The 216,460-nt window shown below is 34.6% G+C and overlaps 1 protein-coding gene across 2 annotated transcripts; it reads right to left on the bottom strand.

Annotated features, from left to right (window-relative positions):
• Nucleotides 1–82,246: 82,246 nt before the first annotated feature.
• On the bottom strand, nt 82,247–203,414 carry LOC123564001 (receptor-type guanylate cyclase Gyc76C-like). 2 transcript variants are annotated; one of them, XM_045357242.2, is made up of 22 exons: nt 202,715–203,414; nt 149,285–149,467; nt 139,017–139,137; nt 131,674–131,820; nt 123,742–123,926; nt 114,881–115,016; nt 112,611–112,765; nt 110,675–110,780; nt 108,805–108,883; nt 108,279–108,396; nt 107,194–107,247; nt 101,732–101,905; nt 98,562–98,738; nt 96,241–96,406; nt 92,388–92,537; nt 91,854–92,034; nt 90,437–90,577; nt 87,775–87,898; nt 86,831–86,969; nt 85,961–86,164; nt 85,614–85,705; nt 82,247–85,129 (listed from the first exon to the last, which is right to left on the bottom strand). In XM_045357242.2, the coding sequence occupies exons 1-22, from the start codon at nt 203,090–203,092 to the stop codon at nt 84,734–84,736; spliced, it is 3,606 nt and encodes a 1,201-aa protein (XP_045213177.2). In that variant the 5' UTR covers nt 203,093–203,414; the 3' UTR covers nt 82,247–84,733. The 2 variants fall into 2 exon arrangements, with proteins under 2 accessions (XP_045213177.2, XP_045213178.2); XM_045357243.2 differs by lacking the exon at nt 107,194–107,247.
• Nucleotides 203,415–216,460: the final 13,046 nt, after the last annotated feature.

Here is a 216,460-nt window from a genome sequence, read left to right on the forward strand (position 1 = left end):
TCACGGTTGATTGATTTTTAAATATTTGTCACGTGAAGATCTTCAAGTGTAATTCTGGTATGAAGAACCAATTCAAATTTGAAAAATTATTATTCTATTTCAAAATATACCAGTTATACATCTGGATAGTTTCTTTTGCTGGTCAGTATATATAAACAATCAACATTAATTGTTTCTCATGATTTTAAACATACAGAATATCCAAGAGAGGCAAATTATTACTTACAAACAATAAGATGTTATGATCAGGTTTATTAGATCAAAACTATTGCATGATCGTATTGTGAAATGTGCTATTGTTGCAGCATTAAAACAGAATGACATCATTGAAAAACTGCAATTATAAGTTATATGTCGATGCTTAAATGTAGATTAAGGCCGTCATATCAAAATGGTATTGTCACAAGAAAATGCTGAAGCAAACAAAGTCAAATTATTCAAATATTATCATACGACGCCATATCATATCGTATCATTTATATAATTATTCAAAATAAATTACATGTATTCGCGTTCCGCAGTTACGGATCAGTCATATTCTTCACCAGGCGTCTGTCAATTATATTAAGATGGACTGATTCATAATTTGCGACATTGATATACCGAGACAAATAATATTTGTATGGCATTACACCCACACACAGTCCCTTCTCCTAATTGAAGAAATATCGGAGCTACATGACAGTGCTATATATGTCATATCTCGTTAAGAGAAGATTTACTGGCGTTTTATCCCACTGTTAGCGTTGTAAATGGTACATGATATATAAATTCAATAATGATGAACATTTTGCTTAGAAATCTAAAAGTTCATGGCTGCTCAGAGTATTTTATTCAAGTATAACAACACATATAAAACGTGTTTGACACTCTCAATATTTGAATAATTCCCATGTTATAATTTACAAGAAAGTCGGATAAACATGTCTAGAAACGCAACGTTTTTCCCTCGCTTTTTCAAACTTTCTTTGTGCATGTGTATTTGAATTTTGTGTAATAATATGGTAAAATCGTGTAGAAACCTAACCATCATCCAAAACCAAAACCAAACTAAAAATCAAGTACGTGCATTTTCTTGTCAATTACCAGGTTTCAAAAATATTGACTGTAGACCAAGTGTTGCGTTTCTAAATGTACTCAGTATATTTCATTGCCCGTTTAATCTTTGAAGTGCGTACATGTAAATCTTCGATCGATTTCAAAAATTCAAAATTTGAGACCAGATTAATAATGCCAGTGAAAAAGATAAATGTAATACGAAGTATTGTACATAACCTGGAATTTTAAGTTACTTCAAATCACGTTAGTCAACATTTTCAGTAAGTATCTCTAAATTTCGAGTAAATAAATAAAAAACTGGCTGTAATGCTCTGTCGCAATGATGTGTTACTGACAAGTGAAGAGGAATATGTTCTTACATTAGTTACGTTGCTTATTCTGTTAATTTAAATGTTTTATCCTGCTTTCATGCGCTAAGTGAAAACACAACTAAATGTTATATCACTTATGGTCACTGCCTTGAGCACAAGTCAATGATGGTATGCATAATACATCGGGAACAGTGACAGTTTCAAGCAAAATGGGAGTTGGAATGGCTGTGTAAACTTAAATTATTTAAACATGTATTGTGTAATCGAGTTCTTCCTGCCATTGAAATATTTTAAGGACGGAAAATAAAAAAGATTTTCACTGCAGATCCCCGAGCAAACTTTGCGTTTAGAGTATCTTATAATCGCTTGAAAATTAAAACAAGAGGGCCATGATGGCCCTATATCGCTCGCCTGAGCTTAGTTGCTTGCTTGAGCAGTTGAAAAATTCTACTAAATATATATACAGGCATGTACTGTGTATGTTCATTGGGTTGGGCGTGTGTGTGTTGCGGGGCGGGGGGGGGGGATAAAACATGAGGGGAATGATGTGATCTGACAATATCAAACATGAAGATTGTTTAAAGTTCTACTACATAAATAAGGAGGTAAGGGACCACACCTCCTAGTGGCAATGTTTTTTGGATGAAACAGAATAAAAAAAATCATTTATTTTATCAGTAGGACATGAATATAAGAAGCGACAGACTCGCCCGCACTCTGAAAGGCATGTTGTTTTAACTATGAAGAGAAGTGACTTAAATTTAAACCATATATCAGTAATAATGGCTTGTCGCTATAAATAACAAATGCTGATTGAATGGGATAAGGCCGTGACTTTTATTATCATAATATCATTACAGAAAATTTATGAAATCATGGCATATTGTATGAGATAGAAGTATCATGAAATGAAGCATGAAATGATTTCTAGCCAAAATGCATAGAAACAAAATTGTTGGAGCTCTACATATGACAAACATACGTGTACTAGAGAATGCAAGGAGAATGCATTGTGGTAGGCTAGCTACCGAAAATCCAAGGCTAGATGCTCAACGAATTCTCAACATAATGATAATGTTTTCAAAGGAAACAAAAATATAAATCCAATGCAAGTGCAAGAGAATACATTATTATACCACTGAAATTGTGTCTGCAAAATTAACATTTGTATTTGATGCATTAATACATTTTTTATATCTCTCATTGTATTATTTATATAACGGACTCGGTTGCTAGGTTTGGATCGGGCAACTTGTGCCACGCAATGATTAACCATCCAATCAAATGACTGCACTATCCTGCACACTCAACAAAAGAAACAGGGGGTTCATGTCTGTTTTAACAGACTCAGGTGTTAGAGGTTTGTAGCAAAGTGATCCACAAATATTTTAATAATTATATATAGCATATGTACTGACCTACAAGTACAAAGCATTTTTATCAACTTTCGATGGATCACTGATCAGTTGGCAGAAGAGTTATTAACCCTGCTCTAGATAAGTTACAGCCACTTCGAGGAACACTGTTGAACGGCCGACCATTTAGGTCAGATGCTCAACGAATTCTCAACATAATGATGATGGTTTTATCTCTGATTGCCTAAAGTATGCTAATGATTACGTATACAGTATGCCATACCGAAATGAACAAAGTGTGTTGACGGCCACCAAATATTTTATGAAATAAAATGTGCCCATAAAATGGTACATTGAATATCATATATAGTTATGTAATAGCCACATGCAAACATTCATTTCTTTAATAATATCAGATTTTTTCCGGCTTATGTACTTTCAAAGATGACCATATAATCTATATTCAGCTGTATGTGACCATTATTTCACTTGATTTTACCTAATCAACCGAAAGCAAACGCTTCCAACACTATGCAGCAGTTGCATATTCCTTAATAATTTCGTTGGATCTGATCCGAGATTGATCAGGCTGTAATCTTGATAAGTCAAGTATGTAATTAAGTATATTTGAATAGATCAACTCGTAGTTTTGCTTACCCTTCTAGCAAAGCTTCCCCTTGTTTTCGCCATACTAAGGTGAAACAGCTCTACCGAGGTCATGCCACTCCCTGTGTATTATTAGATTTGACATTGTTTCTCATGCCATCCGCCAATTGGTTCGACAGTGCTGTCATGCCACCCTGCTATTCCTAGTGTACTGTTTGAATCGACAACGCATATGACAAGAGGATGTAGAAGCTGCATACACAAGCATCTAAATGAAAGTAAATCAAATATCAAATTTATTTATTTATTTTGTTGGGTTTAACGTCGCGCAATCACATATCTAAAGAACAGAAATACTATACAGTTATTAGTTATTGATGAATGATTTCGTTATTACGATAAAGTCACAAAGCGCACAGCCCTAGGTTTGGCACTGTGGACGAAAATTATTAACTAGATGGCGGCAGTAACATATTATGCTGATACAATACTCAAGAATCAATGTTACTGCAATTCCTGCGCGACTAAGGCATTGACAGTATAATACGGAATTATTTTCCTACGTAATACATGCGTGCACAGGAAGCATCTAGCACAGAAAACACAGCCAGAGTCGCAATTCGAAAGCAAAGTTTGTATGACATATGCCGTTCAATTCGATTCGATCAATTTCGCCTCCGTAGAAAAATCCGAGTTTACAAAAGCCACAACAAAACAGTTTAATAACAAGAATTTGTAACAGAGTTACCAACGTCCCCCGCCTAAGGACATTTTTCACAAAACATACTGCATGTCAATACAGCATCTTGGCATGAACAAAAAATAACAAGAGTGCCAGAATGTCACAATGTCACAATATACACCTGTCATGTAGATGTTACAATAAAACATATTCTGTATAAATTTGGTAGACAGTAAGCCAAAACAATGACATATCCAATTCTAACAACCAGGTTCAAAAGTTTCAAGAATAAGCTATTTATAGTAGCAACAAAGAGAAGTAAGTTTTGTTTTTCTAAGACCACAAAAATGCCCTTACCAGGAAGAGATACCTTAAAATACACCTAAAATTTAAAAGTAACATCTATGTTGTACCACAGAAAAGTGGTTTTGATTTTTCCCTTCGGTCGACTATAAAAAAAGTTACAATATAAGTTATTTATAATCACAACAAAGGGAAGTTAATCTTGAAAAAAGGTTCAAAAAAAAAGTCCACACAATAATCCTTACCAGGCAGTGATAGGTCAAAATACACCTACAAACTGGATGTAACATGCATGTTGTACTACAGAAAAGTGGTCTCGATTTTTCTCTACGGCCAGTAATAAAAAGTTACAATATAAGCTATTTATAGTAACAAAAAAGGAAAGTAATACTAAATTAGGGACCTGGTTCTTACGCATGACACTCCGTCTCATGATGGTGAACAATTGTGCCAAGTTACATCAAAATCCCTCCATGCTTGAAGAGGAAATGCTCCGGAAAAAGTCATTCTTGTATCTGACCTTTGACCTCTAAGTGTGACTATGACCTTAGAGCTAGGGTCTGGATCTTCCGCTTGACATGTCGTCTCATTATGGTGAACATTTATGCCAAGTTATTTCAAAATCCGTTCAAGGATGGCAGAGTTATGGACCGGACACGAAACAGACCCTGTTAACCTTTGACATCTGTGACATTGACCTTGGAGGTAGGGATCTAAGTCTTGCGCATAACACGTCGTCTCATTATGGTGAACATTTATGCCAAGTTATTTCAAAATCCCTTCATGGATGGCAGAGTTATGGACCGGACACGAAGTGTGACGGACGGAAGGAAGTACGGATGGACGGAAGGACGCAGCCCATTTCTATACCCCCCTTTTTTCTTTGAAAAGGCGGGGGACAACAAGCGTTAACATAGATATTACGGAGATATTACGGAGATAAACCAATGTATAGTCTATATCATCTATGGTAGAACAAAACAGGACGACTTTAATGGACCAAAACAACGTTTAAATTTTACCTGTCCGCTTTTACAACAACCACAGCAAAATAGTTTTGATAACAAGCGTTAACATTAATAGTTTGGTCACAAAGACAACGGTTTAATAACATTTAGCTCTTACCTGACTGCTAACCTGCAGGTATTGCTACCAACTAACTTATTCTAACTACTTTACCCAATACCGGTGTAACGAAGTATATCGACCCCCATAGAATAATGACCCCCGGTCATTATTCTATAGAAAAAGTGACCCCCCGGTCATAGTATTATGACCTCCAGATCATAGTACTATGACTCCCCCACGTGAAGTAAACTGAACCTCACGAAGAATATTGACTCCCATAAAAAAACGACCCCCGGTCATTTGGTCAAATTTAGTGATAACTCATGTATCTAAAGCCTAATTGCTGCATTTTATGCCCCCACTCGGGGGAGGGGGGCATATAGATTTGCCCTTGTCCGTCCGTCCGTTTGACTATTAGCCCCAGATACCATCACTTGACACAGAAATCAGAGCATTCCGCAACGGGAAAAGGGATTCTATTTCTAGACGCTGTATCTTGGTGTATACATTTTTTTCAGGAAAATAACAATTCACAATACGTTCACGAACACACCAGTGTCAATAATCCCTGCAAACTTCGGTATGAAGTAATTCTTCAGAAGAAAACTGCACAAGAAACTGCTAGCACAGAACTTAGTATTAATAGAAGTTGCAATACTTAGCAGTGGCAGTAAAGTACGGTAGCGGCAACAATAGAAAGTAGTAGTAGTAGTAGTAGTAGTAGCAGTGGCAGTGGCAGTGGCAGTGGCAGCAGCAGCAGCAGCAGCGGAGGAATAAGTGACAGCAACAACAGCAGCAGGAGAAGAAGAGGTAGATGTACAAGACGTATTAGTGGAAGCAGGTATAGTAGTATCAGTAGTAGCAGTTGTAGTAGTAGAAGTAGTAGTAGTAGTAGTAGTAGTAGAAGAAGAAGTACATGTAGTAATAGCAATAGAAGTAGCGGCACCAGTAGTAGTAGTACAATCAAAATTTTAGCTATTGGCAATGGAGGGTTTTAGAGTTGTAGATCTAGTAAAATTGTCCGTTAGGTTTGGTGGGGATCACTTTTTAATAGATATTATCGTCGAAAGTCTTTTTAGGAGCCGGTGTTTTACACGGAAAGAGTAACTTTTTTAAATAGAATAATGTCCAAGAATCGATATTGTATGAGAGTTCGAATGTAGTAATTTCGGCAGTGAGTATTTTACATGGAAGGAGTCACTTTTTCTATAGAATAATAACCGGGGGCGTTATTCTATGAGATTCGAAGGGAGTCATCTTTAGGGAGTCAGTATTTTACTTGGAGGGGGCAGTTTTTCTATAGAATAATGACCGGTTTTCAAAGGGAGTCAGTTTTTTTATAAGGGGAGTCAATATTTTACAGGAAAGGAGTCACATTTTCTATAGAATAATGACCGGGGGGTCGTTATTCTATAGGGGTCGAAATACTTCGTTACACCGGCATAAATTTCTTTTGTCCACATGTGTGTTTTCTTTTCCCATGGCTCCGATACCTGCTTAAAAATAAAACAAAAGTGTGACACAATCTTATACTTAATGCATTAATTTAAAGCATTTCCCGTTTCGAAAGGTCTACATAGTATTGTTGTAAGTATCACCGAATGTACAGTAAAATGCATAGTCTAATCATCACCATCATAACCACCACCACCATCATCATCATCATCACCATATTTTGCTTTTGCGTATACAAGTATCACCATTATCATCATGAGGATACCATCAAAATGATGAAATAGAACAATAAGTAAATAACAACAATATTATATATCTTAAGTAACAACGTCAGTAATAAAAATGATAATCATTGTGATCATCATCAAAATCGTTCATTCTAACATCATCATATGAATTGTCTTGAACACTAGTCGTCATTATCAACATCGTCCTTTTCTGTACATAAATCTACTAAATCCGTTCTAGTACACTTTTTATTATCACCATCGGCAACGACAGCAACAAGACCATAATAGAATCAACTGATAGTAGCAACAACCATAGAAAGGTTCGATCATCCATGATCTAAAATAATCTATCGAATTTTTAATCATTTTTTAATTTTTGCATTTTATTTGTAATAGAGTGTATATTTAAGTCAGTAGTGAAACAAATAAAATATTCTTGATAATGCTGTTATAAAATGTGCACGCACTGAGACCTTCGGTCCTCAAATGTTCAAAGACATGTTCTTTCTTCACTTAGGGTAGTCGTACAGGTTTGACTGTATAATCAGTGTGAAAATTTGTGTTTTCATCCTAAACAGCCTAAATTATTAGAATTTTGCGACGTGTCTAGGACATTTCAAATGTAAAAGTGTCCGCCAATAGCCAAAACACAATGTCTCAACAAAATGGTAACAAACAAAGAATGATGATTGTTGCTACTTTTCGACAGAAACGGGTGTTTCCCTTGAATATAACCCAGTTTTCTTTATATCATAAATAACTAATGATTGTTCGACATAAATAGCGCATGAACTAGTATTTGATATTATTCATGAGCTTCAGCGAACAGTAATTATAATTATATAATTTAATGAAATACGTAATAAACTAAAAAGTTTGTTAAAAAAAAACTTATCTGCAGTTTGGTTGCATCCTCTTTGTGGCAACATTACTGGAAAACGCTAGCTCTTCAAACATGTGATGAACATAATTTTTGTGCACTAAGTGTCGACTTGCCTGCTTAGTTATTTGTCAAGGAATGAACCGGTTTGAAATATAAAATGACCAAAATTGACCACACCCGAGAACTGCTCGTTTGTGAAATTGATTAATCAAGGCACGTTATATTATATGAACTGGGTTGAAATAACAGAAGCAGAAATTATAGTTCTCGCGTGCCTACTGACAAATAACATAAATTTATTTCTCAAGAAAACATAGATTCCTTCGTGTAACATTTTTTTTTAATTGGACATGCTGTTTCTGACAAGAATATTTTAAAAGTTTCGAATACATATATAATAGGAAAAAATGGCCACACCTCCTAGTGGCCATGTTTTTTGACGAATCAAAATAATTTAAAAAAATCTAGGCTGAGGGTCACACCAGGACCATTAATCTGAAATTATTTTCAAATCGGGCCAGCAGTTTCATACAAAAAGTTTTTTTTAAAACATTCCATCATATACATACAGGGGAAAGTGACCACTCCCTCTGGAGGCCATGTTTTTGACGAATCAAAATAATTTGAACATTCTTGGTAGAGGGTAACACAAGGTCCATGAATGTGAAAGTATTTCAAAATCGGGCCAGCAGTTTCATACAAGAAGATTTTTAAAGTTTCCACCATATACATTTAGGGGAAAGTGACCACGCCCTCTGGAGGCCATGTTTTTGACGAATCAAAATAATTTGAACATTCTTGGTAGAGGGTAACACAAGGACCATTTGTGTGAAAGTATTTCAAAATCGGGCCAGCAGTCGGAGACCTTGAAAGGTGCGCAGTTATAAACAATGACTGGATGAATAGAAACAAACTGAAAATGAACACTTCCAAAACTGAATTTATTATGTTTGGTAGCATACCTCAATTTAACAAATGTTTTACAAATTCCATTAACATTGCTGGTGATGATGTCAAACGTCAAAGCACAATTAGCTATCTCTTGACGAAACCTTGCACTTTGAATATGTAATCGCAAATGTCGTACAGCCATGTTGAATTACCTACGAATTAAGAACATCCGAAAATACCTAATGCTGCGTTTACACTTAGCCACGATGTCCACGATTTGAGAGAAGCGTGGTGAGCGCGGGGGTTCGTGGGATCGAATCGTGGTGACCTTGAGGGGACTTGGTGGAATCGTGATGATCGTAAGGATCGTGACAAAATTTTTGACAGTCAAAAATTTTGCCACGATTATCCCTATTTATCTTGAATCTTGAGAGAGCGTGATAAAACGTGGAAATCGTTGTAGAGCGTAATGCAGCTTAACAGACCTTAACGTAGCGCATCAGACCTTGATACGCCATCGTATGGGCATCTGGGTGGACTTGGAAACACGATTCTAAGTTCCACTAGATCTGGAGGTATTCTTACATAGTTGAAGTTGGAGCCAACATCTTTGCCTGAGTTCTGTGTTGAAAAGTTGAGAGTATTGTCTCAGTTGGTGCCTTCGGTTTCCACTTAACTATGGTCTCACCCAGCAGGTCTTAGGCCTTCTATTTCTTCTTCTCCTTCCTCTCTCTTCTATCCTGCCTTGTTCCGTTCCTTGTTGCTGCTGCCGACGAGTAACTATTACAGGCATACACGAAAATTGCAAATTCAGCATCTTGCTCAGCTCTTTGATGCATATCTCGTTCCTCTTTGGAATCTCTGAAGAGAATGTGAACATGATCCATGCCTCCTATTTATACTCCAGTCGTGCTCAAAACGTGTCAGTCTTGGTCAAATAGTGACCATAAATCGTAGGAGAGCTTAACAAAACTTGATAACGTGAGGGATCTAAACAGAACGTGACAAAACGTGATAGCATATCGTGGTAATCGTAAGAGAACTTGAGAGAACGTGATGAAATCGTGGCAGATCTCGATCAGAATCGTGTTGGTTTCGTAATAAAACGCTGCAGGTAGTAACAAAACGTACTGAGAGCGTAAGAAAGCGCAGGAAAGCGTAGAAATAAAAAAAATCGTGCAATAAATCGTGGAGCTCCGAGCTTTTCTTTAAATCGTGGACATCGTGAACATTATGGCTAAGTGTAAACGCAGCATTACAAAATCAGCCACTGAAATTTTAGTTTTGCCTCTAGTTATTTCACATCTGGTTTATTGCAATGTCATACTATATGGTGTAGCTAACTGTGAGGTGCGTAAGATGCAACGTATTCAAAACATTTGGGCAAAACTTGTCCTTAACAGGAGGAAATTTGACAGTTCTAAACAAGCATCGTACCACATACATTGGTTGTCAGTGAAAGCAAGAATTGAGTTCAAGATACTTTCTTTCATGTTTAGCTCTCACACTGGCAGAGCACCCCTGTACTTAACAGATATTCCTAGTAGACAAGGTTTGAGATCGTCTGAAAATTCTGAATGTCGTTATGTTGTTCCATACAACAAGTGCAAAACATTCAATGATAGAAGTTTCTGTACTATTGGTCCAAAACTTGAATGAACTGCCGTTAGAAGTAAGCAAAAGTAAATCACTTGACACATTCAAAAAAATCTTAAGACACTGTATTTCAGAGATTTCGTGGCATTGTTTTAAATTTTTGATAACAGTTTATCATGCGAAAACAGTAGGTGATAGTTCTTAAATTTTGTAAATGGTTTTTCATTTCAACATTTATATCCTTAAGGTTTGTTTAATAAACGCACTTGTTGGTAAGGTTTTATGGATAGGGTAGTGTGTAGTATTTCTTTCTTAAATAGTAAATGATGGCACCATTAACCGGGTGGTTTGAACCTCTATATGCAGCTCGTCTGGGCGTACCAGTTGCTTTACGCACTGGTATTGGTAATGGGGGTAAAATGACCCCAGAGGGAGTGGGGGGAGGGGGGTGGGTGCGGTCATGACTGTTAATTACAATAAGGCTGTTATTATTATTATTGTCATTGTTAATATTGTTATAATAACTATTTTTATTATTATTATTATTATTATTATTATTATTATGTACAACGCCATCGAATATATCATTGTTTTAAAATGGGCGTTTAATCAAATTATTCAGTTTCAGTTTCAGTTTTTCAGTTTCATACAAGAAGATTTTTTAAAATTTCCATTATATACATGTAGATAAAAGAGATATAATGAAAAAAAATGTTTGGTCCTAGTGGGGCTTGTACCTTCACCCTCAGAGCCTGAAAAATTAGTTGAATACCCTTCAAAAAAGGAGGTACACTATAACGGGTCCGTCAATTTTCCTAGCCATCGTATTAGGCTGATCACCACTAAATCCGACTTTTCTTTATTCTATATAAAATCCATTTACTTTAAAAACGGCTTTTCAGCATTTTCTAGCATATCATATTTTCATAGACTTATATTCCCATAAAGAACAATATCGCTACTTTAGAAAAACAAAAAGAAAAGCGGGTGTTAACTTTTATAGAAGAAAATTACAGTTCGTTGAAAACAACCCGCTGAATTTACTCCTTTCCGCTCCTTTCAATTTCTATTTTCAAAACATTAGATTCTTACGCCGCCATTTTTACATAGCATGCGATAGGAACATGCCGATTTCGATAGAATGCTAAGCGATACATGCTGAAATGCGTTGGAGTAAAATAAAACACGATGCTACTGACAAAGGGCGCGAGGAAAGGGAGAAAGATTAGCACAGTTATATATGGACAACTTGTGACCTGCGTAGTCTTACATTTGATTTGGTAGTGATCTGCCTATTAGGGAAGGAAGAGGACTAGAGCATAATCAGTAACAGTCCGGCTCGAAGTGGGTTTCGAGTTCAAAATTTTCCTCATACCGACAAGAAAATCGCCCCAGCAGTACTTCAATGCTTTGATCTTGAAGATACATTAAAACTCTGACAGACATTAAAACGATTTTCATTTTATATCCCTTTTTTCAAGTAATGGATTTTTCTTCAGGCATCTATTTTTAGATTTCCTAAGATTATTTAGGTTTTTCTATGTTCTATTTTAAGCTATTTGCGACTCATGATGGAAGCCATACCACACGTACGTTTCTCTATGTATATGTATATAATATTTATAGGAATTTATTCCTTTATTCCTTTGGCATTGAATTCATTGTAATTTACAAGAACAAAATGCAAGTCTTTTCAACCTGATTAATGTTCATACATGATTTGGGCGACTGCATATAGAAGTGTGGATGTTGTTGTTTTTTTGTTACCTTTATATGTTATCTGATATTATGTCCCTCAGTTTTTTTGGGTTTTTTTTGTTGTTTTTTTTTCAAAAATTAAAATATCGTTATATTATTGTTTCTTTATAAACCTGTATTAACGTTGACTGTCAAATTATGCGAAATCGTTACCAAAAGTTCAAGAGTAAAGCCGATAGTTTATTCATAAAGTTTTAATTTGGCAACGTAGGGTATTTTTCACATTCTTTACGTCTTCTTCCTTTTTAGTTGCTCCATTTCTTGTAATTGTTCTTTATAATACCTCAATTTTGTTTGCAATGTTCATAACCAGAAGAAAGTCTTGCATTGCTCTTGTTTGTACCCCTTAAAACTTACACATGGTAAGCATTTTTACTGTCTCCTAAACAGGGTATATTGATATCAGATTTTACTTATTTATATGCAAACCCATACTATACTTAAGTCAATGAATCAACTTGGCTTTTTAGTGTTAGTTTGAAAACATGGAAGGGCTAATGATAAGGTTACAAACGTAGCATAAACCGGTTTGAAATAACCTGTGACGTGTTTGCAACTGACATTTACAAGACGATGTCCGACTGTGTTCCTATCATTGTTCATTTTGCCCTCGTTTGCCTCTCATTTTTACTTCGTTTATATTTTCAAGATAAGTTTATGTGTACAAATCAAGTCTTACACTGTTACACTGTTACGGTGCTGCGATTTGATTGAATTGTGTTCTCGGAACCTGACTCTTTTTTTGTTAGAAATTAATCTTCAGTCTTTCAGATTCCCATGTGAGAATTGTGTGCCGTTTTTCTCACTAAATATGTTATCCCCATTGGAGCAAACACAATGTATTTTTCACCATCTATAGTCTGTAATATCCTTACACTACCTTCTCAAGTTAATCAAGATGTTTCATCACAACAGTTCCCTATGACCACCTTACTTGATATGGAAAACCATAATATCTAAGATTTTTCAGACATCTTTCTCGCACAGTTTTCATCCAGTGTTTTGTGGTAGCCAGCCTTTCTGTACTTTCAGTACTTTGATTTTGTTATGTCGCAATCCACATTTTCCTAATTTATCCGTACATCTGTACATAGAACTAGAATGTGTCTGTAGGACACAGGGTGTGCCCCCACTGGTACATTTGTCACAAATAAGCGGAAATATTTCAAATGTTTGCAGTTTTAATGGGGTATAGCTTAAACAAACATTTTATGAAAAGGATTAATTATTCTAGGCCATACACTTTTTGAGCTATGAGCATCACAAACAAAAAAATCCACTATTTTGGCTATTTCAAGGGCTGTAACTCTGTAATAAGCGCTAAGATTCTCAAGAAGGATGTCATGTGTGCAAGGTAACATTATGATAAAGACTCTAGCAAGGTTTCATGAATTTACATCAAATACTTTTTTCAGCTAGGCACATAATTAGGTGGAAATGTGCATTGTTTTTACTATTTCAGGGGCCATAACTTTAAAAATAGGGAAACGAGCCAGCCAAAAAAATGAAGGTGTGTAAGTTTATATCGTGATAAAGCCTCATGCATGTTTTCATCCATTTATATCATATACTTTTTGAACTAGGTGCATCGCAAGGTGGAAATGTGCATTATTGACTATTTCAGGGGCCATAACTCTGAAAATAAGGGGCGGAGGCAGACAAAAAAAATAGGAGGTGTGCAAGTTCATATCATGATAAAGACTCATGCAAGGTTTAATCAATTTATATATGATGCTTTTTGAGTTAGGCGCGCCACAAGGTGAAATGTGCATTTTTGACTATTTCAGGGGGGATAACTCTGGGGGGGGGGGGGGTGGGGTTGGCAGACCCAGTTGAAAAATAGGAGGTGCGCAAGTTCTGATTAAGACTCATGCAAGGTTTCATGAATTTACATCAAACATATTTTGAGCAAGGCGTGTCACAAGGTGAAAATGTGCATTTTTGACTATTTCAGGGGCCATAACTCTGGAAATAAGGGGCGGAGCCAGACGAAAAATAGGAGGTGCGCAAGTTCATATCATGATAAAGACTCATGCAAGGTTTCATCAATTTATGTCAGATACTTTTTGAGCTAGGCGCGTCACGAACTTCGGACGGACGCACAGACGCACGGACGGACGCACGGACAAGACCAAATCTATAAATCTATATGCCCCTACCATTCACGGGGATGGGGGGGGGGGGCACAAAAAACTAAACTAATGCTCACACGTTCCTGAATGTTCATGTAAACGCCTGCAAATAATATTTTTGTTGTCAGTATTGAGAGGAATGTTTAGCAGTAACCGTAAGACTTATCTACCGTTATGTTCAGATTTAACAAATTTTATCCAATAGCTTAAAATTTCCGTCAAAAACCTTGGCGATATCCGTATTTAAAAAAAAAGCAAACAAGTTATTCCTTTCAAAATATAAACGTTTAATAGCACCGTACATTTAACAGACTGCAGTCATCTTCAGTGTCTGAAACAGTTGCTCACATTTGTTCAGACTGCCTATTTGAAAAGAAAAAAGAAAATCTGCAAATAAGGTGTCCCAACATGCACTTACATGAACCTTAGTTTTATCGCAATGTTTTTTTTTTCAGTTTATACATTCGGATGAAATACTGAGACATAAGTGAAACTAGAAATATCTTTAAAAAAGATGGTCGGCGTGATGTAACTGAAGCACAAGTTATAGGCCTATATGGGCAGAAACCTGTATTTTAAATCTTTTGGCAATGTTGAAAGGGGCCTCTGTGAAGTTTTGTATACATGAGGACAGTAGTTCTGAAGAAGGCTGTGTTTAGAAATTGTGGAGGGACACACGACGGGCACCAAACAATCACAAAAGCTCACTTTGAGCCTTTGGTGCTTAAAAGATGGTAACAGTAAGCAAACAATATTGAAATACGTTCTATACTTTATTTCTGGAATTGTTGGAAGCAACATGAACCCATACCCTACCTCAGTTATTATCAAATTTGTCTATCATTCAGAATATGTACTGTACTGTTTTCACCGGAAAAATTAATTTAAAATTTAGAGTCTAAAATTTAACAGTATCGGACATGTTGTTGCAGGTTAGTAATGAGTTGCACTGGTTAAAAATTGTTGCTGTAATGCAGGGTAAGGGTTAATGACTGTATAAAACAAATAACCTTTTTGTAAAAACAAAACTTCAGGAAAAGAAATAAATTAACAAGAAAACTTAACAAAACAGAAATATGTCCGGATGAGCAGATGTTTATTTGGTTACGCACACCTGTTCAAGTGGTACGCATACTACCCGATGGTGCTATACTTACAGAAGTTATAGATGACGAACGCGTTGTCATTTCACTCAGTGTCACACACGACTCAGAGTGAAGCATTTTCAGCCTTTCCTCCAATCAGCGCCACTCTTACAAAATCTCTCATTATGGCTGAAAATACCGAGAATACCTTACCAAGCAATCCGATTGGTACATTATTCAGGCGGCATAAGGTCATACGAGGTCATAAAATCGTGCTTAATACGGCACGCCGAAAAATATTTAAGTTAATAAATTCAAAGTGAATGATATCAAAATATATTTTACAGTACTCCAATAGGGATTACTTTAAATTTATTTTCTCTTAGGGTGCCTCAGGCACTGTCATCCATTGCGTTAATATAGTAGTTTCAGGTGCATAAATAAAATTCATATTGAAACCTTTTAGCTTCCGCCTCGCTATGCGCCGTGTATTAACCAGTTAAATGAAACGAAACTAATATCATTTAGTATGGTTTGGACTTACCAGTAGCTGTATCCGATAATATATATAGTGAAAACGTCTGTTCCATAAGTACGGAATCCTGTTTATGCCATGTGAAATGTCGTCCGTCGCCCCTCAAAAGCGACGCACGACAGTAGTATAGTAATTGTTTGTTTTAGGCCAATCTGACCCCCCTGACCCCTTGACCCTATTCTATAAGTGGATTTTAATCTTACCCTAAACTTAAAATACTAACTTGGTACCCTTAATACCCTGTGTAGGAAGTGATTATTGTTCATGTTAATTTTATCAGTTTTTGTTGAAACAACTGATTGAGAATTACGCTGTAATCCATTTGCACTTAATGACCTTAGTATAGAACGTTTCGCAGACGACATATGTGTCAGTTTTTGTTGAAACAGTTTATTGAGAATTACGCTGTAATTCATGAAGGAATGTTAAAACCATTAAACGTATAGATTATAGCTTTGTAATTTGGTGACACACGGTGTGTTTACAATCAATATTATAAGTTAAACAGATGATTTATTGCATTCCTTTTAAGATAAACATATATCGAGGAGTTGTTTATACAACATATTTGATCTTATTTTCAATTAGTAAGTATATTATCAGGGTACACATAGTAATTAAAACTTTAATTAAACTTTTAATTAAGCTTTTAATTAACCCTTTAATCCAAAAGTCTGCTTCTACCAGAGGATATAGGTTCATCCGATATGTAGAATCTAATGTAACTACCTATCAAAAGCATAAATGTTAATTCTGTAGATGCTGAATCGTCATACGGGTGAATATCAAACATTGTTCCTTGTTTTAGATAAATTTTAATTTTTTTCTTATACATAGATATTAACTTATCAGTGTCAAAGTCCTCAGCTGCCTCAGCTGTTATATTTACATTATCAAATATATCAAATAAAACATCATCCTGAGGCCTATCATTCCGCCACCTAAATATAAAATGTGATATTGGGCTTTTAGTCGGTTTATACGGTTCACTTAAAGAGCTCACACCCTTTAATAAAATTTTAATATCTATTATATAAGTTCCGGTTTTTCTGACTATAAACACACCACTCAAAAGCATATCTAGTACATCTATTTTATATTCTTGGTTTGTGTTTATAAAATCTTCATAATCTACGAAAATTCCAGGTCTTATTTCAAATATATTTAAATAGTTCAGATCGGCCATATTTTTATATGTTGAATGTATCCAAGCACCACGACGGTCAAAATACTTTTTCATTTGTATGTAATCAAAAGGATGATTATAATAGTATTCAAAGAGAAACACTTCATGTCTCACTTCCTCTACCCTTTTTTCTATTTTCCTGTCTTTCTTTTTAAGTTTAAGAATTATTTCAGCTAAATCATCAAGTCGTTTTGTTGTAGCAACTTCAGAAGCAGATAGATTGTCAACAGTATTCTTTGTTCTAGCTAATTGTGTTTCTTGTTTTAAAGAAAACATTTTTTACTTTTGTAATTTCTTGGGTATTTAGTGGTAATTTCTTCGACATTAGCGGTTATTGCTTTAGTATTAGCAGTAATTACTTGGGTATTAGCAGTGATTGATTCTCCTTGTTTATCTGATATTTTAACTACAGAGTCCAAATCATTTATTATTTTTTTAATTTGATCATTAACATCTTTTTGTAATAAACCTTTAAGTTTACTTAACTCTTCGTACTTTATATTGTGATGTGCATCAACATTATTAATCATGTTTACAAGTTGTTTTCTCAAATTTTCTAGCTGATTATTAATTATGTTAATTGCTTCAGTATTAGCAGTAATTAACTCTCCTTGTTTAACTGATTTTTCAACTACAAAGTCCAGTTCATTTTTATGTTCTTCAACTTTATCATTAAATTCATTAATATCTTCTTGTAATTTTTTTGTAATATTACTTAATTCTGCATATTTTAAATTGTGACGGTTGTCAACAATACTAATCCAATTTCGAATTTGTTTTTTAAAGTCATCTATTTTAGAATTAATTTCTTTTTTAAGGTTATTTAATGCTGTATCATGGTCATCACCTCTTTGTGAAGCTGCCTTTTCCAGTTCAGATTTATATTCTGCAAATTTATTTGAAAATGTATCGAGTAAATCTTGATTCCCTTTTGTCATTTCAGTATTTAGTTTATTTATTTCTGTTCTGATTTCTAACTGATACATATTTTGTAACTTTTTCTCAGCTTCAATAATCTTGTCTTTTAGTTCTTCATGTTTAATCATACTATCTTTTAATTCTTGAATTTGGGTGAATAAAATGTTTAAATTAACTCGAAATACTTCTTTTATGTTGTCATCTGTCAAATCAGATTTCTCTTCAAGTTCTTTAATAGAATCAACCATAGCTTTCATTTCTTCTTCAATTTTACCTTGTAATTGATTAATTAATAATGAATTCTTTTTAAAATCTTTTGTTAATTCTTCAATATTCTTTACTTCTACTTCTAGTGTTTGTTTTATAGATTTGATATCTTCAAGATTATAGTCATCTATTACACTTTGAACTTTTTTAACATAAATCGTCTTGAAACTGCATCGTTGGGTTTATCTGGATTTCCTAGGTTGATTATTTCATTACCTCCCATATCTAATGCTCTGTTCATTGTGTTATCAAGTTCCTTATTTCTGTGAAGATACGATTCCGTTTCCTTTTTTAAGCTTTTTGAATTGTTTTTTAGTAGCATAATCACTTAAATCAATATCAAATTTAACTTTACTTATACTGTCAGGTTCCATTATTTGTTTTACATCATTAAAAACTCCCATTATATAATTATTATATATTACCAGTAAAGTTTTTTTTAAAAAACTTCCTTGGTTGTCAATATATAAGAAATCATGTTTTTGATTTGTTACATTAGCAAAAGTATCACGATCTATATTTTGTTCATTACAAATCCTATTATTTTCCATTTTATCTGGATATTTAAATAAAATATAATGTGAACAGTTAATTCGAATATCTTTTGGTGTTTTATAGTAAGACTGACTTAAATAAATAACACAACAGTTTTTGTGACGTCCTTGAATAAAGTATTTTGTTATTTCATTTTGAACTTTTTTATCTTCACATACAAAATCATCAAATATTACTACTTTTTGTTTTTCTGATTCAAGATTTTCACAAGGTTCAATTTGGTTGGGATCAGCTGAATATTCAAGAATTTCATTTGGATCTACTTTAATTTTTTTTGCAATTTGGTTTAAATTGTTAATTAAATCCTGATATTTAGATTGTTCTAAGTTTTTAGCATACAAGTATAATTTATCATAATATATAAGAGGTTTTCGAAGTATATGCATTAATGTATTTGTTTTTCCAGATCCAGAAGATCCACATATTAACATTCTAAAACATGAATCTGGCATAAAAGGATAAAATGTTTAAAGTTATTGGATTTTATCTTTTTTGTATCATAATTTGGAATTTCCATTTATATAATATTACATTATTTTACATTATTTTACAATATCTTACATTATCTTACATTATTTTACATTATTTTACATTATTTTACATTATCTTACATTATTATATAAATGCAATCAAAACTAAATGAAATGATAATAAGAAAAAAATTAGTCGGGCAAAAGATGAGAGATCTTAGAGAAGAAATAATGAGAGAAAAAATAAGAAAAGCTACAAATCGGGATATGTATACTGAAATTTATAAGCCAATTACTGAAAAAATAGAAAGTCAAAAAGAACAATTATCAAGTCAGTTAAAAGCATTACCTGGAATAAAACAACAATTAGCGTTACTAGGTGATGAAATGAAAGACATACAAACATACCAGGGTGTACCACAACTATTCCAAGAACCGTCAATTACATGGTCTCCTGAAGATGTGGCGAGGGAATATAAAAAATACAGGGAAATAAACAAAGAACCTACTGAAAAAGAAATTAAAAAAGTACTGAAAGATTATGAAAGAGAACAAGCTTTAAAACCGACTCCTTATACATCAATAGATTGGGGAGATGAATCTGTTGGACGGGTTTCTCAAGATGAACTTAAAAGATTAGAAGATTATGGAAGAGAAAAGATGGGAATAACTGAAACAACTGATGATACAACTAAAGATACAATTGAAGAATCAGAAGAATTTGAGGCAAATTTAGATGTAAATATTGATAAAGATATAATATCAGAATATGGATTACCCACATTATCAGAGTTAGCAATAAGCAAAGATAAAGACGGCTGGATAAAAACAAGAAAAGAGGTTACCAAGAAATTAAAGGGCTTTACTTATGATATAAATAAATATAGTAAAGAAGAACCAGATGAAAAAATTGAATTTACAAATGCAGAACCTATGACTGCAGGTGATTATGTTTCGGAGTTAAAATTATACAGAGAAAATCTTAAAAGATATGGTGAACGCTTATCAAAAATGATTAATGACTCAGAGGTATTTGGAAAGGGAATAAGATATCATAACCCATATAAAGTTTCACCAAATGGGCATTATGGTAATTTAATTATTAACTTAAATAAACTTTATGGTCAAAACAAATTAATTGCTAAGGATAGAATAACTGGAAAGGAAGTAATTAACACTAAAGTAGATGATGATTTAATTGATTTGATTAATAAAAGATATAACAATAATAAAAAACATTCAAATCATTCAATAAAAATATTCAAAGAATTAACAGAAAAGTCAGGATTACCTATCAATAAAAGATCTATGAAATTTAAAAAAGTAATTAGGGGACAAGGTTATGACGTTTCTCCATGTAATCCAAAAGAATTGGTTAATGACTTAGAGTTAATTTGTGGTTCAATTAATGCTGGAAATAATAATGAAGAACTAAAAAATGAAGGTATTAGAATAATTGATGAACTATTAAAAATGAATTCTCTTTTACCAGAACAACATGAAATGTTATATAAAAATTATTTTTCTTGAACTTAAACTTTAATTAAAGTTTTTAATTATATATAAATGGAACAAAAAATAGTATTAAGTTCTGAAACAGTTAAAGATGATAAAAATAAACCGAGTGATTTTACAATCAGATTTAGCCGTTCTTTAATTTTAAATAAAAATAAAACTTATGTTGTTGGTTTGGATAGTATTAACACTATGACCTACTCTTGGCATAATATTAGTGATGAATATGACAATAAAGAATTCGTTATCATAATGGTAAGGATTGGAAAGATATTATATTTACAAATGGTTCTTACAGTTACACAGATATTATAATTATATTAGGGAAACATTAATAAGTAATGATGATTATGAATTTGATAAATCAGAAATTGCTCCAATAAGTTTGGAATTTGATTTAAGTAGTTTTAAGATTTTGATTTCAATTACAGATAATTTTAAGTTGGATTTGGAAATATCAAATTTTCATACATTGCTTGGATTTGAGAAAAAAAAATTAGACAAAACTGAATGGGGAACTAAAACACCAAATATAACTAACTCTGTGGATACAATTTACATTCATTGTGATCTTATTGATAATTCACTTGTTGATGGTAATTTCAGTGATATTATCTATGCTTTAAGTACTGCAGATTTAACAAGAGCTTATCCATTTACAAAAGAACCACAAAGAGTTGGATATTCTGAAATTAATAAATATATTATAAATTCAATTAGAATATATATTACAGATGTATTTGGTAGAATAATTAATTTTAATGAGGTTGAAACAAGTTTTACACTAATTTTAAAAGAAATTTAATTAAATTTTAGTTTTATATAATGTACAAAAAAGTTTATGACAAAAATAAAGGAATATGTATTTATGTTGATGCTCACACGGGAAAAGAAATCATACATGGTACAGGTATCTTTGACACTTTAACGAAATTGCTTTCAAGTTCAGCCGCATCTTCAATTAGCACAGCTGGAAAAAAAGCTTTGGAAACAGCAGGAAAAGCAGCACTTGAAAGTGGAACAAAAAAGGTTGGCACAGAAGTTGGAAATTTAGCTGCAGCTAAAATTGTTGAAAAACTTAAAAAGAAACCTGCTCCAGCAGTTGGTAATTTAATTGCCAAGGAATTACAAGAAAAGAATAATAGTAAAAATAGTAAGGAGGAGGAGGATATTCATATGAGAATAAATAGAATATTGTCAGGATCTGGGACTTTAGCTCGTGCTGGAACTTCAGCTCAACAAAAACGTATTAACAGATTAATTTATAAAAAAATAAAATAAAAACTAAAATAAAAACTAGAATAAAAAATAAAATAATATATAATATATACATGTTTAGAACAAAAGAATATTGCGAAAGATATGAATTAACTCCTATTCAATTAGATACAGCATTAATATCTGTCCTGGGAAATAATGTTAAACAACAAAAAAACGGATATCACTTTACAATTAATGATAGAAGTTCATATTTTGATTGGTTTAATGGTTATTTTGAAGTAAGTTTTAAAGTAAATAAACTTGCTAATGGTGCTGAGTATGATGGAGCTCAAATTGCTCTAATTAATAATGCAGCTTCATTAATTGATCAGTTAGTGGTTAAACAAAATGGAAAAATTGTTTATGATTGTAATAATTTATACAAAGTAATAAATGTAAAGAGTTTGGTTGAACTATCTGAAGATTATGTAAAATCAACTGGAACAAATGAATTTATCTATTTAGATACTACTGATACTGCTGCTGCTGATAATAATTCGGGTTTTGCTATTAGAAAGGATTTAATCAAGAAAAATAATGAGGTAAATGCTAAAATTCCATTAAATAATTATTCATTTTTTCAGGGTTTAGAAACTAATATTATACCTCCAAGTCAAATTCAAATAACACTGCAGCTGACAGATGATGATGAATTAATTTTTAGAGCTAATGCTGCTGATCCAGGTAGAGTAATTGTAACAAAATTAATTCTATGGGTTCCACGTTTGGTTTTTAATGAATTTGGACTTAATCTAATTTCTGAAAGATTTACAAAAGCAAGATGGTCATACCTTAGGGAAATGATGACGCAATCAACTGATACACAACAGATTAATACAACTTTTAGAATAACGGCTGGTGTAACAAAACCACAACATGTATTTGTTTATTTACAACGACCTGATAAAAGTAATAATCAAGAAATGAATCCACATTTATTAGATACATTTAAAGTTAATGCAGCAGATGATGATTATAATTGTATTTTGAGTTCTTGTCGTCTCGAAGTTGGTAATGGTGTTTTTTATCCAGAAACAGAATATACAAGTATATCAAGAATATATGATGATGTAATTAATTATTATTATAAACAAAATAATAAGACTACTGGAAGTCTGCTAAATAGATCACACTTTAATAGTTTGTATGGATTTGTTCATTTTAACTTGGAATATAAAAAGGAAGTAACTACAGAAGATCCTAAGCAGATTACATTAACAATTAAGTTAACTGCACTTCCCGCTGCAAAATATCGTATTTACGCAATTGTATTATATGAGGAAACAGTTGAAATAAATACTATTGGAAATGAACTTGTTATTGTTTAAATAAAATAAATTTTAAATATATAATGTCATCAAATTATATTGAATATAAAATTAACCTTACAGATGGACAAAAGAAAAATTTAGCCCGAGCCTACAACAACAAAATTCCACATACTTTTAGATTAAAACATGAACAATTACGTGGAAACTTCCCTTTACTTTTAACAAAAACACAAATTAATCAAATTAAAAAAGCTGTTGCAAATAAGAAGGGATTAGAAATTACAATTTCAAAGAAACAAATGTCCAGTCAAGGTCAAAATGGTGGATTTTTAGGAGCTTTGGCTGGTTTGTTAGGAAAAACAATTCTTCCAATGGCAGCAAAAATAGCTCCAAAAATATTAGCCCCTCTAGGCATTGGTGCTTTGTCTGGGTTAGCCAGTACTGGTGTTAGTAAAATACTTGGAAATGGTATGATTTCAGTAGCTAATGATAAGAGAAATTATGATATCACCATATCTTACACCTAATCAAAGAAAGCAATTAGTAGGATCTGGAGTGATTAAATTAACACAAAAACAAAAACAAGACGGTGGGTTTTTAGGTATGTTGGCTGCTAGTCTAGGAATACCTTTGATTACATCTTTGTTAAGTGGGAAAGGATTACAGATTGATTCACAACGAAGACCTTACAGACGAATTCCTATAGTAAAAAAAAATAAAATTTATAAACAAACCAATATCTAACTTTGAAATTGAACAATGGGTAAAACAATTAAAAATTAAAAACTTTAGGGGTGTATTTAGTAGAAATAATTTATTAAAATTAAAAGAAAAGGACGAGTGTGGAATTATAAATTTGGATGACTCTATTGGTCCTGGAACACATTGGGTTTGTTACTTAAATAACATGTATTTCGATCCATTTGGACTTCCTCCACCAAAAGAAGTAATTAAGTATATACCAAATGTAAAATACAACAATGTTCAATATCAAGACAAAACAAGTATGCTTTGTGGATATTATTGTTTATTTTTCATTAAAATGTTACAAGATAAAATACCATTGTATGATTTATTGTATAAAATACTAAAAATTAATAATCAAAGAGTAAATGAACAAACTATTATAAATTATTTTAATAAAAAAGGACATTTATTTAACTGGAATAATTAATATAATGGGAATATTCAATAATATAAATGAAAAAGTAAATAAAATAGAAAGGCAATTAATAAGAAAACCTCCATTGTTTTTAACAAGTTATACCCAAGATACCGATGGTGGATTATTTCAATGGAAAACTGTAAATGCTAGTCCTGGTTTAGTTCAAAAAGGTAATAATGTAACAATTAATTTTAATTGCATTTTAATTATTCTTGTTGATGCAATTAAATTAGATAAAGGAGAAGCTAAATTACAACTAAAAAATAAAGAAAATGTAATTCTTCAAAGTTATAATGTAAAAAATAATAGAAAAAATGAATCTATTTCTATTAATTATGCAAATGAATTTAAAATAAATGATGTTATTTATATTAATTCTTTAAACGTTATGAATATTCAGTTAACAATTTATGGTTCTATAATTTAAGAGTAAGCTAATGTATCAATACCATTATCAAGAATATATCTTTTATCATCATAACATGATAAAGATGTTTTATTTATAACATAACTGGAAAGATTGTGTTTATCAGAACGAATAACTTTAAAGGTGTGATTACTTTGGGTTGAATTAAACAAAGTATCTTTGTAATTTTTATGAACTATTGTTTTCTTAACAACAAGTTTTTTAATTCCTTTACATTTTTTAACATTAACTTCGTTTTCTAATAAATATGAATACATTTTACTTCTTAATCCAACAAATTCAACAATGGGAATGCCGGCAGCTTCATCTTTAAATTTTCCAATTACTTTTTTATTATTATCGAAATAAAATTTTGAGTTGTTATCGTAATCACTATTATCAAATAAATCTTTGTCCTTATAAAAGTCTTTATATGCATCTTTGGTTTTTATTTCATAACATAATGAATCAGTGTCAGTAAACAATAATTTACAATTACCCTCGTACTTTTCCTTAATATAATTATAATGAAAATCATACATTAAATATTTTGATAAATCTAGAATGCACATTCCAACATAACAAGGTCTGTTTAATAACAAACTTTCTTTTATTCTATGAATACCAAAAAGGTTAGAGTTAAACATCGTTGAACTAACAAATGAAGGTTTGGCTATGTATTTTAATAAAATATTTTCATCATGAGTTAATTTAATATTAACCCTTTTGCGTAAATTCTCCATCGTCTTACCGAATACAGAATTGTTCATTAACTTAAAAAAGTCTTTTTCAAATGAATTTTTTGCTTTAGATCTTTTTTGAGTATTAAAATCAATATACTTTTTTAACCAAGGACTTTCATCAAAAGTTAATATTTTATGTATTTTTGTTACTTTTAACCCTAATTGTGTATATAGTTCAAGATTTTTATAATGAACTACATAATTTTGTTTTTTCATTAAAGTTGGAACCAACTTCTTTACATTACTTTTTCCTATTTCAAATTCTGTTTTAATATTTTTACTATAATCAGAAAGCCATTGATCTGGTATTTTAATTTTTTCAGGAGCTAAAGGATAATCGTTGTGGGTTTTATGTAATTCTTTTGGATATTCAAGATCACATTCAACTATAAAGTTAGTTTTACCTTTTGCAATTAATTTCTTAAATTGTTTTTCGGATATAAATTTAAAGTTTCCAGAGGGTAAGGTGACACATAGCCCAACCGTAAGGTTATTGGCGTCGAGGTACATAATGTATTTGCTTTCTTCTTTTGAATTATAATCTTTCATATATTTATTGTTTGCTTTACTGTATCTGTTTGAAATATAACTTATTCCTCCTCTCAGTCCCTTTTCAATAAAAAGATACATATCAATATCAGTTATTAAATCTAACTTAATTCCAGTCATTTTTAACATTGCATCCCAAGCTAACCCAGGACTACTAAAATAATGACAAGGATCTAATTTGTAGTACTCTAAACATAATTTTCTAAAATTTTCAAATACATCAGCTAAAAGTAATACATCAGTTTTTAAATATAGATCATGATATTCTCCCATTGTTTTAATTTTGAATTTTTTCCAGATATTTTTAGCATGTTCATATTCGTTGTCAGAAATATTAGTTTCATTTAAAATTGAATAAAACTCTTCTTTAGAAGGTAATTCTGTTTCTTTGAATTTTTTAAATGAATCCATGTAATCATATGGATAAACACCTTTTGTCTTTAATAAATTAATGTTTTCACAATCAAATTCTTGAGATAAGTATTTAAATTCTGGAATATTTTTTACTAGGTTATCCAATGATTGAGACATAAATTGAAATGAATCAATAAAGACCAAGTCAGAAATCATAAATGCCATATATCTTTCCATATTGTTAGGAATAACATTAATTTCTTTTTTAAATTTTCCTATTTGTTGCATAATAAAATGACCGTCATAACCTCTTAAATTATGAAAAATAACAGGAATTTTGTGCGTTAGTTTAAAATTAATATTACATTCTGAGTGAGCACTTCCTCTGAATTTTCCTGTTATATGACAATGGTCACGGACAGGATTTTCATTTTCCTTATATTCTTTTTCACAAATATGACAAAACTTTTGTTTTTTAAATTCGGTTGAATCATTTTTAGACATTCTTAGTTCTTTGTTGAAATGTTCTTTAAATATTTCTTTACAATATTCATTTTCCTCAAGCATTTTTTCAATAAACTTATAAACTGCATTAGGGCCTCTATAAATCTGGGTTGGTTTAGTATATTTATCGTCATAACAACAAACAACTTTATAGCCGTAACCACAATCTATATGATTTGATATGGTTCAGTAAATGAAGTTTCAGTTGATGGTAAAGCAGTTAAAATTTTTTTAGTTATTGATTCAAAATCAGCATAAATTACAAAAGGTACTGCTAAACCTTTATGATAATTTTAAATTGGACTTTACTTCCCTTTTGGCATTTTTACACCTTGGTACCATTAATAGCTAAACAATTTGGAATATGTTCCATTTAATATTCTTTCTTGAGTAAAGTGTTGCAGACAAGATCTACAAAAAGTTTCTTGTTTGTTTTTTTTGTTTTGTTATTCATTAATCTTTTAAGTCTTTTATCCAAACTAATGTTGGACTACGTTCTTGAGGGCTTACAGTCACATCGTTAATTTTATCATTTATTTTATCATTATTTTATCATTAGTAATTAGCAACAGTCACAGTGTTCTTCGTATTGATATTTTGATATGTACAATGGATAAATACTATTTTCTTTCATATCCAAATATATTAAATGATTTTTCATTTAAAACTTCTATTTTAGGTTTTGTTTTAATGTAACAGGAAATTTAATTCCAGTATAATCAAGATCGTTTATATGTTTTTTATAATTTGAAACTCTTTCAGAATGTTTTGTTACAGGAAATTGAAGCTAAATGACACCATCTAAACATTCGTTATCATCATTCTTTATATTTATTAATCCTTTCATTGGATGTTGTAATTTTTCTTTGGTAATTCAAATAACTTGAAGCAGCCAGTGGACTATACTTATATCTATTTATATAATGAGCATCAACTGAATCTATTCTCCAGCACTTCCTTCTGAAATCCAATTACCAATTCTATTTATTATTTCATCAAAAGCTTGATGAAAAGTTTTTTTTATTTCGTTTGTGTTAATAATTTCTAAAGCCTTTGATTGAAAATAAGCTGATTTTATATATTGTATCAGTTTTATCCATTTTTGCAAAAGTTATTTTTAAAACAACATTTATTTTTATACCTTTTAAAGTTTTAGTTCAGATTTAAGTATTTCATAAGAGCGTTTATATTTTAAATATAATTGATTCTTTGGATCTTGTTTTAATGTAATTTTAATTTAAAATTTCTTATAATATTGTTTGTAGATCTCTCGATTTCCATCTTTTATTATATTTAGAAAAAAAATCTTCAAGCAAAAAATGATTAAAAAATAATTAAAAAAATAATTAAAAAAATAATAAAATAAATAAAGTTTTAAATTATCTTTAAGAAGAAATAAAATATTTAAATTATATTTTTTTTTCCATTAACTTTGATATTCCACATTTTACTGGGTTTGTCCCTTCACAACACATTTTTATAACCCAGCATTAAATACCAAATTCTTTAGATGCTTTGTAAGTGCTTCTAATATTTTTTCTTCAATTAGTATCACAGTCGGTTACAATAACTTTTTTAGGATTGTTTCGATAATTATTTGGTCTGGGACAATCAATAATCTTTCATCATTTTCTTCTTCATTTAAATAGACAACCACAGTTCCATTCAAAAAAATTTTTTTTTTTAAAAAGATAAGGATCTATAACATTTTGTAATTTATCAATAACGTGATTTTTATATTCATCGCTAACTATTTGATCAAGTTTTGATTTAATAACATTTTCTTTTTTAAAAGAACTTTTTTATATGAATTTTTGTCTGGTTTTCATTATTTCTCCAAAGTGCTAGATAATTTGGCATAATCATTCTATCTACCTTTCTATTAACCATCTATATATAATATACTTATAAAAAAAATCTTTAAAAACGCACCTAATGAAATTTATTGATTTGAGAAATTTGTTTATATTATCTATATCTTTGAATAAGATTTTTAAAGTCTTTTTTTTCAAAATTGTTATCAACTGTTAAAATTTTAATACCTTCTTGAAACATTCTGTTTAACCATTCTTCGTGTAATTTGTGTAGTTTTTCTAAATAATCTAAACCAACTTTTTTTCTTCCGTTCTGTTTCTTTTTTGAAGTCTTTAAAACATATTTCTGGGTCGGTTTTTAACATAAACAAATCCATCAATTGATTTTTTCCATATGGTTTTATAATATGATCAGTTAATAAAAGTTTGTATACTCCCCACTCGGGGTCATTTATAACACCATGCCCGTGATGTTTTTTTGGGTAAAAACTTACTGTTAGTTAATAACAACTTTTCAAGGACAGAAACACCATCAAACTTTTTTAGCAGAAGATAACATTTTTATATGACTGTTTAAAGTTGTTAGCTGAAAGGAAAATAAATATTTGGAAGGTTTTTGAGCAGCAATTTCCCAAAAAGGTTATATAAATTATAACTTGCAAAGCTGGAACCTTGGGTTTGCACGCGGATCCATAACATTTTGCCATTCGTGAATTGGTTCGGATTATATTAAAATTAGGATTAATTCTTTAATAATATCTAAAAACGTACTTTTTCCTGATGCAATATTACCTTCAACTGATATAATTTTTCTCATATATATAAAATACTTATAGAAAAAATCTTTAATTAAAGTTAATACAGCTCTTCTTCTTTTTACTTTTATATCCATTAAGTTTAAATTCCTTCAGGGTGCATTTAAAGAGGTGTTTGAATAATTTTTTTCTTTCTGCATTTTTTAATATATTGTAAAAATACCCTGAATAACTTTATTTGGATCTTCTTTATTTACTTTTCCGGGATCATTAGGGTCATGAACAGCTAAAGCTGCAATCCGTGCTTTTGTTATAATTGTTTTATTTTGTGATGATGTGTTTTTAAAATAAATTTCTTGTCGTCAAGTTTTAGTCTGTTAGAAAAATAGGGTAATTACTGTTGGACAGCACCAGCAACTGCTACAAATATAGGAATAGCTGGAAAGTACAATGCAGCTGAAAAAACCAAAGACCCCTGCTGTAATATATAATCCGGTACTTACTCTCCCAAAAAATTTTATAATTTTTTCTGTAAGCAGCAGCTAGTTTAGTTAAAGTGAATAATTAATTGATCTTTTGTTTCTATTCCATTATTATTAAAATTAGATTTTTATTGCTCATTTATATAATTAAACTTTTTATTTCTAAATAAATTTGTTCAAGACGCAAATGGTACCCAACTTTAAATTTTTCATTTATAACCTTTCCATTTTACTAAGCTTGTTTTTTCTATAGTCTCGTCTAAAAAATTTTTCTATTCTAAAAATTTCTTGTGTATAGGTAAAAGTTCTTGTTCATAAAAAGAACCTTGAATTTTTTTCATTTAAATTCTTAATAGTGTATGTTCTGGGGTTTGTATTATTAATTTATAAATTATAAATATTTCCCCTGTCCAGTTTGGTGTATATCCTTTTTCAAAATGTCTTTTAAGTTTGCTTAAGCGAACTCGATCACCAATTTAAATTTTGCTTGCCTTTGGTATTTTAAATTCACCATATAAATTTTAAAATAAACAGTACCTTTATTTAAGTTTTTACTAGCTTCGGGTTTGGTGTCATTTTTATACTAGAATGTTTTGTTTTGTTATATTTTATCAACCATATCCTGCAAATTATCTAAATAAGTATAAGTATTATTTGCTGTAAAAATTTCCACATTATTCTTTTTAACTTCTATTAAATCTTTCTATATAACAGCCTTTCCTTCATTAAATGTATGATACATATTAATCTTATTTTTATTTAAAAAAAATTCAAACTTTTTATTTAAAATTCTTTTCCTTCATCTACCCATAAAACTTACTTGTAAATCGTCCTTCTAAAATTTTTTTTCAAATGCTTCAGTAACAGATTCTCCAGTTTTATTTTTTAAGGAATTTAAACCCCAAACAATTTACTAAATATATCAATAACGGTTAACAAATACTTTTACTCCTTATTATTTTTTTGAAAAAGTGCATGTCAACTAAATCAGCTGACCAAGTATCATCAGTATCATTAACAATCACTCTTTGTTTCCTAAATTTTCTTTTAATTGGTTTGTGTAAAATTTTTCTGCTAATTCATCGCTCCAGCGGTTTGCTTGGTGCAGTGATTCCGAGGGTGTACTCTACCCCCTTTTCCCGTTTTTTGATTTTTGTCCAACCCCAAATTGTATTTCGTTTGATAGCTGGTTTTACAACTAAATGTTTTGCAATCTTTTCTCCAAATGTTTTTGATTTAGTTTTTTATTAAATTGGAAAGCATTTGCTTATCACATGTACCCTTTTTTACATCCGTCAAGCAAAAATCATGGTCCATACATACTGCATCCAGTTCGTTTTACAGGAGGTCCATTACTAAAGGATTTCCAGGCCCACAATAATTATATCCCGGAAGTGGTTAAACCTTTCTTAGGTAATAAAGGTAACATTGCTTTGTGAATATCTAAATTACCCCCTGTACTTTTAACAAACTTTGATTCATCTTTCCACAAGATGAACAGGTAGCTTTTATCATTTTTCTCCCATTTTTTTTTTATAACATTTAAAGGGGGTTTATATATCAGTAAATCTTCTTTCTTTTCAAACAAAAATATTTTATTTTGTAAACTCATCTTATATTATATATGTTTAAAACTTTTTAGTCTGTTTAAAACCCATAGGTTTTAAATTGTCCGACATTGGATTTTTTAGATAGGGGTAAGGGGTCAGTCTGGACAAAGACTAAATCTTTTTTTGGTTAAACCAAAGGTTTTCATTCGGTTTAACTAAAGATTTAAAAGATTTTCAGGGTATCAAGGGTACCAAGTTAGTATTTTAAGTTTAGGGTAAGATTAAAGTCCACTTATAGAATAGGGTCAAGGGGTCAGGGGGGTCAGATTGGCCTAAAACAAACAATTACTATACTACTCACGACATTATGATACGACATCCCGACAATGCGATACGATGTGCAACAATGCGATACAACAAACGAAAATGCAATAAGACGCGCGACAATGCGATATGACATTCGTCAAAATGTTGAGATGTCGCTTCGCAATGTCGTGCGTCAAGTTGGCAATTTTGGCACGATATGTCGCGATGTCACGTCACATTGTCGTCTGTCATATCGCGTTGTTGTCGCACGTTGTATCGCATTGTCTCGATGTCATATCGCATTGTCGCGCGTTGTGTCTGCATTTTAACGACTCATGACGTGCGACAATGCGATACGACGCGTGACAATGCGATATGACGCGCGAGAATGCGATACGCAAACGCATTCTCAAACGACATTGTTGCGATGTCGTGTCGCATTGTCGTGTGTCGCCTATGCGCCAATAGCATGACACGCGATATTGCAATACGACACACGACCATGCGATATGACATCGCCACAATGCAATACGACGTGCAACAATGCGACACGACAAACAACATTCTCAAACGACATTGTCCCGATATACTTTTCAAACCGTTTTCAGCCAATCAGAGAAACAGTAGAATACAGTCATGTAATAACTGTTATTAAATGCGGTAAAGTAAATAACACCGAATTAATTTATGAATATTTTACGTCAGTTGTTTATGGTACTTCTTTATTGGTTGTGTCATAAAAACAGTGTTTTAAGTAAGATATAAGCCTCAAACGATCCAATATGTAAAATACTGGACGGTCCTCAGCGCTGACGCATTTCGGACAGTCCAGTATTTTACATACTGAATCGTTTTAGGCTTATATCCTATACGGAGTGTGTCCATAATCAGGGGCACACAGACATTTGTGTATTGGCGGAGTTGCAATATCATTGTAAAATAAATGTTCAGCTTTTAATATTTCAGTTTGGTTCACGCCATGGCCGAGTCATACCAAAGACGTGAAAAATGGTTATAGCTCTAGCAGCATCCTTGCCTGTCGCTCAGCATTAAGAGGATAGTTTTAGAACTGGTCTGCCTGGTTTCTATGGCGTACCATTTGAGTCAAAAGTAAATACATAAAACAAGGAGTACAGGTACAATTTTATACGTGCAGGTATATTTCTATACCTACAGGTACTAAATATGCCTGCATGTATAAATTTGAAATGTACGTGCAGGTATAAAAGTGAACGTGCAAGTATAAACTTGTACCTGCACGTACAATTTTATAACTGCACGTACAATTTTATAACTGCACGTACAATTTTATACCTGCAAGTACAACTTTATACTAAAATACGTGCAGGTATAAAATTATACCCGCACCTACAATTTTATACCTACACTTACAAAAATATTTATACCTGCAGGTATAAATTATACCTCCTTCTGATTTGTACCTGTAGGTATAAAAGTGTATCTGCAGGTACAAAAATATACCTGCATGTACACTTTTATACCTGCAGGTACATTTCTGATTTGTACCTGCAGGTATAAAAGTGAACCTGCAGGTATAATTTACACCTGCAGGTACAATTTTATACCTGCAGGTACAATTTTGTTTTACACTTACAGGTATATTTTTGTACCTGCAGGTATTCAATTATACGTGCAGGTATAGTTTTACAACTTCTCGGTGTATCTCTTTACTTTTAACCCAAATGGTACGCCGTAGGTATCAGTATAATGTGAGGTATCATGTCACGTGTACACGGAATGACATTCCAGTGAGGCAGATTTTTGGTTTAAGGTATTAGATCACTAATAGAGAACCTCCTTTCTGAAGAGTAATCAATTCCTACCATAAACCTACTTTTAATGCAATACTTAGGGGGACGTAGGTTCAAGCCCTACTGGGACAAAACATTTTTTTCCCTATTTTCCTTTTTTTCTAGTAAGTTTTTACTTCTTTCAAGACTTATTATTGATTTCTTGTACAAAAATGGAAAAAGATTAATCTTATAAGCGATTTCTTGGTGTTCAGAGTGAGTTTACTACTTAAAACAGAAGGGGTAGAGTTACACATCCTTAAAAATATTGAGTTACACGCGGTGAAAGTTCTCTATTTTGCTTTCACTCTTAGATTATATATTGTGGAAGAAATTTAGGTAGGTTTTACGTCTGCCCTAAGGTTATTTTTAAATGGAGTAAGCAAAATTCTAAAACAGAAACACAGCATTCGACCTTATTTTTTCAATGTTGAAGTATGAATTCTGTCTCATTAAATTCGTTTACTTGAGGCACCATAGAAAAAATGATACTGACATTTTTATTTTTGTGTTTTATAATTGTTTACCAATAGTTTGATGTTTCTTTTATTAAAATTAATGGTAAAATGAGTTCTCTGCAAACGTTTTGGATAGTGGCTATCATTTTGAAATTTGTCTCTACTTGAGCTTGAGGAGATACCATAAGTTATACAAAATTTATAAAAAACGGCACGGTAAAAGTTGTTTAAAAATTGCAAAATAGTGCATAACACGGCTACCTTTCAGAATATACCAGGCAAAGGCCATTTTGTAAATATTACTATTAGTGATCTAATACCTTAAGTAAACATCTTCGTTTATATAACTGAATTCTTTCTGAAAAAGACGCTAACCCGAGCACACACACACGTACGTACGTAGAGAGAGAGAGAGAGAGAGAGAGAGAGTGTGTGTGGGGGGGGGGATGGGGGAGGGGGAGAGAGAGAGAGAGAGCATCCTTGAACTTTCATTCTATAAACGAAAACATGCACCAATACGGCAATAATTTCAGAACAGTACTATAACTTTTTATTTTTACAGACGATTTCTCCAAAAAGCATGCCTGTTTCGATTATGTAGTGAGCTGTTAATATCAGCTCAGAAAATTATTGATAAAGTTTCAATGTCTTAAGATGACAGAATGTTGAATATATAGGTTTTGTAAAATAGTAAATTATGCTCAGGTGGTATTGTAAATGCCAGCTGTGTTATAATATTATATATGATGTTCTATTTTTCATTAATTCACTTTCACTTGTCTATGAGAGTAAACGAAACTGTAAAGAAAAACCTTTCAACTCCTTCAATTTCTTCGTTAAGTGATGTACTCAATCAGCTGAAGCGAATTTGTAACTGTCTCTTTAATTCCGTATTTAATGACTTTTCAGAGGAAACTATTTCCATATAAAAGCACACAAATCAGACATAATTAACAGAAAATAACATAAATTGCTCGCTGAAACTATGAAGTGTTAATTTAAATTGGACATATTTCATCAGATTGGAACATGACTTGTATTTTTATTAAAGCTAATGAAAACCAAGATACCAGATGAATAGATTTGAATATCAATGCGGATTCCCTTAGAAACTGACTTAAACACAGTTATCGTAAGGTTTTCAGGTTAAAAAGTACAAAATAGGTAGGTATCAGTCAAATTCAAAATATAGGTTAATGCATGATTTTGGTAAATTAAAATATAAATGGCATGGGGAAACGAAGAGAAAATACTGCAAATTTAAGCATGAACATCACTAACTATTAAATCCTCGGATGATTGAAGTCTAGATATTCCATGAAAAGAAGTTTTCAGGAACGAACGACGTACACGTTCAATAATATTGGCAATAATATTGAGTCGATGATATTAAAAATCTTTCATTTTGCCACAAACTGTGCAATGATTTTACCAAATATTCTTATTCAATTACGTTTTGACCGCCATTATGCAAGAATAAACCCTGTTTTGGTACTAAGCGTAATTTTAGCGTTGGATAAACGCAATGAAAGCATCTTCCTGATTGTCGTCAATATTGTGCGCAAGTCTTCAATATTGCCTATTCATTTTCAATATAATTGACAATATCTTATATTGACAATATTATTAAACTTGTTTCGGCCGATTTTGGGAAATATCACTTAACTCTATTTTACTATCATTAAAGCGGCCCATACACTGATTATCAATAGTATTGTAGTGTTGTTTTGGTACTTGTCAAACACATGTCATATAAAATGAAGTAATTGCATGTACTAACAAAAAAAAGTTAACTAGGGTACCTGTGACCTTGACCTTAGGTCTGAGTTTCACATGCAACAAATAATTTTTAGGGTGACTAATTGTGCAAAGTTACTTGTATATCCATCCATGAAAAGAAAAATAACGCCACTGACCTGACCAAGTAAAAAATGTCTTATTATCTTTGACTTCTAAATGTGATCTTGACTTTTGAAACAGGGGTCTGAGTCTTATTGGGAACATTTGTGCCAAATGGTTATAAAATCCCTTGATGAGTGATAGATTTAAAGAGCGGAGATGAAGCTGGTGCTCTAAACCTGTGTCCTCCAAGTATGGCCTTGAACTTGGAGCTAGGAGATTCTGGTTCTTGCCCATGACACGTCGCCTCATTTTGGAAACATTTGTGCCATGTCATTCCAAAATCCTTTGATGGATGGCAGTATACAGGAAAAAAATGGTTATGTATCGGACATGAAAGGGACCATGTTGACCTTTGACCTTTAAGTGTGATCTTGAACTTGGAGCTAGGTGTCTGCGTCTTAGGCATGACACGTCGTCTCATTATGGGGAACATTTGTGCCAAGTTATTTAAAAAAAAACTTCATGGATGGCAGAGTTATTTACCGGACACGAAGCGCGACGGACGGGCGGACGGAGCCCTTTTCTATGTCCCCCATTTTTTTCTTTGAAAAAGGCGGGGGTCGTGGGGGACAATAAGAATTTAGGTAAAATGACTGTGCAGTTTGTGGCAAAATGAAAGATTTTCAATATTATTGACTCAATATCATAGCCAACATTACTGACCGTGTATGGGCCGGTTACTATGTTATGTGGTTCCGAAAACATTTAAGGATAAAATCATAATTTTAAAGTCGAAGAGCAGAAAGTGAAACGGCACGTCACAACAAACGCGCTCATGAAATAGTCGGAGAATAACCTATGTCATTCCGTCTTTTGAGCAAATACAGAAATGTCTAAACACAATGGAACTGTATGACATGATAACAAGGCTTATATGATCACCGTGAAATGGCTTCTCATTTGAAGCAATGAAATTGTAACATACATATTATACAGAACTACAGTGCAAAGATTTTCAATATTATATATACATGTCTCTCTACCTACCCGTCTGTCTGCTTTCTTTCTACCTACCTACCTACCTACTCATCTATCACCCTACCTGGCTGCCCGTCTCCCTTCCTACCTGCATACCTGTCTACCTACCTTCCTACCTACCTACTTACCTACCTATACCTACCTGTCTTCCAACATGCCTGTCCACCTGTCAACCTGCCGTCCTACCTACCTACCTGTCTTTCAACCTGCCTGTCCACCTGCCTACCTACCTACCTTCCTGCCTGTGCACCTGCCAACCTACCTATCTACCTACCCGTCTGTCCACCTGCCAACCTACCTACCTACCTACCTACCTATCTTCCAACCTGCCTGTCCACCTGCCTTCCTACCAACCTGCCTGTCCATATGCCAACCTACTTACCTACCAACCTGCCTGTCCACCTGCCAACCTACCTACCTACCTACCTACCTACCTGTCTGTCAAAAATGCAGACTACAGGCAAAGGGTTATCTTCTTACTGCATCGTATTATTTGACAATAGTTGATTACACAAAAAAATTCTAAAAACTGCTTTATATCTAAATTACACCCAGAATAATGTTTCCAACGTCTCTAAAAGTAAAAACCAGTGTTCAAATGATAACAGCAATACCGTATTTGATGGCCGAAATGTAAACTGTTCATACAATGACAATATTACTGTATTAAATAAATCTTTTTATTATATGACTATATAAAGTCTGTTAAAGTTAAGGCTTATAGTTCACAAGTTAATACCTTTTGTATTGTATGCTGCCGGACTACTTCTATCTAATATGTATTGCCTGACACAGTTCTAGATATTGAACACAAAACTAAACTCAGTTTACTCTACACTCAGTTCCATTAAAACATTGTTTAAATATTAAAGATTTCGTTTGATAACAAAAAGGTGGAGGTATGTAATAATAGGGTTGTTAGATGTTGAGGATATTCTGTGAGACTTAGTGTAAGATATAATCCGAGATATAACAGTAGCTAGATCTGGACTTTTGTATTCGGCTCTCGTGGAATTTGTCATACCAGATGACACTCCGTGTTTCGCGCCTCGTGTGATCTGTCCTGAAAAAAATCCGCTAGAGCCGAGTACTGCATCCTAGTTCAAGCTTCTGTTATATCTCGGACTATATCCATACATGTAAGTCTCACAGAATATCCTCAACAATACTACATTTCATACCTATAACCCAGAATACAAAGACATTAACGCCATTTCGGTTATGACCGAATGAATGATTGTGTGATCAGTGGCATGATTGCGGCTGTGACCTTTTTGAAAAACATGTTGGCATAAAAATCACACAATTAATCTATGTGTGTCAATTGACATGCAGAGGGCTAACCCATTGTTACGGCCAAAAGCAATGTAATGTTAACATTTCTCCCTTTTATATGTTGTAATGCGGATCAATACACGTTTTTGGGCATTTTGTAAAGCAATATACGTGTATCTAAAAGAATTACGTTGAAAATACTTTTTCTTAATTCAAAATGAAATCTTCAAAACAGAAAATATGAATCTATTCTCTGCATTGACGGCGAAGTTCACACAGAAGTGCGTCTGTTTGGTGTTTACGTGAATGCCCGGTTTGTAGTGGTTAGAAAACGAAATGTTTCTTATGTTTGATCAGACCACGTATAAAACGTTATGTATCAACCCAGCTGAAACTAGTTTTGTCATGCAGAATTGTCGATATTATCACAATTTTTCTACAAATTGACAGAATTGAGCAAAGTAATGAATAGAGTTGAATAAGTTTGGTACAGGCTTACATGTAAAAGCTGTCTAGTGATATCAGAACTGGGCCAAGCTGTTGTAACACAGTAGTTAAATCAAAAAGATAGTCAAATGTTTTATAAATGTTTCAAATCTTATGACTTTTCTGCATCAGCCAATCTATCTGGATGAATGATTACTTTAAAAAATAGTAAATTACATTTTATAGTTAAAAATAACTATAAGCATCTAAAATTGTACATATGTATCTGACGCCTGAAACACTCAGAAAAATCAAAATAAAATATCTGTGAAGTACCTGGTGAAGTTTATTCCACACTTATTTCTAAAGAATATGAAAGAAGAAACAAATGGACTAAATCTAGTTTGTACACATATAAATATTACAGAAAATCTATGTTTATTTGATTTAACTTTAATCACAGTCAAGCTAAAATGAGTATAAGATCGGAAACGTGAGAAAGATAATTATCTTTTTATATTTATAAATTGACAATAAATGCTATGCTGCGTTGGAAAGTCTTGATGTTAGGTACATGTACATAAGCCATTTTGAGTTACTTTTATATACTAAGGCAACGAAACACATGAAGCATGACTAATCATAATTTAACATATAGATCTACAGTAAATAACGTCAAAAGTCAAATTATTGATGAAGTTCATCATTTGTATAATACATTATGCTATGAATATTCTACAGCAGTTGCTTGTTACAAATATGTCTACTTCAGCGGAAAGCCTGTGAATAACAAGTAGAATGTTATGTAAACGTATAAATCATTGTTTAAGTAAGTGCGTCTAGAAAAGCATTACACTCTCATTGAAGATTCTTTCCACGAAATCAATTGTACCTTTTTCACATCAAAAACATTAAAATCGTGTTTTTGTACGTAGAGAAAGAAAGCATTAGTAATTCAGCAAAAAGACATCCGTTTCCTTAGAAATACTAGGGATAATTACTACACTTAATCTTGGTGACGCAAACTCTTTTATATGAAGGAAGCGCTGTTATTCTGTAAATTATCCTATCAAATACCGACAGCTGTCGTCCTAGTTGCTTAACACTTTTCACCATCATTTCCAACCGCTGTTATTTTGTATTGAAATGGATGAGTCGATATTCAGGAATAAGACTGAAAACTGGCATGAGACAATTAGTTTAATTCACTCATCAGACTTAATATAAAACAACGTCAACTTTCTGTAAAGATCAAACAGTTAAGAATATGAGAGACAGTAGATAAGAAGAAATAATGATTTTACTCTTTCCTTTCAGAACTATTACATGTTTGTGGATTTTTGCTTATATGGGATAATCCCCTGTCGGTTGGTAAAAACTTTGCATATATTTTCAGGCAACGGTTGGTTCGCAAATAAGGAAACTAGCTGTGTGCTAGATATGTGTAATTACTGTAAAAATTAAAATACTTTTGATTAATCAGTATATTCAGATGTTCTACCAAGTCCATTGTGATTTTAAATCACTCGATTAAGAATCGCTGCGCCCACGTTTAGAATTTAGATATGTTGATATTTCAGAAATAGAATACCCAGAAATGAAAGATACTGTCAGTGCTGTCACTCTGTAGACTTGGAAGATGAATTTCACTTTATTATCATATGCCCGTGCTGTACAGAATTACGCAAAAATAATATGCTAGTATGCATAAATTCTTAGATTTGATTCAATCAGAAAATAAGATGGTACTTTATAGATTAGCATTATACTGTAAAAATGCAATGTTTAAGAGAAGCACTATTCTGAATACTATTACAAATTAGTTGTATACTGTTCATCCTAAGTTGTTTTTAAATTACTGACATATAACTTGTCGTGAAATATATAAACTAGTCATTGATTATGTGATTTTTTTTTTGTATTTATAAATGGTGTACTTTGTATTCGTACAAGTCACAATTAACTATATGTTCTATTTTGTTCATAATGTACAAAACATTTTAAAGAATCAGTCTTTAATCAAATTCTATATTCCGAATGATAACTGGCCGACAGTTTTTCCCGGGTTAACGCACAACAGAATTATGCATGACATTTCACCTCTTTTGGCATTCGCGATACAGGAGAAATCACTGAAAGTATGCAATAGATGTATCAAGCTTAAGGTACGTAAAGCAAAATATATCGATATGACTTAAAACGATGGAAAAGCCATTATTTTCATACCTGAAGTCTTTAACTAAAAGGCATTTCGAAAAGAATATAACAGCTAAGAGATTTTTAGTTCAAAATAATGCAAGACCGGTGCAGTTTTGTCTTTTTCAGATCCATCATGTAAAGTGTCATAAAGCTGAAACAAAGATTTATTAAGAACCGGTATTAGGGCATCTTTTATAGTATGTAAGATAGACTTTACGAAACGTAAAGAAATGATACATATGCGCGTCTCTGAGAATGTATAGGTGACAGACTTTATAAGTATCCGAGAATGTATAGAAAACATATATACTTTACGTGTCTCCGAGATAGAAGACAATTTTTATGAATCTACAGATGTTTTTTGTTTTTCTTGGGTTTAACGTCGCTCCGGCACAGTCAAGGCTCTACAAAGGCCACAAATGTGATTTGGTTCCAAGGGCAGCTGACCGCCGTTGGGGTCTGTGAGGCGAAGCCCCGCTAGAAGCCAAAGACACCCTTACATTGAAAATTTAATGTTTTTTTTTTTCAACACAAAATAGATATGGTTTTGAATCGTCTACCTCCATATTAATTTTTGTGATGTTTATTCATGCGTTATGAAAAACAAATTGCACCTGTGAATATAAAAACTGCATTATACGGTATGAAACGGTATAAAACACCCTGTAAATGACGCCAGACACGTTTGATTCAATGATTTTCTACGAAAAAAGTTTCATTGCTTCATTTCTTAAAATGCGTGTGACTTGGAATAGTAGGCGTGTGAGTGTGATATAGGGCCAACATGCGTGTGCCTTGACAGGTATGCACAGTTATAGGTCATAAGGTGACTTTTCAGCTGATGGTGGAGGAAAAACCCAGGTGACCCGCCGTGCCTTATTTCAGACCTTATACGTCACCAAGAATGTATAGAAGACAGACCTTATACGTCTCCGAGAGTGTATAGAAGACAGACCTTATACGACTCCGAGAGTGTATAGAAGACAGACCTTATACGTCTCCGAGAATGTATAGAAGACAGACCTTATACGTCTCCGAGATTGTATAGAAGACAGACCTTATACGTCTCCGAGAGTGTATAGAAGACAGACCTTATACGTCTCCGAGAGTGTACAGAAGACAGACCTTATACGTCTCCGAGAGTGTATAGAAGACAGACCTTATACGTCTCCGAGAATGTATAGAAGACAGACCTTATAGGTATAGCGACTTTTCCGAGAATGGTAGAAGAAGACAGACCTTATACGTCTCCGAGAATGTATAGAAGACAGACCTTATACGTCCCGAGAATGTATAGAAGACAGACCTTATACGACTCCGAGAGTGTATAGAAGACAGACCTTATACGTCTCCGAGAATGTATAGAAGACAGATGCTTGTCTCCGAGAGTGTATAGAAGACAGACCTTATACGTCTCCGAGAATGTATAGAAGACAGACCTTATACGTCTCCGAGAATGTATAGAAGACAGACATTATATGACTCCGAGAATGTATAGAAGACAGACCTTATACGTCTCCGAGAATGTATAGAAGACAGACCTTATACGTCTCCGAGAGTGTATAGAAGACAGACCTTATACGTCTCCGAGAATGTATAGAAGACAGACCTTATACGACTCCGAGAGTGTATAGAAGACAGACCTTATATGACTCCGAGAATGTATAGAAGACAGACCTTATACGTCTCCGAGAATGTATAGAAGACAGACCTTATACGTCTCCGAGAGTGTATAGAAGACAGACCTTATACGTCTCCGAGAGTGTATAGAAGACAGACCTTATACGTCTCCGAGAGTGTATAGAAGACAGACCTTATACGTCTCCGAGAATGTATAGAAAGACGATCTTATACGTCTCCGAGAGTGTATAGAAGACAGACCTTATACGTCTCCAAGAATGTATAGAAGACAGACCTTATAGGTCTCCGAGAGTGTATAGAAGACAGACCTTATACGTCTCCGAGAATGTATAGAAGACAGATGCTTGTCTCCGAGAGTGTATAGAAGACAGACCTTATACGTCTTCAAGAATGTACAGAAGACAGACCTTTTACGTCTCCGAGAGTGTATAGAAGACAGACCTTATACGTCTCCGAGAGTGTATAGAAGACAGACCTTATACGTCTCCGAGAGTGTATAGAAGACAGACCTTATACGTCTCCGAGAATGTATAAAAGACAGACCTTATACGACTCCGAGAATGTATAGAAGACAAGACCTTATACGTCTCAGAATGTATAGAAGACAGACCTTATACGTCTCCGAGAATGTATAGAAGACAGACCCTTATACGACTCCGAGAATGTATAGAAGACAGACCTTATACGTCTCCGAGAATGTATAGAAGACAGACCTTATACGACTCCGAGAGTGTATAGAAGACAGACCTTATACGTCTCCGATAATGTATAGAAGACAGACCTTATACGTCTCCGAGAGTGTATAGAAGACAGACCTTATACGTCTCCAAGAATGTATAGAAGACAGACCTATACGTCTCCGAAGTGTATAGAAGACAGACCTTATACGTCTCCGAGATGTATAGAAGACAGACCTTATACGTCTCCAAGAATGTAAGAAGACAGACCTTATAGTCTCCGAGAATGTATAGAAGACAGACCTTATACGACTCCGAGATGTATAGAAGACAGACCTTATACGTCTCCGAGAGTGTATAGAAGACAGACCTTATACGTCTCCGAGAATGTAAGAAGACAGACCTTATACGTCTCCGAGAGTGTATAGAAGACAGACCTTATACGTCTCCGAGAATGTATAGAAGACAGACCTTATACGTCCGAGATGTATAGAAGACAGACCTTATACGTCTCCGAGATGTATAGAAGACAACCTTATACGTCTCCGAGAGTGTATAGAAGACAGACCTTATACGTCTCCGAGAGTGTATAGAAGACTGACCTCATACGTCTCCGAGAGTGTATAGAAGACAGACCTTATACGTCTCCGAGAATGTATAGAAGACAGACCTTATAACTCCGAGAGTTATAGAAGACAGACCTTATACGCTCCGAGATGTATAGAAGACAGACTTATACGTCTCCGAGAGTGTATAGAAGACAGACCTTATACGACTCGAGAGTGTATAAAGACAGACCTTATACGACTCCGAGAGTGTATAGAAGACAGACCTTATACGTCTCCGAGAGTGTATAGAAGACAGACCTTATACGTCTCCGAGAGTGTATAGAAGACAGACCTTATACGACTCCGAGAATGTATAGAAGACAGACCTTATACGTCTCCGAGAGTGTATAGAAGACAGACCTTATACGTCTCCGAGAATGTATAGAAGACAGACCTTATACGTCTCCGAGAGTGTATAGAAGACAGACCTTATACGACTCCGAGAGTGTATAGAAGACAGACCTTATACGTCTCCGAGAATGTATAGAAGACAGACCTTATACGTCCTCGAGAATGTATAGAAGACAGACCTTATACGTCTCCGAGAGTGTATAGAAGACAGACCTTATACGTCTCCGGGAGTGTATAGAAGACAGACCTTATACGTCTCCGAGAGTGTATAGAAGACAGACCTTATACGATTCCGAGAGTGTATAGAAGACAGACCTTATACGACTCCGAGAGTGTATAGAAGACAGACTTATACGCTCCGAGATGTATAGAAGACAGACCTTATCGTTCTCCAGAATGTATAGAAGACAGACCTTATACGACTCCGAGAGTGTATAGATGACAGACCTATACGACTCCGAATGTATAGAAGACAGACCTTATACGTCTCCGAGAATGTATAGAAGACAGAGGCGTGTCTCCGAGAATGTATAGAAGACAGACCTTATGCGTCTCCGAGAATGTATAGAATACAGAATTTCGTAGTGTATAGAAGACAGACCTTATACGTCTCCGAGAATGTATAGAAGACAGAGCTGTCTCCGAGAATGTATAGAGACAGACTTATACGATCCGATAGTATAAAGACAGACTTTACGTCTCCGAGATGTATAGAAGACAGACGTTACACCGAGAATGTATAGAAGACAGACCTTATACTCACAAGAATGTATAGAATACAGAGCTATTTCCGAGAATGTATAGAAGACAGACCTTATCGTCTCCGAGAATGTATAGAAGACAGAGGCGTGTCTCCGAGAATGTATAGAAGACAGGCCTTATGCGTCTCCGAGAATGTATAGAAGGCAGAGGCGTGTCTCCGAGAATGTATAGAAGACAGACCTTCAACGTCTACGAGAATGTATAGAATACAGAGGCGTGTTTCCGAGGATGTATAGAGGACAGACCTTTTACATCTCCGAAAATGTATAGAAGACAGACCTTATACGTCTCCGAGAATGTATAGAAGACAGAGGCGTGTCTCCGAGAATGTATAGAAGACAGACCTTCAACGTCTACGAGAATGTATAGAATACAGAGGCGTATTTCCGAGGATGTATAGAAGACAGACCTTATGCGTCTCCGAGAATGTATAGAAGGCAGAGGCGTGTCTCCGAGAATGTATAGAAGACAGACCTTCAACGTCTACGAGAATGTATAGAATACAGAGGCGTGTTTCAGAGGATGTATAGAACACACACCTTATACGACTCCGAGAATATATAGCCTTCGAGAATGTATATGAAATATAATTTACGCGATTAGAGAATGTAAAGAAGGCAGACTATACGCGTCTGGGAGAATGTATCCTCTACAAAAATTCAGATGGAATTCGCACGGTAAAGGCACGTCAGCAATTGCAATATTCCGGGTGAAACTGACAAGGACAAGGAATTTCTTTTCAGTTTGTCTTTTCCGTGCGGACTTTCCTTATTTTTTAGCTGCGTTAGTCGATACTTATTCTCTGAATGTTTACATTTTATGTAATTCTCGTTTTAATGTCATTTGATCATCTACCAGAATTGAATCAGTATAATCATATAATTTACTTATTCAGGACGTAGTATTTAGTAGTAACGTACTTTAGAAACATTTGTAGTAAAATGTCTTCTATTCATGTCTTCATCAATTTAATTAAGATTGCCAGTTTTTGGAGGTTACATATTGTACAAATCTGAAATTTCGTATTAACCTGTCCAGCATTTTCATCACATAAAAGTGTGATAAGACATTGTAGAATTTAACTGGAACAGTTAAAGAGATCTAAAATAATGTACACTAACTCCGTATATGACTTTCAGAATTAATCGTTATTCAATATTCAACTGCGCATGACTAAAATATAACCAAATATAAAATTGTCTTGCTTTTTACATGAACAATTTGAAGTGACATTAATTCACAATTATTTAAAAAGGTTGTCTTAAAATACGGATAACTAGGATCGAAGTCTATCATTCCCACAAAGTATGGTAGAAGGTAAGACAAAATAAGATGCATTTAGGGTGCGTGGTGCGTGCGTGCGTGCGTGCGTGCGTGCGTGCGTGGATTAACGTCTGCAGAAGCCCGGGGGATTTTTTATTACTATTCGAAACATTCAAGATATTTGAATATCCATAACGGGGGCGCACAAGTCAACAAACTGTACCAGAATCATGTATTCACATAAAAGCATACCGATTGATACTTCCCAAAATCGTTGATATGACTTGAAAAACTCAAACTATCACACAAGTTACGTGCAATTCAATACTTTCTCGGTTATCGAAGAACTTTTTCCTAACGCCAAATTTGAAAGAGAATGAACATGGGATTTAAGCAATGTCTGTATGCTGAATCTATATGTGCATTTTACAACATCATTTTCGAACTCTTCTGCTATTAACATTAAAAAGCAACAACGCATTATCACCAGTATATAATGGTAGGCTTTATGTACAATTAACTTACTTCGAAAGACATTTATCATTAGCACCAGCAAATAAGGAAAAGATATTTTGATTGTTTGTTATGGTTCTGCAATTAACTTACATTAATAGGCAAAGTGTTAGCCCGGGTAATAAGGACAGGCTTATTTTCTGATTGTTTTGTTATTGTTTAATTCACACTGACACAATAAAAGGTCATATGTAGTTTGTTTTGAGTTAACGCCGTTTTTATTACTGTTTAAAATTGATCATATTGAGCTCTGTTTAGTGTTTTACACGGTGCCCATAAAGTGACATGTTACGCACTTTTTTACCACTTAGGTAATGTGAGACTTTTTTTATTTCGTTTAAAACGAAATGATTTCGTTTAAACGAAATAACTTTAACGAAATAACTATTTCGTTTAAACGAAATCATTTCATTTAAACGAAATCATTTCGTTTAAACGAATTAGTTATTTCGTTTAAACGAAATAAAAAAGGTTTAGTCTACAGAATCGGCACTTCCATCTTATATACATGAAAAGGTTTAGTCTACAGAAGCGGCACTCCCGTCTGATATACATGAAAAGGTTAAGTCTACAGAAGCGGCACTCCCGTCTGATATACATGAAAAGGTTTAGTCTACAGAATCGGCCCTCCCGTCTGATATACATGAAAAGGTTTAGTCTACAGAAGCGGCACTCCCGTCTGATATACATGAAAAGGTTTAGTCTACAGAATCGGCACTCCCGTCTGATATACATGAAAAGGTTTAGTCTACAGAATCGGCCCTCCCGTCTGATATACATGAAAAGGTTTAGTCTACAGAATCGGCCCTCCCGTCTGATATACATGAAAAGGTTTAGTCTACAGAATCGGCCCTCCCGTCTGATATACATGAAAAGGTTTAGTCTACAGAATCGGCACTCCCGTCTGATATACATGAAAAGGTTAAGTCTACAGAAGCGGCACTCCCGTCTGATATACATGAAAAGGTTTAGTCTACAGAATCGACCCTCCCGTCTGATATACATGAAAAGGTTTAGTCTACAGAATCGGCACTCCCGTCTAATATATATGAAAAGGTTTAGTCTACAGAATCGGCCCTCTCGTCTGATATACAATAAAAGGTTTAGTCTACAGAATCGGCCCTCCCGTCTGATATACATGAAAAGGTTTAGTCTACAGAATCGGCCCTCCCGTCTGATATACATGAAAAGATTTTGTCTACAGAATCGGCCCTCCCGTCTGATATACATGAAAAGATTTTGTCTACAGAATCGGCCCTCCCGTCTTATATACATGAAAAGGTTTAGTCTACAGAATCGGCCCTCCTGTCTGATATACATGAAAAGGTTTAGTGTACAGAATCGGCCCCCGTCTGATAAGATTTAGTCTACAGAATCGGCACTCCCGTCTGATATACATGAAAAGATTTAGTCTACAGAATCGGCACTCCCGTCTGATATACATGAAAAGGTTTAGTCTACAGAATCGGCACTCCCGTCTGATATACATGCAAAGGTTTTGTCTACAGAATCAGCCCTCCCGTCTGATATACATGAAAAGGTTTAGTCTACAGAATCGGCCCTCCCGTCTTATATACATGAAAAGGTTAAGTCTACAGAAGCGGCACTCCCGTCTGATATACATGAAAAGGTTTAGTCTACAGAATCGGCACTCCCGTCTGATATACATGAAAAGGTTTTGTCTACAGAATCGGCCCTCCCGTCTGATATACATGAAAAGGTTAAGTCTACAGAAGCGGCCCTCCCGTCTGATATACATGAAAAGGTTTAGTCTACAGAAGCGGCACTCCCGTCTGATATACATGAAAAGGTTAAGTCTACAGAAGCGGCCCTCCCGTCTGATATACATGAAAAGGTTTAGTCTACAGAAGCGGCGGCACTCCCGTCTGATATACATGCAAAGGTTTTGTCTACAGAATCGGCCCTCCCGTCTGATATACATGAAAAGGTTTAGTCTACAGAATCGGCCCTCCCGTCTGATATACATGAAAAGGTTAAGTCTACAGAATCGGCACTCCCGTCTGATATACATGAAAAGGTTTAGTCTACAGAAGCGGCACTCTCGTCTGATATACATGAAAAGGTTTAGTCTACAGAAGCGGCACTCCCGTCTGATATACATGCAAAGGTTTTGTCTTCAGAATCGGCCCTCCCGTCTGATATACATGAAAAGGTTTAGTCTACAGAATCGGCCCTCCCGTCTGATATACATGAAAAGGTTTAGTCTACAGAAGCGGCACTCCCGTCTGATATACATGAAAAGGTTTAGTCTACAGAATCGGCCCTCCCGTCTGATATACATGAAAAGGTTTAGTCTACAGAATCCGCACTTCCATCTTATATACGTGAAAAGGTTTAGTCTACAGAAGCGGCACTCCCGTCTGATATACAAAAGGTTTAGTCTACAGAAGCGGCACTCCCGTCTGATATACATGAAAAGGTTAAGTGTAAATGCCACAGTTGCCTATTTGTACATAATTTTTTCTACGGACAGAATGTCTTTAAACTTTGTATACTGACTGCAAATGAAGTCTGAAACAGAAATAAAAATTAAAATGCAGAGTTCTCTAGCCTTGATTTTGAATTATCTGCCCTTGAAAATTGGATTTTTAGTATTTTCTAATTTTCAAGGGCAGATAATTCAAGATCAAGTCTGGGTACCTATGATACATATTTCCGTTTTAAACTTGATTCTCGGTCAGTACACAAAGATTAAAGAAATTCTGCCCGTAGGAAAGTTTTGCCCTATGTACATATATAGGCAATTGTGGCATTTAGCTTTAAGTCTGCAGAATCTGCACTCCCGTCTGATATATATATAAAGAGTTTAGTCTACATAATCGGCACTTCCATCTGATATAATGAAAAGGTTTAGTCTACAGAATCGGCACTCCCGTCTGATATACATGAAAAGGTTTAGTCTACAGAATCGGCACTCCCGTCTGATATACATGAAAAGGTTTTGTCTACAGAATCGGCCCTCCCGTCTGATATACATGAAAAGATTTTGTCTACAGAATCGGCCCTCCCGTCTGATATACATGAAAAGGTTTAGTCTACAGAGTCGGCCCTCCCGTCTGATATACATGAAAAGATTTAGTCTACAGAATCGGCCCTCCCGTCTGATATACATGAAAATGTTTAGTCTACAGAATCGGCACCCCCGTCTGATATACATGAAAACCGCTTCCGTCTGATATATATGAAAAGATTTAGTCTACAGAATCGGCACTCCCGTCTGATATACAGACAAATTAAGGGTTAGTCTTTGTCATTGCATCGTGTTAATGAAGAACAGGTTGATTATATGATGTTTGAACGAAAACAGCAATAAACCCCCAAACAAAATATCCAGGCAAATATATTAAGCCTATTTTATCATAAAAAGTCATAAATAAACGTTGAAAGTGTTGTAAAGTCGACTTAAATCATCTAAATCAGTTTTCCGCTTGCAGTTCATGCTTACATGTACATTCTGACATTCCCTATAATAATACACACGACATTCGTGACTGTAGTTAGTTGCTTGAAGGGAAAAGGCCTATTAAGTGCATATCTAATTGGAAACCCCATATGAATACCAAGTAGAATATTATGTAAATGTTTAAAGCTTTGTTTCAGCTAAATCAGCGCGTCTGGAAAATGATTACATTCTCATTGAAGATTCTATCCACGAGAACAATTGTACACTTTTTACATCAGACACATTAGAATTGTGCTTTTGTTAGAGAGAAAGCAAACCATTTGCAATTTAGGAAGAGGACATCCGTTTCCAAAGAAATATTAGGGGTAATTGCTACATTTAATCTTGCTGACGCAGAATCTTTTATATGAAGGAAGCGCTGTTAGTCTGCAAATTTTCGTATCAAACAGATGTCGTCCACTTAACGCTTTCATCATCATGTTCAACCGTTGTTATTTTTCTATACAAATTATAGAATGAGACTGAAAACTGGCGTGAAACAATTAGTTTCATTCAATAATTGGGCTTAAACTAAATAAATAATTCAGTAGTGATGCAACAAACAGTGAAATGGCGGCCTCCATAGTTAGCCATTTTCTTAAATTTCAAACTGCCATACCGGTATGTCTTTTTCAGCAGTGGTTCTTTCAGAACCATCATGTAATATCATAATATGGTTAGAGAGGAAAATAATCCAGAAGTTAAGGGTAAATGGGACAGTTGCCTATATGTATCTAGGGCAAAAAAGTTTACTACGGGCAGAATTTCTTTAAACTTTGTGTACTGACTGAGAATCAAGTTTACAACTGAAATATGCATCAAAAATCATAGGTACCCAGGCTTGATCTTGAATTATCTGCCCTTGAAAGTAGATTTTTTTCAGTATTTTCCGACTTTCAAAGGCGTATAATTCATGATCAAGCCTGGGTATGGGAGCTTCATGTGCTTGATAACGGCTGTTTACTTAAAATAACTGTGAAATATCGATTCAACCCTTTGCCTTACATTTTGAGACAAAAATGTCAAACACCACCAAAACATAGAAAGGAAGGGTTCACATGAAAATTGAACAGCATATAAAACATTTATATTACTCTACAAAGTAACTGTCAATTTACTGATATATACATTGATTTCCAGAAAAGGACTGCATAAAGGAGCCATGCTTTCTGACAATTCAACGACTTTAAAAACTCATTATTTTCAAAGAACTGTTACACGTCTTTGTTTTGATGCATTGGCAAAAATGTCCCAGTGCTGAAATTTCACATAACTAGGCGAAACATAGTTTTCAGCAATTGGTTATTTTTTATTTCTTTACAAATGGTCTTCTTTTTTGAAGGGGGCAACGTTTTGAGAATATTTTAAGTATCCATCGTACAGGACAGTACAGGAGAACATGTTATGGTCAAATAGTTTGTTGATATAGATGTTGTTCGTTTATCAATTTCCTATATCCTAATCTAGTTACTCTTGACCACGTTATCCATCTCTCACACACAGTGACTATATTTAAAAGCTATAATAAATGTGAAAAAACTAGAAATCAGAGTTTATATAATTATAGATAAAAAAAGGGTTTCTTGATGGGTATCTCCAAAAAGATATTTTCTGAATTTTGTCGTTTCTATGGTACTCTGTAGTTCTGTTGTGACGTTAAGAACAATTTTTCGTTCGGTTAAGAATGTCAAGGGAGTCAAAATAGTCTTCAAGACAGTAACCGTCCAGACAGGCCTGTTGTTGCAGTAACAAAGAAAAACATTGCCGCCGTAAGTGGGGTATGGTAGAAGAAGATGGTCGATATACTATATCCCAATAAAAGCTCACTTTACCGGAATTTCAGAAGGGAACGTCTATCATATAATGACTGAGCTGACCGTTTGATATTAGAGACGGTTTGTGCAAGATGGCTCTCCCATTTGTTGCCACTAGAACAAAAGTTCAAGCGTGTAGACTTCGCCGAAAAAGCTGCTGAAAAATATAAAAATTGTAAGCCCAAGAAAATTTCAGAGTTGCTATATGGAGATGAAACTGTGGTTTATTATTTTGAGCCCCAGCGATGCATAAATAACAATCAATGGCTGAGTAAAATTCAGGCATGACCGGTCATGGAAAAAAGGACAAAAAGTGCCAAGAAACTTTTTTATGCAATTTTCTTCAATTCAAGTGGCCCCGTTGTACATATACCATGCAAAGAGAGTAAACCATCACAAGTGTGATCCACAAAAAAAGTACTTAAAGGTTACAAAATATATAAAAATAAACGCCGAGGTAAAGGTTTGAAAGACATACAGCTGATGCATGACAATGCGTCAAACGGTGTAGTCCTTCTTAGAACGAAAAAGATTATTCAGATTGAGCACCCGCCTTATTTTCCTGACTTCAGTCACTCTGACACTTTTTACTATTTCCTTTACTAAAGAAAATGTTCACAAGTAAACGCTATGCCACTATGAAGGCCATTGCAATATTTCAGTGTCTGGACAGTACATCGAGGGGACACTACTTTTCAGCATTTAGGTTATGGCTAGCAATACTCCAGAAGTGCGTTTCTGTGCAGGGTACTTTGATTGGATGACAATTGTCTTGATCTGATTGATAATTTAGGCATACGAAGACAAATGACAGAATTTATTGAATTACCCAAGTACGATACCTAAAATATTCTCAAAAAGTTGCCCACAAAAAAAGAAGACCATTTGTAAGGAAATAAAAATAATCAATTGCTGAAAAACAATAGACATAACAGGAAAACAATAGACATAACATACTTAATAACAGATATAAAATGGGGAAAAACCCAGATATATACAAAACATTGGATAAAATATACTAAACAAAAGACATAACATACAAAACATTAGACATAACAAACAAAATTATAGACATAAAATATAAAATAACGGACATAACATAGGCAAATCGTTCAAAACAATCGGCAAAATAAAACAAAGCAATGGACGTATCATACAAAACGGTACGAACAAAAACTGGACATTTTAGAGACACATTGCTGCTGCAAGTACGTATCTACGACAAATCAATAATATAATAATCTCAGTCATTAAGCAACAATATCCCAGTCGCAACTGCATTATTCTCAAATGTACACGGGAGTTGTTAATTATATTTTACAAGACAGTCTACTTGATCAAACAATGTCTTGATGGATACAGTGATTCTTATAAGTGATGTGATGGTAGAACCTAATGTAAACAGCAGACGGACTAGTTATGCTAAGTAATAGAGAGATAGCGACATGAAGCACACGTGCACGCAAACGAGTAGTAAACACTTACCAGCGTCTGCTAATTTCTGTCCGATAATCTTTACATTATCACATAACTTTTACAAGTACAATTTTGATGCAGAGCATCAAGTCGCCGGAGAACTGAATTTATTGTGCATAACACGGAGTGCATCACGAGTTACTTGTGCTGCGACTGTTATAATTTTTTTTATGCTAGTTTGACGATGAAAGGCTGAAAAACGTCGCATCCTTCATGAAAGTTACCCAAAACCTTTTACCATCTTGATCATTTTTCTTTGTTTACGAAACCCACCAGCATCCTCACGGATAAGAACGGAAATAAACGGAAATCTACGACGGCATTTATATCAATAAAAACAAAAGATTTCTTGTAACCGAAATATTTCGACAATGAAAGGCCCATTGTTTGACAATAAAGCCTGTAGTGGGAAATTTTCTACCGAAATCTTCTGGCATACATGACAATGTTACATACCTACAAGGCCACCAATCAATTTCATCTAATTGAAAATACATAAAGTTTAACCATGAATTAACAATGCTTGAAACTCTTGTTTTGCTCAAATTAATTAGTAGGCCTAATTCAATTTCGTGGTCATCTTTCTTCTGACACAATTTCATTAAAGTTACAAAAATATGATCACATGACTTCTTATTAAGGTGGTCATCAACTGCAATCAATTGCAGGTCCTGACCATGTATAAAGCTACAGTCACACATACGGATATGGCCGTGCGTTGAAGTACGGTGCGGATGGGATTGGTCTTTGTTAGTGTGTGTGTGTGTGTGTGTGTGGTGGGGGGGGGGGCGGACACGGATAAGTACGGAGCAATACGTCTTTGTACGAGAAAAATAGTGAGAAGCGAGGAACAAAAAGATACAGGACGGGAATAAGCACGAATAGGTACGGCGTACTACGTTGAACTATGTTTTACTGCGCCTGGCATCTTGCCCAGCGCGTGGACGGGTCTGCGGTGAACTACGTTGAACAACACTTAAGTACGGGCAGCCTCGGATAACTGCGTTCAGCTACGGATCAATACGCATGACTACGTTTGCATTAAGGTTTAGTAATGGGTCGGTTAGTTCCATATAAATAGCCACGTGTAGCCAGCGTTTTCATTACGATTATCTTTGACATCATGTCAAACTACTGCAAGGTACGTTTCAGTACGGATAACTACGCTTAGTACGTTTAACTACGGATGAATAAGTTTCAACCAAGCTAGATTAAAGTCACGCTCAAATGGCTACGGATCGCTTAAACTTTTGTGCATGTTCAAAAGTTGGAGAAACTTGCAAGTTTGGGATAAGTCTTGAATACGTTTTGACCAAGTGTTGGTACGGATTGATACGGATTACTACTTTGAGGTACGGCTCAGGTACGGATTGATACGGATTACTACGATTCTATCCGTGGCTAGACATAGCTATCCGCGCCGTATGTGTGACTGGGGTATAAAACATCATAAAGTGCCCGTAATTGACAAAACCAGTGTAATATTTCATAGCAGTTTTTATCAAATTATGCTATAATGCAATGAATTCAGAAAATGTTTACCTACTTTTTCACTTGTGTAGTCTTCATGAGCAAACAACATCATTAGTGGAGCAGGATATCGCATAAATACTTCAGTTGATGATACAAGCATCAAATTTACAGGACAGTAACTACCTGGCATGCGCTTTAATATAAGATCAAGGGCCACTTGAAATAATGTCGTTTTCAAGATGGCCGCCGCGAAAACAAAATGGCCGCCATTTTGTATTTACTTTTCAGTACTTTATTTGAGGCAAGCGTGTAATACATTAAAACGATAGCATTTTTATGCCCCCAGCATCTACGGATGCCGGAGACATATAGTGATTGTCCTGTCCGTCCGTCCGTTCGTACGTCCGTCCCTTCGTCCACACGAGGTTAACCACATGGGACCGTTTCGTCTTGCATCAATACCCTTACTTAAAGGATTTGATACTAATACAGATGTAACCTGTGACCATTATTCATCTTCAGACATCACCTGACCTCAGTTTGACCTTGACCTCATTTTGGACTTAGTTTGTTTTATATGGGTCATCTCTTGGTTAACCAAATGGGACCGTTTCGTCTAGCATCAATACCCCTTACAAGAATGAATTGATACAAATACAGATGTAAACTGTGGCCATTCCTCATCTTCAAACATCACCTGACCTCAGTTTGACCTTGACCTCGTTTTGGACTTAGGTACAAAGTCTACCGATAAGGATGCCACTGGGGGGCATCAAGCGTTTATTGAACGCAGCTCCTTGGTTTTGTTTATACACTTTCGTTTCAGTTTAGAACAGAATATCAATCTGAAGTATTCATACTCTTTAAATTTGTAATCAATTTTGTAAGGCTTAGACATCTCAACACTTAAGTTTTTATAACTTGCAGTTTTGTTTTTGAACAATAGTAAAATCTGGAGTACACCAACCAATATAAGTTTTATATACATTACACTCAGATAACATTCAATGCAATAAATTAACATCGTTAGAAAATGCGTCTTATAAACCATGAGGGGATAAAGAAATAGGACAACGTGAGCACTTGCACTGTCAAGAGCAACATTTTCTTATAAGGCAAACCTTAAGAAACTATTTCTGTTGATTTACTATACCCATGAAATTACACACAATGGATATCGTGTTCTAGCCGAAACAAATAAATATGCATATACTGCATTTAGTCATTTTCTGAACAGTTGCAACATCAAATTGCTGTCCATAGCAGACCTAAGTGGTGGCACTTGCAATATCCAGTACAGGAAGTCCTTTTGCAGTCACACCTTTGAAGGACCTGGAAGCATTCAGATTTAACCGACAATTCCATCCGATAAGGGATCCACATATTGTTCTGCTTCAGCCATCCCCAGTTTGACGGAGGCGGCAGTTCCTCCATGGTAACAGCTGCTTTACCTCAGACATGGCCTGCCTGAAAAATTGCTCGCTTGATGAATTGTTTCAGACCACCTTTTGTTGGTGGAATTCCATTATACGCTCTTTGTTTCCGGGTAAACAAATCAAGTCAAGGTTCATCCATCTTGCATGTCGTGCTTGATCGAGCATACAGCATAACTATTTTGTTTCTAATGTATCCATTTCCTACTCAGTTATTATGTATTTGGCAGCACTGAGACTATGAAATGCTTTGAACTAAAGCTGTTTCACAAACATTCCATTCCTGCCATGCAGATTTCTTGCCCTTGTCGACAAATGCAGAAACAGTTTCTCAACGGGTAAAAGCAAGAAACAATGGCAATGCCTCTGAGTGAGGACCAGGTAAGCAAGCCACAAAATATCAGTACACTGCCATAGCAAGAACTAACTAATAATTGTTATTGTTCGGTTTTCTGTCAATGAGGCATGCTTTGCATGAACAAATATACGATTATCGGCTTCTTCGTGATTACATGGAGCAAGCGCATTTCTGTTTATATATAAATTGCATACAATATCGGCAGCTTTTGTTGTTATGATCATTTATTGGTTTGCACCCTTATCATTATACCCCGAGATATCTAGGGGCTATTCTGGATTCCAGTCCGTCCGTCTGTATACGGAATTTGTCTGCGTTATTTCTCAGCAATTATTTACCAGTTTTCAATCAAACCTTGTAATTATTATCAGTACAAAGCCAAGTTGCGCATGTTGATCTTTCATTTAGTTATGGCCCTTTATTTTTCTTTCTTTATATGTATATGGAAAACTTTTGTCCGCGCTATTTCTCAGTCATCATATGCGAGACTTTTATCAAACCTTGCAGTTATTATTCGTACCAAGTCAAGTTGTACATGTGCAAAGCATGTTCCATTTGAGTTATTTTTCACATAGTTATAGCCCTTTATTATTTTTTCTATATATGTATATGGAAAAAATGTCCGCGCTACTTATCAGTCATTGTATGCCAGACTTTTATCACACCTTGTTATTACTATTATCATTGGTACCAAGTGTAGTTATGCATGTGCAAAACACGTTCCATTAGAATGAGTTTTGACTAAGTTGTTGCCCTTTATTTGTTTCAAATACGAACAGAGTTACATTGGATTTTTAACATACTTTATTTGTTAAGTATAACTAGTTGATGACCCTTGGTGATATAATAAAATAAAAAAAGTGGAAACCCACAGGTCTCCAAACCCGACATAAACGAAAATGTTGCAGGCTTGATTTGATTTGTGGTTGTGGAGCCTTCATATCACAGAAAATGCCAAAAGACAAGATTAAAAAAGCAGATTACATGGTCCCTTGTCCATGACCTTGACCTAGTGAATTAATTTCTTCTTTTTTTAAGATATTGCCATAAAATTCGAACCACTTGTACAGTTTTAAACAAACATTTCAAAACTGATTTTCAGTAACCTTTATCTTGACCTACTTTCTTCTTTTTAAGGTACAGCAGTGAAGTATGGGGATCTTATACAGTTTTGCACACCATTTTTGTGCGTCTTTGTACATTTTCTCCCTGTACAATATACAAAGCAATGTATCATATTTTCAATGACCCTGTTCCTCTGACAATAAGCTGGTATCTGGGGGTTTTCATCACCATTAGTGATACGTCTTGTTTTATCCGCACGAAAACTCAATAGTTTAGTTTTATTTTCAACGCATCTAAGAAAGCTATTCCATAGTTTAGGAGGTCTTCTATTAAACTCTTTTCAACATTATCAAGAGTTTGAAATAGAATATAAACAAAAGCACAGACACTTAAACACTCTTACAATGACATATTCAAATTTGGTATCTGTAAATACAAAGTATGTACTATTTTAATTTGAAGGCCAAGGAATTATCATTTTTTGCTGTATGGGATACGACTTGTTTTTTTTTTTGTTACATATACGTATTGAAGTTGTCACTGGACCCTATGCTGAGTAACATGACATTATGAACTATATCAGTGTGCCCTTGTAGTGTTTGTAGTTCATTCTATAGAATCATTACACATGTCATTTAATTAAAGATTTTGTTTCAGCTGATTAGCAATGGTTCAGTATTGTCATGATTTTGATACTGTTTCTCAGTGAAACAAAGCAAGAAATGAAGGGTAGAACAAAGAACAGATTGAAAAGAAGAGACGTCCATATAAACCATATTAGCTTATTTCAGGCCAGTGTCATAATAATATGCTTTCAGGTTTATCTGGGACCAGGATCTAATCAATAGTCGATGGTTATAGCACTGAAAGTAGAAGAATCATACTTGGCCGTGATAAGAACGTTATCTAAAAGTCTGGCGGTCATTTTAAAGATGGCGACCTTCTTAAATGGGTCTATATTTGGAAAAGGCAACATTAAAAATAAAACTTTATGTTTATGGGAACAAACTGATAGAAAAACATGTTACAGCTCAACAAATATGATATTTTAGAAACTTACAGATCCTGATTATATGAAAACTGCCTCAATTCTGGCAGCCATTTTGAAATTTGGAGGCCATCTTGAAAATGGATGATTTTTAGATGGCCCTCGATCATTTTTGAATCTGGGCCATATGATGAACATTTAGTGTAAATTTCATACTTGTATCATCAAGTGAAGTATTTCCTTAGATTTTCACACTAAGCTGCTCCACTACATGTTTTGATGGATCCCATAATCTGCTACGGAATCCTGTTCGTGTCACTTTAATTCTCGCCTCACCAACACGCGAAAATAGTCATCTTGTCCAAAAACATATATACATGCAAGATTTAACAATCTTTGCGAGGTTTCTGAGTCGATAATTATCGTCTTAATTTTCGCATGTCTTTCTTAATTCTCAAACCGGGAACTTGAAATTCCGCTTAAATAATGACAGTCCCTGCCCCTTTTAACGATGTAACAGAATTTTTTATCCACGGTGTTATATTAAAAAATAACACCTAACACCGTGCGACAATGCGGCAATTATATGAATACGAGGGTCATTTTTAAAATAATGACAATTGTGCTGGATTATGGTACACAGTGTACATACTTCAATTCAAAGTATCCGCCATTGACTTCCATGACTTCCGCAGTCGAGAAATCCAAGAGGTGAATACTGCAGAGTAGTCTCCCCTTGGTATGGTCTCAAGTAACTGAAAAATACCACATCCAAGTGCTTTATTCGATAACTATTTGCAACCAGCCAGCATCTTTTTTAACCTTGGAAAGAGGAAAAAGTCTTAATGACTTAGATCTAGTGAATAAGCGGGATGATTGATTTGTACCACTTTTTCATCTCTCTGAAACTTTTGAACGATGACACTTTTGTGAGCCGCAGCGTTGTCAAGGATCAACTGGAGACCACAAAGACTACTCCGTAGACGCACATTTTGTATTTTCGTTTAACAGCTTTCAGTACTTTGTCTCTATATCACTTGCCTGTGACTGACCTTTCTGACGGTGTAGAAATTTGAACAACAATACCCATTGAGCTAAGGATGGAATAAAAATGCTTTTTGACACTTCTAATTCTTTTTGCAATTACTGGTCTACGGTCACCTTTTCGCAGCCAACACGACGCTGCGGCTCATAAAAGTATATTCAAGTCTCATCTCCTGTTAGGAGCAGTGACATTTTGCGATCATCTAAATTTGAGAACATGTTCAGCGTTTCTTTGGCACATTTGACCCTACTGACCTTTGGTCCGCGGTTAAAATGTGAGGCACACATCAGGCACAAACCTTTCTTAAACACAAGTACTTGGTGAGATCCCAGGAGTTCTCTGCTGAACCGGGCCTGCCAGGACGAGCCCTGTCATTAAAGACTGCCTGTCCATTCTAAAATTTACATGCCGATCTGTAAACAGTTTTTCTCTGATACTGCAAACTTCCCGTATGAAGTATGCAAAGCACTGAGTATCTGTGTTGCAGTTTTATCTACAGAACAACGTACTTAAATGAACGCTGCAATTTCAGAGCTACATGTTTTTTGCTTAGTGTATCTGACTACACCTGATCACTAGCACCAGACCAGAAAGAAAACAAAACATGGTCATGAACTGAAGAATGTACTTACCCATTTCAATTGCGCATTTTCACATAAAACGCACAGTTCGGTAAATGGGTATTATTATATATGCATACTGAACCAATAGTATTTCACCTTCCATCATTCCGCATATTTTTTGCTTTTGTCAACTTCCCTAATGAACTTCCTATCTAGACGACGCAGCCGTGTGCTCATGTAATGCCTCGTTCACAAAACCGTACGGGTTTTAAAAAATCGTACGAGTCCACCAATTTTAGAATCCTTACGGTCTCTGTACAATCGTAGCGTCTGGTCACAGTACTTACGGGCCCCGCACGATCTTTAGAGGATACATTTATAGGATATCCGTACGGACATCGCAGACAAGTCATGCGGAGCTCGCAAGGAGCCCGGCCGTACCTCGTACGGTGCTCGTGGCGTACAGCGCTCGCATGGTACTCGTACAGTGTACCCGTACTCAAAGCTAGAATCATACTGTCCCAGATAGGCCTGCGGATGAGTTCCGGATAACACCCGTAACACTTCCGTAGAACTCCTTACTCATTCGTAAGTCATCCGGTGTATCCGTTCAGAAATCGGGGGCATCTGGGGGCGAGAGTGCGAAGTTTTGAACATGCTCAAAATTTTGCCACGGATAATATATTGTAAGTAATCCGTAATAAATCCGTAACAGTTCTGAAAAGACCGTAACAGTCCGGAAGACGATCACTGTGGTAAAATTACGAGCTATTACGGGTTTAATCCGGTTCTAATAAGATTAATTAAGCTTCTGTTACGATTGCAATAGAGATTTTTAACGTAACAAATTCCCAAAACCCTTTTTTTTCTTACTCATCCGGAGCAATCCTGGGATGGAAATCCGGAACTCACTCGCAAGCCCATCCTGGGCAGTGTGATTCTAGCTTAAAATATATTCCTGTTTTTATGTTACCTTGAATCACCAAGGAAGTCGTACCAGCCCCTACGGCGATCGTAACGCCCTGCGGGCCCCATGCGGACATAGCACGTTCTCCACACGGTGTACTTAATATCGTACGGATATCGTATGTTGACCGTGCGAGTCCCCTGCGATAGCCGTGCGAGCATCGGCAATTCTCGCAGTTTTCCAAATCCGCCCGGACATCGTGCGATGCCCGTACGAGCTCTTCCGGGGCACGTGCGGTTCCCGTACGGGGCTTTTGCAAGCACCTGTCGCCTTCGACAATTTTTACGAGCTCCTAGAGAACTCGGGATTTGACTGAGTTTCCGTCCTCTACGAGTTCAAAGAGTCTGTACAATGCTCGTACGAGTCAACGATGTCCGTACGGAGGCCGTACGAGTTTACCAAAATTCAACTGAAAACCTACTCGTACGGAGCTCGCAGCTTTTTGTGACCGGGGTATTAGGCGAAATGTAAACAAACAAAACCGTAGAATATTCACAGTTATACGAGAAAACTTGAAATAATGAATGAAAGTCACCTTAGAAATGATTTTTGAGTTATAAATCACACAGTAGTACAAATTTGTATTATCTAATTCACTATTACTTTGTAAGATTTGTGAACAATGTAGAATCTTCGCATAAAATATTATCAACACTAAGTGTTCTGCCGTATACTTTGCTCTGCAATTTTGTGGCCTTTGTTTTTAGCTCACCTGAACACGAAATGCTCATGGTGAGCTATTGTGATCACGCTGTATTCATCGTCCGTCGTGCGTGCGTGCGTCCGTCGTCAACAATTTCAACATCTCTTCCAAAATCATTGAATGGATTTGGGTGAAACTTGGCCTGGATGTTTCTGGTGCAGTCTTCAACCAAGCTTGTACATAAGTGGCGCGAGAGCTAAAAATAGGCAAACGACATATCCTAAACCGCTGGTCTGATTTTCAAATTATTTCAAACAAATGGTCCTTATGCAACCTTGTTCCAAGATTGTTAAAGATTTTCCGATTCTTAAAAACATGGCCTCCGGCGTGGTCACTATATGTATATAGTGGACACTTTTTAAATCTTCTTGAAACTGCTGGCCCGATTTTTAAAATAATTTCACACAAATGGTCCTTGTGTGACCCTCTACCAAATTTTCCAATTCGTCAAAAAACAACATGGCCGCCAGTGGGTGTGATCAATTTTCCCTATACAATGTATGTGAATAGAATCTTCTTGTATGAGACTGCTTGCCCTTTACGTTCGAAAATCAGCTGAATGGGTATTTTCACAATTGAATTCGTCTCAGAATGGCGAGTGCGTATTGAGAGAGCTTCGAAGCTGGCATATCTGTAAAGTTTCAGTTACAAACAATTTGATTACACAGTTCAATGATTAAAAAATGAAATGATGCTAGACTCATAACAAAAACTAGTGTTAAATCTGGACAATTTAGTTTTACAATGACGTATATAATCAAAGTAAATTCGATTTTATTACCTTTTTGTTAGGAATCGATCTATCTTATGTAAGCTTTGCAGTTGATATAATTTCAAGATTCCTACAATTTTCTTTTCTAAAACACATCAGTAGAAAAGAAATTGATTAACTAGATGCATTGTCTAGACTAAGATAAGGCATTTATTTGTGAAAGACAATTCAGCAAAATCAGTAGTGGAGCAGCTTAGTGTGAAAATCTAAGGAAATACTTCACTTGATGATACAAGTATGAAATTTACACTAAATGTTCATCATATGGCCCAGATTCAAAAATGATCGAGGGCCATCTAAAAATCATCCATTTTCAAGATGGCCTCCAAATTTCAAAATGGCTGCCAGAATTGAGGCAGTTTTCATATAATCAGGATCTGTAAGTTTCTAAAATATCATATTTGTTGAGCTGTAACATGTTTTTCTATCAGTTTGTTCCCATAAACATAAAGTTTTATTTTTAATGTTGCCTTTTCCAAATATAGACCCATTTAAGAAGGTCGCCATCTTTAAAATGACCGCCAGACTTTTAGATAACGTTCTTATCACGGCCAAGTATGATTCTTCTACTTTCAGTGCTATAACCATCGACTATTGATTAGATCCTGGTCCCAGATAAACCTGAAAGCATATTATTATGACACTGGCCTGAAATAAGCTAATATGGTTTATATGGACGTCTCTTCTTTTCAATCTGTTCTTTGTTCTACCCTTCATTTCTTGCTTTGTTTCACTGAGAAACAGTATCAAAATCATGACAATACTGAACCATTGCTAATCAGCTGAAACAAAATCTTTAATTAAATGACATGTGTAATGATTCTATAGAATGAACTACAAACACTACAAGGGCACACTGATATAGTTCATAATGTCATGTTACTCAGCATAGGGTCCAGTGACAACTTCAATACGTATATGTAACAAAAAAAAAAACAGTCGTATCCCATACAGCAAAAAATGATAATTCCTTGGCCTTCAAATTAAAATAGTACATACTTTGTATTTACAGATACCAAATTTGAATATGTCATTGTAAGAGTGTTTAAGTGTCTGTGCTTTTGTTTATATTCTATTTCAAACTCTTGATAATGTTGAAAAGAGTTTAATAGAAGACCTCCTAAACTATGGAATAGCTTTCTTAGATGCGTTGAAAATAAAACTAAACTATTGAGTTTTCGTGCGGATAAAACAAGACGTATCACTAATGGTGATGAAAACCCCAGATACCAGCTTATTGTCAGAGGAACAGGGTCATTGAAAATATGATACATTGCTTTGTATATTGTACAGGGAGAAATGTACAAAGACGCACAAAAATGGTGTGCAAAACTGTATAAGATCCCCATACTTCACTGCTGTACCTTAAAAAGAAGAAAGTAGGTCAAGATAAAGGTTACTGAAAATCAGTTTTGAAATGTTTGTTTAAAACTGTACAAGTGGTTCGAATTTTATGGCAATATCTTAAAAAAAGAAAATTAATTCACTAGGTCAAGGTCATGGACAAGGGACCATGTAATCTGCTTTTTTAATCTTGTCTTTTGGCATTTTCTGTGATATGAAGGCTCCACAACCACAAATCAAATCAAGCCTGCAACATTTTCGTTTATGTCGGGTTTGGAGACCTGTGGGTTTCCACTTTTTTTATTTTATTATATCACCAAGGGTCATCAACTAGTTATACTTAACAAATAAAGTATGTTAAAAATCCAATGTAACTCTGTTCGTATTTGAAACAAATAAAGGGCAACAACTTAGTCAAAACTCATTCTAATGGAACGTGTTTTGCACATGCATAACTACACTTGGTACCAATGATAATAGTAATAACAAGGTGTGATAAAAGTCTGGCATACAATGACTGATAAGTAGCGCGGACATTTTTTCCATATACATATATAGAAAAAATAATAAAGGGCTATAACTATGTGAAAAATAACTCAAATGGAACATGCTTTGCACATGTACAACTTGACTTGGTACGAATAATAACTGCAAGGTTTGATAAAAGTCTCGCATATGATGACTGAGAAATAGCGCGGACAAAAGTTTTCCATATACATAAAGAAAGAAAAATAAAGGGCCATAACTAAATGAAAGATCAACATGCGCAACTTGGCTTTGTACTGATAATAATTACAAGGTTTGATTGAAAACTGGTAAATAATTGCTGAGAAATAACGCAGACAAATTCCGTATACAGACGGACGGACTGGAATCCAGAATAGCCCCTAGATATCTCGGGGTATAATGATAAGGGTGCAAACCAATAAATGATCATAACAACAAAAGCTGCCGATATTGTATGCAATTTATATATAAACAGAAATGCGCTTGCTCCATGTAATCACGAAGAAGCCGATAATCGTATATTTGTTCATGCAAAGCATGCCTCATTGACAGAAAACCGAACAATAACAATTATTAGTTAGTTCTTGCTATGGCAGTGTACTGATATTTTGTGGCTTGCTTACCTGGTCCTCACTCAGAGGCATTGCCATTGTTTCTTGCTTTTACCCGTTGAGAAACTGTTTCTGCATTTTTTCGACAAGGGCAAGAATCTGCATGGCAGGAATGGAATGTTTGTGAAACAGCTTTAGTTCAAGCATTTCATAGTCTCAGTGCTGCCAAATACATAATAACTGAGTAGGAAATGGATACATTAGAACAAAATAGTTATGCTGTATGCTCGATCAAGCACGACATGCAAGATGGATGAACCTTGACTTGATTTGTTTACCCGGAAACAAAGAGCGTATAATGGAATTCCACCACAAAAGGTGGTCTGAAACAATTCATCAAGCGAGCAATTTTTTCAGGCAGGCCATGTCTGAGGTAAAGCAGCTGTTACCATGGAGGAACTGCCGCCTCCGTCAAACTGGGGATGGCTGAAGCAGAACAATATGTGGATCCCTTATCGGATGGAATTGTCGGTTAAATCTGAATGCTTCCAGGTCCTTCAAAGGTGTGACTGCAAAAGGACTTCCTGTACTGGATATTGCAAGTGCCACCACTTAGGTCTGCTATGGACAGCAATTTGATGTTGCAACTGTTCAGAAAATGACTAAATGCAGTATATGCATATTTATTTGTTTCGGCTAGAACACGATATCCATTGTGTGTAATTTCATGGGTATAGTAAATCAACAGAAATAGTTTCTTAAGGTTTGCCTTATAAGAAAATGTTGCTCTTGACAGTGCAAGTGCTCACGTTGTCCTATTTCTTTATCCCCTCATGGTTTATAAGACGCATTTTCTAACGATGTTAATTTATTGCATTGAATGTTATCTGAGTGTAATGTATATAAAACTTATATTGGTTGGTGTACTCCAGATTTTACTATTGTTCAAAAACAAAACTGCAAGTTATAAAAACTTAAGTGTTGAGATGTCTAAGCCTTACAAATTGATTACAAATTTAAAGAGTATGAATACTTCAGATTGATATTCTGTTCTAAACTGAAACGAAAGTGTATAAACAAAACCAAGGAGCTGCGTTCAATAAACGCTTGATGCCCCCCAGTGGCATCCTTATCGGTAGACTTTGTACCTAAGTCCAAAACGAGGTCAAGGTCAAACTGAGGTCAGGTGATGTTTGAAGATGAGGAATGGCCACAGTTTACATCTGTATTTGTATCAATTCATTCTTGTAAGGGGTATTGATGCTAGACGAAACGGTCCCATTTGGTTAACCAAGAGATGACCCATATAAAACAAACTAAGTCCAAAATGAGGTCAAGGTCAAACTGAGGTCAGGTGATGTCTGAAGATGAATAATGGTCACAGGTTACATCTGTATTAGTATCAAATCCTTTAAGTAAGGGTATTGATGCAAGACGAAACGGTCCCATGTGGTTAACCTCGTGTGGACGAAGGGACGGACGTACGAACGGACGGACGGACAGGACAATCACTATATGTCTCCGGCATCCGTAGATGCTGGGGGCATAAAAATGCTATCGTTTTAATGTATTACACGCTTGCCTCAAATAAAGTACTGAAAAGTAAATACAAAATGGCGGCCATTTTGTTTTCGCGGCGGCCATCTTGAAAACGACATTATTTCAAGTGGCCCTTGATCTTATATTAAAGCGCATGCCAGGTAGTTACTGTCCTGTAAATTTGATGCTTGTATCATCAACTGAAGTATTTATGCGATATCCTGCTCCACTACAGGAAGAAAATGACAAATCGATTAATTGTTATTTTAGGAAGACATGGGACATAAACTGATATAACACTCTGTTAGCTGAATACCTCAGTTTTACACCAGAGTTCATTCTTCATGCTAAAGACAATGTTTAAACTGAAATAATTTACGTAATTGGAAAGGTGAAGCCAAAGGCGTAGTAGATAACTGTTTTACTATTTAGTTATCTGGAGAAATTATACATACATTCAAATGTGTTCCAAATAAATAGTGTACTTCAAGATCCATTGGGTTACCATTCAAACAAATAGCCGAAAATCATCTTTAATTTTCAAACAAAATAATTCAGAGACTGAAATGATATTTATTGCTACTGAAAATATCAGGTATGGTATGATTGTAGGAAAGAAAAAAACGCATTCATTACAAATATGATTATATATAAAACGCTATCAAATCTCTCGACATTTTTATGTTTTCCAATGATAACCAAGGGCTCAGAAAGGTAGAGAAAGCTTAGGCCGATATAAAAATGTGTATTCATGGTGATCACACCAAAAAGATAAGTGGAAACCCACAAGTAGTCCAACACGACAAAAAATGAAATTGTTGCAAGCTCGGTTTTATTGAACTTCTCCATAGACGTTAGTGGAATTACATGCTGCCGTCTACGCCCTCCATAACGGGCTGTGCAGATATCATCATAATCACATGTTACAAGTACAAAATACAATTTAGAGTCATCCGCAGACGTGTTCATATGGAGTTCTCCTTGGAAGCTTCAATGATACAATGGAGTGTTTGTATGGTACTCATGTAAAATAATGGGACAAGTTTGCCCTGTCCATGGGGGTCACTTGTTTTACATCGACTTAAAAATGGAAACATTTAAGAATTGAATGTTATTTTTGTCTTCTAGCGACTCTTAGATGATTTGCAAAAAGTCCAAATGTGGTTTATACCGGTACAAACGCAGAAAAAACATATATATTACAGTAGATTGCTACAAAAATAAGTCGAATGGTTTCCATGAGTACCAGAAAATCAAGATATTTATCAGGATATCTTCTAAACATCTAAATGGAACAGCCAAAAAGCCCCTACCACGTTCAATTGTTATTCGCCTTCCAATAAAAAAACTGTTCCTGGTTTTATTTAAAGTATTGTTAAATCCAGTGAAAGTCATATAGTTTTGATCGTTATCGTCAGAAAAATAGTTTTAACTATACCTTACTGTTCTTTTTGAAATTTTTGAAAGAATATTTCTAAAAACGCCATTTTGTTCATTTTTTTTTTTGGAAATGACATCATTACGAGCACAATCGGAAAGGGCGATCCTTGATATCTTTTATACGAAAATATTTTTTTTCTTTCCACAAGAATTATATAGTCAATGTTAATAATTAATAATATACTTGTCTAAAACCTCAATGCTCTAAACTTACGTATAATGCATTAAGCATTGTCTGTCACCAAGTCTGTTTAGTCAAAACTGACCAGTCTTGGAGTTCATTTGTTTTATATCGACTTCGAAAATCTTCTTGTCTTGTCTTGGTCTGTAGCACTGTGTAGTAGTTCATTATCAATTGTGTTCAAATCATGCCCCTGGGGTCAACATTTGCCCCGTCCTGAGATTCACTTGTGTCACATAGACATATAGATTAGAAAAAAGCCATTTCTAAAACGGTAATGGTCTGAGTTTAGATATTTGACGTGTAGCTTTGAGTAGTGGTCCTTTACCAAGTTGTTCAAATCATGTCTCTGGAGTAAGAATTGCTCCCGCCCTGGGGTTCAATTTGTTTATATACATGTAACCAACTTCAAAAGTCTTATTGTCTAAAATCATAAAGCCCTGTGCTTAGATATTTTAGCATGAAGTCCTCTATCAAGTTTGTTCAGATCACGTCCCTAGTGTTTATACCGGCCCAGTCCTGGTATTCGATACGAGAAACAAAAATGAAAATATTGTCCAAAACCCCCAAGGCCCTAGGATGTAGCATCATGTAGTGGTCCTCTACACATTTTATTCAAATTGTGCCTCTGTGGTCTAAAAGGTCACTTGTTTATACGTGAATTTTTAAAAAATCTTCTTGTCTAACACCTGAAGGCCTAGAGCTTAGATATATGGTATGTAACGTCGTGTAGTGGTCCTCTACTAAATCATACCTCTTGGGTTAAAACTGGCTACATCCGGGGATCACTTTTTTATTTAAGAACAAAATATCTTCTCGCCTTAAGATGCAAGAAATTTGGCTAGTAGCATTGCGTAGTGATCCCTCTGACAAGTTTGTTGAAATCATGTCCCTGTGGTCGAAATTGGCACAGTCATGGGGTTCACTTGTTTTACATAGACTTTGAGTAGGAGAAACTTTAAAACTTTCTTGTCTAAGCCCGCGATGCCCCAACCTTAGATATTCTGCATGTAGGTGTACCAAGTTTGTTCATTAATCTGGGAACAGAATTGGCCCCGACTCACTTGTTTTCACATCGACTATTATAAGAAAAACTTTAATAGTGCTGCTAATATGGTCATATTTGCATACTGGTACAAAATTCGTAAAATAATGAACTTTCATCGTTTATATATCTTATGTTAAAACTAACCACTGAATATAACCTTGAATTCGTAAATTTATGAACAGCTAGTCAGCGGCCCGTTTTTTTTTCTCCACATAACTGAAACTGAAAGATCTGTGAAGTACATAATACTGGCATACCATGAAGCATTTACACAAAAAAGAAACAAATTTGATATTTGGGTTTATATATTGCAATAGCTGGTTCTCAGTTTTCCAATGCAATTGAATTGGCTAATTATTTAGAAATTAACTTTTTCTGCCATTAAATTCAGTTAAATCTCGTTTTGTTTCGCCTCTTCCGATTTGCAAACGGTTTTATTTAGTTTAAATCTGTTGGTCTTAATGTATTGGATTTTGGTAGGTTTATTTTTGTAATGCCAGTTTTAATCTAGTAAGATTGGTTTTCTTTGGTTAGATCACGCTTCTAAAAAGGACTGTTTACACAATATAGGAAGAGTGAGGTAGTCCAAAATGTAGTTCCATGCTGTTGATGAAATTAGCATTATGAGGCATATAAGGATGCGGCAGTTTTAACTTCGGCTTAGTTTGCTTGCTTATTGTATTGAGAAAAGATCTAGACCACTCTCGTTTAGAATTTGCAGGTTTTAATTCTATTCATTGAGAAAATGTCTACATACACGTAATTGCTAAAACATTCAAAGGGTGTTGTTTTTCAGAAAACGGATAAATTTCTTATATTTAAATAACATCTCAATATTTTTTATTCTTCGTGAGAAGACATAATATACTAATTGGCTTTATATGATTTTCATATCACCGAAATGCTCTAAAGTACTGAAAAATGAGGTATACGGATTTAATTGTTTATATGATAAAAAGAATGAAAAGAATTAGTATAATGAAATCTAAATAAAGAAATATTTTCGTTCAAATTACATTCTGTATTTATAGTCCACTGAAATCATAATGAAAATGGAGAGGATTTTCAAAAACATACTGGACGTTTTCAGTTACTTTAAACCTTCGTATTATAATTGTTCAAAATTGTTCAGAAGTCGCGATGTCTTTATCAGAAAATAAAAAAGTCAAGTCGACAGACTGTAAAACATAACTATAAACAAGCCATCGACGAAGGATTCGAAAGTCGCAAAGATGAAATTTCTTTCGGCACTGGTTCTCAGCTTGCTAAAGCAATCACAATTCAATTATTATTGCTCGCACAGAAAGCAAGGTAAAAACTACTTCAATGGAATTCGATGTCTTTGGTCTTTTTCGTTGAAAATCCTTTCGTAATGCCGCCCCATCGGGACGGGCCGGAATTGTGTCAGATGAGCGATATAAGGCTGTCAGGACCCTATTGTTGAAGTTAGGAGTTATTTTGTGGCTCATTTAACGAAGTAAAGATATGTATGTGCTTACATAGTTGTTGATTTGTTCATCAAAAATTTTGTGTTTGATTAATAGGAAAAAAATGTACTCTCCAATCTACATTCAAGTAACATTGAATATAAAACTTGTTTAGTATACAAAAAGATCTAAATAAATAACGGGAAGTAAATAAGTAAATCTCAGATCATAACAATGTCTCCGTGTAACTTTTGCCATCTTCACAATAAATAGTGTTCATTCTCAGTGCCCACATCTTCTTCTATCGAGAATTTTCAACAATTCTCTCCCTTAATTATTGACTGTGTTAAAGCAATACCTTTCAAATTGGATTGTCTCCCTTACATTAGCTAATGTCGTGTCATTCATGACCCAAGTCAATAATCGTAATATTTTGCTTTGGGCAGTACACGGAAATTAAGCTCGCATATTACTCCCTATAGTGCGTTTTATTCGACCTGGCGGGGCAGAGTTAATCTCTGACTTATGCAAATAATGGTAATCTCAAAAAACGAGCAAAATAGGTAGAGCAATATAATTGTTTAATTCCGTAATCTTCGGTAACCAACGACTAAAATTCAACGCTACATTGGTTACATGTACTACATACCCTGCACAATAATGTAGTGGACCGTCGCGAAACCACGCCCCGCCAGGTCAAATAAAATGCACTATAAAGAAAGCAACAAAACATGTTGCCAGTTTTTTGTATAAATCATGTTGTTTTATAGATTGATATAGAAATATTTTTCATGTAAAGATATAAAACATGTCTGTAAAAAAACATTATGTTAGCTTATGATATTGCGAAATTCGGTAAACACTGAAATCCGAGAATTATTTTATAAACGAACTTTCCCACAAAAACATGTATAATAATTTTCCTCGAGAAAAACGAGACTTGTGTGAAAATGAATGTATTCCCATTTTGTTTGAACGTCCTTGTCCATATAACAGTACTTTTGTTTAGCTTTACATGCCCAGAAGTTTGCTCTTTAAAATATGATAAAATAAAGTTATAAACAAAGCAATACTGTATTTGACAGGCAAACGTAATCGTCAGCATACAACACTTGCGTTATAATTTCTTGTTCCTTTTAAACTGTGAATTTCACGCCCCTAGGCGGGATAAAATGATGTTTGTTGTGTTTAATTTATTGTACGTCTTAGTCCTTCCCCATCATTTAACTTGAAAGTATCATGTAGAGCCCACATTCCTGATTATACATTTATCAGAATAATTGTCTTAACATCTGAGCTAAGTATGAAACTCAGTCATTTCGGATGAACAATTACGTATAAGTCTGAATTTAAGCTCAATACGTTTCATTCCATATACCGAAACTTAGAGGTCAATTTCGCATATTGGTCATGATCAGTCAATAATTAGGTCACTAAATACAATAATAAAAATCCTGCTCACACTACAAAGGCAACGTTTTTTCTCCAACGTTCATGAAACACCATCAGAATGTCTGTTTGCCTATGGTCTACAACAAAGACACAAGTATCGTTAAATCATCTCCTGTTCTATCAGTACTACATACACTGCTTTATTTACCGCGGAGTTTCCTCTTGCTGCATCTTGCAGCAACTTTCGTACTTGTATGTGTTATGTTATTAAAAGTTAAGTGACTAAGTTGAAAGAGACTGATTCAGAATAGTGTTGCCTGACTAATCAAACGGAAGGTTGCATCTAAATTCAATTTCGCCCATTGGGCCGGAATTCTGAGACTCTTTCCAAGCTTTTGATGGAGAGGGGAGATGCAGGCAATGTAAAAGGCAAGACTCGGGAACATTAAAGTACAATTGACCTTCAACGATTCATAAAAATTTGTGTTTGCAATATACTTAATCCAACATAGTTGTTAATAAATGTGAACCAAATTTCGAACTTAAACTGTATTCATTAGTTTCCTGTAGAATACACTGAACATATTTTAGATGCTCTAGTTAACAGTCGCAAAATGTTGTAAGATAAAATCCGTTTAGCAGATCATTGGAATAAAGTTTTTTTTACACTACTAAAATATAGTTTTACAATGACAATTTCGACAACGGTCTGTTGGCTTCCTCAGATGTATCGTACTACGTCGATCGGCTATCTTCGGCCTTGTCCGTCAGTGTCCGGTTTCGTGAAAACGACGAACAAAAGGTCGTAGCCGTGGGACAGCCTGTACCCACTCTCCGAATCTGAATCGCCTCCTTGACTTGTCTGCTCCGCTGATCTGCTTCCTTATCCATTATGGTTGCCCCTTTCCAATCTGTTATATAATTGTCTTGCACTGAGTGGTATGTTATTGCGCTTTTATTAAATTCACTCTGTGATGATTTTCTTTCTGCGCGTGTATAGTTACTTTTTTCCCGTGCTTTTGTGTCTTTTATATGCTCACAGATTCTAGTACCAAATTTTCGCCCTGTCTCACCAATATATACTTTTTCACATTGTTTGCAAGGAACCTGATATACAACTTCACATTTATTCTCCAATTTAATTTTGTCTTTGGTATGGCTTCATAGCAGTGGTTACGTTGTGTTTTCTGAACACGCGATCTACACTTTAAGACACCCCCTGTATGTATGGTATTACCACTAATCCTTTTGTCCTTTCTGAGTTGCCCGTTTTCTTCACTTTGCTCCCATTTGTCTCTTTCTTCTTTACCTGATCTTTGACTTTTTCAATAGTACATTTCAGATATCCACATTTCTGGAGAGCTTGCCTTACATGGTTCTCTTCTTTGACTATGTCCTCTTCCTCTGTCACAAGCGAGTAACACCTGTCCAGAAGAGTCCTTACTACACCTACAAAGGATGGTAGGACCTAAAGTCAAGATACTGGTCTGTGTGCGTGCTCTTCAGATAGACTAGTAATTTCACACTACCGTCCACTTTTCTAACTATGAGAGTGTCCCAGAATGAGATGGATCTGTCCTTCTCTTCTTCATGAGTAAATTTTATACTGTCTGTTTCGTCAATTTGATTTAGATGTGATGTTAGGTTGTCAACTTGTCCCACCTTGATCTTCTCCAGAAAATCGTCTACATATCTCTTCCAGAGTGTAGGCCTACAATTTAGAGGCGAGGACGCGATGGCTTTTTGTGCTAAAATCTCCATATAGAGATTTGCAACTATGGGGGACACTAGGCTGCCCATGACCGTGCCAAACTTCTGACGGGAATAGTATCTCTAAACATAAAATATGTCATAGTGAGAATAAACTCACAGAGTTTCATCATGTCTTCTACTTCCAAGTCGGTACGTTTTCTCAGTGTCTTATCATTTCTCAAACGGTCGGCTATCACTGAAATAGCTTTATCTATTGGAGTGTTAGTGAAAAGCGAGACAACGGCGTGCTTGCAAAGCTTTCATCATTCTCCACCATTACTGTTGATAACGTGTCCGTCAGATGTTTCGAGTTCTTCACTTGATGTTCAGTGAGACCTACAAGAGGGCCTAGTTTGTCCGCCAGTGTTCGAGACGTATTGTAGCTGATGGATCCAGTGTAGTCAACAATAGGACATAACGGATTGCCTGGTTTGTGAATTTTAGGTGTTTTACGGTAAAAATATATTTTAGTAGTGTAAAAAGAACTTTATTCCAATGGATTACACCTACTAAATGAACAGCTTCAAGGGCATTTAGCAGATCATTCTTTAAAGGCTCACTGACCCAAGGACGACGATTGGCATAGTAAGCGCCTGTATCTTCTAAAAAACAGATTCAAGTGAAACTATCGCTTGACCTACATCGGGCAATGTCTTTGCGGAAAAAACGACGTGATTGATCTTAATTTAGTATTTTGTTTTTTTCCATAATTTTAGTTGTGCGTAATATGATATTTTTTAGAAAATCAGAACGTTACCAATGGTCTGACGCAGGTGAAAATTTATTTTTTTAAAGTGATTTGTTCCTGAATTAAGTCTTGAGTAAATCTGTTCTTAGTTTTTCCCATATGAAATGACGAAACATTATCACCTCTACATTTCACGCATCGTGACATTCTAGGACTCTGACGAAGCCAAATGAGTCTCTGTAACAAAAATCCATCCGATCATACAGAATTTAACTTGGTTATAGACAGACAGCTAACTGTGCATTATCAAAGGCTTGATCACTGCATTGTATTGTATTGTATTGTATTGTATTGTATTGTATTGTATTGTATTGTATTGTATTGTATTGCACTGCACTGCACTGCACTGCACTGCACTGCACTGCTTTGCTTTGCTTTGCTTTGCTTTGCATTGCATTGTACATGGTCTATGGCGTGCATTTGTATTTAAGCTTATTTTATTGATCAGAATGCAACTTTGAAGAACCTTCATTTTACAAAAAAAAACCAAGAGGACCATGATGGCCCTCTATCACTCACCTGAGTTTAGTTACTTGCTTGAACAGTTAAATGTTTCAACTAAATAAATACAGGCAGGTAATATGTATATGTTTGTTTTTTTTTGTTTTTTTTTGGGGGGGGGGGGGTTGGGGGGGAGCAGGTGTTGAGTTGGAGAATGTGATATGACAATATTAAACATGAAGATTTTTAAAGTTTCCACTACATAAATAAGGAGAAAGTAACTCACCCCCCCGAACTAAGATCGAAGGTATAACACGAAAATAACATGCGCTAACGCTATTCTAGCATAAAACGCGAAAAAAAAAAACGAAAAAAATGAATACATTATCCCTCAACGTCATTAAATTTCTATGAAATGCGCGGGAATATCCGAGTTGTTTTTTCAGGTTGACGTCATTTCCATTTGAATTATCCGTTTTTGGGCCGTAATACGTTTACATTCTGCCACGGAACACGCATATATAAAAAGGTGTTAAAACAGCACGTGAGCGCTAGAATCTCTCTGTTAACGCACGTTTTCTCTCCTGTTAAAACACCCCCAAAAAGTGACAAGAACAGCAGTTTTATGCTAGAATGTAGGGATAACGCATGTTTTTTCGTGTTATAACATCTGCAGTACCAACGATTCCCGAGGGATTCTGGGGATGTTATAACACGAAAAGAACATGCGCTAACGCTATTCTAGCATAAAATGCGTAAAAACCAGGTAAATGAATATATTGTCCCTCAACGTCATTAAATTTCCATGAAATGCGCGGTAAAGTCTACGTTGTTTTTTTCCCGTTGACGTGATTTCCTTTTGTATTATCCGTTTTGGGGCCGTAGTACGTTCACGCTTTGCCACGGAACGCGCATATATAAAAAGGTGTTATAACAGCACGTGAGCGCGAGAATCTCTCTGTTAACACACGTTTTCTCTCCTGTTAAAACACCCCCGAAAAGTGACAATAACAGCAGGTTTATGCTAGAATAACCGTTCTTATCTTTGTTTATATATTTATATACTAAGTCTTTAATTACCAAATAATATCATTTATTAAAATCATACAATATACAAGTTTGAATTTTATGTATTGTAAAAAGGTTCGTGATAAATGTTTGCTAAAGTAAGTCTTAAAAATTGCGACTTTTGAGACCTGTAGATAGAATACGCAATGTTTCGTTCACTGAAAACTATTGGGTCCATTCTTTACCAAACAAAAAATGTTACACTATAGTAATATCTATTTATCTTTTAATACAGAATAAATGCGTTACATAATCATAACATCTAACTTAACATTAAAAAGCAGAGATTATGCGGATAGCAGTAAATATGAGCACATCTAGATGTGCAAGATAAGCTATACATCATTCAGAACATTGACTTTAAAAAAGATGAAGATGTTATATTTCAGGTTTCAGGTTTTTGCACTGAAAAACATTTCTGAATAGTTCATTGTTTGTTTTGATTGACTTAGCGCAGCAAACAAGTTTTTTCAGTGTTATCTAGAACAATAGTTACATGAAGATTTCTTGTATCAGACATGGTAGCTATCTTGAAGTAGTAAAACAAGTGAAGGATAAAAGGTGCCGAAGCAACAGATCAACTGCAAATATTGGGAATATATACATAAAGATACAAACCTGAGATAAACATAGGAATGTTATTGACAAAAAAGTTTCGCTATTCAAAATCAAATATGGTTATCAGCAGAGCATATCTGAGGCAAAAGTAATGTCATTGAATATACTGAATCTCGTTTTCTCAACATTGATACAGAATGGATGTTGAGCAAACCATTGTTTCGTATAATTGCGGACATGTATGGTATTCTAGACGTAGATTTATTGCTTCACGTTTAAATAATCAAGTGAAATTAGTTTATTCATGGAGACCAGACCCGAGTGCATGTGCAAAGCTGGAAAGGAAAGCTTAATTATTTATTTCCTTCTTTCAGCTTGAAAGGTATGGCCTTACAGAAAATAGAGCAAGACCAAGCGGAAGCAATAGCGTTAGCTCCAGCGTAGCCAACTCAGTTTGGTTCCCAAAACTGTTGTCAATGACAATAGATTGTCCACATCTGTTACCAGTAACCAGATACCTTCTGACTATTCAAGGGAAAACATCAGTTCATCCACTTCTAAAGAAACTGCACTTAACAATTTTCAGAATATCAGAGAAACACTTCAGTGTAACGGACTATCAGATGATGTTGTCAACATCATTTTGCAGTCATGGAAAAATAGCACAACAATGCAATACGGGAGTAATTACAAAAAATGGATGTGTTATTGCATATAAATCATTTGATCCCTTTTCACCAAATATAAATAATATTTTGGAATTTCTAGCATCAATATACAACAAAGGACTGGGTTATAGTTATATTAACACATCTAGATCAGCCTTAAGTTTTTTCTTTGGTACATGTGAACTTGAAGAATCAGTGGGCAAGCATTATTTGATTAAAATAGGGGAGTATTTTTATTAAGACCTGGCACTCCGCAGATATAATGTTACTTGGGATGTAAATAACGTGTTGTTGTATATAGAACAAATACAATAAGATAGTGACTTGAATCAATTAACCATAAAAACTGTAATGCTGTTATGTCTTCGTTCTGGACAAAGTATACAATCTATTCATTTAATTGATCTTAGAAATATAGAATTTATTGGTGAGAACTTAGTTAAAATTAGGTTTGGAGATTTATTCAAACATTCAAGGCCTGGTAAGTATTTAGATGAGCTGGTTTTCAAACAACATCCAAACAAATCTGTGTGCGTAGTTATGGCTTTGAAATGTTATTTACAAAGAACAGAATTTTTGCGGAAAAATGAAAACTGTCTGTTTATTAGTTTTTACAAACCTTTGAAACAAAGCTACCAAAGACACAATATCTAGATGGATTAAGGGTATAATGCAGGAAGCAGGCATTGATATATCAATTTTTAAACCTCATAGCATTCGCTCTGCTTCAGTTGCTCAGGCTAGTAAATACAGGCTTCCTCTACAAACAACTGGTTAGAGTAGAGAATCCAATTTCCGGAAGTTTTATGATAAGCCAATTACCAATGACACTCATTTGCTGAGGTCATTTTACATAAGCACAGCATTTAGTAATTGCAAAGTTACAGATATCTGAAGTAAATATAATTGGATTACCGGTATCTTCTTGACATGTTTATGTAGGGATAGTTTGTGAATGATTTGTTTACTTTTATATTTACTGTATGCATGAAAATAAATATAGTGATCGGAGATCAGTTGACTGACGTATTCAATGATGTATCGTTAATGTAGCACTTGTTGTAGCTAGATGAGCTCTAAAGCCTCAAATGGCACTGATCAGTAGCATATGTGCACTGAACTGGAATTGTAAAATTAAACGGAAGTATTCAATTCCACGAAATCATAATATGCTACTGAGGGTGTCCGACCCATCCCTCCATTGCATATAGCAATATGAAACTTACATCCAGCTACAAGCGTTGAAATCTGATTGGATATTGCCTTGAGTTATCTCAAGTGACACCCTTTTAAAAGGACATGCGTTAAATCCTATGAAATAAACGAGTTTTATAAGTCCATCCATAGGAAGGAACTGAGGATAAATCTACAAAAACATTGTTGCCTTAAAATGACGTCATCAACGTCATGACGTTACTTGTCAGTTACCACGCAAAATTAATAGCTTTTATCTTGAAAGTACGCAATTCCTTAGAATTGTTTTTATTTGAACTATTTTTAACCAGCCATTATTTGCCAAAATATTTTTATGAGTCTTTCGCTCTGAATATTGATCAATATTTAGCGGCTTTCATGTAGTTATATTGAAATGTTATGAGGATTGTAAGAAAATGGATGATGGTAACTATGTTATTGCTGGGTGAAAGGTTACTTATTATGGCCATTTCCAAATAAAAATTTGGATGTTTGATTTGTAATTCCTTTTTTGCCGTTTCCATTGATACTTTGGTACTATATATACTAAAACTATGCTCTAAAATTGTTCATATTGCAGTAGAAAATAGTAATTTCTTGAATTAAATTAGTGTTATCATGGAAACGAATTCCGTAAACAATATATCTAAATGTAAAATTCAAAGGCGTAGACACTGGTCTGTTTAATGAACACAGCTTCAGCTTTTTATCTGTATTTCGACATTAGCCAAGAAAATAATTACAAACACAATGATTTTTCCATACAAATGTCAGATCAGCTATAGTTCTGCTGTAAGTATTTTAAGCTTTGACAGGGGGGTTCCCAGTAAGGTGTCTGCGCAAAATGTGTTTTTATTTTATTTATATTTTGTGGCAATATACCTTCATGTATTAAGTTTCATTAACAAGTGTTACTGTTACCAGTTTTGACTTACTTTTATAGATATTCATATTAAAGTGGGTGGGGTAATTTGACATGTAACCAGCCAGGAACACAATTTCCGTATTTTTTTTTCTTTAAATGGTTCAAACTTTCTACCTGAAACCTTCATTATAAAATAACTATGCAATGGACATTCACACAACATGTTGCATTTTAAATTGTCTTGAATACTTTTTCGTCACAGACTGTGGCCTGATCAAATTTACTTATTTTCTCTAGTTGAGATATTCAAGTGTTATTTACAGCAGATATTGTAAACTAAATAATATTAAAATGACAGCATATCAGTACACTCTGATTAATATTGGAAGAGTGGTACCCTCTCAAACTGTGAAAAGTCGGTGGGGTAAATAAACATTCGAAGCAACACTATTACAAAAATAAAAATTGTGCAGTTATTAAGAAATGGCCTCAAATTATCTACTACTATCTTACTTCATTTTATGTTACTGTTTTGTGTGTTTGCATTTCAAAACGCCAGAATGGAATGCTATGCGATACCTATACGTGCGCGCTCTATTTATTATCATGTTTGGTTGTTGTTTTTTTCTCACTGTCACGTGATCTTTGCAAGGTGCTCGCTGAACGGAATTCCGGTATTTTTTAAGAACCGGGAAACACTTATCAGAAATAGTAGACGAATGTTTTTATTTTCAATTTATTTGAAAATCAACGATTTTCAACAGAATTCGGTAAAATATACATTTTTAGAACATCAAATAAGCGATATAAAGGTGAATATAGGAAACGTTTGATTTTTTAAAAATCTCACACCACGATGTGTGGATTAGTCGCTCTAACAGACTGGCTGGCACTGAAGCCGTTGAAAACTCAGTTATCATACATAGTTTTTTAAAAGATGAGGAAAAAGGATTGACTATGGAAACACGAGCTCCGCGACGTATACATTTTAAGCTTATTTTAGAAAGCTAGCGCGAAATTATAAACTAAGCAGATTTCTACGGATAACAGTGAAACCGAAATACATGTACACTAAAAAGTGTTAAATATCCGAAACGCTAGTAGTACTGTTTATAGATTTCAAATAATATATTGCGGACTATATTAATGACTAATTCCAAAACCACGAAATGCTGAGACAACAACAGATCTGGTGGCATTTATCTACCACACTCCTTATTTTGCTTCTTAAGTTATTTAGCTCTTGGTGTTGTTAATATATGTGGTGAAGTTCCATTAGAATAATTTATTCTTTCTATAATGTATTTTATTTATTTCAAAAAATTAAATGTTATCAATAATGATACAATGCTAAAGTAAGGCGTTCACTATATCCCCTCCTCACTCATTTATTGAAAAGTCAAACCAAGATAAACGCACACCTTTGTAGAACCATCAACGGTTCGGTCATACAGTCAACGCTATAATACCAATTCTATCAGAGATTTATATCTTGCACAATTCCCATTTGGTTATTTGAGAGATATATTGATTCTGATTCATAGACACGTAACAGGGCGGGTTTAGTGTTTAACACTTTCCCACTAACCGAAAAAAAATCAAGCGAAAATAACATGATTTACAGTAATCATTCATATTGAAATAAAACTTGGGATATGAGCTTGCATTTTCTATAAAATATTCATTTTTTTATTTTCCTTTGCGTTCTGCTAGTTTGCGCTTGAAGTGCTTCTAAGGATTCGTGTCAAACCAGTGGACAGCTGTTATCGTTTCGTTATAAGGATTCGTGTCAAGCCAGTGGACAGCTGTTACCGTTTCGTTATAAGGATTCGTGTCAAACCAGTGGACAGCTGTTACCGTTTCGTTATAAGGATTCGTGTCAAACCAGTGGACAGCTGTTACCGTTTCGTTATAAGGATTCGTGTCAAACCAGTGGACAGCTGTTACCGTTTCGTTATAAGGATTCGTGTCAAACCTGTGGACAGCTGTTACCGTTTCGTTATAAGGATTCGTGTCAAACCAGTGGACAGCTGTTACCGTTTCGTTATAAGGATTCGTGTCAAACCAGTGGACAGCTGTTATCGTTTCGTTATAAGGATTCGTGTCAAGCCAGTGGCAGCTGTTACCGTTTCGTTATAAGGATTCGTGTCAAACCAGTGGCAGCTGTTACGTTTCGTTATAAGGATTCGTGTCAAACCAGTGGACAGCTGTTACCGTTTCGTTTAAGGATTCGTGTCAACCTGTGGACAGCTGTTACCGTTTCGTTATAAGGATTCGTGTCAAACCTGTGGACAGCTGTTACCGTTTCGTTATAAGGATCCATGTCAAACCAATGGACAGCTGTTACTGTTCCGTTATAAGGATTCATTATATAAATGGATTGCTATTCGACGTCCGTTTCGTTCGTATAAGGGCAATTCGTGTCTAATAAAGTGAAAATCACGAGAATCAACTTTATATTATAAGTATTTCAATTCAAACCACAGGGACATTTACATGAAATATTCTCTAACGTTAGAAGTGAACACATTTTATAGAAATTAAATATCTCTGAAGATTTTAGATTACATTATTTTTCAGCTTTCGTTACTTTGCATGTATGTACATTTATTTAGTCGCTTGCTGTGTGTTCTAATTGGTTGATTGTACAACAGAACGTATTTACACTTGAAAACAACAATATGACTTAATGAAGTACTTTTTGTTGTAGCTCCGTGTCGTATATAAAAGGTATTATTATAAATATTTTTGTATACTATAAGATAAAAGTGCACTAAATACTGCCATTTACAAATAAATATGGCTATTGAATGAAAATATAGAGCGACGTGATTTGTGTAAATTCAATTCAATTCAATTCAATTCAATTTTCAATTCAATTCAATTTATTACTCTCATTTCATGATACACATGATAATATGAGGCAAAATATAATATTGACATATAATATCAGTGAGGCTAAATATTATACATTTAACATGGTTATACAAAGGGAGATGTTCCTTTCAACAGAATATATATAACCAAAAACATTTCATTTGTAGTAATGACAATACTGCCCGACAAAAAGTATACATATATCACCACTAGCATAAATCACTGTATTCAAAACATCACTCAAATATTTTAATAATTTCCTTAAGGATGTACAAGCGTTTTTTTTTTCAGGATATCCGCCATTTTGAAAAATGTTTCTTCGAATATTGCTTTCTAACAAAAGTTTTGCAAAAAATTAACGTTAAATAATTAAAATATGGCTAATAATGTACCATTTAACAAAACAGATTCTACTTTTTGCGAAAAAAATTTTTTCACCCGTATTTTTGGCTGGCATTTGCCTAAATTTGACGTAAGATTTAAGATGGGGTAGGGGTAGGTAATTTCAAATATCTATGAAATAGATCAAGTTTGGTTTTGATATTTTTCTGACTGATACATATAACAATAAGCTATAACTGAAATAAAACTCTTCAAGATAGCACTTTATTTTATCTAGAAAATATAGATTAAAGCAAAAAGAACAAAAATATCAAAATTCACCAGTTTTTAACAGTTTTTTCTTAATAAATCTCTTAGATGCACGGTAACCCCAACATTTTTCCTGTCCGTTTTGAAGCATTTTTGTATGTCATTAAAGCTACAAAATATTTTGAAAATCTTACCGTCAGAATTTTTTTGCATATCTAAAAACATTTTATTCCATTGAAAATAAAGTGGGTGGGGTAATTATGTCAACATGTAAAAATGAAAGAGATTTGTTCGTGACATTTATGCTTATATAATACTGATATCACCTTGTATTCATATTAACCTGTAAGACATGAAATCCCTTTAACATTAAATGGGATATTATATGTTTTATAACATACCACCATTTTTACAGTTTTACAAAATTTCAGAAATGCTCAAACACTGGGAGAAGAAAATGCCCTATAAAAATAAAACGAGTTCGGTGACCTGTGTTTTTTCTTCTCTTGTTTGTCTTAGAAACTAATGTTCTTCAAGCTCACAGAGCATGAAAAAATTCTGACCGTTAGAAAAAATTCGCTCCTACATCCTTAATAAACATACATAGCTTTCTATATTCAACATGATTGTGTAAATTGGTTGTCATTAATTTTTCAAATGATATGACATTAGGGTTCCTTATGTATTGTGGTTTAATAAATTTTTTTCTTGCAATATTTAATGCTGAACATTCTAAGAGATAATGAAACTCATCGTTAATATTTTGATTACATAATGTACATTTCCTTAATTCTAAAGGGATTCTATTCCAACAACCGGTTTCTATAGGCAGTCTGTGATTTCTCGTTCTGAATTTAACAATATACTTAAGATATTTTGTTTGTGTACTGATCAGATAGTCTTCAAAACCAAATTTTGTTTTAAATATCCTATAATTTTTACAACTACTTGAATTTTCAATATTTGAATACCATTCATTTAGAAATAAATCACGTAATTTTTGCTTTATAGTCATATAAAGCCATTTACCATTTGGGAATGTTTGTGTTTCCCATACATTTATCATTCCACTGCTTATCAATATATCTTTAACATTTCTAATCCATAAATAATGTCTTATGTTATTTACATTTGTTTCTTGGAAATGATTTAAAAGTATGGCATACATATCCCCTGTTAATTTACTTTCATTTGAGCTAACAAGTTTTGACCAGAATGATACAATCCTCGATTTGATGTCAATTGATATTGGTGTAACACCTGTTTCACCGTAAACAATATTATTTGCCGTACAATTTTTCACATTCAAAATATACTTTAAAAATTTCAACTGTACCCTTTCAATTACATCTATGTTTCCATATCCCCATACCTCACAACCATAGAAAAGTATAGGTTTTACAGTTTTTGAAAACAGTTCAATCTGCATGTAAAGTATTGTTATATATTTTGATATGGTTCATTGTTTTGTAAGTAATGTTTTGTCTACATTTCAGAAACAAGCCTATGTTTCACAGAATGGGACAAAACATTGAAAATTTATGTCACGTGACTAAGAAGGGGTTTCATTTCCACACGTGTTTCTATATCTCCGTTTCTCTGTCTGCTCGAATCACTTTTATGTCTTCCGTTACATAAGATGTCACTTTCATGTAAGCTAGAAACAGTTTCCTCTATATTCGGATCATTTATCATCCCTGTAGTATCACTATGCTCTTCTGTCCCGCTGTGATTCCAGGACGATTCGCGGACAGAATCATAAGCATTATTTGTTTCACCATCAAGTGATGTTCGGAAAGTGATTGTTTCATCAATATCACTATCACCAGCAGTAGGTACTGCAAAACCTTGAGATGCTGACACGGATTCTAACCGTTTCAAACGTTTTTGTTTGTTCTCACTGATCAGCCAGTATGTAAGGATTTCACCTTTACCCTGTAATGTAGATATTTAATTAAACATTTTGTGTAAATATGTTGAGTCAAACTGGTTGATCAAATCTACTTTAATGAAAGACATTTTCATTTCAAAGAAGTGACTTAACACGCACCAATAAAATGAACAATATCTGATTATTTTGTGTAAAGCAGCAAAACATTTACTCATAACTGATAAATAAGAACTAAACATGATACAGGAATTATAAAATTCTTAGAAAACTGGCTAGCATTAATTATATAGGGAAGCAGTATAACAAGTGTTCACTCATATTTGAATGGACACAATACACTGTTACATTTGACTACTGTTTCAAGTGATAAATCGTGACGTATACTTATTCTAAATGTCATTACAAAACATAATATCACAAGTACAATATTTTATTTACATTATATATTATGGTTACATATAATAATTCCAAGATCAGACAAACGATGACGTTTTTAATTAAATGCAATAAATTTAAATGTTCATATACCTTCATTGACACTAGACCTCTTTCCTTAAGAATGTAACCGCCTAATTGGTCCAGTAACGTCTTACATTGTGGGGAACAATGGATTTTCAACGCTGAAAAATTCGGGAAAAGAAATTACTTTTATTTCTTATTATACTAATCCTTATTTGGTTTTAAAAAGCCTTTAACGATTATGTATATATGAATGAAGTGTATATATATATTTATTTTGTTCGAATATTTTTCCCACTCTATTGCTAAGAAATCGAATTTTCACGTTCGCTTAGAATGTGCTATGCAGTATAACCGATTTGATAGTTAATCTATACAGGTTTATACAGGCTTATGCAGGGATGACTTCTACTTACCAATTCCATTGCTCTCCATTCTGCTCGTCGTATTTACAGTATCCCCAAACAGACAATATCTAGGCATTTTCAGGCCAACAACACCAGCCACTACTGGCCCAGAGTGAATACCAATACGTAGCTTTAATGTTTCATCAGGACGATTGCGTATTTTAAACTGCTTAATTGCCTTTAGTAAGTGAAGTGACATTGATGCAATCTCACCTGTTAGATATAAAACAATTATGGAATTAACGCTTTAGAGTAAATTTTATTTGCAAAAAGACAGATCTTATTCTAAACTATTGTTTACAGATAAGTGGAAATCTGCATTGAATTGAATTACTTTATATAACTTTATACTATTGCTGTAAGCTACGATTTGTTTATCAGTGCATGACTTATTTGTAATATACGTAGAAGCTGCACATTAATCTATCAATTTGTCTTGACACTTCTTAAAACTGTGGTATTATCTTTATAACACTCACAAATATTTTCTTGATTTAGCATAGAGGTCCCCTGAGAAAATTTTAACTTTCTGAATCTTCCCTAACATGGAGAAAACATCATATGCATTCTACTCTGTGGTAATAATTGGAATTATTTATTTAGTAAATTGATACAACTATGAAAACAATCAGGAAGACAGTTAAATGCTGCAGGGTCGATGTCTTTGGTAACGTTGATTTAATGGAAATGAAAACATAGTAAACTATATAATATAAGCACAGATTCCAAGAGACGAAACTACAATTTGATTAAACTGGTAGAAAACAGCATTTAAATTTAAATGTTCTTCTTCATTGTCATTTTGACCCATCATAAAAGCAATGTGTTTGTGAAACAAGACTGGAGCTATATTCATTGTTAACGTAATGGTTTGTTTACCAGCATGAAGAAGTCCGTTACGTTTTGGCAAGCCGGAGCAAACCATGTAAGCGTCACCAATCGTTTCTACTTTATAGACGTCGTAATGCTCGATGATAGAGTCAAACAGGGTGTATAGATCATTGAGCAGATTCACAACCTGTAAGAAAATATACCTATATCTCCTCCTGGTAAACTGGTTCTATTTAAACGATCAAATTCTAGGGAGTTTTGTGAAGTAAAGATGCATTCACAATACTGACTAGCTACATAACAAGTTGATGCTTTATACAGCGAAGCAATGTAATGATGTAATGGTTCTGAGTGGGTAATTCCAGAAATCGCGCGTCAATCAAGTTAGACTTCAACTATTCCACAATTAAGGCACTTAACTGATGATGCTATTCAGTATCTTATATATTAAGCTTAATTTCATGATAATATGTTCTAATGTGTTTTACATACATTCATACAGACAGACAAACACAACCACTCAATGGCTAGAAATTAATCATCTACCAGTGCATCTTACCAGTAGGAAAGAGCGAGAGACAGGGCTCCTAGGAGAGAGAGAGAGAGAACACGGCTTATCTAATGCGAGTAAACAGCCTTGTTCTTTCACCGATACATGCGACTGAGTTTTCCCCGAAACAAAAAAAAAAACAATAATTTCCATTTAACTGGGTGGGAGCATCTCTGGTATTTCCCAGTGTTTTGACCAAGACTTGAACCCCGAACTTCTTGACTTACATGCGTGTTACCACTAGACAACAGGACTACCAAAACCCTGATATTCACGAAAGTTTGTCATTTCAACGCTTGCTTATCATTATATATATTAGATTGCTGTCGACATATACATCCGTTTTTGATCTGCAATGTGTAATTAAAAAGTAAAATCTATATCAAGTAATTATTACAAGGTCTGCAATATGGCTTTGCGATGTGCAATACGCAACCTTTACCTGCAATGGTGAGCTGTCTGCACACATGGCCGTGAAGCCGCATATGTCAGAGAAATATATTGTTACACTGTCAAACGATTCTGCCTCTACAACTTTTCCTCGTTTTAACTGCTCGGTCACTGCCCTGGAAATAATTAGGTGATTTGTAAATTAGTTATACTAACCATATATGCTAAATATTGGAATTCTGTATAAATATTGAATGGAATTACTTAAACCTCTACATATCGGCTCTCGCTGACAAAAATCTGTATTGAAGAGGCACAGTTCTGAATTTTACTTTTAAGTCTTAATTAGAATGTGTGCAGACAATTATCGTATTATGACTTCAGTGGAATTTTTCATTCATTCGCAAACTTGCTTAACGAAAGTATTCCTATTGTGCCGGCTTCCCTTACAGTCAAATCACGTGTTTCCGAGTACGGTTTGCTAACTATATATTACTATAAATGATATAACTTGCTAGTTATTTTGAGCAATGCAATACGAAACTACGAAAACTCGAGAAAATACATGTTTTTACAGCACTAAAAGTGTTATTATTTTTCCTTTCATATTTATCATTCAAACAGATATTGATATTTTCAACTTTTTTTTAAAGATTATACTGTTAGCATACGTAATTTAACAATACAACACTCAATATATGTGATGGCTAGTCTGTAAAAATATCTTACATAACACATTTTAATATATACTTTCTAATGAACTACTGAGAAATATTGATAAAATATAATTTATATTTTCATTGTATTTATGTTTCACTGCAGTGAAATATATTTTTCTATATTTTAACTGCAATAAACATATTTTCTATATTTTCACTGGTTTTCCGGAACTATTTAGTATTCATTCATTTGAAGTGAAAACAAGTGTTCAAAGTTTCAAAGCCACATGTCAAATAGTTTTGACAAAACGCGGACTTGTACGAAAACTGAACCAATTTCAAAGTCCAAAAGGGCCACAATTCAGCAAAAACTAGTTGACAGAGTTATGCACTCTCGCCTACAGGTAAGACATCATGATGATAAACAAGAGTTCAAAGAGTCAAATAGTTTTGACAAAACGCGGACTTGTACGAAAACTGAACCAATTTCAAAGTCCAACAAGAGCACCGCAATGCGCAGCAATATACGCCCGAAGGTATGACCTTTGACCCATAAGTGTAACCTTGACCTTGTAGCTAGCCATCCAGAACATGCGCTCTGCATTTGTCCATAGTGGTGAACATTTGTGCCAAGTCTTTTTACCATCCTTCAAGCAGTTCAAGAGTTACAGAGCGGACACGAAACACACTCACATCAAAGGTAAGAACTTCCAAAATAAATTCTAAATCCGCAGAAAAAAATCTAAATCCGAAAAAACATCCTTACCAGGTACAGATATGTCAAAATACACTTAACAATTGGAGGTACCATCCATGTTGTACCACAGAAAAGTGGTCTCGGTTTTTCCCAACGGCCAATAACAAAACATTTACAAAATAAGCTATTTAAACATAAAAAGGAAGTAATTAAAAACAATTATTGTAAGTGAACAAAAAGGGATCTGCCAAATAAAAACAAGAGCATCGCAATGCAGAGCAATATACACACAAAACAAGGGATCTGCCAAATAAAAACAAGAGCATCGCAATGCAGAGCAATATACACACAAAACAAAGTCATATGACCTTTGACCCCTAAGTGTTACCCTGACCTTGAAGCGAGCCATCCAGAACATGCGCTTTGCACATCGTCTTGATATGGTGAACATTTGTGTCAAGTTTCTTTGAAATCCTTCAAGAGGATCAAGAGTTACAGAGCGGACACGAAACACACTCCTATGACATTTGACCCCTAAATGTGACCTCGACCTTGAAGCGAGCCATCCAGAACATGCGCTCTGCAAGTCGTCCCGTTGTGGTGAACATTTGTGTCAAGTTTCTTTGAAATCCTTCAAGGGGTTCAAGAGTTACAAAGCGGACACAAAATTGCTAAGGGACGGACAAACGGACGGACACCGGGGGTATAACATAATACGTCCCTTCGGGCGTATAAAAATGAAGATTAGTGAAACAAACTATTTCAAGTCAAAATATATACTTTGTACAATGATCTAACCGGTGTACGCAACTCGTACAACTACACTCCTCATATTTAATATCTTCGCGGCTGATGTAAAGGTAACGTTTTTCGTTTACTTCGAAAATAAGACAAAATTTCATGTATTGTTGTTGTTGTTGTTGTCGCTCGTTCTTAATGTAAACAAACGACGTTTTCAATCATTTGTGTATATAATAAACAAAAATTCAAGTTTTTTTTTCTCATAAATATTTTTTTCATCTCGTGGTTTGAAAAAAAACAAGTCACTCGTGGCTACGCCACTTGTGAAATATTTTATTTTCATACCATTCAATGAAAATAAAAACCATATTCATCATCATTGAAATTCATGCAAAAATATTTAATATCATCTACATATGCAAAAACACTTTTAAGATATTTCGGAAATAAAAGTGAAATGTCCTTGGTAACCAACAAATGATATGCATATTATTCCTCGCAAGTAATTCTGAAACTACAATAGAAGTTTTATCTTTATTCGTTAAAATTTGGTATTCTAACAGAATCAAAATATTATAATTGAGTTTATCAGGATTTAGGTTTTAGTAGAAACTAACTTTGGTAACATTTGAAGTAATATATCTTCTGTTTTCTTCTTCTCTTCCCTGAGTTGATCTGTCCTCTCCTCCACCAAGGCTTCCAGATTGCTCGCGTACTTTTCCATCATAGATATCATGTTATCCATAATATTTGGTTTCCTGTATTTACAAAGTATATATGCTTATTACAACACATATTTGTACTTTTTACTGCTACTCGACTAAATAGGATAAATAAGAGAAAAGGTAGGACACAAAAATGTGTTAAATGCTGTTGTAAACTTTTCCAATAGAATACATTATGATAAATCTACAATACTGATCCTTCAACTGGATATTTCTACATAGGATAAGTGACCGAACCAACTGCGTTCCTGTAAATGTGAGATCATAGATAAAATTTAATAATAAAACAGATGAACTTACTATTACTATCTTATTGCTTTAACGTGTTGCGCATTAGAAGACACGAGTTTAAGCAATCCGTACAATAATCCGTAGCTAATATGTCTGATAGAAAGCTGTTCTAAGTGAAACAGCTTCTTATCTAGCATAAACTGATACGTGTTTGAAACAGTTTTAATAAACAATAGAAGTATTATCATGTGCAAAATATTCTGATAAGAAAGTAATTGATATTAGAAAGTGTTATTATTCGAAATATACTTAACAAGAGACATTAAGGGTCAAGATAAAAACTGTTCTGAACACAACAAATGGAATATATCGTTTTTATTTCATTTTCAAAGATCAAAGTTAACTTCTTGGCATATAGAAAAATACATTATCAAGAAATATTTATTTGTAATTCGATAATGACACTATAAGGCTAATGAACAGTATGATGGATTTTCTCGCTGTTTTATAGGTGGTCCTTGAGTATACTTGATTTTGAAAACACTAGAGAAGATAATGTCCTTATCTTATGATAGACTCCATTCACTCTTTTAAAGAGGATAAATGTTTTTATCTATATTACAAAAATAACAAATTCTTTATCTTTAAATATGAAAAAAAGGCAAATTACATTTTAAAGGTTCTAACCGACAGAGAAAATATAGAAATTCTATTTTATCACATTTAAATGTACCACTATCAAACTGTCACATGAAATAATAAAATTGAGTTATCATAACATCTGCTTGATTTGGTAAGCCCTATTTGGCTGGAGTTGATTTTGCCAACCAGATCTAGACCACAACTGTGATCTGTGCTTGTAAAACCCGTGATAGGTATGTCATAAAATCGTTCTGTCACTGGCATGAAACGGAAGTAGATTTCTGACTAGTGCAAAACGGTTGTTTCTCTCTCTCTCTCTCTCTCTCTCTCTCTCTCTCAATTCGTATTTATTTATGAAATGCATCCCGTGTTTCTTTTTTGAAATATTGATATATAAAATGTTTTACTCAAATCGTAAAAATGTGTGTTATCTTACATTCCTTTCTGCATAGGCTTCAACCTATTTCTGATCATTTTGAAATCCGGCCTTCGTGATGGCTCTTCGTCCCAACACTCTCTGATCACGTCTGTTGCTATTTTTGGCGTCGTATCTAGTGCCCCGAGATGTGGACGGTACGGAGTGTAATTTTGAAATCCTGTTACTCGTGTGATGATTTCTGTTTCAAAATGAAGTAGGGAAAGTACAATACCTTAATTTGAATAAGTTTATGTAATGAAACTTATAGACTTTATGTTCATATTTTTTATTCTAGGAAAAGTATTGGGAATTCTTTTTCTATATACACATGTATTTTGTGTTGCGTGCCTTCATAAATTCCAGTTTAACTATATTTGAGTAGTAACGTTTTCTTCCGTTCCTAACTTGTGCAAAATAACTTGTTATACCGCAATACTGTTAGCTGTTTTGACTTACTAACGCTCAAGGATAATATAATTGCTGCAAGTCAAAATTGCTATGGAACCGGCATAAATAGTGTTAACCTATGTATAAATCATATAATGAAATCACCTTTGGGAGAAAGTTCTGTATCTCCGTATGGTCCTTTCCTTCCATAGATTTCATATAATATTATTGCAAACGAGTAAACATCTCCCTCTAACGTGCCTCGTCTTGGGGCATTATTTACCCGTAACAATTCAGGAGCCTTCCAAAGAAGATCTGTAATAACATGTATACTGCCCTTAGTTATATTAGTTACATGCATCCGTCATTCACGTTTGTTCTTTGATACATAGTATACATTTATTGAATGGCTCTGACCGAGTTCAAATAGTTTTCACTACTGATCGACAAGCCATTCAACAAATAATTTATTACTTGACATCAGAAGTTAATTTTAACAGTTTTATTTTATTGTTTTACATATTAGCCCCAGTAAACATAAAAAAAGCAAGTCATATACCTTAAACTGTGGACCACCTACTTATATATGGAACCATGAAATGATAAATATATCTTTGCTTTTTCACCTTTAAAACCACTATATGGTAACTACAACGGTAGCCATGTTTGGATATGTCCAATATGGCCACTCAAAGCAGAAAACAATGGAACATCATATTAAAGTTTTGAAGATATTCCATGCCTCTTTTTAAAATTCTGTTACTAAACACTATTCACCCTGGCAATGAGCCACACTGGCATTGAGATTTGAATGGTGTTTGACTTAAATATGTCTTCTAAAATAATAGAAAATGCCCAATTTCGTATCAGGTGTTCTAAAATTTCGTATTTATTGTTAGTAAAATCAATCTATTTTGACTTAATGGATGTGGATAAACTGTGATATGTACAAAACACCTAAATATTCAAAAGGACACAAAACGTTGAGAGTAGTAGAAACACGAATGTAACGGTTTGGATAACAAATGCTCATCGGCTGGGATAACTTTGTCTGTTTGGAAGTTTGCGGTTTGGAGTTACCTTTCTAACGGCTAATTTGTTTTTCTTACTCCTATTCATAGTTTGCATTGTGACCATAATCGGTAAGTGAGTGGTGCATTTTCAAACATATCCTCCGATAAAAGAAGCATCGCCATTACATTCTTATGAATGTGCATGCTTTTAAAATGGAAATATAATTATACTTTCAAAGAAATACTCATTTGTTGATCAATATGAATTGTTTAGTTTACCTAATATGTATTTACTCAAACCGATGTTACTACTGCCAGTCTGAAAGACAGTCTTTTCAAGATAGTTTGAAATGGATACAAGATGACAGTAAAAGTGTGTTAATTGAAAACTTGTTGGTGCAAATGTTCTGCGAGGCCAAATTTAGTTTTATGCACATTGACGCACACCACACAAGTAATAATTGTAAAAGAAACATCCCAGTTGAATGGTATCTGTAAAAGGGATAGCTTTAGGTCTGGCAGAAATACGTGGAGCGATAGGTTGAATATTTAGTGGTTGCTTTACAAGGCAAGTTTACCTTATCACCTTTTTATATGTACTATAAGTCTCGTACTCCGTTGTGGTGGTTTTGCTAATGCGAAGCCTAACTGCTTATTTGTTTATACGTTAAGGTTTATCTATGCGTTTTTGTGTGTACATTTCTATGCATAGGCTGTTGTAAGATTTTTAGTGTGAAGAGACTACGTTTTTAGAACGTGGTTTGTCCTATTAGACATTCCCTTTATATATTTCATTTCTCAAGCGTGGCACTGTAATTTTCCCATCTGAAACACAAGTGCGAGAAGATTAACCAGGAAAGGCAATTGTAACACACCATTCATCATAAACTGAAATTCAAATGCATCAGTCTAGAATCTTACCGCATGGCAAAGGGTGCAAGAATACATAATGTCAATTATGCATGGTGGCTAGTGTACCTCATTAAAACATTTGCCGTTTCCCGATCCTACATTTCAAAAGAAGGTAGGCAGAATTTTCTTAGAAAATTAATTATGCACTTGCTTGTTTAATTATATACTGATTACTGGAGTTCCTTGTCACTAAAAAAAGCTCAAGGAATTAATGAGCGACATAAACAATATTGCTTAGACTTATATTGAAGCCACTGAAATGTTCCCTCTTACTAGCTAAATGAAATACCAACTAAACCAAGAACCGTTAGTCACAAAAGGAGCATAACTTTAAAAAAGCAAAGTAGAATCATGAAACTTATGCATAGCATGTCACAGTAAACAAGTGATGAAAGTTGTGAAGTTTCATTTCATTTTTAAAGTTGTTCAGTGAAACAAACAAACATACGTATATCCATACAAAAGCTTAATTTATAAAGTTGAAGAGACGGCATAATTTCATGACAAAGCCAAAGTCAGAGTTATAAAGCCTGTTCATTGTATGTAAGAACAGTAAAGAGGTGTGTAAAGTTTTAATTCATTCTAACTAGAGGTTACTGAAATACCTGTGTACATAAAAATTGCTACAAAAATGCCAAATCGAAAAATGGGCATAACTTTGTGAGAAAGAAAACTAGAGTTACATGCCAGAGCATTACAGTGGACAGGTGTGTTTCGTTTTAATACAATATATTATCAAATCGGGACGCTAAAGCCGACGAACAGATGTATGCAATAACACTGCGTATTCTTCAAATTCCTTTTGGAATTGCGAAAAACTAATTTGTTTTCAAATCGGTTGTGGAGACTGCAAAAAACATGTTTATAAGGGCCTAGTTTCTATTCTTTTACTGATCGCTGTCGCTAAAACGTAACTGACAAATATGGTAGACTAATATAACTTTAAACGAATTTGTTTTAGATCAAATCATCCTAGAGACGGAAGACTTGCTTGTGATAGAACCATTGATTTCGAAAATGAATGACTTGGTTAGGCACTCAAACGTACTTACAGCCCATGTTTTCAAAGTCGTTTTGACCTATGTATCACGATACATAATGCTCCATTTTATAAATGTTCGCGGAAACAAATCTTTAATTATACGTAACACATTCTCAAGCATCGGTATCATAAATAATTTGTTACAATGTTAATTCGTGAATCATTTATACGCAGTTTTTTTCTTTTAACTAAGATATTTAGTTTTATAACCTTCAGTTTGCTTCTTTTTCTAGGTGTTATTCTCTGCGATACATAAACGTTTTGGATCGATTCACCTTAAAATCCAAGTCACTATATTTCATCCATATACAATGCCACTCTGATATCCCAGAAATAGGTGAAGGAGATAACTATAGCTGTATCTGGTTTTATCAACCTTGATGCCGATCGTGTGAATTTAGATACATTCCAAACCGTTACATATGCTAAATCCAAACCGTTAACTGTTATTTACTTACCGTTACTTACTTGATACATGTGGTTGACTTAAGATTGTATTTTGTCGCAAAAATACATACTAAATTTTCGGTCGAGCGACCAATGGCTACATATGCAAAAATGCTTCTTTGTTCTACTTAACAATTTTTACTGATGATACAATTGCAAAACGTTTGAAAAAAATTATAAGTTGCGTTTTTGCTTCTTGATTGCTATAATTTGCACGTTTTTATAACTTAATGATTTAAACTGAAATGCTTTGAAATGGTCATTTTATAACCCATAAGTTGGAGCTTAGAAGGATAAGACAAAACGGTATAAATCTTTATGTAAAAAGATCGTGTTAAATAGAAATCAGAAAAACTCACACGATGTTTCCGTTAGGGAGAGGCCATATTGGACAGATCCAAACACACAGCTACCGGTGTAGTTACCATACAGTGAAAACTGTAAGGATGTGATATAATACGTCACATAGACTTTACTTTATTAATTGCGAACATGTTCACCAGTAGTTGATCAGTAATACTGAGCGAGAGATGTTCCTAAACTGTCATAATTTTGTCATGACACTCTGTCTTCTATATCTAGTAAACTCACATAACACTCTTACTTCTATATCTAGCAAAGTCCCCCTCATCTTCGTCCTCTTCACCCTCTGTAAACTCGTGCAGACCGAAATCTGTTATTTTTAACACCCATCGATTGTCCACCAGGCAATTAGAGGATTTCAGTTTACCATGGGATTTTATTTCACTGTCATGTAAGTATATCATACCCTGCAATTTTTCAAATGTAGTGTTGTAGCTAATATATAGATCGTTCTGTTTCACAATAATACATTTGGCAATAACTCATACATTAGGGAACTAAATTTATGCACGTTATCTATAAAAAGACGAAAATAAAAATCTTATAAAATATACATTTTAGCATTTTAATGCTTGAATAAGCATGTTTGTCACTTTCTAAACGTAACATGCGATATTTGCTAGTTACCAGGACAATAAAAATAGAAAGAACATTACACTAAGAGAACAATGGACAATTAAAACATCAAACTGGAACTTACTATGTAACGGTATATGAAGTTCTGAAGGGTATATCAGATCATCATTTTTGTGCTGTATTTATTGATGAACCTTTATTCAGGTCAATTTCTGCCATTTTTATTAAACAAACTGCACAAAAGTCAGAAAAGGGGCGAAATTTTGTAACAATGCAATATCGAGTAACGAAACCTGTACAATGCGTGTCAGCTCATCAAAGTGGACAACTGTGTGAAGTTTCAATCCATTCCCATTAGAGGGTACTAAGATTCCAGCTTACATATAAAACCTTTACCAAAAACTGCTAGGTCGAAAAAGGGGTTATTTTGCAACTGCAAAATAGTGTTATGGAACCTGTGCACTGCATGTCAGATCACAGTGAACAAGTGTGTCGTGTTAGGTGTATCGATTGTGTATTTTTTCCCATTATTAGCTACTTACATATAGAAACTTGACGAAAAACTGCTAAGTTGAAAAACGGGCATGATTTTGTAATAAGCAAAACAGAGTTATGGAACTTGTGCAATGAAAGTCAATTCAACACAGTTAATAAGTATATGAAGTTCCAATCCCTTTCAAAAGGTAGTAACAGCTTACATGCAAAACAATTAACCAAATCGTGACGCAGACGCCGAATCTGACCCGAACGAATGGGCGAGTCCAATAGCTTTACCTATTCTTCGGATAGTCGACCTAAAAACTTACTAAATGTACATTTTGAAATTTAGCATACATTTAAATCAACATATTACTAATAACATATCAAAATTTCAAAAATATCAAATCATGCAATAAATATTTTGAATACATATAGCAGTTACGCTTTTAGAAAACGGGTGAATACTATTTGAAAGAATACAGAAATGTAGATTTTGATTTTTATTACTAGTAAATGTGGTTAAATACCATGAAAATATCAGATGATCATCGATAGTGTACGACAATGACATAATATTTTTTTTCGTTGTTGTATTCCTTATATCACTAGTTTGAAAATTTTCGACATTGTAGAGTAATTTTGTGAAAGGTGTTGAAGTCATCAGTAAACTTATAAGATGTTGATTTGTCAAAATTTTATAAACAACATATTGTTCTAAGAATTAGCTAAATTTTAAAAATGTACTTTCAGTAATTTTAAGATATCATTACAAAATAACAATAGGCGGATTAGATTCTTTGTCCAGTATATTTGGCAAAATAATGTTAGTTTCTTTTTTATATCTGAAAGGTCTCTGATGGGTCATGCTCTTGTGTGTTTTCTATGTTATCTGAAGAGACTCTGATCTTGCGTGTTTTCTATATATCCCAAGGGCATGCTCTTGTGTGTTTTCTATATCATCTGAAGGGTCTCTGATCTTGCGTGTTTTCTATGTATCTAGTGCGTGTTTCTATATATCTAGAGCGTCTCAGATCTCTTGAATTAGCTTAAAATGCCATTATAGAGATATACCTTTGTAAGTATCAATGGACTTCATTATTCGATATTTTTACTCCAAAAGCTTTCTGTTAATATCGCATTGGAAAAATTGTATAATGTATTATCATTGAACAAATTTATGCAGATGTTTTCTTTTTGATAATGGATGCATTTTCTATGCAGATGCATATGCAAGAAAATATTTTGAATATTTTTATGTAACGTAGCTTTAGTTCTAATAAAAATACTGTAATATAATCCTGCTCTCGACATAGATTATTATGAAAAAAATTCATATAAAGATAAGTATATCATAGAACCGTATCAAAGTTAAGTAGATAAATAATTGAACTCTTGACTTATCGCTAAATTACTAATGATATCTGAAGCTTTTATATTCTCTAAAGAAACTCTAAGTATTCAAGTACTGTGTGCTCCAATAAGTTGAAGCAGTAAACTAGTTCTCACCCTAATAATATCGAAGACTAGAGATGCTCTAAACATGTCATCTAGTTGTATGTCATCGTTTTCAAGCAGATCTTGCAGACTTCCTTTTGAACAATATGCCGTTACGATCAAGACATTTGGAGCATCAAGGCACGCGCCAATAAAGGGATTTAGGTTGTCATGCCGTAAGTCACGAATCTAAATGAAATAAAACATGTTTAATTAGTAAGATGGTGCTTTGTTTTTGTTGTCGTCCCCCCCCCCCCCCCCAGAAAATACTGAATTAAATATGAAACAAGGGGAACGGTGGTCTAGTGGATAAGGTGTCTGCCGCTCAATCCAGGGGTCGTGGGTTCGAGCCCCACTGTGGTCCATGACTTCTATTATGACACCAGTACTGGTTTTTCCAGGAAGCGGACTCTAGAGTGGTTCCAATAAGCTTGAAGCTTTCATCACAATCGTACTAAAACAAATTAATCCCGAATTTTCTATTAGGGCTTGTCCAAATTAACCAGAGGTATGATTATCTCATAGTGGTTGTATAGACTTTTCCGTGGAAACGGATAACTATAGCACAGCTTATTTGCATGTTACGTTTTACACATACTTCACACCCAGTGTTTGATAAGCTGCTGTATGCATAAAACGAACTTGTCCGCGGAAATCTCACCCCGTTATCCGATAAAGCTCAGTCATTTTATACAGATTGTTCGCGAATCCACGAGCAACTTCCGTGACAAACACTCTGTAACGAATTGAAATATACGACTTTCTTTCTATTTATAATTTCCAGGGAAGTTGTAATTCGATTATCTGAAGGCTGAAAATGCGACGTTATTTCATGATCATAAAATTACTGTGGAAGTATTGAAGATATTGCCAGATATGCCGATGGGGCGTTAGACGTTCAATAAGTAATTTAAAGTGCACATTTAAATAAAAAGCGAGAGGTAAATGTTTTCAGTGTGTGAATTTTAAAGATGAGAAATAACAGTTAATAAACATTTTTGACATTTTCCACTTTTCGTATTTCTATTAAAGTTTTATTTCAGGTACAATACATATAGTTAGATCCTGATTAGAAATCACTGTATTATTGTTTATATATTTAATTTTACATTTCCATTTGACAAACATCAGGAAATTTCAATAATCAGACTCAAAAGGCAAGATTTAAAACTTCGTTAATCATTTCTAATCATGCTATCTTGGTTGCGCAACAAAGACTGCCAAAGAGAGGTAATAATGATTTTACAAACTTGCATTTCTAATGAATTTCAGCTAATGGGAAATAACAATTATTAATATTTTCATGTCATTCGCTTCGCTGAAAATGTTAATCAAATTTATACTTACGTATCTTGGTTGGCAACCAAGATACGAATATCAAATTTTAAAAATACCGTCAGTGGAAATCTAGCATGTACTAAGCACTCACTGAACATAAATGTAAACGCTCAGATGTTAAAGTTTTCAACAAATAAATTACTTTGCCAACCACTGATTTACCACCATAAATCATCATTTACTGACAAAACAAGAATTTGTAACAGAATTACCAACGTCCCCCGCCTAGGTACATTTTTCACATAACATATTGCATGCAATACGCCCATCACAGTAAAATTCTTTATACTAGCACCTGTATTTGCATATGATATATTTTTTGGCCAATTATAAAAAAAAGTTATCATATAAGTTATTTATAGTAACAACAAAGGGAAGTTAATCTTAAAATAATAATAATTCTATATAATATAAATCCACACAAAACTCCTTACCAGGTAGAGATAGGTCAAAATACACCTACAGATTGGATGTAAATTGCTTGTTGTACCACAGAAAAGTGATCTCGATTTTTCTCTACGGCCAGAATTAAAAAAAAGTTACAATATAAGTTATTAATAGTTACAACAAAGGGAAGTATTTCTGATAACAAGGGTGCCTCATGGTGATGAATATTTGTGCAAAGCTACATCAAATCCCTCCATGCATGAAGAAGAAATACTCCGGACAGTCATTCTTGAATTTGACCTTTGACCTCTAAGTGTGACCTTGACCTTAGAGCTAGGGACCTGGTTCTTGCGCATGACAAATTAACTCATTATTAGGGAACATTTGTGCCAAGTAATTTTTTAAAATCATTTGATGAATGGCAGAGTTATGGACCGGAAATGAATTATACCCTGTTAACCTTTGACCTCTAAGTGAGACCTTGACCTTGAAGCGGTCTGACACATTGTCTTTTTATGGGGAATATTTATGCCAAGTTATTTCAAAATCCCTTCATGGACGCAACCTATTTCTATATCACCCCTTTTTTCTTCGAAAAAGGCGGGGGACAAAAAGCACTTTATTGCAATAGCAACCCGGTAACAGTCCGATGTAAAACAGAAAAACAATTGAATTTTGATATCGTATATGCTTTAATACGGGTTTAAATACTTTGATATTTAAATATACATAGGAAGGCATGCCCCTTAATCGTCCTGAAATTTTGCCAAAAATTGTTCTGAATATACAATTATTAGGAAAATGTTTTCTTCAAGGCAAAATAAATTCTCATGCATTTGAAATGTTCACATAGAAACATACCACATGCTGGGTACATTTCAGATTTACTGACCCAATCCGGCTATTACAAGAACAATATGGGAAGGTAGAAATACTGTATTTAATGCTTCGAAAAGTTTTATGTTGAGTTTTCAATGAAGCTTTATATATGTGTGTACTAAGAATGCTAATGTAAGTTCTTTTACACCTGTTCGCCACAACATCCGGCGTTCCTTCTATGTCAAACATGTCTGAAATTACCATAGACCCTGTCAATGTATTCATATATATTGTTTTTCAACTACATCTTTGTTTTCGCGACTATGCTGTAACAGCGATACGCCTGGGTCCGAGCAAAACGTAAACTGGCTGGGCATTTGTACGATGCACCGGTCAAGCATACCTGCACTTTAGTCGATTTTTTTACGTCAGAAATGTTGAAAAAATGACAAAAGCATAGGATATGATAGGTTCTGCATTTGTGAAAGGTCATCTTACAAATATCTGACATCTCCCGGATATTCCGCCGTTTTCCTTGTTATAAATATATTAAACTTAAAAACAGGAAAATGCATCAGTTCTTTCTTCAGACGAATATGTTTGCGTACATATTAAAAGTTTTACTGACATAATCTTACCACTTTGAGCTCTTTTTTTACGCTTCTCGTTAATTCTACATTCTTCTTTCTGATTTTTCTCACAGCGACAACCATACCCTTGTACGTAGCTACACATGTAAACAGCTGCCTAAAGTCAAATTCCCCTTGTGATGCCAATGACATCTGACTGTTCACTCTCACAACGGCAGTTCGCTAGAAAAAATCCGTAATTACAATAACTATTTGAATACAAGATAAAAAATAAAACATAAACAAAAGTCGTCTTAAGTTTTTAAGACACTTTTTGTTCTCTTGAGAAAAAAAAACAAGAGGGTAATAGTGGTCTTAAGTTGCTCACCTAATTAGGTTGAATATATGTATCACACACTGTATCATGAATGGTAAAAAATGTAAGATAAGATAAAAATTGTTTATCATAGTGACACGTGCATTCATATTAAATAACAACAATAAATCAATACAAAAAAGCATCCGACTCAATAGGCCTTTAACAATTAATGAAGTAAAGAACGGACTTTAATAAAATAGATATAAATAGATATGTCAGGCATGCAAAATATGTTTAATAAAAGGCAAATTAGTAAGTGTGACCATAGTAAGAACAGTAATACAATAACCTATTACAGTTTCTGGTCTATCAAATGCATAGGATAGAACAGGGTAAAAAAGAAATGTCTTTCATTGTGAACTGACAAAATTAATGAGTATGATTATTCTTAAATGCATCACAGAATGTAAGTGTGGGTCAAACCCCACCTAAACGACCCGGAGAATATCTGTGATATATCTCACAGAAAGAATACTATATTTGTATATAATCAAAACAGCATAGGAGACATTAACCTGACAATAAGCCTTATATGACATATACAGTTACAATTACTCTGATTGGAATCACTGTACAATTGTGCATTATATATGACTAACAGTTGTTACTGATCCAGTCTCGACATTTCAGTAATCTTAGCATGAAGATCATTACTATTGTACGTTTAAGCAAGACAAAAAAAAGGATTCTTCTACTGTCTTATTAAAAGATAAAAGGTAAGGGTAGATTTCCTGGAAGAACAGTACACCCCAAATACAGCCATAAAGCCATGCATCGCAAAGTAGGCCCGCAACAAAATGAAACTGCAACGGGAAAAGGTTGCTTCAAAAACCTAACAAGTACATTTTAATTATAGGCAAAATACCAGAAAGCTGGTAAGGGGTAAAAACACAACACAGTGGGGCACCTCCTAGGGACGTTTTGGCGGCCAAAAATATGGTGGGCATGATAACTCACTCATAGTAAAAAAAGTAGCAGAAAGAGGGGGGAGCAAATGCAAGGGGGCGAAATTGCAAGGGGATGGGGTGGGCGATGGGGGTAGGGGAGAGGAAAGAAACGCCAACAACAAACAAGACAACATACGCCACACAAAATACAAGAAACACAAAAACAAGTTGAAAAAGGGGCACCGCCTTGGAACGGTCAGTAACCTATACAAAGGAAACTGGGGTTTTAAACACGTTTAGGGCATGCCAGCTTCGCACTTTCAACAAGTTAGACAAGACAGTGTATATAAAATAACTACCCGCTGAGAAAGGCTTTAACATTAGTGACAAATACCAGATCATATAAAGTAAAACATATAAGTAGGGTCAATCTAAGGTATAAATACACCAATGTACTTAACAACTTGTCTTCTGTCAGAGCTTTTAAGGGTAGACTTAGCAAGCTGCAAGACAAAATTCCACTCCCTCCATCCGTTTTATGTAGGATTTAGAAGAAAAGCCTCACGGATCGGAGTCGTACACGGTATTTGTCATCGCACTATCAAACAGGAAAGCGTAGCGACTAAGTGTAAAGGGGTCAATCACCACTGCACTTAATGATTTTCACATTTTATCCTCTGTTAATAAACTTTTTTTACACATTTTACAAATATTTGATTAAAATAAGCATTATAAACAACATCCCCATGGTATGCGGGTGTGTAAGACGAAGTTTTAGAAGTGTTTTAAGGTTGTTTTATATTTCTTTAAAAGTTCGGACGATCTGCAGTAAATTTAGTGAAAGCCTTCCACAGTTTATGATATAAGACCTCGAGATCATCATTTCTGGTTAAATGTCACATAATAAAGGAAGTTTATTTTAACCAACAAGATCAATACGACAGAGAAACAAGTACGCACAAAACCATCATAAGTCAATTATAACAGTGGAAGTCAAGTTAATATGTACACATTTTATACAGACAAATAAGAAATGAAAGCGTTTGTATGAATAGCCATTGAGATTATAAAGTGCATAATTGGATGCGACATTTAAAGAATCGCAAGAAATACCACCAACTGATATACAATATGTTGCCTTGAATAACTAGGAATTATACATAATGCTTCGCCTATATAAGTGTAAGCCTTAACAATATATTCTGCTGTTTTTCTAGGATAATTACATAGAACGAATCTGATTTTATTTTCAGTTGCTAAGCGCATATAGTCAGCATTTCGAAAATATCCCCGAAGACGTTTGACCGAATTACATTATATAATTCGCACTCAAGCATAAAGTGTGTCTCATCTTCCACTAAATTTAAAGAACAATCTAAAAAGTCTTGTATTAACTGGTTCACCTATATATCTGCCAGTCTCTACTCTTAGCGGTAAAATATCGCACCTAAATTGACATAAGTAACGATCGTTCGTATGTTATTCAGTGTCAAATAATATTCACAATGATGTCTGTTTTGAAAATGTCCTTAATTTAGATACATTTTGAATATCATCAGGCCACTTTCTAGCATAATATTCTCTTATCAACATATTAGTGTTTGACAGATTTTTAACTGTTCTAGTATAAAAATGATTGGTGAGACCAATATTCTCAAGTATTTGCATATCACTCGGCCAGTTGTTTCGGCATAAATTGTAATCAAATTTCAAAATGCTCTTAGTCAGTCTGTAGCGCTAGTTTCGGAGTAAAGAGATGGACTCCCATAAAGCATTTTAGCGCCCGATTTTGCACAATATCAATTGATTTAAAATACTTTGAACTTTGCACCCTCGTGAAATTATTTCGGACGACGTATAACCGCCCGAGTGTATAAATAGTGATAAAGCACTGTTTTGCTATAAATTACTTCGACTCTAATATGTTCTTTATTGTAAAATTTATGTCAAATATGATGGAACTGTTTTTCGCGCAAGCATGGCGCCAATAGTAGGTCTTTGTTTATACACGCCAGGGCGGAAATGGTAATACGCCTTGCGGCAGAATTCAGTTCGGGCGAAAATTATTGCGAATTATTCAGCAAAGCGAATAACTAACTCAATATGTTTGTAAATTAATCAACACATTTGTGCAATGTGACACTTCGTTTAAAACATGTTATTAAGTAAAATATTTCATGCAATTTGAAAGGGCTATTTCTTGATGCGTACATGGCGCTATATATCACGTTGACTTGACGTCAACATAATATCGTGTGATGATTAAAGCATTGTTAGTCATATTTGAATTCATGTTACCACATCTTGGACCTTATCACACATCTTCAACATGTAAAGAAACTATAATTAAATATTAATAGGATTTTAGCTATGAAATGTAAGCTTTACAAAGATTGTATAAATTCATTGTGATAAGTATAAAAATATTTACATATTATCCAGTATTGAAATTTACAACATTTATGCCAGACAAAGACCTACTTTTGAATATTATATACAGTATGTCGTTGTAGACTCTAGTAAATTATTTTAAACTAGTTAATTCTTAAATTTTGGGATATGTTAGGTGAATAAGCTTTTTGCAATAAATCCATATCTATAAAACTGGGTGAACCGCATCTGTATCATATTAAGTAAATGAAACAATAAAATGTGTTGAGAAACTATAAAATGTGTTCTGCTTTTTAAAGATACAATATTTAAACTGAAGGGCAATATATATATAGGAATTAAAGCAATGAATAGGCAGTATACCTTACAACTAGCAATTGGATATATCAGTGAGAGAGACGAAAATGTCAGAGCATGCACAATAAGAAACACAAAATTGCTTAACTATGTTCTGTTCAAGCATGAGCAGATTTGTTTGTTATTGAAATGAGAAACAGAATGTAGATAGGCATCTAATACATCTGTACAGCAATCTAAGGCAGTATGTAATGGAACTGCAGATCCTAATACATCTGTACAGCAATCTAAGGCAGTATGTAATTGAACTGCTGATCCTAATACATCTGTACAGCAATCTAAGGCAGTATGTAATTGAACTGCTGATCCTAATACATCTGTACAGCAATCTAAGGCAATAAGTTACTGAACTGCTGATCTCACTATGCTTCTATACCGCCACATAATATGATGTACGTGCATGCATATTGTTATTTCAATTCTAAGAAGAGGCACTTCAATGTTATGGCTTACAACTATACCAGAATGCAAATTACAAGTGTACCTAAATGTAACATCATAGCTTTTATTAAAGGCACATCCGTAAGTTTCAATTCCGTATCTTTTAACGGCTAGCAGTAGCTTGCAATGTATTTGAAAGACTGAGTCAGTTGTTAAACAAATCAAAAGCGGCTGATAGAAACCCCCGAGTAAAAGGATTTATACACATTGTGTATAATGTTCTATTCAAATCATAGAGCATAACCACTAGATAAAATCTACGAAAAGACATAGACATAGACATTCTGTGTAACCCTGAGACTTAGGTGATATTTCCTTTTTTTGTTGACTCAGTAAAAACTACAGAACTATATTCTAAAATTGATATAATCTATTGCAGTGACTGTGTCAACAGATAGAAAAATACTCCATTTGGCTAGACGTTGTTTGGCACAAATATATACGGATGGAAAATTCCTGAATACTTTCAATAATATTTTTACAAATAATGCAGATAAGCATCGAAAGGTGAGGTGATTTTTATCTCGTTAGAAATTTCTTGTTTTCAGTTAGTTACAAACGGACACAAAAGGAGAGAAAAATATGTATACATTGTATATCATAACTTTCTATATTTAAATGATCTGATTTATTTGCTATCAAAACGTGATGCCTTTATATGATCATACATTTCAATATAAAAATTTGTTCAGATATTGCACTGCTACTCAACACAACAAAATGAACACACATTCTTTCTACATTTATTGTATTCATGTATGGAAAATGTTATTTTTTCAAGTGGGTTGTCTCCTTTGAATGTTGTCATCTCTTTTTACTGCAACTTATTATTTATATTGTTGAAATCTAACACTTACATGTAGTTTTAGTATTCAGGAGAAAACCTGTCTATTAGAAAGAAACTACCAGATGTGCCTTTAAGATACTTTTTTTTATTACACTGGCGGACAAAGTGGTTTGGAAGTAGATGTACTTAAAAAAGACGTTAACTGTCTGTACATTTAAGTTGCCAGACACTGAACACCTCGAGAGTTATATTAGTGTAAACCCCTTAAAACCAAAGCAAAGAATTATACCTGACAGTTTGCAAGCTGGAACATTCTACTGTTAACGCGAACTACGGTGTTTCTCTATTTCGTATGAAAATATAAAGAGGATGTTTGTTTGTTTCGATAAATCACAAATTATTGATAATAATATCCGCTGGTGACTCAAGCGTGTGTGAAAACACAACTACATGGTGTTTATAAGAGCATAACTCGCCAAAACAATGAATAATATCAGTTTGATTAACATAGGGAACACTAATATGAAGTCATTCCACGCGTCCATATACTTCAAACGTAAATGAAAAAGTTCACCTCTGTGTTTAAGTGTGCAAAACCTTGATACGAGTCTTAAATATTTTGAAATCCAAAATATTTCGTTAAATAAAGCCATTTTAGTACAATAGGTCTAGTGTTGATATTGCAATCTAGTTTTCATGAAACGGAAATAAGCTAAATTGAACTTAATTGCGAGCGTATTATGAACATGCCACTGCAATTAACCCTGAAAATATCAAAACTTCACACACGCAATTGTTGTCCAGGACATGCAACTAAACAATTATTTAACTTTTACTTAATAAAACTTTGGAACCGAATTGAGTAAGCATTTCATGGAACACATACACGCAAAACTACAGGACAGTGTTACACGCGCATCCTTAATAGCTTCCGTTTGAACTGTATTGACTTGAGGTATGATAAATGGCTTTTACACTCTCAAGTAATTCTCCGGCAGAGTTGAACTGAAATCTTCAAACTTGTGAAGCGACATATGATTATGTTATTCGATCTGAGTAATATTTATCAAGAAAAGTATTCTATCGCAATTTAAAGATATTGAATGTTAATACACTGAAACTATACAATGACATTTTGGTACGCGTCATATGGCCGATGATATTAGAATCGTTGTTTTTTTTTGTGTGGTAGTGATACAGTACAAATACTGCTGAAATAGATATGCGTTCACAGCGTCATAAACACTGTAAAACGCAATGGTGTTTGTTTTAAGGTCACAGTAACTATAATAATGGTAAAAGTGAGCAAATCAAGACATTTATAATCAATCACACTTTAAATATCTGAATATATTCAAGGTTCTTCAAACTTACTCTTCCTTTCGTCCCACATTTTGACGACATGGTTCCAACAAAATGATCTTTGAAGTCGATATCTTTATAGTCTATTTTCCATAATAAACTCGCTAAGTCGTTCTCATATTTCCAGTTTCTGTAAAAAGAGAATCAATTAAATACTTGAATGACAATTTAATACAATGTGTGTTCCCCGTCATTATCTGGAAATCTGATTATGTTTATTGTACGATTATTCAAAACATTGCGGCTCTTTAGTGAGAACAGTGTTTTTCTAAATGGTAAATTGCTGCTTGTATCAAAACAATTATAGCTATCAACTATAATAGTATGGCTGAAATAAAGGCGGCGGCAAACTGAACAAGCGAACAATTTATCTCAGTTGGATACAAATATGAGAATATTCATGAAAATTCTGCATAGTGTGGATAAAATTATTCGTGTCCGAAGCTAGTAAAGTTACAGAAAACAAGTATGTTGCAGATAAAAGTGGTAGCTGAAAACGGTACAAAGTTGAAGAGTTGAAGACATTAAGTGTTCTTACCTGTATACAAGGAAACCAATTATTAATACAATTAAAGCAAGTCCACCTGCTACTCCAGACAGGATTTCCTTCGTGTACGCTTATGAAAATAGAAAGATTTGTTACATATATAAACACATTCCTGTTTATGTAAAACTAAGTTCTTGTCAATGCATTTGTTTGCAAAAAAATAAGCACTCCAGAAAAATAAAGCAAACATAAAACATAAATATGTTAGTTGTAACATTAAAGAAGTATTGATGTGCTTTCAAAATTCTGTATTGTAAAACGTAGGTTCCTTTTTACAACTTTCATGCTGGTAATGGTTAAAAACATTAACATTCCACCTACTCAATTTTACTATTATATCATTTGCCATTGAAAATAATCCTACACTGATTCTGAATTAGAGCTGTATACAAATCTATTGCAAAAGCATAATGTGATATGCAAGATAGTTGCTACATTATTCATAGAATAAAATCATTGAAAATTTTTCAATTATTAGTGATATATTGATGCTCAGACAAAACATAATCAAACTGAGTCTTCAAGTATTTTGTTTGGTTGCGATCACAAATCCAAAGGATCTTCATGTAGATTTTGTTAAGTATTACAAAACAGTTTATCTTGTTTTTCTCAATTACAGATCAAGTCATACACTTGACCAGGCGCCTGTCAATTATGTTAAGACTAAATCAGAAGATGGAATGGTTAAAGATAATTTGCGACACTGATATATCGAGACAAATTACATTTGTATGGTATTACAGCACCAAGCTGTCCTTTTCCTAATTTAATAAATACCTTAGCTACATGGCAATTTTATGGATGTCATAACTCGAGATGAATTAAGAACATGAAGATTTGTGGCATTTGTTCACATTATTAGCTTTGTAAAAATGATGTAAAATATGTCTGTATATATTTCTAACTTTATTTGCGAAAAAAATGATTAAATTTTGAAAAACTCTTTTTCAGATGCTTCATTTAATTCAGTCATGTCCATCTCATTTTAGTCAAGAAAGGTAGCATTTATATATAAAGTACTAATGCACCGTCACTCCTGGATTTGATTTGGATTTCCAACATTTTAAAAAGAATGAACATCAAGGGAGAGATTGTTCATACGCTCTGACATCTGTCACAAAAAGCATATACAAGTGGCGTAGTCCTACAAAAAAACTGTTCAAATTGGCAACCAAAGTTTCAAAAAGAACTTCCCATTGTAGCTGAGACTCATTTTCTTGACAGTAATGATAACACTGTTGTGTCAAAACGTCATGGCTATGTAATGCTATTTTTTTTAGATTTAAGGATGTTTTAACTGTATTTCACATTCAAAAAGCTCTTAAAAGTTTTCATAGATATCTAAGCATGAATTACAGTCATCATAAACGGTTTTTCTTTAGTTTTGTCCAGATTACAGTCTTGAATGGTACGTAAATCACACAATAGTCGTAAAATACGTGATTAAGAGCTCTTTGTACATGATAAGCGTATTAACCCTTATCATGCTGGACATGACTGATTCTGCTTTTGCGACCAGTGTAGATCATGATCAGCCTGTACATCCGTGCAGTCTGATCAAGATCTGCACTGTTCGCCATTCAGTCAGTATCTTTTTTGTAAGCACCCCTTTTAACAGTTAATGATACTGTCCAAATTGAAAGATGGACAAGTTCATTATAGAAATTTAGCAGGGTAAGGGTTATTGACTTGTTAATAGAATGTTCGACTATATTTCAAAACGCATTAGAAAATTAAGTACAAACGTTAAAAAGAAAATATTTCTAAATCTACAAGTTTTACTTCCAAGTTAGAAATAGGTTATCACAATGTTGGTAAATGATTAAAATAAACGGTAGGAAAAGAAAGGAAAAATACCCACTTGTAGGGGGGATACACTTCTGTCCTCTAAACCCGCATGGCGGTTCATCAACAGGCGGCGTTCCCTCAGGCCAGTCTATGTGACCATTTTCGTAGTAATGGAATGTCTGTCATGAACCAGATAATGATAAAGATATCATAGAATTAATACACGAACCGGTTAGGCTCACTATGCATGTATATTAAAACGTGATGTCTGAAAAATACTTTTTCTGCCGCTCTGAAAGACTCAAGAGAACAACAGTTGTTTTTGGGGAGCAATGACCTCTACCTTCTCTTACACTATAATGTATGATTTATAAAAGGTAAGGGAGCAAGTGTGACTCTTGTCGCCCCATGATATGTAAACAAATACCCAGAATATTTAACTGCACCTTTACTGTAATGAGTAAATGTGTGTCAAAGTGAATTCAACAGCATTTTGTTACCTTATTTGTTTTATTGATCTACTGTATACAAGAACATGAGCATATCCACAGTAAAACGATAAATGGACAAAGTGATTCCTAGATAGCCACCCTAACAAAGTTTGGTGACGGTATAATAAAAACAAAGACATTTAGAACTGTCTAAACTCAGTAAAATTAGATACCATATTTTTTTCATTTCTGGCATTTATTGTGGCTGGAAATGTAACTTAACGTAACATTTCGGGTATATTTTCATAGTTATACATCAGGATAGGTATTCATTGCATTAGAGGTAACTGATATGTTATATCTGGGCAATTGTTTGGTATGTTTTATAGCCTATATCTTATTCAACGAAAAGGGAAAAAATCCTATTGACGTTTGACCTCAAAGTGTGACCTTGATCTTTGGGAAAGTGGCCTGGGTGTTGTATAAGAGAATCTGTCTTGTTCTGGGAAACATTTGTGCAAAAAAATATTAAAAACCTTTGAGAGAAGGCAGAGTTATGACTGCGCAGGGGAAAAAAAACTATTGAAATTTGACCTCCAAGTGTGACCTTGATCTTTGAGCTAGAGATCTTGGTGTTACGCATCGTCTCATTATGAGTAACGTTTGTGTCAAGTAATGAAGTAATGTTAAAATCATTTGATGGTTGACAAAGTTGACAGGAAAAAACTATTGAAGTTTGACCTCTGAGTGGGATCTTAACCCTTTGACTAGGGGTCTGATTGTTGCGCATTACATGCCATCACTTTACGGGATACATTAGTGCCATGTAATATTAGAATCTCTTCAAGGATGGCAGAGTTATGGACCGGACAGAAACAAACACTTCTGACGTATGACCTCTAAATAGACCGTAACATTTGAGCTAGGATGCGCATGGCACGTCATCTAATTATGGGATATATCTGTGCCAAGCGATACTGAAATCGATTCAACAATGATAAGAGTTATGCATCGGACAGTAAAAACACGCTATTTCATTTGACATCTGAGTGTGACCTAGACCTTTTGGCTAGGGGTCTTGGTGTTATGCATGATAGGTCATCTCCTTATGGGTTATATTTGCGCCGAGTAATATTAAAGGCCTTGATGGATGACAAAGCTACAGTCAGGACACGAATCTACGACGAACGGACGTACGGACGGAAAGACGCTGCAATTACTATATGCCGCCCCAAGGGGTGGGGGCATAAAAAGAAAGTTGGCTGGATGACAGTGACTGAAAACTGATTGCGTTCGTTTGATTTCTAGATAAATATCATGTCGAAAACAATGATTTGCATTAGCCTGATTAGGGAAGTTGTCTTAGTCTATACCTTAATTTAATTTGAAATTAAGTTTTATAACTGTATACCAAGGTGATTTAATACTCTTACTCTTATAACCATCAATATTAAATCACAACATGCTAGGGAGTGCTGGGATTTTAATTACATATGTAACGCATTTTAGATAAAGCATATATTTCCAGATTTACATATAAAAATTTCCAGAAAGAAAATTATTTCAAGCTGTGCATACCGGTAAGAGTGCTAGGTTCTGATTGAGCCGGAACACCCCAACAGGATACATGCCATACTGATCTGAATCGTCCTCCAGCAGATCACGTGCTATAAGTGAGTAGTTACCTTCTGAATCTCCAAGCTCATTAATACGCACGATGTAACCCATTGCGCCTGTAACACCATATTAGGCTATAAATTTACACAATATTTAAGTTTCGAGAATATTTTGACTGAATGTGACTGGAACGTTTGTGAACGTGGACAAATATACATATATACAAACTTTGATAAAGTTTATGTAACAAACCACTTGAATATATCAAAAATAATATCTGTTTCAAAATCCTGCACTTGTACATACATTACACATTATTCACTTAGATTAAGACGAACGAGTCTGTTATAGCTCCATGGAAATATTGATCTTTTATCAAGAATGAATCACAAATTGTCTCCTTGACATATTAAGAATTAATACATCATACATTCTAGATAAAATGCAAACCTAAATCAGTTTAATAAATAAAAACGAGAACAACGGTATTACAGTGAACCAATTGATGTCATAATTATGAAGAAAAAAAGAAAGTATTTGGTCTGAAATACAAAATGTATTTATTAACAGAATACGTACACATTAATCTTTTCTTACATATACACAACTGAACATGTCATAGTTTAGGCCGGGGCTGACACTGGAGCAGTAAACAATAAACTAAACTTTCAGTATTGGGTCATCTTAGTTTATAGCATGCATTTCTTTCAATTCCATCTACTGTATTTACACAACTTATTGTACAGCTTAAATGCAGGCTGAAGAAGTATTTATTTTATAACTGATGTCTATGTACATATATACAAACACGTACATTACAAGTTTTGTATCTAATGATTTGAAATTTTTTACAAGATTTCACAGAAAGTTCATTTCAGTTCATTTTATTTTAGTTTATTTTCGAGCATAAATACGGTGTAAAATGGTTGTTAGACGTTAACATGTTTACATGTGATGAGGATTCAAATATATCAGGAAATTATTTTTGATGATTAGAAACGGTTCGTCGTAGTGCAGTGATGCGACCCGATTATCCCGTAAAATCGCCCAGAGGACAGCCCTACCGATCGCTTACCCTGGGGACCTCGCTCGACGGAATAACAATATTTTGTTTGACTTGGATTTGAACGTGTGGTTTCAGCAAAAAGGGTAGGTCATTTTGTTTTACAGCTGAAACACGACCGACAGAAAGTAATGGTTGGATGTGTCTATGTAGAAAGGTGTATTTAGTCTGGCTAAGAGGGAGAAATAGGTCGGTCAAAAAGTTTGATATAAAGACAATTTTAAATGTGTACAAGTAAATAGGAATAGGCTTGTGTTTTTATTTTTTTCTATTAGAAAGGGCTGTCTATTTTTGCTTGTTGTGACGTGTTTGAGTATTACACGGTTTAACATTCGGCCACAGAGAGTATATGTATATGGTTATGGTTGTGATACGTCATTCCTGTCCAGACTGTTTCTTGACTGTTGACTGAAAATCAAAACGAATACATCCAGAAAGACTGGCATGACGGCTTATCACTACCTTCCAACTGCTGTACTGATCCGATCGTATCGTAATGGTGGGGCGAATTCCGTATAAACACTTCGTGTTGAGAATATAGGGTGAAGCCATGTTTCGGAAAAACCAAAATATGAATATTAATATGCATGATTGCAATACCATTTTTCAAGAGGCCACATTTTAAGAATGACGAACTGGCGGAATAAAGGAGTCTGGATCATAAGGTACAGGAACTGAATGTGTGTCGCCCTATGAAAGTCTGAAGTCTGACTTTTGTTGTAAGAACAATTGTAACCGCAAAAGTTTGATCTATATATAATCAGGTTTACAGTGAAATTCTTCACGTTACGTTTCATAATCATTTTTACGTACCATTAACCGGCTAGCATGACGTCTGGGCATTGTGTCAGTGCATATCGAGGTCATATTGTAAGTGTAAGTAACATGTTTCTTGTTTACACAACATCAGATATAGTGCGCCCAAACTCGGTTGTCAAGACGTGGAAACACGTACAGGAATCACTACGCAGGATGTACAACAAATTAATAAATAAAATGGAAAAGTGAGATAAAAGTCATTAATACTAAGCGGGTAGTGGGAATATGTTGAAGTTGTGGATACCTGTTAAAAAGCAACGATATTACTTATGTATGAAAATAGTCTCCATTTGTATGTGGTATAAGCTGTTAGCTTTTGATATCGATATTAAAAAATAATGTCACTTACTTTTGTACGTCTGATGTTTGATTTTATTGATGACAGTCGTCCCATTTCTAAAATCTTGTCCGTTATCAATACATTCTTGTACGGCTTTGGCATACAGCCAAATAGCGTCATATAGATACGAGGCTTCTGGTCTTATCTGCAACAACACAAATATAGAAAACACCAACAATTACATATAGACATTTAATATTTTAAATATTCTTCAAAACTGCATGTCTCATCTTTGAATATATAGTATTTGGTGTAATAATGACTTGAGTAAATAAACAAAAACGTTAAAATTCCATGAAAACCAAGTTTTCAAACTTTTCATCACACAATTATGCTCCGTTGAAAGAAGATAATGTTCTATTATCCACAGCTGACTGCAATCAATCATGCTATTCAGATGTACATATACAAAAAGCATAGATGTTTCACTGCCATTCACCATTTTTAACTCAAGAAATTAGTTACGGACAGTGTTTTCTATTTCTAGCAATGGTGACCTCGACACTAGTTACTCCGTTAGCATTCGCAAATTCTCGATGCAAGCTACCTACACACAAAGTTTCATTGCAATCGGTTGATTCTCACTCAAGTTACTGAGTGGAAACTGTTTTTCTACTTAAGTTACAGCGACCTTGGCCTATGGAAAGCAAATGACTCTTGTTGAATACAAAAAAAAAGAATGGAAGAAATGTAAGACCCGAACCAGGATTTGAACTGCAACCCGTCCTTTCAACATTACGAACTGTCTAATAGACCAACACTTAAAAGTGTACAATTTAATTAAGTCTTTTCATTCCTATCTATAGTTATTATGCAGAAAGTTGTAAAACACCATATGGTTAAACACAGATAAAAATATTTTTGTGACCTTAATATGACCCTGTGGCATCAAAATGACTCTTTTTCATTACAAAATAAGTTAGGCCTGGACCAGGATTTGAACAGCAACCTAGCTGTTCAACATAACAAAATGTACATTAGACAAACGCTTTCTTCCAGTTTTCCAAACATGCAGATAAATTAAGTTAACTCATTTCTAACAAATGTTATTGAGCGGAAACCATTTTTCTATTTTTAGTAAGAGTGACATTGATCTTAACTCGGGTTATTTCTATAAACTTTCCCAATCTTTGCCTTTGATGAAAGCTATCTACACAGCAAAATTGCTGACAATATTTGTACCCAAATCAAAGAACGGAAACTATTTTTCTTTTTAGTAATAGTGACCCCAAATTAAATCTAAAGCCAGTTCTTCATATAAGCTCGCTATACACAGTGTCTGTTGACATTACTAGTAAGTCAATCCTAACTGTAGTTATATATCGGAAACCATCTTTGATGATCAGTGACAAACAAATTCTATTTTCTGTAACTGTGCATGGACCATGACTCTGTGGCATTTAAATGACTCTCTATACAAAAACAGATCAGTACCTGACCGGGACTTGAACCGCGACTCATTTTTTCAATACTACAAAATGTACAATAGACCAAGGCTCTAGACCAGGGAGGAATTTCCTAAGTGTACAGATTATTAAGTTATGCTGAACTTGAACCTGACCTTAGTGGCCCCATATAAAATCTCAACCACCTTTTTTTCTATACGCTACCTACAGGTCATGCTCAATTCAGTTCTCCAATGCAAAGAAGTTATTGAGCTAAAACCTTTTTTCGTTTTAGAAACTGTGGCCTTGACTTTAATCCTAATGACCTCATATGCAATTCCAAACTCCATTTCTGTGCAAGCTACCTATACACAAAGGTTCGTTGCAATCAATCACTCCTAACTCAAGTTATCTAGCAAAAAAACCTGGAAGATTCTGTTAATATAGCTGTAACATGAATTCAAGACTGTAGCAATAACATGATTCAGGTAAATATGTTTTGCTTTAGAAACAAAAGCTCTGAAACTTGTAAATATTCAGGAAAAGAAAATTTGGAAGGAAAACACATTACACACCCGAACTGCAATTAACATAGGCACTGGTTTAATATTTATGTTTATATTTGAAAAGTGCAAAATGATACGAAATTGGTCACTTCTACATTGATTAACAAACACTATTGTCAAAAATATCTTTCAGTCGTTGTTTATTTGAAGATATACAGATACCTTAGGCTACCATCAAGCTGAGAACAACTTTTATTATATGTTTTAAAAATAACCTAAATTTCATTGGCCGAAACCGCTCATCATCTTTCAAAATATATTTCATGTTTAATGGTTAGTGGGTTTTCCCCATTAAACATAATTTTCTAAAACTAGAATGTTCTTGAACTGACATGTAGCTCTAGTTATAATATGAACAGTAGGAAAAAATCTGCTACAGTGTTACTCCAGCCAATGATAACTGGCCAAAATGCTCAGGTTACAATCAACTACAGTATATTTCAGCGATAAGAAACTGTATACACAATGATTCAAGGAATTTTAAGTGTCTTCATTTAAAGTTTAATAAGTTTTCACACTGTTATTATTAATTTCAAACATTAAATATGTTGCAACAAATATTTGTTTCTTCATTCATAAACCTGAACCCATATAATAAAACAGTTATTGACTCTTGAGCCATTGGATATGATGTGATATTCAACGGAAAATGGCAATATTGATCTCTTCCAGTGGTACAATACATAATACTTGTTACCGATATTAATTTCTTTGCAATAAGGAACAATTTAATAATGGCATGAGAGTCACCTAAGAATAGGAAATAAAGGAAGAAGAATGATTTTGCATATCCAAATTAACATATTCCGGATTCTGTAACATTTTGCGGCAGCGCTTCAGAGTACATTTAAATCTTTGTTAACATAACGGGTCAATATCACCGAGACTGCAACTATAACTTTTGTAATGATCAAAGGCAAATACTACTTCAATTATAAATGTTTTATATCAAATATGCTTTTGCCGTTAAAATTATTATCACCAATTTTGTTTTATCAGTTTAGAGATTTAAGACCTTTTCAAGGTACGTAGTCAGTTGTAACTACCACATTAAATAATACATCACACAATGTGAATGGTATTCTTGATATGGACAATCTTTTTTTTTTCTCCGATTGTCGATACTATTCATCACCGGGAGCTCAAATTCACTTACAACTTACGTACGGTATTTAATTGTCGATAGTTCAGTATTGATTTCGACATTTTTAAAATAGTAATCAAAATATTTTATATGGCAGAGTTTTTAACAAATGGGGATAACAATCAACTTCGTTTGTTTCTGGGCTATGTCTATTTTGCTATTATATTTTGATAAACGAGGTTATGACCAGGTTATGACCAAGATGACTTGAGACAAACGGCATGTTAAGCCCTTTCACAGTTGAACGCTGTGCCTTCCACTTCTTACTGTGTTTGACGGTAGTGAGCTGTACGATAGGTAATTTTAAACGTTCACTTTGTTTGAGCTCATCCTCTTTCGTTTTCCTTGCTGTCTGTTTAATTTACATTTACTTTGCACTCTAAGTATAGCTACGCTTATCAGAGATTCGATTTTGCACATTTTTAGTAAACCAGAAACATAATATGATTGAAGGTTATGTCAAACAGAAATAAGAACCGACCGTTTATAAACCGTCATACTTCATTTCGTTTTTGTGGTCAGCGAAGCGTGACCACAGATTTACCAGGTCAAAATTCTTATCCGAAACCGAAGAACAAGTAGTTCCACGTCCTCCATAAATTTTACGTAATTCAAGTGTGTTTAACTTTCAAAAAGCTTCTGAGATTCAACTTTATCAAAAAATGCACTGCTTAAGTACACATTTTTCGTAATCTATATTTTATAACAAAAAAAAACGCGTATGAAAATGAGCATGCTTGCTTTGATCACATGACCAAAACAATTCTTCATCACGTGACCAAAATAAACTATAAATAACCTACAAAAATTCTATAATCGATATTAAAACCAAGTTGCGTCTTTTGTAAACGTTTTAAATTAAAACACAGTTCCTGCTAGAAAAGTTAATCGAAATTTTATTATTATAACAACACCAAAGAGCTTGTTTTGGCCACGTGATCATAAAACATCTAACTAGCACGGCGTTCGTTCTGTTTTCGGATAAAATTGCACCCGTGTATCCGTTGAACTTTGTAGCATAGAAATGGGTTTATGGAAAGATATATTGCATGAAATCAACAGAAGAGGTGTTATCCTATTTATTTTTCATAGAGAAAGATACGATCCTTTCATAATATTTACGTAAATAATTTTTATTTGCACGACTTAGGAAAATAATTGCAGTCGTAACGGAGGGGCGAAAATTTCGTACCTGTTTCCCGAATATACGAACGTATTGAATGCACTTCAATTTAATTTAATATTACATTCCAGCTGCTGTTTGTGATTGTCATATCATTAAAGGGTATACTTAATTCGAAAGAAACATTATATTTAACAAATTCGCCTTTTAATCGCCGGTAGATTTGCGGTGTTTTCGTCCCCAAATATTCACGTTCTGGCGTACGATTTCTTCTCGGATAATTATACAATAGCGGGATTCGGAAGACAGCAATGAAATCATTAGAGATCATTCAAACTAAGTTAGAAAAATGTCAGTTTTTAATATTTGAATTTGAACAATAATATTCGTAAAAAGATCCTTTGGAAGCATAGAATGCAGCCAAGAAGAATAATAGCAGACTCGGTTTGATTCAGTCTGTTCATGAGAGGTAATGAAATGTGCCACCTAGCGCCGGCCGAAGCAGAACTCTATTACACATATGTTGAATGGACTCCATGATCCTAAAGGACCAGAAATTTAACAACACTAAAACATGCATATTGTCATGATTATGCGGCATATTATATTAATCTACAGCTGAAAAATGACTGAATGCAACCCGAAGATCATGATGAGTGCTGGTTGTTTTAAAATTGAATGAAACATTTAATTTTATTGTAAATATTCTTTTGTGGTTGCTTTTAGTTTAAGAACTATTCTGAAGTGTCTTTTATCTATGTAATTTATGTATAATATATTCATAGCCTGCTATTACCAAGATGAGATCTCATTTGAAAAAAAAATAAATAAAGAAAATACCTGTCAATGTCACAGGAGCCTGAACATGGAACCCCGTTTCTGATCAATAACTTGAGGACCACTTGACCCAAAATGTCGAAACTTCATATGATGATTGGACATGTTGAGTAGATGACCCCTATTGATTTTTGAATCACTTGATCAAAAGTTAAGGTCACAGGAACCAGAACTTTGAAAACAGTTTCCGACCGATAACTTAGAATCATTTGACCCAGAACCTTTAATAGCGATGATAGGAATTACAAAGTCGATGACCCTAAATGTTCTGTGGTCACTTGACTTAAGGGAAAGGTCACAGAGGCATGAAGATGGAAAAACTCTTTCTGGATCATGCAATAACTTGAGAATCACTTGACCAAGAATATTGAAACTTCATAGGATGATTGGACATGCAGAGTAGATGACCCCTGTTGATTTTGGACTCACTTGATCAAAGATCAAGGTCACAGGGGCCTGAACATGGAACACGGTTCACTTGAGAACCATTTGACCCAGAATTTTGTAACTTCATAGTGTGATTGGACATGCCAAGTAGATGATCTCTATTGCAGCCAAACTTTAGCGTCTCTTAGTCTTTCGCTCTTATCCTCTATTGACTTCTTGCCTATTACGACTATGCACTGGGGGACTAGGGAGACACGGGCATCTTCTAATTTGAAATTTAATTACCCTCACTCGAAGGAGGATGGGTATATAGTAAATATTACTGTTTGATGATGGATGTTGGTCAGTCTGTAGACAAATCAGTTTCCGGATGATAACTGGAGAACCCTTGGGCCTAGGATAATGAGATTGGGAGATTTGTCATGACCAGCAATTGACCCCTATTGGTTTTGAGTTCATTAGGTCAAATGTCAATATCATAATGACAATAGAACATTTTTGCCAGAAAACTAGATTATACTTTTGTCTAAGATCACATTTGATACGGATAAGAAAGGTTGAAAATGCTTATTAATCAAAAGTAGTTTAACTAGAATCACCAAACTTAAGCTAACTGTTCATGCCCATTACCAGAAGCTGTCAACCGCTGCCCACATCAGTCCTCTCAGTCTTTCTATTTAAAGTAACAAAAGCTTGTTTACTGTCAAGTTCATTCATGCACAACAACTTCCATTGTTTTGATAAAAATGCTCTTAATACTTAAGTGAAACTGGACAAAAATAGTTATATAATTTAACTTTACCCGATGCAAAAGTGCATAAATATAAATAAATCATATATTTCAGGAAAAGCCAAAAATAATGCATCGTTATTTATATACAGCTATCGAACCTTCCTTTCTATCAAAATTATCGCAAGATATATGCGATATGATAACAAAACCCTAAGACAACTGTATTCACAATTTTATGACATTATCCGTGATCGGATACATCATTTTTCTGAAAACCTTTATCTAACTTAATCAGAAGGGAGGTAATTGGTTTATGGAAATACAACAATTCTATACAGTGCATATTTTGCCGCATAGTCCTTGACTGATTGTAAGAGATATTTGAAATTGCAATTTCATATATTTCAAAACGACTTTCAAATTCATTTATATATATTAACCTCAAAGTCTTCATGAGCATGACTCAAGTACCTATCTATCAACAGTAAAATAAGTCTATCACATGTAAATATTTGAACGAATACCCATTAAATGCTTTAAACATTCTTCTAGCTTCTAGCATCTTAGGACTAACTAGCAGAATATCCTTAAACACATTTTTGACTTTTTGAAAACTGATATCTGATGTCTTATCAAGCAGTCTTTGGGACAGCGGAACTTTTATCGAACAATTAAGTTTAGCTGCAGTCTCTTTTTAACAGAAATAACTGGCTATGAAGCTTATTTCTTGCTATATTTTACGTAGAATTTAGTTACAGATGTATATCTAACGGCCTCCGAGGCCGCGTTGTCAAGGCCCTTAGCATCACCTGCCCTTCAGCTCTTTGAGTTATTAATTGATAAAATTCTTGGCAGTTTACGTGTTTGCGGTGATTGCATAAAACTAACCAATTTGCATATATTTGTTCATAGAATTAGTTTTCAAACCATAAATATAAATCATAAAGTCACGCAAGACAAAAGCAACCATTATTGTGCATGTATTTTGCGAAATATCCTTGGTAGTCCAATGCAGTTTACCAGAGATAAATGAAGTCTTTGGTTGCGACTTTACTTTTTGACTTTTATGAACTGCTTTCAACGTTTTCGATATACTTTTTATAAAATGCGATATTCTTATCAACACTATCATTTGTATAAAGACCTGGGTGTCATGTATCAACTAGCAAGTACTATACCTATAAATCCGATAGTAACGTTATGACGTTGTGCGTATTTTTCCGCGATAATGATTATGTCATTACACGTGATACCATTGAAAAAAACACGTATGAAAAGAAATCTATATATTTTGCATACAATCTGTCTTTAAATCATTAACACAAGATTTACACTGTAAGATAACATAAGAAAGTACAGACAGAAAGAGAATGTGTGTAGTTTTGTTAGGTTGTTTTTTATTTATACCAGGGTGAGATCTCGATGGATTTAAATAAGAACAGGTCAATAAGTTCTGTGAAAAACTATTAAACTTTTAAAAATGTATTACTTTTATGTTTTTGCGCGCTTTATTTAAAACAGACGGAAGTGAACTTGATAGTAAACATGCTTTTGTTGACTATAAATAGAAAAGCATTAAAACAAAAAACTTAAATGCACTTACCTCCAGAGTTTGGCTAAAAATGTTTTTGTTTTGTATTGTTCTTTAAAATTGAATTTTTGTCATATTATGTCATTATGTCATGAGGTTTTTGTTTCTAAACTACCTTAAAAATGCTAAATCAAGAAAAAAACATGGCCGGGTCGGGAAGCGAACCCGGGCCGCCGCGGAAACATAACTTTTCCTGCGTTCTTGACCGATACACCACTGGGGAATATGTACTTTACGGTTGTTAAATATAAAGCTTTATTATTAAGGCAGTTTACGCTCATGGTTTATCCCTACTCAAAGTGCAAAATCGAATGACACATAAGCGTAGCTAAAAGTCTCAAAGGATTTTTTTTTCTTTACAATTTTATCTGCCTTTTTTGAATTTCATGGACTATTACAAAAGATTTACTTCTGAATATTTTTATTTAGCTGTCCTTTAATTTTAACTTTGCTGCGGAATAGACGTTGATTTTACCACGACCTATCGCTATTTATTATTTTGTACTAACTAAAATATCGCTATCTAATTTGAATTATGATCTACATACGTGCCGTTTATAACATTGATTCCAGCTTTGTTTCATATCCAAAACAAAGAAATTACCTTTTACATACAAACTATTCACAAAATATCCTTTCTCTAATATTTCTTACAATAATCTGACTTTCAGAAGCTCTACATACCCTAATTGTTTTTTTTACCAGCTTATTAGAAAGTTATTAAACGGCGATTAGATTTTATACGTTGCTGAAAATGTCCAAATTCCCTTTAAAAATTTAAATGTCCAAATCATAACGTCATAAAACAGTTTGCCTTGGCTTCATGGTTGACTGATTTGAGTGTTCCATATCCAGAAATTATCACCTGGTATTGTTTTTTTAAGAAATATATAATTTTATGCCTCTACTAGAGTTTGCATTATTTGACCATACTTTAGGTTACAACTAGAACTATTGGATCATGCAATAAAGTTTACTGAAGCATGCGGAGTCATTACTACAGAGTTAAAAATTCAAACTTTAAAATATAATAAAATTTAAATAATGTAACATAAAACACAGTTACAAGAATGTAAACACTCCGTGTACTATGCTTATACTCACTATTTTTAGTCCTTCAATATCTATAAAAGGGTTTTCAAAGTTAAATGGTGGCGCTTCAAGATGTTTATTTACAAGTCTTGTAAACTCATCGTAGCCCGGGTATACAGGCGGAGAATGTGCCACGCCTATAAAATACTTGAATGCTTCTTGAATGTCAGTCGTCACGTTTTTTTCTGTGAAAATTCCTGAAAAGGAATATCAAATAAAGTTTTAAACATACCACTTTTAACATTTTATCTGATTTGCTATTCTTTGCCATACTGTATTCTAAGCTACTTTTATTTCTTCAAAAATATGTTTCCATTCTATTCAATCAATACCGTGGCAACTATGTGGTAAAACAACTTATATTGTTGTCACTTAGATAATATAAACCTTGCAAAGATAAATCACTATCAAATTGTAAAGGTAACTATTCAAATTATAAGAACAACAAGAGGGCCATGATGGCCCTATATCGCTCACCTGTTATTATTGCACTTGAGGACAAGAAGGTCCTCAGAAAAAATATCTAAGTCCAAAGGACAGGAACAACAAAGGGAAGAAATTTAACCAAAAAGAAAAAGAAATTCTTACAAGGTACAGATATGTCAAAAAACACCTAAAAATTGGAGGTACAATCCATGTTGTACCACAGAAAAGTGGTCTCGCTTTTTTCCCTACGGCCAATAATAAAAAAGTTACTAAAAATAAGCTATTTATAGTAAAGTAAAAGCGAAGTAATTAAAAAAAAAATTATTGCAAGTGAACAAAAGAAGGATCTGCCAAATAAATCTGTTGACATAATTGAAATTTCAGATCAGTATCTTCATTAGTTACGGAGATATACCCATTTTAATTTGAAATAAAGGGTGGTAATTTGACATAAAATCAATCCATAGTTATCTACCCTGATTGGCTCAGTCCAACTAATGACAATAATGAAATTTCAAATAAGTCCTATAAGTACTTACTGATATAAATCCATTTTGATTACAATAAGGAGAGGTAATCAGATATAAAATAACTCTGGAACCTACGATTGGATCTGATTTGTCATGGAATCCAAGATTTATTGCTGTTGAAGATATTTTGGAAGTTTGTATTAAATAAAACCAAAAATGAAGTATCTATATGGCTGCAAAAGCCAAAATAGCCAATTTTGGACCTTTAAGGGGCCATAACTCTGGAACCCATGACGGAATCTGGCCAGTTGAAGAAAGGAACCAAGATCTAGTGGTAATACAAGTTGTGTGCAAGTTTGGTTAAAATCAAATCATAAATGAAGCTGCTATTGTGCAGACAATGTCAAAATAGCTAATTTTGGGCCTTTCAGGGGCCATAACTCTGGAACCCATTAAGAGATCTGGCCGGTTTAAAAAAGGAACCGAGATCTTATGGTGACACAAGTTTTGTGCAAGTTTGATTAAATTCAAATCATAAATGAAGCTGCCATTGTGCAGACAAGGTCAAAATAGCTAATTCTGGCCCTTTCAGGGGCCATAACTCTGGAACCCATTATGGAATTTCGCCAGTTCAAGAAAGGAAACAAGATCTTATGGTGATACAAGTTGTGTGTCAGTTTGGTAAAAATCAAGTTATAAATAAAGCTGCTATTGTGCAGACAAGGTCAAAATTGCTAATTTTGGCCCTTTCAGGGCCGTAACTCTGGAACCCATAATGGGATCTGGCCAGTTCAAGAAAGGATCCGAGATCTTATGGTGATACAAGTTGTGTGCAAGTTTGGTTAAAATAAAATCATAAATGAAACCACTATCGTGCAGACAAGAAATTGTTGACGCACGGACGGATGGACGGACTGACGACGGACGACGGACGAAGGGTGATCACAAAAGCTCACCTTGTCACTATGTGACAGGTGAGCTAAAAAACATCATGATATTTATCATCAAAAGAAATATACCTTTTCAAGATGACCGTGATTATTATAGAATGACAGTGAATTTCATTTTCTATTCTTTAAATGATTTCTTTAATGTCCATAAAAATCCATAATTATGACATATTTAACCTAGTAGTCCAATTACTAATTTAAACATCATTGGTTCTTGAAGTACATTAAAAAAAATGTCTGCTGACCGCTTTAAGATAATAGTTTCCATTGGAGGAATTTTTAATAAAAATGTAGATCAATTATTAGATAAATACGAATTTGGCCTATCACTTAATGACCCATGGTCTGACATTAAGTCTTCCAATAAAATTCGATGCTTGAAAGCATAATGCTAAAGTGGCAAAAGGCGAAAATAAACAATGAAATGTAATATGTTGATATTTTCTTCTCTGAAGCAATGAAAAAATAGAACCTATCATTGGTTACTAAATCATTGAGATGAAACAATAAGTATTTCCAATAAAATCATTTACCATATTAGGGAGAATAGCGTATATAAATATAGAGGTAATCATTGTGATGTTTATCAATAAAACCAAAGTATCAAGTTTTCATTAAACAATTACATAATTGTCATCATTCATATGGTATTGTTTAGTTTTTTTCTCTAAAATTATATTAACTGGGTGTAGGCAGTGTATCATCTTAAAACTAAAGAAATATATTCCCGTACAGGTTTGCAACTAAGTCTGTTGTAAGTTAGTTTTTAAAATATTCACTGAGATCGCTGATTTAAAGTGTAAAGTCTTAAAACTGGTTGCACCTTAACCACTCGGCCCCGGAGGCCCCGGAATATACCTTAGTACATGTATATTCTAACAATATGCGAAAGTTCACTAAATAGAGATGCAGTTGTGTTGCTTAACAATATATGCAGGCTCTCTTCATAGTAATACTGTAAGCTTCGGCCATTGAAAACTGCAATCACTCTGTTACATTTCAAAGGTCCATAACTCATAAACTGGGCATTGTTCATTCATTTCTAATGACGTTTGCACATTAATTCTATAATGATTTTGGTCAAATCCCTCGAAAACTGTGGAAGGAGGAGGCTTATATTTGCATTGCACAACATACATTCAGGAAAATTTAAAAGAACGTAACTCTTACACAAGACAAGGTATTTTCATGTCCTGACGTGCCCAAGTTCACTTCATAATGATACTGCAAGTCCCCGTGTCTGCTATACATATTGCCTGGTTGCATTCTATGTTTCCATAGATTCTATTACAATATACAGCATTCTATAAAATTTCAAACGGCCATATTTTATAAAACTGGGCATAGTACATTCATGGCGATACATTTTTATACGTTTTGGCCAAACCCTTTTAAAACTGTAGAAAGATTTTTCGATGGACAGACGAAAGGAGTGACAAGTCGGCTACTAAATGTGTTCCTAACAAAATATTTCGTGGAACGTAAAATGAGAAATACGACATTATGGCAGAAATTAGCATAATTGTTACGGGATAAAGACGATAAAACTAAAGCTGCGCACTAAAAGAAGATAAGGAGGCATGGCGAGTTTTGCTGCACGTTAGTTAATTAAGCAGAACTACGAATATTCTTGTTGAAATAACAGAAATTGATTTTGTTGCCACTTCGCACTGGCACTTATTCATTCATTTAAAAGAATGCCTGTCTGCGACCTTAACTATGAAAGTATGATGACTGGTCCTTAGGTAGACATATAGATTTCATGGACACTTTTAGCAGTAATAAGAAATGTTAATACTCTCACAATTTTAGATGTAGCAAAAAACATGACCTACATATTTCTCCATATTGACTTATACATTAAATCAAACAATCTAACCAACTAAAAGTACTTGCGTATTTGTAAACTTGCAAGTCACCTTTAAACCAGGATTCATGAATATTTGTATTTTAAAAGTGATCTCTAGATCCATCTTTTATGAAGCAGACAGACAGACAGACAGACAGATGAAGAAAATGTCAGAAAAATGGACAAAATACCTAGAGGATATTACACGAGTGTCTTTTTATACTGAATTTATTAAACTCGTTGAATAAAATAATAAAATCTGAGGCTATACCGAGCATTTAATCAATTTTATTCAACGAGTTTAATAAATTTAATGTGGAAAGATACAGATGTAATATTCTTTTTGTCACATGTAGCTTTTTCTGTTGAAACATCTTTTTTTTTTCTTTCTTTACCTATTATAGACCAAATAAATTCGACCAACGTCTTCAATAAATAAACAACGTCAACGTCAAAGCTTTATTACACTAATGTATTATCAAATTTATGTAATAGCTTTATTACACTCCTACGACGTCAAACATGTGATAAAGTAGTGTACGTATCATTTATATTTCCTGACATGGTTTCATGAAAAAAAAAACAGTTACTGTCATAAACGTCAGGATAACCAAGCAGAATCATTTTGCTGCATTCAATTATTTTTATGACATTAATAAGACATATCTATTAGAGTAAAAGTTAAGATACTAACAAGTGCTTTTTGGTGTATGTAGGATGTGTACACGCCAATATGAGAAATACATATATCTGGTAAAGCGGTATTTTTATCTGTACACTTTAGTTTAGGTAGGGCTTCAAAATTATAGTTAGACAAACATTTAGAAATACATATATCTAGTAAAGCGGTTAGACAAACATTGAGAAATACATATATCTTGGTAAAGTGGTATTTTACAGCTTATACACTTGTGTTAAATCAAGGGTTCAAAATCCTAGGTAAACATTACGAAAGACATATATCTTGGTAAAGTGGTATTTTACAGCTATACACATGTGTTAAATCAAGGGTTCAAAATCACAGGTAAACATTAAGAAAGACATATATTTGGTAAAGTGGTATTTTACAGCTATACAATTGTATTAAATCAAGGGTTCAAAATCCTAAGTAAACATTATTAAATACATATATATGGTAAAGTGGTATCTTAAGCTACTGTAAAAGCAGATTTTTTTTTCGCGTGTGTTTAATTTTCGCTATATTTGCGGGGCCCTACATCTCACGAAAATTAATCTTCGCGTAAATATTTACCAATAGTATAAATCAAATTAAAGCCTGATATCATTTTAACAATTTCGCGAATATTAAACCCCACCAACATAAGCAAAATTACAAATTCGCGGAATTTTGACCCAGAAAAAATATGTGCTTTTACAGTATACACTTGTGCTTAATCAAGGGTTCAAAATCACAGGTAAACATTAAGAAATACATATATCTGGTAAAATGTTTTTTTACATCTATACACTTGTGTTTAAGCAAGGGTTCAAAATCATAGGAACTAGTTAAACATTAAGAAATGCATATATCTGGTAACGTTGTATTTTACAGTTATACTCTTGTGTTAAATCAAGGCTTTAAGATAATAGTTAGACAAACATTGAAAAATACATATATCTGGTAAAGCGGCATTTTTCGGCTATACACTTGACAAAAATTGAGAAATACATATAAATGTATCTGGTAAAGTGGTATTTTTAGATATACACTTGCGTTTAGGTAGGGCTTCAAAATCATAGTTAGACAAAATTGAGAAATACTATAATGTATCTGGTTAAGTGGTATTTTTAGAATATACTTGCGTTTAGGTAGGGCTTCAAAATCATGACAAAAATTGAGAAATACATATAAATGTATCTGGTAAAGTGGTATTTTTAGATATACACTTGCGTTTAGGTAGGGCTTCAAAATCATAGTTAGACAAAAATTGAGAAATACATATAAATGTATCTGGTTAAGTGGTATTTTTAGAGATACACTTGCGTTTAGGTAGGGCTTCAAAATCATAGTTAGACGAAAACTGAGAAATACATATAAATGTATCTGGTAAAGTGGTATTTTTAGATATACACTTGCGTTTAGGTAGGGCTTCAAAATCATAGTTAGACGAAAATTGAGAAATACATATAAATGTATCTGGTTAAGTGGTATTTTTAGATATACCCTTGCGTTTAGGTAGGGCTTCAAAATCATAGTTAGACGAAAACTGAGAAATACACATATCTGATAAAGTAATATTGCAAAGCTATACACTTGTGTTTAGAAGGGGATGGAAGTATACATATATATGGCAAAGCGGCATTTTAAAGCTCTACACGTGCGATTTTGTTGGGATTGAAGTATACATATATATGGCAAAGCGGCATTTTAAAGCTGTACACGTGCGTTTAGGTGAGGATTGAAGTATTCATATATATGGCAAAGCGGCATTTTAAAGTTGTACACGTGCGTTAATGTGGTGGTTGAAGTATACATATATATGGCAAATCGGCATTTTACTGCTATCCAACAAAATACTCTTTAACCTTTTCCTTTATTGGAAACATAAGTTTTGCTTCATGCATCAATTTGACAATTATTCCAGGATTAAACTTTAGTTTACATAATACAGACGATTTTCTGCTTAAGAAAGAATTCCCTATCAACCAGTGAGCTGGTGCTTAGAACGACAAAGATTAAAACATATATCAGTTAGGAGTTAATGTATAATATTAAGTAGCTCAAAATATTCATAAAGTTTCCATGTTGTTAGATGACAGAATATTGAATATATATGTTTTGCAATTATGCTCAGGTAACATTGTAAATGCTAGCTACAAATATGATATATATTTTTCATTAATTAACGTTCACTTACATTCTTAGCTGAGAATAAACGAAAATGTAATGAAAAACCTTTCAGGTCCTTTCATTTCTTTATTAAGTGATGAACTCAGTCGGCTGAAGCAAATTTGAAATGTCTCTTTAACTCTGAATGCTATGGCTTTCCAGAGGAAGTATTTCAATAAAAAACACACAAATTAGATATTATTGCCGAAAAACGTAAAATGTTCGCAGAGATTGTGAAGTGTTAATGAAGAAATGATTTTTTCCGGTGTTCATGCGAAATGAACGACAGAATAGGATAGGCAAATCCATGAATCGCAGCGGTTCATGTTTGATTTGTCGATCCGACATCTTATCTCGAGCGCAATATCGGTTTTCTAATCAGGATTTGCAGGTAAGCGCACAGTGCAATATCGGTTTTCTAATCAAAATTTACAGGTAAGTTCACAGTGCAATACCGGTTTTCTAATTAAGATTTGCAGGTAAGTGCACAGTGCAATATCGGTTTTCTAATCAAAATTTTCAGGTAAGTTCACAGTGCAATATCGACTTTCTAATCAAGATTTGCAGGTAAGTGCACATTGTGATATCGGTTTTCCTGACTGATTTTTCATAAAGGACAAAAACCTAGACATTCAGTAAAATATTTAAATTAAATTAAGTCTTATAATACGTTATATGTAATGATTATATACATAGGGGCATGTGCAGAGTTGCATATTTCATAACCTTAGGTTAACCGACTGCGTCAAAAACGGCTATCGCTTTGCTTGTTTGCGTTGTATGCTCAATAGTGCTTACAACGGAGCTGTCTGCCCTGTAGATATGTCAAGACAACAAGGTGTATGTAATTAATTGGGAAATGTTTATATCCTTGTGCATTTATTGGGCCGATATCAGCCTGCCGTGGAAACTTCAGGTTTACACGGTCACTAGATGTTTATCCTGTCAATACAATTTATGGACTACTTTTTCAGGTACTTGTACAATAGACATTGTAAGCTTGGTCAACAGTTCAAAGGATGCAGCGGTTGTTCAAGTATTTTATCATTTTATGACAGCAATTGCGGTGAATCGAGCAATAGAATATTAGGAAAGCCTTACTGGATATGTTTTCTCCGACTTGGATAAACTTCATTCTCGCATATCAGAGATCTACCATGGTTCCCAAGTTCGTCTCGGGATTTTTACGAATCTCTGATGGATGATAATGGTTAACTTCTACTTGCCAGATACACTTACGTTCAAAAAGTTTAACCTGGTATTCTTTATAATTTTTCATCAAAAGTGATCAATTTGTACTGTAAATACATATCCAAACATACAATTCAAACATGTAAATATTTTGTTTAAAAATGAATTTGTTCTGTAAATATGTATTCATACATGTACACAAACGATTTTGACATAAAAGTTTCTTACCTTTGAAATATTTTTGTGCATCTTTTGGGTCATATTGTCCTACATCAACTCCAACCACGAAGTATTCCCCTGTGTCGAGTAGGCCTCTGTCGTTCAAGTGGTCTAATAGACCAACAAACTCGTAACTTTGTCCCAGAATTACGTAAACTGGAGACAAAACAGTAAAACAGAAATGAAAGCATTAAGTCACTAATCTGATCTTTAAGACAAAGAACCCATCAAGAGAGAAGTGTATGTCCACATGAACAAAATGAGAACGATTACACAAAATGTTTCTAATTAAGTTGGTGAACATCTACCAAGCGGTACGTGAGTAAAAATCGTTACACTTCTAGGGTTCCCTAAGTTTAGTCAACCGGAAACATCTGAACAAACTTGAGAAAGTCTATCGAAGGGTGGTTTTGACCAAGTTTTGTGAAGATCCATCGAGCGATCCTTCATTTTTTTTTCTTTTCCCTAAGTGAAGAGGATTGTGTAGAGACAGGATGCTACAGGCAATGTTTGGTGTAATAAGATTAGCATCTTTATCAGTGAAATTTAGATGTAAATGAGTACAAATAATTTGATTCTGTAATTTAGAAATCAAACACATTCGTGGTCTAAAATATGTAGCAACGTCATTTTGCTAGCGTGATAGACAGAAGCGTTTAGTTCTACTTTATTGCTTACACAAAGTATATCAACCTTAATAACAGTTTCATGTAATGTACGTTTTTTTATCAGTTTCAAAAACTTGTGAAATTTTGACGTACTGCTTGAGGCTGATGCAGGCTAATTTAAAATACCTAAAGTCAACCCGGTAGATGTAAACTTACTGACATACTGGTATACTGAAATATACATGCAATATTTGAAGACACAGACCGTACGCTTCTGCTGAAAATGATGGAACCTTTATTATTCAATTAATCTTTAAAAAATCGGAAAGAATTACAGTTTAAGACAAAAACAAATGCTAATACTAGTAAATAAAGAAGCACAGCTGGTGATGTTCTCAACTTTGTTGTAATATTTAACGAAAATATTGCGGATATTGAACAGAAATAATGTAAATATATTTTCACTTAATTTTTGTTACTATATGTAGAAACATTATATCTACGGGTAAATGACAAATATTGGAATCGCTGTGTAAACAACAGACAATATCCAGTTACGCATATATATTTAACTCTGTATTTTATAAATATCTATCATGTCTCTATACTCTCTCAAGCTATATAGAATTATTTTTGAAATACAATAGTTTATCTTTTTTATTATTATACCGCAACGACATATCCTCCGCTGTTCTTATTTTATATTGTACTTATATACATAAATAATACAATGTCTGAACAAGATAATTGTACTTATTTAACCAATAAATCATATATCTACGACAACCAAAATATATGTGTTGTAGACATAAGTCATATCTAGGATAAAAAATGGACAGCCTGGAAGAAGTAACGAGAAATGTATACATAATAAAGATAAGTATGCCCAAGGATTTTGGCAAGAAAGTGATTTCAAGAAGTACTAGGACCAGGATATTGGCCAAAGTAAATGTCAGACGTATTTCTGAGATTCAACATAACCGATATGGCGAATTTTGGGTAATACAACAATCAACTTCAGTATATCTTAGTCAACAAACAGGGGCAAAGATAAATAATTAAACGTTCGGTGGCGTCAGTCTGTCTAAGAATCTAATCATTAACATGATCAGGTCGTAGAAAAACTGTTCAAAAACTGATTTATTGTACAGTAGGTATCAAAAACAAAATACAAAATAATTGCTGATCAAAGACGATTTAAACACTGAAGTCAAGATAATTTTAAAGCTTTCTAGCATTCTACCTCAGCAATTAAAATAAGGTTATGGACTTCTTTGTCAATGAGTTGAATTTGTCAAGTCTCCAAAGTGCAATCACATACGGTACATATCGCGGTAGAAGAATATGTTCAACCATGCACAATTTGGTGATTTATTATGGAATGGCTAAAAACATAATTCTGAAAATATATTTCTATTGCTTTTTACATAATTACTTTCGTATAACCACATCTGTGACTGAATACATATACTTTGTAGATGATGTTCAGCTGATTTATATTCGTACTCGTATATCCAAAAATAGAATAATCTAGGATTTAACTCCGTATTTCAAAACAAAACTGGGCAAGACTAAATCCCGTATTCAATCAAAGCCTTGAAATGTCTGATGGTTGCGGGTTTTTGGTAGATTTATTTCTGTTTAAATGCCAGTCTATGAATATACATGAATGAGAAACAAATACAAATTTAATGTGCCTCATATCTAAGATTAACTCTGCCTGAACCAGCTTGTGATGTAACCATGGGCTGGAATACCTTATCATTGATAGCTCTTATATAATCTAAATGGTCAGTGTGAGGGGATACAGGTTGAATAAGAACTGCTTGTTCATTGATAATTCATCCGCATTGTTCATGAATGGGACTATTTTGTGCTGCACATGAAAATCCTTTGGATGTGATTCGGAATCAAATAAAGATGCTATGATTGTCAGAAATACACTTTAACTTTGGTAGCGGGATAAACCCGCAACCAAAAACAGAAACCAGCTAGGATCTAACCCGTATTCCAATCAAAGCAGCTAGAATTTAACACCGCATTCCATACATAATCAGCCGGGATTTAACCCTGTATTACAAGCAAAACCAGCTAGGATTTAACCACGTATTCAAAACATAATCAGCTAGGATTTAACCCCGCATTCCAAACATGATCAGCTAAGAATTAACCCTGTATTACAAACAAAACTAGGTAGTATTTAATACCTCATTCAAAACATAATCAGCCGGGCTTTAACCCGTATTCAAAAACAAAACCAAGTAGGATTTAACAACACCGCTTCCAAACATAATCAGCTAGGATTTAACCCCACATTCCAAACATAATCAGCTAGGATTTAACCCTGCATTACAAACAAAACCAGGTAGTATTTAACACCTAATTCCTAACATAATCAGCTAGGTTTTAACCCCGTTTTCAAAACATAACCAGCTAGGATTCAACACCGCATTCCAAACATATGAGCCGTGCCATGGGAAAACCAACATAGTGGGTATGCGACCAGCATGGATCCAGACCAGCCTGCGCATCCGCGCAGTCTGGTCAGGATCCATGCTGTTCGCTAATAGTTTCTCCAATTCCAATAGGCTTTAAAAGCGAACAGCATGGAGCCTGACCAGACTGCGCGGATGCGCAGGCTGGTCTGGATCCATGCTGGTCGCATACCCACTATGTTGGTTTTCTCATGGCACGGCTCATATTCAGCTAGACTTTAACCCCACATTCCAAACATAGTCAGCTAGGATTTAACCCCGTATTCAAAACATAATCAGCTAGGCTTCAACCCCACATTCCAAACATAATCAGCTAGGATTTAACCCCGTATTCAAAACATAACCAGGTAGGATTCAACACCGCATTCCAAACATAATCAGCTAGGATTTAATCCGTATTCCAAAACAAAACCAGCTAGGATTTAACCCTGTATTACAAACAAAACAAACTAGGATGTAAGCCCGTATTCCAAACTAAACCAGCTAGAATTTAACCCAATATTCTAAACAAAACAAGCTAGGATTTAACCCAGTATTCCAAACGAAACCAGCTAGGGTGTAACCCCGTATTCCAAACAAAACCAGCAAGAATTTAACCAGTATTCCAAATAGAACATACTAGGATTTAACCTCGTATATCTTAAAACAAAATCAGCTAAGATTTAACTCTTTATTCCAAGCATAAGAAACTATAAGAAACCCTGTATTCCGATCAAAACAAGTTAGGATTAAACTCTAAACAAGCCAGGATTTAACCATGTATTCCAAAGCAAATCCAGCTAGCATATAACCTAGTATTCCAAACAAAATAAACAAGGATTTAATACAGTACTCCAAAACAAACTTGGATATAACCTTGTTTTCCAAAACCAAATAGGATTTAACCCCATGTGTCAAACAAAACGAACATGTCGATTCATCTCCGTATTCAAATCAAAACTAGCTATCCAATATTTCAAACAATAGGGCCATGATGACCCTATATCGCTCACCTGAGTTTAATTGCTTGCTTGAACAGTTAAAAATAAAAGAGGCCAAGCTAAACCATTTGGACAAACTTGATAAAGATCTATGCCAGGATGCTACTGACCAAGTTTGGTGTAGTTCTAACCAGATTATTCGAGATAAGTATTGAAATCTGTATGAAAAAGTATACATGTGGCTCAATTTGCTAAAGCTTCAAAACAAAAAACTAGGTGAGTAGGTAAAGAGTTTTCAAGAGATAACTACTGAAATCTTTATGAAAAATTCTACAGGTGGTCCAAATCTCTTTGCTGTAGCTTCAAAAACAAGGAAGTAGGTCAGCGTTAAGAATATTAAAGATGAATATTTAAATATGTATTAAAAGTTAATCATATGGTCCAAATGTTTTTGCTGTACCTTCAAAAACAGGAAAGTAGGTCAGCAGGTCTAGATTAAGACTATTCAAGATGAGTATTGAAATACAGTCGACATTGTATTAAGAGACCACCCAAGGGACTGCTAAGAAGTGGTCTTTAATGGAATGGTATCTCTTAATGAATTTCATGCAGATGAAAAAAAAGGTATTTTAACTGATTAACGTACTGTATCATTATGAACATTCAGTATGGTTTAAAAATCTGTTTTACAAATCGTGAACACTTTTCCAGTACACATACGTGAAAATTGATGTCTAGATTGTTTGTCAGTTCGGCTGATAAGAGGTTAATTGCATTCAGTCGCGTGCAAAACGTACTCTGCTATTACACAGATGAAAAATGCCCTGATGAATTTTGGTATCCGGTCGCTTTAATAATGATACTTTTGTGCGAATATTTTACTGCGGTGACTACATTAAATGTGATCGCTATGTTTAATAAAGAAGTCGTTTAATGGAATGAATTTATGTACTGAATAAACGTTCGTAGGATTTTGACGCGTCGTTTTATACAAAAATCGCTTTAATAGAGTGTGGTCGCAAGTACGAGTGAAATCAAAAAATTACAATGTGGTTCCAATTCTATGTTGTAACTCAAAAAAAGAAAGTAGGTCAGGGTCTGTCACGATTAGACATTTCAAGGTGAGTAATTGAAATCTGTATCAAACATTATTCGCGGTCCAATTTTCATGCAGTAACTTCAAAAACAAAAAAGTAGGTCAATAAATCACGATTAAAACTATTCATGACGGGTATTGCAATCTGTATCAAAATTTATACACACGTGGTCCAAATTTCTATGCTGCACCTTCAAAAACAAGAAAGTAGGTCAGTAGGTCATAATTAAGACTATTCAAAATGAGAATTGAAATCTGTATCAAGCATTACACTTGTGGTCCAAATTAATTTACCATTCCTTGAAAAACAAAGAAGTCTAGCTGTGTCAAACAGGGTACCACCCGGGGGTGGCCTATATTGATCCTAGGGTCATGATTTGAAAAATCTTGGTAGAGAACCAGTAGAGCATTCCGCATATACAATATCTAAGCTCTGGGACTTACGGTTTCAGAAAAGATATTTTAAAGGGTTTTCCATATATAAGCAAATGGTAAAACTGTTGACACCGGGGCGCAGTCAATTTTGACCCAATTGTCATATTTTCAACAAACTTGATAGTTGACCACTAGACAATACTAAACACCAAATATCTTAGGTTCCTGCCTTATGGTTCGTGACATGAAGTTTTTCCTATATAAGTCAATGTAAAAAAGGGGATACCAGGGCGTGGTATTTTTGTCCCCATGGTCATGATTTGAATAATCTTGGTAGAGAGCCACTAGAGCATGCCACATACTTAATTATCTAAGCTCTGGGTCTTATAGTCTTAAGGCAAGACTTTTTAAAAAATCTTTTCCCTATCCAAGTCTGTTTAAACCAAGTGCACCCTCCCCATTTTTTACCCCAGGGAAATACTTTGAACAGCTAGGGTTAAAACCTGCTATACGATGCTACATACCAAATATCAAAGCCCTAAGCCAAGTGGTTTTGTTCCAGAAGATTTTCAAAGTTTTCCCTATAGAAGTCTATATAAACCATGTGACCCCCAGTGCGTATATTGGACCCAAGGGGTGGATACTTTGAACACTTGGTAAATGACTACCATACAATATAATCTGTAAAAAATCCTTTGGAAGTAAGGTGTAACCAAGAAGAATAATAGCAAACTTTTGACTATCTTCTGAAGGTTATGAAATTCAACACTCTACGCCCTAGCACGGCATTTTGGAACTGTATCACACATATTTGAATGGACTCCATATCAAGGACCAGAAACAACAACACTGACATGAACTGTCATGGTAAGACTACATACGATGCTAATAACAAATATCCAAGCCCTAGTCGTTGTTTGTACAAGAAGAGAAATTTTCAAAGTTTCCCTGTATAAGTCTATATAAACCATGTGACCTCCAGTGCGACGCTACATTTGACCGTAGGAAATAATTTGAATAATCTTGGTAGAGGACCACTACATGATGCAAAATACCAGATATCAAAGGCCTAGGCCCTGTTGTTTTGGACAAGAAAATTTTCAAATTCTTTCTGTATATAAGTCTATATAAACCATGTGATCCCCAGACCGGGGCCATATTTAACCCTAGTGACATAAGTTGAATAATCTTGGTAGAAGCCCACTAGATGATGTTACATACCAAATATCAAAGCCGTAAGCCCTGTGGTTTTGGACAAGAAGATTTTCAAAGCTTTTTTCCCTATATAAGTCTATGTAAACCATGTGACCCCCAGGCCGGGGCCATATTTGATCCTTGGGAGGCTAATTTTGCACAATCTTGATAAAGAATTATAATGAGACATATAAGAATTAAAACCTTAGCCGTGTGTGAACAAGAAATTCAAGTTTCCCATGTAAGCTATAAACCATGTGACCCCCAGGGCGAACAAAACAAATTGGGATTTATTCTTGCATCCAAACACAAAATCAGTTGGATTAAACTCCGCATTTCAAATAAAGCCAGCTAGGATTTAACCACGTATTCAAAACAGACCCAAAAAGGATTTAACCCAGTATTCCAAACAAAACCAGCTAGGATTTAACCCTGTATTACAAACAAAACCAGCTTAGATTTAACCCCGCATTCCAAACATAATCGGCTAGGATTTACCCCTTATTCTAAACAAAACTAGCTAGGATTTAATCCGTATTCTAACAAAAAAACATGTGGAGCCTGTCAATTAAATATTGGGTGTCTGTTCACAAATAAAATTAGTTTTGCTGTTTAATCATGACATGCTTATTGAAAAAAGAAATATTTCTGTTAAAATACTTACTTCTTGTATCAACAAATGTTTCTTGAATTATTTTGATGAATGGGTTCACGGTATGTCTGTGGAAATAAGGTCCCTTGTAAACTTTCCGGAATGTCACTTCTATATCATAGATCTGCATTAGCTGAAATTTGTTAAGAACACAATTTCATCATAAAACCGTGAAAAATAAATCTGTTTTATTTTCTCTATCATAACTGGTGTAAATTGCAGAAGTGTCTAGGATCTGTAATTATAGCAGATATCCTGTACGACATTTTACAGCTGTAAAGACCTGTATTCTTGTTCAAAATTACAGTCATGAATATATCAAATTTACACCTGTAGATTTTATATAACAATATTGATTGTACAGCTGTTTATTTCAATCTATAGCTCTAAACGATTGTAAAACAGTTCGAATTATGCAACTGAGATATAGCTGTAAGAAAACTAGCAGCTGTAAAAATGAAAACGTTACAGCTGTAAATATGTCTAAAAGTTACATCTGTAGAAATGTTACAGGTGCTGAAAATGATGGTATTATTTTAAGAAAGCATTGGTACAAAAACTTTTTAGGATGCATTGTTTTTCTTTAGAAAGGATAGCAATTATTACAAAAATGGCAAAATAAATGATCTAGTAAGTAAAGAACAATATGAAATATGTATAGCAATTGTAAAAAAAGAGTAGGATACAAATTAGAAACTATGCATCAGATCTTGTTTATAACACATTCTTTGTCATGAAAACATATGACAATTTTGTTATTATTTCTTATAAACTTATCCGCTTTAGATATAGGGTAAATGGTTAATGTATGTACTTCTATATATTATTTTGCAACATATTATGTCATCAAACATTTCTACCTACTCCATAACGGTTAAAATACAAGCATTTTAGAAGATGTGGTGTCTCTGTGAATTTCAGTTATATCCCTCCAAAATGCATTAAAGATGACTGACAATACTCATGTTACCCTCCTGTAAATTTTGAGACATAACCATTTAACAGCTGTAACTTTCAACTTTTCATTACAGCTGTGTTTTTTAGACTTGCATGCTTTACACCTGCAAACTTCAACTGTACTCTGGTCATTTTCCACTTACATGTCTTTTACAACTGTAATTTCAAAATACAGATCTTTTACAGACGTTTTACAGCTGTAAGAAAAGTCGTAATTTCGTACAGAATGATAACAAAACTTAGGATTGTAATTACAGCAGAGATACATGTAAGCAGAATGTGTTTTTATAAAAGAGATAATAACAAGGTCCAGGGTGTAAAATTATAGAAGAGATGATAGAAAGACCAAGGATGTGTAATTACAGCAGAGATCATAGCAAGACCTAGGATGTGTAATTACAGCAGAGATCATAGCAAGACCTAGGATGTGTAATTACAGCAGAGATCATAGCAAGACCTAGGATGTGTAATTACAGCAGAGATCATAGCAAGACCTAGGATGTGTAAATCACAGGTGATAGTAAGGCCAAGGATGTGTAGGGAGTTTAATTAGAGCAGAAATGATTACAATACTATGGTGTGTAAATAAAGCAGCGATGGTAGCAAGACATAGGGTGTGTAATTATTGCAGAGATGATAAAAAGACCTAGAATGTGTAATAACAGCAAAGATGATAGCAAAACTAAGGAGGTTGTATTTCCACTACCGTCAATGAACAGGCTCAATCAACCTTATCCTGCAATCTTTTCGTTTATATCATGTTGGGCGACCTGTGTTTTTTCCACTTTTCTTATTTTAATCATAGCAGAGAGGACAGCAAGACGTTGAGTGTGTGATTATAGCAGGGATCATAAGAAGACCCAGGATTATAACAGGGATAAAAGCAAGACCTAGGGAGTGTAATTATAACAGCCATGATAGCAAGACCTAGGGTATGTAATTATAGCAGAGATAATAGCAATACCAAGTTTGTGTAACTGTAGCAGAGATGATAGCAATACTTAAGATTTGTTATTAAAGCGGAGACCTAGGGTGAGACGATAGCAGAACCTACGTAGTGTAATTATAACAGAGTTGATAGCCTAGGCTAGGATGTGTTATTATAGTCCAGGGTGTGTAGTTACAGCAGGGACGACAGCACCTATCGAGTGTAATCATAGCAGGGATGATAGCAAGACTTACGGGGGTGCACTTAAAGCAGAGATGATAAAAAGACTAGATTGCGAAATAACAGCATAAATGACATTAAGATTTAGGATATATAATTATAGAAGAGATAATAACAACAATATGGTGTGTAATTATAGGCAGAGATGATAGCAGGACCCAGGGTGCTTTATGTGGAAGACTATAAGAAAGAGCAACTCCTAGGTTGAGTAATGATATCAGAGATGAAAGCAAGAACTTGGCGTGTAGTTATAGAAGAGATGATAGCAATAACTAGGGTGTGTAATTGTAGAGGAGATGATAGCAAGACCTATAGGGTGTGTTATTATAGAAGAGATGATAAATATTATCAAGACCCAGGGTGTGTAATTATAGAAGAGATTATAGCAAGATCTGGGGTGTGTAATTATAGAAGAGATGATAGCAATACCTAGAATGTTTAATTATAGAATAGATGATAACAAGACATTGGGTATGTAATTATAGTATGTGTAATTATAAAACAGATGATAGCAAGACATAGGATGTGTAATTATAGCAGAGATAACAAGAGCTCGTAGAACACGAAATTCCCCCCTTGATGCATTCAGTAACTGCACAAGGAACAGAAATTATTTGGTCACTGTGCACTGGACATTTATGGGTCATTTACCAGTCATAAGTAACCGATCTCAGACCAAAGCATTCTCTAGCTATTCTCTAGCTATTTGGCGAAAAAGTTCTACTGTTCTGAATCAAAGTGACCCTGACATTGGACCTACCGACCTCAAAATCAATAGAGGTTATCTGCTGGTCATGAACAACCTCTCTATAAAGTTTCATGATCCTAGGCGCAGACGTTCTCAAGTTATCGCCCGGAAACGGTTTAACTGTTACAGATCACTGTGACCTTGACTTCTGACATACTGATCCCAAAATCAATAATAGGGATCATCTGCAGGTTATGATCAACCTCCCTATTAAGTTCCGTGATCCTAGGCCCAAGCGTTCTCAAGTTATCGTCCGGAAACGGTTTAACTGTTCCGGGTCACTGTGACTTTGATCTACTGACCCCAAAATCAATAGGGTCCATTTGCTGGTCATGGCCAACCTCCTATCAACTTTCATGATCCTATGCCAAAGGGTTTATTAGTTATCATCCGGAAACGGTTTAAGTGTTCAAGGTCAACGTGACATTTGACCTACTGATCTCAGAATCAATAGGTGTCATCTGCTGGTCATGACCAACGTCCATATCAACTTTCATGATCCTAGACACAAGCGTTCTTGAGTTATCATCTGGAAAAGGGGTAACTGTTCGAGGTCACTGTGTCCTTGACCTCTGACCTACTGACCTCAAAATCAAAAGGGGTCATTTGCTGGTCATTTGCTGGTCATGATCAACCTCCCTATCAACTTTTATGGGTTATCATCCGTAAACGTTTAAACTGTTCCAGGTCACTGTGACCTTGACCTTTGACCTACTGACCTCAAAATCAGTAGGGATCATCTAGTCATAACTAACCTCCCTGTCAACTTTTATGATCCTAGGCCAAGCGTTCTTGAGTTATCGTCCGGAAACAGATTGACATACCGACCGACCGACCGACCAACATGAAGATGAAGATGCAAAACAATATACCCCTCCTTCTTCGAAAGGGAGCATAATAACAAGACCTAGAATGTGTAATTATAGAAGAGGTGATAGAAAACCGAAAGTTTGTAATTAAACTAGAGATGATAGCAAAACCTAGGGCGTGTAATTATAGCAGAGTAAATAGCAAGGCTTAGGATGTGTTATTATAGCAGAGATGAAAGTAAGATGACGTAGGGGGAGTAATTATAGCAGAGATGATAGCAAGACCAAGAGTGTCATAATACCAGAGATAACAGCAAAACCGAGGGTTCGCAATTATAGCAGAGATGATAGCAAAACCAAGGATGTGTAAATATAGCACGATTGATAGCAAGACCGATGATGTGTTATTATATCAGAGATGATAGCAAGACGTAGGGAGATTAATTACAGCAGAGATGATCACAATACTAAGGTGTGTAAATAAAACAGCGATGATACAATACATAGGGTGCGTTATTATTGCAAAGATGATAAGAAGACCTAGAATGTGTAATTACAGCAGAGATGATAGCAAAACTAAGAACGTTTAATCATAGCAGATTTGATAGCAAAACTAAGGAGGTTTAATCAAAGCAGAGATGATAGCAAGACGTAGGGTGTGTGATTATAGCAGGGATAATAAGAGACCTATGATTTGTAATAATAGTAGAGATGATAGGAAGATCTAGGATGTGTAATAATAGTAGAGATACAGTACAACCTCTCCAGAGCGACCCTCTTTTAAGCAAAAACCTCTCTATAACAGCATCATCAAAATTTCCCTAAGCCAAAATATACTATCAAATTTACCTCTCCAGAACAACAACCTCTACATAACAGTCAATATTTGTATCTCCCAAAGGGTGTTGCTCTACAGAGGTTGCATTGTAATAGGAAAACCTAGGATGTGTAATTATAGTAGAGATGAAAGCAAGACCTAGGGTGTGTAATTATAGCCGCCATGAAAACAAAACCTAGGATGTCTAATTATAATAGAGATGATAGTAAGACCAAGTTTGTGTAATTGTAGCAGAGATGATAGCAAGCATAGATGATTGAGAGATCGGTGATGTGTAATAATCGCAGCGTTGATGGCCTGAGCTAGGATATGTAATTATAGCAGAGAATGTAATTATAGCAGAAATGATAGCAAGACTAGAGTTTGAAATAATAGCAAAATAAAGAGTAACACCTATGTTGTGTAATTATAACAGGGATGATAACAAGACCTATTGTGTGTAATTACAGCAGGGATGATAGCAAAACTAAAAGAAGTGTAATTATAGCAGAGTTAAAAGCAAGATGTAGGGTGTGTAATTATAACAAAATATGACAATAGGACGATGGTGTGTAATTATAACATGGTTGACAGCAAGACTGCGGTGTGTAATAATAGCAGTATTGACAGCAATATCTATGATATGTTATTAACGCAGTAAATGATAGCAAGACCTTAAATGTTGAATTATAGCAGTAATGATAACAAGACATAGGGCATGTAATAACAGCACATATGATAGCATGACCTAGGGTATGTACTTATAGCAGAAATGATGATAAGACTACATGTATGGTGTGTAGTTATAACAGAGTTGACAACAGGACCTAGGGTGTGTAACCATAGCAGAGCTGATAATAAGACCTAGGTTGTGTAATTTTTGCAGCGAGACAATGGTCTGTTATTAGAGCAAAGGTGACTGCAAGATCTAGGATATATATTAATATAGCAGAAATGATAATAAGGCCTAGGATGTGTAATTACAGCAGGTATCGATCAGGGATCTGTAATTATAGTAGTAGTGATGACAACACTATTGGGTGTAATTATAGCAGAGATGATAGCAAGATGTAGGATATGTAATTATAGCAGTGAAGATGATAAGACTATATGCATCCTGTGTAATTATAGCAGAGTTGACAGCAAGTCCTTGAGTGTGTAGCTATAGCATAGCTGATAACAAGACCTATGGTGTGTAGTTTTATCAGAGCTGACAGCAAGATGTAGGATATGCAATAATAGCAGTAATGATAACAAGACCTAGGATGTGTAATTATAGCAGAGATGATAGCGATAGCAAGACCTGGGGTGTGTAATTATAGCAGAGATGATAAGACTATTTTGTGTAATTACAGTAGAGTTGACAGCAAGCGTGTAATTATAGCAGAGGTGACAATAAGATCTTGGATGTGTAATCACAGATGTAATATTAGCAAGAGCAGGGTGCGTAATTATGGTAGCGAAGATAAGATAGTAAGACATATGGAGTGTAAAAATGGCAGAGATTATAGCAAGATATAGGGAGTGTAATATGATAACGAGGCAGTTTCAGGCAAAAATGAAAACAATACATGCAGTGGCCAAGGACAACCAAGAATGTTTACATACACAATGCCATGGTACGAGGGACATAGACTTCCGCTGTGAAAAGACATCTGCTGTGCACAGTGTCATATCAAATATATAATGTTATTCGCAGTATTTGTGTAGTTTAATCATATATTTTAAACATCTCCGCTGATAAAAAAAAATCACTTAGACTTTTCAGAATTAGCGTGGCTAAGCATAGGCGGCACAGTAGCATTCAAACAAAAAATTTGATGATTTGAATTCGTCTGCAAGCGTTCTCATTGGTCAACCAGTTGGTTGAAATAATTAGACTTCAAGGTGACGTGCAACGAAAGTACACCATTCGGACTTTAGAGGCCATGGAAAATATGTCTAAAGTAAGTGTGTGTATTTTTGTTTAAAGTGCACGTTATGTCTTCCCCACAACACCGCCTGGAAAATTGGGCACTTATAATGTTAGAGATTTTGGCAGCCACATACAGAAATGTATGTATTAATGTAGCAGACGCCATAGCGATGTTCGGTTACCAGTGCCAAAGTCTTAAAATGGTAAAAGCGATTTTTAAGAATCGCTAACAGACGGCAAAGGCCGAGGTAGAAATCGGTAAATCTACATTTACGTCGATCCGTGACGCCTTGACAGACTCATAATGGTACGTTTTTTCTTCCCTTAAATGTGATACTGTTTTCAGCACTCTAAAAGAACAACTGATTATGACTTATGTAAAGAAATTTACAAATATTTATTTTCAATATCAGTTCGTTTCAAATTAATAAAATTCAATAACATCGTAAAAATATGATAAGTAATAGTCAGAAGCACTAGTATTTACATAACCCTATTTCCGGTGACGAATTGAGGTAGAAATTTCTCTAAAACACTTCCAGTGAATATGAGTAATGTTACAAGTGAACCTGTTAGAAATCGTGATGTAAGGACCGTCTCTAAATTCATATACTTCTGGCGAAATGAAGTCTTCTAAGTAGAAAACGAAATTTATTTTTCTAAATCGAGCGAGCTGCTTTGGTTGCAAACGTTTGTTGATTTGTACACGAATGCCGGTTGGCGGCAATGCTTTATATCACACAGACGTGGAAAGTCTTCATTTTATCTAGGGCTACAATCAATGGAAAGTGTTTTTTTTTTTCATATATAAAATTGAAAACTGACATAATGTACCAAATAAAAAGCCAGATTAGAAATGGTTGTGGCTATAAGTATTGCTTATGTGTGATCAGACTATAGACAAAACCTTATGTATCCTTCGGGCTGAAACGAGTATTTGTCATGCTAGACATCACTTAGTATTATTATATCCATAAATGTTTTATTACAATTTTCTACATCTTGACAATAACACGGTGGGGGATCACAGATTGCAACGGCGCAACAAGTCTTGTAACTTTTTCACCTCTGCTAAAGATAAAGAGCAGCGTACCCGACAAAGAGTATACATTTTTGTGGTAGTGTTCAATGTTGAAGAGGAAAAGACAATCAAATAGCCGATATTTCTAAAATACAAAAGTGGCAAAGAACAGTCAGCGGATAGATGTGCTCATTCTTTACCTGTCAAATTCGAAGAAGCAACACGAACCTTGTTCTGTACGCTACTTAATATTTGTATAACACCCTACGGCTCAAAACAATATGTTCAAACTGACATTATTAAATAAAGTAAATAAACAAATGTTGAAATCCAAAACAAAATAACTCTTTGCAGATTGAAAAAATATAGGTACTGTACTATTTAGCAAAAACTTATCACTTTTTTACTGTTCAGATCAAATTTTAAAACGATTTTCTTGGCTTAAATAGTGCATGCTAATTTATACTGTGGATGTTCTCCATCAAAATCGTGAGTGTGGATGTTCTCAATTTAGTAATGTTTCTGTTTTTAATGAAATATCGTCGTACATCCTTAAAGTGGAATATACAACATTCTGCAACATTTCTAATCAGAAAGAAATAGATGAAACATTAACACTGACGGAAAAGTATGAAAATTGGACTACAAACAAAGTTATAATTATTTGAATACCTTAAACGGCAGCTATTTTGAGCACAGTGACATCATCATTTTTTCCTTATATGGGCATTACCATGTATGGTAAATCGTGAAAAACAACTAAGAGAATCATATTTTGCGGGCGATAATATAATATGAACTTAAGTGCGTGTGTAAAATTGCATACCTTAAATTTAAGCTCCATGTTTAATTGTATTTTACATATTTCTGGTATTCATTTTTGGTAATAAATAAGGAAAGAACAATGGCGTCACTGTGTCCAGAATGGCTGCCGTTTCATTAAATTGATAACATTTAAATTGCCATATCTCTTATGTTATTAGTCCAATTTTCACAAATTTTTCAAATGTTGAATATTCCCTTTAAACACCAAAACAGAACAATTGTTGAGCATTATGCTAGTCACTTATGTTAATTTAGCATCAAATCTGTCTTCGTTTCACACAAACAACTGCCAAAACTCACTTTCTTAGACATAGGCAAAAGTATAGTGCTGCTCATGCCCTTTTCTGTTCGCGTGTTCAGGAAAAAAACTATACGCACAATTTGGAACACTACCGGTAAATAGTATACTCCTAGAGGGTACGGTGCCCTTTATCACTAGCCGAAAGCTGTAGTAATAACAAAGTTACAACACCTTTCTTACCTGAAGCGGTGTTAATGTTTGTGTGACAACTCAGCTGCGCTGTTTTGTGTGTGTTTTTTGTGACGTTGCAGTATGCGTTTTCTCACCGCGATTAATGTATAGTATCATGCAAAATTTCAAATATTGCACATATGCGCATATTTTTGTGTACGTTAAAATGCTATTTTTGATGAAATGTGGAAAAAAAATCTATTTATGAAATGGTTTACAGTAAATTGTTTCGCAGTCGGAAAACTTTGAAACAATGATAATTGTGAGGCTGGGTACGCGCCATAAACCGATTCAAGATCCCTATGTTTTTCTTCATTTTTTTGGCCACGGACTGTTCCAAGGCGATGCCAAACTGTTCTCTTCTATTTGGTTGTTTGTCTGTAAAATTTATGTTCATGTTAACCATGTACACATCCTTATAAACAATGCCATTGATTACGTTCAGTTGAAACTCTTTTCCCAATGGATGTTATATTCATGTTTTTATGGTGAGTCTATATGGTTACATGTACATATTTTTCTCAGAAATCGTAATCACTGTTAGACCAAATGACAGACCAATAATAAACAGTAACACGTTCAATGAAACCTTACTTTTTTGTATAACTTAGTTACTCTCAATACTTAGATTTGTTTGATAAATATTGCAAACAATTTATAAGTAAAAGATGTAAGCGTTGTCATCTGCTTGCCGAAACACTAAACGCCGACCTTCATCAGCCAATGCAATAAACATGTTTGGATGAAAACTACCTGACGGAACTACATCAAAATTTGGTTTTGAGGGATAAAACATAACAAAATTAGGACTGCAGCCAGTCTATATACGTACAGTCAGCTGCCGGAGAAGAATACGTTTGATCTACATTGCAAAGCAGCGTAAACAAACTGTGTCATAAACATCTAAAAGGAGCTTGGTAGTCCAGTGACGAAGTTGCGGCAGCTGACCACAGGGTCTGTTGGAGCCCCAATGGGCTCACGACCACACCTGCTGCAGCTGACAACAGGTCTGCTGGATTCCCATGGGCTCACAACCACACTTGCAGCAGCTGACCACAGGGTCTGGACACCAAAGGGTCACAAGCACACCTGCAGAATCTTACCACGGGGTCTGTTGGGAGCCCTATAGGATCAAGACCACACCTGCGGAAGCTGACCACAGGGTATGTTGGAACCCCCTGGACTCACGACAACACCTGCGGCAACTGACCACGGGGTCTGTCCGAACAGACACAAGTAATTGTTTTTTTCTTCAAAGAAGCGGACCAGGGAACAATTGAAATAAACTTCAATGTTCATCACCTATCGAGCTAAAATTAATGAATATGAACACAACTAAACTTTTTATTTACTTTCTACAAAGAAAAGTGTTTGCAATACTGTAGCTTGCTTTTAAGATTGTCAATTTTGTAGTGTGACAAAAAGTGATGTATATATGTCATTATGAATTTACAACATTTTCTATAATGCACTTGGCATCTGAATACACGATTCTTGTTTATTGCACTATACAAATGTGTATATTTCCTTTCAAGTAATTGGACATACCTCATATATTGTGTCGGCTGTGTGCTGCAGCACTGATTCGCTTGTGTGGACAAAAGTAATCTTTTTCCATCTAAACTTCTTCAGGATTGAAACTACACTTTTCGAAATTTGTGAATCCGTTGGTTTTGTCCTAGCAAATGTTGGGTAGGACTGGCTGTTGCTAACATCAACCTCAGAGCAAAACTGGAAACAAAACAAAGGGGTAAGTTGGTAAACGAATGAATAATTCATGTACCAACACGAAAAGTGTATACAAATTCATACATAAACAGATAACATATAATAACGTCAAAACTAAGTAAATCAGAATCAATTTCTTACTTTCAGTTCATGCTTATATGAATGTTTTTCCACATAACAGACACAGTGCACCACAAATTATTACGTGATACCTAATTGGAAAAACAAATTGTCAGTTTTCGCATGAATAACAAGTAGAATATTATGTAAATGTATTAAACATTCTGTCTTTCATTTAAGCAAACGTGTCTATAAAAATCATTCTCATTGAAGATTCTATCTACAATAACAATATTGTACCTTTTTCATATCAGGCACACATTAAAATGAAAGAAAGCAAAACATTGGCAATACAGCCAGGGGACATCCGTTTCTAGAGAAATACTAGAGATACTGGGAGTAATTACTACATCTAATCTTGTTGACGCAGAATCTTTTATGTTAGTCTGTAAATTATCCTATCAAATACCAACAGCTTTCGTTTTATTCGCATCATTTGCAACTGTTGTTATTTTCTATTGAAATGTAGAAGTCAATATTCGGGAATGAGAGTAAAAACTGGCTTGAGGCAATTAGTTTAATTCACTCATCTGACTTAATATGAAATAACGCCATCTTTCTGAAGAGAAGAAAGTAAATGATCCATAAGTTAAGAATAGAAAAGACAGTTTCTAACAAGAAAGAATACTACTATCATTTGCTTTGGTTTCTTAACGTCGTCTGCAAGAAGACAATACCGATTCTTTTTAGTGGCTCAACCAGTCCTAATAGACAAACAATTTCATATTTTACGAAAAAATGTATAGTAGAAAACTTTTAATTTCCCATTTTACAAATGTTTTTAAAAAAAGGAAACAAGCTTTAAGAGACGGATTTTCCTCCGAGGTACAAATATATCCGTGTCATAATAAGAGGGTTACCAGCGTTTCACAGCTCATAGAGAAACATGTTTGCCTGTCAGAATAATTAGTGTTTGGATGTTTGATTAATGTGATGTATCTACACAGTAAGTTCTCGAATCACTTTACATGATATTATTGCTATAATTATAGTTCAACTATTATCAACAATAAGATACGGATACTTTATGGCCAATTAAGGTTATTACACTCGTAGCAACCAACCGATTGTATTTGTTGTAAAGTACTATTTCCGAATTAGGACAGTCTAGAAACGTCTCCTATATATAGCACCAATCAGAATGCACTCCTATTAATAGCATAAAATTGCTTAAGTATAGGAAGACAACCGGTAGGTTTATTCGTAACAGCGGACACAGTGATCCAGTGGTAACATATTCTAATTAAAAAACCCAGCGGTCGTAAATTCGAGCATTCGCTCCTCTAACTAAAATTGCTAGCTTTTAGATTTAAGCGTCTCGTGGATAGGTGCTTTACAACTTGCTTCTGGAATTAGAGTGCCCTCTGTTTCTTGCACTGTCATCCAAAATCTTCTAGATGAGTCCCCCAATATGGGTTACTGGTGGTAGCTATAAATAAGCTTACAAACAATCAAGGTGATTCATTCGAGATTCAGTATCATGTAACGGACGAGATAACATCGATGGAATATGAATCTACCTAATAATTAAAAAAATCGCTGGCAATTTATTGATTATTATTCTGGGGTCTTGATCTTCTATCAAAGTCGGCACTTAAGCGTTCAGATCGATTTTTTCCTACAATACAGAATTTGATTAAACTCTGATTTTTTCAAAACTTCAGAATATACTTAGAAAATTCAGCAAATAAAAATATAGGGTTGTGTGCTTGATTTTTTTGCTAGACACATTTGAAAATAAAAATGGATCTCACGCAATTTTTCATTATGGGAGTCTATGGGAAAATCATAACTTTCATAACATTTTCTCGAATAGAATTTTTTCTGCAATGTAGAATTTACTGAAACTTCTCACAGTTGTAGATAAACATATGGCATATAATGCGGTGAAATAAAGTGTATAGGTCTGTGTGCTTTTTTTTCTTAGATATTTGACCATGTTTAAAGTGAACCGCACATTTCACGCTAATTTTAAGACATTATTTTGAATTATTGGTTTTGGTATGATATTTTAACTTTAAAAGATAGTAGCGGTGTCATTGTAATAAATATATTCACAGGTTGTCATTAATTCATAAAATGATTTTCATTTCCTTACGCCGAATCCAGGCTTTATTCTACGTTTTCTGGATAAATGACGTTACGGCATCACTTTCGGTTTATCAAACGTGCATAACTACCTTAATCTCAAACAGTTTGTTGTGATCACGATCAAAGATTTTGACTGATAGATTCATCATTAAATTGAGATCGAGACATAGTATAGACCAGGCATATATGGTAGTCAAATCCTAGAGACAAATGAATACATAAGCTGCATGAGGATCGAGAAGCTTAGACATAGATACGAAATTTCAACCATTTATGTAATATGATAGACACAAACGAGGCTCAAAGTTAAGACATCTTGTTAGTTCAACGCTATAAAATAGATATATTTGATATTTATCCGGCGACAACAACTGAATTTCTGTATATCCGATTAAAACTTATCCGAATACTAGCTTCATTAGCGGTAGTCACGCTATTAGACGCCTGATTTATGAAGATACCAGATGATGCGATCATATTTGTCAGATGGTCACTAAAGGATTATTTCTGTGAAATAAATACAATATCTGACCAACGCTAATTTGGTAGGTTTTATATATTCAGCTCTGGCGGCCATATTGTTTTTGCTAATCGGAATAATTTGAGCACTCTTTGTAAAGGGTCACCCAAAAATCATTCCTGTAAAAATATTCAAGTTAAAATTGGGTGCGCAGTTTCAGACGAAAAGTATTTTAAAATTCCCACAATATTCAAAGCAAGGATAAATATCCAGCAGGACATTTAACAATTGTAGTTCAGTTGCAAGTGCATTAATTAGATCTAAACTGTCCTTGGGGAGTAATTAATCAAGCTATTTGTAAAAATGACATTATCTTTACAAGAGAGACTAATAGATTCAGTGAATTACGTTTTAATGAAATGCATAGTCAGAATCTTAATTTCTTATGTTAAATCCAGTACATCATCTGAATACAGAGAAGCTCCGCGATACCATCTATAGCCGTATGGTGGGTTCTATTTTAGTGGTTATCACAATAAAAGTATATATCAACTGAAATAGAAGTGCACATGTAATCAATGCAAAACCTTCATCCATCAACAAAGCAGTATTTAGAAAAAGATCTTGAATTTATAGGGATTAGTGCCAGTTTTTTCTCAATCATTTAAACACGATTCTAAAAAGTAGACCCCAGTCATCGGACATTCACATAAAGCAAAACAAAACAAGAAAATGTTCTGATGCACACTTTTTCTGTCTTGTAAAGATGAAAATAAGTAGCTAAAAGTAAATGCAATTTATATGTTTAGAAATACATGAAGTAGCTGTTATGGTTTTTATCGGCTATAACTGCGCACATTCGCTAGAGGGATCTTAGTGAATAGCTTTCCAAAATGTAACGTTAAAAATTATTAACAGAATCTTTAGGTTTTTCCTTGTCAAAATGTTCGTATTCTTGTTTTAATGTTTTTACAAACTAGATCAATGTCTATAAAAATCAGTAAAATTACTACATTGTCAAAATAAATGCCAATTGTTTGGTGACATAAATATCAGATATACATAGCATGTTTCAACATTATCATTATTTACAGTATTTTAGTAATATTATCACACTGTTGCTCCCAGTTCTTTAAGTTCAGTTTTAGTGAAAATGTGTTTTAGTCTATGAATGCAATAACATTGTTGACTAGAGCTAATTTTCCTATTCAGATTGCCTATCCAATTAAGGAAAAAGTGACATAGGGCTAGACTTCCGAAATTGCATAGTAACGATAGTTAAAGACCATTTCTTGATAAATGCGACTTCATTTTACAAGTTTATGAACAAAAAAGAAGACTTTGTAGACATTTATCATTCTTTTTTCTATCAAAATATGAACATAAATCATTTCTACGTTTTAAACATCTTTCCTCCCAGTGACGCAACAAAATATTTCACATGCCTTTGTAAATAATCATTATATACATATGCTGCAAAAATGGTACTTGGTCACAAGGGGGAAAATGTTTAAAATTGAAAAAAAAAAACTACGTACAGGGTGTCAGCAAATGATTTTTACATAAATATTTGCCACTTATTGCATATGTTTCCTAAACCTTCCATATCTACAGCTTTATTCATTTTTGTATATATTGCAAGCATTGAAAACACTAAACTAAATAAATAGCAGACATAGAAAGTCAAGCTAGAAAGCAGAGTGATCCTTATAAGTTTATCTTATGAATTTTTCAATCAGATCTGTTACCTCTTGACAGTCTAAGTCCGTCGATTGAGTGTAATCAGGATTGAGACAACTGCGTCTGTCGTAAGTCAAGAACCAAGCAAGTGGCTTAGACATATTACATATATATGTGTCAACGTAAACATGACAAAGAGATATAGACGAACTTCTATGGGAATAGTGCCACTTTGGTGCAAATTTTTTACCTTTTGTAGGACAAAATTGAAGTGAACCTAGAATGCATTTTAAGAACAACATTTGCTTTTATTTGATCCAGCATCCTATACTCTAACAGAACTACACCAGACACCAACTCCTTAACTGACCCAGTTGCTTCCAGAACTAACCCTGAGGCCCATAGAACTAGTACTGACTCGCACAGAACTAACACTGACACCCCAAGAATTAACATCAATTCGCTCACACGTCTGAAACTTATTTCGAAGCCAACCGAAATACTAGTAAGGATCTCAAAGAACTAACACAAACACCCAAAGAATATCTACATAAATGTTGATACTAGCTAGTGAAGGTCTGTTCCACTGATATAAAATGCTAAAAGTAAGGCACCCTTGAACCCACAGTCGAATAGGTAGTCTCCTGCACCCCTCCGCTTCAACTGAAAAAGGCCAACTACGCCAATGTATGGCCAGTTACACCACTGCCTGTATTCAATAATAATCCTCCACATAATGCCCGGTCAGTATTGTACATGTGTAAATACAGTATAGCAATAGATGTGTAGAAAACAAACAATAGGCTATGACCAATGCATCAGTTATCATGGGCAATCGGGTGGAAATAACTCAAGTACAGTTATGGGACCAAAAGTTTTGTTCCACTTTTATATTTTCCTTTTCGTTTATTTTTAAAAATGTCAATAAAACTGATAATCTGCATGGTATAAGTTTATTTATTGTGTTAAAATATTTCATAGTAGACATACCTTAAATGCCAATGCTTATTTTAACTAAAAATACACATTTTAAATTTTTCAAAAATATGACCCTTAGTTACAAACTGTTAGACTTTCAAGAAAACGAATACGAAATAAAATTATTTTTGTGACAGTTTGATGGGAATATAACTTATTTATCAGTATTTGAAGACATTATATAAAACTATCAGCTATTGAAGTCAAGAAATAGCATTGAACTTAGGGCAAAATCCCTAGCATAATGTCCGATGTCCTTTGAAACGCAATTTGCTGATTTAAAACTTATTGATATATTGATTATTTGATAGAAATTATCCATAAGTATTGACCCGGCGATGCATTTGTAATTTTTATCCTGAAAATATCTGTATATGATGGTTAGCTCTTTGCCTCCCACGCACGTTGCCGTGCATTCGAATCATAGTCAGTTAAGGTCTTTCTTTTTTTAATTCAATGTAACTTAATTTCATTGATATTGCTTTTATTCTTACATGATTCTGTAATAACATAATTCAGGTCATTATTGTAATTTTTAAAGCTTTTTAGAGTATTTACTTTATGATTTCTATTTTTTTCGTCTACTGACGCCAGTTGCTTGAATTGCCGAACGAATGTCTGTCCATTCTTTGATCTTCCTGAAAATTCTTGGAAACGCTGGTGTCATTGGATTTAAGATGTTTTTAAAAGATTTTAAGTTGACATTCCCTGCAAATGTATAGTGATATGTACTTCGATGAATGTATATTTTTAATAAATGAACAAGGAGAAATCATGACAAGTGTGGCAATTATCCCGCTTGTTAAGTAAACAGATAATTAAAAAAAACAGTATGGACAGACATAAGACTCGAAGCCAAAACACTGAGTTTGGCAGGTGAACGTTTTGTCCACATATGACAGTATCAATCTGGTATTAGTTTTTCAATAGTTATATCGCTTATTTGTTTGGACAACGAACGGAATGAAATATTCATGAGTGTTAGGTCAGTTCTTATGGTCAATAGTATTTATGGTGGCGTGGGATATTTAATATAATGACCTTACTAAATAACTTCCTAAATAATTTCCGATACACTGCAGTTTAATAAATCTGCTGAGTCCATGTGTTTTATTTTATTGATTCATTGTTTAAGATCAACTGTTTATTGTAATCCGAATGTAGCACATTTTCAGGCTTTTCCGTTTCACTAACGAACGAGATGGTATAATTAACAGCACAGAAAGGTTGAAACCAGCATTTGATGTGCAATAAACCACTCCGCTGTAATAGTTCAAGTCACTTCGATCCACGAAACAGTATAATATTCAAACCATTTGCATCCATGTTACATTATATACTAGAAATTCTGCTCTGACTAAAACCATCAAGTGTCTTGAAACACACTGTAATTTACTGTAATGATACCAATGAGTAACACAGTGTCTGTGTCATTAAAAACACAAATATTCAGACAGAGAATAACTTAGATCCATGCTTTTTTTATTCAAATTAACAGTTGGAAAGATATAAATGTTACATTACGCTAAAAATCTATAGAAAATGCTATTTTTAATGTGTGTAACAGTTTCTCTTTCGATTTTCTAAAGATATACAACATTAGAAAGCTTGCGAACTGAGCTTTTCAAAGATGTATAATTTGATTTATTTACATTTCTCATGTGCATTGAAACGATTGTTAAACCTGACCAGAAATTATGTAGAGAGATAAGCGGTCGGTATACATTGTACTCCTAAATAATCAACAAGTCAAAAGATTTCCTGCGGCCAGAAGTTATACAGACCAGAAATTGTTGACAGTAACTTATGGGTAAAATTGTTGTTTTTTTTTTTATTATACCATTACGCTTTAATGTAGGAAATATTACTCCATTCTACATGATTTACAAGAAGATCTATGAACTATGTATTTCTTAATTCTGAAAGTTATTGTTTTGAGCAAAAATAACTATATTTCCCTTTCATGTATAACATAACTTTTAGCTCAGCTGGACACATTCCTTGACTATTGAAATACTTTACTAGAGCTTTCACAGATGTGATTCATGCCTTCACCTGGACTTATTTGACAACACAGGACCATAATCCAGGAAATTGAAGAGCAATTAACACAAAAACCCTTATGCACAACATGCACAACAAGGTATCAATATTGATCATTGTTGAAAGTTTGAATAAATTATATGAAAGATGGAATGAGGAACTGAGGTCACAAACATTTCTCTATATATCATATAGAGTGCCAGCTATATTACAAAAACGGCGTTCCATACATGCGATAAGCCAATCGCATATCGGTAAAAAGTCACGTGAAATCACCGAGTCTCCATGTGATACACTACTTGTTGCATTCCAATAGGCCCAAGGAAATTCATTGATGCAAGCATCAAAGACGCCGCCAAGTGTTGTGTCTGAAGTACATTTATTGCAATATGAGAAATCACCTAATTATTAGTTTGGTTAGTCTGACTGGTTAAAAATTATCAACATTAGCACATAATACAATATATTTTATAAACTGTTAAGAGCATGAAGAATAAGCATGATAGAAAAGTATTACCATGCATTACAAATTCTCTACCTCTACATACAAAATTAAAGTAATTATTTCACCAACTAAGGTCAGCACCTATGAAAAGTTCTTATATGCAGGAGCATGTGTATGAAGTTTCACAGAAATGCAGTTTGTTGAGAAATGAGGAAATGTTGAAAGAAAATTATTTCAAAGTTGTGGTTCACAGAAACCATTATTTTTTTATTATCATATAATGTAATGAGTGTTTTCTATTCACTGATGAAGTTTCATGGACCTTAGTCAGCTACATTATAGATTTCAGAATGCAGATTATACAGTTTCCATTGCCAAAACAACCAAAAATCTTGTCCAAGAAAAGAATGATATAACATGAATAATCTCTAAATTGCTCTATTCACAAAGCAAATGTCATGAATCTTTCTTATATACTTTTGGAATATCATAGAATTCATTTTTGGGACGAACGGTAAACTTGAAGTCCTCGTTGAACCGTAAGGTTACTAGGAATATGTCAGTGTCTAGATTCAAATCTAATATCACAAGAAATTTAGCAAGTATAATAACCCACTGCCAAAGTGTAGAAAATGTTTTAATGAAAATCTTTTTTAAGTTAGACAGGAATGGACAGATACAAAAACAAACTATCTATAAAAGTAAAAAAAGGAAAAATGAAACAAGTAACAAGATATAATACAACAAGAGCAACTGACTAGTCATACAAAATTAATGAAAATATAAATTCAACAAGGAAATCTATTTGAAAGTCACTGATGCTTTGATAATTTATGGTCCCATGGCTTTTGATATTTCGATCTAACCACATTTTAAAGAAGCATTAACTTGTCACTGACAAATTCAGCCAAATGATGGTCCTTTATTGCACACCTTAGTTGACAGTGAATATCTGTAAACAATAAGTATATGACACATAAGCAAAAAAAAAAGAGTAACAGGTTAGAATCAAGATGAGTCTATAAAATATCTAGAAATATTCTGACCAGTTGTACATGTGGTCACAAAAGGGAAACTCCATGCTTCAAAGTTAAGGTAACCATAACAATTAAATAAATATACAACTGTAAAAGGAATCTGCAAAAATGTGCGCATTCTGAAATTACATCACTGTACTTATCAACAAAGAAAATAAGACAAAAGATTAAAAATAAGTTAACAGCGGCACTTCCTACGTTCATTTCAACATATATATGCTTATTGATTCCTTTATTTAATTTGTTAATACGTTGTGTTTTTTTTTTCAAGGAATTTTATGCAGGCAAAGTGTAATTTTCCGTATTTTCATTTCTCAATATTTTCTCGAAGTTTACTGAAAGGTTAATTATTGTAAAATACATGAACGCTCCCTTGTCCGCAATTCACGCGTTGCGAGGTGTTCTATTTATAGAAAATTAGATAGGTAAGTAGGTCATGCTAAGGTCAGAAATTGAAAACTTGACTTACAGAGTAACCTCCCTTATCAATAAATCGGATCAACATTTTGACGAAATTGTAAATAAAAAAATATTTTCTGCTCGACAAAAAAGGAGAGGAAAGACAGATAACATTGTTTTATATCACATAATAAGTTGCATTACATACATTTCTTATGTTTTCTTTTTGCCATTTTTTTGTTTATTCACTAATATCAATTGTGCAATACCGTGGGTCCTTTAACAAACTATTCACTGTGTTCAGTTTATCATTCCGAAACTATTAATTACCATCTTTACAGGGTCCAAAATAAAAGTGTATCCCATATACTCGACACCGCCTCCTGGCGGCGTCGAATGAGGCCGCAGGTAATAAAAGTAGTGCGGAAATAGAACGGCGTATTAATCTGCTTCAGTGAAAACTGTCATTATTAAATTCTTGCAGTCTCCAGAATACGGCCATAATAAGTTGAACCGCTTCGCGGTTTCAACCTAAAAATGGTATGCTCTTAACAGGAGCGTGTGTAGAATAATCCAACCCATCTCACTCACCATGAAATAGTGCATGTTCCGTGGATGTACATATTTATTCACTTCATTTTAAAAACCAGACTTGAAATGTCCAATGAATTTGCAAATTCAGTTTGCCTCATAATAAATTTGGAAGCAGCTAACTTGAAAGTGTTTGAATTCTCAAATCAGAATGTAGATGTATCTTATTTAGCAAAAACCAATTTCCCGCTAAAGGAATATATTCCGATAGTTTTATTCAACACTGGAGACATCAGACAAAATGGAAATGTGTGGGGAAATGAGTTGTTTTGTCAAATATACAGTCTGTTGTTGTCTGTTTATTTTTATATGATTTCTGTTTAAGGTTATGATAATGAACTGAACAATAAGACGTTTATAAATATAAATACCATAGTACATGATTCCTTGCGTATCCAGTGGGGAAGTATGTAATTATCCGGTCAGGTGTTGGGGCCTGGTCATATAGTGCCAGTCACATTTTGACGACACAAGTTTATACATAATGGCTGAAAACTTCTAAATCTATTGTCATGAACGCGATAGGAAAGACATGTCTGCATGTGAGATCTTACATATCTGCATGTAAATGAATCAGCGCTGGCGTTCGGTTTCTCATTCAACGTTGTCCCTCGGGCAGGAAAAAGCCTGTCTTACACAAGCAAACATGTAAATCTTTATAATCCAGGGAAATGTCTCCTATTTTTAAGGTGTAATATCTCCTATTTAAGAATCTGATCATTTTAATGGTTGTATTTTCAAAGTTCTCGAATGGGTTATCGTATATACACTCCTTTATTTCTCGCACCAAAGCGTGCATGTTCGCAAGGCAATATGCATGCTAGATAATCAATATATCAAGGAGCATTTGACCATATATTTTGTCCACTTGCGTTCAGTGAACTTCAGAATCGCTATAATCAGGTTATAGCATCCATGAAATATGCGTGACAAAAACTACAATTTACTCGTTAAAAACCATTTTTGACATAAAGGTTTTGTTAACTTTCAAGACTGAGAAAAGAACTTGAAGATTTTAAACCTAAATCTCATCAGAATATCTATCTGGTTTAGTTGGTTTATGACGATTTTGAAAGCTAGACGTATAAAACTGTGCAGCATATGCTCTTATATCTACCAAGTAGAGCAATTAAAAATGTAGTCACCTGTATTAAAACTAAAGAGTCACCCAAGGCCAAGCGTAGAATAGTGCTAAAACTAAACAGACTAACAAATAAAAGTATTGGGCATGATACCAAAATAGTAGTTCAGTTGTATATGACTACATAACAATCTATACGCAACATAAAATGATGTAACTTTTTTATAAAGTGAATGTAATTTATTGAGAGTCAATCGACAGAAAATTATTGCAATTAATTAATATAACCTAAGATTCTTACAGTTTTCTACTCTATAATACACCTGAGACATGCCAACAGAAAATAAATTGATTAACTAGCCGCGTTCTCTCAGACGCAGATAAGTAATCAATTTGTTAAAGACAATTCCGATAAAAGCCTTAACAAAATGATTAATTTATTATTCTGAGTAGCACAAGTTAAGGTAAATATAGGTTTTCTATAAAACTTTAAAGAAAAAGAAAAAAACAAACATTAACTGAGGAAATTTTTGCAAAGTGCAAATGCTTTAAGTAGGTATCTTCTATCGCTGCTGGTGTTTTCACTGTTATTTTACAAATAATATATAGCAGAACCATATTTTAATGTACATCAACAATGCGAAGAGGTTATACACTCGCGAAATAATTATATCGAGGCATGTTCTGATATATATATAATATTTCGATTCAAGTCAGTCTCTTATATAAACATAATGATGAATCGAAGAAGCACTTTTCCATGGCGTATCTATAGCCCCAAATATAGTAGGGCGACGTGACGTCAATGCGAACTGTGTTTTAACAGGTTAAAGTACGGGAAGTAACACACGTCCAGCGGAATAATTCAGGAGATGAATCTGATGATTCTATCTTAATAACTTAAGTGTCAAACCGTTCTGTTATATCATTTCCATTCTGAAATACAATAGATCAAATGTAGAAGTGCACTTCATGGGCGCCTGTATGGCATTAAATAATCTCGACGTGACATCAATTCTGCCTGTTTCAATGAGACTGTGCATGGTTTTTCATATTGGAATCAAATGATAAGTGCTTCATCGTCGTATTCATAATGTTCGTAGTCAATCTTCAATTATATCAAAACATAATTTTATACACTATGTACATAGCCGACCATTACCAACCAATTTCTTACGAAACTACACGAACAAAGCAATCAACAGAATTTGACAAACATATCAATGTCTTCATACAAATAAACACGCTGCTTGCAAACTTCATAAAACATTTAATATGGAATCTGCTTCAAAATATTTTACAATATAGTACAAATGCAACTTAATACTTTTCCAAACAAATGAAGGAAATAAAATATAATGAATAAAATAAAGCAATGTGATATCAGACTGATCATGACATGTAATGAAGTATCAAACACATCTCACGCACTCTGTTATACATAAAGATTGGACGGACGGACCAGAAAATATAACAATAGTACATGCAATTATTTTACGACCGTCACAGGGCACTTAAAGAGTACTGTTGTGACAGTTGATAAAAGGTCATTACTTAATAAATTTCCAAACAAATATAGGAAATAAAGTTTATAAGAAGATCCCTTGGAAGTATAGAATGCATCCAAGCAACATAATAACAGAAGAGAAGTATGAAATATGAAACACATCTGACGCTCCCTATGCCTGGCTTAAGATAACATAATTCATTTCACCAGTTTCTCATTCTTAAAAGCCTTTTAATACTTTTTTTTCAAATCAGTCATTATTCACTGTGCAATAAACCATTAATGGGCTTTCAGGTAAATTGACATTAGTTCTTTATTTCAGTTTGGGGACGAATAGCAAAATGAACCTGCTTAAGAAGCTTTTAGTTGGTTTTATTCGTAGAACTGTACATTTAAACAAAGTATAGAACTAAAATGATCGAAATTGATTAATTTTTACATTAGTAGGAATATCCGTGATTTATATTGGACGAATCTGCTATACATCAGTAATAAAATTAAAATCAGATTTATTCTTTTTTATGTTCTGGATGCAAGTATCTATGAACTTCTCATTTTAGCAATATTATGATACTGACTACATGTCATCTAAAATTTGTGGTTAATTAAAATACATTGTATTTTGATACATAAATAGATAAAACTATTCCCATCATTCTTCTTGTCTCTAGTGTGATCAGATACTAGTCCAATTGTTACTGGATTTAGTATTTCAGTTTAAGAACACGTGCATAGCCTAGTTTGTTTGGTTGAATGTTGACATTATTTCTATGCTTCCGATCAGTATGCTTACTTTACTTTTATAAATACCTATTTTTAAACTCTGTAAAATACATTTTTTTATTTAATAATATCTCTGTTGCTCAGTTATGATGTATTGCGTTGTAACATTTTATTGTAATATCTAAAAGTAAATTTGTGCGCGGGTGACCAAAGATTTCAAACGAAGCCAAACTGTCCTATCTTTACCTCATTTTCTGTGCGTTTTTGCCTTACAAGACAGTGTAAAACTGAAGTTGACTGTTGTATTCATGGTATGCTGCGTGCTTTCTTCAGGTTCAGGTAAGGAGTAGGCAAACCTTTCGACAAATATTTGGTTTGAAAATATGTTTTAAAACTTAAATTTACCTCGACTGTCTATGATGCACGGCATTAATAAAGAGTTGGATTCTGTTGTAGTCAATGTTTCGATATGGCTCATAGAAAGTTCCATTCTGATACGAGAGCAACACAATAAAGTTTCTAAATTCTGTTATGGATCATTGGTGTCCACTTTTTCGACATCGATATCGTTAAAAACTTTCGTAGTTAATTTGCAAAACTACATGATATCACTGCTGACAGTAAGTACAGAAATACCATTTAAGTGAGCAACAGAGAGAGAGAGAGACAGAGAGAGAGAGAGAGAGAGAGAGAGACTGAGAGACAAAGAAAGAGAGAGTTCTCAGCACGATATACTACAAGTAGAAATATTTGCTATCGATACGGAGGGAAAGGCAACGCTGATCTTCAATTAATTCTGTCAGCTTGGACCTCTTAAGTCATTTAAGGATGTAAACTTACTTTCGATTTCGGCCCAAGGATTGAAAACGTAATATACATACCAATATCTGATAAAAATGACAGCTGTTCTGTTTCCATAGTAACATAAAACAAAATGGTGGATAATTTCTAGATATTTATTTGAAGTGCACTTTCTTAGCTCTGTGAAATAATATCGGTTGCTTTTAACGAAAGTAATTATCATGTGTTTTGTCTTCAAATAAAGAAACATTAGAAAGTAAATTGTTTGCTGAATAAATTATTCAGCACTGGAAACACACTGAAATGGCTGCCTCCATAGAGATTTTAAAAAATTTCTATCAGTCCTAAGAAAGGCTTGAAAATGGCTTTTATATATAATGTTGTCTTTGCGCTTTAAGGTCAAATGTTTATTGTATTACTAATCAGTTAACGCTTTGTTTCTCAACTATTATAATATATTTTAAAAGACGCACGTATATATATTTATGCTTTCTTTCTTGTCATTTTAAGGCGGTAAACAACAAAGTAACAATTGGCCTACTTTTGATATAATAATTTTTCTTGTAGGATCTATTTTGCATACACTTCAGAGGTATGGGGCTTTACGAAATCTAAGGAAATTGACCGTATTTAAGAATATGTTAGATATGTACTGTTCATAAGAATATTTTACTAATTGTGATAGAATAGATTATAACCTATTTCCAGAAATGTTTAAACGTAGTGTTTTTGATAATTATATACAGTTGCGGCACGGTTCTGTTGAAAATAGTTCATTCTTAGATTTGTATAGAAATTGTAAAAAGACATAAAAAAGCGTATGTATATTATCTTGATGTAATGCCTGAAAATCATTAATTCAATGTTAGAAGAATCAGAGTATCCGCACACGCTCTTAGAATCCAAACTGGTAGAAATGGCCAAAACAGAATACCACGCAACGAAGGATACTGTATATGTTGCGGAACAATAGATATTGATGACGAATATCATTTCATTTTAATATGCCAGTGTTATTTTGATATAAGGAAGAAATGTCTTAAGAAATATTACTACAACAGACCATCAATGATGAAATTTATTGAACTGATTACTACAAATAAAAGGAACGTTTTAATCAATCTAGCTAAATATATTAAATAGGAAATACTATTATTAACGGTAATGGTTAATTGTAGCTGTGTGCCTGTAGTAGATATTTGAATGTCCAGTTATATAACAGATGTTGCTGCCCTGACAGATCTATAGTCTAGAACATTCCAGTTTGTAGACAGATAATATAAGATTCATATTTGTATATGTATTGTATTACTGTTCATACAGATATTACTCTTACTGTTTCGTCTATCATTTAAACATACATGTATACATACCTTGCATGTCTGCCATACCTATTTATATCTGCTATATTAAAGTATAGTTTATATTGTTTATAAAGTAATATGACTTACAGGCGCATTTGAATGGTTGCATTTTGTACTTACATTATATGTATAATGTAACATGAATGCACACGTCAATTTTAATAATTCATGTCTTAACTTGTCTTACATTTATAAAATCGCATGTACCATTCATCCTCAACACTATGTTAACATACGCTTTTACACGTGATAACATGTTACATTGTATATTATATACTGTACATTTGTGTGATGCTATACTATGTACAAGTCAAAATAAAACGTATGTTCTGTTCTGTCCATAAAAATGGCGAGACAATCATGAAAACGAAGAAGGAAATTAACATACTTTTTTTTCTAAAAATGCCAGTTTCTGATCTCATGTGCCTTATTTGAAGACATCTGCCACTTCTAATGATAAACAAACTGTAATACAGTACCCAGTATCACATTTATTTGCTTCAAATCCTGCTTATGGGTACATAATTGACAACAATTCATCGGGAATGGGGTCTCGCCCCGGGAATGGGGTTACTCGTATACATTATAATGTCAAATGTTTCTGTCCCGTATGTGACTGCAAAAAGAGTTTGCGCCTTCATAAGTACTTATAACTGAATTATTTCAATGGATATAATTGCCAAAATTCTTTCGAGAGGGATGGGACCATAATTTAAACACGATCGGAAATAATGAAATACCCGTAGTACCAAATGGTACAGAAATGTTTTAGTAATTATGATACAAATATAGTCACGAGGAAATCATGTATAATTACTACGCTGTAAACCGGGCTGTAATCATGCAAAATTAGGCCTATAGGACAATTAGTAGACAAACAAAAGGGCAACATTTACAATTCTGCATTAACATTTACCAAATGCCGTTGACTGTATTAACACAAATCTAATATTTCATGGTTACGGAGTGCTGCTAGTGAAGATTCTCTGCATTTCTGAACACTTTTCTGTCGGAGTATTGTTGATACAAGAAACAAGATGTCTTTCTGCTGAACTGTTTCTACTAAGGTCGCGCGTATACGTAACAGTAATAATAGTGAGAGCGCAAATCTAAGTATCGCAGGGTCGCGAGCATGACACTTTGGTAAGGCATATGGTCTCCGCTGTGATAACAGATATCGCGTCTAAAATAATTTGTCCTCCACCTCTGACTGACATGGAGAGGTTGACACTTACGGAAAACACGTTACTTCGGGTACCGAATCTCTGGTTAGGTTAACTGCCCACCTAAACATAACTAAAATACGGTTGAAAACGGCCCTAAACCAAACATCATATTACCTGCTCTTGTGTGATTTAGCCCATTCGAAGTTAAATTCCTTGAGGCATGTGCTTTTTAACCTCAATGTGTGCAACAAACTAGTGTCTGCGTTAAATACATGACATAAGGAACGTTTGTATTTCGTTGTTCCAATGGATGATCTGTATGTGTACTTTCAGCCCAGCGTTGGCCGTAAACTGCTAAGGAAACTGGCTACAAAAGAGTATTCTTGCCAAAATGAATAAATAAATAAAAAAAGAAAAGGAAAATGACACTTAAAAACTATTTGGATTGAACTATTGACTGTTTGTCTATATAATATATACGAGCAAGTCCATTTCCGGGACCAATCCCATTCCAGATTGTTGTCAATCCTTTCCCCAAAAGCAACATTTTATTCAAGTATATGTAATGTTCATAACTGTATTACATGTGTCTGATCATCAGAAGTGTCACATTTCCAGAGAACAGGCACACCAGTTAGGAAATTGGAATTTTACATGAGTCCATATTTTTTTTACTCTTCGTGCCAGAGTTTTCATGATAAGTGAGCCAAAGCAGATATTTAACATATACTAGTATGATTTTCATTCATTTTTGTGTCGAATAACATTTTGCTACTTTTTTCGGAAACACCGAAGAATGCCATTATCAACGATACAAAAACACACCTACCTCGATATTGTATATGCTGATGCGCAAACACCAGCACCGTAAGTCGCGCAACCCATTTTAAAGGCCTAGATTCACTACTATATAAGTGTCCCCCCCTCCCCCCCCCCCCCCCCCCCCCCCCCCCCCCAATCCAATATACAACTCCCATCTTATCTGCTGCTTATCAGCGATTATGTAACAGCAATTGATTAGAGGGCAATTAGCACAGCAGGGACCCCAACTAGATCATGAAGAATGTGTGCAGTGGAGTTGAAAGAAAAATAGTTTTTCTTCAGTGAATGTGGAATAATAATAATTATTATTATTATTTTGATATTATATAGATGATAATAACTATTACAGTAACTTAAATGTTATAATAATGATAATAATAAAAATAATCATGATCATAATCGTAATTATTATTATTATTTTATTATTATTATATTACATATAGGATGATAAATGATACAGCAATAATATTGAAAATAATAATGATAATAAAACACCAGTTAAGTGAAAACTTCATGAGTTCTTAGTGCTGACAAACAACATTTTTCGAATTGGAAATTGATTTTCTTGTATTCATGTAATCAACATTATTTGAATATAAGATTATTGTGTTCCATCTATACTCAATTTTCATTTTCAGTATGTTGCCAAAAGTGACTTTTTCATGCTTTACTTTGTAACTTTGAAATGCACATTCTGTTTTCAATTTTAGACAATTGTTATTTACAGTATTCTGCAGCTTTAGATGAGTGAAAGTCACAAATCACTGAAATACACAATTCTCCAGACAAAATTTGAAAAAATAACTTGCATATTTCTTTAAATAAGTTTCTCATTATTGTGGAAATAAGTTTCTGATTATTTTATCATTGTGTTTGATCAACAAATATTTTTCTTTACATGCCAAAAGAAAAAAAAACTAGAGATCTAGTATAACTTTAAAAGTTATCAATTATTCATTAAAGACACTGATTCTGGTATGCCTGGTATGTGGCCTATGGAGATCATAAGGTCTGCGTATTGGCGATAAGGGCCAATACACAAGTCAGGACCATTGGTAGCCTTGCTTCTGTTTATCATAATAAGCTACTGTATAGCTACTGTGCAGTAAATAAATTGCAGGTGATATTTCTCACCTTTATAGAAAATCAGTTCTCACCTTTATAAGGAGTTTAGAAAGCTTGATTGAATTAGGGCTAAATAAACAAAGTAATAAGATACAACAGTGTTTTATCATATTTTTAATAAAGTAAGTTTTTTAACAATTACATCTCATTATTGCTTTTTTTTATTATCAAAAATATAAAAAATGCATTCAGGCACATAGCTTTTAGAAGTAATAAATCATTGTGTATTTTGAACAATGATATATCTTTATTGCTGGATTTTATTATACATAAAAGAAAGTTAACATTATTTAGACAACACAAGAGGAATTAAGCATTTTTAATATATAACATCCTTCTGTCTATATACCTTCTTTATCTATTAAAAATGCAACTGAACGCTTCTTTAATTTCTAATAAAATCCAGCAATTATCTTTTTCTTTTTCGTTTTTATTTTGTTACTTTTGTTAAAAAGATCATAATCATTGAATAAACAAACTTGTAATTTCTCTTATTAAGTTTTGAATAATTATTTTATAGTGAGAAATGCTTTGCTATTAGGGTTATAATTTAACTGGCCAGGACATTACTCAACATGACTGAGCAATCAAAATTAGTATCTTATCAATTAAAATAATTTTGTGTACATGCTGAAAAAAGACTAAAAAAACAACAGCATTTCAATTAATAAAATGCAAAACACAGGAAATAACCAATTTACCTGTAGGCAATAAAATTTATGATTCTCTGACAATAATTAGGCTACATGTCAAGTCTACAGGGGTTTTATGGACCCTTATCAGACTGGACCAGACAGGATCTTGTATATTGGGGATTAAAAAGTCTGGTATTTGGGGGGGGGGGGGTGTCACATATATAGGAGATTTTCTTTGCCTTTAACTTAAAATAAATTACATTGTTTCCCCTTTTCACTAATTGATACACTTGTAAGGTAGACCGACTCTCCAATAAACAATGACCCTTGTTTATTGGAACCATACTGTGATGGTCATTAGCCCCCAACTGTGCTGGTGAAGACAGAAATCCTTTGGCCCACTGCCAAAATCTAGGCCTTTAAGAGTATTCCTAGAATGAATTGGACTGCGTTTTTACCACCCGTGTACTATAATCTATGTACGTACTATAACGCGCTGACTCTCCTTATTTGAAAAGCACGATGTTAGAAGTTTGCAAGGTTAGGCTACGTGTTATTTGTTTTTTCTTTCTTTTTCTGTATTTAACTATTCTAATACCTTTGCGGCATATTTGGTCGTTTCCAGTTATAAGATGGAATGAAACATTTTCTTTAATCAGCATATTAATTGCACCCTAATATAAATGGCATTCGTTTAAGAAATGATTTTTTAAGTAGCGCGATTCATGTGTAAATTTGCCGATCCTATTATGTCATTCATTTCGCATGAACATCGAAAAAAAGTTTCATTTCTTATATTTACATTATATTCCTTTCCATTTTGTAAACAAGATTATATCATAAATTTCACACATTTTGTTGCATTTAATATTAAAATCAGCGTCCCGGCCATTCTGTTTGCCAGACGGAACAACTGCGACGTCATTTAAGGAACGTTCTCCCTGACTATACGAGGACGTCGTCAAAACAGCGGCCCGTTATCTCTATGCAGCGTTGATGTAACTTTCGCGCCTTTCATTTTACTGTTCATACGAAAATTTATGAACGTCATTATTTTCAAAAAATTTGGAAAAAATATGGCAAATGTAAATATTTTCTAATACCACATGTACAACAATCGAGTATGTTAGTTTACAATAATATTTTTAACAAGAGCTGTCTCCATAGAATGACACATGCCCCCGATGGCACTTTGAATGAATATATAGTTATGGCCGATGTTAGAGTTTAGGACCTTTGACCTACGGAACTGGGTCTTGCGCGCGACACGTCGTCTTACTGTGTCACACATTCATGCGTAGATATTTTAAAATCCATGCATGAATGACAAAGATATGGACCGAACACGCCTATCAATGCACTATCATGAAAAATGACCTTTAACGTCTAAGTGTGACCTTGACTTTTGAGCTACGGACATGGGTCTTGCGCGCGACATGTCGTCTTACTGTGGTACACATTCATGCCAAGTTATTTGAAAATCCATCCATCGATGACAAAGATATGGACCGGACACGCCCATCAATGCACTATCCTTTAACGTCTAAGTGTGACCTTGACTTTTGAGCTACGGACATGGGTCTTGCGCGCGACACGTTGTCTTACTGTGGTACACATTCATGCCAAGTTATTTGAAAATCCATCCATCGATGACAAAGATATGGACCGGACACGCCCATCAATGCACTATCTTTTAACGTCTAAGTGTGACCTTGACCTTTGAGCTACGGACCTGGGTCTTGCGCGCGACACGTCGTCTTACTGTGGTACACATTCATGCCAAGTTATTTGAAAATCCATCCGTCGATGACAAAGATATGGACCGGACACGAAAATTGCGGACAGACAAACCGACAGACCGACGGACCGACAGACCGACAGACGGTTCAAAAACTATATGCCTCCCTTCGGGGGCATAAAAATGATCAAATCAAGACATGGTTGAAATTCAAAACAAGAATTTTGCCTGTAAAATAGCCCTCTACTAGAATCTACTAACCTACTGTTTGTACTAAATGGTCAGTCAATCTTTTTTAAATCACATTAAAACACACCAATACCACTGCCAACACGGTCATTTAAAATACGCAGACAAGTCTGCTTCAAGATCAAATACAAATTAATATTGCGAATAACTTTCCATACAATATCGACAACATATTCATCTGGCAAAATACTCGTGTCTAAAATTATCGTCTGTATTCTGGGCTGATAGACGTACTAGCGTTCATGCCTTCACAAAGTAACATATTACAGATATTTTCATATTTTGAATAAAGGCTAGTTATATATATCAACCTCATCAACCATAGAGTGTCTGCTACTATCATTTGTAATAACATATCATAAACACACAAACAAATCACGTTTTAAAGAAAGTTGAGAGCCATTAATATTCACATATCATCGATACTTTGAATATTCTGATGTGCAGGGTACAACTGTGTATTATTTTCCTTTGTCTCATTTCTGTTTAAAACAAAATGTTCAAAACCATTAACCGGACGCTCCGAATAAGCGTGTGTCCAAGACTATAGTGTGCAACCTAATTTTTTGACCAATCAGACCGACTACGGTTATTTTTCAAAAAATGTGGCTTCTTATTCCTGAACATCAATGTGACTGTAGCAATAATACACGCTGAAGAGCGCCGACATGACTGACTCTGCAATTCTGATTAGTCAAACGTAGATTTCACACTATGTCAGATAGAGTCCATGAAGAGAATTCTCCGAGAAAAAGAAATCTCGGTCGGTCACTCCGGTACGCTCCGTTTCCCTCCCTATCGGTTTCTTTTTCACGAATAATTCACATCATGAACTCTACCTATAACGTAAATAACACCAAGTCATGATGATCAAACACCTTTTTCATCACTGGTGAAACAAATTCATACGTTCTTCTGAGACAAGACATTGCACATTCAAAAGCGCAAATAGTAGAGGGACCTTCTCCTGTATATGTTCATGCCCTTGCTTTCCACTTGTATTTTCACCTGTATCACCTTTAGAAAGTTGGCTTAACCTCTACCTTTTCGTGACTATTCATTATTTTTGAAAAAAAATATATGAATAGATAGATCACAAAAATACATTTATGGAATGAAGCCCACTTGGTCAATACCAGATATTCAAACTATTTCCACGTAGATATATATATAACAGAGATTCGAGTGTATATTTGCAAATGTTGAACCAGTACGAATGTGTAGTACAATTCGGGCTCGTATATAAAGCAGTATCGAAACTAATCTCATTGGGTTAGTGGACTTGCTGTGGCATGTGCGTGTTCGTTTGTACTGCTAGGCGCTTTGCCGTAATTGGTCTGGTATATTGTGGTGGTGATTTAGTTCGTATTAATTAATTCTCTCTACTATATAATAATTTATAATGCGAACTTGTATCCTAGCGGATCTCACGTATGGGAAAGTCAACTGTTCTGAATATAATTATATCCCTTAACGCAAATTATCTATATATATTCAATGTATCCTCGAGATCCAGTTAACTTTCAGAGAGAGAAAATATAGCTTCTCTGGTCCCAATCAGTTATAAAGACTAAAAGGTCACTACTGATTTGTGAGACATGAAAACAGAGATTCGAGCATATATATGCAGATGTTGAACCAGTACGAATGTGTAGTACAATTCGGGCTCGTATATAAAGCAGTATCGAAACTAATCTCATTGGGTTAGTGGACTTGCTGTGGCATGTGCGTGTTCGTTTGTACTGCTAGGCGCTTTGCCGTAATTGGTCTGGTATATTGTGGTGGTGATTTAGTTCGTATTAATTAATTCTCTCTAATATATATATATATATATATATATATATATGAACGGTGCAAATATAACTCATCACCTACTAGTGCGATTACTCGTGTCTCTTGCGGGGATCTTGACAGTCGTATAATGGCGTCCTCTAAAGTGTTTTCATCTTTTTCTTTCCTAGTCTAATACACAGTTGGTATTTAAAAATTTGCCAATATAATGTGCTTATAAACCCTCAACATATATATGAAAATAAGGCATATGTTTTGTTTAATTGTAACGCTGTAAATGGCCTTAACTAGTATCAAGTATTTAGTATTTTAAACAACAGGAAGTCGTATGTGACTGTCATAGAAGGAACGGAACTAAGTTAACAGTCAGTTCTTTTAGTTTAGAAATTGTAATACAGTAGCAGTAAACTAGGTCATTAGTCATGTTCTATCTGTTAAATTTTGTCATTAATTTTTACGATCCGTCATAATTATTTTTATCATTCCATTCTTCGTATGCACGTTTTTGTTATTATATTGTGTGGACATTAACATGTATAACGTTACATTAAATTCCATAACAAAGGGTGTTGCTTGAAATCGTTTTGTTAAGCTGATTGAAGTCACGTAGGAATTCCTATTGTTTTAGTTTACTGCTGGTTTCAGGATATCAAAACTCTTTCTTAGAGCATAAGAATGGTTCTGATTGGTTAGTAAAAATGTTAAATTGAATCTATTGAACGAAGAATATGTTCTTGTCATTTTTCAAAAATTAAAACGTTAAGGTCATATCGTACGCGTATTATCGAGCTATATTTATTTCTTTAATATATTAATGATATTTAAGTGATAACAAAGTCAGGAATGAATGTGTAAGCAGATGATTCTGTATTGCAAAAAGCATGATCAATGTAATATTATCACTGATATGACCGTTAATTCACAAAATACTACATGTATGGTAAATGGGACAAAATTCAAAGTAACGAACACAGGTAATTATGACCTTCATAGAGAAATTAACCATATAAATAACGCTACAAGGAGAACCGTGGTCTAGTACCTGAGGTGTCGACTCTCAACCTGGTTGATGTCACGACCATACCACTTTGCTGGTCAACAAATGTCCTAAAGATGGCCTGATGTGGGTTGAGATGTATAAAAAAAATGATACTGCACCCATGTAAAATATTGCGGAACTAACTCTGGGTCTTCATGGTTCACATCTGTATCAGTTTTCACTTTGTGTGAAACCTGATCACTCCAGTTTGGAACCAGACACAGAGAGAGAGAGAGGGAGAGGGAGAGGGAGAGAGGGGGAGGGAGAGAGAGGGGGAGACAGCATTGTTGCTCTACTCCATCTATTATTTAATTCATTGTTAAATAATTATCTATTAGTATTCATAACATGAATTTGAATGTTGAAAAATCAGGGTTTGGTATATAAAATGCCTACAGTAGATGTTTTATCTCAAAATGCTGCATACTAAAATTACACACACATGTATCATTACACTTTTAGGCACATTTCAATATGTAAAGTTTAATGGCAGTTTAAAACATTGTGTGATAAAATTGGAACAACATTCACAGAAAGTTTCTTTACTGCGTCACAGTAATAAACAGCTAATCATTATTGATTTTTAAATGGGACTGATAGATGATTGTTTTAAAAAGAACATATAACAAATTTATTCACTTTTTTTCCCATCTCAACAGATTGATATTTAACGGGGTTTCCATTATTTGAAATTATATAATTACTGATATCAATTAATTTGTTCCGTGAGTTAGGCTTTCTTGATTAGTTCATTCCGTTATATTGTCCCATCATTTACCTGCTACTCAAACCTCATTAAAACTAAAAGCTCGGCGTTGATTTATGGAACAGTACTGCAATTGAATAATGACTGACAGTAAAATTCTGGTCGAGCTGACAAATGTCCTTCCTTTTTTCGTGTCAAACATAGGTTTAAGACGTAGCTCCGTTGCTTCGATAGAGCAGTGATAATAGGATATTTAAGCTGTCATTGTTGATTCTTTGTCAACTACAGCTAATTTTACAATTTAGCCGTAGTTTACTTTATTGAAGATCAACCAAAATAAAATATACGAAAGCAGTTTCACCAAATATTCTTAAATTTAAATATCTAAGAGAAACCAAAGCTTATTAACACATTTAAATGAAATAAATGACTTTTTCTACGTAAAGTACAGACAACGCATGCAAAAAACAGATAGACCGTATTTTCAGATTGACCCTATTTTCTTATAGCTTATCAATAATTTATAATCTATTCAATATGATATAACTTTTTTCATGACACTTTTGTTGGTAAATCAATGATAACATGTCTATCCTTAGAAGAAATTTTACAATTTATTTAAGGAAGTTCTACAATATATCTGAGACCTGTCAGCTGAGAACAAATTGATATACAAGACGCGTTCTGAGACACAAGTAAGTAATCAATTTCTTAAAGACAATTCAGATTAAATCATAAAGGAAAATATTTTGAATCGTGCTTGTTAAAACTGACGTTGGAAGTTTACGAACAGCGAAATAAGATTTAATGAAATGCTGATACTGTATAAAGTTGATACAAGAAACGTTTGCTGTTATAAACATAAACACTACATTTGGTGCATCGTACATGTGGCGAAAAGACAAAATTCACGTATAATAACGAAAACAACCTAGTGAAACCAGTTTGTATCCGTACCATATCTGTCTGCTGACATGTGTATCTGTCGAGTTTTTTCTGAGGTAGGCATAACATAAAAATCTATTTGAAGTAGGCACAACATAAAAATCGAGCTAAAGGAATATGTGAAACTGTTGAGAAATACACGGATACGTTGATATTGTTCGTTTGATGTGCTACAAACAGTTTAACAATTACGTCAGGAACTTCTATTCAAATTGTCTTCTTCTTTCAGATTTTATTATTCAGGCATTCAGGTATTTTTATTACTCGACAGATACACGTGTCAGCAGACAGATATGGTACGGATAAAAACTGTTTTCACTAGGCTGTTTTCCTCATAAAACATTATATATATAACGTATCAATAAAAATACACGTATACAGGAACCTTATCTGTATGAGACTAGACTGACATTTCCAGTGCTAGGGGTAACTCCTGATTATGCTTAAAAAGCTTTTTAGTGCAAACAGGGAAATAAATATTCTCAATATCTTAATACATATTAATAGATTCTGTCACTTTCCTACACTAGTATTGCTTTACAAAATATATGACGTCACTAATTCGTCGCCTAATAGCAGTACTCTGGTTACTGCCAAATCCGGAACGATGTTGTTTAGATATCGCCTAAAATCGCCATATATTCATCGCGCATCTAGATCATACACGTGCTGTTGACTTTTTTGAGACACAGAAGCTACTCGACCAATTTGTCTTTAGAAAAAGCCTTGTTAAATATTTACTGCCAGTCATTATTCAAAGTCCAATACTGCGCCATAAACCACAAATGAGCTTTTAGTGTGATTGAGGTTATGCTCTTAATACGATCCCATGGCACTTGATTACCAATAAGTGTCAAGACAAACCAAAGTAATGTAATGGAGAGATTGATCAAAATCAAGAAAGCTGTTAGTTGGATGAATGTCAGGGTTTATATATTTAAACTGTGTATAATGCTGGGGTGAAGGTAATCCAAATTGATCGATTGTGTGAATGATGCAGAAATTTTTAAATATATGTTCCAAAGATTTTCCTTCCGGTTGCTAGGAAAGATTGCTCTATGAATGATTTTGATAAGCAATCTTTCACGTTTTAACTTGTATTCTTTCTTCCATAACATCCTTGCCATGCACACATGGAAACTGATAGACTTGGCTTTAAAAGCCATTGCTTACTGGTTGCTACAGGCTTCTGTCTTCAGAAACTAAAATAGGAGAACCCATAAATCAATCACGTGTGTTAATTTGTTCTGTTTAAGATATCAGTTATACCTGAAATATGAAGTTAAGGTTCTCCAAATTATTGAATGTACAAATATATAATTATTATAAAATGACATAATCATACATAGTGTATGATAGAAAAAAAATAATGACGTCATTTAATGACGCTGTAAAGGTGTCCGGAGGACATTCACTGGATTTCATTGGGTAATGTATTGTATTTTGCCTGGTTTTTATCACGTCTTTCACCATATCCAGCGGGTGTTTTTGCCCGCTGTGTTTCTTTATATATTAGTTTTGTCCTACTTGTCTGTTTTGCTTTACATTTTTTATGTACGTGTGTGTGAGCTCACGTGCGTGTATTCGTACGTGCGTGCGTACGTCCATGCTAACACTACAGTTTTTTGTGATCTACGGAGGCTGCGTTTTCAGAACGTAGTTTTCCCTATTAGATATCAATCCTTGCTTTTTTCTTTCTGTGATGCATCCCCCACAAAACACCTTTTTCTACCCCATCCCAATTTTTATATCTTGTATATAATTAAAATATACTGGTTTGTTTTTTAAGCAATCCGTCTGCTTTAGCTTTCTACTACAGTCTGTATTGTAGCTGGCAGAATTTGTGACGTATGAATGGATCTGACTCTCAGTCTGCTTTAGCTTTCTACTACAGTCTGTATTGTAGCTGGCAGAATTTGTGACGTATGAATGGATCTGACTCTGTGCTTCCTCGAACAGTCTTTATTGTAGCTGGCAGAATTTGTGACGTATGAATGGATCTGACTCTGTGCATCCTCGAACAGTCTGTATTTTAGCTGGCAGAATTTGTGACGTATGAATGGATCTGGCTCTGTGCGTCCTCGAACAGTCTGTATTGTAGCTGGCAGACTTTGTGACGTATGAATGGCTCTGACTCTGTGCTTCCTGGAACAGTCTATATTGTAGCTGGCAGAATTTACGACGTATGAATGACTCTGACTCTGTGCTGCAGAATTTGTGACGTATGAATGGATCTGACTCTGTGCTAACTCGAACAGTCTCTATTGCAGCTGGCAGAATTTACGACGTATGAATGGATCTGACTCTGTGCTTCCTTGAACAGTCTGTATTGCAGCAGGCAGAATTTGTGACGCACGAATGGCTCTGACTCTGTGCTTCCTCGAACAGTCTGTATTGTAGCTGGCAGAATTTGTGACGTATGAACGGCTCTGACTCTGTGCTTCCTCGAACAGTCTGTATTGCAGCTGGCAGAATTTACGACGTATGAATGGATCTGACTCTGTGCTTCCTTGAACAGTCTGTATTGCAGCATGGCAGAATTTGTGACGTATGAAGGCTCTGACTCTGGCTTCCTCGAACAGTCTGTATTGCTAGCTGGCAGAATGTGACGTATGAACGGCTCTGACTCTGGGCTTCCTCGAACAGTCTGTATTGCAGCTGGCAGAATGTACGACGTATGAATGAATCTGACTCTGTGCTTCCTCGAACAGTCTGTATTGCAGCTGGCAGAATTTAGTGACGATGAATGGTCTGACTCTGTGCTTCCTGAACAGTCTGTATTGCAGCAGGCAGAATTTGTGACGCATGAATGGCTCTGACTCTGTGCTTCCTCGAACAGTCTGTATTGTAGCTGGCAGAATTGTGACGTATGAAGGATCTGACTCTGTGCTTCCTCGAACAGTCTGTATTGCAGAGCTGGCAGAATGTTACGACGTATGAATGGATCTGACCTGTGCTCCTCGACCAGTCTGTATTGTATTTGCAGCTGGCAGAATTTGACTATGAATGGATCTGACACTGTGCTTCCTCGAACAGTCTGTATTGGAGCTGGCAGAATTTGTGACGATGTGAATGGCTCTACTCTTGTTTCCTCGAACAGTCTGTATTGGAGCTGGCAGAATTTGTGACGTATGAATGGATCTGACTCTTGTTTCCTCGACAGTCTGTATTGCAGCTGGCAGAATTTGTGACGTATGAATGGATCTGACTCTGTGCTTCCTCGGACAGTCTGTATTGCAGCTGGCAGAATTTGTGACGTATGAATGGATCTGACTCTGTGCTTCCTCGGACAGTCTGTATTGCAGCTGGCAGAATTTGTGACGTATGAATGGATCTGACTCTGTGCTTCCTCAAACAGTCTGTATTGCTGCTGGCAGAATTTGTGACGTATGAATGGATCTGACTCTGTGCTTCCTCGAACAGTCTGTATTGTAGCCGGCAGAATTCGTGACGTATGAATGGCTCTGACTCTGTGCTTCCTCGAACAGTCTGTATTGTAGCCGGCAGAATTCGTGACGTATGAATGGCTCTGACTCTGTGCTTCCTCGAACAGTCTGTATTGCAGCTGGGAGAATTTGTGACGTATGAATGGCTCTGACTCTGTGCTTCCTCGAACAGCCTGTATTGCAGCTGGGAGAATTTGTGACGTATGAATGGCCCTGACTCTGTGCTTCCTCGAACAGTCTGTATTGCAACTGGGAGAATTTGTGAGGTATGAATGGCTCTGACTCTGTGCTTCCTCGAACAGTCTGTATTGCAGCTGGCAGAATTTGTGACGTAAGAATGGATCTGACATTGTGCGTCCTCGAACAGTCTATATTATAGCTGGCAGACTTTGTGACGTATGAATGGATCTGACTCTGTGCGTCCTCGAACATTCTGCATTGTAGCTGGCAGAATTTACGACGTATGAATGGATCTGACTCTGTGCTTCCTCGAACAGTCTGCATTGTAGCTGGCAGAATTTACGACGTATGAATGGATCTGACTCTGTGCTTCCTCGAACAGTCTATATTGTAGCTGGCAGACTTTGTGACGTATAAATGGACCTGACTCTGTGCGTCCTCGAACAGTCTTTATTGTAGCTGGCAGAATATACGACGTATAAATGGGTCTGACTCTGTGCTTCCTCGAACAGTCTGTATTGCAGCTGGCAGACTTTGTGACGTATGAATGGCTCTGACTCTGTGCTTCCTCGAGCAGTCTGTATTGTAGCTCGCAGAATTTGTGACGTATGAATGGCGCTGACTCTGTGCGTCCTCGAACAGTCTGTATTGTAGCTGGCAGACTTTGTGACGTATGAATGGCTCTGACTCTGTGCTTCCTCCAACAGTCTGTATTGCAGCTGGCAGACTTTGTGACGTATGAATGGATCTGACTCTGTTCTTCCTCGAACTGTCTGTATTGTAGCTGGCAGAATTTGTGACGTATGAATGGATCTGGCTCGTGCTTCCTCGAACAGTCTGTATTGTAGCTGGCAGAATGTACGACGTATGAATGGATCTTGCTCTGTGCTTCCTCGAACAGTCTGTATTGTAGCTGGCAGAATGTACGACGTATGAATGGATCTGACTCTGTGCTTCCTCGAACAGTCTGTATTGCATTGCAGCTGGCAGAATTTACGACGTATGAATGGATCTGACACTGTGCTCCCTCGAACAGTCTGTATTGTATTGTAGCTGGCAGAATTTGTGACATATGAATGGATCTGACTCTGTGCTTCCTCGAACAGTCTGTATTGGAGCTGGCAGAATTTGTGACGTGTGAATGGCTCTAACTCTATGTTTCCTCGAACAGTCTGTATTGCAGCTGGCAGAATTTGTGACGTATGAATGGATCTGACTCTGTGCTTCCTCGAACAGTCTGTATTGCAGCTGGCAGAATTTGTGACGTATGAATGGATCTGACTCTGTGCGTCCTCGAACAGTCTGTATTGTAGCCGGCAGAATTCGTGACGTATGAATGGCTCTGACTCTGTGCTTCCTCGAACAGTCTGTATTGCAGCTGGGAGAATTTGTGACGTATGAATGGCTCTGACTCTGTGCTTCCTCGAACAGTCTGTATTGCAGCTGGGAGAATTTGTGACGTATGAATGGCCCTGACTCTGTGCTTCCTCGAACAGTCTGTACTGCAGCTGGGAGAATTTGTGAGGTATGAATGGCTCTGACTCTGTGCTTCCTCGAACAGTCTGTATTGCAGCTGGCAGAATTTGTGACGTACGAATTGCTCTGACTCTGTGCGTCCTCGAACAGTCTGTATTATAGCTGGCAGACTTTGTGACGTATGAATGGATCTGACTCTGTGCGTCCTCGAACATTCTGCATTGTAGCTGGCAGACTTTGTGACGTATGAATGGATCTGACTCTGTGCTTCCTCGAACAGTCTGCATTGTAGCTGGCAGAATTTACGACGTATGAATGGATCTGACTCTGTGCTTCCTCGAACAGTCTATATTGTAGCTGGCAGACTTTGTGACGTATAAATGGACCTGACTCTGTGCGTCCTCGAACAGTCTTTATTGTAGCTGGCAGAATATACGACGTATAAATGGGTCTGACTCTGTGCTTCCTTGAACAGTCTGTATTGCAGCTGGCAGACTTTGTGACGTATGAATGGCTCTGACTCTGTGCTTCCTCGAGCAGTCTGTATTGTAGCTCGCAGAATTTGTGACGTATGAATGGCGCTGACTCTGTGCTTCCTCGAACAGTCTGTATTGTAGCTGGCAGACTTTGTGACGTATGAATGGCTCTGACTCTGCGCTTCCTCCAACAGTCTGTATTGCAGCTGGCAGACTTTGTGACGTATGAATGGATCTGACTCTGTTCTTCCTCGAACTGTCTGTATTGTAGCTGGCAGAATTTGTGACGTATGAATGGATCTGGCTCGTGCTTCCTCGAACAGTCTGTATTGTAGCTGGCAGAATGTACGACGTATGAATGGATCTTGCTCTGTGCTTCCTCGAACAGTCTGTATTGTAGCTGGCAGAATGTACGACGTATGAATGAATCTAACTCTGTGCTTCCTCGAACAGTCTGTATTGTAGCTGGCAGAATTTGTGACGTATGAATGGATCTGACTCTGTGCTTCCTCGAACAGTCTGTATTGTAGCCGGCAGAATTTGTGACGTATGAATGGATCTGGCTCTGTGCTTCCTCGAACAGTCTGTATTGTAGCTGGCAGAATTTGTGACGTATGAATGGATCTGACTCTGTGCTTCCTCGAACAGTCTGTATTGTAGCTGGCAGAATTGTGACGTATGAATGGATCTGACTCTGTGCGTCCTCGAACAGTCTCTATTGTATCTGGCAGACATTGTGACGTATGAATGGCTCTGACTCTGTGCTTCCTCGAACAGTCTGTATTGTAGCTGGCAGACTTTGTGACGTATGAATGGCTCTGACTCTGTGCTTCCTCGAACAGTCTGTATTGTAGCTGGCAGAATGTATGACGTATGAATGCATCTGACTCTGTTCTTCCTCGAACAGTCTGTATTGTAGCTGGCAAAATTTGTGACGTATGAATGGCTCTGACCCTGTGCTTCCTCGAACAGTCTGTATTGTAGCTGGCAGAATGTACGACGTATGAATGGATCTTGCTCTGTGCGTCCTCGAACAATCTGTATTGTAGCTGGCAGACTTTGTGACATATGAATGGCTCTGACTCTGTGCTTCCTCGAACAGTCTGTATTGTAGCTGGCAGACTTTGTGACGTATGAATGGATCTTGCTCTGTGCTTCCTCGAACAGTCTGTATTGTAGCTGGCAGAATGTACGACGTATGAATGAATCTGGCTCTGTGCTTCCTCGAACAGTCTGTATTGTACCTGGCAGAATTTGTGACGTATGAATGGATCTGACTCTGTGCTTCCTCGAACAGTCTGTATTGTAGCTGGCAGAATTTGTGACGTATGAATGGATCTGGCTCTGTGCTTCCTTGAACAGTCTGTATTGTACTGGCAGAACTTGTGACGTATGAATGGATCTGGCTCTGTGCTTCCTCAAACAATCTGTATTGTAGCTGGCAGAATTTGTGACGTATGAATGGATCTGACTCTGTGCTTCCTTGAAATCTACCCACGTCTTTTATTTTCTACGAGGACAAATTTTAGATACCATGCGTCTTAAAAAATTTGATGATGTGATATATTTGATTTCTGCTTAACTTTTTTGATGGTCTTTTATAAATGGGAATTAAACTAAGGTTGAACGATTTTGTGCAACTATTTGAAAATCTGACTTTGACAGTGTTGTCAATTTCTGCTAAACATATATTTCTATTAATTTAACATTGATCATTGCGAAAATTGTTTTTGATTATTAATTGTATACAAACTAAAACAGCTAATTTAGTGAATTTGCATCCCCCGCCATCCAAAATAAAGGTTTCTAGACAGTTTTTTTCCAAAACGAATGTCAATATTGCCCAAGTGTTTAATCCTCACTATACGAATTAGCTGACACAGCGTATAAGAGCTTTCAATCAACCGATGTATGTTTCTCGTATATATCCTGGACGCAGGAAGTGCAACAAAGTTTGCGTGCAGACTTGTACGAATTATGACGAGCACGTGACTAGACAGCAGACAACTTATCATAGTTCTTGGGTAATCTCAAAGTAATTGTGCTCTTTAATTATGTCAGGCGTAGCAAAGTCCAATAAAAGTTACACCTACATTTTAGACGTCCTTAACTTTATTGACAACTTTAACATGAATATAATCATATAAGTTACATAATCAGTCCGTCCGATCTACTCACGTCAAGCCAAGTTAGATACAGATGTGCGACACGGGTGATAGCTGTGATCTACTCACGTCAAGCCAAGTTAGATACAGATGTGCGACACGGGTGGTAGCTGTGATCTACTCACGTCAAGCCAATTTAGACACAGATGTGCGACACGGGTGATTGCTGTGATCTACTCACGTCAAACCAAGTTAGATACAGATGTGCGACACGGGTGGTAGCTATGATCTACTCACGTCAAACCAAGTTAGATACAGATGTGCGACACGGGTGGTAGCTGTAATCTACTCACGTCAAGCCAAGTTAGATACAGATGTGCGACACGGGTGGTAGCTGTGATCTATAGAAAGATCCTTTGAAAGCGTAGAACGCAACCAAGCAAAATAATAGCTGTCTGATTGGGTCAGTCCATAAAAGGTAATGAACTATGCAACACCTTTCACGACCCGGCTAACACTGGCTTAAGCGGAATTCTGTCATAGTAATATTGAATTGACACTATGATCCCATATAACAACAGAGTACAAGTATGGGAAAACTTTTAACAGCCGCTACAGGGCATTTAAAGCTGCTGTTGTGACAGGAAATAAAATCTATAAGATCATTTGGAAGCATAGAACGCCAGCAAGCACATGAGTCTGTACATAAGAGGCACTGAAATGTGCAAAAACACTGCCCATTAGCACCGACTTAAGCGGAATTCTATTATTGTAAAACCGAATGGATTCCATGATCCTGAAGGGCTAGAAAGGCTTAGAAAATATATCAATACTTTGTCCATTTAAGTTATACATATTCCGTGCTCAGCAGCGACCCGTGCAAATTAGGTAACTAAGAATAACATAAATAGGCCTGACTATATATGTAATTGTAAATGATAAAATACTGTTTTATCAGTGAGATATAATCCTAATCACCCACTGCATATCGCTCGCAGTGAGTGATAAAGCTTTGTCGATCTACTCGTATATTCTATATTAATTTCTATTTTTTTGGGATGAAAAGTGTGCTTTGTTCGTTATAGAATATTCGCGATTCATATAACGTTACTTGGTGAAAATTTTATGAAGTTGTGCTGCAAATGATGAAACGAAATGGAGCTTTCTAACTCTTTGTAACGTCAAAAGACGTCTGACGTCATTTTCGTTTACGTACATCTTTTTCCTGTGCTCAGATTAAAATTTATTGCAAAATGCGGATTTCAACGTAAAAAAAACATGAAATAAATAGTAAATGTGATCTTTGCGCCCGTAAAAAGATCTTACTTTTCGGCGAGATACATTCCATATGCACTGAAAACAAGCAAAACTCCTTTACTGGTGTATTTGTAAAACATTTCCATATGAAAAACGTGTTTTCGGATTTTTATGATTTTCAAGATGCGAAATTAATTTGATAAATTAGTTATATACCTTTGTTTTCCAAATAATCCTGTCCGTGTTATCGACGAAGGCCAATTAAATATGTGTATTTATTCCTTAGGCGTAAAAAAAATTGTTTGTTTCCGGAATCCCGACCTTCCCTAAATTTTTGGCCCGACCCTAAATGTTTTTGTCACAGTACGGACTTGGTCACGTTAGGGGAGAGGATGTGTCAGGCAACCGGTTAGCTCAGTCGGTAGAGCACTCGCCCTGTAAGCGAGGGGTCCCGGGTTCGAGCCCCGGACTGACTGCACATTTTTCTCACCCTGTGACATTTGGCGCCCAACATGAGACCGTGGCATGCTTGCTTGGTCAGTCTTACGACGCTTGCAATATCATGTACCTCCGGAACTCAAGGACGAGTTTCCAATTTGTGGGGGTGTATGTCACGGTACGGACTTGGTCACGTTAGGGGAGAAGATGTGTCAGGCAGCTGGCTAGCTCAGTCGGTATCTAGCATTCGCCCTGTAAGCGAGGGGTCCCGGGTTCGAACCCGGGACTGACTGCACATTTTTCTCACCCTGTGACATTTTTATGGCCTTGGAGAATATTGTTTTCAACTTTTTAACAAAAGTTGCAAAACTGCACTTTTTATGCTTTAAACATGGTCAGTGATATTAGAAATCAACTTACTGGTGCTCTAAAACCCCCTTATTTGTATTGATTTTTTGACACAAAAATAATTTCCGAAAAGTCTCACTTAATAAAACAAGAAATTGTTGACGCACGGACGGACGGACGACGGACGACGGACGAAGGGTGATCACAAAAGCTCACCTTGTCACTGGTGAGCTAAAAAAAACTACCTACCCTACTTTTATTAGCATGTTTCCGGAAACAAAGATTTTTTTAAGCCTTATGAAATACACTCAACAGAATTCCTAATCGGTCAGTTTATATAGTATTACTATTTTGTTAATAATGCATGTATTCACACGAAATTTCACATACCGACATTTGAATAGGTACTGCAGGACATGGGCACCAACATGCACGTGTTCGTTTATACTTTTGGCATTACTGACGAAAGTCCTACTAGAAAAATACATATCATGATGAAAATGACACAAGAGCAACACGATCGAGCTGTCGCGATGTTGCTAGCCGGAACACATTTAAGACACGTTTGTAATTATTTTTGCAGTTTCAAAAGAATTTTTATATAATTTGTTTTTCGCTGTTACTTTGATGGTTATTTCTACTTTTAACCTTATTTTCGTTTACAAGAACCTCCAATCGTTAGTTATCTACGCTCTTTTGGCGAAATTCAACCTAAGTACAATTCATTGAAGTGACCGATTTTGAATTTTGTTGTAAAATTCTGACAGCCCGGGCACGATGCTCTTGTGTCATTTTCACGATGATATGTTTTTTTTAGTAGTACTTTCGTCAGTAATGCCAAAAGTGTTCATTAACACGTACATATTGATGCACATGCCATGCACGTGCAAATTATGCTTGAATGTTCAAAACGCCTAACGCGGTTCGGTGGCCGTGAGTCGGCCAAAAATAAATAATTAGCAGTGCCTTTTCAAATATCGGTATGTGAAATTTCTTGTAAATATATGCATTATTAACAAAATAGTAACACAATATAAACTGACCGATTAGGAATTTTGTTCAGTGTATGTGAGATGAAAATAGTATTTTCGCGATAAAAGAAGGGAATCAAAACTGAGGAAAATGAGATTGTGTTGATTCTAAAATTAATCTTATATTCGAAATCCATACTATTGAGAATATACGAGAAATCTAAACGACACGCGATTAAACTAAATTCGGTACAGAATAAGAAGCTTATTGAAAACCTGTGAATTTGTTATCAATTACTTCATAAAAGACATTGTAAAATCGTGTTTTTTTTCATTTCTCGTATTTTTGATTTTGACATGTGACCAGTACTCTACTAGTACATCCTTTACATTCTAAAACGTGATAATTTGTGTTTTTCAGTCTCTTTGCCCGAAAGACACATGCACAGAGTAATCAAATGCATAAATTGGATTTAGGGCATAGCAACATTTTTAATCTGAAGGGAACAGCAAGTAAAGACATTTGCAAAGGGCGCACTAGCACCATAGTCAGATATTCAGGATAATATCGCTGCTGAGATGTCGAATCTTCAGAAAAAGAACCTCATGGTGCCGATCCGCGAGCTTATGTTGCACCAATTGCTTAGAACTAAGGACCTCGGGACCACGCAGTTAATGGTCATACAAGGCCAGGGCGGTCCTAGCAGGTAAGATATATCCGGTCATACAAGGCCAGGGCGGTCCTAGCAGGTAAGATATATCCGGTCCTAGCAGGTAAGATATATCCGGTCATACAAGGCCAAGGCGGTCCTAGCAGGCAAGATATATCCGGTCATACAAGGCCAGGGCGGTCCTAGCAGGCAAGATATATCCGGTCATACAAGGCCAGGGCGGTCCTAGCAGGTAAGATATATCCGGTCATACAAGGCCAGGGCGGTCCTAGCAGGTAAGATATATCCGGTCATACAAGGCCAGGGCGGTCCTAGCAGGTAAGATATATCCGGTCATACAAGGCCAGGGCGGTCCTAGCAGGTAAGATATATCCGGTCATACAAGGCCAGGGCGGTCCTAGCAGGTAAGATATATCCGGTTCATAAGGAAGAACAATCCAAAGACTTATCTGATACCGTTTAATTTAAGAGAAGAAAATGTGAAATAAAAGGGCTGTAAGCATCATATTTTTTATCTGGCCTAGCGGTTCACTGTCGCCCTCGTCATAATTCGGACACGAAAGAACTGCATTTCACCATAACATATCCCATATTTCATTGAATAACCTTTAACCAAGTATTAGGGCAATCAGACTTTCGTCTGGCAATCGGACTGAATTTGCAGAGCTGCATTTCCATATTACAGTTAACATTTCTACCATGGTTTATTGAAATACTCCAAACCATGTCGAGATATGGTTCCGACGGAAGGAAAATTGAAAAGAAAAACTCACTATATATATATAACGATTATAAAACAATCGATAATGTCAGTTAAGCATTTACCTTTTTAATTTATTCACGATTTAGTATTTCTCCTATATGCATATGCATAATTATTAACGCTTAAATCATGGTAACTACAAATTTATGTTTTACTTATAAATCTAAATGCAGTATACACTTTTTTAGTTTCAGTATTTCCTTTTTTCTACAGTAACACGGCATATTCTGCATCAGCTGCATGATGTATTTTCGTCTGTATACTTGTTGTTTTATTTGTTTCTAAATTCAGACAATGTTTTCATAAACTCCCATAATATTTTCACTTGTTGTAGGTAAATCATGAATTAGAAACCATTTTAAAGAATCATATCCATTACTTTTATGTACAATCTACCAGGTAATCTCTAGAATGCACGAAAACTATCATTGACGGAGTACTGTTTCTGCAAACGTTTGATAGGTGAAATCGTATTCATTTAGAGATAGTACCTAAGTTTTTCAAATCATAGGTTTGGAGTTAAAAAGCTTTGAAATGAAGAGAAATGTCCATTTATTTCTCAAAAACAGAAATATAGACAATATTTTAACCAGAAGTGCGGAGTTATGAGCATTTAATATTTTCATGATAACGAAAATTTTGTGATCAAGGAAATGTAACTCTTCTTGAACATGGAGAGCATAAACATCAAAGGGACATAACATAGTGAATATATACTAATTTGGTGCATTTGATTTAACATTCAACTTTGATCTCGATTGCTCAATACTGATCCATGATACTGTGTGCTAAAAATTTAGAACATCTGGAACAGTCTATTAACAGCAAAACTATGCTTTAGCAGAATCTAAATAGTTAAGCTCTAACTATGACTCGAACCCAGGACCTCTCACCCCTAAGGCAGACACTCTACCACTTCCCTATAACAGCAGTAGCTAATAGCTATGCAGTTTAATTGCTGGATTACATTGCGTGAACTGGAACAATAATCGGTGAACTCCGGATTATCGGCGTATTCGCTTTGTTACCTAACGGCAATTTTTGTGTAAAGAAAAAATATAATCTAATGCTGCCAACGTCATAATTGGTCAAATCTGCCCAAATTTCTCTGACGTGTTGTTCAGAGTATGAACTTACTAACTGGCAGTACCAGTGAAATATTACTTACACTGAATCTTTTATATTTGCCCTTTTTGCAGCTGCCGAACGGCAAAGACGATGAGATTTGTCCAAATCTAAGTAATTATTTTACCAGTTTTGAGAGGATTTCAATTGATGGGAAATTACAGTTACAAACTAAATACCTTTCTGCAACACATGGAGTCATTAGCATTCACTGTCAATCAGTATTATGACTGAGATCGACTGTCATTCATTCATTTCAAAGTTTCATAGACAGAGTCCGTTGTTTACATTTTTATCGTAACCGGTGCACTTGTAAAAATCACTTTAGTTTGAAAAATCAAAGTATGCGAAGAGCTATGGTACGGTCTCTAATTCATTTGTATAGCCTTTCCCTCAACTGAGAAACATATTCAAATTTCTGTTTATACTTGATATACTTGGCTTCGTGCCCAAATGAGAATACATATTGGACTCGCATATCGGCTCGTCCAGTATGTTTGTAGTTTTTTTTTCAAATGAATGTACTGGGGAGGTTGTCTTTGGCTCGTGTGCATTTTGCCGGGTCGGATCACAAGAGGCGCGCAAAGGCCGTTAGTGACCAGGTGTGGCAAAATCCACGAGAGCTGTATGCAATGATCCAGTTCAAGCGACTGTTATAATGACTCTCTATGAATGAATCCAGCATTTTGTTTATATTATAGCAAAGGATGACTAAATGCTCCACTGAAACAAAAGTTCCAATATTTAGCTGACAAACATAATTGTGAGCAGACAAGGCTAATTTTTTAAAGAAGAACTGTTAAAAAGGTACAAACTATAAACATATTTGAAACTTTTATTTAAAGTAAATCAGAAATTTATTAGAGTCAGGTTTACTGATATCAAAATGATACTAAATGGGGTTTTGTACGCGCTACTTATAGAACTGGGTCAGATCTTAAATGCAGTGCGGCAAGATGACAATACAAAATTTTCGGGACAAAGTCGGAATTTGTCTTCTGCCTATTCGTACTTACATTTTTTGAAATACAAGTCATATTTCTTTACAAACCTTCTGTAGGTAACTACAAATTCGCCATTTTGAACAGAACAAATTACATAACCTAATAGTAATGAACCAAGTTTTACTCCGAGATCAAATTTCTGTTTTTCATCAATATTGCGTACTGTGGAAGGGATTAATCGTGTTTCTTCCGCCACTCATGATTAAAAGAGCGAAGGAATGGGTTTTATTGTAGAAAATTCTTCCTGGATGAATAGTTGGCATTGAGTGAGTACTGATATATAAGTTAATGAATAACATTCATATAAAAATTTTGCTACGTAAATTTTATCTTTTGAATGAAAATATGCATAAATGCAAAAGCCAGCCTTTCGGCCTTCTTGAAATCCGTTGTAAAGATGTATGTACGAAAATTACGGTGTTCCGTTAGGGCCAGCGCCTGCTCCATGTGAACGCGAAGCGCGAAGGTACGACGGTACGATGGCGAAGCGTGACAGTACGATGGCGAAGCGCGACAGTACGATGGTGACAACACGACAGTGCGATGGCGAAGCGCGACAGTACGATGGCAGTACGATGGCGAAGCGCGACACTACGATGGTGACAGTCCGTCGTACTGTCGCACTCCGCCATCGTACTGTTGCGCTTCACCGTCGTACTGTCGCGCTCCGCCATCGCACTGTCGCGCTTCACCATCGTAGTGTCACCATCGTACTGTCGCGCTTCGCCATCGCACTGTCGCACTTCACCATCGTAGTGTCACCATCGCACTGTCACGCTTCGCCATCGTACTGTCGCGCTTCACCATCGTACTGTCGCGCTTCGCCATCGCACTGTCGTGCTTCACCATCGTAGTGTCACCATCGTACTGTCGCGCTTCGCCATTGTACTGTCGCGCTTCATCAACTTTTCTCTGTTTACTTAAGGTCCGACTTTAATGTATAGACTTGTACGGTCAGACGGAGTGACGTGCTTTGGATATACTTACTAATAATCTTGTTTAAGGAGGTAGGTTACCTTGTTACAAGGGTAAATTCAAATTAGTTGAACCGCAGCATTTTTTTGTATTTCGTGTAATATGAAGTTTTAACTGCTACAATCTCAATTTCGTTTGTCTCTGTCCCTTCAGTTCAATTTTTATCCAGGTTTGAAGAACATGACCCTCCAAAGGTATTTCATATTGAAAGAAGAAGGAAAATACGGATATTTAACACTTGTCAGGGTATTTTAGTTTCATTGATATCCGTAGGAGTCTGCATAATTGATAATTTTACTAGTATGCACGTTAGCTTTCTAATATAAGCTTAAAATGTATATGTCGCGGGGCTCGTGTTTCCATGGTAACGCATTTTCTCTCATTTTTAAACAACTATGTATAAAAATAGGGGTTTTCGACGGCTTCAGTGCCATTCTGTTAATGACCGACATGGAATATTTGGGTAATATTATTAGCAAAATACCAAGCACTTTACATGGTACCCTATTTTTCTTAAAGTTTTAAGTAACCATGGCAACAGAGATGTTTGAAATAGCTTATATCTTGCTTTTTGTCGTAATTTCTTATAAAAAATATTGAATAAGATTATCTTTCTAGTTGATGTAGCTTTAAAACATATTATTTCTAACGTAAGTTATATTTTCGTGTTATTTGCATTTATTCAAACAAATTTCACAGCTTAGAATACTTACAGCAGTACCCCTTGTCTGGCATTTTTCATGGAAAAATCGTTAAGCATGCTGCTATTACTCTCATGGATATTGTTGAAATGAAAATAAAAAGCCGAAGCTCTGTTTCTTAAATAGACCAGTGTCCACGCTTTTGAATCTTACATTTAGATACATAGGTCACGGGCTTCGTTTCCATGGTAACATCAATTCAATTCAAGAAACCACAATTTTCTACTGAAATTTGAACAATTTTAGATCTTAGTTTTAGTATATAAGTAACAAATTATCAACGGAACCTAAAAAATAGGTATTACAAATCAAACTGCTAGATTTGTTATTTGAAAATGACCGTAACAAGTAACCTTTCACCCAACTATATTCCAAAAAACATTGGTTACCATCACCCATTTTCTTACATTCCGCATAACATTTTAATATAACTACATAAAAAGCCAAATATTGATTATTATTCAGAGCAAAAGACTCATAAAAAATATTTCAGCAAATAATGGTTATTTGAAAGTAGTTAAAATAAAGAAAATGCACAGAATTACGTACTTTCAAGATAAAAGCTATTAATTTTGCGCGGTAACTGACACGTAACGTCATGACGTCAATGACGTCATTTCAAGGCAACATTGTTTTGAAGCGTTTCTGCGGCAATTTATTCATTATTTCTGCATTATTAAACCATAAAGCATCTGATCGATAACAGGTTCATGATTTGTTTTCCGAAGAATGAATATACAAACACATTTAGTTTGTCGTAAACGTCGTCGTAAATCGTCACGTTAGCTTCCGGTTGGACATGCGCACATACAAATATGAAGGTAACCTACCTCCTTAACATAAAACTACTTTTTTTATTTAATACGTTTCTTCAATTAAAACTATAGGGTCAGTGGTAAAAAGGCAGGGCCGGTCGGGTAAGCGGAAACAAACAACTGTATTCTAGACCTAATTAATACTTTTGCATAAAATATAGCCAAAAGCTTTATAAGCAAAATGTATACAACAGTGTATTTTTATTATGTTTAGCTGACAATATATAGAGGATAATTGTTGGTTTCGGTGTAATATCACGTTATAATTTCACCGAGTGGGCACCAAAAGTGATATTTTCACGAGTGGCGCAGCCACGAGTGAAAATAACAAGTTTTGGTGTTCACGAGTGAAATTACCGTGATATTACATCGATACCAACAATTTTTCTGTTTATTTTATGTCTAAAACTCTACTTTTGTTGTGTTTATTTCAATAAAATGTCGAAATTTGCGGGAAATTTTATCAGGAAGCATCGCAAAGATGACGTCATTTTAACGACGTCATCGTCATATTGTTTCCGGCCTTCAGTACGCTCGGTAAACTTTTTGACGTTAATCCGGGTATCAGATTTGATAATTTTCACTGAGTGGCCAGTGAGTTTATCAGGATATAATTCACCGTTATATTTCGATAAACCACCGAAAAACATAAAATAAATACTTTTAACGTTTCATGGCTTGAAATGTATGAGCTGATCAAACAACATTTTCTTCCATACAATTAATTACATGTAAATACATTAACATTTATTTTTCCACAGAGAGGACAGGCCCGGAACCAGGGCCGGGCCGAGGGGGCCCGTGCCCCCCCCCCCCCACCCCTCACCCCCAGTTGGCTGAGAAGTAACCAATACTCATCTGAGATGCACCCTACTATTTTGGCAAAGGAATATTTTTTCTCTCAAAATTTAGACCCAGAAACACACCAGAGGCCACCATTTCATACCTGCATTTCAAAATTGTCCAGTGGGAGAGCCTCCCCCCCCCCCCCCCCCCCGTCCACCAAATCAAGAGGGGAGTAACATACCCCTACAATATCTCAAAATTTAGACCTAAAAATGCACCAGAGGACACCATTTCATGCCTTTACTTCAAAAATTTCCAGGGGAATAGCCCCCTGACCCCAACCCTCCCCTGATACGAGGAGAGTACACCTACTTATAAATGCACCTGAGGATACCATTTCATACCCGTATTTCAAAAAAATGTTCCAGGGGAACACCCCTGAATCCCCAAACATGGATATAAAGGCACCCTCTCCAATACCTTGTTATGCGCCTCTGCTTTGACGTTTTAATTCGTTCAAGACTGGTGCGACAGAACGATGGTGACACTACGATGGTGAAGCGCGACAGTGCGATGGCGAAGCGCGACAGTACGATGGTGAAGCGCGACAGTACGATGGTGACACTACGATGGTGAAGCGCGACAGTGTGATGGCGAAGCGCGACAGTACGATGGTGACACTACGATGGTGAAACGCGACAGTGCGATGGCGAAGCGCGACACTACGATGGTGAAGCGCGACAATACGATGGTGAAGTGCGACAGTACGACGGACTGTCACCATCGTAGTGTCGCGCTTCGCCGTCGTACTGTCGCGCTTCGCCATCGCACTGTCGTGTTGTCACCATCGTAGGTTATAACACACTAAATAGTTTTTGTTCTTTATTCTATATAAAATTGACCTATTTCCAATGGCCGCAGCACAAACCAGGACCCATTTTAAATGTCTGTAACCTACATTTTCTTGAAGAATATTGTTAGTGCTAAAGAAAAATCAAAAGAAAAGTGGGGGTCATGTTTGATGCAAGAAAAATAATTTCAGTCAAACACACAAACTGCAAAATCAGCTAAAAATGAGACCCCAAATTCTACTAGTGGTGTATGATCTAAGTTTCCATGAAAAATTTTGTCATGTTGTTATTTCATTATGAAAATGCTACCTACATGTCAATCATAGATCTGTCATGTGATTTTAGCAAAAAAAATTGCAAAGAAAATAAGAAAAATAGCTCTACAGAGCAAAAAAAACTGAGGACTATTTGTGTCCGCCATTATGCGACCATTTTTTTCGCGCCATTTTTCTATTCAGTGTCTGTATGCCTCGTACTGTCGCGCTTCGCCATCGTAACGTCGTACCTTCGCGCTTCGCGTTCACAGGGAGCAAGCGCTGGCCCTAACGGAACACCGTAGAAAATATTTCCATTATTATTTCTCTCCAGGTCCATAACTTGATTTTGTCTCTCAGCATGTGGCAAGGTATATTGATTTTGCCTTTTCTGTCTGTGCTTCTCTATCCGTCATCTGTATGTCTGACCCTCTGTCAAACTACATAATCTAAAACTACTGGATGAATTTCAACCAAACTTTGTAGGAATGTTCAGCTTTACATACAGTCGCCATGTATCGATGAAATCATTTTGACAGTCGTAGTCTCTTTAAGGTCATTTTTGATCAAGTTTAGTTAGACTATTGATGGTATTTAAATAAAAACTCTGTAGAATTGATCACTAAGCCTGTTTGCGCATATAATACAATTTTGGCCTTTGTAACATAAAAAGCTATAGTTTACCAATAGCTTCGTTTCGTCTCCTATTTTAATCATTTTTCACGGAAAAAGTATACAGTATCCTTAAGACCTGGTCAAAATTTGATGATATACCAGATCTGTATAGTAATAGTAGGTTCAAATGGTTTATTTACAATTGTCATTTTAACTGTATAATTTCAAACATATTCATGTGTTTACCACGTTACCAGTCCTCATCATGTTTTCAAAGATGTAAGATCTTGTTCTAATGTTCAATTTGACCTTTTATGCTACACATTTCCAGATACACAATATACTGCCTAAACAGTTTTTACATCTTACCACTAAATTTATATATTGAAATTAATCATATCATTTCAGACTTAACACCTGGTTGGGGTAAATAGAATAATCTGGTTCATCATTAAAACGTATGTGCCACCTTACGACTCAATGGCTGCAAGTTTCATGACAATACATTACATGTACACCAAGACTCTGAATATTGTGCGGAAAGCAGAAATGTTCAATTAATCTGCGTAACAAACAGACGGTATAAAACCGGCATGATCTTACTTAGCGCGAATGCGGAATACACTATGGTCCATGTCACTCACCATGAAACTGTGTCTGTTAACTCTCTGCACAGATTTACTCTAAATATCGATACTTCCATTCTAAAATCTTCTGTTTTTATGCAAAGTAAGGACCTTTCCCGAAAAGATCGAAAGAGTCAATTTTAGTTTCACTGATTGTTGAATTCTCCTGACAGTATGTAGATTGGTGTCATCTCAGATTAGACTGAGGATAAATCTATTTCCTGCGCTAGATATATTCCACGCCACAGAAATCAGGAAAAAAAAGAAAATAAATACATAAATTTTCAGGTTTTGGATCATTGTAGGTTTGGTTTTATATAATTTCATTTTCAAAGCTGATGATGAACTGATCAGTCAAAAAGCTGTCTGAATCCGAAAAATTAGCTCACTGTCGCAAATCCTAGATTTTTTAAAAATATTTTATGTCTTATTTACATGACTTCAGGCAAGAACGTTTGTCTTGATGATTTCTAGACCGATATTAAAATTTGGTAAAAAAAAATTGGTTACTGGGCAATGTCATAGAAAACTATAGGCGCCATATATTTTACCTGATCTACATGATATTTGGTCAAAATGTTTGTCTTAATAAAATCTTTGCCAAACTTAAACTCGGTCATTTGAGTTTCACAGCTCTGACACTAGCCCAAAACAAAGAAACACATTGTCAACACTTAAAATGCCATATTTCCAATTTGATCTGCATAAAATCTGGTCAGTATGTGTGCCCTTATTATATCGCATCCCTGTCATTTGAGGTCGCCAATAAAATCACTGGGTCATAATCTGAAAAAATAGCATTTTTTCCTAATAACGCCACATGAAACTTGGTAGCAGGGCCCTTCAGATTCCAAAAATAAGCATTTGAAAATGAAGGCAGGTTTCGTTGTATTTTTTTTTAAATGGCTCTGATTAGGTGTTTTAAGCATTTGGAATCCGTGTGAAATATTATATCTGGGCATTATTTCTGTATTTGTGAAATGTCATTATTTAGTTGAGATTAATAACATTTAAATAGATCCATTAGTTATTTTCTTTATTACTCAGGAGGCCTGTCAATAGAAAATAAATTGATTTACTGGACGCGTTTTCATATGCTACAAACAAATGAAGGCAATTAAGAAATACATATTTATAATAAAACATACTGTGACCAATTGGTTTAAGGTTTTATTAAGTACAGGTTGGTATTCGAGAGGATTTCTGTTTAAAAACAACCAACAAGACCAAAGCTGTCGAATCCAACGGATGCTTGTTCTATCTCTTGTTCTATCTCTTGTTCTACCTCTTGCTCCATCTCTTGTTCTACCTCTTGTTCTATCTCTTGTTCTACCTCTTGCTCTATCTCTTGTTCTACCTCTTGCTCTATCTCTTGTTCTATCTCTTGTTCTACCTCTTGCTCTATCTCTTGTTCTATCTCTTGTTCTATCTCTTGTTCTACCTCTTGCTCTATCTCTTCTTCTACCTCTTGTTCTATCTCTTGTTCTATCTCTTGTTCTACCTCTTGCTCTATCTCTTGTTCTATCTCTTGTTCTCTCTCTTGTTTCATATTTATTGAAGCATATTAACACAAAGAGACTTTTTCTACTTGAAAGACGGTTTCTTTTGCTTAAACTGGCCGATATTGTACCAGTTTTATGAACTTCACAGATCAGTCAGTCTCAAGCTTGTACTTCTCTAGAAATGCATGCTATTCATCGATATTAGTACGTGTTCAATATGGTGATTAAAATACAGTGAGTACTGACTTACATCGAAATAAATTTCAGCCCACGACTATTTTCTAGGAAAGATAGCATCCCAACGACAAAAGGTAAATGTTCAAGATAAATTATTTTTTCCAAGGAATACAAAGCATTTATTATCCTTCTATAAACAATATAACAGACGCTGTTAACATGACAAGTCAAAAATGTTTTACTATTTTACTTTACGCCCCTGGAGGGTTTCGCCGGGCAGTAAATGATGGTAAAACACCGTTAGAAATTCGCATTAGTGGACAACAAAATTCCCTTCTAATCCCATCAACAGTGTAGGGGAAGTCCGCATCCAGTCATTCAAAACATCTTTACTCAAACCATTCAAATGAGAACTACAGGTAATGTTCAGAACAACCTTTCTGTATTCAACTCCAATCGGATACGAAAATATTCAATCAGAAACGACGTAATAATGGCATCTCGACATTCCGTGCATCAAACAGTTCACCACTGCAGCGGGTTTTCAGTCTTATCAAAAATATAATCAAATAGCTGAAGTAACACAGAAAAAAGGTATATGTATATAATAAAAGGGTCATTAAAATAGTACCAATGCACTCGGCTCGAGTGGATTTATCAGGCCGGGTCGTACTCGGCACAAGCCCCTCTTGGGATCAAGGTCTGGAAGATCCAGTCGAGCCGAATACAACATTACAAAACAAGGTACTGTTATAATAACCCTATTGAATTTTCATTCGTATAGATAGATGACTTTTATTCTATTCATTTTGTGATACATTCCAGCTTCAAAAATGTTTTAGAAACAAGATACATTTTGTCAAAACAATATTTATTGACATAAACTTGCATTTGTTACAATATTACACCTGATATCAACAAAGAGGGCTGAGTAGGAAGCTTTAAGCTTTTTTAGAAACTCTCTCCCTACATTTTATCACTCGGGCGAATTAATTTATATGGAATCGAAGGCATTAATAAAAATCCTTTCAAAACTTTCAAATCGGAATTCTTCTGTTTTTATTCTACTGAAGAGCAATATCTATTCAGTTTGATATTGTTTCTTATTACTTCATGTACCAATTTTATAGAAAGGGAAATACGCTTAATAGTATTCTAAGAAATCCATAATTTCTTTTGTAAAATTCACCTGAGACCTGTCAGAAGAAAATAAATTGATTTACTAGACGCATTCTCTATGACACAAGTAAGTAATCATTTTATTGAAGACCATTCTGTTAAGCAAATTTGCATTACAAGCACCTGATCAACTGCATGATTATTTTAGACAGTACACTGTACAACATGTAGTTCAACACTTTATGAGAAACATGGCGCAGATTTAAGAACAATTTACTAGTGGATGTTACAGAATCAGACCTATATTCTCAATGAGTGGTTACACATCAAGTTTAATTGGTATTATAAGACTATCATAACTAAATACTGAATGTATGTTTTTCCTTTTATGGTATAGACCTTGCAAAAATTACTTATAGGCTCGCATTAACATTCTAGTCGGAGCTCTTTTTTTACTTGTCTTTCAGTATTTTAATGTGCCATTTATGAATTGCATTATTGCATTTTCAAACAAAAATTATGTAAATTGTTTCCCTATTTAAATAATTATGAATATTGTCGTAGTATCAACAAATCAATAATAATAATATCAGCGCTCAGTCATGATGGGAAACAATCTTATACTATATATTTCAATCTTTATTTCCTCCGCTGACTGTGTCAGTGCGACTCTAATTCCAACTCAGAAAACTAAGGGAGAGAATATTTATGCATTTTGCAGAGACTTGGTTCACATTTTCACTTAAATTTATAACAATAAAAAATAATAATGATAATGATAATGATGATATTAACAACAACAATAACATGAACAAAAATGTACTCATAATATAGAACAAAAGATCTAACCAGCCATTTGTTATTTCGCAAATATCTTCAAAATTGCTGAATGTATTTTTGAAATTAAAATAAAAACATACATTAAGATCAACAGGTTGTTAAAAACCTAAAAACATTTTTGGTTTAGAAAAATCGAATCACGCAAAGAAATAATTTATTCATTTTAATATCCCACCACATTTTTAAAAAGGAACTTTTAATATATAAAAAACGGCTGTGTGTTTTATGAGTATATACTATTTGTAACACTAAATAGGTGCATAATTTGTTTTGTTGTTGTCGTTTTTACCCCACTGGAAAATGGTTAGATAAGACACAAGTATTAATTTACTGTCATTTCTTCCCTCATAACATTTTTCCGCTAGTTTGCAAACTAGACATTCTAGAGTTTTTGTGACTTTTCAAAAATGTGTCGAAGTCATAAAATGAGAGAATTTATATGATGGCATAGTTTGATTTTGTTAAAATTGTGAAATATTACCTACAACATATTGGTGTAAGCGCACATATAATTTCAGTAATTTTTAAAATATGGACAGAATAACAAATTGTGAGTTATCTGTGGTTTTTTTTCTGTATATAGTAACTAGATTTATATACAGCTGGTCAGATATCACTCGGCTTTATTCTAAAAGATGAGTGCATGTATCAGACAAGAGTCACAGAACAAAGACACCTGCTTGGAGATTAACAAACTGAATTTGCGACAGACTAGAGACATAACACAACAATGTGTTTGTATATTAACAAGAGACAAGACAAATAACCACACCACATACATTCCATCCCATTATTCCCAGGACGCTTCAGATTCATTCTGTCCCCTGCCTTCAACAGTACTAGGGACGAAACCCACAAAAGAAGTCATTCAAAATGAACAAACGGGCTATAGCTGCCCCACAAAAATATTCAAATGGAAAAATACAGGCAATAGGCAAAACTAGCCCGGGTATCGAACCAGTCTACAAATTTCAATCTGTAATTGTACAGACAATTCACATATCAGGCCAGTATTAACTAATACAACATTTCAAAGGCCAAAATTTTTGCCAAAATCCTATAATTATTCATTGTCATAGGACAAAATGCCGGCCATCTATCAGTGCTTTCAACCAAATACCAAATCAAATATCTGAAGAAAAAGTTTCATAAAAAATGAAGGAAGAACATCCCATTTTAAAAATATGGACGAATAAAAGTAACTTTTCATTGTCCTCCAAAGACTAATTTGCATAAGTTTCTGTTTTACACGCACTGTTTTGTTTTGTAGCGCATAAAAATGTCTTGCATACTTCTAAATTACTTGAAAATCCGAGTATATGTGTTTGTTGATCGCTGAACATATTGAAATAGTAATAATCGGACGGACGTATACATGGACTTAAATATTTAATATATCAACTAATATATCGTGTAAATATACTTAAAATTAATATCTGCAAGCGCTCAACAATAGGTCATTAGACGGTCATTTGGCATCATTTATACATAATACAGGTGAAGTTTTATTGTTGACCAGTTGTATAAGTAAAAATTTTACTTTGTACTGGTGACCTGTTCAATAAGTAATTAGCTGAAAGTATCATTTATACAGTTTTATATGTAATCAGCTTAGTTCTTCGTTAAGATCGGTGACGTTTTATCGTTGACAAGCTAAAAGTATCATTATTACATAATATAGGTGACGCTTTTTTATTGTTGACCAGTTTTGTATGTAATAAGCTGAAGGTATCATGTATACATAATATAGATTACCATCAATTGTTGACCAGTTCAACATGTAATGAGCTGAAAGTATCACTTAAACAGTTTTATATGTAAACAGCTTAGTTCTTTTCTTAAGAACAATTTTATATGTAATGAGCTGAGTGCTTCGCCGAAACGACAACGCAAACAGCAGGTGGTGGGCCCGGAATGACACTCGACAATTTCCGTATAATCACGTAATCTCGTTACGCAGTTTGGTACTGAGTCCTCGGTAATCTCTTACTCAGTTTGGTAGTCCTCGGTAATCTCGTTACGCAATTTGGTACTGAGTCCTCGGTAATCTCTTACTCAGTTTGGTAGTCCTCGGTAATCTCGTTACGCAATTTGGTACTGAGTCCTCGGTAATCTCTTACTCAGTTTGGTAGTCCACGGTAATCTCGTTACGCAATTTGGTACTGAGTCCTCGGTAATCTCTTACTCAGTTTGGTAGTCCTCGGTAATCTCGTTACGCAATTTGGTACTGAGTCCTCGGTAATCTCTTACTCAGTTTGGTAGTCCACGGTAATCTCGTTACGCAATTTGGTTGTCCTCGGAAGTGCGCTAAAAGGAGAACGCCGAAATCGCATGCGGAGAACACGTAGTTTGACGATTATGATTACGTGTCCAGTACCTTACGCGTCCAGTACTTTACGTGTCCAGTACCTTACGTACCTTAAGTGTCCAGTACCTTACGTGTAAACACAATATTTTCAGACAAGTATTAAAACAGAAGCCGTTCTCCTTAATTTATTTTTATATGAATCTGTCACATTATGAGGTCATGGTATTATGATAAACAAGTCAATATCAATCACGGTCTGAACAATGATTGCAAAGCCAGTGTCAGTCACCCCCTACTACACAATAATGGGTCCATATTACATTATATAGAGATAGTACCTAAGTTTTTCAAATCATAGGTTTGGAGTTAAAAAGCTTTGAAATGAAGAGAAATGTCCATTTATTTCTCAAAAACAGAAATATAGACAATATTTTAACCAGAAGTGCGGAGTTATGAGCATTTAATATTTTCATGATAACGAAAATTTTGTGATCAAGGAAATGTAACTCTTCTTGAACATGGAGAGCATAAACATCAAAGGGACATAACATAGTCAATATTTTCTAATTGGGTGCATTTGATTTAACATTCAACTTTGATCTGGATTGCTAAATACTGATCCATGATACTGTGTGCTAAAAATTTAGAACATCTGGAACAGTCTATTAACAGCAAAACTATGCTTTAGCAGAATCTAAATAGTTAAGCTCTAACTATGACTCGAACCCAGGACCTCTCACCCCTAAGGCAGACACTCTACCACTTCCCTATAACAGCAGTAGCTAATAGCTATGCAGTTTAATTGCTGGATTACATTGCGTGAACTGGAACAATAATCGGTGAACTCCGGATTATCGGCGTATTCGCTTTGTTACCTAACGGCAATTTTTGTGTAAAGAAAAAATATAATCTAATGCTGCCAACGTCATAATTGGTCAAATCTGCCCAAATTTCTCTGACGTGTTGTTCAGAGTATGAACTTACTAACTGGCAGTACCAGTGAAATATTACTTACACTGAATCTTTTATATTTGCCCTTTTTGCAGCTGCCGAACGGCAAAGACGATGAGATTTGTCCAAATCTAAGTAATTATTTTACCAGTTTTGAGAGGATTTCAATTGATGGGAAATTACAGTTACAAACTAAATACCTTTCTGCAACACATGGAGTCATTAGCATTCACTGTCAATCAGTATTATGACTGAGATCGACTGTCATTCATTCATTTCAAAGTTTCATAGACAGAGTCCGTTGTTTACATTTTTATCGTAACCGGTGCACTTGTAAAAATCACTTTAGTTTGAAAAATCAAAGTATGCGAAGAGCTATGGTACGGTCTCTACATTATATTTTGTGCACACATCGGAAACGCATATAACAAGTCTGCTGCACGGATCCATGTCCTTTAGACTGGCATCAGTCGTTAGAGTCATTAAATCTAGGATGTCCTTGTCAGATATTAACTTTATGGGTTATTTACAGCTGAAAGTAATAACTCATTAAATTCTAGTTTGCAACTTTCAATTCAATGAGCACCAGAAGTAAAAGTTGTTTCTTTTCTCGTGTAAAAGCATATTGTACAAGATTAAATGTCTGACAGCTTTAAGACTATGACGATATTATTATTACTATAATTATTTTCATCATCATCATCATCATCATCATCATCATTAAAGATGCTGATACTGAAATGGTGTGTGTGTATAAGTTATTCAGCCTAAAACTCGTGTCTTTGTTTTGAATGAGAAAACATTTTGCGAGATAATTTAAGACCTACCTTACTGTAAATCAGTTTTTAGGTAATAATAATAACAACAATAATAATAGGTATGCGTTATAATAACATTCCGCTCTTAATCAATACTAATTGGAAATGCTACTTACATAAGATATCATTGGAATGTTGAATGAGGCTGCGATTTTCGCTTCATGGATACAAGTTTCCTGTGGTCCAATATAAACAGATATGTTCTGGTTAATTAGCTCAACTGTTTCTTTAATACTAAGAAATTCTTTTCCACGAGTCTCTGCTATTAAGAAATTCAGGTTATGATTTGGTAAAATATCTGTATTGTTATTTATTTCATCTAAAGCCAGAGTCAAGGCGCCGGAAATCGCTTGACCAGGTCGTCGGTAAAATCCGTCATCAGGCTTTTGTGATCCAGTAATATATCCTATAATAATGTCTTCACATAATATTGAATAAAAATCCAGAATAAACACGAGAAAACTAAATAACATCTTTATTCTAGGAGCGCCCATTCTCGTCTCTCTTATAGTTTGTTAATAATGAACACTCCAATATACATAAAATACACTCGCTGTCACAATAAATGCATTTTGATGAAACTATTTTCAATGTAAGTGAGACAGTTATACTGAAGACCAATGATAGGTCCCTGCTGTGTCAAAACTGATGTAATCACCGCCAATTTTCCACACTCTACGGGCAGAAGTCTGGCGGCATCTAAATTGTCATGAATAATATGACAAAATTAGTTTCCGTGGCTAGTAACACTTAACTATTCATGGATAATTTTGTTTTCTATAGCTTTCATAATAAATCCAGTGATGCTGACTGTCATTCAAAGAAAACCCTGATATGAAATGAAATTATCTACATTTAAAATCAAAGAACATCACAATTAGATATGGAAAAAATAGATAGTAAATTTCTCAGTAGAAATAATTCTTGCAACAAATGACATTAGACATTGTTTCTTTATTTCTTTATTTATTTATTTATTCATTGTTGTTGTTTTTTTGAGACCGAACAATGAAAGCAATATCCCGTGTCAAGCTCATCATGTAATTTAGCCAATAAGCTCATTATTCTGTCGACAGTATTGCACTTTAAAATATTGATTTAATAATATTGCATAAATGTTTGAATATTCAACAAAGTAATTTCGGAGAACGGTCTTACGAACAAGTACACTATCTTTGTCATAGCAAAGCTTTTCAGGTAGAATTCAAATATTACGTATAAAGGCGTTATCCTTAGCCTACTTCGTTCTGGAAATGCTGATATCTTTACTAGTATCTATAGATTTAGATATTTACATACAGTATGGTCATAAATTATTACTGAAGCTGAAGATATTGATACGAAATGAATAAAACAGCAATAACTGGCGCGATGCTTTATTGTATCACGTACGTTTTGTTTGATGTATTTGACAAGATGATTTATGAAGATTTAACAATAATGTGTGATTTGTGGCGGGACATATTGCCGTCAAAATCGTAATAACGAAATGATCATAAGACGAACGAAAACAAATGTCTCAGAGACATTTACGGGTTTATACAAGAACTAATAGTTGTGGTTGGCCTTCATACCATTCTTTCCCCTTGTACTTTATTTACAAGATTGTAAAACAGCCTTACTTGACATTTGGATTCCATTTTTACCAAATAAATCCAATTAAATAGCCATCTTATACTGTTTTCCACAGCAACAGTGCTAGATTTGTGACTCATTATAGTACTTTTCGATGTAACACATTAACAAGTGTTCTGTAATGGGTTTTCTTAACATAAGCAGAAGAGAAAGCTGACTTTGCTATTACAATTTGAATTAAAATGTTCTCGGTAAATTTTGAACCATAACTTGTATCCGTGTTTATAATCTGTTCCATGTGTCCAATTTTAGATTACTCTTATTCTTGGAAATCTATGGTAACTAAAATCTACTGGTGCTGAATAAATAAATAATTGTTTATCCATTTCAGCTCATAATCACCATCTTAAGCGGAATTTAGGATAGCCATAAAATAAGAAATGCAGTTTCATTGAAAAGCATTACACTTATCAAATGAATTAATATTTTTTATGAAGTAATATAATGAAGTAATATAGATTATTTTATAATTCTTGTATCCATAAAATAAGTAGCCCACACACTAGATTTTATACAAATACATTTGTATAGGTATGTAAGTATTCGGAACGACAGTAAATTATTTAAACTGAAACACTTTATAATATATCCACACTAACTGAGGGAATATGCAAGAAAAATCCGCATAATAATAAAAAAAAGCATTATGATATTCTGCGCTATTCAAACTTTCTTGCAATATTCCCATTACACTTATGAATATAATTTCCAATGTTTGATGTTTCGCACGATAACACGGTCAGATCATTGTATTATCTGATTGTATCTGATACGTGAAATCATATTTCCTTCAGGCAAAGAAAACAATTACAGTTATATATAAAGCCACATACATAGATCTGCGGCGATCACTTTTACTGGTTCTGATCGAGAATCCCGATTCAATTTGCCCACAGCTCTCTGTCTCTCCCGCGTCTCACAAACTATTTCGATACTGCTCTGAAGATAGAAAATAGGGAATCTATGTCTGCTAATGACCTTTCTTTAAACGTCATTAAACTAAGTGCTTATTGATAGTTTTCTTTTTCATTCTTTCTTCACTTGAAAGTAAACATGATCTGTTCTGATTTATTTGGCATTTGTATTTCCAGTACAATGAATGCACTTCTAGAGAGAGCCAATATAGCTTGATTAAAAAAACAAGTGTAACACATAGTTTTAAATGATCATGTATACTGAAAACATCTACAGTTGTTTGGAATGATTACGTCTTCAAAATTCAGTCACTATAGTAGTCGCGCAAAATTTTGGCATAATGCAGACAATGATTTTATGACATTTTGACCAACATTGTACGCGGCGTCAAAATATTTGTAGATAATATCTAAAAGTCCTAAAGTTCATTCATTCCGGGCACTGGTACTTGTTTAATGTTAAATAAAAGCCTTGGATACCCCATTCGTACATTCATGCAAAACAGACTGCGGTATACTTGTTTAATGATAAATAAAAACATTGGATACCCCCATTCGTACATTCGTGCAGTACGAACGGCGATATACTTGTTTAATGGTAAATCAGAGTCCAAGAATATCCCAATTGTTATTTTTTAGGGCTCCAGTAAAGGGTAGGTTTGTGTTTGTAATGTTAGGTTTGAAGTCACAACGACATACTTATAGCACTAAGCTGCACATTCTATTCGCAAGTCCTCGCACCCTGGCGGGCTCTTATCGGCAGTAACGAGGTGTCATATCAGACATAGAAAGAGTCATATAGGGTGACAGGTACACAGCGTACCGTTTGTGCAGTCCATGTTTACACGTACTATTAACACTTTTGTATTAACACTTTTGTATATATATATATATATATATATGGACCGTGATTTGTGTAAGTAATACACGCACGTGTACTCGTTCTATATAGTTTCATCGGTTGAAGCGCAATTTAAATATTCCATATCAGTAATCTGACGCCCTTTCCTCCCCCCCCCCCCTCCCCCACCCCTAAAAAATTAATAAAAAAAAATCATTGATTAATTTACAAAGAATAATAATTTTTCCTTCATATAAGACCAAAACTTGAAGAGTTCTTGCAAAACACGAGTTTTATTTTTCTTGTTCGCTAACAACAATAAAATGCCAATATTGACATGATTTAAAACATTTTGTTGTAACTGAGAGCATTACAAGTCTAGTCGACAATAACAAAAGAATTCCCATATGTGTAAGCTGTATTTAGTTGTACGTTATAATAAAAATACGAATTGTTTCCATCTATGTATCAGTTTCTCGTAAGCATCAAGATAAATCGAAGACAAATCTAAAGGTCTACCGTGGGAGCATGTCTGTCCGTAGAAAAATACTCGCTACAGCTTGCAAATTTTGTTAACGATATAATACACAATTTATTTAGTTAATACTTATTAAGGACAAAGACAATTTAAAGAAGGAACTTTGCCAGGCACACAGCATATGTCTTCTAGGATACATTTTATGCTGGGATCACACGCAAGTCTGACATGTCTAGAAGCATAAATTTTGCTGAATTCTCAAATATCGGTTTCCAAGGAGGTAATCTGACAATTTGAACTGCTGTTACTATGGTTTTCAAGGAATGCCAACAATTGAAAACCCCTTTTTATACAAGTCAATTCCTTTGCGAAATGTAAATGTATAATAAGACATCAAAGACATTATTATTATGGGAGACATGAATTTCCATCTGGATATTCCATCAGATCGGGATGTTGCCAGATTTTCCAGTGTACTCCAGTTATGTGGTATGCATCAACATGTGAATGGACCTACCCATGCCTACGGTCATATATTAGATGTTATTATAACCATGGACGACAGCAGCATAATATCAGGTGTCGAGGTCATCGATGCGGGTCTTTGTGACAATACTGGTAATATGTCACAGGATGGTTATGCAATTCACTTCAATGCCTTTGCCACAAAACCAGCTCTGGTGCGGAAGACGGTTTCTTTTCGGAAATTACGCTCTACTGACAAAAGTTCTTTCAAACAAGACACCTCAGCGTCCCATGCTCTAAATATATTTTCAAAAAGCACAGAGGGACGTGGATAAGCTAGTGAGTGCATATTTGAATGGATTATGCTTACTGACAGATAAACATGCTCCCCTACGCACAAAAACTATCGTTCTTCGATCAAGCTGCACGTAGTTTACAGAGGAACTTCATATGGCAAAACACTTAAAACGCAACTTCATATGGCAAAACACTTAAAACGCAAGCTTGATCGGAAATGGCGTAAATCTAAACTAGCAATCGACCATCAACTTTATAGAGATCACTGTGCTACCGTAAATAAACTCCTAATTCAGGCACGAACCGGCTGTTTCTCTGACCAGTGATGCCTCAAAGACCCTTGTCAATAGCCTGGTTACCTCACGGTTAGACTACTGTAATGCCTTCTTAAATGGTATTCCAAACAGCACACTTGGCAAGTTGGAACATGTCCAGAACACGGCACTATCGCTAGGAAGTCCCATCGCAGTTATATAACACAGGTATAGAAGGAGGAGCTCCATTGGTTGCCATTGAAGTACAGGGTACAGTGCAAGGATCTGACCCACACCTTTAATGCTCTAGATACACGATCAGTCTCCCTCCTATATAAGGGAGATGATAGCAGTATAAAGACACGCTCTCACTGGTTGTGCCAAAGACTAAAACCGTGATGTATGGCAATCGGAGCTTTTCGTTTACTGAGCTTTGAAACTCCCTTCCCGTCATAATTATGGAAACTGACACACTTGCAGCTTTGAAAAGCCTGCTAAAAACCCACGTCTTTGTGCAACATTTCACAAACTCAAACTAACCATTACATTTTTTCTGTTCATGTCACAGCGTATATATGTTTGTCTTGTTTTGTTTTATCTTTATGTTTTACATGCATTTATTTTGTTTTGATGAAATTGAAATTGTTTGTAATTTTGCAATATATTCTGTAAAGCACTTATGAACGTGTACATGTGCATGAAAATAATGCTATATAGATACGGTATAATATATATTCTAACATGGCTCGATTAGATTGCGAGTTAAACAAAGAAGACCAAGCTCTGTACACTTTAGAAATAATTAATAGCAAAATCGTGTTTCAACACTGTTTATGCACGATGGATGGTTGTACGTCAATCGAAATAATTTCACGAAGGCCTTCGTAAAATTATTTCGAACGACGTATAATCGCCCAAATATATAAATAGTGTTCAAACACGGTTTTGCTTTACTAATATATATTTATTGTAAAATAAAATGAAAGAATGTTTATTGGCGCATGTATAGCGCTAAATGGTAGGTCGTCACTCTTCTTCGTTTATACACGCCAGAACCGGAAATGGTAATACGTTATGCGGAATAGTTCCATAAGAGCGCAAATGATGGCGAATTATTCTGCCCAGCTAAAAACAAATTCAGTGTGTGTGTAGATTAATTAAACAGTTATGCTATGTGACATTTCGTTTTAAACATGATTTTATCAAATTTGAAAGCACTATTTCTCGATGCGTAGATGGCCCTAAATGTCACGTCGACCTGACGTCAACAAAATATTGTTGTGATGATTAAAAATTTATAGCAAAAGAGTGATTTAACACTTATTTATGCACGATGGGCAGTTATACGTCGGGTGTAATAATTTCACGAGGGCGTTAAAATACGGTTGTGGTATAAATTATTTCGATTACAATATGCCTTTAATCCAAAACAGTAGATAAAATATAGTAGCGCTCTTTCTTGGTCGCAACAGTAACATTGACGTCACCGCACCGGGTCGGGTAAGAGAGCATTATGAAGTCAATTATTACGTCAAATTGCTCAGCATGATATGTATTAAGATATTTCAATGAGCATATAAGAATGAAAACAATCAAGGCCTCTGCATGTTGTCTAATTTACCACGGTTCATCGTTCAGATGCTTCAGTAATTAATTCTAAACTCTGAACCGTGGTAAATTAGACGACAAACCTTTCGAAGGCCTTGACTATTTGTTAAATAATCAGCGGCATAACTGAAACAGATTTGTGAGAAATAGATGTAAACGCTTACATCGTTTGATGCTAGAATGGCGCAAACACATGGCATTCTAAACGTTATCTTCGCACTGTAGTCCGCGGATTAAATAATAAAGTAAACATTTTAAGAGTATCTACACCCACATTCGCAATGCAGTGCGTAAAAGTAAGAAATATTATGACTGGAAGGATAAACGTTTTCAAAAAACAACCCGATAGGGAATGATAATCTAGTACTGACTTCAATTTTCTCCAAGAGTAACAAAATGTCGAATACTTTATTCAGGAATAACAACTAAGCAGACGAGCAAAACACTGAGGTATACAATTGTATTTCATCTAGGGATGAAGAACCATTGATCGAAACATTAAGAACACCTAACCAGATGAGCAGGACAGAAACGAAGAACAGACATTAAGAATAACGGAGGACGGACGTTTTGGCCACGGACGTTTTGGCCTAGTATCTTTTGGCCTAGGATGTTTTGTCCAAGAAAATTTTTGCGGTAGGATGTTTTGGCAAAAAAAAAAAAAATATATTTCCATAATATGCAAAATATGATATGGATATTAATATGTTATCATATGTTACAGTATAATTGATCATTTTTTAAGAAAAATAATTGTGAATAAAATTTATTTTCATAACTCTTTTGATTTGTTGTAAATGGCAAATATTTTCACATACACAATGTATATATATATATATATGTATACATATAAAAAGATTATAAAGAAATAAAAATAAAATACCATGAGAATTTTTTATTATCAGTTTCATTTATTTACTTACACTATAACAAAGAGCTATAAAAATAAATGTTTTTTATACTTCTTTGACTATAACATTCTTTAGAAAAATCTCCAGACCATATTTTGCATGATATGGAACCACAATTTATTTTTGGCCAAAACATCCTACCCCGCAAAAAATGCCTGGCCAAAACATCCTAGGCCGAAAGATCCTAGGCCGAAACGTCCGGACCAAAACGTCCGCTGGCCAAAACGTCCTACATTCAAAAATAACTACTAGTAATCAGAGGAGCAAAAGGCCGAGGCTTACTTCATTCAGTGGTGTGGAGACATAGATAGAATAAGAACTAAGCACAGGAGCGAAATGCCGATGCTTACTTCGTTCAGGAATGAAAGGGACTTTGACAACTGATCAAAGAGCAAAAGGCCGAAGCTTACTTTCTTCAGGAATTAAGAGATATTACCAACAATTTAGGTTATTTACATTTGTAGGCACTCAGTTATCTACACATTTTAGCAACATAAACAAAGTCTGGGATAGCTCTACAACGTATTTGATGGAAAATAATAAATTCCATCATATCCCGGATAATAATATTCATACATATATTAAGTAATTTGAAGAGGTGTTATCAGAAAATGCATATTATTTGCATCTGTCTGCACAACATACTTCCACAGTAAGACATTTGATTGCCATAGCATTTTAGTTGTTGGAAAGGATATCAAATGCTAGCACCTTTCAATGAGTCAGCCGATGTATTTATCTTTCTATATTTGTTTCCAGCTAGGACTTTCCAATGTGTCTACTGTGGTTTATTACCAGCTAGACCCTTTAAAAAAGACAACTGATGTTTACTACCTACAAGGGTCGTTCAATGTGTGTACACCTAAGCCAAGTGATGCAGTCATTCAATGCATTTATTGTGGTTTATTACTAGCTAGGGCTTTTGATAAGCCAAGTGATGCTTACTGCCACCAAATGTCGTTCAATGAATGTATTGTGGTTTATTTCTAGCCAGGGCTTTTGATAAGCCAAGTGATGCTTACTGCCACCAAATGTCGTTCAATGAATTTATTGTGGTTTATTAATATCTAGGGCTTTTGATAAGCCAAGTGATGCTTACTGCCACCAAATGTCGTTGTGGTTTATTACTAGCTAGGGCTTTTTATAAGCCAAGTGATGCTTACTGCCACCAAATGTCGTTCAATGCATTTGTTGTGGTTTATTACTAGCTTTAAGGGCTTTTGATAAGCCAAGTGATGCTTACTGTCACCAAATGTCGTTCAATGAATTTGTTGTGGTTTATTACTAGCTAGGGCTTTTGATAAGCGGGTGAAACACAATATAGGGAGCATTTAGAATATCACATTGTTATACACAGTTTTCATAAATTTCCTAACCCTTTTTGCAATTTAACATTTACACTTCATAACACTAAATATGAAGAAGTTCTGTGCCAAATTTTATTGATCTAGCTCAAATAGTTTTCAAGCAGTGGCAAAAAACGCATCTAGAAAAAGTCATTTTTGAAGCGTTATGTTGTTGCACTTAGAATTTTCCATATTTTTCAAATAAAATAATGGTATGATGTTATATATTTCCATGTAAATTGGTCTTATCAGCATAAAGACAATTTTATTTTTTAAGGATTATTTTGGTGTTTGATTTGTCATGATCGGATGAAAATTGTTGAAGCTGTCAAGAAAAATGTGAAATGGGTAAGATATTATGCAGTTTTTCACTGAAATTCCTTCCTTTTGTTATAATGAATAATTGCAATGTTAACATTATTTTTTCTTTCATATTTTGGTCCAGAATCATTTCTCTGGTGTGATAGAACTTACAGAAAAAAAATCAAAATCATGTATTTCTGAAAATTAATTGTATGAATTTTTAAAATTGAAAATCAGGTTTTTATGAAAAGATGTAGAGTCCGTAACCAATTGTATTTTGTAGATTTGTAAGATATTATGAGAGTCTTTATTGATTTTTTCTTATCAAATTTAACTGTTGACATTATTTTTTTCTGCTATTTCCTTTATCGTTAACTACATTTTTGCTGTAGCACCACTAATATGGTTACGGACACAACAAAAACCCTGTAGTGTCCGTAACCTGTCTTTCAATAGTGTAAATAAACATTTTTTTAAAACTTTATTTGTAGGTATTCTTATGAAAGTAATAACTAATTTCACAAGTTAATTAATCAACTTTATTTTTCATCAACTTGTGGATGTTGCAACCACATTGGAAAACCCTTATTGCGGCATCTTTATATACAGCATCATTTTCTGTTGCTGCAGCATGAAATTGAAAGATGTCATAGCAAACATGGAAGCGGCGAGAGACAAAGAATCACCGTTTTTATTTTTCAATATGGAAGGTTCACTGATGACAAATTTAACAAAGTCTATTAATAATTTCACTACAAAATTTAAATGTTGTCTATTTAATAATGCTACTTGAAACTGTAGTGTCGTAACCAGAGCTGAAAAAATAAAAACTTGCATCTTTTTACAGAAAAATGAAAAATTATCATTTCAAAGTTTATTATTATTGAGAAAAAACAAATATATGTATTTGTTGACAAATATTTTCAGATATAAAACATAGATACAGTTCAAAAGTGCTAAAATCATGTTTATCATCTAAATTGCACAGATTTATATCAAAAATGTAAAGATGTGATAATGATAATTAACAGTTATTCAGTAAGACAAATTTCTTCAGGAACATCATTGTTAAGATAATTCAGATTCATTTAGCTTACAATAATGTTTCTTTTCAAAATGTTTTAGAGGGGCAGTGTTATGTGGTTACGGACACTACAGAAATTAAACAATGTAAAAAAAGCAACCAGTATTACTGAAATTTCTGTTTAAATTATTATACATCTTACAGTTCAAGTGAATAAATCTTTACGAGTATTAATGATTAAAAGTAATATCTAAAAACCTGCAAATGAAAGAAAAATCTCTTCAAAAAGTACAAAGTACAAACCATGTGATGACAGGTACATGTATATTCATTTAGATGAGATTATATATTTATGTGATGGACATATAGTGTTGCTGCTCTATGTACATGTATGTACATCAATCAGTTCATACAAAATCTTGTGTGTCCAACTCCTCCCACCATTAGATTGCTCTGCTTCAGACTTTCATAGATGGTCAACCTTGATGTGTAGATAACCGTAAAAGAAGGAATTTCTCAGTGACTATTTTAACCACAGTTATGATATTTTTATGTAGAAATATAGAATACATCTAGAAAAATCTTGTGTGTCGGACTCCTCCCACACTATCAGCCTGATTTGATTCAAACTTTTCACAGATGAACAAGCTCAAAATGTGTGTATTACAATAAAGCAAGGAATTTTTTCTGTGACTATTTCACTACTGTTATGGCCCTTTGATAGTTTCTGTTTAATCATAAGGAGTATACAACAATGTAGAGAAACATTTTTATGTGTCCAACTCCTCCAACACTAGTAGCCTGATTTGTTTCAGACTTTCACAGATGAACAAACTTGATGTGCAGATGACCATAAAGGGAGAAATTCTTTCTGTGACTGTTTTTTCTTTAGTTATGGCCCTTTGATATTTTTTGCTATATGGAATATAGTATGATAGGAGAAAATCCTGTGTGTCCAACGATTCCCAAACTTGTAGCCTGATTTGCTTCAAACTTTAACAGATGAACAAGCTTTATGTGCAGATGACCATAGGGGAAGGAATCTTCTCTGAGTATATTTTTACTGGCGGCAGTTACGATCAATTTTGCTTTATAGAGAATGGCACAGTATGTGTGCGCATCTGTGTAGTATGTTTATAATATCTAGTTTTATATTGCAATTGAATTGCTTGATACGTAGAAGTATGTCTGATTTCATTGTGCATTTGTGATTCAGATATAGAGTTTTGATCTGATGAGGCAGCTGCAGTACTGAAACTTAAAAAGGCATAAAAATGCTGAATAGGTTAGAAGAGGTTAAATGGCAAGAAAGGCAGAAAGTAAATCCAGGCCAATGTGAAAATTAAAAGAAAAATGAGAGAGAGAGAAAAAAAGGATTGTAGAATGAGACAAGAAGTAGAGAAGAGTAACTCAAAACTAGATTAGTTAAGAAAGCAGAACTAATATCAAAATCACAGGATGAAGTAAAAAGAATGGAAAGAAATGTATGTGTCTGCACAAACCAGATCTGTCACAGGAGATAAGAGACAATGTTGTTGCATTTATAGATGAATCTGCTATGACTGATAATAGGGCTACATTTTCAACACCAAAACATCTGAAAATTTGAAAAAGAAGTTACAAAAAGATAGATACGTGTACTTTCGTTAGATAATTCATAGTGTAGTGTCCATAACCATGAAGTTAAATATTTTTTTCTGGTTAGTGACATCCTTGAGTAAAAAAGTGTAAGTGTTAGTTGTGTGATATGAATACAAAGTATAATTGTGTGATATGCATACAAAGTATTGATAATAATGTATCACTTAGAGAACTTAATATTGCTTATTAAGTTACAAGATTTCATGAAAACAAGAAGTTTTCAGATTTTGTTGTTCTGTTTTCTTTTTCATTGGTTTTAATTTGGCAAGTTGTATATTTTTATTTGAAGAATATCAAGTTTAAATACACTTTCGATTCAGATATCATTTTAACATTATACCAAATAATTCATGAGTGGGTTTAATGTGTTTAAAAGAATCTAATGCAAAACCATTCTTGAGACTTTTTGTAGTGTCCGTAACCAATTACTGGTTTCTATCAATATTTAGGATTTTTTGAAAATAAATCACTTTCCCTTTAATCTAAATCATTTTGTTTCAACAAAGACAGAATGTGTGTTGATTTTTCATTAAGTTTTCATCATTAACACTGAAATTGAAGATGTCAGATGATTTGAAATATACATGTTTTTAGCAACAAATTAATATCCAACAATATGTTTCTTTTTTCAGTATCTGTACCTTTCCCAGTCCTATTTTTGCCTTGCATTATGTATTTCCATGTGTTTGTCCTACAAAACAGTAAAAATAGTTCAAGTTTATCACAAATTTGAAGCTTTATTTTACAAAATGTACCACTTGTAGTGTCCGTAACCAGCAAAAATATGCATTTTATCAGCCTTTAAAAATTACATTTCCGATGCAAGAACCAGCAAACCACTTAAGTTGCTTATACTTGAAGCGCTCTACTATGTAGAAAAATACTTTTTTGCCAAAATTAAGAACTTATTTTTTCACCTCCAAGTGCAACACTACTGTTCCCTATATTGTGTTTCACCCGAAGCCAAGTGATGCTTACTGCCACCAAATGTCGTTCAATGAATTTATTGTGGTTTATTACTAGCTAGGGCTTTTGATAAGCCAAGTGATGCTTACTGCCACCAAATGTCGTTGTGGTTTATTACTAGCTAGGGCTTTTGATAAGCCAAGTGATGCTTACTGCCACAAAATGTCGTTCAATGCATTTGTTGTGGTTTATTACTAGCTAGGGCTTTTGATAAGCCAAGTGATGCTTACTGCCACCAAATGTCGTTCAATGAATTTATTGTGGTTTATTACTAGCCAGGGCTTTTGATAAGCCAAGTGATTCTTACTGTCACCAAATGTCGTTCAATGAATTTATTGTGGTTTATTACTAGCCAGAGCTTTTGATAAGCCAAGTGATGCTTACTGCCACAAAATGTCGTTCAATGAATTTATTGTGGTTTATTACTAGCTAGGGCTTTTGATAAGCCAAGTGATGCTTACTGTCACCAAATGTCGTTCAATGAATTTATTGTGGTTTATTACTTGATAATTTCCTCCAATGTTTCTGTTGTGGTTTATTAACAGTTACGGCCCTCCAACGAACCAAATATGGTAACTCTCTTTCTTAGAGTCTACTTGAGTTTGTTACCAGTCTGGAACTCCCGAGAGGCCATTTTAATTTATAATCAATTAGGTTCGTCCTCCGATGATTCCTCCGTTGTTTTGTTATGTGCTAGGTTCCAACAATGTGTCCATTGTGGTTATTTTCAATGAGTCAAATTATGCAATTACCTTTCTTGGTTTATAAGCGACTAATGCCATAAAATGAATGAATACCTTGCAAGATAGTCCATTTTAGTTTATCTTTATTAACAGCTAGGTTTCTCCTCCAAATAAATCTAATGGTTAACCATCAATTAGGGCCCTCCATTGAGTGCCCTGTGGTATGATAATCCTGCAACGAGTCCACAATGGTTAGCTCTCCACGAGCTTGACAATAACGGTTATTGACTGAGCTCTATCTGGTTTACTTACTCGTGACCATTCAACGTTTGTTAACAGTGAGGGCCCTCTATTGAGCTAACCGTGGTGTACTAACAGCTGAGTCCTTCAATGAATTCGCTGTGGTTTACTTACAGCAGGGTCTTCCAAAGAACTAATTGTGGTGTACTTACAGCTGAGACTTCCAATGAACTAACTGTGGTGTACTTACAGCCGA

The sequence above is a fragment of the Mercenaria mercenaria genome, chromosome 2 (genome assembly GCF_021730395.1).
Source record: "Mercenaria mercenaria strain notata chromosome 2, MADL_Memer_1, whole genome shotgun sequence".
NCBI classification, from domain to species: domain Eukaryota; kingdom Metazoa; phylum Mollusca; class Bivalvia; order Venerida; family Veneridae; genus Mercenaria; species Mercenaria mercenaria.

What these genes read in the sequence shown, in the direction of transcription:
- LOC123564001 (XM_045357242.2), bottom strand. Translation starts at nt 203,092, where the DNA reads ATGGGCGCTCCTAGAATAAAGATGTTATTTAGTTTTCTCGTGTTTATT. An exon ending in TAGTCTTCGATATTATTAGG is followed by an intron (nt 96,407 to 98,561) that starts GTGAGAACTAGT and finishes GAAAAATTGCAG; the next exon opens with GGTATGATATACTTACATGA. An exon ending in TTACTTCAAATGTTACCAAA is followed by an intron (nt 87,899 to 90,436) that starts GTTAGTTTCTAC and finishes AATTATTTCCAG; the next exon opens with GGCAGTGACCGAGCAGTTAA.